Raw genomic sequence first — 252,500 nt, 5'->3', positions numbered from 1 at the left:
ACCTTCAGGTCATCCAAGATGAGTTTGTTTCTTCATCAGATTTGGAGAAATGTAGCATTGCATCACTTACTCACTAATGGATGCTCTGCAGTGAATGGGTGCCGTCAGAATTAGAGTCCAAACAGCTGATAAAAACATCACAGTAATCCACATCACTCCAGTCCATCAGTTAATTTCTTGAGAAGATAAAAGCTGTGTGTTTTTAAGAAACTAAACCATCTTTAAGACTTCTTTAACTTCAAATCATCACTTGTGGCCAAAACATGAGTCTGTAATCCTAAATACACTTCCTCCAGTAAAAAAGTCCATCCTCTGTTGTCCTCTCACATCAAAATCCACCCACAGATTTACTTAGAACTGTTTTGAACTGTTTTTGCTTTGAAACCGTGCAGATTTCTCTCCTCATTCAGACTTTTTAACTAGAGAAAGCAACATTATGGATAGCAGAAGCAACGGTTTGAAGATAAAAATGTCTTAAATGGATTTGTTTCTTAGAAACACGCAGCTTTTGTCTTCTGGTTAACTGATGTACTGGAGTGCTGTGGATTATTGTGATGTTTTTATCAGCTGTTTGGACTCTCATTTCATTCTGACGGCACCCATTCACTGCAGAGCACCACGTTTTCAGCAAACATTCATTTTTGGGTGAACTATTCCTTTAAGAATCATTCCTAATGGGGTCAAAGCATGATTTATGTTCACCGTCAGTCAAGAAATCATGTGGTTCGACTCATCTTCCCCACATGTGACCCACAAACAGAACCAATCAAACGAAGGATCATCACAATCAACCCAAGTGTTTCAGCTACATCAGACCTGTGACTGAAACCCCAAATCGTACCAATCCCAGAATTCAGTGCATCCGGAGACAGCCCTTTGAGCGGTGCGATGAGGACAGAAGCTCCAGGTTTGGACATGTGACTTACACAGACACACACCCGGTCAGGGCGAGTCCATACCGAGCAGCTCGATGCCCTGAGAGTCCCAGTACAGACCCACTCCAGAGTTAAAGACCAGAGACCAGACGTACGGGATGAAGAAATCCTCCGGCTGCTCCTCCTCCACGTACTTAAACTTCAGCTCCGGAAACTTCTGCAGGAGAAACACACGTCTATAAACTCCAGCAATGCATCTCTACACAGACAACAACAAACTGGCCAGCAGGTCGACCTTTTTATCGTGTTAAAAAGATATAATAATTGTTCTTCAGGAATAAAGAAAAAGTCCAAAGAAGCATTCAGAGTGTTATTTTTGGTATTGTTTATATACTAGTTTAGTATTTAAATTTTTTTTTTATTTTTTTTTTTAGCTTTTTTAAATATTTTTTTTCCCCTTTTTCATTTAAGTTGAATTTTTACTGTTTTTTTATATTTTGATTTATCTTTAGCTTTATTTTAGTTTAAGTTTATTTTCGTACCATTATTTATACTTTATTATGCCTCATGATTATTTGAAATAACAACATTTTGGTTTTGGTAAACTGATTTTTATTTTGTATGTTTTTCAGTTTTCATTTTAATTTGAAATTTGTATTAGTTTTTTTACAAATATTTCGATTCAGCTCTATTTTTTAAATTTCAGTTTTAGTATTTTAGTAAAGTTTTAAAGTTTTTAAATCCCATATTTATATTTCATCTTTATTTTAATCAAATAATTGTAAAGATTTTTTTTGAAATTACATTTTTAGTTAACACTGATTCAAATGAAGAGCACTGTAAGAAAGTGACAATTAAATTATGCAGTATACTAGTATAGTATTATTAATATTTTGAATTAGCTTGTATTACTATATTTTCATTAATTTTACTTTATGTTTTAGTTACTTGGTTATGTGCTTAATTAGTAATACAAATGTTAAATTAAATTGTATTTTTATATTGTATTTTTATATTTAATTTTAGTTTTTAATATTTCTATTTCATTTATTTTTATTTTACTAAGTTTAAAAAAAAAGCACTTCAACTTAAGCTTATTTTATTTTACTTTAGGTTACATTTTTCATCTTACTGTACATATTTTACTATTTCAACTTATTTTATTGCAGTCAGTTTTTTTTAGGTTGAATTTATTTCCTTCCATATTTGTATTTCATTTTCCTTAATCTTTACTTAATAAAAATAATTGTAGTTAATAGTTTAGTTAACACTTACAATGCTGACTAACATTAACAGTGACAAGCATAACAATAAAAACGCACAATGCATTTTTTTCTTTTCTTTTTAAATTTCGATTTATACTACACTCAGTTTATGTGTAAATGTTCACTGCATTCCTGCATGGCTTTTAATAATAATGAAGCATCAATACTCCTTAACGCTGAACTATTTCACCCTGTAGATCAGAAGATGAGACGGATGAGATATTCACAAATATGGCACTAAAAAGATCAGCTCTGAGACAAGAGTTTCAAGTCAACATCCAGCATCATTCTCTTACGTAAAATGACTCATTCTGATGAAAGATTATAGATTAAAGATAAATATTTATACTTTATCATAACATGCACCAATGCAGTGTTCACTATCAAGTCCATTCTCCTTCCCTGTGGTTTAATTTTGATTGTCACATCAGTGAAGTCTAAAGGTCGAAGTTTCGTTCTACTTTTGTATGTAAAAGAAGCACAGAGTGCAAATGAGGAGTGTAAGTAAGCATTGATAATGAGCGCTGAACACAGATACGCTGTGTTTGTTATCTGATTTCAGGTGAAGCGCTTGCAGTTTTGACGCAGGTGTAATTCCATCCACCTGTGAGGTAAATACACTTGGGTTTGATTGATTATATGACACAAAGGAACACCTCAGACGCTGCTTTTCATGTTTAAATACAACCCTCTTAACCTCTGGTAAAGCGATATGTGGCGCTAGCATCTGAGACGCTAGCGGCCGTCTCTTGTGTGCTAATCAAGGTGAGGAGGAGACAGAGCCACAGGGTTCGAGTTCCTGAGCGTCTACATTTACACCGATTCATTTAGCCATTCATTAATCTTCCTTTCCATAATTCTCAGCCTTCAGCCAAAAAGAAAACAAGCTACGAGATGAAACACAACATTAAATTATTCAACGCAAAGCAACAGAAAAACAAACAGGTTGGCTCAGTTTAATCAGTTTGGGTTATCTAAATAAATAAATTAACAACAGAAATGTGATATCAACTAACAGGCAAGTTAGACAGTGACTTCTTTAATATCTAACGTCACTTTAATATTGTGGGTGATGTCGCACATAACCAGTCCATGAATGATGCCATTAAATGTATTTTTATACTTAAGGCTTCAACTGAAACATATTTCATTAGTTCACATCTCAGATCTTTGTAGTTATCAATGTACAGGACAATTTCAGCAAATTTCCCTCAAATTCACATACAATATAAAATACTATTGTATTGCCCTAATGAAAATCTAATAATAAAAAAATAATCTACAAATAAATTATATATAAATATAAATGTGTGCATATATATATATATATATATATATATATATATATATATATATATATATATATATATATATATATATATGTATATATATATATATAAATGTGTGTGTGTGTATATATATATATATATATATATATATAAATATAAATGTGTGTGTGTGTATATATATATATATATATATATATATATATGCATGAAAGCAGTAACTGAAGTCAAAAACTTCATATTATTTCACTACTATATGTGTGTGTGTGTATATATATGTACAAAAAAATCAGATGATCTATCCATAAAATTTACAATAAATTTTAAAATTCAAGTTATATATAAATAAATAAATACATTAATTATTTAATAAAACAATGGCAATAGTATAAAATGAAAACAAATTAATAAAAAAAATAAAACTTTTGTAGCTCAATAATTTTTTTTTTTTAAATCACAATCAAATCAGATGCTGGTGAATTAAATCAAGTCCTGCTCCATAATGTCTGTCTATGCTAGCTATGGCCAGGGTTTCTGTGCTCGGTATCAATGACTGCTTCCCCGTCTCTGAACAAACACAACGACTGACTCCTGCCCACAGGAAGCTCTCAAACATATAGGCCGACTCTTTGGAAGAGCTTTCTGGAACAGGAAGCTGTCTGTTTGTGGCTGTGGCTAACGCTGTTCTCTCTTGGCTTTATTTGCAGTACCACAGAAATCCTCCTTCCGCGCTTTTCAGAGGCCACGGAGGAAAAGAAGCCCAGAAGACATGAAGGAACTCCTTTCACAGGAACTTTACAGTTCCCCTGGAGCGATTCTGCAAACAAATGCTGTCATTTCCCATCCGTGTAAAAAAACAGGAGGCTGGTGAAACGTGGCTTTTCAACGGCTGCCATGAGCAGCTCTCTGGAAGTCCTGCTTTGCCACAGACATTTGAGAGTTTGTGGCAGAGAAAGCTTTGTAAAGGTTTACATTTGTGAAAAAAAGCTAACTTGCAAGCACATGCAAACATAGCATTTCATACAAACAAGATTTTCTTGTGGATTTACATGAATGAATATGCACTTTAAGACTCAAATACAAGGCACTGGCTTTGCAAATGAATTTGAATTGGATTAAATAGCCATGTGATTTATCACAGCTGATATTCAATTCAGAAACGGACACTTTGTGTTAGAACTGATGCCACAGAAAAGACCGTATTCATCTGATCTGATTTACACACTGCTGCATCAAAATCACATTCAAGTATAAATCTGCAACATGACATCCTAAAAGTTTCAATAATACAGAATTGTTTTCTTTGATACTAGAATTCGGTTTGCATCATAAAGCATAACATCCAATCCAATCATTCTAAAACATTTAAAGCATGATGATATCATATACTGTACTCATGTTAACAGATATTTACAAATAAGTGTACTGTGGCTTAAATTCAGAGAGCCTAAAATGAACCATCTTGCTTTCATCAGTTCACGAAATATTGCCCTATTTCTCTTTAGGGCAGTCAATGTGTACTTTGGCATATTGTGACTTCTTTAGCACGTGTCATTTTTTCAGCAATGGGACTTTGCGAAGGCTTCTTGCCAATAGCTTGGCTTCACAAAGGCATCTCCTAATTGTTACAGTACTCACAGGTAACTGTAGACTTTCTTTGCCATTTTGGCTATTCCTCAGTGCATTCAAATAGTAGTTTTCAGTTTTCTTCCACGCCTTTCTGGGTTTTGGTTGCCATTTTAAAAGCATTCGATACCATTTTAGCTTAGAAGCCTATCATTTTCTGCACTTTAAATGTTTCCCCTCTCTAAACATTTTAATCAAAGTATGCTTTTCTTCTGAACAATGTCTGGAATGGCCAATTTTACTCTGATTTTCAGATAGAAATGCACAGGTCAACATTTGCTGCCTTCGTCCTTAAGGGCCACTTGTTTGACACCAGCTTTTTACAGAATGATTTACTATAATTAAACTTCACTCAGCTATTATTTTGAACACGCCATATCAATTAATGATTCAAATACACAGAATCAGCAGCATGCATGTCATGACTGTTGGGCCTTTTGGTTTTCTATTACTCTACTACACCTACTAGTAAAATATTTGCCATGTAGAAATACAATATTTACCAAAAACAGTGATTGATCTGGTTAGTGATGCTGGACTGCTATTTTTTTTAACAACTATATATATATATTTTCTCAGTACATATATTTCTAAAGGTGCTGTTACCAACAGATGTCGGTAACAACCCAATTACTCCATGCATACAAAAAAGCAAAACAAATAAGTTCAGAAATTAAGTTCTGTGTAATAAAGTGGAATGCCCCAGGGAAAAAGTATTGAACACATGAGGAAAGAGAAGTGTAAAAAGGCATGGAAAGCCAAAACACCAGTAGAAATCTATCCCCTTGACAGTGGAAATTAATATTAGTTGGTTCGTGGACTATAAAAAGGTGTCTCATGACCAACGTGCCACACAAGAAACATGATGTGTAAAAGCAAGAGCTTTCAGAAGACCTTCGCAAACTTATCGTTGCGAAACGCACTGATGGGATTGGTTAAAGAAGGGTTTCTATACTTCTGACTGTTCCAGTGAGCATTGTTGGGGCCATAATCTGGAAGTAGAAAGACCTTTTCACCATTAACCAGCCATGACCAGGTGCTCCTCGCAGGATTTCTGTAAAGAGTTGTTCAAGGATCACTTGTGGAGGGCTTCAGAAAGACCTGGAATTAGCAGGTACAACTGTTTCAAAGAAAATAGTAAGTACTACACTCAACCACCAAAGCCTGTATACATGCTCACCAAGCAAGGCTCTATTACAGAAGCAAAAAAGCATGTTATAGCTCATTAAAAGTTTGCTGCTCTACATTTAGACAAGCCTGTGAAATACTGGAAGATTATGGTCTGGTAAGAGGAGACCAAAATGAAACACTTTCGAAAACATACCATGCTTGGAGGTCAAATGGCACATCACCCCAAAACATCATGGGGTAGCACTGGCGAAATTCATATAATTGAAGGAAGGATGAATGGAAAAATGACATCAAGACATTCTTGATAAAAATTTGCTGCCATCTACCAGGATGATGAAGATGAAATGAGGCTGGACATTCCAGCGAGACAATGATCCCAAGCACAGCCAACGAAACTCTCATTTGGTTTCAGAGAAAGAAAGTGAGTCTGCTAGAATGGAGCAGCCAATCACCTGACATGAATCCATCCTACAGAAAGAACTAAAGATTAGAGTTTATAGAAGAGGCCCACAGAACCTTCAAGATTTGAAGACTGTCTGTGTGGAAGAATGGGCCAAAATCACACCGAGCAACGTATGCAGGTTTGCACACATCTCAGGAGGGATTTTGATCCACTCCTCTTTACAGATCCTCTCTAAACCCTTAAAGTTTCTTGGTTGTTGTTTGGCAACTTGAAGTTTCAGCGTCCTCTACAGATTTTCTATAGGATTGAGGTCTGGAGACATTAAGGACATTAATGTGCTTCTTCTTGAACCACTCCTTTGTTTACTTGGTGGTATGTTTTTGTCATGCTGGAAGACCCATCCCAGACCCATCTTCAGTGTTCTGGCTGAGGGAAGGAGGTTCCAAGATTTTACAGTTCATGGCCCCGTCCATTTGACCCTCAATGCAGTGAAGTCGTCCTGTACCCTCAGCAGAAAAACAGCTCCAAAGCATAATGTTTCCACCTTGACTGTAGAGATGGTGTTCTTGGGGTCATATTCAGCATTTCTCTCCCTCCAATGGGTCTTGCCCATGGTGGCTGGATAGGTTGGAATGGAAGATACAGATTGTGAGGCGAGGTGTCTTATACACCTAACGAGCTGACATTAGGAGTGACTTCTTAAAGTGTCAGGACTAATCTGTGTTCCACATGGGCACAGAACCAATCTGTGGGAGCAAGAAATCTTGCTGGTTGGTAGAGGATCAAAAACTTATTTCACTCACTTCAATGCAAATCAATCTCTAACCTTTATACAATGTGTTTTTTTCTGGATGTTTTGGTTGATATTCTGTCTCTATCTATTAAAATAATCCTACCATAAAAACTACAGACCCTTTATTTCTTTATAAATGGGCTTACAAACTTATAAAATCAGCAGAGGGTCAAATCAATATTTTACATATGATTACACAGTTTTATTAATTGTGGATATTTAGTGCCAGCCACAAGTTTTCGGATATTTGGCACTAGGACAAACAAAAGCATATGTGTCTTCTATTTGCATGTGCTGCCAAGTGCACATTTATTCTTCATACGACCTGCACTACAGCCACGACATGCATGCGATTCATAAGATTGCACAAGCAAATTAGGACACTTTAAATCCAAGTCTTAGCCGGGAATAAAAGAGTAATCCATGAGCACACCTGCACAATCTGCTTGATTTTCATAATCCGACTTCAGATCTACTGCCCGTCCACGTCACATAAAGAAAAACAAAAGGTCACTTTCCAACAGCTTCATGCTCTCTGATCCTCTCCGGTGGAGTAAGCCACTCAAACCATCACAAGATTAAAAAACAGCTGAAAACACACACTTCCACTGCATTCATGCATTACACGGAAATCAAATCCATCACGTTGGCATAAGCACCATGCAAATGCCACACAACATATACATGTATATCGTCTAATGGTGGTTTTCTAATCATAACGTGCATTTTGAATGATCTTTAACACCCTGCAAACCTTCTAAGATCCCTAAGTGAAGAAAGAAGCCTGGTTGTGGTGTACATCTCAAATATTAGAGTTAGTATTTAATCAGACAGTCGTAGGAATGGAGAGCCAACACAAACAGCCCAAACCCAATCCAGCTCAACCAAATGCTTACAATATCCTACATAAAATATGCAGGAAGTGGCTGGCGACGGGCCGCCCTGGCCAAAACCAACAGCTGCAAGGTGACTGGTCCATCAACAGTGATCCGACCCAACCCCGATCAACCCGAGCCGATCCAATCGGAGCTGAGCCGGAGCTCAGGTGAGTCACGGGCCAATCGACAGCAGGTAAGCTGCCCATCGGCGTTAATAATGCATCGGCATCCTATCATATTCCCCAGCACTCTCATTGTGCGAGACAGAGGCCGCATTGAAGCGCTTTCATATCTGACTCCACAGAAAGGGCTCAGAAGTTGGCTGGACTCGCTGACTCCGTGTCTGCTGGCTCGGCTACACTGCGCCTCTATTCACGGCCTCTCAAAGTCTGTCTGTTCCTTTCAGACGCCATGCGAGAGCACGGACCCGGCCTGTCACACGTGGGAGCACATGAAGAGACTCGCGTGATGAGGGACAAGGGGTCAAAAGGTCAATGGCTTTCAGGACGGCTGATGGCAGAACACAAGGGACGTTTAGTCCATTCTTTATTTTGTTCTAAACTCTACGGGTCAATGTGTCAAGAACACGTCAAGAGCTTGTCTTGGTCATATCTGTCCATAAAATCAAAAGAGAGAATACAGAAATTATGTTCTGCATAATTCATATATCTATATGTGTGTATATCTATATGTATGTGTGTATATCTAATATGAATAGCGACAGTGTGTGTTCTGAAAAGTGAACAAAAAGTCTCATCATTCTAATGCAAAAGTAATTATTAAAATATGAATACATCATGGCAGCATTTTTATGCTTAAATAAATTTACTACAGTAAATTCCATAAATTTTACTGTGAAAAAAAATAAAAAAAAATAAAAATAAATAAATAAATAAATATATAATTCATTTCTACATTATTAATAAAATAAACTGCATAGAAATATACATTAATAAATAATATAAATTATAAATTTCATAAAGAAAAAAAATCTATATAAAAATTATGTATATAAAAATTCAACAATAAAATATTTAATTAATAAACTTATGTTGAATATAAAATACTAGTTCTTTTTAAAATATATTACTTATAAAGATAGAAGGTATACATACACACACATTCATTTATAAATTACATAATTTAATTTTATAAATGATATAAACAATTGAACATTATATATAAATATCATATATTAAAATGTTTAAATTGCAACTTGTAGCAAGAAAACATCTTCCAAATCACAACTCCCAATTACATCATTTTCTGCTTATTTCCACTCGTTTCTCTCTCAATTATGGCACACTACAGAATTTAAACGTGTTTGATGACCTTCAGACAAATAAAAACCTCTATTATCATGAAGTGACTCAAACGAATCAAAGCATAAGAGAGGAAATAAAGCGGTGCTGGAACTGATGTCAGAGTACACATGAGCTCCACTGAGGGCAGATGTAAACCCAGAGCTATTTAAACTCTCAGATGTTCTCTGAACTCAAGTCTTGCGTCAAACTGTTCTCTTCTACTTTTTATAACACACACACACACAGACATGCCCCCCCTGCGGGGCCCCACTGTTTCCTGGGAAGAGAAGGGCCAGACAGTGCCCGGGCAGAATTGGCTCATGGTTGGCTGCGCTCCAAGGTCGCCAGTCGGCTTGGCCCTGGTTTGCAGCAGTCAGAGCTTCACTAACACACACACACACACACCACGGACAATGATTATTTTACCTAAGAATGCAAACACTCATATATTTAACACACAATCACTGAGCTGAGTGAATGAGAGAGGGTTACTCACTCGTGTCTGATTCAAGACATTTACTAATAAGAATTTCTGCAAAAATGGATATTACACATCCATAATGGAGTCCAAATGTTGCTCCAAAGGCAAGTTGTTAGATTTTTTTCTTCTTTAAAATAGCATGCAATGGTAAATAAAATAAAAAAATAATCATTTAGACGACTGTTCTAAAGTCTAGGGTCAATAAGGTTTTTTTGTTGTTGTTTTTTAAAGAAATTAATACTTGTATTCATCAATGATGCATTCAATTGATCAAAAGTGACAGTAAAGACATTTATAATGTTACAAAAGATTTATATTAAAATAAATGCTGATCTTTTGAACTTTCTATTTACCAAATATCCTGAAAACAGAATGCATCACAAATTCCAGAAAATATGAAGTAGCTCAACTGTTTCCAACATTGATATATAACCAGAAATGTTTATGCAGAATGATTTCTGAAGATCACGTGACACTGAAGACTGGAGTATTGATGTTGAAAATTCAGTTTTGATCACAGGAATAAATTACATTTTAAAATATATAGAGAAAAGATAGATATATATATACACACACACACACACACACACACACACACACATATATATACACACATACATACTGTACATACATACATATATATATATTTTTTATATTTAAAATGTTTTAAAATACTTTAATCAAATAAATGCAGCCTTGGTGAGCTTAAAAAAAAAAAAAAAATTCTAACTGATCACAAACGTTTATTATGAAATTACACCAATTTTAGGTTGACTTAAATCAAAATGACCCAAGAAAAATAAATTGAGAATGTCAAAATAAATGTGGCTTTTAAATGCATTAAGAAAGCAGTCTCTTTCATGACAAGTTAAGTGTCATATCGAAACGAGTATTTCAAAATGCATCCACAAGTCTTATGAAAGCTTGTCTGAGTGTGTGTTACACTGATGTGGCCCTCCCTCACAGGAGCCACGGTGTCTCTGTCTTAACACTGCACAACACACACACACCAGAGCACTGGCCAAATAACAAATTCCACCGCCTCTGTCACTCCATCCACGTCACACGCGGCTGTCGCTGCTCCTATTCAACACTGAAGAGGGAGAGAGAAAGAAAACGGCAGATACAGAAAGAGGCAGAGCTCTGCGCAGACAGGCAGTCTGGCCCTTCACGCTTCCTTTGTGTGTGTGTGTGTGTGTGTGTGTGTTTGTGGTGGAATAAGGGCCGTCTGTACCAGGGCCGAGGGTACGGAACATCCCTCAAGCACACAGTAGCTCTCTTGGGACTCTGATTCTGATAAGTGTTGCTCACTGCATGCTTGATTGTGTGTGTGTGTGTGTGTGTGTGTGTGTGTGTGTGTGTGTGTGTGCGCGAGTCTGGATGTCTAGACAAGAATTTTTCAACCCTAGTCCTGGGGACGCCCATGACACAAACACAACACACTCAGATAAACTGAAAACATACAGACAGAAATGCACACACACGCCAATAAACCACTAGAGAAAACCCAGCAGAAATTAGAGATGCAAGACTTTTCCAAATCGACAGCAGGACAGTCATTATTTTACAGTCTTTCTTACAATTATACTTAATAAAAACCTATTTGTAAATATATGTACTTTTGTAAACTATATGAAAAGTATATAATTATAGATTTAAAAACGTTTTAAATAAAAGACTTTGTGGTTTACAAATATATGCATTTATGTACATTGTATTGGCACATCATCAGTGATGTTACCAGTGGTCATCGGGTGTTTTGGGTCTTTCCAACATCAGACACCCTCGCACAGGTAACCCGGCTGAGGTTGAGTTAAGCCCTAGCAGCGCTCGACCACGTATCCGCCCTATTTAACCAGAGCCACCGAGAGGCTTTTTCCGCCGACTCTGTGCTATTATAGATGGCCCATCTCCCCCTCTCTCCAGTAATGGCGAGTGTAGTTTAAGATCTGCAGAGAGACTGTCCTGCAAAGTCTCCGCATCCAACTTCCATTGGCAAGCACCTTGCCTTCCAGCCTTTCCTGTGGCAGTCGCTGACTAAGCTGTTGTACTTCTCCTTCTTCTGCTCAAAGGCCTTATCCATGCGCTCTTCCCACGGCACTGTAAGCTCCAGGATGAAGAGACTCGTCATTGCTTCTGACACCAGGACAGTTTCAGGCTTGAGGGTGGTTTCAGCGATGTGCTGTGGGGACTTGAGTTGACCGTCCACATCTGCTGACAGCTGCCAGTCCTGTGCTCTGAGAAACCCTGATATTTCTCTAGATGTTGGTTTTGGTTTCTCCCCAGCTCTGGGTGAAGTAGGTGGTTTGCTTTCGGGGTTTGGACCTTCGACCCTCAGCACTGCATATGCTCTCTGCGATGGTCTTAAGCACCTAGTCGATCAACCCAACGTTATCGGCCTTCCAACAGAGCTTTTGGGCAGCGACTCAGAATATGCTTGCTCCCATCTCCTCCAGGTGCCTTGCTGTCTCATTCCCACTGCTCTGCTAGTCCTCATCCTCCACAGCTGCTCCAACCTCGTGCTGGACCTATTGGCTCCTCTCCTTCCCCCAAGACTTGTCAAAACTGGGGGGTGGCATAGTTCTTAGTCCAGCCCTTCCTCTGGCAACTGTTCCCATCAGGACTCTGATTCTGCTTGATCCACTCCTCTGCTCTCCACTTCCTGCCGGTCCTGACTGCTACCCTTGCTCTGGAGACCTTGGGGTCTACTGACTCACGGAGTTGCAGCACCTCTCTTGCACCTGAGTCTTTGAACTCTTCCTGAATGGATTTTAAGGGGAATGTAAGCTTGCTGGAGTTCCCATATAGGGTGATGCTGCCCAAGCTCCTTGGCAGTCCTAACCATCTCCTCAGGCAGCCACTAACTCTTCTTTCCAGATGTGAGATGGTAGTGATCAGAAACTCCTGGAGGAGCAATGGCCACAGTATCCTTGGCAGAATCTCATGTTGATAAATCCACGCCTTGAATTGTCCTAGAAAGCCTGACTTGTCAACGTCCTTAAAGGGTTAGTTCAGCCAAAAGTGAAAATTATGTAATTAATAACTCACCCTCATGTCGTTCCATGACCTCCGTTCATCTTCAGAAAACAGTTTAAGATATTTTAGAGAGCTCTCAGTCCCTCCATTGAAGCTGTGTGTACGGTATACTGTCCATGTCCAGAAAGGTAAGAAAAACATCATCAAAGTAGTTCATGCGACATCAGTGGGTCTGTTAGAATTTGTTGAATCATCGAAAATACATTTTAGTCGAAAAAAAAAAAATACTACTTTATTCAGCATTCTCTTCTCTTCCGACGCTGAAACGTATGACGCTGCTGACGTGTTATCTTTGTTATTGGACGCACCAGAAAACACATCAGCAGTGTCGTACATCAACAGTCACACAGACCCGAAAGAGAAGACAATGCTGAATAAAGTCGTAATTTTTGTTATTTTTGGACCAAAATGTATTTTCGATGCTTCAACAAATTCTAACTGAGCCTCTGATGTCACATGGACTACTTTGATGATGTTTTTCTTACCTTTCTGGACATGGACAGTATACCGTACACACAGCTTCAACGGAGGGACTGAGAGCTCTCAGACTAAATCTAAAATATCTTAAACTGTGTTCTGAAGATAAACGGAGGTCTTACTGGTTTGGAACGACATGAGGGTCAGTCATTAATGACATAATTTTCATTTTTGGCTGAACTAAACCTTTAAGCCATCCATTCAGCTCCTCACAAGTGCTCCTGATGGAGGCTGTGTCCCTGATGCTGCTGTCAAAGAACAGATGGTAGGAATTGGTGTTCCTGTGATGGAGACTCAAAACTTGTCCACCACTCTCCATCCTGGCCCATCCCATCAGCCTCTCCAGCCCCACCAGGATCCACCAACCTCCAGGCACTGACTCGTTGGTCACTGTCCGATCATCCATGAAGGCGCGAATTGGCGGATCCCGGACTTAGACTTGGGACCTCTACATTCTGGTTCAGCCGATTTCACCAACATGTTTATTACAAGAGCAAACAAGCTCACGGAGGTGGTGCAGCCTCCAATCTGTGCCAGTCTGATGTTATTGGTCCTGTGGAGGCTTTCAGGCCGAAATCACTCTAACAGTCCAGGATGAGTTCCCTTACAACGGTTGGGACATGGTGCCTCTCGAGGGTTTCAAAGACTAGATATTCTTCATCCACACCAAGTAAGTTGTGTACCACTGTATAACACAGAACCGCCATATTGCTCAGCCCTACAAAGACTCCTCATAATGCCGTTCACGCCGACATGATCAGACAATTTCCATCAGCCTATCCATGAGCCATCTCTATCGGCCCTCGTCCCCATTCATCTGCTCATTAATATGATGGATACCGTCTGTGAGATCCGAAACACTGAACATGTGAAAGAACACGCAATTAAACAGCAGACCAACGGCACGTACCGGCCACTTTTCCACTGATTTAGGGCGAACAGAGGGGATTGTGGGTAAGGACGGGACGGTAACGAGATGCACGGCTGAGATTTATTCCAGTCTTTCAGGCCGTATATCAGAAACAGATCTGTGTGATTTCCTGTTCTTCTGCAGATGTCATTAGCGTGTGTGTTATAAAGCGTAATGAAGGGCCCTGGAGGAGTCGTTTGTGATAATGAAGATGAGGCCTGACCTGCTCTCAAACATGATCAGACACACGCTTTCCTGCAGCCCATCAGATCAAGCACTGCTTCATTCACCGACACGCACGCTACAACATATGGCAAACATTGCCAAACATCAAAAAAGATCCCAAAACATCAACTCTAACTTTACTGGAAATAAGTACATATTTACACACACACATACATATACCTATGCACTGTATAGTTAAAAGTATGTATGTTTGTGTGTGTGCGTGTGTGTAAACATGAACTTCTACACTATATATATATTTCAGGAGTCTTTGATGAATAAAAGGTTAATAAGAGCATTTATTTAAATATAAATATTTTATAATAATATACACTAAAAAGTTCAGGGTCAGTAAATCTTTATTCTTTCTTTTTTTGAAAGAAAAAAAATTCAGCAAGGACGTGTTAAATTGTTAAGAAGTGATTTATATTGTTAAAAAAGATTTATATTTTGAATAAATTCTGTTCTTTTTATCTTTTTATTCATCAAAGAATTCAATTGTTGCCAATATTGATAATTCTAACAACAAATCAACATCTCAGAATGATTTCTGAAGGATCATGTGACACTTTATACTGGAGTAATGATGATGGAAATTCAGCTTTGCATCACAGGAATAAAATATATTTTAATGGATATTAAAATAGAAAACATTATTTCATATTATAATAACATTTCACAATATTACTGTTTTTTTATAACAATAAATGCAGACTTGATGAGAAGAAGAGACTTCTTTAAAAAAACATTACAAGTCCTAGGATCCCAAACTTTTGAACAGCAGTGTGTATATATATTAGTTTTTCCTAAAAAATATTTTAATTGAAATCAATCAATCAACAATCCATATATAGATAAAGTATACACATGTAAATTTGTTTTGCAGTATAAAAAAAATATCTATATTCTAATATTGTGTATTCTGATATTTAAATCTGTTTTATAAATATATATAAACACACATACAGTACACACCAAAAGTTTGGAAACATTACCATTTTAATGTTTTTGAAAGACGTTTCTTATACTCATCAAGTCTGAATTTATTTGATCAAAAATACAGAAAAAACAGTAATATTGTGAAAGATTATTACAACTTAAAATAATTGTTTTTACATTTATTATAATTTAAATAATCATTTATTTCTGTGATGCAAAGCTGAATTTTTAGGATCATTATCACATGATCCTTTAGAAATCATTCTAATATGATGATTCATTATCAAAGTTGGAAACAGTTCTGCTGCTTAATATTTTTTCAGAACATGTGATACTTTTTTAGGATACTTTGATGAATAAAAAGTAAAAAAAAAAGAGAAGAAGCTATGTTTTTAAAATAACAATATACACTACTGGTCAGTAATTTGGGGTCAGTAATTTTTTTATTTTTTATTTTTTTAATAAAATCAATACTTTTATTCAGCAAGGATGTGTTAAATTGATAAAAAGTGATAGTAAAGAATATATATTATTAGAATAATATTTTGATAAATGCAGTTGTTTTTAACCCTTTATTGATCAAATATATTAGACAGAAGAACTGTTTCCAACACTCATAATAAATCAGAATATTAGAATGATTTCTAAATGATCATGTGATCGACTGGATGTCACATATGACACTGAAGGCTGGAGGAATGATGCTGAAAATTCAGCTTTGCATCACAGTAATAAATGTTTTTTTTTTTTGTTTTTTTTGTATATTCAAATAGAAAACTATCATTTTAAGTTGTAATAATATATCACAATATTACAGTTTTTTCTGTATTTTTGATCAAATAAAAGCAGGCTTGATGAGCAGAAGAATCTTCTTTCAAAAACATTAAAAATAGTAATGTTTACAAACTTTTGGTCTGTACTATATATATTTATTATTTTTCTAAAAAAGTATTTTTGAAGAACTAAAAATGCAAATTAACTTTTTTTCACTCGCTTAATTTCTCTACTTCTACGGTGTGTTTTATTTCAATGGAATATTGCACATCATAAGGTTGTTCAGAAAATATGTATCTTGCTGATTATTTATAAAATCATTATTAATCATTTTTCCCATGGTAACACCTGATGTACGTGTGCACAGATGGCAGTTGTGTGATACAGTCGGCTGGTGGATTATTAATCCAGCGTGTCTTAAAAGAATCTGTTTTCCTGTCTCTAGGAGGAAGTGAAATGTCACGGTTCCATATTTAGATGCAGCCAGATATTTGGTTTTGAAATGGAACAAATATCAGAGTGGAGAGGTCAGACGGGTGGAGAGGTGGAAAGCGGCTCGATGACGCCAGATAGACGCTGTTTGTTGGCTTACAGTGTTTCTGTGAAGTTGTGAATGTATTAAACACGTATTATCACAGCTATCTGTGTTCTTACCTTCAGACGCTCTTTAGGGAGGGCCGTCGCACCTTTCTGGATGACCTCTTGAACTCTCTCCACGGACAGGTCACTTCCTGCCTGCTCCAGTCGCTGGCTGAAGAATCCTATCACCTGACACACACACACACACACACACTGCTGTAAACACTGAAATAATGATGTCTGCACAGTGCATGAGATATAAATCCCACAATGCAATGTAGGTGACTTGACCTTCAAGCTCAAAAGTGATGAATGCATTAAAAAAAATGACATCTGAGTGTCATTTGAGTACAGATATTTAAAGCGATCTACGGGTGTGTTTTATTCTGCGGTGTGTGTTTAAGGCTGCAGTGAGTCATGCGGCATCAATGCACCAGTGTGTGCGTTTAAACAAGGAATTTACTTCCTGACTTCTGTAGATTACCCAGAAACCCCCTGGGCTACTACAGCACAATATAACCGCAGCAGGTCCAGTGCAAATCTCTGCATCTACAGCATATGAACGTTTGCACGGAGAGCTTTGTTTTGAATTACACAGATAGAAGAAAAATGCTAGCTCTGTTCCTCCAGTCCAGTGAGCTGCCTACCTAGACAGCACATTTAGGCATCATTAGCACAGTACTGTGGCAGAACAAGTGATGGTAACAGATGGTAGTACCAGAGTAGGTTTTTGAAAATGTCAATGTTTTATTCATAGCTAAAAAGTAAGAATACAAAACACTTCCATCTCCTTAAAAATCAACTATTTCACTCAATATCTGTGTACCATGTGTTTTGTGCTCATTAAAATACTTTTTGTGTTTATACATAATATTTAGTAGAATACATTATATTGATTTTTTTTAATCATTCATAAATACATTTTTATAGATAAACGTATTATGTGAAAATATTGTTTTTATTTTAAACTATCAGTTACAGATATTTTGAATGAATTTCTAGATTAAATAATTTAGATTTCTGCTTAAAATATTGATTTCATATTTTTATTTTTACAAAAATGTTTTAACAAAGAATAATTTTATTTATAATTGTCATGTTCATATCATAAATAAATATAGAAGACAAAAATAACTCCCTATGTTAATGTATTTCTATTGTGTGAAGTGTTTTCTTTTTTAAATTAAATATTGCAATATTGCAAAACACGTCGGTTTAGAAATATTTATTTTGCTGATTATTTATTTATAAAATTATTTATTATTTTTACCATGGTAACAAAATGTATTTACATGTATAATTTTAAACAAGATACATTTTACTTTTTAATAAGATTAAAACAAATATACTGTAGAGTTTAAATATTATATTTTATATATTATATGAATGTACAAATATATTACATAATATATTTCGTACTTTTATAAAGGTCTCGTCAGTGTTCAGTTTTAACTAGAATCAATTGTGAGTTTGTACGCTTTACATATACAGTACAGACCAAAAGTTTGGACACACCTTCTCATTCAAAGAGTTTTCTTTATTTTCATGACTATGATAATTGTAGATTCACACTGAAGGCATCAAAACTATGAATTAACACATGTGGAATTATATACATAACAAAAAAGTGTGAAACAACTGAAAATATGTCATATTGTAGGTTCTTCAAAGTAGCCATCTTTTGCTTTGATTACTGCTTTGCACACTCTTGGCTTTCTCTTGATGAGCTTCAAGAGCTAGTCACCTGAAATGGTCTTCCAACAGTCTTGAAGGAGTTCCCCGAGAGATGCTTAGCACTTGTTGGCCCTTTTGCCTTCTGTCTGCGGTCCAGCTCACCCCTAAACCATCTGGATTGGGTTCAGGTCCGGTGACTGTGGAGGCCAGGTCATCTGGAGCAGCACCCCATCACTCTCCTTCTTGCTCAAATAGCCCTTGATGCCTTCAGTGTGACTCTACAATCTTCATAGTCATCAAAATAAAGAAAACTCTTTGAATGAGAAGGTGTGTCCAAACTTTTGCTCTGTACAGTATATATATATATATATCATTATTAGTGTGTTTGAGTTGCTGCAGATGGAGAATATTTCTAATCAGTTCCTAGCAGGGTTCAGTTTCAGTTAAAAGGCCGCTGTGTTTGTGTTGTGAAGAGAGCAGGACAGAGCCCCTTCGTCTCACCGTGTCCAGGTTCTGCATGATGTCCTGGAAGGACGGATGTGATCTGAACTGCTCGAAGAGCTCGCGCTTGTAGAGCAGCGCGTACAGCAGGTTTGGGTTGTGATGGAGCGAGTTACTCAGACAGGAGTTTATGATCTCCAGCATCATCCTGATCACCTCCTCGATGACGTTCAGATCCTGAGCCTGAGGGAAAAACACAGAAAACCACAGCTTACCTTATATTCACATAGAAAACTGCTATTATAAACCGTAATGATATTTCACAATATTAATTTTTGATCCAATAAATGCAGCATTGGTGAGCAGAAGAGCCGTCTTTCAAAAACATTAATAAATGTTGCTGAACATAAACCACAAATACACCTGTGATGCCAAACATGCTGTTTATTAAGGCCGAGAACAGCACACAGTGTGTGTGTGTGTGTGTGTGTGTGTGTTAAATGGGTTATCATTCCCGTATGATCTGCTGCAGTCTGGGCTGTAACACATTTTCTAGGTCACACACACACACACACACACTGCATCATCTCTGTGTTTCTGCCTCTTCATCTCTCTGTAGCCACAACATATAGATTTCTAGCATCATATTGAAGCATGTTTGATGGCAGGGCTGTATGGATGCATAGTGTGTGTGATATTATCAGCTTTTACAGACAGTCTGGAGTCACTGTGTGACCTGAACACCCGTCTTTACATCAGCAGCTTGTTCAATGCAAACATTTTAGCATAAACTGGTATTATCATAGCACTGTCAGCTGTTACTTACAACTTATTTTACATACATTAAGTGTTAGGAAAAGATTCTTCTCTTCAGCATGCTTTTTGATTCTTTTGAGACAGAAAGACGTCCATGTACTGTAGCATGTGAGACGTCTCTGAAGAGCCTTCAGTATCTGACCTCTGACCTTCTCATTTCCTTCTCTACAGACTCTCTGCTTGCAGCCATCAGCCTCCTCTTCATGTTGTTCATCCGTTTCTCATCCACAACACTGATGTCAGTTTCTGAGCCACAAATCTCTCTGGACACAAGCAAGTCAATGGAACAGAATGTGCAAACGGGTTTCCACACACACACACACACACACACACACACACACAGAGAGAGAAACACCACATCAAACGCTCTTTAAGTGGATGTGAACTGAACTGATTTTAGGAGATGACCGATCAGGAAAGCTCGAAAAAGAGGCCAGGAATGCACCAAAACACAGAACTTTATAGATTTAGCTCCAACGACTGATAAACAACCACAGTGTCGTTAAAAAACACTGCAAAGGCTAATCACATTTAAAACAAGAAATGAAAATAAAAGACCATCTGTAAAATAAAAGAGTTGACCAACAAGACAAAGAAAAACTTTTGACGCACACAGAACAAGCCTGTTGTGTCTGGCACTGCTGGGAAAGATGAGACGTATTCAAGACCTGGCTCTGTGGTGGCTCTCTAATCCGTGGAAAGACACACCGGTTCTTAGGAGGCTCGCCAGTCGAACAAACTCTGAACCAGCACCCGGTTAACACTGGTGGAAAAGAGATCTGACAAACATCCAGATCAGATTTGACATTGTGTTTTCACTGGAAGCAGGAAAAGACACCACAGGTTGAAGACTTTCCCTCGAGAGTCAGAGACATACAGTACATGTGTAAAACCCCTCAGACTGAATCAGTCTCACAGCAGCACCAGTGACGGGCAAACGCCAGCAGAACAACCGCTTTACTGGAAAGACACCAGGATTTGGCAAGACTGTGGTCTTGTAAACCTGCTCCATGATTTCTGCGGTTAGTGCTCTGTCTGAGACTCACGCAGACGAATTCCTCTGGAGACTCACACACACAAACACACACAAGTAAACTGCGTTCAGTGTCCCCATACGCTACCATCTGTTAATACCTGAACACTAGAGACAGAACAAATGCCATTCTTGATGTCAGGTCATGATTAAAGGCAAAATCTGACCCCAACGCATGATGCAAGACAAGGAAAACACACTCTTATATCAGCTCTCCATGCAAACCTTGACCCCAGTGTGGCTGCAAGTTGTTTTCTTGGCGCCTCTAGTGGCAGCAAGCAGAACTGCAAAAATAATGACTGTTTTCAAACGGGTTTCCTGAAAAACCTGCATCAGTGTGTGCATCAGAGTATGGGTCACCATATTTGGCTGTATGTCACGTCACTTTCACTTTAACTTTAAAGAAAGAAAGAAAGAAAGAAAGAAAGAAAGAAAGAAAGAAAGAAAGAAAGAAAGAAAGAAAGAAAGAAAGAAAGAAAGAAAGAAAGAAAAAAAGAAAGAAAAAGAAAAAGAAAAGAAAAAGCAGAAAGGAAAAATGTTAAAGAAAAAGAAAGGAATAAAAAAGATAATATAAAAGGAAAAGAAAAAATTAAAGAAAGGAAAAAGAATTAAATTAAAATTACACAAAATAGAAGAAAAGAAAAGGAATATTAAAATAGAAATAGGAAAAGACAAAGAAAAGGAAAAAAAATTAAACCAAAACAAATGAAAAAGAAAAGAAAAAAAGAATGAAATGGTAAAGGAAAAAGTAAAGAAAAGAAAAAGAAAAGAAAAATAGATGAAAATAAAATAAAAAAAGTAAATTAAACTAGATAAATGTCAAGAAAGAAAAAAAGACAGACAGACAGAAAGAAAGCAAGAAATAATTAAAATTAAAAATTAAAAGAAAAAAAACGAGAAAAAAAGATTTAAAAAATGAAGAAAAAAGAAAATAGGGAAAGTAAAGAAAAAAACAAACAAAAAGAAGACAACAATGTTTTTGGTATTAAAGCTGAGATATTGGAAAAATAATGACTGTTTCCTGAAAACCCTGTATCAAGTGCAGAGGGCTCGAAATACTTCTGGCCTTAAAACTAGGGAAGAGTTGCACCAAACAAAATACATTCATTAAAATACAAAAATGGAAAGAACGGAAGATTTTCAGATTTATTTCAATGGTCTGAATGTTGAGTTTGCAGTCCGGATGAAAGCCCCCGCTCTGGGTCACGTTCCTCACACCTTCTCCTACCAACACACAGAGAAAATTCCTGCCCCGCTTCCCATGACGACCCCCTACAGGTCAGAAAAGATCCGCGGACGCAGCAGTCGGGAATATTAACGGGGTGGGAGACCGTCGCCACCGTTAATAACCGAACTTAGTAGATACTTCTGAAGACAGGATCAGACCAGACCTGGAAATACTCCTCTAGTTTCACCACGAACAGGTCGCAGGTCTGTTCAATCAGGTAAACGACATCGCTTCGTGACATTTAGTGTAAAATTTGGGCCGTGAAGCAAAGCCAGTGAAAAAAGCTCTGGGGAACCAGATCAAACCACAACTTAGAAAGACGCTGGAGGTGTCTAGACAGAAACAGGGAGTGATAATTAGACGAGAAGAACGTAGGAGTGAATTAGGGATGAGAGGATCTGCTCTACAGTACAGACTAATGAGATCACACACACACACACACACACACACACACACACAGAAAGAGAGGGGAATTCAGGTCAGATGTTAATGTGTGAACAACCTGACTGTGTGGAAAGGCAGACGGATTTTTAACAAATCTTACGCATAAAAACACACACACACACACACACACACACACACACACACACACACACTCACACCTTCTTCAGACTCGAAGCGCTGCAGAAACTCATTTAAGGCTTTTCTAATCATCTCCACAGACAAGAATGAAAGCTGTTCTTTAGAACTTTCTATTCATTACTCAATCACAGTTTCCACAAAATATTGGGCAGCACAACTGTTACCAACATTAATAATAATAATAATAATAATAATAATAATAATAAAGGTTTCTTGAGCTGCAAACCTGTATATCAGAATGATTTCTGAAGGATCATGTGACACTGAAGACAGGAGTAATGATGCTGAAAATGCAGCTTTGATCACTGGAATAAATTTCATTTTACTATATATTCATAGAGAAAACATTTATTCTAAATTGTTATAATATTGCAAAATTGTATCTGTATTTTTGATCAATTCAATGCAGCCTTTGTGAGCAGAAGAGGCACTAATAATCTTATTGAACTCAAAGTTTCGAATGGTAATGAATAATTGAATCAAGACAATACAGAGTCAGAGAAACTGGGATAATAGCGTTAAAAAACTAAAACCATCAAAAGTTTTGTTGAAATAAAATAGAAGGTTAAATAAAATAAAATAAAACTAAATATTTAAAAAATTTAACTTATTTTATTTTAGCTGACTGCCAAGGCAACATTTCTCATTTCCATTCCATTCAACTAAAATAAAAAAATAAAAAATAAAAAACTATATAGGCATTAAAAAAAAAGAAACCAAACCTTATGAAATGACAAAAACACACATCATCAGTAAAACATTTTATTTAAATCAAAATGAAAATGAAAAATAAAACAAAAATCTAAATAAAAACACTCAAATATAATGGCTTCTCAATGATGCTGAAAGAGCAGTGAAGGGAACGATGGTTTGGAAATAGAAATCAGGTGTGTGTGCATCGAGAAACAGACAGAAAGGAACAGGAAGTGCACATGCATCCAGTTCCAGACAGTGATTAGTCATCCAGTGAGAGAGATGTCTGTGTGCAAACATGCATGAGTGTGTGTGTGTGTGTGTGTGGTCTAATGATCAGCTAATGACTGTGATGTCAGTACTGTCTGAGCCAGAAAGAGGCAAACTCACATCTCCATGGTTACAAGCCCTTACGCTCTCAAACAGAGGTCAGGGGGCAAAGGTCACGCAGCCGAGAGAAACAAGAACGGTTGGCATGGCAACACTCAGGTAAATCACAGTCTTCAAGGTGAATCAGACGCTCTGCAGAAACAAAGTGAATCTTTTGGTGCTTGGCTGAGATCTGAACACGACTCGTCTGATTTACATTAACCCGGGGTGATGCATTATGATCAGCTGCATTACATACTGCCGTTCTCAGCGTCGCCCGTCTGTAAACACTCAAGAGCCTTCAAACGACAATCATGAGGAGACAGATGGAGAGGGAGAGAGGAGCAGAAAGACGGTTTCTGACCTGTATTAAGATACGGAGACATCCCATAATCACGCGCCAGCAGACTGATTCTCTTTGTACAGATCACAATTATTAGAAATAAAAGCAAAACTAAAACTATTAAAAAATATATTTAAACTAATATTAAAATATATTTAAATGAAATGAAATTAATTGAAACTTCAGCTAGTAGCCATTGCAACGTTTCACATGTCCAGTAAAATTATTAAATTTAATTAAAATGAATATTAAAAAAATAATTCAAAATTTAAAAATTTACAATACAAATACAAATTAATTAATATTAATTTAAATAAAATAACTAATGAAAACAATAATAGTATTTCAATTATAAAGCTCAATAATAACTAAAACAACGATACAGATATACAAAGATATGAAACTAAAATAGTTAAAACAAATGTTAAAATAAAATAATTTAGCCTAATTGCCAGGGCAATGTTTCACATTTTCACTTAGGTTAAAATATAATAAAACTTCTAAATTTTATTTACTAATTCAGAAGATTAATAAAAACTGTAATAATATCGTAATGCTACTATAATAACACTGGTAGAGAAGTGTGAAAGATCCCAGCACATCACTGAGACCCAGAGGAACGTGACGAAACGCCACATATGTGCTGCAATCCTAATTAACACTGAGAGCCATTAAAAATGTGCAAACACATCTAACACACATCATTAAATATGTGGTGCACAGAAATGATGTCACGTGGGTTTGTGTGTTCATTACAAATCACAGCTTATAACTCGCTTCGATTTACCACATGCTGCAAATACTGAGCGACTCGGATACAGATAAATACCCAGAACAATTGTACCAGGAACTTTTCTTCCCAGGAACTATCTCCCCCCCGCGATAAGAGTAATATTTTGAAAATGATCTGAATAAATGGTGGTTGAAATCACAATGCTGCGAAAAGTCCCTAGTTCCTGGGTAAAGTTCCTGCGGTGGAAACGCGGTTATAGTGAATGAATCTAGAGCTGATGTGTGCATATCGACTGGTTTATGTTTCTGAAAGCAGCTGATCCAGAGCTGGCGATATCCGTGTCATCAGATGCTATAAAAGCTCTGTATGTACAGACACACATCTTCATCTGTTTCCATAGAATGAAGGAAATCCCATGATGATAACAGTGACAGCAGACGAAAACAGTGTGTGCGCCAATGTCGTCTCTCTTATAAGATATGACAGTGGAAAGGCTTACAAAATCAAATGTAGTCTAAACTGGTGCTTGATAACGTCAGTTTAGGACATCCTTCCCATAAAAGTCTGAGAAACGAAGCCCCCCCCAGAGCTGGAGCTCAATCAGGGTCTGGGAAAACTGGCAATGCACAGGCCTCTTAAAGCTGCTGCTGGGATAATGTCCTCACAGAGTCTGCTTTACACAACAACAACAACAACAACTCAAAAAAAACACACAGCACACAATCAAATTGCTTCCATAAGTGCAATAATGACACTTGAAAACACCCAGTGCCATGTGCATTTAATGGAACAATGAATGCACAGCTATTTAATCACTTTATTTTGTCTGTAAAATATAAATAAAAAAATAAAACATAAAATATAAAATAAAATATAGATAGATAGATAGATTACTAACCATTTAAATAAATACTAATCTCACTCAAATAACTTATGAACACCATCAGAGCTGATGGCATATAAAAAATACATGAATAGCAATAATTAAATTAATAATAAATATATATATATATTCTTTTCACACACACACGAACAATTATATATAATTTAAATAATATAAATAACCTTTTTAAATTAAATAGAGTTCATGCTAATAAATTACTTTAACTTCTATTATTGTTGTTGCTGTTATTACTATTATTAACTTATCATGATAACTATAGTTTATCATTATTTATTATTATTTATTTAAATAACTACTAATTTAACTCTAACTTACAAATGATTCAGAGCTTGCGATGTCATATTAACAATAAACAAATTATTGTAATTGATTAGTATGAATTGTACTCTTTTAAATAACTTAGATGCATTATTATTTATTATAGTATTTATTAAAATGTCTAATATTTTACTACAATGAATTGTAATTTAAGAACTTCTGAACGATTCAAGATGGCATACAGATGCTAAATCAAATGACTCTATGTGTTGAAATATGCTCCCAAAAACCAAGAATAAAGCTTGTAAACGAGGACCGCAGTGCCCTGTTTGTTTTCTGTGGGTAGGTCGTGCAGTGTCATCACTGAGTGGAAGTGCGGTGGAAACTGCTGGAAGAGGGAGTGAAGATATTCAGACTGAGAGAGAGACAGATGGACAGACGAAGAGGAGTAGATGTGAAAGGAAGGAGAGAGAGACACAAAGCAGGGGTGCGGGGCTTAATCAGGACAGCAGACAGAAGTCTGACCCATCCAGACACACAGCAGACATCTGCAAGGCTCCGGCCTCAGGCTGTTTGTGGTGCAAACACACACACACACACACACACGTCCTTTACATCCCTATTGTCCCACACCCCCCACCCCCTCTCTAGGGAGCATCAGAGCAGGTTGGCTGCTGCCCTCTAGGGTCAAACCCACTGACCTAAATGACCTGCACAAACAGCCCCTCCCCCTTTCCTCTAAGCCCCGCCCTCCCTTTATGTCTACAGTGTGTCTTTATGTCTAGAAGGACTGTCTGCTGTCTGGAGACACACACACATTTGGGCATGTCTTTATGCAGATGTAGCTGTTTATACCTGATATTAACATCTGATGATCCAATCACAAGCCGAGGCCAGGCATGCATGTATCGACGGGGCTCCCAATTTTAATAAAAGAATATAGACACACACACAAATATTTTCATTTTTATATCTATTTTTTTAATTAATCATGTTCAATCCTACTCATTTAAAATAATTCTACTTATTAACTACTACTTTTACTCAATAACTTCTGAATGGCACAAGTATTAGGTGCTTTAAGTGTACAGTAGTACATAGTAAACCACTATACTAATTCATTCATTCATTCAATAATAATTTGCATTTATATTTATTCATTTAGCAGATGCTTTTATCCAAAGCGACTTACAAATGAGGATAAATGAAACAACCAAACCAACAAGAGAGCAATAATATGTGCTGTGACAAGTCACAATAATAATGATGTATCAATAATAACCAGGAAATGCATAATGAGGGACTTTTAATTATAAACAAGGCAAAATGCTCTTATTTTGAAAAATCATTAATTTATTAATAAACTATGCACTCTTACAACCATCTAAAAACATATTTCAATACTAACACTGTAAAGTCAACATTATCATAATTTATCAACAGTGAATCATAAGTAATTTCTTTTTTTTGATTGCAAACTGTTTGTGAAACAAGGAGCCTGTAGGATGTGCAATGGTGGTTTCATTTTCTTTTCAATAAATGATAGAAATTTGACATTTATTCACCATATAAAGTTGTATCGCAACTTCAAATCTCCAATTTTAAATTAAGATTCTTGTTACACTATTTAGGACTTTAAAAACAAAACATTCTGAAAACAAACTAAGTGAAGAGTTTGTGAATCAGTGAATTGACTCTCACTGATTTAAGGATTGACTCACATAGTCGGGCAGAACGGTGGTGTCGTCTGCTCCCAGAGGCCCACGCAAGGACTGGGTCGCCTGCTCCAGAACTTTATTGTGCTTCTTTGACAGCAGAGCAAACAAACTGAGAGAGAAAGACAGACAGAGAGAGAGAGTTAGAACCACAAAGCCTTTCTTGAAATCTTTTCGCGTCGTCTGTCACAGGATCAGCAAGAAATCAAAACAGCGTGTCACAGTGATGAACGACGCTGTCGCAGCACTGCTGAGTTTATTGTTCCTCACAGATTTTCACACGTATAAGATCGTAATCCACACATCTGGCAACGAGAGCAAGAGTGTAATAAACTGCATTCAAAGGCATCGCAGTCGATGCTGCACTTGCTGTTCAGAAATATGTTAAGATATCTTGTTTTGGCAAAAATTCTAACGCAGAATGACATGCATCCTTCCAGAAGGCAATCCCACAATGCATTGTGTTGAGATATGAGAAAGATGACAGACAAAACCATAGAAGTTTTAAAAATGAAATACTATTTTTTTGTGCAATTAAAAACTAATATATATATATATATATATATATATATATATATATATATATATATATATATATATATATATATATATATATATTAGTTTTTAATTGCACAAAAAAATAGTATTTCATTTTTAAAACTTCTATGGTTTTGTCTGTCATCTTTCTCATATAATATATATATTATTATTTTTATTTTTTTGCTATCTTCAATTTTATTTCATTTTTAGTTTTTATATATTATTTTTAAGTAAAATCTTGCTATCTTCAATTTTATTTCAGTTTTAGTTTTTATATATTTCCAGTTAATAATGGAAATAAATAAATAAATATAAATATAAATATATATATATATATATATATATATATATATATATATATATATATATATATATATATATATATATAATTTTTTTTTTAATTACATTTTTTATACCGTGTTCCAAATTATTATGCAAGTGACACATAAATAGGATTTCGGTACAGTAAAGAGTCAGATTTTTGTTTTTTTTGTTTTTAACACCATTTCAGTTAAGTGATATCAGTGTCAGACTGGTTTGGTCAATAATTTGCCAAGTCTTCTGAGGTAAATGGAAACCCTACTTAAAGAGGTTGTTCCACATTATTAAGCAAGTCACTGTTCTCATGAAACATGTTGAGGAAGAAAGATCTTGCTGAAGATGAAAAGTATGAAACAATGCAATGTCTTGCAGAAGGCATTAAAACAAAAAATCTAAAAAAAAAGAATAAAACACCACAAACAAAGATCTGACTCTTTACTGTACCAAAATCCTATTGATATGTCACTTACATAACAGGTGTCACAGGATCCATGATGGCTATAACAGTCACTCAGGCCATTCACAAGCTTCTGTAACTCTGCTCTGGTTTCAGAGCTCTTTTAATGAAGCTTAGGTCGGTACAGGGTGTAATTTGGGTCAGAGTTTCCTCTCAGGTCTGGGCATGAGGGCTGGATCTGAAAAACCTCCGGACTTGAGTTTCTCTAGGAAGTTTTTCATATTCAACTTGACAGAAAAATGGGTCACATTTTAGAAAAAAAGACTAGGACAACATGAATTACAGAAGCACTTCTGCCTGGGTCTGAGAGTTCAAATAAACAACAGAAAGCAGGCTAAAAGTTTCCTACAACTCAAACTGTTTATATGATTTCATTTAATCAAAAGTCTCAGTCACTAAGTTACCTAATTCTAATACAGCCTGAGATTAACCACTGTTGTTATAGTTAAATAAAACAAACTACTCTTTTTAAATATATATTCGCTTACATTTTTTTTAAAAAGCAAACGCAAAAAAAAAAAAAAAAAAAAATTTAAAGTAAAAAAATCAAAACACAACAATAACAACAACAACAACAACAACAACAACAACAAAAAACAATTAGGAATGTTGGCTTGGCAAATAAATGAAATAATTTTGAGTTCAAGTACTAAAAGTACTAAAATTATTAAAAATAAAAGCTGTATAATTTAGCCCAAATAAAAAAATAGAAAAAGCACAATAAAATTACAGAAAAAAAGATAAAAAAAGAAAAGCTGAACATTTAAAAACAAAAGCGATTTTAAAATAATAACAAATACTATAATAAATAATAAAAAGACTATAGTAGTAGTAATAGTAGTAGTAGTAATTCAATTTTATTTCTGCATGTAAGGCTATCTACAAAACGGAGTTAATACAATACAAGAGTTACATAAACACAAAATAAAAACCAAGCAAACAAAAATATAGCAATAATAATAAAAAATATGAACATGATAAAAATTCCAAAAATCTTTTCTGGTAAAATCCTACTAAAGAATGAGTGTACTTCATTAAAAAGTTTTCTACTGCATTAAAACCAGGACAGTTCACGTATTTTCCAGTATTTAAGGAATTACAAGCACCACTTTCCCATTGACTGTGTTGCAGTGCATTCTGGGATTGTCAGATGCTGTCAAGATAGCCAGCTTACTAGGTCATCATATTAAAAGTCACAAATCATACTCACATGCATACATATACCCACATTAACACCTTCCTGACCTGGTAAGTGTGTGTGATAATAGCCAGGCTGAGATGAGCCAATCAGAGGCCTTGTATGTTAAAGGCAGAGTTAAACATGAATCATGGGTAATGAGTTCCCTCACAACGGTGACCTTCAAATCCTTCTCTTCTGCCTGAATGAGTGTGTGTGTGCGCATGTGTGTGTGTGAGTGGAAGACAATGGAAGTGCTGCACGTGTGGTGTGATGGAGAGCAGCAGGGATGATGGGAAGGATTTATGCGTCTCATACTGATGACCTCATCAATCACTAAAGGACGGCACATGCTTTGAGCTCTAACCGTATGAAGCTGTCATATAACACACACACACAGGTGTGTGTATGTATATATATATATATATATATGATACATATGTATTACTAAATATAAATAAAATTAATATGACAAAATAAATAAATACATGCATACATGCATAAATGTTTTCTTTAACTGAAACAAAGCTTAAATTAAATAACATCTAAATATTGGATAAAAACTTAAAATTAAATCACTTGAACACAAATTGTTGAGAAATGTTGGATTGGCAACATTAAGTTAAAGTAAAATGACCAAAAGTAAAATATAAATGAAAACTGAAGGTAATTAAAAATATAAATAAATGCCACAATTGTATATAAACAACTGGATTTTATAAACTGTAATTTAGGAAAGTTTAGTAAAGCTTTAGTAATTTGATTAAGTGTGTTTTAATATATATATAATTTTTTAAATGTCAATTTATATTTATACTAGTATAATAAGTGTTTTTTTATTCTAATATTATTATTTTTAAGTTTATTTATACAACAAACTAAATAAAAATCTTAAATACAGAGATTTTTGTATTTTACTTTATTTCTATTCACACACACACACACACACACACACACTTCCGATAGGGCATTCTAGGTTTTTTTTTCTCTGAGCTCTTTTCACCTTTTTTATCCTGAAAATTGTGCATCCGATCACTTGGTAAAGCACAACACCACACATCCTCAGAAACACACAGGATTTGAGGAATCATTCATGCGCAAACACTACAGTTTAAAGTATACTCAACGCTAACAGCGCTGCTTGACTTAGCAAACACCACGCAAACAGGAAAACAAATCGGAACATAAATATTTTCATCCCGCTCTGCTCTTATTATCAACCGTTTCCTCTGAAGCAAACAAGCAGCCCACAAGCACAGACCAGAGAGTCCACGTCAAGCATCCCTGAGATTCTAGATTGATCTGTTTTTATTTCGGGGTTGAGATGTGTGCGGCAGACAGCGGCGCTCACAGAGTGTTTGTACCAAATGCCATGTCACTGTGACCTACTGAGAGAGTCAGAGCACATTAAATGCCCGCTGGCACACACACAGAACTATCTGTCCTTCTGCTCTGGGTTTTGATCTGTCTGATACACACACACACACTGTCTGGTACTTTCTGTCTAGCTAAATCTGTGTGTCTGTTACGGTCTGTCTGTTCACAGCCAGTTGAAGTGCTTCATTTGGTGTCTGTCGATTTCCCCGTCTCTTTCGGTCTGTCTGTCTGGAGCAGGTGGTGTTCTCGCTGTGCTAATGGGACGAGGCTGCACTTTGTTGACTCTTAAAGCCACTCAAAGCTAAAAATACCCAGTCTGTCTCTTCGAACGGGGTCTTTCAGTGCACCTGGGCTTTTAACACACACACACACACACACACACAGTGCTGCGGCTGATATATGCAAGTGAGCGTGGTTTGAGATGATCATGCTGTTGACAGATTTGCAGGTCTATCAGATCATGTGTGTGCGTGACTGACCGGGTTTTGGACAGAATCTTAGTAGTTCTGTTATATTGAGCAGCAATGGAAAAAGCTAAAGACACACACAGATTGAACAGACTTCAGGTTTACTCCACAACATCAGCCAATTCAATGATCAACATGCCAAGGACATTTCACACATCTTGTAAGACTTATATGCTGCTTATTAAGTCTTTTAAGTATTAAGTCATTTAGATGTGCCGAATTGAGCCCATTTAATTCTCAATATTGTAGTGCCAAAAAAAAAAAAAATCCTCTCAAAAACATATTAATGCAAAAAATAAACACTCCTACTACAACTAATAATAATAATATAAAATGAAATAATAATAAAAGAAAGTATTATTTTATAACATTTATTTAAATATTACATTAATAAAAATGATAATAATAATACTTCAATAATAATTATATTATCAGTAATTATTACAATATTGTCCAAAAATGGTCACATATAAATAAAACTATCAAATATATAACTAATATATAATGGTGGAAAATATAATGCTGCTTTAAACTTATATTAAATTATGCTCCAGTAAAATAATAATTTTATATTCAAAGGGTTTTAAAATAATACTAATTATTATTAATGAAAAATACTGCACTAATGGCAGTTTAAAATTAAGAGAAAATTCAGAAGTGAAATGTTTGGACAACTACAGTAATGGGAGTTTGAGGGAAAATGTGTTTAATTGTAATAAAGAATTTTTTAATTATTTAATATTTTAAAAAATTGTTTTACTGTAGCAAAAACACTTTAGAGGTTGAATAACTCCTTTAAGAATCCAAGCTTATAAAGTCAGAGAATGACAACATTTTGGCATCTAAAGGAAACTCTCAAGTTCTCTCTGTGTGTGTGTGTGTGTGTGTGTGTGTGTGTGTGTGTGTGTGTGTGTGTGTGTGTGTGTGTGTGTGTGTGTGTGTGTGTGTGTGTTTCTCATCTTATCCTGTGGTTTTGCGCTTTTATGGACAACGGCCATTCCAGCATCAACATCCCATGACACACATTGAACAAGAAATACATCCCCACACACACACACACACATATACACACACACGCACACACGCACGCACACACATACGCAGCCTATGATCTGTGTGGTCCAAGTCCAACTCATCTAATGAAGAACTGGCCTCATAACTCTAAATACTTCCTGTCCGCACAGGAAGCAGAATCCTCTGGGCAGCCTGGAGCTATTAAAGTCTTTCAATACCGAACTTTTACAGACACAGAGGCTTCAAAGAGAAACACACAGTGTTCTTACTCATTTCTGAAGCAGCTGGGTGCTATCGACACCCACCACAGGAAACACATAAACATAAGACGGAAAAACAATATCCTTAAAGCCGCTCTCAATGGAACAGAGTGCGGTTTTACAGCAACTTGTTCTTTTAGCACAAAACATGCATTCATTCACTGAAAGAAGAACTTCTACAATAATACCTGATGCACTGCTTTGACTATCAGAGTCAGATTAGCAGATTATTATAACTGATGGCTTTAATCTATTAATTTAAAACATTATATCCATTATGAATAATGTGTATTATAAGCTAATCAATAAGAGTTAATATTGTAAAAAAAAAACATTTCTGTTCATTGAAATAAATCTGAAATTAAGTCAAATCTCACATACTTATATGATTATAGAGATCTAAAAAAATGCTAAACATTTTTTTTTGTAGCTTGAAATTAATTTTTACTAGAAAATGAATAAAATATATATATTTTATGTGACCTTGATGTACTAAAAGAGAAATAAAAGTAATAAGAACTATATACTTAAAAATAACGTGCAGCTTGGTGTTCTTTAATGTACTGTACATTCGTGTAATATCCATTAGATATAAAAACATAAAAATAATTATAATGTGTATTATAAGGGGTTGTGAATAAGGATTATTATAGTTAACTATTAAAACACTTCTGTCATTTGAAATAAAGGTGAAATTAAATAATATCTAGATATTAATTAAAATAAAAATAAGGATTAAAATAGTAAAATGACTTACTAGTAAAACATTTTTACTGAACTAAAAAAATAATTAAACCTAAATAGTATTTTAAAAAATAATGAAAATGAAAAAACACTTAAAAAAACTAAAATTAAACAAAAAAAAAAAATTATATATATATATATATATATGTGTGTGTGTATTTTTTTTCAAAATATCAATAAAACTAATTGCACTATATTTTATGTATAATTTTTTTCTATTCTTAGCTGTTTTAAATTCATTTTTAACCTTTTAAATCAGATTGTAAATGATTTTCAAAGTTTTTAAATTCCTTGTTTTATTCTTGATTTTTTTTCCTTTTATGTAAAGAACTTTGAATAAATCATTGTATATGAAATGTGTTATATAAATAAACTTGCCTTGCCTGATAAAACAAGGCAGGCTTTCTTTGCAATTAATAAACTGCCTAAAAGCAGTTTTAACAACAAACCCGACCACAGAACACGGTACATACACCATCATGAGCGTCTGGTTTGCTTTAAAAGTGTGTAATGTCATAGGAAACAATGCCTGATGATTGACATTAGCCCATGCAGCAGAACTGCAGCTCCACCCGTAAATAAAATCGGAGAAAATAGCATAATTGTTCAATTTAGCCACCATAAACACTGACCTTTGCCTACTCGCAAAACTGTCGCTTGGCACGCACAGCCATGCTAACTTATGAGCTAACCGCTAACACCGCCGGTGTGCCACAGCTCTACAAAACAGCTTTAAAAGGAAGCTCTGCGCTGCCACTATAATGTACAATTAGTGCGCTTGGCCCCACATTCCCCCGTCATTAGCAAAGTTGCTACGGGCATTTATGTAAACGCTATGTGTTGCTACCGCGGGTGAGCATTATCTCGCTGCCAATACCCCTGCCCTCCGCCAAGCATGCTGAAAGAGAAGGAACAAATCAAATTAAATGCTGACACTGCTGGAGAAAATATGGCTGACATTTCAGAAGAACGTGCCATAATGCTGTTTTAGTGCTACGTTTTTCTTTTGGCAGGATTGTGCGCTTCCTAATGAGGTAAAACGAAGAGAGAGTTCAGTGCGACTGAGGTTTTGACTCCGCATCAAGAACTAGTTATTATTTAGATCCTCTTCCATAACGTTTGATTGTGCCGCCACTGAAAGGATGTTTCAACTGAGCTGTGGGTTTGTGATGTATGTGAACTGCATATGGCTCTTTTTTATAAACTCTCTGGAAAGATGAAGACTATTAAATGCGTCTAAATTACTAAAAGAATCATTAATGGAAACATCAGGAAACCAGGATTTAAATCAGAACAACAAACTCACAGAACAGCCTTGTTCAACTCACAAATGACTCTTTTGAATCAGTCTTTGAATACATTGAACAAAAGAACCAAATCAGTCTCAATCTCACATTATCATTCTGAATCAGTCTAAATTACCAAAAGAATCGTTAAGAAACCTGAATCTAAATTAGAAAAACAAGCTCACAGAACCACCTAGTTCAATTCACAAATGACTCTTTTGAATCAGTCTTTGAATACATTGAACAAAAGAACCAAATCAGTCTCAATCTCACATTATCATTCTGAATCAGTCTAAATTACCAAAAGAATCGTTAAGAAACCTGAATCTAAATTAGAAAAACAAGCTCACAGAACCACCTAGTTCAATTCACAAATGACTCTTTTGAATCGGTCTTTTAATAAATTGTCCAAAAGAACCAAATCAGTGTCAATCTCACATTATTATTCTGAATCAGTCCAATTTACCAAAAGAATCGTTAAGAAACCCGAATCTAAATTAGAAAAACAAGCTCACAGAACCACCTAGTTCAATTCACAAATGACTCTTTTGAATCAGTCTTTTAATAAATTGTCCAAAAGAATCAAATCAGTCACAATCTCACATTATCATTCTGAATCAGTCTAAATTACCAAATGCACACATTACACAAATGACTCTTTTAAGCAGTTATTTTTAATGGATCCGTCAAATGAAGAAGACTAATCCGCTCTCTATATGCCATGTGTTAAAGGTTTGAATCTGTATAAAGTACTAAAAGAATCATTGAATTGAATCAATCAGGAAACCAGAACTGTAATGCGAACAACAAAAATACAGTACACACTATTCTGATTCATAAATGACTCTTTTGAGTGGTTCTTTACAGGATTGGTCAAAAGACTGTCTCAATCTCATGTTAATGGTTTGAATCGGTCTGAAGTAGTAAAATAATAATTAATGCAATCATTAAGAAGCCAGTATCGAAATCAGAAGAACAAATAAACAGTACAACCTACTCTATTTCACGAATCACGAATTCTGAGTGGTTCTTTTAAATAAATTGGTCAAAAGATTCAATAAAAAGCCAAATCATTCTCATCGTCACATTAGTGGTTTTAATTGGTCTGAATAACTTAAAAACAATCACTGATGAAGACGCAGAGAAACCAGAATCTAATGCAGAACAACGAACACACAGCACAACCAAGTTCAATTCAAGAGTTTGTCCACAGAACAAAATGTAAAGATTAAGGAAAACTTTGCTAAACCTCCTTTGAGCTGCGTTTGCTCTGTTCCAGATGAAGTCATGGCAAAATCTGGGCAACAGAAACCAAAACATAACATGCACTTCACAATGACAAAACAATAAATAGGGCGATGTATCAGAAAACATGATTTCACTCAACTAAAGCCACTGACTCTGCCAGAGGACCGGTTTTTTTATGCTGTTGTTTACAATGTGGCACAAAGTTTTGATGTTATATAAAAGGATGTGCGATATTATTCAGGAAACTAAAGCCTAAATGTCCAACCAATCCGACTGTTGATTGTCAGCGGCCTTGAAAACAGCCAGCACGGCTCAGTTTCAGTGCATCTGAGGTGACCGGGGTGTTTTCTACCAAAGTCAACAAACATTTCATTCACTTTAATTCAGTGTGTGTGTATCACAAACATCATGCAATGAAACGCGATCTGTTTGTGTTCAACGCTGGATAAATGGAAGTGTTAGAAAGCGCTTGTTTGTTCTCTAACAGTTGCTCACCTTCCTGATCTCAAACAAGATCCAGTTTCTGGACCGTTGCAAATAAGGCCATCTGTGATGCTGGACCGTGGACACAAACAGACTCACCTGAGAACAGCAGCAGCATCTCACACTCACACACTCATAAACAACAGATTCACTGACAAGTTCACCTTTTTATCAAATGTACAATTATTTTTCTTATTAAAAATTAACATTTTTAAAGGGGGACAAATGCAGATCACATTGTTTTGTGCATATATATATATGTGTTTGTGTGTGTGTGTGTGTGTGTGTATATACATTTAAATAAAATATTTGTTCAATTGATTGAATTGATCAAAAGACAAGAAGAAAGAAAACGATCAACCTAAAGCTCAGATGTTAATGGTTTAAAGCAACTTAAAGTACTACAAAAATAATTTAAATCATTTAATATTAAATTCTTAAATTAAAATTACATTAAAAAAATTAATCAATTAGTTAATTAATTTAAAAATATTATTCAGAATTAATCTAAATCACAACAAAAAACATACATAACAGAACAAAATAGGACTTATATATTACTTGATTATTATTACTAACATTTCCACCGAAATTACCAGGAACAGTTGTACCAGGAACTTTTTTTCCCGGGAACTATCCCCCCCACCCCCCCACCAAGAGCTGTTGCTTTTTGCATTTCCACTGCAGTCTAAAGTACCAGGAAGATTAGGCAAACAGTCTAAATGTTTCTCAATACAAAGCAAGCAGATTTCCGACTTGCATCTTCGGTAGTACGGACTTCGCGAGTTACATTTCATGACACGATAACAGCAGTATTTTGAAAATTATCTGAATAAATGGTGGTTGAAATCACAATGCTGCGTAACCAATCAGCATGTTTAGAACCCAAGTCCCGCCCACGAAAGTTCCAGAATTTAGAAAAAGTACGGGCTATTTTTTCCTTGGAACTTTATTTAGATCCTGGTTCCTTCGTTGGAAACATACAGAGTACCAGCCCAAAGTCCTGGGAAAAGTTCCAGCGGTGGAAAAGCGGCTTTATATTTTAATTATGTGTGTGTACGTATATACACACACAAACACACACACACACACACACACACATATATATATATATATATATATATATATATATATATATATATATATATATATATATATATATAGTTAAATATTATTATATAACAAATTATAAAACAATGTATTAAAAAATCTGATTTAAAAAAAAAAAAATTCAAATAGTAATATTAAATGATCAACTTCATGCATCCTTGATGACTAAAAGTATTAATTTCTTTACCAAAAAATTTACTGCCCCCATATTTTGACCAGCACTGTATATATTAAAATATTCACTAATCAACTAACCAGTTGTGCTGTGTTGACTAACCTTATGATTCGCTGGGCGGCGTACTGGTGTAGGTTACGAAACTGGGCCGACATGTTGGCTAGGGCAGCCAGGCAGTTCGTGTGGAGGTATTTATCCTGAAGCAGGGGAAATCAATAAAACCATGCATAAATCATTTGTGCTGTTTCTTCTCGCAGGGCAAAACAGAATGAAATGGCTCCATTATACTTTGAATATAAAACCCTGCTCTGTTCATTGGACTCCCTGGACTGAATATGTTCACAGATCTAATATAAAACTTCAGCAAGCTTTGTAAAACTCGTGAGCTGGTTGCTGTGAGTCTTGCTGTTGCATGATAAAATTTGCATGTGCCCACGGCCAAAGACCTGGATATTTATGGAGCTTCGCATCTATATGGGTCGGGTCTCACCCTGGTCCTCGTCATGTTGAACTGGATGGTCCGAATCACGACCAGAATCAACAGAGAACCCAGAGAGATCTCCGTCAGAACACGCTCCGTATACCATGAGATGTTCTTCAACATCTGAGAGAGAGAGAAAACAGAAAACAACAATAACTAACAATAAAAACATGAGTCTTTGCTCTATTTAAAAGGTGATGATACAATTAATAAAAAGTGTCATCCAAGATGTAGAGGAGTTTGTTTCTTCATCAGATTTGGAGAAATGTATCATTCCATCATCGGCTCACTAATGGATCATCTGCAGTGAATGGGTGCCGTCAGAATGAGAGTCTAAACAGCTGATAAATACATCACACCACTCCAGAAGCCACACAAACACGCAGCTTTTGGCTTCACAAGACATTAACTGATGGACTGGAGTGCTGTGGATTATTGTGATGTTTTTATCAGCTGTTTAGACTCTCATTCTGACGGCACCCATTCACTGCAGAGCATCCATTAGTGAGCCGATGATGGAGAAACAAACAAATCTACATCTTCGATGGCTTAAGTGTGAAAATTTTCAGCAAATGTTCATTTTTGGATGAAATATTCTTTAAATATTCAATTTGAAAGCGTCATCTTCATATGCACGCCTGAGTATCTGAGGGCATGAAGAGATTGATGGAGTACAAAAGGTTTGAAGAGTAAATGGTTTAAAAGCTTTTTAAAACGAATGTTCATCTACCAGTTCAATCTGAATTTCAAAGATCTTGCACTTATTTTAGATGTAACTACCAAAACCACAGATTAAGCTAATATAAAAAAAAATGTAAATAGCATTAAAACAAAAGCCAGTTTGAAAACACTCTTGGTCAAATATGGTCTTTGTTATAGAGTCGTTGGAGCACAATGTGCACCGCTGTAACTGTCTGCAAACCACAACCTTTAAACAACTGATGATGTATATTTTGAACTAACAGTGTCTGTGTGAGTTTTGATGATAAACATTAGAACATCTGATGCATTGAAACTAAATCGAAAAATAAATGTGCAAACTTGTGTGCATGCATATCACTGTTATTTTCATACAGATCTATAAACATAAGCTCGATGGAAAACCAACCGCAAATACAATCTGTCCTGCATCAGTTTACACAAATATACTGAGAGGACACACACAGACTCGAGTCGTGTTGCTCTCATTTCCTGCCTGGAATCACAGATCTGGAATCAGTTCCAGACTCCAGCACCATATTCACACACAGGGAAAGCACTTCAGGCTCTCAGATGAAGCAGATTCTTTATGTTTTCATCTGATTTCTGATCGGGGTGATGTGTGTGACCTCACCACTTCATGTATGGAGCGGTTGAAGGTGTCGTCCTCCGTGAGAATGAGGAGGATGATGAGGGCCATGTACACATGATGAGAGTTTCTTTCCTCCACATGATACAAGATCTCAAGAATCGGCAACACCTACAGAGACAGAAAGACACAATACTTTACTACTGTGCAAAAAAAACAAAAAAAAAAACAGTGGTCAACTCGTTATAGATTTTTTGATTTATTTGCTTATTTAGAGATGTGAAATCACATGATTTAAAATAAATTAAAGACTACAAGCATAAGCTGAATTTACATGTACATTTATTTTACATATTTACTAAATTATATAGAAATTGAAAATTAATGTACAAATATTTGATCTTGATACCAAACAATCTAAAAAAAAGAAAAAAAAAATCAATAAAATCTGTAAAATAAAAAATTACATTTAAATAATAAAAAAATCAGTAAAATAAACACATGTAAAAAAAAAATGTAATATATAAAAATAAAACAGATTTGAACTTTACATGGCATATTTTTTTATTCTTTTTTTTTTTTTTAAAGGTTTGAGCTAATTTTCCATAGAGTACACAGTGAATATGATATGAATATGACAGTGGCACACTGCGCAGTGTAGTTTGAAACCAAGGTTTTAAAGTTGCAATCAGCGAGAAAGAATATGAGAAAGTATTATAGCGTTTGCCTTTATATTACTAAACTACTGATCTTCTGACACATGGGCCAAACAGAAAAATGTCATGGCCAATAAAAAAAATGCCAAATATCATCCCACTAGAAAACAAAAAAACAAAAAAACAACAACACATCCCCGTCTAAGAAGTCCTGCCTACAATGAATGATTGACAGCAGTCAGGAGTTCTGCAAGCACAGGTGCGCGATCTCACCAGGTTCTCCATGTCCGTGCGGGACAGTATGTACGTCCTCATGTTGTTGTTCTGGTGCAGTAGCGTGTAGAGCAGTAACGTCACCTGGTCTGATTTCTGCTGCTCGCACAGCGCGGTGTACAGACTGTTAAAGTTGATCTGAAACGTGTGAGGCTGAGGAGACGGGATGGATGAGGAATCTGAAGCACACACAGTAGCACATTCAGTGAAAATAGTTCAGCTGAATATCAGCAACAAACTGGGGCCGCTCTGGTTCACCTTGAGTGTTTTTGAAGCAGGTAACAGCCTGGCGGTAAGGGTTCGGACAGTCCGGCCCGTCGGTCAGATTGGCCAGAACCAGCAGTAACAGCAGACTCTGATTGGACAGTGGGAGAGGGTTCTGATCTTGCTCCGCCCCCGGCCTGCTGCCGACTCCCCCTAATGTGAACACGCTCCACAACCCACCTGAATAACACAGAAACCAATCACATCTGTTGGAAAGCGATCAACATGGAGAGATTTAAATTAATGATGATAAAGGAAAAGGTCACGTCGAGCATTTATGACTAAAATTATCATTGGCATTAATTCCTGCACTGAGATCAGAGATACAAACATTAATATTCCTACAAGAATATTTTCAGTTTTTTTTTTTTTTTTGCTTTAGTAATTTTATGTGCTTTTTATATATATATATATATATATATATATATATATATATATATATTTTTTTTTTTTTTTTTTATGTATAGCAATATATAGGACTTGCAATGACTTTATAATTCAGAAATACAACAAAAATGACTCGTAATTTAAACTTCTACGTCATACTTAGGATTTATTATAGGATTTTGTCATAATAACGACTTGATGATATCAACCAGTTCAGTTAATTGTTGCACAAGCAGAGCAAGTCAGTACATTTTATGACACACAATCAGACCAGGATCATGCAACAGAAAATGATTTGGGCATCATGTTGACTTTAACGTTGCAAAAACAAGATGGGTTGAAAGTTTTCCGTCTAACAATGTTCAAACAGTAATTGATTTTCAACAGATTTGGAGTTACTAATCATTCAGGCATCGCATCGGGTGGGTCGGGAAGAGCGAGAGAGATTGGAGATGGAAATGAGATGCCTGTCTCCACGTCTAATCGCTTGTGGCTGGACATCGCGGCCCCACCAGCAGACTGAAGCAGAGCCAGGAAGCTAACAAACATCCAGCGCAAATAAAAACAACAACACTGGAGGAAAAACTCCCAGCTCTGAGAAGACTGATATCATTAAAGGGCACTGGACTGCATCTATCCGTTAGCTTCCTCATGATGTCATCGTGTTCCAAATGAATTGGAACTGCGATGATGTCACGACAGATGCCACGCCCACCTCGGTCGACCAATGAGATCGAGCGAGTGCAGACGCCAGAGCACACTGTAATCTACTCTTCAGAGCCAATCAGAAGCCTGTAATCGCTCACAGACACACTGACACACTTTTATGATGAGAAAAATGATTCATGAAGAAATAAGTTTGTCCTGTGTGTGGTTCTTTTTTCTCAGCACAGATATAATATTACAAGAGAAATAGATTTTTCATAGCATTTACTGTTTTCCCTATTTATGTTAGTCATAAATCGATATAAACGGCACAAAGTTTCTTGCTTAAAGATAGTTGTATGACCATTTCCATGCCTCTTTCAGATTATTTATATAAGAAAAAACATATATATTAGTGCCCATGCCCACTAACACATAATGTAAGAAATCATGTTTTGGTAAATCATAATTGTGACATGAAATTTCTGCTTTTGGTAACTGATAAGTGATATAGTATGTGCATTTTTTGTAAGGCATGCTTGTTAAATGATACAGCACTACAGTCACATTTTTCCCACACACAGGATGCCATTAGAGCTGCTTAAGGTTGTTTGTGACTTTGTATGGCTGCATGCTAAGGTAACAAACACCCCAGAGCAAACCACTTCCATGCTAACTATTTGTTTGATGATGTTTCAGATAAAAGGTGTGAAGGGAAATTCACTCAGGTGTGACATTCTACTAGCACGCAAAACACTTCTTGTGTCTCATGAAAAGATTCCCGTGTGATTGTATCAATATAAAGCTGATCGAAGGTCATGTGAGGCTTGACAAGTCACTGTATGGCTCATATGCTGCTGCTTTTTTCTCTTTTACTTTTGGCAATAGCACTGTGTGTCGACGCACTAACCACGAGGCTATTGGCCTAAACAAATTTTAATTTTAAAAGCATGTAAACAGAAATCATAAAATGTTAACAATTTATTTAATATTTTAATATGTAATCAAATTTTTAAAAAAGCATTATGAATAGTAATAAAAGTCTGTCATCATTTCTTTCAAGTATTTATTTTGGCAGTGTGTGGTGAAAACTTTATTTAAAGCGGATTGTCTAATGCTATTTCATACATTTTGACTAGGGGTGCTCTGATCACGATCGGCCGATCGTTAATGCGCATCTCGTCAGTAAAGCCGGTTCTCTAATCAGCGGTTAATTCGATCAGATCAGAAGATGCGCCAAAAAACGCTGAAAATGAAGTGGATTTGCGCATCTTCTCTATTAACAACGGTTCTGTGTAGTAACAGCTGTTCTATGTGAAATCACGCACCTGATGGAATTAACCGCTGATTAGAGAACCGGCTTTACTGACGAGATGCGCATAACGATCGGCCGATCGTGATCGGAGCACCCCTAATTTTGAATTACTTACACTATTCTCATGCAAAACATGGCCAAAGTAAAAAAAAAAAAACGAGTTGGACGTATGATGGGGTATTTCTAAAGATTTTTTTTGTGTGTGTGTGTGTGTTGTATATACACGTATATAAAAAAAAAGCAAAAAATAATGCTACATTGTCTAACCGAGACTTGCATTTTATTGCCCTTTTGTTGGTTTTTATTGTTTCCATTGTCCTTATTTGTAAGTCGCTTTGGATAAAAGCATCTGCTAAATGAATAAATTTAAATAATTATGACAGAAAAAGTTACTGCTTACAAGCTCATGACTTTTTATCTCATAATTTAAACTTTTTATGGCTATTATGATTTAAATACATGATATTCACTGATTTGAGAATATCATTACAATGCATTATACATAATATATACTCAAAAATTAAAAATACTAAATGACAGGGGGGCAAACAAATACACACATTATCCATTGTAAGATTTAAAAATATATATATATATAATTTTAAAAACATTAAGTTAATAAATATTCATATAAAAATGTTATTTTAAAATACTGAATATAAATATTTATTTATTAAATATAAATAAAACAATTTAAAAAATATGTACAGCATTTTGAATGCCCTGGATTAAATTTGTATTATTTTTTGAATGCTACAGTGTCTATTAAAAACACGATCTGCACCAAGTGTGTGTGATTTGTCTTAACTCTCCTTTGTTTCTGCACTGCAGATGCTCTGGGGGTCTCAGTGTGTGTGTGTGTGTGTGTGTGTGTGTGTGTCCTGGGGTTGTTATTGTGGGCTGTGTTAACAGAGCTGCAGATAAATTAAGACATCATGGCAGCCATCCAGCAGAGCTGAGCACACACACACACACACACACACACACACACACACAGAGGGGTTTTCCATGCCACTAACACTGTCAGTACATAAACAGGCGGCTGAGGGTGACAAATGCTGCTGCTAACTTCCACACACACACACACGTCTATGTCCTCCTGTAAAAGTCCCTGTGGATGTGTGAGCGTGTCCACTGACTCCATTCAAAACTCAGGAGCGTCTGCTGTATTACTCATAATAAATAAAGTCTGAGGGACACATCAGATCCAGAGACAGAGTCTGAATCAGACAGCAGAAATCATGGAAGTGTGTTGTCTAATTTCACATCTTGTGTTGTTCCAGAAGTAAAAATGCCATTAAAAAACTCCCACAGAGCTAATTCTGTAGCAATAACAATGGATATGGGGTTACAATATTCTGCTCAATCTTTGGTCAATTCACTGGACACAATCTCAAAAAAAAATTAAGAAATATTGATATTTTCCTAAAAAAGCAGTTGTTGACATGAAGGCCGATCTCTAGATGAGTGAAGAGGAAAAGAGTTTATTCATGCAAAACCACCAGTCAGATGAAACACAGGGTGGGACAGTGTGTGTGTGTGTGTGTGTGTGTGTGTGTGTGTGTGTGTGTGTGTGTGTGTGTGTGTTCTAGGTGGTTGCTTACTAGTCTGAGTCAATGTACCTGAAAATGGAAAGAGTTATCAGTAATAATAGCCCAAAAGGCATTTTCTTTTTCTCTGTCATCCTCTACTCCTATCCTTCACCATCTCTCTCTCTCTCTCTCTCTCTCTCTCTCTCTGTTGCTGTAGTCTGAGCTGAGACGACACTAATCCTGAACACAGACACAGTGACGGCCTTGAGACTTAAACCGCTCAAACACACAATAGCAGGATTCTGTTAGTGCCAGACGCAAGTTTAATAACTATTAAACCAATGTAATGCTGAAGTATTAAAGGAGCTGTTATTCACACAGATCGAACGCACAAAACATCCGAATATTGACGATACACCATAGTATCACACCATAATGTACAGTAACTGTTTTACATTAGGAATCTCATCTATCTAAACTATGGTTTACATTAAAAATATTAACGATTATTAATTATATTTTAAAAGTGAATCTCCTTAGTAAGTCATAAGAAGCATTGTATTGTGACATTTTTAATAATGTAATATTAATAGTGATTATCTTCTCGAATACTCAGTTTAATGAAATTAAAATAAACAACTAAATCATGAAACAAATAAACATTTTAAAAATGTAATAAAAAAACTAATTACACAAAGCAGGATTTTTGCCTTTTTAAGATGAAAAATATTAAATAAAAAAATTAATTAAATAATGTATTATAATAAGAGAAAAAAATTAAAAAATAGCAAAATATCTGGTAAACATGAGCAGACACCATATGTAATGAGAACGGTAGTAAACGGTCATAATATATATATATATATATTTTTTTTTTTTTTTTTTGTACATCACAGCAGGATTTGTTGCCTTTTATAAATGAAAAAATATAAAAGAAAAAATAAAATAAAAATAAGAGCATCTGAGAATTTTGATTTTTTTATTATTATTATTAAAATGCCTTGTAAAAGACCAGACGCAGTATGTAATGAGAATTACTGGTGAACTGTCATGAAAATAATGCAAACTTATGATCCTAAAAGGCTTTACTTTCTTATGCAAAGCATAATGTCATTTCTATTTTTCATTGGATTTTGGTGTGAAATGGGATCTGAAGATGTTTTGGTGAGATCCACCATATGTGGTCCGTCTCAGAGAGGAAAAAGAAGAGAAGTAAAAGATTACAGACGATCATAAGAGACATTCAGTAGCCCAGCCCAGAGACTCCCATCGGCTCAGAGAAACATCAACACGCCAGCGTCACACACACATCACCACCCTGATTTATGAAGCACAAGTGTTTCCCAGGGAGCACCACTCTCCAAAAACTATCCTTTAGCTCTTTCTTGGGTGGCTTGGTGTGACGTCGCTCTCAAACTAGCAAATATGCATGAACATGAATCGTTTTATCCATTTCACTGTTCAAATGACCAGATAAGCACAACTTTATTTCCTGTGTTGACGGATTTCCTATTAAAACAGGAAGTTTGGATAAAGAGACATGGACTGGACTGGAGGCCAAAAAACTGCTTGACCTTCAACGTTTCCCACAATAATAAATTTTGAATTATTGTTTTTTGTATTGAATTGATAGCATGAATGCACTGTAAGTCCCATTGGATAAAAAGCTGCTAAATGAATTAATTTAATTTATTTTAATATATATATATATATATATAGACAGAATGAGGTTATCCATCACAATCCTGTTTCTAGAGCAACTCAAATTTATCAAAAAGACCCTAAGCTGTTTCTCAGACAACAGCGGGCACATTTATAACCACGAGCGAATGAAACGTCACTGAAAGTATCGTAAACGGTTAAGTCGAGCTAACATTAATGTGATCCAGAAGGCTTTCCGGCACGTGTAATTCCAGAGTGACGAATCGCGGCGTCTAATCCTGCCTGAATCTTTCCAACCCACAGCAGCGGAAACAGGATCAGGCCCAGAATTCCTGCTGTGGCTGATGGGACTGACACACAGGGCTTGTGTCTCCATTTAGCCGTCAGACAATGAAGACACACTGTCTGGACTCCACACACACATTGGGACATCATCCTGGCACTGACTCACAGCTGTTAACAAGCTCATTCTGTATCTCTCGGCCAGTCGGGTGTCAGTCGATGATACATGAAGTTCTAGACTCTAATCACACTTCTGACTAACCGTCTCGGTCACAGTGAAACACAATCAACAGAAAGACAGATATGAGCACTTTCAAATGAGATCTGAATAATTTACTAGACCTCAGGTTAGTTTGCATTTATTTCAGCAGTGGTGCGAATAGTTTCAGTTTACTTTTTATTTCAAGCTCTGGTCTTCTTGTTTTTCTAGTTTCAGTTTAGTTGGCAAATAGTTTTTATTTCATTTTTAAATGGTAATAACATGTTATTATAATTTGTATTAACATCAATTTGAGTTCTAAACTATTTTGATATTTCAGACATTTGAAAAGCAGCACATAAATAAACAAATACAAAATAATACAATATCCAATACTATACATTCATACATGTGTGTATATAAATATATATAAATTATTTTATTTTTTTCAAATTCAATTCAAGTTTAATAATTTTTTTAAATAGGTTTTAATTTATTATATATATATATTTTTTTTTTAAGTTTAATTCCAAATTCAATTCAAGTAAAAAAAAAAAAAAAAAAAAAAAAAAGATTAAATAGGTTTTAATTTTTTTTCTTTTATTATTATTATTTTATATTTAATATTTATTTTGTATTTTTTTCTAATATTCTTTGACTTGACGGGATGATGACCAACATGGAGTTCAGACAAAATTAAAACAATTTCTTTTTATTATTTAACTTAAATTCAAAACTATAACCAAGTGAAACTAGAAAAAAAGAAAAAAACATAGCCTGAAGACAATACATAATTACTGGAATGAATAACAAAAATCGAAACAAAAACTAGATTATAAACTCAAAATGATACTTACTCTGGATAGCTCAATCACTTCAAAAACAACTTTCACTTTTATTATTAAACAGACGATTTAGCTTTTTTTTTTTTTTTTTTTGGTTTCATTTCAGTTTTTGCATTTATGATGTTAAAAAACATTTTTGTTCATCAGTAGTTTAGTATGTGCTTATTCATGAAACACAATAACAAATTGTTTGTAAAACCATTCTTATTCGACAAATTACGTGGAAACCAGAAAATCATTCCGTTCATGTTTCTTGAATGATACCCCCCTAAAAAGTACAAATGAATTTGTTCACAATCGAGTGTGTGTCTATAGGTCAGTATGTCACAGTGAGATGTGAATGTGTGTCTGGTGACGGACAGTCTGTGTGTGTGATGGACACTGGTCTGAATTCAGTGCACACAATGAAGAGCGTGTAACTCAATATTAAGTAAATGATCAAGCCAAGAATTGAGTTCACACAATGAAACGTTTGTGTGTACTTCTGCTGACACGTCTGAGCGAGCCAGACGCCAAACAGACAGACAGACACAACTGTCAATATCACCCTAAGCAAACACTCATATGCCCTGGGTTTTGTTCCTGACTGGCCTGTCAAACAAAAGCAAGTTTAAAAAAAAACAGAAAAACTTTATCAGAGTGATAAAAGGCCAAGCTGAACAAAATGGGCATGTGAATCAGGTGCATGTGGGGATTTTCACATGCAAATTCAGGAGAAACTGGACTGAAGGGTTTATTTACAACCAAAACAAATATTATTATCTGAAAGAGTAATCTGACCCCGTTCAACCCTTACAGACCCGGATAATCACCTTACATCACGGGCATCGTTTAAGCAAATAAGACCGCTGAGCCATAACCAACAAACACCAGATCATCAAGAGCCAGTGTGTGAAGTTCAATGTTTATATACACCACTGAAGGAATAGTGAAACCCCAAAATGAATCTTTTCATTGTATCAGTTGATTTAGATCTGGATGGTTTGTTCAAATCTGGTAAAAAAGCTCTAGAATTAAACTCACTGGCGACTCCTGATGCGAGTCCGTACAGCAGGCCTCCTCCGTCTGACTGCGTCTGCAACACATGTGTGGCAGCAGGACATTTCTCCTGTCTGATGAAGTTATACAGCAGCGTCTTCACCAGACGACTCGTCAGAGACAGACTACAGACAGAGAGGGACAATGAGCAAACCGTCAATATTCAACCAACTGTAGTGCTTTTGTTACGGTTTACAAGTTTAGTATTTAGTATTGTTATATTTGAAAAAATGCTGAAATAAAATAATTATAAATATTAAATGGACCCTAGCCTAAAGAATTTTACTTAACTATAACTAAAAAAAAATAGATTTAGAACATTAATAAAAGTGGCATGAAACAACTTTAATTTGAAGTACTAAAATTAATAATTTTAATAATAAAAAATTTATGAAATTAATAAAAAATACTTAAAATAAAAAAAAAAAAAAAAGTACAAAAGTACTTAATAAAACGTATAATACTAAAGTAATAAAGTTCAAAATATTAATTCTACAATAATAGCATATAAATAACACTAAAATATCTTTCTTGCAGCCACTTTTGCATGCTATAATGTTATAAATTTAATGCTAAGTAAGTCGCTGTCATTCTTTTTAGTGCAAACACACCTCTTTTCTATGTAAATTTATTTGTACACTTATTAAAGGTTGAATGATTTTGCCGATACTTATATCTAGGTTGGACCACACCAGCCAATACCGATTAATTAACCAATGGATACGATTCAAATGGATACTAAATACTGCTTTATTAACAAAAACGGTACCGAACCATACTAGCAGTAGTTCTAGTAATAATAATAATAGTTGAAATTAACACACTCTAACTAGGAACAATACTTTCATTAATCTTAATGTACTCTTATTTTAAAGTGTTACCATTTAATTTCAACAGTCATGCTTAAAGATGCACATCTTTAAATATATACACAAAAGCCATAGCATAACAATTATAATTCTATATTATAGCTCTATGATTAAAGCACAAAGACTTTATTAGAGCCACAGAAAGACAACCTTTTAGCTGAAAATGCACAATTCACAATTCACTACTGTGTAGTATCAGAAAAACTAACTGAAAACGATCGGCATGGATTTTGGTGTTAACCGATAATTCCAGCAATCAACTATCGGTGCCGATTAATCGGCAAAATCAAAACATCATTCAACCTCCAATGCTTATTCCCGAAGTCAGAAAACAGGCAGTAAACAGAATTTGTATTTAAAATACATGTTTGTATATATTTTATAGTAATCACGGGAGCAAAAATTAATGAAATGATGTTCAAATGATAAAGTTTGTTCAAAAGTAAATAAATAATAGCGTGTCTATTTACACTAACTCTTATCACATCCGAAAGGCATTTATTTTCAATAAAAATGAAGGGAATAAAGTATTGGGTAGGGTTAGCGTAAGGGCAGGGAGGGTTTTATTGTCCCAATAAGGTTGCATCCATTTAATAAAAATGATAATTTACACTCAGTACGTTATTACTGCATACTGTTTCATAATGCACTACAATACTGTGCCTCTATTTTAAATAAGTAGTATAAGAAAATACGGCTATTCTTATATAGTGTAAATAGAATCTATCGCTATTGACACAGTGTAAATAGCATAGGAAAATCGCTAAGAAAATTATTATTCAAGTATTTTCACTTTTCTCACTTTTGACATTTAAAATAGCCGACTGTGTATTGATTAGATCACAGGAGCATAGGAAAACTATTTGAAAATAAAATAAGAGAGCAACATTATTATTATATTATTAGATTTAAAACTAATGCTAAATTTAGCGTTAGCATCTCTTGGACCCCTAGAATAAGACATAACATGAAAATTAGGAACATGGCAATGCCTGCATTTTTGGTTTCTAGAAATTGATGGAATGATGCATCATCAATGTTCATTTCACAAAGGTGCTCTGTGTCCCTAGACGTCTTTGTTTTTATGTACTTGCGTAGAGTCTGTCTCAGTCCTGAAGACACCGGTGAGGTTTGACGAGTGTTCGTTAACGGCCTCAGTCGTGCAAGCTCAGCTGCAGTGCTGAAGAGCTAACGAGGGAACTTTAAAAGCTCAGTATCACTGGTGCGATGCAAACGAGCCCTCCGGGTGAACTCAAGCAAAGCTCCAGACGAGAGCATCTGGTGAATTAATGAACACGCTCATTTGCATATGAAATGGCAGCGCTTGGCAGTCGTCCTTCTGTTAATGCCGGTCAGGGGGCCACAATATCACACTGGGACAAACTTCAGAAGAATAAAACACTGCGGTAGGCAACAACTTTTCACTTGTATTGGCTCTGGTTCTCAAGTTGGGAAGTTTATGATGCATCGCTGGAACTCTGAAACTATTAGATTCATCTATTCAGGTGTGTCGAGTGTCTTACCATTAGTTTAATTATGACTCTTTTATTTGATCGACTATAAAGTTCATTACATGTAGAGGTTAAAACTATAGGGATGTTCAAATCCAACTTTTTTTTCTCACCATCGTCCTCTGGTCAGGTAGCCGTAAATAAGCCCCTCCCTCAGAACCTCCTTGTGGAAGAGCTGATAGGACAACAGCACCAGAAGGATGGTGACAGCTTCAAACAGGATGTTGTAGGTGATGTCACTATGAAAACGGACACATGACAATCATCAATACAGATGTTTATGTAAATGAGGCAGTTTCTGCGGTGCTATGCACTGATTTTACCATGGTCAAGAGCGTTTTGACTTTTATAGGTCTGTAAAAGACAAAGATGTATAATAAATAATATGTGATAATATATTCAAGTGAATATTACTGAAACAATTCACAATTCAATCAAAAACAAAAAATAAAACAAAAAATAAAATAAACCAAAACAAGATAAAAGCAAAAATAAAAAACATAGGAAAAAAATAAAAATAAAACAACAAAACCCTAAAAAAGATGAAAAGCTATTTTTAAATAATTAAAAAAAAAACAATTATAGTAAAAAATATATAATAATAAAAGCATTTTAAAAGCATTCAAATGAAACATGACCATTCAAAGGTTATACATTGTGGCATCATTTTCTAAGTGAAATAAAAAAAATTGAAATTTGACCTAGACTAACAGATCGTATTATTATATAATCACATTAACAACATAACGAACTCAATGCCCCCGCTCATTCTCCAAACACACACACACACACACACAACATCAATAGAACAATCTCTTTTTCTTTCTATTGTCCCTCATTTCCTTCCTTCAGATTTTTCACTTCACTTCCACTTCCCAGTTCTGTGATGTCACTTGGCATGATTCCCTTTTACTTTTTAGACACACACACACACACACACACACACACACACGCACACACACACACACACACACTTTATTGCTGGATTCTGTTTTGCAACACAGAGCAACCAAACTCCACAAACTGGGCTTAGCAACACATTAAATCATAACCAATACTATTATGTCCAATTTTATTGTAATGCTTTGAATTGTTTTGATCATCAAGATCAACTTATTACAAGACAAGTTTGCAATATGTAAGAAAATAAAGGTGCACTACAAAAAAGTGCAACACAGTAAGGGCTTTCAGATGATCTTGAGTTGGACTTGACTCGGTTCAGATGGGCGTTTTCATGTCGAAAATATGGACTCTTCGAGAGAAAATCAGCAGAATTCTGAGTAATTGACTTAAAGTCAAATGTGCTCAACTGGGATGACTTTACTACAAAATATTTAATAAACACACTATGAATAATGGGTCTTCCAGTTCTGCAGAAATCTGTGTGCGCAGATTCCATGTTGGCCTTTTTTAATTAAAAATGCAAATTATTTCAACAGAATTTAGCAGTTTCATAATTTCACCTATGACATTTGTGAAATTATTGTAACGGCCTCGGCTCTCACATATTTGGTCAAGTTTTGAATGTTGTCAAATGACAGGCATGCATCTCCAAAAAAAATTTTTTTTACCAGCATTGAAAATAACATGATTAGTCACCATAACAGAATTTATCAATACAAAACCGTTCCATCTGTGATAAAGTGTTTTGTTAAAAGTGAATGGTTTTTTTCCATTAGAAGGAGATGAAATGCTAAATTGTGAGCCTTAGATTTCAGTCACATGGACTTAGTTCATCCTTTCACTGTGCATGCATGCAGCTAAACATTATCTTCTGTGTTTTACAGTAGAGAGAGGGTCACACAAGTTTAGATCGACACGTAAATGGTTTCTGGTTGATCAGAAATAATAATCGTGCACAGTATAAACGCTCTACCGTACTGTAACTCTGCAGCTATTTTATTTCTTGTTTTGATCTGTGTGGTAATTTGAGCTCCGTTTCACAATATCCTTCACAACAGCACGATAAGAATCCTGTCTCCAGCTCCAGAATCACTCACAAACACGTAGTTACCAGCGAGCCGGGGCTCTGAATGTGACCCGCGCCTGACTTCTCTCAGTCAGCACGTAGCAAGGAAACGAGACAAACGGCCACAAAAACAGACACGGGACAACAACAGCAGACTGAACTTACACATGTGAGCCAGCAAAAAGTCCAGGCTTTATTTCAAACGCTTACGTGACGTTCCTCACTTTCTCCGTTAGTTCTCAAGGCTTTCTGATGTGCAAACTCAAGCCTCTTCATTTGTCAAGATCGTCTGTATGCAGATGTTGACTAACACTGATGATAATCTCGTTTTATAATATATATATAAACTATATTTTTTGAAGATAACTTCTATTGCTTTCAGGAAACTTTGAAACAATATTGTAACAAACACAAATATTCAATAAATAATTACATTTGCGTCAATCTCACACAAATCTCAGACATATCCAGGTCATATTTCGCCACAAAATGTACAGAAAATGGTTTATTCCTGTTAATAAATAAATAAAAGTTTATTATTTAATTAATTATGCATGATACAGTGTAGAAAACTAAATAATTGTACACTTTTTAATGATTAAATAAATTAAATATAAACGTAAATGGGATATAAATATTAAAATATATTAAATCAAATATTAAAATAAATATAAAATAAAATGTGAATATGAAATAAGTGATGAATAATTGCAAAAACATGACCTAAACAATCTGATGACATTATTATTATTATTTCAACTTTGAAATCTAAATTTCAATTTTGTCTCTTCATATGCAAATGTTGTCTGACATCACTTAATTTGGTTATTTTTGAAGGTAATATCTGGAATATTAATTGATCCAGGAGTGTAAAGACACGCTAGATTTGAACCTTTATGTCCTGTGTATTTGGACCGACTGCACTAACTGCTCGACTCGATAAAAAAAACAATCTTGATGGGTTTTTATTGTTGGAATAGTATGCACTTATGAAACATGCTTAATGAGATCACAAGTGTTTATTAATAAGGTAAACAGTGTCAATTTAACTGATGAGATTCACATTCACACACACCCATCAACATTTTTTTTCAACATAAGCATTGCGCAACTCATCTGTCTCTAATAGGGTTTTCGTTATAGACTGGGTGGAACACAAGGACACAGATTGACATTGATGAGAGCTGATAAATCAATCCGTCCTTTAAATACATAAAAACACTAGAACTACTCAGAAGGAGAGCTGAATGATGCAGAACTCCTGTGCGCTGTGTGTGTGTGTGTGTGTGTGTGGAGGGGCGTCACTCAATAACTCTTGGCTTCATGCATGAAGGTGTCCTCCACTCAGGTGTGTAAATGACAGCGGGTCACACAGAGGTCTGACGAGACACATGGGCGCTCAGTGAGCGCCAACTTTCACAAAACGGAAAGGGAGTGTGGAAAATATGCATGTTTATGTTTTTTCCCCACGAGTAAAACCTTATTTTAAAGAGAGATATCACCCAAAAAATAAAAGTTGCTAAAAATGTACTCCAAGATGTAGTTTTCATTAGATTTGGAGAAATTCCATCACTTGTTCACTAATGAATGGGTGCCGTCAGAATGAGAGTCCAAACAGCTGATAAAAACCTCACAATCATCCACAAGTAATTCACACCACTCCAGTTCAGCAGTGAAGTCAGATGCTGTGTGTTTGTAAGAAACAAATACATAATCAAGGTATTTTAACTTTAAACCATTGCTTCTGGCCAAAATATAAATCCATAATCCATAATAATGCTTCCTCCGGTGAAACAGTCCATCCCATGTTGTCTCTCACATCGAAATCCACCTATTTGCATGGTTTCATCTTGTAAATGGTGTTTGATCTGTGCAGATTTCTCTTCTGATTCAGACCAGACTTTATCACTAGAAAAAACTCTTACTGATGGATTTGTTTTTTTTCTAACGAAAATTGTAGCTTTTTGCTTTGCAAGCCATTATCTGATGGATTGGACTGGTGTGGATTATTGTGATGTTTTTATCAGCTGTTTGGACTCTCATTCTGACGGCACCCATTCACTGCAGAGCATCCATTGATGAGCAAGTGATGCAACGCTACATTTCTCCAAATCTAATGAAGAAACAAACTCATCTTGAATGGCCTGAGGGTGAGCACATTTTCATTTCGGAGTTAAACTAGCTCGCATCATGTGGGGAAGACGCTAAGTTGTTTATAATTATTCTCAAAAGTTATAAACAGTCCTACATTGAACTTCATGGACAAATGTTTGAAAATATATCAGTGTGTAAATGACAGTGACACCTCGTTGTTTGAGTCAGAGTTGACCTTCACAGGCTGTACGTGAAAGAATCGTCACATATCACGACAATAACACACACACACACACACACCTCCCTCTCACACTGAGACATACTTTATCACTTAGACTTCACAAGACAGAGAAATCCAGAACAATGTCCAGTACTCACAGAAGCGGCACCTCGACGATGAGATGCACCAAATTACAGACCAGCTCCTCCAGAAGATCCTCACAGATGGAGTCTGTAAACACACCTCAGTCCTCAGTCATGGAAATACTGTCTATGAGAAGTTACTTTAGGTATGACGCTCATTCTGATTAGTCAGACATGACACACCTGAGGAGTGTGACTGAGAAGCTGTCAGGATTGACAGCTCTAGTGCTGAAAAAGCTCTATTATTTGTGCTTTTTGGGCTTTATTATTGAGAAGTATAATTGAGAGAAGACACTGGAGGAGGAAAAACATCAGGACATAAACCTAGGCGCACATGTCTTCCTCTGATGCTGAAACAGACCTTCAACACACTAACTTTATCTTCTTTTGTCATTGGAAATGTGTGTCAGGGTTATTATCATTAACTTAAACTACTGTATAATTACAACATTTTAATTCATTACAATAAAGCTGAAAAATAAAACAGAAAAATTAGAAAACCAGCTTAAAATATTTGTTTTAAATGTACTACAAATAAATAAAAGCAAACTGAATTAAAAAAATAAATAAACTTAATTTAACTTAAATGAATAACAATATATATAGTTTTTAAACTACAAAAGAACAACAAAATTACTAAAAATGAAATTTAAATTAAAAACGGATTTCGTTGATTAAAAATATTAATTAAAACTATCATACAAAATAAAATATGAAAAATATTAAAATGGCACTGATGTGTGCGGGCTTTCTTAATGGAAACTTAACTAAATAATACAACCATCTATATTTATAAGGTCCAAATATAATAAAACCTGTAAAAACGGACATGTGAGGACAAAGGAATTGATTTGTGTGTTTGTGATACCGTAGGTTCCCGGCGGCCTCTCCTGGTAGGAGAACTGTAAGTGCAGCTCTTCTTCATTCATCTCCCTGATGAAGACCTTCAGCAAACAGCGCACCAGGAACAAAGCATTATGGGCCTGCCAGATGAACAACTGACTGGAGAGAGAAAGAGTGTGTCACAGAGGTTTACTGAGCTCCAGCAGCCTTACACACACACACACACACACACACACACACAGTCTGGTCAGCTATCCTTGTGGGGACTCTCCATAGGCGTAATGGTTTTTATACTGTACAGACCGTATTTTCTATCGCCCTACACCAACCCTACCCCTAAACCTAACCCTCACAGGAAACTTTCTGCATTTTTAGATTTTCAAGAAACTTCATTCTGTGTAATTTATCAGCTTGTTTACCCGTGGGGACCTCAATTTAGGTCCCCACCATGAGACAAGTCCCCATGAGTCTGTGTGTATTCAGGTTTAAGTCCCCACCAGAACAGAAAAACAAGTACACACAACACACACACAACACACACACAACACACACACACAACACACACACACACACACCCCCACACACACACACACACCAGGACTTCACCCTGCTTAACAAAAACTATAAACTTTATTTAATGCCACTTTGTCAGTCATATATAAATGCGATGGATATGATTTTTGCACAAAATAAAACATTAAAAAAAATAATAATTCACTGCATGGTTTATTATAGTTTATTATTATCATCTATTTGATTTTATTAAAACTACATTAAAATTGCTTAGAAAAGCATAAATTTGTTCATTTATTAATTTATTCCATTAAAATGGCTAGCCAGGAATTTAATTATCATTTTATGCCATATGAGCATCAAAAGCTATATTAATTATCTAAAATAATAGGATCTTAATGAAAATACTTTAGTGAATACATATATATACATATACACACACACACACACACACACATATATATATATATATATATATATATATATATATTTTTTTTTACATAAATAAGTATTTGTTTGTCAAATTGTTATTTAATAAAAATTCTAATATTTTCCCAGGAGAAACATTTTTTATAATGTCTATCGATGCACTTTGAGTAAAATCATTTCCTAGAAATATAGTAGGACACTGATAAATATGCTTTACAGTCAAGGAACAACTACAAATCACATACAGGCAAGTCTTATCAATAAATATACAGCACTACTGGTAAGACCAATTCTACTGGAGCAATATTCAACTACTTAAAATATGAGATTCAAACCATTTCGATTTATTGATGACAAAATATATAAATCCGGTTATTGTGTATTAAAAAACATTTCATTTATGTATGCATTGCATTGCATTAGGTTTATTAGTTCATGTTAAGACTGTGCAATCCAAATGGTTGGAAATTTTGTATGCAATTCAAATAGATAAATCTTAATTTTAGGCCTTGGTATTTTTTTGAGTGCATCAGCTGAGTGATGAGAACAGATCATAAATATTCTCTCAGGCTGACGCTGTCGGAGCGCTGGGTCACTCCCTGCTCTGGATTTCTGCTTCAGCAACACTGAAGTGTGTGTGTGTGTGTGTGACGCCGTGGGATGCACCGCTGCTATTCCCATGGGAAAATCATATCAGAAAACATCCTAAAGCTATAGGGACTAGTGAATGTCATGGAGGGAGAGTGGGAAAATATGCTTCTAAAGAATATGTTTCACAAAATCTCACAGACTTTCTGAGAAACACAGACAAATCTCAACAGCCGCTTTCACACACAAAACCCATTATATTTACATCAAATTGTGATGTATCAAATTGATTCACTTTTATAGTGAATATATATTAAGATGCAACAGGTTGTATATGCAGCGCTATCAGGGTGATTACTGAGAATTACAACAAACTCATTCAAAAAAGCCACTTGAAATGAAATAGGTTGAAAAATATTAAAGAGAAAAATTATAATATGAAGAAAAAAAAACTTGTTTTATTTCAGCTATTTACCAAAGAAGTGTTTTGTTATTTGTATTTAGTTTAACACGATGTACAAAATGTGCTAAAATTATATAAACATAGAATGCACAAATAAAAAAAAATGAATAAATCAAATTGTTTTAAATATAACAGCATGGTTCTCAGAAGTAAAAGTTGTCATAATTGTGTAAACTTCAACAAAATATTACTTCTGTGTTCATGTTTGCCCCATCAGCAAATGAAAAAAAAAAGATAGCATTTCTACGACTTTCCAAAAGAGGACATAAAATATCCTGAGAGATTGAGAAGATGGTCAGAAGAGCAGCTTTAACTAGTGAACAAGATAATAAAACACAAAGCATGGTGTAAGAAATGAACAAGAACATTTGTACTAGATTTATACTGTTAATAACTGTGGAAACACATCATTCATGGAGAAAAGGCTTCATTAGAATCATGTATGCAGTGAGAGTCAGTATCGAGTACTCTAGATGCCGTTTGTCTTCATATTATTCAGCTGTTATGAACATTTCAAAACTCTTATGTGCACACATTACTGAAGCTGTATCTCACTCACTCTTGGCATTCTGTGGAAATCTTCAGCTCTTTGGTTCTGCTGAGAAAAACTCTCACCAACGCCCCGAAGTTCCCGGACCTGTGGTTGTTCTGAACTATACGGGACACAGACAGATGATCACACACACCGAACACCGCTTCATGATAAAAGCTACTTAACTAGATCAACAGAATGATTCAAAACGGCTGGAACAATAAATGACATACAGCGCTTGGGATGGCTAATCATTTGAATCATGTGGCTTCATGCGCACAGTCTGAAATGACAGCCCTTTATTCCACAAGACAGAGGCTTTGAAATCAGCATACGGCTGTAATGAAACAGCAGTAAATGACACAAACACACATACTCAGAGTCTTAGCCAGCGGGATGACTGCCTCCTCCAGGAGTCTAGCATCAGCACTGCAAACACACACACAGAGATCATCAGCAGATGAGAGGGATATCAAAACAGTTTACAGCTCATTTCACACGGTCAAGAGACGCTTTCACAAGCCATGCTCAATTAATAATAGATCAACTTAATAAACATCAAGTAAATCAGCTCATTGTTCTTACTCACAGATCAACTATTCAAAAGAAGTTACTTACTCCAATGAACTGAATAAAATTTAACAGGTTATGACAGATATGTCTGTATAATTTTTACTAGACGAGAAGGTCAAGACATCAGAAATCACCATTTTACAGTTTCACACAGACTTAATATTAGGCTGTTCAATCTGTTAAACAACATCTAATAGTTCTCAACAGTGAAAACATGGGAATTATGTCAAATGAGATGGATAAGTTGGATCATATCAGAGCAAACGCTGAATAATTGAGAGAGCTGCTGAACTAGTGTTTGTCTCCATCTGGTGTCCATCTCTCATAAAACCACCTCCAGAAGAAGATGAACCTGAGCTCAGGACATCAGCGCTCCAGACCTTCTCCACTCATTGTTTTCTCAAGCAACATTCATTGGTGTTTTTATGGAACCCGTTCAATTTCACTATACAAATAATAATGATAACGTCTTGTTACTGTTTTATTAATAATAATAATAATAATAATAATACAGATTTTTAGTCAATTTTTAACATTAAACAAACCAATAAGGACATATATAAAAATATAGAAATTATACTATTGCACTGCAAATTTATTTCAATATTAATAATCATGTCTTCCTTCATTTCTTTGCTTTCAAACTGTACCCTTAGAGTTTTTATTTTGGTGGAAAACAGCAGGGAGACATTATTATTGAGAAATTACAAATCTGATTACAATTTTGGGAAGATTTTCGGCACATTGCATTTTCAAATGCACTTTAGCTCGTGTGGATCAGCATTTAAAGCCCATCATTTGTGAATCTTCACATACTGTAACTCATCAGAAACAACACAGATCACACACATGATCTATTTCCGAGGCAGAACAGAACATTCGGGCTGTAAGGTGACAAGGTTTCATCTGAATGAATGTGAGTGTATGGGACATCAGTGACGGGGGTCGGAGGAGCACCTCACCTGCAGGTGGGACTGCTGAAGGTGAAGGAGATCAGCTGGTTCCAAAAGGGCTCGTTCTCTGAGATGGCGTCTGGACCAATCAGAGTGCGGATGCTCTGGCTCTCTGACAGGTCGCTCACCTGACTGGTGTTTGCACCCATCTCCTCCGGAAACAACCAGAGACTTCCTCAGAGCCTCATCATCAGCCGAGCAAAACCTGGAGGATCATGGGAGGAATACGCTTTCATTAGTTTGACTAATGACGCATGTTTTTCAATCACCTAGAGCAAGAATATTTTAGGTTTCAAATAAACATTTAAATGTAGACCTGATTACACTATACAATTTAGTAAGAGTCAACACACATGACACGGAGCCCTATACACACCTCTTTGTTAAGCACACACACATTCTCTGATGTGGCTGCCATAAAACAGCTTTTGATTAAACATCCTGCATCATATTAAGTCTGTTCTGATCACAGAAGATGATGTGAACTCTCTCGACTTACAAGGAAGTTCATTTACATCTTCAGGTGAAGGAAGCTTTGTTACACACACACCTAAAGAAAGCTACTGATGTAGATCCATTCCATAATAATCATTTTCCAACCAATCAAAATACATGTTGTCGTTTTTATTTATAATATACCATTTCTACAGTTTCACAGTAAGAATTATTTCTGTTTTAGTATTAAATGGCTGGTATAAAATTAACATATATTTATATGTATGTTTTTTTAACAGTAACAAGAGTCCATTTTTAGACATAAAACATGACCTATAGGTGAATAAAATTGTTTAAGTTCATGAAAGATTTTGTGGGACTCCCTCAAAGATGCACAAACAACCATGATGCAAAAAGGTGCAAAAAAACTTTTTTTATTAAATGTTATTGTAAACACAAAGACTGAAAACACAAAGTTTAGATAAGTAGGCAGTAAATACAAACACTCTAATTGTTACACTAATTATGATTTGACACAGTTATTAAAGATTGATTTATAATATGCACATCTAAATTCATTTAGCTTGTTTATTTATCTTTACAAGATTGAGCTTTCCTTCCAGAAACTGTCAAATTAACGTTAACGTTACTCACTTCACAGCTTTTATATCCACCGCGAACAAATTAACTACAATATGATTAAATATTCACTCTATATAACTATTTTTCGCTAGGCAACTGCCAGTGCAGAAGTTAATAAGTATCAGGATAGTTAAACACCTAGCAACAATTAGCCTGCAGACTAGAGTGAATGGAGAAATCCATTGTAAACTTGTTAGCTTACATGCTAACACAGTAGCAGGCTAACGGTCATCAAAACTTACCTGATGAACGACAGATTTGACAGCGAGTCACAAAAGCAACTCGTGGTCCTCTATACAGGTGCCTATGTGTTCTCAGACGAATAAAAGTAAATGATTTGTAATTTGTGATGGTAGAAGTCCAGTAGAGCGTTTCTGACAGTGGAAGTTAAGGCTCTATTAGCTCTGCGTCTCCACGTCGCTACTGACGCTCGTGACGTCTCACCACTACGAGCACGCGCACGCGAACAATAACGCTGCAATCAGACCGAGGCGGAGAATATGCTTCATGAATATGAATTAGAATTCAGTGCTTTAAATGGGCCGGTACGCACCGGTACTCAGTACCGCCACTTCAAAATATAGCTCTTGAGCATACCACCACCTCTCCGTGCGCCCAGAACGTGCTTTTGGCGTACCGGTACGTTCATTTGGACATCCGTTTTAATCCTTTGCCTGCACTGCCGCTTTTCAGAGCGCCCTTCACAATACACACTTCCTAATTCTTCCTAGTTCGGAGTATGGAGCATGAATCATTTGAACCAATTTGGGAGTTCGGAACGATCGCGAATCATTTGAGTCAGTCGGGAGTTCGGAGCGGCTTCATGGATCATTTGAATCAGTTCGCGAAATCGGAGCGGGTTCGCGAATCATTTGAGTCAGTTTGGGGATCGCAAATCATTTGAATCAGTTCGGGAGTTCGGATCGGCTTCGCGGATGATTTGAATCAATTCGAGAGTTCGGAGCGGGTTCCCGAATCATTTGAGTCAGTCTGGGAGTTCGAAGCGGGATCGCAAATCATTTGAGTCAGTTCAGGAGTTCGGAGCAGGCGGCAAGGAAGTCGACCAGAAGTTGAAGGCTGGGGGCTGCCATCTTGTAGCAGAACTTCAATTGCGTTAGCATTCCCATTGACTCCCATTCATTTTAGCGTCACTTTGACAGCGAATAACTTTACATCTGAGGCGTTTAAAGACTCCGTTTGTCCATTATTTATTTCTAAAGATACACAACAATGTATAAAGGGCTCCATTACGTTCTATGTTAAATTATGGCCCCGTATAAACAGTTTTTGAAAAAATAACTATTGCGTCATAACCACTCGACTCTCTGTCGCATTACCTTACAGACAAGAGGAGAAGCTCGCAGGCAATTAACTTAATATGGCGTACTGGCGTTACATTTTAAAATACTATACAAAATAATTAATCAGAATACTTACTCCTGCTCACTCACGACAAAGAACTCCCTGCTCAAGCTCGCTGTCTCTGCAAGATTAACGATGGCAGTTTGCATGCACAGCCACTAAGATTTACATCTGGGAGACAGGTTGCTGATGTCGTCAAGCTTCGTTTGAGTCTGCACGTCAGAAACGGAAGTGCTAAAAAAAAAATGCTAAAAATGGGCTTCACTTGTCTCAATTGAGTTCCAATGGGGTCGCTGTGTCCATTTCTTTTACTGTCTATGGTTCGGAGCGGGTTCGCGAATCATTTAGTTAGTTTGTGGATCGCAAATCATTTGAATCAATTCGGGAGTTCGGAGCGGCTTCGCGGATCATTTGAATCAATTCGAGAGTTCGTAGCGTGTTCGCGAATCATTTGAATCAGTTTGGTGATCACGAATCATTTGAATCAGTTCGGCAATTCGTAGCGGGTTCGCGAATCATTTGAGTCAGTTTGGGGATCGCAAATTATTTGAACCAGTTCGGGAGTTCGGAGCGTGATTCATTTGAGTCAGTTCGGAAGTTCGGAGCGGGATCGCGAATCATTTGAGTCAGTCTGGAAGTTTGAATGCAGTAATGCAGTAGCTCTTTCTAAGGGAATTTTTTCAAAATCCTTTTGCACATTTTATTTATGTTCAGTAGTTCTTTCTAGCTCAAGCAAATCCACAAAACAATACAAGGATTTATTATTAAGGTTGCTTGTTGACTGCTGTATATAAAACCCTTCAATATAGTTGTTGTTACCTCAGGGGATGAGGGGAGTCATCAAAAAAACATAAAATAATTTTTTTTTGGCTATAATAGAGTACCAGCACCTCTTTTGGGCCACTTAAAGCACTGATTGTATTATACATATAAATTCTCAGAACTTTTGTTAATGAACCAGATATGCTACAAACCGAGTTTATTTCTTACTTTTGTAATGTTTACTTTTATGTAACATTAAAAATAAAGTATGTAGATATAAAATTTCTTTAAAAATTAAGTCAGTAAGACATAAAAATAAAAAAAAATCAACACTTTTATTCCGCAGGAAGGCATTAAATGAATCAAAAGTGACAGTAACAACATTTATTATATATATTTATCTTAATAATCTATAATAATGAAATAATCTTCTGAACTTTCTATTCAAAAATAAAATGTATATTTAGTATATCTTAAGTGTCTATCTAAATATCTAGTTTTATATATATATATAGTATAAATCATGTGCAATATTAAGATAAACATAACTATAAACAATGACACAAAGCCAAATGTTTTACTGTATTTTTGATAAAATATATGCAGCCTTGGTGAGAATCTTTTGTAAAACAAATATAATACAAAAATGTACCTAAAAACAAAAACAAAAAAAGTTAAATATAGTGAAAAAAGATTCTTATGATCTATAGTTTTATATGCAGTAATAAATGTGTAAAATATATTTTTCTCTTACATTAAACAATGACTTAAAATATATTTACATAGAAAACAGATAATTTTTTTTTTATTGTAATATTTCACGATATTACTGTTCTTACCATGTGTGTTTTTCAAAAACATAAATATAATCCATTATACCTAATTATATAAAAAAATAATATTCTTATGATTATGATTTATATGCGGTAACAATAAACAATGAAATAAAAAATTTTTTTACCATCAATGACACAAAATCAGACATTCTACATCTTACTCTTTATTTATAGACATTTGTGCAAAGTTTATTACCGTACATTACATACAGACAATCCATAGAGCCGTGCACAAGTAAATCTGTCAGACTGATATGGCTGGATAAAGCCTTTTCTGTTCATTCAACATACACATTTAGAACAACCAGTCTAATAAATAGCGTTTTCTCATTAATGATATCATAACATGGTAGATTATTAAAAACCTTGTAACAGTTCTCATGTAACTAGGGTTAAAATGAGAAAGATTCATCCACCTCCCAAGTCCCTGTACCAAAGTGCAAAGTCAATTCCATGACAGAAGAAAACAAATGGTCATTAAGGCTGTTCTTCTGCAGACAGATATTTCTGTCAGCAACTGATGGCAAGACGACCCATTTGACATGAGCTCACAGAAGAACGGTGAAATATTAAATCAGAGAAAACACCACAGCGAGTGCATTAAAATCATCTATGACGCTCTAAGCCAGTTTTACGGGACGTACCCTTAAAAATTGAGCAAGAACCGTTTCTGCTGGCATTGGAGGTCTGGAGGAAGAGATGAGTTTTAGTAGGATTTTTGTAAACATGAGTTTTTCATTCATTCTTTCACGGCTCATAATGAACATCGTCGAGAACGAGACACACACACCCTGCAAAGATTCAACCGTGAGGACGTTTCACCGTGAGGTTTGCTTGGACATTTTGGAAATCGAGATGATTATTCCTTACAGAGTTCACATTTAAACATAAACCTCTTTAAATGTAGAGAGGGGCAAAAATATAATCAACGCTTTTCACTACACTGCAACGGTTTCTTAGCCTTGTTTTTCAATAGAATATATCAACATATTTCATTTGTAAAACTTTTTAAACTAAATATGTTTCAAACGTTCTGTGAAATTGATATCATGCTATTTTGTTTTTCAAATAAATGAATTTGCTTGAGGATCAAACCAGATGACTTTACATGAGAAGCAACATTTTGTGATTTTACAGTTTTAAAATTACATTTAATTTTTTTCATTTCAGTTTTTTCCTGGTTTTACGCAGTATTTATTTATTTATTTATAATAAATGTATTTTGTTTAAGGAAAAAAAAACAGATTAATTGACACGAGAAGCAAAATTGCACAACATGAATTTTACAGATTGTTTTAAAATTAAGTAGAATTTTTCAAAGCCAGATTTTTCTGGTTTTAAGCATTATTTATTTATTTTATCTTAAAGTAAGAAAAAGTGGTCAAAATAATGAGAAAAATAAACGCAACTCAAAATATATTTTCTCTGTGTATATATAGTGTTATCTTAAACGAAATATGTATCGCTTTAAGAAAGTTTCAATATTTGTAATGAAAAACAAGACAAAAACCCATCTGCAGTGTACAAAACCAGATTTAAATGGGCGGTGAGATTAGAAACACACATTAACATACACTCTCTTTCAATCTGTGCAACAAAAAAAAAAAGGACAAAATTGTGACTCCAAAAAAAAAACCTGAGACAACATTAAAACCATTCCTGGTCAACGGTGAGTGTTTACTTGTACTTTCCCTTTAAAGCCCTTCGTCCCCATTTCCCATTGGCTCTTTCATTAGTCCCGCCCCTTTATTGACACTTGGCCTCTTCCTATTGGCCCGCTGCGGAGAGTAGTGAGTGTCTGGGGTTGGTTTCAGATGTTCTCGGCCTGAGGAGCCTCTCGTATGCTCTCTCTGAGCTCGGGCCGGACACGCGGCCGCTGGCGTATGCTGCGTCCCGACGCGATGAGGTCAGCGTAGCCGCGCGAGTGCGAGAAGGCGTACGCGGATCGACGGGAGCGTCCGCCGCGCTGGAACGTCGGCTTCCTCTTCTTCCTCTCCTCTTCCTCATCCTCCTGCTCGTACTTCTTCCTGTTCCTCTGGACCTGCAGGAAGAAGAACGAGAGGCTGTAACGTCTCTGCATGTGTTGTAGTGAACTCTCTGTGTGTCTGAAGACTCTCACCTTGTCTCCGACCGAGGGATAGATGGTCTGATAGAGGAACTGGATGCAGATGACAGGAAGGAGACAGATGCCCACCGTCAGGATGATGGTCAGCCACAGGTACGGCTGTCTGAGAGCGTTAGACGCCGCACCTACGGGTCAAAACAACAACCGTCACACACCTGCTCACAGAGTATGAGCTCCGCTTGTGCAGAACATGTCAGGATACAGCCAAAGGGTCAGATTTTACTATTATATGCTATTATAGTATTTATTAATACTTTAAAAATAAGTAAATAAATTGTATTCGTTTAAATATTAGCACTTTTGTCATTTTTAGAAGCTTTTGTTTTTAAATATTACTATTAGCAATTATTTTTGTATTTTCAGGTTTTCATTTTAATGTTGGTTTAATTTTTAGCTATTTTATTTTGTGCACATTTTTCATTTGTAATTTTTTTATTTATAAAATTAGGATTTATTTTACATATTTTCAGGTTTACTTTGTAATTTTAGTTAAATTTTTAGTAAATTTGTTATGCATCTTTAAATATTACTTTTTAAAACTTTTACAAACCAGTAGCACACACACACATACATATACATACATACATACATACATACATAAAACTAGCATTTATATATATATATATATATATATATATATATATATATATATATATATATAAATATATTATTTAATTATTATTTTTTTTGCAGGTTTTCAATTTAATTTGTGTTTAAAAAATTATCATGTCCCTTTGACATTTTTATAAGTGTGTTTTTTGGGAAATATCACTAGGTTAATTCATTTAAAATATAAGCTTTAGTTTGGTTTTTATATATATGAAATTATTTATTTTTGTTATTCATGTTCGTACTTCACCTAAGACTTAGTTGAAAAATTAACATTCCTCATTTTAATTTAGTTAAAAATTTCCATCTAATATCAAGATTTTTAAACTTTATTAAAAAAATTGTTTTAGTTATTTTAATAGCTTTAGTTAGTAAAATAAGCTTTGATTTCTTTTAAATATAGATTTAAAAAAAATGAAATTTAAATAGCTGTGCAAAATTGTTAAATTAGTTTTAAATTAGTTAAGTGCAATTAACATTAATATAACAATAGAATAAACAAAATATGATCATCAATCAGCCTATTTGAACAATTTTATGTCGAAAGGACCAGTGATTATTTAATTCTGTAGCTTCTGAATTACATTTCTATAAAGAATTTTTTTTTTAATATATATATAAAATATTTATTTATTATTTAGTTGTGGATTATATCAAATGCAAAAAATGAAACAAACTTACATTTCTTTGGAATGCAACAAATATTTTCAAGTTATTTATGAAATTTTTGATTAATTCGTTTTGACTTATTTACATAAATTTTTACACACCATCACGTGTCTAGGAAGTCCTCCTCATATAAAGCTAAAGATCTGCAATTTTATCTCAAAATGTTGCATGGAATGCTTTTATTTTTTTCATTTTGAAGCATTTTGGAATTTACAAAAGTTATGGAGACTATCAACAGACATGCAATAAAAGTTTATCACCCGCCTGTGAACGTGAAGGTGGTTGGGAAGATGACGTGGATTCCTGCGCTGTGGATGTCAAACATGACGCCGAAGTAAATGGCTATACTGCCGAGCACCGCGAAAAAGTTGACGAAGGTCCAGTAGGAGGTGTTTAGCGAGATCTGCAGCGACAAGAAACACATTCGATCACATTAGATCACTGACAAGAGCCTGTTTTGAGCACCGAGTCGGTCACATGATCTGCACCTGCAGGTTGACGGTGATGATGAGCGATGAAGCTGCGACCACAGCGAACGACTGGTAATCCGACGGAGCCTCGCCGTCCTGTCCCATTGTCTGCAGGAAGGCACCGTACGGGATGAAGAAGATCATGAGGGACGTGAAGACGCCGTGGAACAAGCTGATGAAGAAGTTCTTGTAGTTAAACAGCGATCCTTGCTGCCCCGGGAGATACAGCTTCGGGAAGCGCAAACTCAGTTTGTCGTTCACGTCCTACAGGAACAAACACGGTTCAGTTGGAGATTTTTAATGGTGACTTCAGAGTTTGCACAGACTACAGCTGGGAATGAAGCGATACCTGATCCAGAAGACCGACGAGGAGAACAGGAAGACTGCTGTAGCACACGTTATAGAGCGTGATGAACCAGTCTTCATAAGCCGTCTACAAACACACACAACATTCACTGCTTTCATAATGCATGTGTGCATGAGTTTAATCTGCGCCCCCTAGATTTTCAGCATTTCACAAGATTTATAATGAGAAGCACTTGTACACCTGTTATTTTACTACTCTGTGAAAACTATTTATATACTTATTATTATTTTTAAAGTAGAGTTGTATTACAATAGTAACACATTTCTGTCTTAGGAGTAAATAATAATAATGCAAAAAAAAAAATAAATAAATAATAATAATAATAATATTATTATAAACAATATAAAAGAAACCAATTTTAATTATAATTTTATTATTACTATAATTAGCATTATTGGCATTATTTTTATATTAATTTACAAGTATTATTTCTAAGACACAGATATATTACTATTTTAATACAACTACTGTACAAATAAAAATATTTTTAATACTACTACTAATAATAATAATAATAATTATTATTATTATTATTATAAATATATTATTGCTCTTATTTTTTCAAAGAGATAAATATATTTCTATTATAATATACTGTAAATACACTAAAGAAAATTATTAGAATGTGTTAAATAATAATTTATCATTATTATTATTATTATTAATGTAAAAATTTTACTATTGTAACAACTGCACTGTAAGAAAAAAAAATGTATTATGATTATTATTATTATTATTATTATTATTATTTTTATTATACAACTATATTAGCATTATTTTTATATTTACGATTATTATTTCTAAGACACATATTACTATTGTAATATAACTGTATTGTAAAAATAAAAACATTTGTAAAACTATTACTACTACTACTAATAATAATATTTTATTATTATTATTATTATTATTATTATAAATAAATATATTAATTGCTCTGTTATTTCTAAGAGATAATACTATATATTACTATTATAATATACTGTAAATGCACTGAAAATAAATATTAGAATATGTAAAATAATTATAATAATTATTATTTATTATTATTATTATTATTATTATTATTATTAATATTAAGCTTTGAGGCCTAAACCCAGTTGATAGGAAAATACTTTGTGGTTAAAAGTAAATTAACTCTAAGTAGCTGTTCATATCTTGTAGCCTTTAATGTAGAGGAAACTTTATCTCAAAGTATCAAGAATGCTACTGAATATGGATATTTGTCATGGTATTGTATCAAAGTTAGAAATACCAATATTGTGACAAGGTCTGTAAATCTGTTCCAAATGAAAATCTCAATGTAAATCTTTCTCTGACCTGTGAGGAAAATCCGTTGAAGAAGGAGAACCAGAAGTGCACCAGGGTGAAGGCGAAGTTCTTGTAGAAGAAGTAGCGCAGGAATTTGCACATGCGGATGTAGGACCACCGTCCGTGGACCAGCAGGAGGCGCTGAAGATAACGAAACTGAGCGAAGGCGTAATCGCTGGACATCACCGCCTGCATCCCCTCCTGACCGCTGATGCCCACACCGATGTCTGCAGCTGAACCAGAGGTCACACTTACAGTTAATTAATACTGGGAACAAAACCCCTCTGTCACTGTCTGGATCGGGGGGAAAAATAGAACTATACCCATTAAAATAAAATAAAATAAAATAAAATAAAATAAAATAAAATAAAATAAAATAAAATAAAATATAAAAATAAATAAATAAAATAAAATAAAATAGAAAAATAAGTACAATAAATTAAAAAAAAGTAAATTAAAATAAAATAAAATAAAATAAAAGTAAAATAAAATAAAAAAGTAAAATAAGTCAAATAAAATAAAATAAAATTGCAAAATAAGTAAAAAATTAAAGTAAATTATAATAAAGTAAAATAAAGTAAAGTACAGTACAGTACAGTAAAGTAAAAGTAAAGTAAAAGTAAATTAAAATAAAGTAAAAGTAAAGTACAGTACAGTAAAGTAAAATAAAAAAGTAAAATAAGTAAAATAAAATAAAATGAAATAGAATAAAATAAAATAAAGTAAAGTAAAGTAAAGTAAAGTAAAATAAAATAGCAAAATAAGTAAAAAATTTAAATAAAATAAAGTAAAGTAAAGGTAAAATAAAGTTAAATAAAATGAAGTACAAGTAAAAGTAAAAGTAAAAGTAAAGTAAAATAAAAAAGTAAAATAAGTAAAATAAAATAAAATAAAATAAAAGTAACTAAAAGTAACCAAAAATAAAAAACAGGCATTAAAAAAAGCCAGAAACAGAACAAAAACTACTAAAAAAAAAAATATACAGTATGCCTATATAAACACATATTACCACTTTTTTTTTTAATTCACAACTTGCCAAAACAATCACAATTTCTGTTTAGTTTAATTTAAAGCACTAAAATAACTAAAACTGAAATAAATAATAAAAACAGACATTAAAATGACACACAGCACACAACTAAATTACCAAAACTTTATCTAAAATTATAATCATAACAGAAAATACAATTAAAACCTAGACAAAAGCACTTGAGTTAACATGCTAAAATATAATCGAGTAAAAGCTGATTCTTGATGTTATGAATCATTCTGATAGTAGCTCTCACTCACTCTTGATCATGTTGACGTCGTTGGCTCCGTCGCCGATGGACAGGGTCACAGCTTTCTTGTAGCGTTTGACCAGACTGACCACGTTGGCCTTCTGTTTGGGCGTGACGCGGCAGCAGATGACCGCGCTGCATTCACACGCCATGTCCACGAAGTCCTCCTGTCTCTTCTCCTTCTCCCAGTCGTCCACGGGCTGACTGCTGTCCGCTGCGCTGCTGGAGTTGGTGTAGCGCTTCCTGAGCTTCTTCAGACGCAGACGACGACGCTTCTTCTTCTTCTCATACAGGATCTCATTCTGCACAGAGATAGGAAAGCAGTTTCAATGACAGGAGCAGATCTTTAGTTGTTAACATCTTTCATTCACCTCTAGTTTTCCTGATGAACTTTTATTCTAAAGGTAATCAAAGTCAAAATGTCTCGTGTGAGAATAGAAATGATTGGATAATGCCACTGTATTGTATTGCATTGCAAAGTGTTCATTTCAATGTTTCAGCAACAATAGCTGCAGGACATTGTTCATATTTCATTCATTCATTCATTGTTTGTTTGTTTTATTGTTTAATAAAATTATTTGTGAAGCCAAATTATACCAGGAAAAATATACCAGATTTTTTTTGATTAATATTTTTTAAATATTTCAAGTTTAAGATTTTTTTTTTTTTTTTTTTTTTTTGTCTCTTCTGCTCACCAAGGCTGCATTTATTTGATCAGAAATACAGTAAAAAAATAGTTGGAAAGCGAAATATTAATTTCTAAATAACAGTTTTCAATGTGAATATATGTTAAAATGTAATTTATTCCTGTGACGCACAACTGAATTGTCAGCATCATTACTTTACTTTTCAATTATTGTTTTTTTTAAATATATATATCTTTGATTTTGTTTATTTGATGTTTTTATTTAATATATAAAAATATATATATATATATATATATATATATATTTTAAAATTTTAAGAAATATACCAAAGAAACATATCTTGCAGATATCTGGCCGACCAATTAACATAATGCCAATGTTTTTTAACAATTCAACAATTAATTTTTTTAATTCAACTTAAAATTAACTTGAAAAGACTTTAACATTATACATATTACATTATTGTCAAAAGAAGGGTGTGATACAGATACAGGGTAACCAGACGTCCCGTTTTCCCCAGGACAGTCCCATATTTCAGCTCTATGTTTAGTCACATGATTTATTTGGATAAAATCAAGTTTGGTCCCGTATTTCAATATTTTTCTGTACGACTGTGTGATCAGATCGAGCAGCAGAAGTGTCCTGTCAGTAGATCACACTGATTGGGTCTTAAAGGGACAGCAGCCTAATTAAAGAGTGGATCAGTGTTTGGGGAACGCACCAGCCAGCCTCCAGTGATGACGAGGGCGTTCTTGCTGGACTCTGTGAAAAACTGCTCCTTCAGCTTCTTGTTGCGTCCTTGAGGGTCGTTACGCCTTTGGGTCTGTCTGTTCCTCAGCTGAACACTGAGAGAGAAACCAGAAGAGAGTCAGAAACCATGAATCTCAAGCCACTGACACATCCACAGACGTCAGCCGAGACGCACTTCACATCCTCTCCGTAGTGGATCTTCATTTCATCCGTCAGCAGCTGGCAGGAGAAGCCGATGTTCTCAGCGGTCTCTGAGTAGGGGACAAACCAAAACCCATTAGAAATCGAACCTACCTCGCTTAAAGTAACACAGTATTTGACGATCATCACTCACCTTTCTTGTCTCCGGTCAGAACCCAGATCTTGATGTCAGCTTTGGCCAGTTTTGCGATGGTTTCTGGAACGCCGTCCTGAAGTTTATCTTCAATGGCTGTCGCTCCAATCAGCTGAAACAATAAACAGATGACACGTTCATCAAACACACACACACACACATACATATATATATATATATATATCAGTGCTGTCAAACATGAATTGCAATTAATCACATCCAAAATAAAAGTTTTTGTTTACATAATATATGTAAGTGTACTGTTTATATTTATTATATACATATACATACATATATATACACACATATATATATATATATATATATATATATATATATATATATATATATATATATATATATATATATATATATATATATATATATATATGTTTAAATGCACACACATACAGTATATAATGTGAAAATATTTACATGCATACATTTATTTTAATATAATTAATATTATATAAACATTAAATTATATATATATATATATATATATATATATATATATATATATATATATATATATATATATATATATATATATAGAAAGAGAGAGAGAAATCTTGTACAATTTTTTATAAAATATAGATAATATAAAATTAATTTGTATATAACACAAAACCTAATATAACATTACATAAAAAAAACTATATATTTAATATATATTTATATATAACATGCATGCAAAAATGTTTTAATTAGCCCATTTAACAAATTTAATATGACTTTTTATATAATTAAGAAAGTAGATTTTCATAAGATATAAAGCACATATCAATTAGGTAATATAACAAAAATTTTAAACGTATAATATATTTTATATATTTCATACATAGTATAATAGGTTAATTTTAATATCACATTAAATTGAATATGAAATTTTAATATAAAGTATATATTTTCTAACATTAACAAACTAAACATAACATATCACAAAAGAAAAAAACATTGTAACATTGCATTATTAATTTAAACACTATCAACCTGAAATTCACTTGAAAAGATTTTAACATTAACCATTTTATATTATTCTTACTTTCAAGTAACTTTGGATAAAAGTGTCTGTTATAAGTCAACAGCAATTAGCCAAACACTGAAGTTTAATGAGCCTGAATACATCAATCCATCACTAGTCACTGAAATGAATACTGATGATCCTCTCTTATTTCCTTACCAGGAGGTTTTTCTCGATCTCTTCGTACACCTCGTCCAGAGCCTCATCACGGTTCCCCATCGAGACGCTGGCGGCCTGGTGTTTCTGAGACCAGGCCTTGAACTCCGCCTGACTGATGTCCTTATAGCACAGACACAGAGTTCGCAGCGTCTCGTTCGCAAAGATCTGGAAGAAAAATACAACCGTTTAGCACACAATGCATGCTACTCTTCTGCTTTAAGCAGTGCGTTTTTCTGCTTTTGGAACTTGACGCATTTAAAAAATTTAAATGCAATTTCAAAATAAAATTCCATTAAAAATTCCATTAAAAATTCTTTGCTAAAAAATAAAGTGATGACAAAACTGTTATTTTTGAGCTGAGCTGTCCCTTTAATTTGTAATGGCATGCTGAACCTCATTAACATATGCAAATGAATTTGTGAATCGTGTTAGTACTCACATCCAGAGCTTCTTGCGTGGTTTCTTTATTCTTGCTGTTGGGATCCAGTCGCTGGTAGATTACAGTATCTGCGCCCTTACAGTACAGACGGATTCTACCATCTGGAAATTTTACTACACACACACACACGAGTGAGAAACCGTGGACGGTGACTGACAGACAGGAAGAGCAGGAGGAGACTCACGGATGATGGACATGCGCTTGCGGTCGCTGTTGAAGTCGAGCAGAGCGAGCATCTCGTAGGTCTCCTCATGGTCCAGCTCCATGATGGTGATGGTGTCCTGCGTTCGGGACAGGAACACGAACCCAAAGTTGCGTGCGGCTGTGACTAGAGCGCCCTCGTCAGGAGACGCGGCCTGGTACACCAACTCATCTGAACACAGAGAAACCAAACAGTACATTAATTAACATCTGCTGCATTTTTCTGGACTTATTTGATCAGACAGAACACAAAGTAGGATTAAGAAAGCTAAATATTGGTGTCATTTTTGCATAATCTCAGCAGATAATGATATTTTTATCTCCTCACCCCCTTTATGCTCCACCATGACGGTGTGACACAAGGACAGGAGTTTGAAGAACTCCAGAATTTGAGGATCCTTCTTCGAACGGATGCAAGAAACGAGGAAACTGTCTTCGAACTGGAACTTTTTGTCGGCGTGTTTATTCCAACTGAAATCCACAGGCTGAGTAAAAATAGGAGAGAAAGTGAAATGAATAAATGTGACCAATCAAACATTTCGACAAAAAAACGTAAAGTTAAAAGGGTAGGATAAAATTACGTTAGCTGAAACTAAATTAAATCACGTCATATGTTGAATAAGTAATGTAGAAAATGAATAAAAACACACTCTCTAAAAATAAAATCGCTATCTAAAGTTAAAAAATAAACTACATAAATGTACACATTACAAATAAAACAAATCAAATAAATACTTTATGAATGCACTCTAGATTAATAAAAATAAATTAGTGTAGTCTCTTTTAAATAAAAATAAAATCCTATAAAGCCAGTCTCTATAAAAACAATTAAATAATTAAACATAAACAAACAAAACTATAAATGTTGTTTTGATAAATAAAAATCAATCATTCAATCAATAGATAAAACTATCTAAAATCTCTATAAATCCATCAATCAAATCCATAACTATAAACACACTCTCAATAAATACAAATAATTATCAATCAGTCAATAAACTGATAAACATACTCAGCAAAAACTGTTAAAGCACTATCTACGAATAAAAAATTAATTTAATCAATCAGACTATCAATAAAACTACATAAATGTGCACTTTAATAATACGCTCCAATATATGCCATAAATAAACAAATAATAAAATAAATTAAAATAAACACTATGCATAGACGGTGCATATATATGCATTGCATATTTAAAAATTATATAGTAAATAAATCAACTATTTTAACAATAATAAAATAAATAAGTAAATAAATAAAAATTCAAAAATGCATTCTGCATACGTACCTTTCCACGGTCCAGGGCCACACCGTCTGCACTGGTGGGATCACCTAAAGATCAACAGAGCACTGTCAACTATCACACACATTCAGTTCACTTCATTATTAAAGCAAGACGACTTTAAAATATGACGTAACGATTTGGGTGTTTACACAGAAACGATAACAGTGGTGTTTTCAAAAACTTGCGTTTAACACCCGTTAACAAAAATATGCATTTTCAGTTCCCAAAGCGCCTTTGTTGTGTAAACAAAGAGTCAAAACGCATAAGTTTCCCCTCTTCTGGCTGAAAACTAACTGTAAATGGCTCCTAAAGCACACTTCTGAGAGCAGATTGCATGGAGACACTCATTTAATATTCACTGGTAGAGGTTTATAAGCATCTAATAATGTGAAAAGGAGTGCTATTGAAGCTCAAAACAGATGATATCTACTTATTTCATGGCAAATTCGAAGGTGTAGCGTGTTTTACTCATCCAGGACAGAAACCTGACCTGTGTGAAACTAAAGCCTCAAATCAATATGCAACAATTGCAAAACAATATGCAAATTATGTCAAAAAGATGTTTCTAACAGTATAGCAGATACAAAATTATATAAATATCCGTTGTCACTCTATATCTCCAATAATATGTCTCAGTAAGATGGGATTTAAGTGATCAAAAGATATAATGCAATACAATCCAATGACGATTGAGAGATATGAACAAATAAACGTTCCTCAAAAGCTTGGTGATCATATTCACTTTTTTCTAAAAAATGATACCTGGATAATCAAGGTAACCCAAACTTCCTCAGTCCAGTGTTCATTTTGTAATATTACTAAGAATATCAAAGTTATTTTTACATTTACTTTATAAAAATCAGATTCAACTGTAAACAGACGCATAAATCATGAGCTGAAGTATAATTACACTAAAATGACTTTTACTTGATAAAAAAGAAGCAATCAGACGATAGAAAGCACTATTATTAGTTTTTACACATTTTTCAAATGTGTTTATTTTAGATTTTACATATTTTAATTTTAAAGTCTTAGTAATTTTGTTTTTTTAATTTTTATTAGTTAAAAAAATAGTCTATATACATATTTTATTAATTTTTATTTTCCGTTTTTGTCTATTTCAGTACATTAACACAGATTAAATAATTAAATAATTTAAATAATGAGAAATAATATTCCTCTTTTATATATTATTTAATTTCCATTTATTTTAAGCAAATAAAATGTTTTTTTCTAATGTTTTTAGTTTTAGTTTTTACTGTTGTGTGCAAAAAGTTTTGATTATGTTGATTATATACAAACTGTTGTACCAAATAATTATATATTTACAATTATAAATAATAATAGTATTTACAGAGTTAGTTTGCTCATAATGTTCCTCTGAATGCAAGGCTGGGGTTTGTCTCACCGTAAGTGCGTCCTGTGATGGTGCACTTCTTGAAGGCCATGATGTTTTGCGTGAGCGTGCCGGTTTTATCAGAGAAGATGTACTCGATCTGCCCCAGCTGCTCGTTCAGTGTGGTGGTCCTGGCTTTGGCCGGCGTGTCTTTGTCAGCGTAGTACATCTGCAGATCCCAGTTAATGAACTTACTCTGTCCCAGGCGGATCACCTCCACGCTGAGAGAAGAAAACCAGTGAGTAATCTGCTGAACAACGAGAGCTGTGTGGAGGAGAGGCGGCTGTCGTACCTCACATAGAGAGAGATGGGCACCATGGTGTTGAGGATGATGATGTAGCCCCAGAAACTGAGGAAGCCTCGGTAAGATGAAGAGTAGCCGAGGCCGTCGTACAGATACCAGGCCTTCGAGCCGATGCTCTCGTACCAGTACGTGTGTCCGATGGCCAGACCAGCGCACAACAAAACCAACAACCCGAAGATCTACAGAGAGAACCAGAGAGAGAAGAGAATATATTAGTGTGCCAGATGAGAAAGGATTTCATGCATTGTATTATTAGGCTATTGATGCATTACCTAGAAGTCAAAACAAATCTATAAAACTTGCACAATAAATATGATTAATACATTAAATTCTACAAATGGTCTATATAAAGAAAATAAGAAATTCTATAAATAAACATTTAAATGCACTCTCTGTAAATAAGATTCATAAAAACAAAAACAAATACATAAAACTTGCACAATAAATAAATTCTACAAATGTCTATATGAATAAAAAATACATAAACTAATTTGGATGCACTCTCTGTAAATAAGATTAATAAATAAAAACAAATATATTAAACGTGCACAATAAATATGATAAATACATACAATTCTACAAATGGTCTACATAAATAAAAATAAACAAATCTATAAATAAACAAACTCAATGCACTCTCTGTAAATGAGATCAATAAATAAAAACCCAATAAATAAAAAATTCTTTACAAAATGTACTTTATAAATAAATCAAAATGTATAAATAAACTATAAATGCACGCTCTATGAATATAAGGAAATCAGATGATTACATGATTATAATGATTAAATAAAAATGTAAAGATCCAAATATAAAAGAAATAGACAACTATATAAATGCACTCTCTATAAATAAGATTAGTAAATAAAACTATGAATTTACTGTATAAATAAAAATACTGAATATAATAAAGAAAAGTGCACTCTCTATAAACAAAAAAATAATAGATAAACTATATATGCACTTATAAATAAAAGTGAAAATTTCAACAAATAACGATTTAAATAAATATAGATAAATACTTTCTGTAAATAAGACTAATAAACTATAAATTCACTCTATAAATTAAAACTGCTCAATAAAACAAAAATCATATGCGCTCTCCATAAACAAAATAAGAGATAAATAAAATGATGAAAGCACTATAAATAAAAATAAATATCGTATGAGTGCATTCTCTGTAAATAAATGAATTAAACTTTGATAAATCACTTTGTATAACTACTATAGATCAGTTTATTTATTTTAAAAACAATATTTAAAACAAACACAATGTTAAATACACAATGCATAAATAGCAATATAAATAATAAATTACAAATTTAATCTAGAAATGACTTGCGGGTGTTAAACTGACCGTGTAGACCATGTAGTTCATCAGTTTGTCAATCAGGGTGCGTTTGAACCTGGTCTTCCCTCCGTTCCTCATGATTTTGGTGTCATTTCCTGTAGAGCGAGACATCACAGCTGTTTACAAACACAAACACACTGAACCTCTGATGGTGAGAGCGAAGTGAACTGACCTGCGAATATGACCAGGCCGTGGCACTCGTCCGTGTTACGAATCTTGCATCCTCTGAGCAGCATGTTGTCCAGGTCGAGCGCGTAACTCTGTCCGTCCCAGATCATCGTTCCCATAAACTTATCCAGACGGTTGTTGGGCTCTTCACACATGATCAACGCTGAGAAGACAAAACGAGCATTTTGTTTTTAGTGAGGACAGACACGCCTGGTTAGCACATGGTTTGAGGCCAACATGTAAAAATCACAGTCAAGCAGCTACTCGCACACAAATGATCTGCTGGTTTGTGTCCAAGTCTGTCTGAAGTACACTATAATAGGTGTAACCCTCACCATTAAAGCCGGCCAACTGATTCTCCTCCTGAAGACGCTCGTCGGTCACCTTGAGTCCCATCTTAAACTTCAGATTCGTCTCTCTGGACGAACGAGAAACAACACGTCGTCAGTCATCTGACAACAACAAGCACTAAAAACACCTCCCATCCTCTTTCATGAAGCAGTGAAAAATATACATTTAATTTTAATATTATATATATATTTATTTGGTTTTTTTCTGATTTTTATTTTTAGATTTTATATTCAGTATTTATTAAAAAAATTATATATATATTTAATTTCAACTTCAAGTTGCTTTCAAAGGATATTTCACCGGCATTATAATATTTTAACATTAAAAGACTTATATTAAAATAAGAAAGCTTTTATCAAATATTACAAATGAAATATTCTATCAATTAAATATTTAAAATTTGTATACATTTATGAAACAGTGGAAAAGCACACAGACACAGCAACTGAATCACAATTCTATTGCATGTAAAAACTAAATTAGGGAAGTGTATTTAAACAAATGAAAATGTAAAAATACCTTAAAATGTAAAACAGAGGAAAAGCAAACATAAACAGGAGAGCAAATGAACATTTAAGGTGTGTGTAATGAATTAGGATCCATAAACACATTTAAGGTTTCTCGCTGAAGATATTTCACTAATATTATAACAATAAGCATTAAAAGATTTTAATGCAAATCAAAATGTTATAAAATTTAAGAAATATTATATCAATTCAATATTTTAATATTTATGAAACAATTTAAACAGACAGATGAACACAGGAACTGAATTATGATTATATTGTATATAAAATGTGTTGTGTTTTTGTTTTGATGGACTGAAACAAATAGACTGAAAATGTAAAAAAAAAAAAAGTTTCATAATTAGGATCCATTAAACTATTAAAATACAGACTAATGTGAAATACTTCATGTTTCTTATTTTGAAACAAGGCTTGCATTTGAAAAATTTATAAAATATTTAAATATTAAATTAATTATATCAATTAAATTTGTTCATATTAATGAAACTATTCAGAAGCTCACAGACAAACAAAGCCAGGACCTGAATTATGATTGTTTTGAACATAAAGAAAACTTAATAAAGCGATTGTATTTGGACTGAACTGTGCGAGACAAAGAACAAATCCATTACACAACTTCCATTCAATGAGCTCTCGTAGTGCTGACATGAAGTCATCAGATCACACACAAACTGATTCATGCAGTGGTTATGGACAGAACTAGTCGATTATGACTACTGTAAAAATAAATCATCATAAAAATAGGCATTGCGTATTGAAATACTCGTCTAAAAGTGTGGAAATATGCACTGATGATGGTCTGTGTGCGTTTAATGTGTCTCTTACCCGTCGAGCTCCGCCGTCTCTACATAACACAGACTATTGGGATTTGAACTGGACAACAACAGAATATCGGCCTACATGAGGTCAAACACAGGTGAAGATGAGAAACCAACCAAACATGACATCAGAGCGGTGAAGAAACATGACATCAAACCACATGGATGTTCAAGGTAACATAAGAATCAAATTATTAATAAAGTAGGATATATAAAATTTGGGAAAAGTGGAGAAACGAGCATAATTCAATCAGGCCAACATTAAAATAGACAATGATGTGATATACTTCAGGTTTCTAAAAGTGGATATTTCACTAATATTATAAAATAAATAAAATTTATTTAAATTAAATACAAATAAAAAATGCACTGAAAATAATGAAATAAAAATTTTAAGATTTTATAAAATGTTTAAATGTATATATATATATATATATATATATATATATATATGCTATATCAGTTAAATATTTTAATTTGCATTATTTTATTTTATGCATGTCATTAAATATTAATTTGTCTTTAAAATGGCATAGAGCAAACCTACACATCTAAGAAATAAATCAGTTATAGATAAGTTTATTTTTTATGTATAATTTTATTTTATTTTTATTTATATTTGTATAATGTATAAATGCTCCACCACAGATGAAGAAAACACTCAAATCGCACATGAACAAAACAAAACCAAAAAAAACACACACAAAAAAACCCAAACAAAAAAAAAAACAAAAAAAAAAAAAAAAAAAAACCAAACCAAACCAAAAAAAAAAAAACACACACAAAACAAACCAAAACAAAAACAAAAACAACAACAACAAAAACACACAAAACAAACCAAACAAAACAAAACAAAACAGAATCTCAACAGGAAAGCAAATAGATTCAAAAAGAACTCACTGGGATAAAATCATTTTTCTTTAGTCTGACCACGTCACCAACTTGTAGGTTCATCCATCTGGTTTCTTCAAACCTGAAAAATGGAGAATTCAGGCTTGCGTTTAGGTAATTGTTTTTCACTGACGAACAGGAGCACTAATCTCATGCACTATTAAAGCAGATTAAAGGTGGCTCTTCACCTGCCATTGAGCAGCACGTCACACCTTCTGTTGTTGATTTCTTTGTCCATCCTGTGTCGTGCCTTCCAACGAGACACAGATCAGATGACAGAAACCATTAGCACGTCCTGACAACTACTGGCTGCCTCTCAACAAACCCATTCCCTCAGAAAGCACAGTCAGGGACTCACCAGGTCGTCCACCAGGTCTTTAATGGCGGTGATGCCCAACACCAGCACTAACGGCACCAGGGTGGTGTACCACGGCAGCGTGGTGATTTGAGGAATGATCTGAAACATTCAAACACGCACATGCATGTTCAGAGAACTACACCAGATCCAAAAACAACCCGTTCATCTTCAAATATTACAGCAATACATTTTATAGAGTGTGTGTGCGTCTGTCTGTGTCTGTGTGTGTGCGTCTGTGCGTCTGTCTGTGTCTGTGTGTCTGTCTGTGTCTGTCTGTGTCTGTGTGTGTGCGTCTGTCTGTGTGTGTGCGTCTGTCTGTGTCTGTGTGTGTGCGTCTGTCTGTGTCTGTGTGTGTGCGTCTGTCTGTGTCTGTGTCTGTCTGTGTCTGTGTGTGCGTCTGTCTGTGTCTGTGTGTGTGCGTCTGTCTGTGTGTGTGCGTCTGTGTCTGTGTGTGTGCGTCTGTGTCTGTGTCTGTGTGTGTGCGTCTGTCTGTGTCTGTGTGTGTGCGTCTGTGCGTGTGTCTGTCTGTGTCTGTGTGTCTCTGTGTCTGTGTGTGCGTCTGTCTGTGTCTGTGTGTCTCTGTGTCTGTCTGTGTCTGTGTGTGCGTCTGTCTGTGTCTGTGCATCTGTCTGTGTCTGTGCGTCTGTCTGTGTCTGTGCATCTGTCTGTGTGTGTGCGTCTGTGCGTGTGTCTGTCTGTGTCTGTGTGTCTCTGTGTCTGTCTGTGTCTGTGTGTGCGTCTGTCTGTGTCTGTGCATCTGTCTGTGTCTGTGCGTCTGTCTGTGTCTGTGCATCTGTCTGTGTGTGTGCGTCTGTGCGTGTGTCTGTCTGTGTCTGTGTGTCTCTGTGTCTGTCTGTGTCTGTGTGTGCGTCTGTCTGTGTCTGTGTGTGTGCGTCTGTCTGTTTGTCTGTGTGTGTGTGCGTCTGTCTGTCTGTCTGCGTGTCTGTGTGTCTGTGTGTGTCTGTCTGTGTGTGTGTGTCTCTCTGTTTGTCTGTGTGTGTGTGTGTGTCTGTCTGTCTGTCTGTCTTTGTGTGTGTGTGTGTGTGTGTGTGTGTGTGTGTGTGTGTGTGTGTATTATTTAATGAGCTGACATACCCTTTTTATTTTCAATTATTATATCAAAACAATATTCTTTATAAATATTTGTGAGATATACATTATACACATATATTATTTTTGAAAGATACATTTTTTTGTATTTTATTTATATAAATAAAACAAAATATTTGTAGTTTATATGAATCTATTTTATATTTCATATATTTTTAATGATGTGACATATGAAAACAGATTATATGAAGTTCATTTCATAATATTCATAAATACATTATTTAATTAATTCTATATATATTTTTTTTTTACATATTTTCCATACTTTAATCAACACATATATATGCTGAGCGACAGATGTAAATAATATAAAATAATAATACATTTGAAATAAATAATAAAATCACACAATTCTCATAAATGACTAATACACATCTTCTAGTAGATGCAGTGTTTGTGGGCGTTCACCTGCAGGATCAGCAGACACAGGAAGTAGAGGTTGGCCGCTCTCTTAAACTGCTCGTACAGGTTCAGTGGCAGGAAGGTCAAGACGTTGTATTTGTACGTCTTGATTGCATTGCCCTTAAAATTGACAGAAATTCAAGTTATTATCAAACTGGTGGAAAAACATTCAAATCTTCATTTGTGCAAGTCCTCATCCCAAAAGGACTGAATTGTGAACTAATCACAATTAATTAAGATATGCTTTACATAAAACATTACCTGCTGAATGAGAAATAATATATCAATATTTCACGGAAAAATTCAAGGCTTTGTAAGGGAAAATAGCTTCACTTGTAACCCAAGACTCTTCAGAAGGTTTAACCGTTGTTAGTTGTGAAATAATGCAGACTAGTTTCTCAGGAGCTTTCTGAATTATGAGGCTGGAGCAGCAGATGAATACATTAACAATATTTATCAAAAATCTAAATAAAAACTTGTCTTTAGATATGGATTAAAGATTTCATGGAAGTTTCCACCATAACATAGCATAGTACTGTGTAGCATAGCATAGCATAGAATAGACACAATCCCACAATGCTAACTTTTTTTTTTTTAATTATGAGTTCATTTCACTTAATCTTGAGATTTTACATCTCACAATTTTGACTTTTGTCATGTTTATTTTTTGCAATTTAGTAATTTTCCACTGAATTCAGATTTTTGACATAAAAACAGATGGAGTCAAGTTCACATCACATTTTCAAATAGTTAATAAAATGAGAACATAACATTTTCTTTAAAATATTAAGTAATTCATTTTATATTTTAATAGATTTATTAAAAATATATATTTTGCAATTCAGAATTAATTACTATAAATATCACATTTATTTATATAAATAAATGTTAATGCAACTTTTTTTTTTTAAATTGGAATTCTGACTCCATGCCAGAATTCTATTTTTCACTGCCATGGATGAAAAAAAAAAAAAAGATTTCATTAAATGAACCGTGACATTTTTTTAACTTGTAATACTGACTTCTTTTCTCAGAATTGTGAGACACACACTTCAAAAAATATAAAAAAGTTTAAATGACTTTATTTGCATTATTTTAACCCCATGGCAGAAACAATCGTCCAAACAGGTTCATATTCATGAGTCTGACTCCATGTTTCTCTGCAATTCATTTTCCTGTTTTTCTATTTTTAGTTTTCTCTATTTCAGTTCCATTCACTCTCGGTCTCTTTCTCATTGACAATTTTAGTTACCAAACCCAACTGATTTCCATAAATGTAAATCACAACACATCTCTATCTGCTCTCGTGGGGTAACATTTCACCTCAAGATGAATCCAGTCATACATCTCACACAGAACACACGACACACGGCAAACCTTGACACATCTGAGACCGAAGGACTCGTTTAGCCAGTCTCAGATAATAGTCATACCAAAGATCCTAAACTCCTCCATTCTGAACAGACCTGTTGCATGTCTAACGTGAAAATGATGCAAGAAAATGATCATAAAACTCTTAGTTTAGACAATAATAGAGGCCGAGCCCCAAGGTGTTAAGAGATATTTAACACAACAAAACAAATAAGAGACTAATCGAACACAAAATGCATGACGTGTTATAGATATAAATGTCTCGGACTGCAGTGTAACACTAAGACAATGTTTGAGTAGAAATATGAACCATGAGTGTAATTAATATACAGAAATGTCACCTTTGAAGCTAAACTGTGTCACGTTATCGTTGTTGTTTTTCAGGTGAATTCAGAAGTGATTTATGTGACTACAAATTAAACATTTAACAGAGAAAAACAGATACAGAGTCCCTTCTCAGAAAACTGTAAATTAATGTTAATTGAACACTGGTTTGACCAATACATTCAATGATTGCAAAGCTTGTATGAGAGGAAACGTATCAAAATAATGATTATGGTATAGTAGTAAAAGTATAGTTTCACTTTCAGGGTCCTTTAGTTTAAGCTGAAAACACCTTCCTTCATCAAACACTCACTGTGTGTGGTGTAAACAGTGGAAGAATCCAGCGTCTAGTGTTTAGGGAAATCATTATCTGAGGACGCTCGCAGTATTTGCCAGGACAATCTCTAGACTCCAGCCTCTTAAAGGCACAGTCACTGACTTTTGCTTACAAGCTCACTTCAAGCACCACATCACCCCAAAATAAAAGCTTAAAATAAAATAACAAATACAATTATTTATGTATGGAACACCAGTCAAATGTGTAGAATTATTTTTTTTTAAATGTTTTTTAAAGAAGTCTCTTCTGTTCCCCAAAGTTGCTTTTATTTGATAAAAAACGGAGTAAAAATTGCGAAATATTATTACAATTTCAAACATCTGTTTTCTATTTGAGTATATAATAAAATGTAATTTATTTCTGTGATCAAAGCTGTATTTTCAGTCTTCAGTGTCACATGATCTTCAGAAATCATTCTGATATGCTGATTTGCTGTTTAATTAATATAAACATTACAAATGTCACTTTTGATCAATTTAAACCATCCTTGTTGAATAAAATAATACATTTTTATATTCTAAAGAAATCACTTGCTTAAAAAATACGAAGCAGCAGAACTGTTTTCAGCATTGATAATAATCAGACGCTGAAGGATGGAGTAATGATGCTGATGATTACATTTGACAATACATGATGTATTCTGTTCAATTAAATGCGGCTGAAAACTTTCTTTTCGAAATATTCAAAAAATCTGAATTATTCCAAACCAGTGTGCAAACCGGTATTTCAGCTTTTTATTCAAGATAGCAACGGATTCACTCACAGAATATTTGCTTTTCTTGATGCACAGGAAGACCTTCTTCTTGAACTCCGGCTGATTGCAGTACTCCCGGTCATTGGCTCGGACGCTCCAGCCGGGCTCTGAGACGAGAATCACAGTCAGAACACAGAACAAACACTGACAGGACACTTTCACAGCAGATCCGTCCTCATGCTCACCGACGGCAGGTGGGGGTCTGGTTTCTGGTTCTGGGAGCTGCTCTCCGCTGCGATCCAGATCATCTTCCGACTGTAGCTCTTCGTCTGTCTCGTCGTCGCTGTAGGGCACCACCTCGTCATCTGGGTCCTCCAGGGAACCCTGGGAAGCGGCCCGCGCTCGAGCACTCATCCTGAGAGACCCTCTGATCCCAGAAAACACACAATTATTGCATTAAGACTTTTAAACAGCACAGAGAGACAGTAATTGACAGATTTGCGTGTCGTGCAGCAACATGTCAAAACTAATTTGGCTTTCTAATACCATGCAGAAACACACACACGCTTTTTCCACTACACACACTAAACATACAAAATACTATTTTTGTTCCTCCAGGTACATAAAAATTTAAGACACAAATTCTATGTTTTTTATATATATTAAAAAAATATAAACCATAAAAAGCTGTGATTTGAAATTAAATACTGACAAAAAAAATAAACTTAATTTATTTTAGCTAGTTGTCAATGCAACATTTGTCATTTTCATTTAATTAGTAACTGAAGTGCTAAATTAACTAACACTACATAAGCTAAACAAAGAAAAAGAAAAATACAAACTACGTAGGCTATATATTAAATATAAAAATCTACTAAAAATCAGAAAAATTACAAAAACACAACTTAGTCATAATACTAAAATTTTTATAAATATATAAAAACATACTTGAAAAAAATGAAGGTAAAATATATTTGTGTTATTTTATATGCATACACATAAAACATATTTTTGTACTTGAATAGCAACAGAGGGGGAAAAAAAACATTCTTTTGAGAAGCAATTTAGTTGTATTTAAAATTGATTTATAAATATTTTTTTAACATCAATTTAACAATAAATAAATTGTGCATTTCCTTGTTCATTTGAAAAACTAAATATGTATTTTAAAATGTAATGAATATTGTATTCATATTAAATTATAATTATTATGATTAAATAATACATTATTATCATCATCATCCTCATCAATAATAAACAATACATTATTATCATAATTATTATTATTAACTGATTGCTTCCTTCTCAGCAGCATTCCTAGAGCATGTGATCAGTGTTTTCACACTGTATGGATTCCTCAATTCAGCAAAAAGTCCATTGTTCATGATGAAAATGAAAGGTATTAAATGCATTATGCATTAACTAAATACAAAAAACCGAGACAAACTTTGACACAGAGACGCTTTACAGGACAAAACGTGCTGCTGGTGAAAAAATATTCTGAAGATATCTGACGTTCCTCAGACTGTAGCCTCATGGGTAACGCCACGTAATATCCAGCATCACACAACACCAGCAGTCAGAAAACACAGCAAACCACAGCTGCACATGCATCCATACCACTAGAGACAGCTTGTCTAGTTCTGATAAGATCTAGGTCAGATGATGACATTTTCATATGTAATAATATACACAAATCCACAAAAAACAAAAACACACACAGGTTTTTTTGCTACTGCAATGCATATATATTTAGGCATCCAAAGTCACTGAAACTGCATATATACAAGAAATATTAAATGTATTTTAACGTATGTTGTACCATACAACATATACCTTATATTTCTTTGTATGAGAATCAAAATCAAGAGCCATGATGCCTTTACTGTCTGAGCAACAGGAATGACTAATATATGTATGTGTGTGCAATAAAAACAAAGAAGGTCTTCTTCAAAGTCAACAGGGTTCACAATCTGTTCTACATCCAGAATATGATGCATTTCTAAGTGAAACATTATCCCGGAAACATAACCAAAAGAAAAAATCCTGTTCAAAATTTCACTGGTAATCAATTAGATGGTAACAATTGTCTTGATATGATTTTTTTTGTCAGATTGGGTTAGGATTTGGCTGTTTTATGGGCAGCAAAAGACACTACATTTTGATAAAACAATGATTAAGTCAAACATAGGTTTCATTGCTGCTGAATAATTAACAACAAGACCAGAAGCAAGGTTTAAGAAAGTAAACAGCCTATATTTAACAGCCAGAAGGTCACTTTTGATTTCATGTTGACTTCAATGATGGATGAATTTCTCAGATGCAAATTCGGCCACAAATCACACAATAATCCTCTTCTGGTCTTATGGAAACCTGAGGTGTAGGTGATCCGGCTGAGCAGTCTAGCATCTCTGAAGCATCACCGATACCAGCCAGCTGAAGTCATTGTTTGATAAGAGATTAATTTGGAAAAGTTGAGCAGGGTAGAATCCCTCTGTAAATATTTAAATATGTCCTCCTTTCATCACATGAGGTATTGCTTAACACATTTACCAACAATAAAAACCCAATGCCTTTCCTTTGTTAAATATTACATGAAAACCAGAAGGACGTGACATGTTTTGGGAATACCTTGAGCTAAATATCCTTAAATCCTGTGATGAAGTTACACTAATCAAACAGCAGAGCAGAATTCAAACTGGAGACAAACACTTTTATTAAATGTGGCCCGAAGCGCTGAAATAACACACTCTAACAGGATGCTGTGTGAAGAGCAAAACACAGCACACACCCGGAAAGAGAAAGAAACACAGCATGCAAAACATACACCCATGTTTATCCACGGCTCACTTTGCGTATGTGATGTAATGCCACAAGAGGTGACATTTTTGGATGGGTGGATGGATGGACGCACGGACGGATGGGTGGAAGAATGGATGGATGGATGGATGGACAGATGGTGGATGGAAGGATGGCCAGGTGGATGGACAAATAGACGGATGGGTGAATGGACAGATGGACGGATGGTGGATGGCCAAATGGATGGACAAATAGACGGATGGGTGGACAGATGGGTAAATGGATGGACGGATGGATGGATGGATGGATGGATGGATGGACAAATGGACAGATGGGTGGATGGACAGACGGACGGAGGGCCAGATGGATGGAAGAATGGCCAGATAGACGGATAAATAGACGGATGGGTGGATGGATGGACAGATGGATGAGTGGACGGATGGACAGATGGATGGTCGGACAGACGGACAGATGGATGGATGGACGGATGGCCGGATGGATGGACAAATAGAAGGAATGGGTGGATGGAAAGACAGATGGATGAGTGGACGGATGGACAGATGGATGGATAGACGGATGGACAGATGGATGGGTGGACGGACAGACAGATGGATGGGTGGACGGCCTGATGGATGGATGGATGGATGGATGGGCTAATGGATGAACAGATGAGTGGATGGATGGCCTGATGGATGGGTGGATGGATGGATGGATGGGTGGATGGAAGGACAGATGGATGGACAAATAGACGGTTGGGTGGATGGAAGGACAGATGGATGGATGGACAGATGAGTGGATGGATGGACGGATGGACTAATGGATGGACAGATGAGTGGATGGATGGATGGATGGACAGAAAAACAGATGGATGGACAGATGGACAGACAGGTGGATGGGTGAACAAAAAAATTGATGGATGGATGGACGGATTGACAGATAGGTGGATGTATGGATAAATAGATGGATGGAGAGAGTGATGGATTGACGGATGATGGACGGACGGACGTATGGGTGGACGATCTCAGTCTTATGTAGAGATTTCCAGCTGACGTGTTTAACCTTTGAATCTATTTATGGCAGATCAAGTGTGAATACTACAGCATACTTCAGTCTGACGCGACCAGAACAACACGTTCAGTTAGAATCTTAACTCACACACAAAACCCTTCAGCCGTCCACTTTCACCATTCACTCCATTACAGCTCAAACATCTCCTTTTGTCTGTGAACAACAGCTGGTGTTAATGAGTTAAGTGATCACTGTTCACTGTATATAATAAACCAGTTCTCAGTGCATGTCAACATTCCCATGTCAAGTATCTCTGGAATGCTATAATAAGAGTCTTCGGTTTTAAACACACGCTTTTGAATTGCAAACCATCTATTAGCTGTATCTATGTTTGTGTGTTGGTGGTTTTCAAATGGAAAAAAACAGTCACCAAACTTTATCTCGTACAACTCTTCCCTGTTCCGTGAATGACACTATCCAACAATCCTGATCTACAAACAGACATACAATCACACACGTCATCGCATACTCTCTGCTCTATGATGACGAGAACAAAGATTCCCATTCAACCGGCTAAACAACTGCCTACGTCTACACAGAGCATCTGCAGTAATGTGAATACAAGCAGGTCTCGGGAAACGGGTTTAAAGTCTTGCACTGAGCTACGCTATGGAAACCCTTTCACATGGGGGAAGGGTTCGAGAAAAAAACCAGAAGGAGAAAACACAGGGATCCCTTTGAGATCACATTCACCTGCTGTTGTGCAACCTTAGAGGAGAGACAAGGCAGCTTCTGCGAACATCTCACAAAACCGACAGAGTTACATATGTCCTTATCTTTCCTTGTTTATATGCGTTAAAACAGTGCGGAAGAGACGTTTTAGTGTAATTTAACAGAGAAGTAAAAAAAGACGTTCAGCATAAAGGTGGTTAGGGAAGTGGTTAGGACACACCTTACACTGTACATACAGAGTGCACATGACAGTTTTACATTTCCAATTCAACAAAACTGTCTTCAATAACCATTTGAGGTTGAATAGAATTGTAGAGTTACTACGGAGATTAAAATGATTTTTCATTGAGAATGGCACAACCAATTAAATTAAATTAAAATAATAAAATATACAAGTGCTCAACCATGTGCACATATTCTCTTTCATTCAGCAAAACTATAAGATCTTTACTAATACTGGTATATATACACACTAATATAAAGTGTGTAAAGTTAATTATTTACATTTTTAGCAATTTTGCAACTAAACACTATAATTCACCTTAGATATTGACATTAGTGTTAGGCAAATTCTAAATAGACAAAATTACAAAATATAAATAGACCAATTAATGAGAAATAAATTATTTTAAAAAATCACTTTGTTCTATTTTTAAAATGTATTTTATTTTTGTGCTAGTTGTTTTTTTTTTTTTCATTTCCACATTACATAATCTTTCTTCATGAAGCCCAGGCAGAACAAATTTGCCTAAATTGTTCATTAATCTAGTCCTGTGTAAACTGTCACATGGTTTTATAAATACTTTCAAATTCAGTATTCATTCAATACGGCAAATGTATAAATAATAGTCTTGCTTTTTGATGGAAACAGCCAATCACAGTCATTGGCTTAAAAACAAGTATCACTTGGTCATTTAACACGTCCCAAAACCATTCAAGCTGGCGGTTATTAAGAAACCACAACTAAATCCCAGTGAACTGGCAAATTACAGTCCCATTTCAAATCTTCCATTTATGTCTAAAATTTTTGAAAAAGTTTGCTCAATTTTGCTCCTTCCTGCAAAAAATATCTGTATGAAGAATTTCAGGCAGGTTTCATGCCCCACTATAGCACATAAACTGAGCTTGTTAAAATTATAAATGACCTGCTTCTTGCGTCAGATCAAGGCTGCATCTCATTGTAAGTTTTACTTGATCTAAGTGCTGCGCTCGACACCATAGATCATGACATACTCATAGATTGATTACAAAACTGTACAGGTATTAAATACAAAATACAGGTATTCAAGGGCAGGCTCTAAGTTGGTTTAGATCCTACCTGTATTGTCGCAACCATCTTCTCAATTATCACCAGTAAAGTATGAAGTGCCACAAGGATCTATCCTAGGTCCTCTGCTATTTTTTTTTAATAGACATGTTGCCCCTTGTTAATATTATTAGAAAATACAGGATTAGTTTCCGCTGTTATGCAAATGATACTCAACTATATATCTCAACAAGACCAGATGAAACTTCTAAATTATCTAAGTTAACAGAGTGTGTTAATTTATTTTGCATGACCAATATTCCTCCTATTAAATTCGGATAAGACAGAGATTTTACTTATTGAACCAAAAAGCAGTACACAGTATCTCTTGGATTACAATTTGCAGCTCGACAGATGTACTGTAACTTCCTCTACAGTCACAAATCTGGGTGTAATATTAGACAGCAACCTTTGAAAAATAATATCTCCCATGTAACCAAAACTGCATTCTTCCATCTTAGAAACATTGCCAAGCTACGAAACATGTTTTATGTTTCTGATGCAGAAAAGCTAGTTCATGCATTCATGACCTCTAGACTGGACTATTGTAATGCACTTCTAGGTGGTTGTCCTGCTTCGTAAATAAACAAGCTACAGATAGTCCAAAATACAGCAGCTAGAGTCCTTACCAGGTCAAGAAAATATGATCATATTACCCCAATTTTACAGTCTCTCCTACCTATTACCTATTAAGTTTCGTATCAGTTGCAAATTATTATTACTTACCTAGAAGGCCCTAAATGTTTTATCTCCTGCGTACCTAACTAGCCTTCTACCACGCTACAACCCATCACGCTCCCTAAGATCACAAAACGCTGGACTTTTGGTAGTTCCTAGGATAGAAAATTCACTAAAGGAGGTTTTTCACATTTGGCTCCCAAACTCTGGAATAGCCTTCCTGATAATGTTCAGGGTTCAGACACACTCTCTCGGTTTAAATCTAGATTAAAAACGCATCTCTTTGGCTTCAAATAATGCATCTCATAATCTTGGTCTGCAGTTGTATCTGATCATATGTGCATTATTATTATTTAGCTTGGGTTGAAAATCATCATTGTTTGGAACAGCAGCTATGCCAATTATGCCTCGATTTGTTTCTCTATTTCCGCCACATCAGGATTGAAATACTGAGGTAACTGATTTACACAAGCTTCAGTCTGGATCCAGAACACCTGAGAAGAGATGATGCAAACCCCTCAGAGGATCTTAGATAATGCCAAACCTGAAACAACATACAGAACTAACAAATATTGCTATAAGTTTGATTGCAACATAATAAAATAATTACTGTTAATAGTGTTTATTGTCTTTTTGATTACATCTTTAATACATTTTTCCATATTTTTCTGCCATATCCTGAGAGGCCGATGCACTTTAAAGAAATAAGTTTAGCTAGATGCATTGGTGCATGCATGAGAGAGCAGGTTTTGGTGGTGTGTGTTGGACTTATGTTTTGTCAGGGTGAATTCAGCTTCAGCATCAGAAATGAAACATTGCAGATAAGAACTTCTTAATATTCTTCCAGAAAGATTAAATGCAGGGTAAAAAAAAAAAAAAAAAGGTTCTCAGACATAATATTCCTCACAAAAATACTTTCCGATTGTTTATTTTAGACTTTTCCATGTATATTTGAATGCACATGATGACGCATTCAGGTAAAATGTGTTTTTGAGTCTCACTCATGTTTCTGTTCAGGTTGCACTAGTAAAATCTTCTCTCCCTCCAACACAACACAAGCAAATTGCTCCCAAGAACTGAAAGGCCAATGCTCCAGGATTTGAATTTCCTGACTTGTAAAGCAAATGGGTGAGAATTTGAATCCAGTGAATTGCAAAACTGATTTGCACAAGGCATCTTGGGAAAATAAGAGTCACTCTTCTTAAAGCTATACTTCCAAAAGTGTGTTTAATCACAGTAAAGTTTTAGATAAGTATATTTTTATATAAATAGAAATACAGTTCATTACATCTATTATCACAGCAATTAATTTGTAATATATAGAACCAAGAATTTTACTTAAAATATGTATATTTTGCTGTACATCTCTTGTCTCCTTGTTAACATTTTAAATCAGCAATAACATTATCTATCCTTCCACCCAAATACTGTAAAGTAAAAAATCATATATTTTACATTTAAAAATCCTGGATGGAAATTAATTTTTGAAATCTTTTAAATGTGCGTACAATATAAATGTAAAAAAAATATATAAATATAAATGTTAACAAATACATTTCTGGACGCAGAGCAGGCGTCCTTGGTTGCAACATCTTATCATCCTTTTATTACTGATATTTAACAGCAGTTTTGCTGGAAGTGAAGATTTTGTTCTCTTGAACACATGGGATGAAAATGGTGCTTTATATCTTATGCAATATTTGATTTTAATTTACAAACACACACTGAAAAGCAATCCATGCAGAAACAATTTCAACCAAAAATTGCTGGTAAATTCATTACAAAGAAACAGCAAGAAGAAATATTAAATTTAAATTAAATTTTGAAGTAAAAAGACTGAAATTGTATTTATTGCATATATTTAAAAATCTAGTTTTATAGAGTATTAGCTGTTTCTTGGGTCATTTCTAAAACATTTACCTACAACCCCAGAAATATGTAATGATCCGAAGTCTTGAGTGAATTCTGAGAAAAAGCGTGTAACATAAATATCTCATTTGAGCAATTTTGCAACTAAAATTTGATCAATTAATGAGCAATGGGGGGGGGGAAACATCCTTTTTAATTTTTTATAAATTTTCACGTTTAATATGTTGCTATTTCTTGGCAAATTTCTTTTGAATTTTACTAGCAATTTCTGAGTGAAAATTGTTTATACACTTTTTTTTTGATGCAATTTAAAAAAAAATTGTGTGGTACGTGATATTATCAATCACAAATATGATTGAATGGTGAAAAGACTTCACAATAACATGCATGGATGAATTGTGTATAATATGATCAGGAACACTCATAAACAAAGTAAAATACATATACACATACATAAATACACACACACACACGAGTCGGTCTTCTTCTTCTAAAGCACATTGTTTAGCAACCCTCCGCAGAGGTAAACTTTTCCCACGTCTGCTTACAGAACACAATTGAGTCGTGTTACACTCCACTACATGTGTTTGGCCTCTCATGCCAGCTAGAGCACTATGGGTAACAGTATCCTCCATTAGAGAAAGACTAGAGGAGAACAGAAACAGGAGAAGGTGGAGAGATGTGCGGGGGACTTCCGGGACGGACAACTCATGCACTAACCATGCACTTGATGTTGGATTCACAACTAACTAAACTACATCTGGTTTCAATCATGCACATTTAACTTATAAATTAACTTCAGGGAATTCAAGAATCGCACCTGATGATGTCATTGAACACAGCACTGCCACAAAATAAAGAGCAGCAACCTTTTTTACAATAATGTCTTAAAGCTTCTGCTTGGAAAATCAGGCCATTACATAGAAACAATCACACAATCAACAAGATGAACAACACATAATTGAGTTTAGCAATCATTAAACAAAAATATTTAAACCACAGAATGCCTTAAAGAACAAATCAAGTATTGTATGCAAACTCTTTTTAAAGTACTATGGTGTAGGTTTATTATGGTTGACTAAACAAATTGTTAGTTGAAATTATATAATTTAAAACTAAAGCTGAAATTGGAAAAAATATATAAAAACTATACAGACATAAAAACTAAAAATAATGTCAAAATCCCACAAAGTGAAATGAAAATTAGGAATATTAATATAAACAAATATGATAATATCTTTATGATACAAAAATAACATTGCTATTAGTTATGCATCTGTCTTCTGATTCTTCACTTACTTGAAGTTTATAAAATCACAAATACATTATTTCATATTATTTTATTATAAGCACAATAAACTATAATATAATAGAAACTAAAATTGAAATAAAAAATATAAATAAATTTAAAATAATATTAAAAGACCAAAAAAAAAAAAAAAAAAAAAAAAATCACAAAACACTTCACAAAAAATGTAAATAAAAACTAGAAAAATAAATATAAAAACTAATTTAAAATATTGCTAAAATATCACATCTCGACATGTGTATCAAATATTTTATATAAACTATCACCATTATATGGGTTAGCTAATGGCTGTAATTGTTAAAATAACTACCATTAAATGATCTCAATTACAATCTAATACCATAAAAAATTGCTGCAACATGCTGTAAAAAAGCATAATACTGGTTATCAGCCATAAAATACTGATGCATGTGAAAACAAGTCATCTACCAATATATTAACCCTTGCAACATGATAAATGGCTGTATAGTTCACACAGTAGCTCATGATGCTGGCAACATCACAGTCATGGGTTTAATTCCCAGCAAATGCATGAACTGATCACATCTAAACATTGAATCCAAAGTAAGTGGCTTTGTGTAAAAGCATCTGCCCAATGCATAAAAGTAAATGAGATGAAATTAAATGAGCAGGTGTGTTTATCTGCGATGCCTCCAAAACTAACCTACAGACTGAAATTGTAATTCAAAGAGAAAGCCCTAGAAACCGCACCCACTACATTTCACAATATTTGCAGTCCTTCTGGACACAGAAGAAACCAGTTCTGTGAGTAACACGGCTCTTTACAGAGCAGAGGCGGTTCAATTTAACCCACATACAGCAGAACGATATGCATTTGAGAAGAAGAACAACAGCAATCAAGTCCAAACACGTCCAGACATTCTCGCAGGAGATTCATTCATTGACCGTTCACTCATTCAGACTAACTTACAGTCTGCTTCTTTTACATTTACACATGACTGTCACAGATATAAAAAGGAACTGTTTCTCAATGGCCCAACGTACAATACATTAAAACTCAAACTTCCTCTAAATTTACCCATCTGCCTTTTACAAGCCTTTGCAACGACCTTTTGTTTTACAAAGGAATGGCAAGAAACACATTGAATTAAACAAAGCAGAAACCCTCAAACTGTTTTTTCTTAGATGCTCTAATATTTACAAATAATTTTTACAGTGTATATTTAATTTTCATTTACCGGTCTGGAAAATTCACTGAAGATTTCATAAATCATTTGTGCCCCTGGACCACAAAACCAGTCATAAGGGTGACTTTTTCGAATTGCGATTGAATAAATAAGCTTTCCATTGGTGTACGGTTTGTTATGATGGTACAATATTTGGCAGAGATACAACTCTTTGAAAATCTGGAATCTGTGGAAGCAAAAAAATTCTAAAAATTGAGAAAATGGTCTTTAAAGTTGTCTGAATGAAGTTCTAAGCAATGCATATTACTAATCAAACATGGGGTTTTTATATATTTATGATTGGAAATGTACAATACATCTTCATGGAACAAGATCTTTACTTAATATCCTAATGATTTTTGGAATAAAAGAAAAATCTATAATTTTGACCCATGCAGTGTATTTTTGGCTACTGATACAAATATACTCCAGCGACTTTTCAAGACATTTTCAATTGCATTTCAAAACTATATTTTCATTAAATAAAAAATGCTAGTATATTTCACAATTAATTACAAAGAAATGGCTTTTAACAGTTTTAGATCTTCCAAGACAACCCTGAAAACCATTACTATTAATAACCATTGGATATTATTATTACATGCATATGTTGCTCAAAAGATGTTAAAACCATCACAATTTCATGTGCGCCTTTTTTCAGATTGTAAAGTAAATTTGGTATAATTTTAAGCATTATTATGTTTAAAAATTACATTATGAGACATAATACACTATAAAACAAGCTTGTCTGACTTGACATGAACACATGACGGAAAAAGTGACTTAAAGAAAGACATGAAATGAACACCTCTTTTGAACTTTTGAGAAAAACAAGAGCTCTGATTTCTGACTGCAGGAGAGATAGAGGGGTCAATATACTCATAACCCTCACGTTCAGCTAAAATTAACTTGATATTTTTATATGTTTGGGGTTCAAATGTGCCTAAGGCATGTACAAACAAATAATAACCTGTTTTGAGGCACCCTTTTAGGTTTAAATATGTAAATGCATGTAAAAAAAAAAAATTTATTAGCATTTATTCTTGTGTTTATAACCAGAGTCTCAGAAACCTCAAACAAAACTAATGTTTTCTTAAATATATATAAGGGAACATATAAAGTATGTTTGAAAAGGATGGAACAAGCTAAGTAAATAGTACAGAGCACAAGTCAAGCAAAAAATGAAATTCTACTTTAGATAATAATTAGCATTCATGCATTAGAAAAATATGATATTAAATGATTCCCCACACTCAAGAGTTTCGAAAACTAAAATAAAGGTTAGTTTAAAAACTTCATATGTTGATCTTTATCACCGATAATGAAGCACCAAGTACTTGTTTAACCTCCAAAGAGCCACAGAGTTTCTTAACAAAAACACACAAAAAAAAGTTTTATACTAAACCTAAGAATTAGTGAAGAGTTTAAACGCATGTTTTAAAGATAAAACCGGAATAAATCTTCAGAAAAGAGGCAAAGATTGAGGAGTTTCTCCATCAAAACACACACAGGTAGAGGAGCTCAGGTGTGACACACCTGAACACGACAAATTTAACAAAATCACAAACACTTAAAAGCGTCTTTTAAGAAATAAAAATGACTTACCGATCTCAAATCGACTTGTGTGACTCCTCTGAAGCGGGTTTCTGTGTTTTATTGCTCCATGTTCGCTCCGTGTCAGTGTGGAAGAGCTGTTCTCTGTGTGTTCTTCTCAATCAGACTGGAAAAACTGGTCCGACCAGGAGAAGTTTTGCTCCTACAAACCCATTATACACACTAGAGGACGGAGGCTGTCTTTTTTCCTCTTTGAACACACACACACACTTCAAGACTGCAGCCCATTCCTCGGCGATCACGTGACCGCGCAGGTAAGAAAGGTGTGACTCATTTTACAGTCAAATCATGAGGGGAAATTTCTACGTTTGCTGTTGTTTTTATCGCTGTTTCCTGGTATCTATATGGAGGGGGTGTCACATAAATAATAAAAAACTTACTGTGCATGCAACAGATGCAACCTATATATTATTTATAGCTACTAAAATAGTTATCTTAGTAATATAATGTGTAATATATATATTTTTTTAATATGTGTTCTCAACTGAGTGAGTGTAAAAGAAACAACTGAATTAATAACCTCAGTAAAAGTAATGTAAAAGTAAAATTAGACCGTTTTGATCGAGTGTAATTTTGAATAGTGGTGAAGTATCGCCCTCTGTTGAGAGAAAAAGTAATCGGGACTCCGCGAGTGGAAAAATATGAATAATTATGATTTTGTAATTATGACATATTACTGTGTATTCTCCAAGTCAATCGCTATTAAAGTTTCTTAAATAAATTACTGAGGTGTAAATTATTGTTTAGACACCAGATGAAGCGCAAGAGATAATCACGTGACGTCTGTTACTTTTCTCATCGGTGCTGTGACTGATTCAGATAATCAGATAAAGTTATAGGATGTTTTACATTTTTATATATTTCTTTTTATCTACATGTTAGATGTTAATATATATATTTACGAGATATAAACGATTATACATTATACATGTCCAAATATCCCCGAAAGGTTTTATAAAACGTCACAAGATCTGAATCACCGAAACTGCTCGCCCTCTAGAGGACAAAACCTTTATTATTTATGTCACCTCACTCACCTCATCTGCATGTTTTAAACAAAATAAAATAACACCTAGAGGAAATTTTTTTGGAACTCTATTATTGATAATATTAATTGGAAGACTGCTTGGTTAATCCCCTTTACATAATTACAAAACTAAAGAAATACATTTAAAAATTGTGCATACCATCTACCCTGTTAAATCAATAATTTCAAGATACTCTGATATTGATGATATATTATTTTTGTAAAAATGAGAAAGTGGTGTTAACACATTTGTTTTTTGATTGTAAAATTACCCAAAAGTTTTGTAAGGAATTGGCATTTTATTTTTAATCTAGTTTTTCTTTAAAGGATATTATTGTGTACTATGAAAATAAAGTTAACAAAGGTCTTGAATACATTGCTGTGCAAATTTGTATAAACATAAACAAAAATGCCTAAACTCTCCCCCCAATATTTAAGGTATTTTAGCTGAATTTGTCTGTTTTATATCTTCATTGAAATTTAAAAAAAAAAAAAAAAAGTCATTAACATTCACACTTTATATTACTTTGAATGTCTTATGCTATGCTCTATATGTTATTTGTTCTGTGTTCAATAATAAAAACATTTAAATACCCATTCTTTGTCTTTACCACTTCTTAGTGTTTAAAATGTATATACAATTAAAATACATATTAAACTATTAGAAAACAATCAAAATTAGATGATTGTACAACAACATTTATTATATGTTGAGGTAATCTCATCTGATGATTTTGGAGCTTTCATAACGTTAAACCAGGTGTTTATGATCACATTTGCTATTGTTTTTCAGCAAATTAATGCATAAATACAGTAATTGGGCTAAAGACTTAAGCTTAAGACTGGTATATATATACATATACATATATACACACATACATAACAGAAATGGAAATCATTGCAAAATAAGACACATGGTTTGTGTAGTTGATTTTTATTTTATTTTTGTGTTAATACAATAAATATACAAAACTCAAACTACTCAACATGCGGCTAAGGGAGCGAGACAGGAGTGCATTTGTACAGTACAATGAAATTCAGTACGACAGGCCACCGTTCCTTTAGTTATACAAAATATACAAATATCCTTCACGTCTCTTTTAAATAATGTCAATGTAGTAGCAGTAGTACAACCAGTGATGCTTTTTCTTCAATCCCTTCCTTCAACTAAGTCAACTAACATCACAAATTAAAAAAAGACAGTTTAAAGCCACGATCCATTGCACCAAACACAAGAGGTCACGTCAGTTTACCGTCGTCTCACACTCTCAACAGATTCTTGTGTTTTTATTTCCTGTTTTAAATTAAATAGAGGAACATTCAGGTGCTGTTTGTTGACATTTATTTATAAAAGGAAGAACGACTTGCAGTAACACACACACACACACACACACACACACAGAATGTAAAGAGAACGGTACACGACTGAAAAAAAAAAAACACAAATATGACACACTCAATGACATTTTAAACAAAATAATAACATATTTAAATATTTCACCCAAAAAAAAGATAATTTTGGGTGAACTATTTCTTTAAAAGTTATAAATTAAAGACTCAAACAAACTCAATACTGAAAACAGGCGATGAACACACAGTTTGTTCTCTCACACACACTCTCTCTCTCTTTCACACACACACACACACACACACACACACACACACACAGAGTGTTGCTGAAAGGTTAAGATCAAGATCAATTTGAATCTTGATGCATATCCCATAATTGCAAAACTTGGCTGTCTCTTGGCGACAGCAACCAAGGCTACAAGGTTCTCTGCTCCAGTCAAAAAAAAAAAAAAAAAAAAAAAAAAATGAGGAAACCAAACATCACTTAAAAAGCTGTACGCTTCAAATGACGACAAACAATGTGATTCAGGATCCAACCTCCCCAGCATGGCACAGTCTTACACACACGTTGTTAGGTATGTTCAGGGGCGATGCACAGATTTGAATTGTGATTTTAAAAGGGTTTTCCAGTTTTATCCTATAAGCTTTCCATGCATGTGCAGGATCGTATCCTGCGTGGATCACGCTTTTAAGAATTAGTTTCCATTAGTTTCCTATTAGAAAGAACAAAAAGAAACCAGAAAGCCTCAAAATCATTCATGTGTTTAAAATCAGTCAATACTTTATGTCATCATACAGGTTTAATATATCTATATATTTATATATTTACAGGTAAAGAGACCCTCTGAGTTGCATCTGATGGACGTTTTTTTGTGTACTGATGGCTCGTTTGCAGGATGAAGCGTTTATAATGTAAGTGGGGCGAATCACGGCAAGAAAAGTTTATATTACACCACAAAATCCAAAGAAAAGTCCATTGTTTTTTTATGCAAAATATCATGTTATATTCCTAAATCCAATGAAAAGTGACAATTTATGATGCAAAATGTCACGTTATAGTTCAAAATCCAATGAAAATGGCAAATTTTGTTACACAATAAGTTGTGTTATACCTTAAAATTGAAAGAAAAGACAAATTTCGTTTTTGCAAAATGTCGTAGATTACACCAAAATATTTTATGCAAAATGTCATGGTATACCCCAAAACTTTGTTAATACTATAACCCAAAATTTTTGCATGAAAAATGTCATGTTATACCCCAAAATCTACAGAAAAGCGCTGTATTTGTATTTAAATTACATTGCATTTGCATTATGCCATTTTCATTAAAATTAAGCTGAATGTAACGCAAAACAGATTTTAATCAGTTTTTATATGTGCTCAACTGTCAAAAAATGAGAGAAAAAAAATATCGCAAACGTTGATTTTTCTTTCGAATTTTGAGGTTAAATGTGATCTGGACGTTTGATTTTACGTAAGACAAACCTGTGAGATCATAACCATTCTTTTTTACTTGGATCCCATAAAAGGACAGTGGATGACATCACTTCCTGTAGTTTAACAGGGACAAACTGACACCCAACAGCGATGTGAACATATAAATTGACTCTTTAGGTTTACAAACAGACAGGCGTTCCCCACACACACACACACACACACTCCAACTAAAGAACAGGTGAGCACACCTGCTGATTGACAGGAGGGGAGGGACTGTGGGCGGGGTTTCAGTCAGTCATAGGAGTGGATTAATTCAAAGAAAGTGGGTGTGGTCTTGAACAGCAAGTCAGAGCTGATGATTGGCTGTAAAGACAGTTATGAGGAATGCGGAAGGCGGGGTTAAAGTAACATGGGCGGAGTCAGAGTTCTCTGCACCAATCAGATCTGCTCTTTGAAGGCTCCCCGTGCAGCAGTGGAGGCGGCGTTAGCGGCGGCGGTTTGCACCGTTTTGTTGGCCATGACACCTGTGGCGAACTCTTGCTGCGCCTTCTCGAAGCTGGCGCCGGTGGTTCGGTACAGCGCATGAACCTGCAAATACACACATGCAAGCTTGATTCTACTGACACCCAAATAAAATGAGAAAGAAGGCCTAAACCCCAAAACCAGTTAAAACTCCTTGTCAAACTGACAGATTTTCATTGTCTTTATGGTTCAGTGTTGTTTTAGTATCATTATTGTACTATTACCGAATTTATTTTAAATCATTAAACATTTTAAATGAGCTTTGCTTTTTAGATTTTCAGTTTATTTAGCTTTATTTTTTATTTCACTTATAATTTTATTATTTTTAGTACTTCAACTTGTTTTATTTCAATAATAATTTTCGATGTGTTTATTTTTTTTTTGTGCTTTTCAGATTTTTTTTTTTTTTTTTTTTTAGTACTTAAACTTATTTAATTTAGTTGAATGAGATTTTCTTTTCAGGATTCATTTTAATGAAAGTGGGAGTTTGAGTAATTTTGTTATGCGCTTTTGTCAGCTTTTTGGTCAAAAATAAATCATATATTATATAACAAATATATAAACAGTTTAAGTTTTAGTCATTTTAGAACTTAAACCCATTGCATCTCTTTTTAATATTAAGTTTTCATTTAATATTAATATTTTATTTCAGCATTTAAGTTTTGGTTAACACTGTTTTGGTCAAGATGTGAAGTCTATGGAAGTGCATTTGAGGTGAAGCACCTTTTTAAACATGATGAGAGAGATGACGGCCAACGCGGTGAAGAGAGCCGCAATCAGGATCATGATGATGCCGACGGGAATACTTGTGTTCAGTCCGGTCAGCGCCGAGATCCAGCCGCTACAAACACAAACAATGGCTCAGTCCTCACAACCTTCACAATGTTAGAATATGAATGTGATGCAGGGAGGAAAAATCATGTCAGATGGAAGCAAAGTGAAAGTGTGAAATGTTTTCATTAATTGCCACCTAGATTTGATTTAAATTTTGCCATTTATGGGAATGTTTTTGTTTTTTACCCTCATAAAATCAGCATGTCATTCATCCGAGCAAATTAAATGACAAAACACATCATAGTGAAAAATGATCACTGACCTAAAAAACTGATTCAAATGTAGCTGTAAATAAGCGACAAAATATATTCATGTAATAAAGACAAAACAAACCATTTTTAACAATTACCCAGTCACTATGTTTGATTGAACACCTCTACACTGTATAAGATTTTAATGTTTTTATTGTCTCAAGTTTTGAAGCAGCTGGGAGTGCTTTTTACCCACTTTTAGTGATTTCACTCATTTATTTTCAATAAAATGTGCATTGAATTTTAGATACATATTCAACCATTTACAAATATGGTGTTAGAAACACTTAAATGCATCATTAAACAGAAGAAACAGAAAATAAAACTGTTCATTTGTTAATATTTTAACTAAATGTCAGCTACCACAACCATATTGGTGTTGAGAAGCAGGAGGAAATAACTATATATAATAACTAGGGCTGTCAAAATGAACACGTTAATGCAAACTCATTTTAACGGCACTGATTTTAAAAATAGAAGGCGCGCAGCAACAATACATAACACATCATTGGACAAACCTTATTTAAGTATAGATGAAATCACAGCACAGCTATTGTCTTTATCTTGTGTGTATTTGATTTCATCAGATGACGGCTCGATTATAAATCAGGATTTATGTGCAGATTAACATCTTGGAAGGGAGAGCTGGTTATGTAGTCTTAATGGGTCGCGTTTCATTTCATATTCATTCGGCTGTCTGACAACAGAAACAGTCAAATAAAATGAAAGCAGTTTTGTGGAGAATTTGGATGCATCAAAATACAATAGTTAGGTGAGCACAGAAAGACAAAGAAATTTAATAATACATTTACATTTAGTCTTTTTGCAGACGCTTAGTTTCAAAGCGACTTACAATTGGGGAATTTCCTCTTAACGAGGAAAACTGACACAGGAAGTGCTCGTAATACCAAGTTTCAGGCATTTGTAGAAATAAGTACAAGCTAGAAAGGGAAGGAATAAATAAAAAGACAGTTTTTATTATTATTTAGGATGAAGTCAAGTCATAATAAATAATAATGCATGCCCAGTCCTGCAAATAATATGGTTAACAGGCTTGTGTCAGTATTACTCAGAGCAAAGAAAGAGAAGAAATGGGAAACTGGAATTTCTATGTTCTTTTTTTTTCTTTGAAAAACATCTATGACCTCTGAAACATGTCTAGTCTTCATTCTCTATGTTGAGTATGGTTTCACTAATAATAATAAACATCCATTTGGTGTTTCTGTGGCTCAGTGGTAGAGCATTGCGTTAGCTGTGCAAAAGGTCATGGGTTCAATTCCCAGGGAACACACATACTGACAAAAAAAAAGAAAGACATAGAAAACGTATAGCACGAATGCACTGAAAGTCGCTTTGGATAAAAGCATCAGCTAAATGCATAAATGTAAATGTACACTTGCATAAAGCATCCAAATTTGTCCATGCCCACCTTGATTAGAGTATTAAAAACTTGCAAAGTATTAATTTCAGAACAGATAAAAATGTGCAATTAAGTTGCGATTAATCATGAGTTAATCATATGAGTAATTGTGATTAAATCTTTTAATCGATTGACAGCCCTAATAAAAACTAAACTGTAAATAAACAACAAAAAATAAAAAGGTTTTAAGAGCTTATCTTTGATAAAGAACTAAATCTGGTCTCACTTCATAAAAAAAAAAAAAAAAAAATTATTTAATCCCCAATTATGAAAAACATACATTTAAAATGTATAAATCTTAGAAAGTAATTAAAAAGTAGACTGAAATGCTTAATAAGGGCATCTTTTTAAATACCTAGTGCATTTTTAATCACTTCCAGCAGTGTTTCTGCGCTTTTGACCGGGTTAATTTCTGATTCTGGTGTGTGAGTGTGTGTGTGTGTGTGTGTGTGTTTCCTCACCTGGCTCCCCAACCTGTAATGCCAATGGCTTGCAGCACATGAACACCAAACTGACAGATATAGACGAAGAAGAATACAAAGAACCTAAAAGAGCTGTCACTCCTACAGAAAGAGAGAAAGAAAACCGTTATAGTTATAGTCAGAGTTGTCAATAAAGGTAGTGTGTGTGTGTGTGTGTGTGTGTGTGTGTGTGTGTGTGTGTACCTGAACGCTCCATACAGAGGTCTGTACCAGCAGACAAATGAACAGGGAGTGAAGAGCATGAACCAGAGCATGGCCAGACCAAAATCCACTCCCCTCGACGCATCTACACAGAACCACGACAAACAGCCGAATATATTGGCAAACAGCGTCCCCGTGTGGACTGCAAGAGAGGAACAGGAGAAAAGAGACATCACTCATTCAATTTAAAATAAAGTATTTCTTTTCAGGAAGCTTTTCTGCACATACCGGTTAAACTCTGCGAAATCTTTGCAGAGATTAAGTATGAAAACCATGACTAAACGGATTAAAATGTTAAAAAACTAACAAATTAATGAAAATAAATCAAAAATACATCATGTGCTTACCGTTTAGCAACCTAAAACTATTTTTTTTAATAACTAAACTGTCACTAGAACAAAAATAAAATAAAAACTTGTAGAAGTTTATGAATTGAAGTTGTATGAATGTTTCATCTATGAACCTGTTAATAATTAAAGCAGTCTAAATATTCACCGTCTCAGTTATATTAACTGAATCATTGCAAAACCTCTTCACAGTCACACAGAAATCACTCCATTAATAGTAGAGCTCAAAACCAGACGGTTCAATCATTTATAGAAGATAAACCAGAGCCAGAACGTATTCACACACACTCACACACACACACACATTTATAATGTAACAAAAGATTTCCATTTCAAATAAATGCTGTTGAACTTATCAAAGAATTTATCAATCTGGCATAATGTGGCATAAAAATATTCCGCAGAACAACGCTTTTCAATATTGATAACCAGAAATGTTTTTTTTGAGCAGCTGTGCATCACAGGAATAAATTATATTTCACATTATATATATAAATATAGAAAACAGTTATTTTCAGTTGCAATATTATTACATATTTTGATCAAATAAATGCAGCCTCGATCAAGAGAAGAGACCTTAAAAATCCTAAAAAAAATCTTACCAACCTCAAAAGTTTGAAAACTTGACACTTGAACACTTAACACACTTAACGTTAGTTCATAGTAATTAATGTAGTTGACTGAGACCGTATTTTGAAGTTCCCGATTATATGATCAATTTAAATATCGTCAGTTTAAGATTTTAAGTGTGGTATAATTCTCAGATTGGACAGGCTAATATTATAGATCACCATGCATAACTTCTCTTTACATGGTACTTCCTTTACTCTTGCTGTAAAAAATAAAGGCCCTGCAATTTGTACTGTATCGGTTTAATTTAACTCATGGAGTCTGTCTACATCTTTACTGCACGACTGCCAAGAATCTCTCGAGTTATTCATATATCTCTGTCGCTTTCTGCCCAATTCCCTTCCAAATCCTTACAAAACAAGATCAGGCGAAACTAATCACATGATACCTTCATCACATGAGGCGTCTGATATCATGTGACTGATCTCATCCAGTTTCTCTGGGAGGCACAGACACTGCTGAAGTCCATTCATTTAGTCTTTACACTATTATTAATGAATGTGTGCCTAACAATTGCAGCACGAAAAATGTAGCACTTTTTTCATCTGAAAGGGAAAGTTCATTTGCGTAAAATTAGTTATTATTATTATTAGTTTTGATTGAAAACTTTTGAATCAATATTAGTAAAAGATGTTCAGATGTAGTTTTGTAAGAAATAATTGGTAGGTTTTATAAATTTGTATTGTTTTTGATCAATATACATTTAAAGCAATGTAAACAAAATCTATTAATTCCAATTGGGTTAATATTGGTAATTGTAAAACAATATATTCTTTTTACTTTATAATTTCATAAAATAATACAAGTAAATAATATTTTTAATCAGTATATATATATATATATATATATATATATATATATATATATATATATATATATATATATATATATATATATATATATATATATATATATATATATATATATATATATACATACAAACTGTAAAATTATATACTGTATACTTTTTATGTGGATGATGTGTCATTTTAAATGTTAAATTTTTTAAAATTAAAATATACTATGGCAACATAGCTTATAAACCTATCTACTGTAGGTTTAAAATGTTAAGTATCTATTCTTCAATAACTTTTCGGCTTCAAACAGACCTTGAAGATGAACTTATGAGGATAACACAGACTTACTCTACAGTTTTATAATATTTCTTTCAAAAAAAGAGCATTTATAATGTTGGTCAAGGTTTGTTAAGTATTATTTCAAGGTTTCTAATTTAGCATTTAGCATGAAGATGTTCTACCTTTGTCTGACCTACAGTATAGAATTAAACAGGCTGTTTTTGTAACTGTACCTTTAAGACTGGTACTGCATATGTAAATGAGCTCTCTGTTGTGATTGGCTGGGCTTCACACAGTATGTTTGGTTACTGTTTTTGGTCTGCTGGCATTATGGGATTGCTCAAGAGTCACTCACACATCCACAGATAGTACATGATCTTGACGGTTTTCTGGAACTCCACAGGGATGTCCACGGATATGTCATGATAGAAACATGGACCCACAGGAAACTTCTCTGGAAGGGGCGGCCAGTTGTTTTTCCTCCCTTACAGACAAGAAGGAGACTGTAAAATCAGTTTAAAGTGGAAAGAAAGAGGTGGATGATGCAAAAGGAGCATGATGACAACAGATGGTAAACTGGGGTACAGAACAAGGAAACAGGACAGTAATTGTTTTTCCTCTCCTCCTGGTGCACAGAGACCGTAAATCACACTAAATCTAAAGCTGATTGTGTGAGATGACAAGCATAATACTGTTTCAACCACAGAACGAATGTCTACAGATCTGCTGATGCATACTGCACACAAAAATGGCTACAACTTAGAAAAAAAAAGTAAAAATGTACTCAAGTACAAAAGTTACATTTAGTAGTGTATTTGTCAAGGTTTTATATCATAGTGAAATTAATGATTAAAATCAAATCTAAATTAAATTTGAAACTTCAGACTGGATTTCACAGAGAGGGTCACACATTTAAGTAATTTAAGATCTTTATACATAACTGACAATACCAACTTTGAGCAATCATGAGTTATAAATTCAATTAAATTCCATGCATCACAAAGAAAGAGTTAATATGGCTAGTTCTCATATTCTGTGGTCTTATAAATGTCATGCAATATGTAGCATGCTTTTTTGTGATTTTTACTGATTAATAAATTAACATATCCAAATCATAATTTTGAGTTTTTAAACACTCCTTTTTAATTTACAAAAGTACCCATTTCTTATTCCTCATCACAGTTTCAGTTTTTCCACCATTTATGATTTCCAAATTATCAATAAAACCTTCTCATTACATACAGTTTTTCCCAAGTTATGTATGCATCAGCATTGTTTTCAAAATTATGATTTAACTTACAACCTTTAACTTACAAATCTTTCTGATCTGGCTCATGACCTTGTGCTGTTTTTCTGCTGATTAAGGGAGAATACAATATTTTTTGATGGTCATCAAAAGCAAAAATGCGACAAAATGCATCCTATTTTGTGCAAAAGTGTGATGTGTTTGAGCAAAACAAGCACTGTTTTGGAACCAGCACCTGAAGATGAGTGAGAAACACATTGGATTTCATTTACCAAATATGATGCATGGTGATGTAGATGAGTTTTCTACACAATCGTGGTCAGAATAAGCTACAATGTGGATGGGATTTTATGCTGCAGTTCCATTTTCTGTGTTAAAGGACCTAACTGTGACAGGTGGGAGATTTCAGAGCAGAATAAGTGATGGAGCATAGACAGGCTTGAGGCGAGGCTAATAACTCACCTCCTGAAGCGCTGAGAGACTGCATCTCTCTCTCTCTGCGGTCCAGCTCAGCGGCTTTTCTCTCCAGCTCCTCCTGTCTCTTCAGTAACTCCGCCTGGGCTCGTGCCTGATCCTACACACACAATAATTCTGCTTACAGGCACAGCAGAACGTAACATTAGGAGAGTCAACATCCAAACACACCAAAGGCATGTTCTGGACACACAGCTGTCAGAAACGATCACAAACACGTCTGAAACTCAGACCCGTGAGGGCCAATCACTGTCTGACTGACAATGCAAGTCTTGTATTGTTTATTCACCCCATATCTTATCTGGCGAGTCCTTACACACTGTAAATTTGAATATGAATACAGAACTGATTATGGCTTATGTAAGACTTATGTATGAGAATGTAAAACTATCTCTTCTGCTCACCAAGTCTGCCTTTATTTGATCAAAAACAAAGTAAAATCATTAATATTGTGAAATATTAGATTTGATTATCTTTAAAATGCAATGTCTACTTATTTGTGCAATACTTAAAAGTTTCATGCCATTGTTTTAATATATATTCTGTGAATGAATATTGAATAAAATATTAAATAGTGATATAAAATAAATTCAATCTGATTATACAGGTATTTAGCACATATTGCACATCTCAGATCAATAACACTCTACAACATCATATTCACTATTATCAAAAAAAAAAAAAGAAACACACACACACAAAAAAAAAAAAACTGGTGAAACAGATTACCATATACAATCAAAGAGTCATGATATAAAAACACCCAGCGTCAGTAACAAGGATAACTTTATAGAGTTGAATACAATATTACAAGTAAGGAACTAAACCGCTGATGAGATTAACTTGACTTATAGCTGGTCATAAATATGAACGCTACAGTGATAGAGAATTTTCCAAGCTTTTACTTTCATAAACTGAACTAGTTGTAGTGCAAATACAGTGTGGGATGTGAGAGTTCATTGTTAGCAAACACACAGAGTAGAGTTTGAATCTGAGTTTAAAAGCACTTTTGCATGAATTATATGAATGCATCCTGCTGAAAATAAAGTCCAGACTGCACCGGACCTCATAGGAACTGATGTATCCTGCACTCATTACAGAAGCGTCCCAGTTCTGACAGATTATAATTTTAAGTATCACTCTTCTGTTGATGCATTCTGCCCTTGTTTCTGGGTCATTATAAGGGCTCAGAAATCCCCAGCTTTCCCTGAAGGCAGCACCATGTGACTAACACGGCTTAATAAAGCCAGTGGGTAACAAGTCCTTTAACAATCCTTCTGTTGTCACCCTGGGGCTCAGCTCCTCTCAGCTGCTACTACAAACTAAAGACTACAGCGACAGACCCTGAGCTCCTGAAGATCTGGATCACCTCGTTGTGTCCTAACTCAAAGCATCTGACGTCACGCATGGAGCCCGAGCGAGTGAGTCATCTGACACACACCCAAAGTGTGCCTGCGTGTCCATATGTGTGGAGCGAGGCGTCCCTGTCCCTCAGGCGTGCTGAATTATACAGTATGAGCGCCCTCGTGAGCAGACTGGAAGCTTCTGTTGTCCTACTGAGGATATTTCAGTGAAATCAAGGAGGATTTTCCATGTGAATACCCTCTGACATCAACGTTTGCATCAGGGATTGCGCTTCACACGGACCCAAGCGGGTGTTTAAGGATTCAGAAGTCCTTCTGAAGGAACTTTGAGCAGTTGATTAACACATAAAATAATTCAGACAATATATATATTACTGTTGTTAATAATATTAATAATAATACAAATAGAGCTGTATTGCTTTATGATCACAAAATTCTTGACCAAATCAATGCAGCCCTAATAACAAGCCGAGAAAAGCTTTTAAACAATACATATATAAAATAAAATAAAATCCCCTTAATCATGCAGCCCTAGTCAAGCCAGTGTAATATTAGAAAGGAACATGATGCAAACATTTATAAAGCACTGCTCATCCCCTAGCATCAGTGCCATGTCAAAAGAACAATTTAAATAACTTTTTCTGCTTTTTGACTTCAATTTCATTTCAAGTGAACCAAGTAAAGAGTAAAGTGAGGTGCATGTACCGGTGTCTGCTGAGGTTGAGTGTAAGCTGGCGGTTCTTCTGTGGGTTTCATGATGGCCGGCTGTGTGTTTGCTGTGGGAGGGACTGATTTAGGGGCGGAGCCTGGCGGGACCTATAATGCCACAAAATAAAATGAGACACAGTAGTCCAAGACACCGCACGCCTTCACCTTATTTGGAACATAACAACAACAACATCATATTTTTTCTTTTCAATCATATTTTCAGCAGTGTTTTGAATGTTGTGGATCGTTCAGAAATGAAGAAATTCATGTGCCTAATTAAGGCAAGGGATAAATGTAATCTAAAAGCATTCAGTTTGTGCTGTAAGTGTGGGCTGTTCTGGGCAGCGAGCTCTACGCTGGTACAGCTTCTCACTGTGAATGATGTTATTTGTTGGTACTGTATGCATGCTGTTTGTATCCTTGCCTCCATTTCTCACGTTCAGAAAAAAACATACTACTCAAACTAAGTCTGAATGTTTACAGTGCACCTTATACACACATTTGGATGACCTACAACATTTGGCAAAATGTGCAGTATAAAACAGAGCACACGGCATGACATACTGTTTCCCACAATGCAATGTACTCCAACTGACCTTCCATTACCAGCATGATGACAGAAATTTACATCAGCTGCAATCACATTGTTCGAGTGCATGCAAAAAAATTAATCAGTTATAATAGCTGTTTATTTCATATTTATTTATTCTTATATTATAAATATATTTCTAGAATTTAATACAATTATAATGTTTGAAATCTTAATGTTGCATTATGCACTATTCTCAAAAATTGTAGGTTGTATTTTTTATGCAACTGTGTTATTACAGTTAACTAAAACTAAAGCCATAAAACATTTGCTACTTGAAATTAAACTAATTTCAGATATTTCTCATTTTCAGTTACTTGATGTACTCAAATATCTAAAACTAAAAAATAATTACTCCATAAGTAAACAAAGAAACTTTTAAAATAAAAAATACTTGAAAATATTAATAGAAACTATAATAGTATCTAACACTGGTATGTAAAAACCGCTTCTAAGCACAGACAGCCAGCCTCCCTCTCACTCTTTTCTCAAAGTGTGTTGGCGGATGATATTTTCGAGCCGTTCTTCTAATTTTACACTTGTTAATTTTGAACATAATTAGTGTACAGCATCTCAATATTAGAGTGAGTTTGTCTCACCGGCTTTGTGTCTGTGAAAGGGTTATACTCCTCCAGGCCAGGAGGGGCAGTCCGCGTTACTTGTGTCACAGATGGATCCTGCAGAAAACACAGAGAGAGGAAACAGTCTTTAAGTATTTGTCTGTTTAGGATATTTTACCTAGATATATATTTTTTTTTTTACACGATTTGCACACACCTGTAAGTAACAAAAGTCTTCAGTTGATTTTAATTTGATTGTCTGACTTTATGCATCTTATGTTTTCTACGCATAAACCTGAAAGCTTACCTGATAGTTTTTAATAGTGTTCATTTTGTTAACAAAAACTAAGATGAAAACATTTGTTGATTACATTTCTTTTTCATGAGTAACATGAGACGAAGACAACACCAGTATCATTAATTAAACACTTAGGTTTTCTATGAATATACCAACATGCAATACCATTGACAAAAAACAAGACTAAAATGTGGTTTAAAACATGAACTACTCCCAATATCTCTCTATATATTTTAACAAAACAAAAAAAAAGATGGAAAATATAGACCTTTTTGTCGTTAAACTGTCAAGAGTTTGGGTCCGTTTTGACCCAGAAATACATAAAAATGTGTAAAATAAAAAACACACAGATTCTAATAAGATAATGAAACTTCAAAATACAAATCTTTTACCTTTTTGGTTTTTTACAACATTTTTTGAGACAATTGTTTAAAATAAAATAAAATAAGATAAAATAGACCCACTTTTAAAATTTCATAAGTTCTATTTTCTATTCGAAAAAAAATACAAGTTTTGACAGATTTTTTGGAAGAAGAAAAAATGGCTTACTAACACTATTTTGTCAACATGAATTTGTTTCCCAAAAGACTGATAAAAAGATTAAAAAAACAGTGATTCCCAGATTTGCATGCAGAATGCATCAGACGTTTAGTGTGTGGACTGAATGGGTTTGTGGTCTAGAAGAGACAGATCTATGATGAATCTTCTTGCATATTTATGTTAACTCCTGTAAACCAATACAAATTATTTGTGTGTGTGTGTGTGTGTGTGTATGTGTGATTTCACTTAGCAAATAAAGCTCCTTCTGATGTTTGGTTTGGCTTTATGGAACTGAACAGTGAATGCAGTAGATCAAAAATACTTTTTTCTCTATGGTAACTGTAGCCTACAGTTTGTACGGCATGTGTGCTAAACTTGTGTGTGCATGACCTCTTATTTACAAACATGCTGAAACTAAACTGCACAAACAAGTCATTCACAAATTATTATGAATGTGACATAACATATGACTTTGCAACACGGTTTGACAACAAACAGTTAAACTGCTGCTATAAAACAACCATGAACTAATATCTGAACAGCACTAAACAAACTCCAACTTTCCTCTCACGTGCTGCTGATAAAGGCACGATTGATTATCAGGACTAATTTCACACAGATGTCGGAGAGCTCTGGAGCAAACCAATCTAATCCTGACGCCCAGTGCTGAGTCGGCATAAGATTCAAGCACAGAACAACAGAGAGAAAGCAAACACACATTATGTCATGCTTCACAGAGGAAATACTACACATGCTGTCCTCCGTTTCCACAGCCCACAGCATCAGGAATATCAGACTGAAGCTGTAATTTTCTCCTGCCTGATTCCAGTCATTTACACAGAGCAAAAGCTATAAATGGATAAGGGGAAGAGTGAAGATTATAACCAATATGGACTCTTTATGACCAATACCACACCAATTATATTTTTAAAGGTTAAAGCAATAGTTTAAGTTCTGCATGTTGATTATCAAACATTATTATAATTATAATAATAATTATTATTATTAATTATAAAATATTGTTTTTTATTTATTCTTAGACTACAATAAAAAAACACACATTATTAATAACAACAATAATATCAACACAACTGCAACACTGATAAGTGCATATAAATAATAATTTAATTATTCAGAAAAAAATCTTAAAATACTTTAATTTACATATATTATATATAATAATTTAATTTTATATATATATATATATATATATATATATATATATATATATATATATATATATATATATATATATATATATATATATATATATATATATATTCTTTTTTTTCATGGACAATTCTTGTTGTTGTTATGATTATAAATAATAAAATTATATACTAATACATAAATAATTTAAATAATTTAAATTCTGGATACTTGTTACCAGATGTTTTTTAATATTATAGCAATATTTAGTAGTGATATATCTGCATAGTCTGCACATTAATAAGTAAGCAAACAGAATACCCATACACTCTTTCATTGCAGAAACAAAAGAAGAATGCACAGTTATTATTATAAATAATAATCATTCATCAGGTATTGCCATTATACAGTAAAACACACAATTTGAAATACAGTATCACACAATGCAATGCACCTGACTTGACCTGACTTCAGTGTGACGAATGAACCAGAATCTCCTTCTGACGCAGTTCCCGGCTCGGCAAATGTTAAGTCATCACTGGAAGAAAAATCCTGTATGCCGTCTCACTACATTCATTCAGGCTTATACAGTTTCAAACATTTATTCTTTCATAGCCTACTACTTTTTACATCAGGCAGTTCTGCTGCACACTAGTGTTCACTCCAAACACACAGCGGGAAAGATCTGAACTCCTGTGCTTCTGGATAAAGATAGCTGACTATTCCCTCACTGACTAAACCAGAGGTTCATTTAACACACGACGTCCAAGGGAGTTAACCACACACACACACACACACACACACACGCTAAACCATCCCTTGTTTCCATAGCAGCCCCAGTATGCAGCGCTCAGGTCCTGAGGTGGATCCGTTTCATACGACTGGAGGAATGTCAGGATATTTCAGACACATATTCACACACATCTGTACTAGCTGGAAGACACGGTCTATGTCTTCGGTATTGTCATCATATACACACTGTGAGACAGTGATGTCTGATGTCACACTCTGTGATCACCTGACCAGAACGCATGTCTGTATCTCCAAACCTAGTCAAACGCCTACATAGAAAACATTTTTAGGCATTACAGGCGAGTCTAAAAAGTCTGAACTTAAGCACACAGGAATATCGTCTATGTAAGCAGCACACTAACACTTTCTCTCAATTTGCATAGTTCACCCAAAGATGTAAATTTGCTGAAAATGTCCTTAACCATTAGTCCAGTAGCGGGTGAATGGGTGCCGTCAGAATGGGAGTCAAAACAGCTAATAAAATCATCATAATAATCCACAACCCTCCAGTCCATCAGTTAATTTCTTGTGAAGAGAAAAGCTGTGTTTTCTGGTCTGAATCATTTACAATTCACTGTTTACAGGCCAAAACAGCTCTAAACACATATGTGTGTGGATTTTGATGTAGGAAGGACAACAGGAGATGGACTTTTACACAGGAGGAAGCGTTATTATGTATTATGGACTCGTATTTTAGTAATGATCTGATGTTAAAACATCTTGATGGATTCATTTCTTTAAAAAAGAGCTTTTGGTTTCACAAGATTTTCACTGATGGACTGGTTTGGATGACTTGTGGATTATTGTGATGTTTTTATCAGCTGTTTGGACTCTCATTCTGACGGCACCCATTCACTGCAGAGCATCCATTAGTGAGCAACTGATGCAATGCTACATTTCTCCAAATCTGATGAGAAAACAAACTCAACCTACATCTTGGATGACCTGAGGATGAGCACATTTTCAGAAAAGTTTCATAATGGGTGAACTGTTCCTTTAAGTGTGAGCCACTTGTTTACCTAAATTACACATGATACATGAACCTATTGAGGATGTACTGTAACATGTAACTCAAAATGTGAAGATAAAGTACAGAAATAACCATTTACATCACATATGTCCTTGTGAATCACTCTATCTGTAAGAGTGCTCGCTCACATTCGGTGACCTGATTCTAAAGCGGGAAACTCAACCCAAGCAGTGCGTCTGGGTTTGACCTCCTCCAGCACTGTGTTTCTTCATAACTACAGAGAATTTCAGGATGTACACGGAGATTTGACAAGCACAGCAATCGAGTATTCACAGAATAAAAGCTTATTTTAGAAAGAAACAAGATTAGCGTTGAATGCAGCCGAGATGAAAACGGTGCAAATCAGATCAACGCAAACATAACTGCTGCAAACTTTCCCAAGCACATGCAAAACAAATCTGAGCGCAAGGCTGGTGTGACACATCTGACGTTAATGCAGAGAAGATTGTCTACACACAGGTTTATTTGTCTTGTAGAGAACATCTTAACAATGAGTGTGCTGTGACGTGAGCGTTCACATTTAAGGCCAAATGTTTCGGAGGAGACAGACAAAAGGTGCAGTTTTGTGTGGGCTAGAAGACAAAAGAAACCTGAAATGTCACCTTACAGATACGCAAGTGAAACCTACAAGACCACGAGTGAGTGAAACAAAGTCAGACACACTTTAAAACAGAGGTTACACAGTGCTTTACAAAAAACACACACAAGATAAAAAAAAAAAAAAAAGATTATTAAAGAAATTATACATTTCTTCATCACTACATCTGACTGATTTATTTATTTATTTACAACAATAGAAAAAAATATTGCACTTCTGGTTAGATGCTAACTGCATTTCGTTACCCTGAACCTGACATGTGCAGTGACAATAAAGCTGAATCTAATCTAAATAAGAAACCAATATGACAAAGATAAGTTAATAGTAAAAAGAAAATGAAAATAAACCAGAGCTCAAAGCATCTGGGACTAGTATAGTATGCTGATTAGTGTGCAGTATTGCTCCCTTGTCTATCTAGCAGGTAAAAATATATTTCAGAAACATCTGCGTCCAAGTATCACTGAAAGCTAAATGCATGTAAAAGAAAAATCCATCCACTCAGTCTTTCATACAAGAAAGTTATAAAACATCTGGTTTCAGAGACAGAACAGCTCTGGTCCAAAACCTAGTAAGCTCCCTTCCTGAAGAGCATTTGAATCATATAAACATTACATATACAATATCCCAGCTCAGTTCAAAATAAATATATACATAGCATTTGCTGTGTATTTAATGTATTTATTTGTTTGTTTTTCTTATGCATCTTTTATGATTATTATTTATTACCAATGTGTTGTTGTGTGCATGTTTTTTCTTTTTCACCTTTTATTTGAATATAAAAATATACAAACACAAAAAATGTCTCTTATGTACATTCAATTTATTTTTAATATGTATTTTACATTTATTTCTTATAAATCATTTGTGACTATATTTATTAACTGTTTTGTTTCAATCACTTTGTGTATGAAACGTCATTAAAGCATCAGACTGTTGTCTTTTCCTATTAAACCCAGTATGGCACACTATTTATGTTTGCTGCCGTTCTAAATCAGTCACTTTTGAGACTTCACTGCACTGGTGGTCATTCTGAGAAATCAGAAGATGTGAGCGGAAACCCTACTAACGAAATTCTCATTCAGTGACAGTAATGTTCCTCCGCCGATGACACGAGTGACTCAGAGAGAAACTAAAATAAAACCATTCTGTTTTTAATCACCGCTCCCTCAACAACAGTGTGAATGAAGGCAAACACACACACACACACACACACACTGCATCTGCAGAGCGGCCCACGTCTCCAGAAACATCCATCTAATCAGATCATTAGAGTTTTCCCTCTCTTCTTGTGTTCTCATTACGATCTCCAAGTGATGGACAGAATCAGACGGACCTCATTTAGACAGCCTACTTTCTTACAGCTGAGACACACACACTGACTAGTTTTGTGAGTTTGACAACTGCTGCGTTATGAAATGAGTGTAATAAGGTCAAACGTGTTCAGTCAGGTTCAAATGCATGCATGCACTAAAACTAGGGTTGTAACGATACACCAATGGCACGGTTCGGTTCGGTTTACGATTTTGGAGCCACGGTTCGGTCCGGTTCGGTTCGGTTTGCTGTGGTGGCAGGGTTCATGTTCTTTAGCATTGCTGGTAAAAGGACAATAGATTCACTTAACTTAATTATAGCAACAAAATAACTTGTCTTTTTCTTTATTAACTTTGGCTTCACATTTTTAGTGCAGTCAGCATACCTGAGTAAACAAAATGTAAATAAATACTTCCAATGTAGACTAGTCAGAATAAAACATTTATCTCTGTAGTGCAGTCAGCTTATCCGAGTAAACTAAAATTAAATATATTATAAATAAAATGTATATCTTTCACCATTGATATGGAGACATTTGATATGACAAACATTACAAGGTGCAGGAGTGCCTGGCTCCACTGGAACTAACTTTCCAAACAGTTCAGAGATTGGTGCCTGTTTTGCTGGAGGATCATCACTGCTGGATGCCACATCTAACTGCTCCTCTGAGACAAATTTTCACGTCAAAGTTCAGACGCGGGCCAGGCCTACCGCCTGTTTTATACTTCTCCTTACTTTTATATTTTAGACATCCATTAATAAGTGATAAAACAAAATTGCCGCGCTGGTGGAAACAACGCGAGACCGCGCTACTGCGACTGTGAAGAGCGACTCGACGGAGTTAAGTGTCCCGCAGCAGCAGCGCAGCTGAACAGTTCTGCGTTCAAATACACGCAATAGGCTCAAGCTTGCCGCAAAGCACCGGCAAAAGTAATTACCATAAATGTGACTGGTAAATATTAGGGAGATATTTGAATTATTTACTAATAAACTAGTGTTTTCTAAGTCTGTGTTGCAAGGATGAAGTTGCCTGTCTCGCGATTTCCTTATTAGATGCGCCGAGATCTTCACAGATTATGATTACAATGAGTTTTTGTTTTAGATTTGTTTTATTTCGTTAAGTAGTCATTTACAGCTTTCTATAAATATATTTATTATGTCTGTGAGGCATGTTACGTTTTCACTGAGTGTCGGCTCATTTTTGTATGAGTTATGAATAAAATCCGTCATTCTAAACAGCGGAAAACGGCTGCATATCTAGTGCCATGAAAACACCTATTACCTATGTAATTGTTTGAGCACGGTCCGAGTTAGCTTGTAGCTTCATTCTGAAGGCAGTGGGAAAAGTTTCCTGTTTTTGAGGCTTCTTACGTGTGTCGCTAATATTAATGTTGGGGTGATGTCTCCGATGCGCTTGCATATTAGACGTGTTTCCTGTCGTATAAGTAAGTTTTGAGAAACAGTTACGACAGATTGTGTGTGCTTTGTCTACGACACAAATTCCATTCCTGTACTCCACTGGAAAACCAAAATGTTCCCACACAAAAGACTTAAATGTGTCTGTGGGATCTGCAATCTCAGGCGGAGCAGCCATCCTGCGTATGCAGTAGTAACCGAGTGTGACGCTCACTCCCAAGTCACGTGACATGACATGCACTTGGAAAACAGTAACTTTGGAATATAATATTTAGAACAGCGTTTAAAAAGCTCGTATTAGTTGTTACCAATGCAATTTAATCAAATGTATGGAAATAAAATTGAATAAATTAATAGATTAGTTAGTAAGAGATAAGTGACATTAACATCAACAATGGGCAGCAGGAGGCGTGAAAGTACCGCGGTACTCCACGAGAGTTCCGCGATTCGTATCGTGGGTGGTGTATCGCGATCTTTCGGTTCGATTTGTGATATCGTTACACCCCTAACTAAAACACACACCCATGCAGCGGTTCGCATCATCCTGCAGCACTGATGAAGCTGCATCATTTCACTGTTTCAGCACAACGTGAGAGGCGTTTCTACCAGGATCTGATCCAGGATAAAGACTGTTTGCTCTGTGCTTTCATTTAGGAACTGCCTTACAGAGTCAGGAATGTTTAACAATGATTACCAGACTCCGGTGAGGAACGACTCTTCCTCCAAACTCAAAGCTTTTGTCTTTTCTGGGGAAGTTAACGGATAAAAATTGTCATCATTTAGCCCCCTCACGTCATTTCAGCCCGGCAAGCCTTTGGGACTTTATTGCAAGAAATTGGGTGATTATTCACTGAAAATCCATCCACCCGAGTCACTGAGAAGATCTGATTCAAATAAAAGATCTGCTCAAGAATCAGACATATTTAACTACTTCTCTAATGAACACAATGTGTTTTTTTAAAGATGTTTTGGTTCAATTTCAGTACTTTTCTCACACAAATCTCACTTTTACCAAACGTTGTGTAAGATTTACTCTTAAAACGTCTAGTGGATTCAAAATAACAAAGAACAAAGTAGCACATTGAATTAAACATTTCATTTTGAAGTAGAAAGTAGCTTTGTCAAATGCACTATTATCCTAATTCCACCATCATCTGGCTTCATAACAGCAGCATTAATAAATAACAGCATTCAACCGAGATGCTATTGTCTGCGTGCTGCTGTTCTGAGACGGACAAAACACCAAACCCAGGGTTTCAGGTATTTACTGATGCCTGCTTTATTTTGAGCTCTGGAAGCAAATCCGGCAAATGAATCAAGACAATAAGAATCTGCAAGCTCAAGACGGTCTATACACACACTGAAGACGTGAGTCAGGAACACAATGCAATCAGGAGGACGCATTAATTATTGAGTCGGTCGGCTACGGTGTTGTTACCACAGCAACCCCATGACGGACCGCATACCGTTACAGCCGATCTTTTAACGAAATACCTCGTCTGAGCAGTCGAGTTTAATGACGGCTTAAGAGGTATGCTTTAATAGAAACACTTCTGAGAAGGAAAGCTGCTGCTGATTGTGTAAACGTGGGTGGTTTGGTATTAGAAACGAGGAAAGGAGAGAGAACTGGGTGCTTCGTTCTCTAAGAGGTCTAATGATCATGTCCTATCCGACCGAACAATGGCCCCAATCTGCTGTGCATGAATTTGCATTTGTCCCCCTGCACCTCCAAGACGGGTCCGATCCCATCTGGGAGTCTACAACACCTGTAATGTCAAATATACAGACTCTCCCCAGAGACTACAAGAGAGAGAGGAAAACAGAGGAGGAAAAACTCAAGGCAGATGGCCTGTGTTTAATAACCTGTTAAACCTGGCGTGAAATAGTAGGTGATTTATTTTTATTGAACAGCTAATTGCACTTTTAGACAAAATCTTATTTCCACAGTTTGCATATGTGTTTTACGTTAAGTGTCATTCATCAGGCTTTTATGGCTCATATAGTATGATATAGGAAGAACACGGAGGAAAAATGCCTCAAAAATATGCAACTAAACGCACTTGCTGATATTTACATTAACAAAAAGTGATGAATTTTAATGCTTCTCCATAAGATACTTACATAAAATGCATATACATATCAGTTTTTGCACTGTATCTCCCAATAATATGGCTTAGTAAGATATTTAAATGTTTAGTTTAATGATCACAACATATAAAGGAATGCAATACAGTGATGAATTAAATAAATGTTTCCGATGAGCAGATCTGATTTGAACATGATTCTGCTAAAAATGATATTTTGGATAATCAAGTAAACCAAAGTTGCTTCAGTCCAGTAAGTGTTCAACTATTATATCTATTCCTAACAATATCAGTTATTCCTATATCTATACTTTATATTAAAAAAAAATTGTAGATTGTACAATTTTAGGTAGGAATAAACTGTAGAATTAAAGCCAAGGTTAGAAACCAAACCCAGAATTAAAGATCCCTCTTGATAAAGAATATGTTGATGCGGTATAATATAATTTATAGAGCATTAAAGGTTTGTTTTGGATTGACTACACATAAAAATGGTTTTAAAAAAAAGATTAAGAAAACCAATAAAAATAATAATAATAATAATAATAATAATAAAATCTAACGAACAAAAATAAAGAGCCAAAAATGACATATGTTCACACTACTGACTTGTTAAAAAAAGATTCTGTGCTTTTCATTGAAGATAATAGGATTAAATTACTTTCTTATATACGGACGTAATAGAAAATTACTAGAAAATGTTTTTATTTTATCTGTAAACACACAGAAAGCGTTGCGCCGAGTCACTAGAATAAAACCAGCAGTGAGATCACATTAAACGTTAACGTTACCTGAAACGGGTTGCTGAAGTCCGGGTCCGCGAAGGGGTTGCTGTCAAAATCTGACATTTTACCGGTTTATCTGGGCTTTGTTATCTTTAAAATACTTTATTGTCGGTATTCGGTGAGAAACGCACCAGCAGCTCGAGACCGACCCGCAACCGCAAAATGGCAGAAACCGGAAATGACGTCATGCGTCAACTGCACGTCTTAAATGTCAATATAATTAACTCAATTCCCACTTTTTCACATTTCCTGATAGAGGTTGACTCACTGCTCAAATCTTTTTGTTTAACTAACAATAAAAAATGTGTCAGGTTTTTGGATTTATATGAAAAATGTATTTCTATTGACTGATTAAGCTTAGATAGCTTTCCTTCATTGGTTTAAAATGTATATTTATTTATTTTGTGTATTTATTTATTTTATTATTATTATTATTATTATTATATAGATTTTTTTTCTTCCTCTCTCTCTCTCTCTCTCTCTCTCTCTCTCTCTATTGATTGTAAGCTACATACCCCTTTATTGTGTTTTATTTCTCCTCTTTTCCTCTATCTTCTTTATTTGTTAATGTTCTCCTGAAGGTGATTGTATATTTTCATCCAATTTCTTGAATAAAAAAATAAAAAAATGTCAATATAATTAAATTCATATTGTTACAATGTGCTTCTAATTATTATTTACAGTTATTTTAATGACTGTTTTATTGTATTATACTTTTTTTAACACCCAATTACATTTTTATATTTTACTTAGATTTCATATACATGTAATTTTTCCTTTTATTGTTGCTGTTGTTGTTTTTATTGTTTATGGTTATTTATTTTAATGACTGTTTTATTGTATTATACTTTATTAAATCTTAATATTTACTTATATTTCTTTCTCTTTTTTTACTTTGTTTATTGTTGTTGTTGTTGTTTTAATTAATTGTGTTTTCACCATAGACTGTATAAAAACAGGTTTTCACACCTTCGGATAGTTAGAAAGTGCAGAACAGAAAGCTTTCATGACAGAAAATGTGGACATTGCAGCCACCTGGAGTACACAGGCAGTAAATACAACCCAAGCAAATTATTTTTTACTTGGCAGTCTATGTGACAGTCTCATGCTTTCATCCAAAATATCTTAAATTGTTTTCCAAAGACGAATTGAGCTTTTATGGATTTGGAATGACATGGGGGTAAGTGATTAAAAGGGTACATAACATACACTGTTTCACCTAATCTCGTGTTAATCATGAGTATCTATTGAGTAGTACTGCATCCTTCATATCTCCAAAAAGTATTTAGTTTTATCATATTTATAAAAGAAAAATACAGCTTTCCTATCCTCTCCGGAAAAAAGCCAAGCTCCTGGAGGCTGCCGTGGGCAGAGCCATGATACTGATCTCCCTCACCTCCAAAAACACACTTATTTGGAGACGTTCTCAAACAAATCCTATGCAGTCCTGCCAATGATTTCCCGATGAAGCACATTTATGGGCACGGTCTCGCTTTTCAGAGAGAAATGCTCATATAAGGAGTTCCACCATCATCTACGTCAGTAGATCCACGATCGAAAATGTACCAATCCATAAGTAAGATTTTTGGCACAGAAATTCTCAGTCATTCGTCCAAATAATTTTTTTCAAACTTTGGCCATGTTTAGCATGAGAATCCATCTCTTTAACACTGTGAACAACCCTGAATACATGAAACACCATTGTATCCCACCTTTAATGACACAATTTTCATTTTGGAGTGGATACAAAATAGCGATACAAAATAGCGACATAAAGCAAAGTCTGTACACAGCCGGCAGGCGTGAATAACTTAAGAAATCACTGAGATTAAACATGTCAAGTAATTATATGTGCACCCTGCCTGCCATAGAGCGTGAAACATACAGCCACAAACTTAATTTGGTCAATTTAAAAAAACGCCCCTTCATTCTCCTAGTGTCAAATTGGTGTAAGCACCCAAAACCAGTGGCCAGAGTTTTACCTCATCGATTCACCAGCTAAGCCAGTGAATGATTTTACTTCATATTTGAAAGTAAACATCTCTAAATGTATATATTATGTCTTTATATTTAGAATGTTGGTCCTGTGGCTCAGTGGTAAAGCATTTTGTTTCCAGCGCAAAGGGTCATGGGTTCAATTCCCAGGAAACACACACACTGGTTAAAAAATAGTCTGAATGCACTGTATGTCGCTTTTGATAAAAGCATCTGCTAAATGCATAAATGTACATGTACCAAGTGCACATCTCGGTCCAGCCATGCAACTAGCCTGGTTTAGCTTTGATCATGATTGGTTGTTAAATATTGGAGTTGTTGGAAACTTTTATAACTTAAACTGTATGTTTACGGTTGCTATTGTCCTGATTAGTGATTTTAAAGTGCTAAAGCTTGACCAAACTTATCTAACCAGCAACTATGTCCTGTAGATGGCGTTATAAATTGTCATGGTCCAAAAAACTACAGAAGAAGCGTATCGAAAGCTACGCGCATGCGTCATGCGTCATGCGTCGCACGCAATCGGCGTCACTCTTCCCAAGTAGGAAGTGGCGGGTGTGTGATTTGGATCTTTCGTTGTTGTTGTTTTTACCTTTCAGTTTCCAATTAAAAATATCGATGATTTATTTAGTAAAATGAATGTTCGGCTGCCTCGCACATGGACAACTGTGCTGCACTTAATCGTGATCTCAGGGCTGATTGTGGAGGCCATAGAGCCCGTGTCCACCTCGCTGCTGCTGGGGACAGGAGCTGCAGTGCTGGGCACAGTGGGCAGGAAACTCTATCACTATTTATATGAAACATGTGATGAAAACTGGCTCAACTTTAATGCAGCAGGTGAACATTGATCAGTATGTGTGTTCCAGTCATGTCTTTTGATGACGTGGGTGATGTTTTTCTTGATTATCTCCGTCAAAAGCAATAAAGATTCACTTATTGAGCACATTTGTGTCTTTCTCTCGTTCGTTGTGATTCTGTTGATCTCCAATAATTAGTTTATTCAGAATCAGTTTTGATTTGATCAGCTTGTGAATTTGACGTATCAAACGGTACAGCGGAGAATATAACTCGATTAAATTTATCGAAAATTAAATCGTCTTTGAGATGGACATATTTCACTGTAGCTCTCTTATTTAACGCTTTTTTTTTTATATATGTATGTGGGATTATTAGCAGGAATTATACCATGTGTCATACTCGCGGGGACAGTATGCTTGGAAATAATATTTCATATCTTCCATTGCATTCATTATTTGTAGTGCGCCAGCCGCCCAATAGAAATAAGATTCGTGCTTCTGATAGACCTTCTTTTAATGTCTCAGCTTTCAGAATCTTTTTTTATAGCAAAACATAAATTATGTGTTTTACAATAATGTGTTTTTCAAGCTCGTTAATGATCAGGTCGCTGTATTTATGTGAAACAATTAATTAAATTAAACGGTTTTCTTTGTGAAAATTGCAAATATGTGAAAATGTATTCTCTAAACATTTCGACTTTATTCTGTAAACATTTTGACTTTATTCTCATAGTATTATGACTTTATTCTTGTAGTATTACATCTTAATTTTCATAGTATTATGACTTTATTCTCGTAGTATTATGTCTTAATTCTTGTAGTATTACGACTTTATTCTCGTAGTAGGCCTATTACGACTATATTCTTCAAACATTTCGACTGTATTCTCGAAACATTTCAACTTTATTCTCATAATATTTTGACTTTATTCTCACAGTATTACGACTTTATTCTCTAAACATTTCGACTTTATTCTCGTAGTATTCCAGTATTACGACTTTATTCTTGTAGTATTACGACTTTATTCACGTTGTATTCCGACTTTATTCTCGAAAAATTTTGACTTTATCCTCATAATATTTTGACTTTATTCTCGTAGTATTTACGACTTTATTTCACAAAAAAGTTTGATTTTATTCTCGTAGTATTAAAACTATTTACATTGTATTACGACTTTATTCTCATAGTATTACGGCTTTATTCTCATAGTATTACGACTTTATTCCTCGAAAAATTTTGACTTTATTCTTATAGTATTACAACTTTATTCTCTAGTATTACAAACTTTCTCAAAACATTTCGACTTTATTCTCATAGTATTCCAGTATTACGACTTTATTCTCGTAGTATTACGACTTTATTATTATTGTATTACGACTTTATTCTCTAGTATTACGAACTTTCTCTAAACATTTTGACTTTATTCTCGTAGTATTACGACTTTATTACGACTTTGTTCTCGAAAAATTTTGACTTCTCGTAGTATTACGACTTTATTCTTATAGTATTACGACTTTATTCTCTACTATTACAAACTTTCTCAAAACATTTCGACTTTATTCTCATAGTATTCCAGTATCACAACTTTATTCTCGTAGTATAACAACTTTATTATCGTAGTATTACGACTTTATTCTTTTAATATTTTACTTTATTCTCAAAACATTTCCACTTAATTCTCGAAACATTTCAACTCTATTCTCGTAACATTTTGACTTTATTCTCTAATATTTAGACTTTATTCTGAAAAGTTTTTGACTTTATTCTCGAAACATTTCAACATTATTCGCGAAGAATATTACGACTTTATTCTTGTAACATTTCGACTTTATTCTCATAATATTTGGACTTTATTCTCAAAACATTTTGACTTTATTCTCGTTACATTTCAACTTTATTCTCGAAACATTTTGACATTATTCTCGAAATATATTACAACTTTATTCTCAAAACATTTCGACTTTATTCGTGTAATATTTCTATTTTAATTTTGTAATATTAGATTTTTTTTTTCAACATGGCACTAAAATGCCGTCATCCAATTGTGATTGCATATAGTCAGCGTGTAAAAAAGCCTTTAGTCATAATCAATGTTTTAATCTTAGTCTAATTCTAATGCTTATTAATGTGATATGTTGTTTGTATAGTTATTTTGCTGTTCTGAAAGTAAATAAGGTGATACGACTGTGAGAATGGCTCGCACGCTCCATTTTAAATCTCGAAATATGCATCGGGATATTGTGATTCGTGACAACATATTCCTTCGTTTTATAATACTCAAATTAATTGTTGTAAAGTGAGATTGGTGTCTTTAGAAGACGAATATGTGCTTAATTCTTCATAAATAATCCATAACCATGCCGTGCTGGACACAGCCATTGACGAAGTGTGATAAAGGCTAAATTATATTTTGTAATAGTAATATTAGTATATATTCATTTTAATTAAAGTTTCACACATTTTTGTTTTTATAAGTTAATATTTAAGTATTGTTTTAAATGTGTTTGTATACTTTTTATAACTTTTTAGTTTGTTATTTTAGCGCACAAAGTTGAACTGTGTGAAATGTTACCTTGGCAACTAGCTTAAATACAATTTAAATGTTGTTTTTTTATTTCAGTTAATGTTCTATTTTTAATAAAATAATGTTTGAAAAGTGTGTTTTATTCTATTTTTTTTCTACAAACTGATAATTGGTTCTCTCATTTCTCATAATTTTCAGAATATATTTTAATATAATTTTTTGACAGGACTATCCAATGTTTCAAGTACTCTGCTACATCAAGTGCAGATGTAAGTATAAATCATTTGTTTGTTGTAAATTTGTCTTCTCATCCACAGGACTGAAGAATGACCTCGACAGGAAGCTGTACGGACAGCATGTTGCGGCTCAAGTCATCCTGAAAGCCGTCACAGGCTTCATGAACAACAAAAACCCAAAGAAACCGCTGGTTCTGTCCCTCCACGGCTCGACTGGGACCGGGAAGACCTTTGTGAGCCAACTTATAGCAGAAAATATTTACATTCAAGGGATAAAGAGCAACTTTGTTCATCTGTTTACAGCGACAGCACACTTTCCTCACGATGCTCACATTGACAAGTACAAGGTAATGAGCTCAACAGTATATGTATATAGTTTAAATATATTAATCTTTTGTGTCCCTTAAATGTAATATCTTTACAAAATGTATGTTTGCATGTGTTTAGACACACTTACAGGAGTGGATACGAGGGAATGTTTCCATATGTCCTCGTTCGATGTTCATCTTTGATGAAATGGATAAAATGCATCCCGGGCTGATGGACAGTATTAAACCTTACCTGGACTTCTCAGACAACCTCGACGGAGTCTCTTATAGACAGGCCATCTTCATCTTCCTCAGGTCAGTGTCATGGACACAGGAAACCTTTGACCCATTCAAACAGCCTCTGTAAGCCAGGTGTTTTTATTTTTGTAGCAATGCTGGGGGTGAGATGATCAATGAGGTGACTGTGAAATTCTGGAGGGATGGTAGAGATCGAGAGGAGATCCAGCTGAGGGATCTAGAGACAGAACTTTCACAGTCAGTCTTCAGCAACGAAGGCAGTAAGTCAAATGTCTCTCTGCTCTCGTCTGCTAGTAGAGCAGAGTCTTCAGCTGTTGGATTGTTTAGTAATACAGCAATAAGCCACACAACACTTTAAGTTATTTTACAATTAAAAGTTGTTGTTGGGTTCAAATTGAGCCTTAAAGATTAGTAACAGTAGCCAACAGTAGCATTATAATACAAACCCGATTCCCAAAAAGTTGGACACTGTACAAATAGTGAATAAAAACAGAATGCAATGATGTGAAAGTTTCAAATTTCAGTATTTTATTCAGAATACAACATAGATGACATATCAAATGTTTAAACTGAGAGAAAGTGTAATTTTAAGGGAAAAATAAGTTGATTTTAAATTTCATGGCATCAACACATCTCAAAAAAGTTGGGACAGGGCCATGTTTTCATCTGTGTGGCATCCCCTCTTCTTTTTATAACGGTCTGCAAACGTCTGGAGACTGAGGAGACAAGGTGCTCAAGTTTAGGAGTAGGAATGTTGTCCCATTCTTGTCTTATACAGGCTTCTAGTTGCTCAACTGTCTTAGGTCTTCTATGTCATATCTTCCTCTTTATGAAGCACCAAATGTTTTCTATGGATGAAAGATCTGGACTGCAGACTGGCCATTTCAGTACCCGGATCCTTCTTCTACTCTACTCATGATGTTATAACTGATGTAGTATGTGGTCTGGCATTGGGGGAATTGGTGATCCTCCGCCCATCTTGACTTCTGAGAGACACTGCCACTCTGAGAGGCTCTCTTTATACCCAACCATGTTCCCAATTGACCTAATAAGTTGCAAATTGGTCCTCTAGCTGTTTCTTATATGTACTTTTAACTTTTCCGGCCTCTTATTGCTACCTGTCCCAACTTTGGAATGTGTAGCTCTCATGAAATCCACAATGAGCCAATATTTAGCATTACATTTCAAAATGTCTCACTTTTAACATTTTATATATTATGTATATTCTATTGTAAATAAAATAGAAGTTTATGAGATTTGGAAATTATTCCATCCCTTTTTTACTCACAATTTGCACAGTGTCCCAACTTGTTTGGAATCGGGTTCGTAAAACATAAATGTTTATTGTAAATTATAATAATCACATTAAACACTTTTCTGTAAGTAATGCTATTCATTAAACCGGCATCACAACAGAGTCATTATTTGTATAACCTATGAGCACATTGGTCAGGTGGCTCCTTCAATCAGATTTTACAGCAATATCCATTTTCTGAACTATGAAAATCCCACATTACCGTTTATTACCTTTAGATTTTTATTGCTTTTATAATTGCACATTCTTCTTTCTTTCCACAGGTGGTTTAAGGAACAGTGTTTTAATTGATAAGAAACTGGTGGATTTCTTCGTGCCGTTTCTTCCTCTGGAGTACAAGCACGTCATTCAGTGTGGTTTGGCTGAGATGGCCAGTCAGGGTTTCACCCCAACAAACATTGTGATTAAAAGAATGGCTGATGACCTAATCTTCTTCCCTAAAGAGGAGCGTGTCTTCTCGGTCCAGGGCTGTAAGCTCATTGCCAACAAATTGCACTTTTATATATAACACCAGTGTTGGGGAAAGTTCCTTTTAAAAGTAATGCACTACAATAGTGCGGTACTCTCTTAAAAAGTAATTAATTACATTAGTTACTTTTTACTGAAAGTAATGCATTACTTTCACATTACTTTTTAAGTATGAGCAGGGCTTGATATGTTTTTAATATAAGAAGTTTGTAACACAAAACACCTTACGGGTCCAGATTAAGAGTAACTGAATTGTCAGGAGAAACAAAAGCACACATACACTTCAGTGTCTTTCCGCAGGCACAGCTTCATAGCGTCTCTTTATTATCATTAAAATCACAGTAACAGTTTAATACTGAAATATTCAATGTTTTCAGTTAGCCCATTTAGTCGTAATCACAAATCATGTTTCATATGATGAAAAATATAATTTTGTACAATTCTTTTGTATTTGTATACAGAAATAAAATCTTCAAAGGTTCGTGTCTTGTTTTATAAAACATTAATTCATTAATTAATTAATTATTAATCATTAATATGCTGCAAAATACAGATATAAGTGATGTAAGGTCACTTTCAGAATGAAAATACTGTCATGATTTACTCACTCCAAAGTCCCACTTGTTCCAAACCTGTATGAGTTTCTTTCTTCTGTGGATCACAAAAGAGGATCACATTCATTTCTTTTACAGGTTTGGGGGTCCAAAGAGAACTCTTACTGATCAAGACAAGAGTCTGTTAAGTTTGTAGTTTATTGAATGAAGGGAAAAAAAGGTTATCAATGAATATTTTCATGTTTGCATAGGATTCTGATTTGTAAACATTTATGGTTCATTGTATATTTATTTTAATGTACGCTTTGCACGTTTTGTTTAGCTTTCAGTGCACACATAACAGCAGCAAGACATAAATAAAAAAAAAAAATTAAAATAAATTAGCTTAAATTAATAAGACAGTTTAAAACAGAATGTCCCATTGACTGCCGAGTAACTTACACTGTGGAGGTCCAGAAAAGTATGAAAGGTATCTTCTGAATAGTCCATCTGCGATCAGTGGCTCAACCGTAACATTATGAAGCGACAAGAATACTGTTTGTACAAGAAAAAAACAAAAATAATTAATTTATTCAACAATTAATCTCCTATCTCTCCCTAAAACCTCCGTAGCGCCATTTTGGAAAACACCTGCTGAAACATTTAAATTACTAAATTTACAAAAACATATTTACTTTTGTAGTTTTACTCAAATTTACTAAAAAACTCCAGGTTGTTTAATAGTGTACTTTGAAAGTATACTTTCAATGCATTGTTACAATGATCATTTTCAGCACATAGTTGATTTTTTTTTTTTAAATTAAATATAAGTAAAGTGCAATAAATATACTTAGAAAAAAATAACTGAAGTTTCAATTCAATATTTTTGTAAAATATATTTTTAGAAAATATAGTCTACTAAATTACAATTGGTTTAAAATGTGTTAAAAGTTGTATTGTGAAAAAAAGCACGATTCTATTATACTTTTTATATGTTTAAAGAAAGTTTTGTCATTTGCAATGTACTATTAAAATGGAATATATATATATATATATATATATATATATATATATATATATATTTTTTTTTTTTTTTACAGTAAATGTGTGAATTTCTGTCATGCTGGTTCTTTTCCATAACAATGAATGTGATAACAAAGGTAATAAAGACTTGGTTATGATTATTAAATCTCTTCCCGGCTCAGACTGCACATATGTAAAGTGGGCTCTCACGAAACCGAGGACTCGAAACATGAAGTAATGTCAGTAAAGAACCTAAAGGATATTGCGCAACGAATCACTCCCGAGACTATGGAGTTAGAATTGTGTCTTTATTACATGCGAGAAAATAAAAGATCTGAGAGAAAAAAAAAAGTTTTAGAGAAAAAGTTATCACACTGATAGCAAAAAAACATTTCATGAGAGAAAAAATAATATTTGAGAGAAAAAGTTTTCATGCCAATAGCAAAAAATAATAATATTTGAGACTAAAAAAAGTTTTGAGAGAAAGTATTTTCTCATAGAACATAAAAAAAATATACATTTGAAATTTTTTTAATTATTTCTGAGAAAAAAAATCTCTCAAAATACTTTGAAAAAAAAACTCTCAAATATATATTTTTTGCTATCAGTGTGAAAATATTTTCTCTAAAAAAAAAAAAGTGTTTCTCTCGAAACGCTTTTCTTTGCTCTTGATGCAATTTCTTGCTCTCGTGTCAGGATTTTTCTTTCACTGTGAGAATTGTGTCATGGGCGGGGCCACGTTCCTATTGGCCAGTCGGGTGAGCATCGTCTTGTCTTGGGAGTCGAACTGAATCATTACACCATTGTTCGGTTCACCTGCATAGATGCCGCCTCTGCCTTATGCCTAGTTAAGTTGAGCACGGACACTCCAATGTTTGGGTAAGATGATGACACACAGCTGGCTGAGCAAGTTCAGTATCACTGAAGATTAAACATTAAAAAATAGCACTCATATTCATGAATTTATGTGTATTATATTATTTGCTTGCTAATCGCCAGTGCTTCAAGTGGCCCAAAAGAGGTGCCGGTACTCTATTATAGCATATATATATATATATATATATATATATATATATATATATATATATATATATATATATATATATATATATATATATATATATATATTTTTTTTTATGACTCCCCTCATCCCCATTGTAAAAAGAAAAAAACATAAAAAAACAATGACAGTTGTAACAGTGCATAAATCAGACCTTAACTCTAATGAGCTTAAACTTATTTTTGTTCACAGTGCCCGAACTGTCAATCACTCCTGTACGCGTGCATCACTGACTGTCCTCATCGCAGCTGCAGCAACTTGCGCTCTCTTCATCAAGCTTTAAAACAAAAAGGGGACAAAACGGTCGTATCGTCTTCGTGCATATGGATTAATTAGATGAATAAATAAATAAATTCGTGCCTAGCCGGCTACGGTATTTTTCTTTAGAACTTAGAGAAAAGATGCTGCAGCCAATGAGCAGCCGGCGGGGGCTGGTTGCAGGACGACTCAACCTCCGCAGACAGTTTTTAATGTTTATCAGACAATAACTACTCAATATTTTGCTTTAGTATAATTTTCGGGACAATTAGGGCCAGATTCGGGATTCTGGACAACAGTTTAGATTTCGGGACTGTCCCGAATTTTTCGGGATGTCTGGTCACCCTTCCTGAAAGAGCTGCTGCATTACTTCATTAGCTTGCGTCTGCCCTGCAAAAATATCACATAGACTTGGTAAAGAGTCAGCAAGCGTGTCATCAGATTCTGACCGTGCTATTCTTATAATAATCGGAGTCTGAAGCTAGGAGAGCATAGGTGTTGTTCACTGACTTTGAATATCACAGACCTGAGCGAGCGCGTATCACACGTTTTTTCCGGCCACGTTGAGTTGTAATTGACAGCGGGAAAAGCGACGCAATCGCATGCGTTTACCAATAGTGAAACTCATGGGTTTATGGGTAATGTAGTCTACGCTCTCTCGGTGAGACGAATTATGAAGCTTGCATTGTGAAGGGCGCTCTGAAAAGCGGCAGCGCAGGCAAAAGATTAAAGCCTCTATTGAAACAGATGTCCAAATGAGCGTACCGGTACGCTAAAAGCACGTTGGGCGCACAGAGAGGTGGTGGTACGCTCAAGAGCTATATTTGGAAGTGGCGGTACGGAGTACCAGTGTGTATACCGGTGTCCTGACATTTTATCCTACCCTGTCAGATTTTCCTACGCGGGTTTACTGCGCACGCGCACATCAATATCGCGTCCTTTGTCTCATGCTAAACAACGATATTTAATGTATCTGCATTACTGTAAGGGTAGTTTTAGGGCTGGGGTAGTTGTAGACTTTAATAAAAACGCAATCTAATTGGTAGAAAATAATATTTATTGTTGGTTTCCTGCAACTGTATCCCTTCTAGCTACAACCGCGAATATAACACATAATTACTGTATTTGCAGTACTGTAAGGGTATGATTAGGGTTGTGGTAGGTGTAGACGTTAATAAACCATAACTTTACAGTAAAATTTTCGTTTTGGAATTGTACTACCCACTGTTTTGGTGGGAGGTAGGAAAATCTGACAGCGTAGGACAAATCGACAGAACACTGGCCCACTTAAAGCACTGCTAATCGCTAGTAAAGCTAACCAGCCATCATGCTAGGTAAACTTGCAAACTCACCTGGCTTATACTATGTTTAAATCAAATGCCAAATTAATGTTTTGATTTAGATAGTTTCACGCCTTATTTAGTGAGTAGTGAGCAGTGATTGATATACCGTTTGAAAGTGTCCCACCTAGTTTTGTTTAAAATAGTCTTTGTATGGTTGTTGCACTACATGTTTAGCTACACTGCATGTATAGCTCGCAAACTCAGCTACACGGGGCTTATTCTAAATATTTTTTACCATCTAGCCGAGGTCTAGAGCTGACAAGGTAAATTGCAGGTCTAGGACTAACTCTTACATTAGCAACCCACAAATATGTTTGTGCCTGTACTGTTTTTTCTTTTAAATCTTTCAAACGGTATATCAATCACTGTCTAACGTTAGCTAGTTGTAGGGTTGCCACCTTCCATGCATACTAACGTTAGTTGAAAGTTGTACGGGAGGTTGTATGAACAAGCAGTTACTCTTCAGGTGCTTTGAGGCTAGCAAGTGCAAAGGTAGAAACTACTCACTAAATAAGGCGTGAAACTATCTAAATCAAAACATTAATTTGGCATTTGATTTAAACATAGTATAAGCCAGGTGAGTGTGCAAGTTTACCTAGCATGATGGCTGGTTAGCTTAACTAGCGATTAGCAGTGCTTTAAGTTGGCCGGTACACACCGGTACTCCGTACGGCCACTTCCAAATATAGCTCTTGAGCGTACCACCACCTCTCTGTGCGCCCAACGTGCTTTTAGCGTACCGGTACGCTCATTTGGACATCTGTTTCAATAGAGGCTTTAATCTTTTACCTGCGCTGCCGCTTTTCAGAGCGCCCTTCACAATGCAAGCTTCCTAATTCGTATCACCGAGAGCGGAGACTACATTACCCATAAACCCATGAGTTTCACTATTGGTAAACGCATGCGATTGCGTCGCTTTTCCCGCTGTCAATTACAACTCAGCGTGGCCGGAGAAAACGTGTGTTACGCGCTCGCTCAGGTTAGTGATATTCAAAGTCAGTGAACAACACCTATGCTCTCCTAGCTTCAGACTCCGATTATTATAAGAATAGCACGGTCAGAATCTGATGACACGCTTGCTGACTCTTTACCAAGTCTGTGTGATATTTTTGCAGGGCAGACGCAAGCTAATGAAGTAATGCAGCAGCTCTTTCAGGAAGGGTGACCAGACATCCCGAAAAATTCGGGACAGTCCCGAAATCTAAACTGTTGTCCAGAATCCCGAATCTGGCCCTAATTGTCCCGAAAATTATACTAAAGCAAAATATTGAGTAGTTATTGTCTGATAAACATTAAAAACTGTCTGCGGAGGTTGAGTCGTCCTGCAACCAGCCCCCGCCGGCTGCTCATTGGCTGCAGCATCTTTTCTCTAAGTTCTAAAGAAAAATACCGTAGGCGGCTAGGCACGAATTTATTTATTTATTTATCTAATTAATCCATATGCACGAAGACGATACGACCGTTTTGTCCCCTTTTTGTTTTAAAGCTTGATGAAGAGAGCGCAAGTTGCTGCAGCTGCGATGAGGACAGTCAGTGATGCACGCGTACAGGAGTGATTGACAGTTCGGGCACTGTGAACAAAAATAAGTTTAAGCTCATTAGAGTTAAGGTCTGATTTATGCACTGTTACAACTGTCATTGTTTTTTTATGTTTTTTTCTTTTTACAATGGGGATGAGGGGAGTCATAAAAAAAACATATATATATATATATATATATATATATATATATATATATATATATATATATATATATGCTATAATAGAGTACCGGTGTTCTGTCGATTTGTCCTACGCTGTCAGATTTTCCTACCTCCCACCAAAACAGTGGGTAGTACAATTCCACAATGAAAATTCTACTGTAAAGTTATGGTTTATTAACGTCTACACCTACCACAACCCTAATCATACCCTTACAGTACTGCAAATACAGTAATTATGTGTTATATTCGCGGTTGTAGCTAAAAGGGATACAGTTACAGGAATCCAACAATAAATATTACTTTCTACCAATTAGATAGCGTTTTTATTAAAGTCTACACCTACTCCAGCCCTAAACCTACCCTTACAGTAATGCAGATACATTAAATATCGTTGTTTAGCATGAGACAAAGGACGCGATATTGATGTGCGCGTGCGCAGTAAACCCGGGTAGGAAAATCTGACGGGGTAGGATAAAATGTCAGGACACCGGCACCTCTTTTGGGCCACTTAAAGCACTGGCGATTAGCAAGCAAATAATATAATACACATAAATTCATGAATATGAGTGCTATTTTTTAATGTTTAATCTTCAGTGATACTGAACTTGCTCAGCCAGCTGTGTGTCATCATCTTACCCAAACATTGGAGTGTCCGTGCTCAACTTAACTAGGCATAAGGCAGAGGCGGCATCTATGCAGGTGAACCGAACAATGGTGTAATGATTCAGTTCGACTCCCAAGACAAGACGATGCTCACCCGACTGGCCAATAGGAACGTGGCCCCGCCCATGACACAATTCTCACAGTGAAAGAAAAATCCTGACACGAGAGCAAGAAATTGCATCAAGAGCAAAGAAAAGCGTTTCGAGAGAAACACTTTTTTTTTTTTAGAGAAAATATTTTCACACTGATAGCAAAAAATATATATTTGAGAGTTTTTTTCAAAGTATTTTGAGAGAGATTTTTTTTTCTCAGAAATAATTAAAAAAATTTCAAATGTATTTTTTTTATGTTCTATGAGAAAATACTTTCTCTCAAAACTTTTTTTATTCTCAAATATTATTATTTTTTGCTATTGGCATGAAAACTTTTTCTCTCAAATATTCTTTTTTCTCTCATGAAATGTTTTTTTGCTATCAGTGTGATAACTTTTTCTCTCAAACTTTTTTTTTTCTCTCAGATCTTTTATTTTCTTGCATGTAATAAAGACACAATTCTAACTCCATACGAGACGATTCGTTCGTTCCGAGTCATATTAAAGATTCGCTCAATGAACGAATCGTTCCTGAACGACCCACCGCCCCAGGAAGATCGTGTGACGAGGAAGTGAGGAAGATTGTATCGATGACTTATTTAGGAAAATGACGGACCGAATGCCTCCTCAGGTCACCCTTTTACTTGTGGGTGCAGGACTTGCTGCTCTGGGTGCAACATACTGGCATTTCTATTGGAGGAAGGAAGTCTGTTATGGGAGCTGGACCAGTCTCAATAAAACTGGTAAAAGAAAGAGTTCATGTGGATTTGATCAGACTACTGCTTTCTGATATAGTCTAGCTACAAACCAAAATCTGCAACATGAATAAACAAAATAAAAACGTAAATGAGGATATGATTGAAACTTCATGTTGCACAAAATAAAGGATACAATTTTATAATAAAATTCCTGCACAGGTAATAAAATTACTGTAATCATTTACTCACCTACAAAACAGTTGGTTTTCACTGAATTCAATACGGAATCAATGGGCACCAGCAACTGTTTGACTATATTAATACAGGTACTAAATGCAGAAAAATGAAGGTAATAATAGCCTAAATGTATTTCCCCAGTGCATTATGAATTTATGTATTGTTTATTTTGCACATGTACACTGCAGTTTACACATGTATATAGCCTAACTTTAGATGTATTTATAGCATCTTTATTACCAGTAGACATTGCCAGAATGTGTCACTATGAGAAATGCTGTTAACTTAATGATTGTTGTTTGAAACTTTGCACTTGGCAATCCTAATCATGCCAACACATAACTGCTTTAAATCTGTCCTCTCTTCCATAGGACTGAAGTGTGACCTAAAAAACAAGCTTTTTGGGCAACACATTGTTGCTAAGGTCATCCTGAAAGCCGTCACAGGCTTCATGAACAACAAAAACCCAAAGAAACCGCTGGTTCTGTCGCTCCACGGATGGACCGGGACCGGGAAGAACTACGTGAGCCAACTTATAGCGGAAAATATTTACCAGAAAGGGATGAAGAGCAACTTCGTTCATCTGTTTACAGCAACAACACACTTTCCTCACGAGGCTCACATTGACAAGTACAAGGTAATGTGTACAGTTAGTAACCTATATGGAAAATATGCAAATACATGAAAATGACATGTTTTATTTATTTATTTTTTGGACTTGTACCACAAAGCACATAAACTTTGGCTGTGTTCAGAAAGAAGCGCAGACAACTGAACAACACGTCTGTAGTTCGGTCGAAAATGTCAAAAACAAGAAAGTAAAACAATGCACAAGTTACTAAAAATAAGCTACTTGAAGGAACGGGAAGAGAGAGAGCAAGTGAGCACGCGCCCTTCTATTACATGGTCACTCTCCACACACAAATCATTGAAAAATCGTGAATATAAAACAAACAAAAAAATATAGGGACATTCACTGTAAACAACAATTATTATAATCGTCAAGCATACACAACTTATTTGAAGTGGAAGTGAAACTAGCAGTCTGTGTGAAATGCGCGTCTCTCTTATTCTTCTGTGTGCGCGCGAGTTACACGTTTTGCTTGTCTATGTTAAAGGGGTCATATGATGTTACTAAAAAGAACTTGTGTATTTGGTGCAATGTAATGTGTTTACGCGGTTTAAGGAAAAAAAAACATTATTTTCCACGTACTGTATTATTGTTGCTCCTGTATGCCCACCTTTCTAAAAGGCATCAATTTTGATTAAGCTCATCGGTCTGAAAAGTGAGGTGTTCTCTGATTGGCCAGATGTCCAGTGCATTGTGATTGGCCAAATGCTTCAAGCTTGTGATGGAAATGTTATGCCCCTTGCCATACTGTGATGCATTTCCCTGTCAGAAAGCTGACAGGAAAAGACAAAACAATAAAATCCAAACGTACTTGCAGACTGATAGTCAGGCTAGCCAACAGTATTGTCTTCTCTCCCAGGATCAGGAAACAATTTTCCATAAAACGTGCTGCACACATCTGAATATTTGGGTTGAACTGTTCTTGAACAGTGTTGTAAATTAGGGCTGTGTATTGCCAAGAATCTGGCAATATGATATGTATCACGATACAGGGGTTGCAATACGAAATAATGGGATATTTCTTATTTTAGGAATAGTATATATTGTAAGGAAAGCTGTCATTAAGAACACCACCATATGCAAACCTTAGCATAACTAATTTAATAAAAATTGTTTAACCAGAACACAGTGGGATGCGCATTTGTAATAATCAGTCCCTGTAACATTCAATATTATTGAACCACTTTTTGTGCAGTATGAGTAAAGTGGGATAAATTAAAGTGCTTGCAGGAATCCTTTAATAAAATAAAACAATATAAAATCAATAAAAGCATAGTCTAAAAAAACAAGCCTTGCCACCTCTTCCTCATCCCAGTCAGTCACCATAGTTCTAATACTAGGCTGAGGCTACCTTTCCTCCACTTCTCCCCAACGTGACGTCATCACCGAATTGCATAAAAAAAAGAGAGACTTAGGTCTCTGCAGAGCAAAAGTGGGCGTTTATCACCTTGTGGGTGTTTTCAAACTGCTGGGTGTTTCTAAATCATGCAATCAAAATTATCCCCCTTACCCAACCCCACCCCTAAACCTAAAATCACTACGACGTCATCCAATCAGGTATCATGGTGTAAAAACACCTTGATCTGGTTACTCCTATTAATTTTGATATTTTGAATATGATAATCTTACACACACCTTATTAATATCAAGCTGGAAGCAAAATGTGATTGATAGCACTTTTCGCTATCGAATTATGCTACCATCTGTTTCAATACGAGGTAACAAAATCTGACAGTGTAGCACAAATCATCAGAATACAGTATGGTGAGGGGCATAACGTTTCCGTCACACGATTGAGGCATTCGGCCAATCAGTGGATAGCACTGGATAGCTGGCCAATCACAGCACACCTCGCTTTTCAGACCGATGAGCTTTGTAAAAATCGATATGTTTCAGAAAGGCAGGGCTTAGAGGAGAAACAATAATGTACAGTATGTGGAAAATAATGTCGTGTTTTTTTGTTTTGTTTTTTCCCTTAAACCGCATAAAAACATTTCATTACACCAAATACACAAAACAATGTTATTGTAGCAACATCATATGAGCGCTTTAAATGAACATGTTTCTTAATTATCTGCACTGATATGTTTTAAGATCAGTCAATGCAAGTTTATTTCAGATGAAACAGCTCAGAATTACGTTTTAGTCTGGGACTAAGCTTAAGCCTTATCTGTGAAACCAGGGGAGTAAGTAACACAATTTTGTAAAATACATTTTAAGGGGTATAATTAAGTGCAACAATAATTGAAGGAAATATCTATTTGTTAAATTAACTATAAGTCAATTAACATTTAAACATATTCTTTTGAATACTGTATACCCAGTATTTGGTAAAAGTTTCATATGCAATGAAAATACAGTTTCGTTACTCAGTATTGGAAAGTACCAAAAGTATTGGTATCAGCCAGTTTTTGAAAAAGTGGTATCGGTGCATCCCTAGTTTTAAAATATTAATCTTTTCCCCTGTACTGTCATATCTGTACATTTGCATGTGTTTAGACGCAGTTAGTGGAGTGGATACGAGGGAATGTTTCTATCTGTCCTCGTTCGATGTTCATCTTTGATGAAATGGATAAAATGCATCCCGGGCTGATCGACAGTATTAAACCTTACCTGGACTTCTATGACAACCTGAATGGAGTCTCTTATAGACAGGCCATCTTCATCTTCCTCAGGTCAGTGTCATCGACACAGAAAACATTTGACTTGTCACTTTCAACCAAACAGCCTCTGTAAGCCAGGTGTTTTGTTTTTAAAGCAACACCGGGGGTGAGAAGATCGTTGAGGTGGCTCTGGATTTCCGGAGGGATGGTAGAGAACGAGAGGAGATCCAGCTGAAGGATATAGAGATGGCACTTTCCCTCTCCGTCTTCAACAACAAAAGCAGTACGTCAAGTGTCTCTCTTTTCTCTTCTGTAGATCAGAGAATCGTCACAACATTTGGACTGATAATTAATAGAGCAATAATCCATACAACACTGTAAGCTGATTTTACTACAGCTAAAAGCTTTCTTTGGCCATGCCTACAAATTACAATGCATTCCTTAAAATATGTTGTAAAATCACTAAACACTTAATTAAAAGAATTTTTTTATGAAGCGGCAAAAGCAGAAATATGATAAAACAAAAATTTGTATTATAAATTAATTTAACATTAAATATATATATTTTTTCAAGTGATGTTATTTATTAGACTTACTATTGTTTGCCAGGCGACGTATAACAATTGTCATTATATAAATAAATTATTAGTACACTGGTCACATGACTATAGTTTAAGGCATGGCTCATTCAATCAGATTTTGGAGCAACATGGGCTCGGATGAAATTTAAACCAAGGAAATCAAGAAGTATGGTGATTAGAAATGGGAAAGTGACCAGCAAGTTCCAGCAGCGAGTACAGGGCGAGACGATACCATCAATTGAGGAAAACCCAATTAAGTGCCAAGGGAAATGGTAAGACGCCTCCCTAACCGACAGATGCAATGATTCCAGGACGAAGAAGCAGGCAGATGCATGGCTAAGTAAGATCGAGGGGTCAGGTTTGCCAGGAAAGTTCAAGGCCTGGCTCTTCCAGCACGACCTGCTACCATGGCTTATGTGACTACTGACAATCTACAAAGTACCTATGACAGCAGTGGAAGGAGAGGCAAGTGAACAAATATCTTCGCAAGTGGCTCAGAATCCCACAAAGCTTCATGTCATTAGGGCTATACACCAGATCTGGTCAGGTACAGCTGCCTCTATCATCAGTGGTGGAGGAGTTCAAGGTGGCAAAGTGCCGGCTTGTGATGAGCAAGACTCCACTGATAAAAAAAAAGTCAGAAGTCACTTTTTGTCACCACAAGATCAGGATGCAAGTGGGTGGCTGACACATCAGTGGCGCAAGCCGAAAGTGCATTGAAGCTAAAGGACATCATCGGGAACCCATGTGTAGAGAGGCAAGGATTCGGATCCACCCACTTCCAGCAGTGGGGAAAAGCAGACCCGAGGCAGAGGAGGGACATGATTCAAGCCAAGGTCCGACACCTGGAGGAAGGAAGGCGCAGGTCTAGGGCCGTCGAACTTGGAGTACAAGGTGCCTGGACGAAGTGGGACCTGCAGAAGCGTAAGACAACGTGGCCTGAGATCTGGAGACTGGAGCCCTTTCGTATCTCCTTCCTGCTCTGTTCAGTGTACGACACCCTTCCTTCACCAACAAATCCCCACAGATGGGGTATGAGGGAGGACCCATCGTATAGGCTATGCGGAGGAAGGGGAACAATGGCGCACATACTAACCCTAACCCTAACCCTAACACCACGTGAAAGTTGGACACCACCTGATGACATCTTCTCCTGGCCGAAAGCTACAGTCATGCATTACAGTCAGTGACTGCGTAAGATAGCATCAGTTCAGATGTTTTCAATAGTTACAGCCAGATCCATTTTCTGAAGTACAGTTTAGTGAGTTGTGGAAATTTTTTTATGTTAAAATTACTTTTATCATTGCACATTCTTCTCTCTTTCCACAGGTGGATTCTGGCACACAAGCTTAATCGATAAGAACCTGGTGGATTTCTTTGTGCCGTTCCTTCCTCTGGAGTACAAGCACGTCATTCAGTGTGGTTTGGCTGAGATGGCCAGAAAGGGTCATGTCAAAAATAAAAAGGTGGTTGTAAAGATGGCCCGTGACCTGAACTACTTCCCTAAGGAAGAGAAGCGTATCTTCTCCGTGCAGGGCTGCAAGGTAATTTCCAGCAGACTGGACTTCTATATTTAAAGAGTAACTAAACTCTAAACCAACTTTTTTTAGTTAGTGATCTTTAAGAATGGGGCTTTATTAGTGCTGTTCATTGATTCGAGTAACTTTTTTGACATTTGAGTATAAAGTGTTTTAATTCTACAATATATGGTGTAAAAACGTCTGAGAGCTGCCCTCTTCAGGTTGAACGGTGGCTACTGCAGTTGATTTTTCCCATTGGATGTTGCGGTGGCAGGTGACATAAGCAGCTTCCAGCTCACCACGCCCCTTGGTACGAGCTACCATGCCCTTGGCAGTATAAAACCATCTTGTCCCGTCAAAATTACTTTAGTGAGTCAGGAGTTGGAATTGCGAGTATTGAAAACGACCAGGATAAACTATCATAGCATCTATTTAGCATAGCATTTATATAGTTATTTAGAATATTTCGTGTAGCCTATGTAGTTAATTAGTGTAGTTGTTAGTGTAACGTTAGTATTGTTAGAAGCATAGTTAGTTAGTAGCATAGTATTGCATCAGGATAGCTTCAAGTTGGAGTAGATTTATCTGTATTGAGTACAGTGGTCAGGATGGTACGTAGGTGTGTTGCTGGTTGGAACAGCACTGCTGGACTGCATAGTTTTCCAGCAGACTTGAAAATTAGGCACCAGTGGTTGCATGCACTTCGCCTGGAAGACCTCGAGTTCCCGCCTAGAGCTGGAGTTTGTTTTTTGGAGGTGGAAATGCCCCGCCCTAGGTTCGTCCCCTCTACCTCCGCTGTGCTCTGCCCACTTTTCAACATTTTTCAAATATTGGTAGTGGGTGGAGTCAGGCTCTGACCAGGGGTTTGGTTACCCTTTAAATGAATGAGATGAAATAATATTATCAGAGTTATCAGAATATTATCTTTTATTATCAGAAATAATAAAAGACAATTGAGATTTAAACTATTTTTGTTGAGTGCAAAATGTGTGTAAATAATGAAACATCAGGATTTTCGTAATAAAAATCGTATCTTCAAGAATAACGGAGTGATTTAATTCTGGGATAAAAATAAAAGAACTTTAAATAAGCCCAAAATGTATTGTTTTTTCTACATAAAAAATAAATGACTGCCATTACTTCAAGACTAGTTACTAGTAGATTTTTATAAAGGATTTAAAGCTAATTTATTCCTTGCTGTAATCTTTATTTTAATAAACATTTTGTGAATATGTTTCTTCTTGTTTTTCACAATTAATGCTGCCCATCAGAAAAGCTGAATGCATAATGTTCCCCTTCACTAAACATTGGGTGACTTTTAATTAGCTGAACTAAACAAACAGGGATTGCTCTTATCAACATTCCTTTGACGGAAGTTACAAGAATCATCAAATAGCCTATATAGGCAAAATACAATTACAGTTAGTGGAAGAAGGAAGAAAAATTACTTATTTCTAACAACAGAAGTTACAAGGCATTGAAAATTAGCAAATTTATATTTGAAGATCAAAAATATTTTATGTAGGTACTAGGTAGCCTACTCCCTTTGTAGCTTTGATTAACAAATAGGGAAAAATTCAAGAACTTTAATTCATAATTTAATCAAATAGGCTAATTCAAATAACCACAACAGCTTTTTATTTGATTTTATTCAATTTCAATAAACAAACAAATTACAGTTAGGACTACAATAATACACATAAATACATATAACACAATCTATGTATACAAAATATATACAAAATACTACATTTGTATACAAAATAAACATACACCCAGGGGTGGGCTAAACATGTAAACTCACAAATGGAGACAGTCTTAACTGCTTTCTTATTATGTAAATAAATAATTATCTTATAAATTTGAATTTCTTTTTGTTATTTTTTCTCAAGAACCAAAAACAAAGATTTTTTTTTACTGTACTTACACTTAGGAATATGAAATATATCAATTATATTTATAATGTAGTACTCTTTCCACTTATTTGAAGGGACATTAGCAAAACAAAATAAAACATTCTAAGCACAAATAAAAAGTGTGGTCAATGTTATCAATTATAAATCTAAATAAAAACGTAAAAAATTAATTTGTTAACATGAGAGCAATGCCAAAATAAATGAAACAAAGTTTCAGTCACCATTACAGAAAAAACAGTTGAAATCTAATTCATTTTTATATTTAACAAGAAAATTATTTACTAGATATATCATGTACAGTTTTGCTTACAATGTTTCTTCCTTCACTGTGTTTACCAATGAAGAGAGAATGTGTAGGTGTACAGACTATTGTCTTTTTGAAGTAAAAAAAAAAACGGTATTGATCCGCGTGACGTCACTGCGTGGAACTCCGTGTTTGATTCTGAACGGAACGCTTTTGATTCGCTTCACGGAAGTTGCTCGTCATTATTTACCGAACCACGACAGGCAGCAGAATGCGGTTGACATGTCGGCTGCTGGTCGCTGGCTGTGTTTGCTGGAGTTGGTCGGTCACGGCGGGGATAGAGCCCATCAGCACCAGCATCGCGGTCGGGATGGCCGCGGCTCTCACCGGATTCCTGGCCCGGTATCAGCACTTGCTCTATTACTTCCAGGAGTGCTGCAGACCGGAGTGGATCTCATACAACAAAACAGGTTTGCGAGAGCTGGTTTGTCTTTATTTATTGCGTAAGAACGCAAGAATGGATCTACGGTTTGAGTGCTGTGTCGTATCATATACAAAGTGCTGCTTATTGAGTTGTACTTGTTTGCAATTAATTTTAATGTAATTAATGTTAAACAATAACTTAAATTACAGACTTTATGATAATATACGAATCACCCAAAAATAACTTGTAAAATAGTGTCTAAAATATGTAAGCATGTTTTATAAATTAAAATTAAATATAATGTTTGCATTTTTATCCAAAGCGACTTAGAGTGCATTCAGGCTATAACTTTTTACCTATCATGTGTTATAACGCAAGCATTCTTTTTTTTTATAAATAATATAAATTTTTTAATTTATTTAATAATATATACACAACTGATTTTTGATTTTGGCAATGCTAGACCCAGTGACCAAATGTATCAACATATGTACCCTATGCGCATGCGTCCTGCGTCCAGCGTCGCACGCATTCGACGTCACTCTTCCGAAAGTAGGAAGTGGCGGGGCTGTGAGTTGGAGCTTTCGTTGTTGTTTTTTCCCCCCTTTGAGTTTCCAATTAAAACGATCGATGATTTATTTTTTAAAATGAAAGTTCGACCGTCTCGCTCGTGGACAACTGTGCTGCACTTAATCGTGATCTCAGGGCTGATCGTGGAGGCCATAGAGCCCGTGTCCACCTCGCTGCTGCTGGGGACAGGAGCTGCAGTGCTGGGCAGGAAACTCTATCACTATTTATATGAAACATGTGATGAAAACTGGCTCAAATTTAATGCAACAGGTGAATATTTGATCAGTGAAGATTTATAGATCACTATGTGTTTTGCAGTTCATCTTGTGGGTGATGTTTTTGTGCATTATATCCGTCGAAGGCGCCAAAAAATCCACTTCTAGTAACAGTTACACATTTGTTTCTTTCTCTCGTTTGTTATGATTTTGTTCATTTTTATAATAGCTTTTTAATACAATTAATTGTTATGTGTAGCTGACTTTTTTTAAATATATATATTGCAGTCAAATTGTTTACTTTCAAATGATTGTTTTAAACAAAGGTACTTCTCTTATAATCTCAATGATTTGTTCATTCAGAATCAATTTAATTTGATCAGATTGTGAACCTGTAAAAAACAATACTGTTTATTGTGTGCTGTTCTTTTTTTTCTTAGTAAATTAGTTTTATTTTTGCATAACTGAGAGATAATACTATGGTCTTGATTAATATTGAATGAGGTTTTACTTTTATATTTTCATTAAAGTTATACAGTACTCAACACTTGAAGTGGATCAAAACCTTTTATCAAAGTTGTCCTAAAACCTAAATCCAAAATGCCTTTTCGTTTTGGCACAACTTTGAGAAAAGGTTTTGATCCACTTCAATTGTGGACTACTGTATTTAAAGTGTATTATAATATTGTTATTTGACTTTAGTCTGGACTACTTAAAGTGTCAAGCAATCAAAAAGTGTCTAATGCTTTTGGTTTTACTTTCAATTAACTATAATAACTGCATTGTTGTCCCATGCATAACTTCTTAATTTAAGTGCAGATGTAAGTATAAATCATTTGTTTGTTGTAAATCTGTCGTCTCATCCACAGGACTGAAGCATGACCTCGACAAGAAGCTGTACGGACAGCATGTCGCTCATCAGGTCATCCTGAAAGCCGTCACAGGCTTCATGAACAACGAAAACCCAAAGAAACCGCTGGTTCTGTCCCTCCACGGCTGGACTGGGACCGGGAAGAATTTCGTGAGCCAGCTTATAGCGGAAAATATTTACCAGAAAGGGATGAAGAGCAACTTTGTTCATCTGTTTACAGCGACAGCACACTTTCCTCACGAGGCTCACATTGACAAGTACAAGGTAATGCAAATACATGGAAATTACATTATATTTCATTACACCAACACAAAGCATGCACTTTGGTGATTAAATTGAATATTTTATAATCATATCTGTATGAAATGTATGTTTGCATGTGTTTAGACACACTTACAGGAGTGGATACGAGGAAATGTTTCTATTTGTCCTCGTTCGATGTTCATCTTTGATGAAATGGATAAAATGCATCCCGGGCTGATCGACAGTATTAAACCTTACCTGGACTTCTATGACAACCTGAATGGAGTCTCTTATAGACAGGCCATCTTCATCTTCCTCAGGTCAGAGTCATCAGAATACTGTAGTGTGCTTCATTCGCTGCTGACAGGGATAGTACTGACCAAACAAAATCTAAAATCAACCAAATTTCTGAAACTTCTCGAGGTAAAATGTTTGGTTTTGTTACTATCATTCCTGAAGAAAGACAAACATGAATAGTGATGAAAACCAAAATTTCAATTGTCACCTGAGATTCAGAGCCAATTTACAGGGATAAAAATGACTTTAGAAAGATGACAGTATTATTATGTTTTTTTTTACCCAGAGATTAGTATGTCTTTTAGTGAAATGTTACTTTTATTAGGTTTTATTGCATTGAGTGCCAGGGTTGGCAGTTCAAAAATAGATACATTTTATTTTTTGACACCCCAACCCCCAAATTAGTGTGCTTGTAATTCAAGAAGTTTTAAAGATCTTCTAATATCCTTTTAGATTTGGATTCTCAATTAATATTTCTTTAAGTATGTCATTTCCAGAGATAGTGGGAATTCAATACGGCTCCAAGGGTAAATTGTTAAATTGTATCCATTTCATTGACCAACTAACCAACTTTGCTTTCAACTGATACTTTTTGTATTTTAAAGAGGAATTTGTAAAGAACACATAATGTTGAAACTAGAGACATATCTTGTTTCCCTCTCTCCAAACAATATAGGACATACTGTCTGAGAGCCCAAAATGTTTGCACACCTGTAAATGAAAATTCTATATTCTTTTAGGTCCTGGTTCCTAAGAAACTTTTTGTTTGGAATCTTTATATTGCAGTCTCTAAATGGTTCAATACCAGAGATATGTGGATCCCAAAGCAGCTCCTGGTCCAAAATGTTGAATTTGACCCATTCTGACATACTGAGTGGTTAAAAACATTGTGCATTCAGCTGATACGTATTGTTTAAAAGAGGAATACATGAAGATACTGGGGAAACTGTGAATGTATCTTGTTTTTATTTATAACTTTTTTTTTATTTATTTTTTTGCTCTATCAAATAATTGCATAGATCGTACCTATTGTCATTTCCGTGCTTGTAACTCAAGAAATAGAAAAAATATTTCTATATTCTTTTAGGTTCTGGTCCCTAAGAAACTTTTCTTTCAGAATCTTCATTTTGAAGGCTCTATATGGATCGCTCCCAGAGAAATGGGGATCTCTATACGGCTCCATGTTCAATAGTTGAAAACCAAAGGTGGCATATATATATCCCAAAAGCCTCTGTAACTTGTTCTTGTTCTTGCAGCAACTCTGGAGGTGAGAAGATCGTTGAGGTGGCTCTGGATTTCTGGAAGGAGGGTAAAGAACGAGAGGAGATCAATCTGAAGGATCTGGAGGTGGCACTGTCGCTCTCCGTCTTCAACAACAAAAACAGTACGTCTCATTTCTCTTTCCCATTTGCTAAATATATGGAGCGGTAAACCTTCACAACAATGCAGCATTATTATGCATGAAGTTATTTTGTTCATTAGTTTCACTATAGTGTGATGAAGATCTCCAGACATTTGTATTATCATTCTTCTCTCTTTCAACAGGTGGATTCTGGCACACAAGCTTAATCGATAAGAACCTGGTGGATTTCTTCGTGCCGTTTCTTCCTCTGGAGTACAAGCACGTCATTCAGTGTGGTTTGGCTGAGATGGTCTCCAAGGGTCATGCCCCAGATAAAGAAGTGGTTGAAACCATGGCTCGTGACCTGAACTACTTCCCTAAAGAGGAGCGTGTCTTCTCCATGCAGGGCTGCAAGGTCATTCCCGCAAGACTGGACTTCTATGTTTGATCGAGCGGAAAAAACAAAGACTCAAAGACAGCAAACTGGTTATCTTCTGTGTGCTTTTATTCCACTGAGGAATCGCAGAGTTGCTCCTCAGAGTCAGACTGAATAATGCGGTCACGCTCCATAAATACTGTAACGCAGGGGATGTTTTTACTCAATCACAGGTGTTTCATACACTAATGGAGACTGTTTTATTAATGTTGGCCCAGCGGATGAAGTCCTTGTTCTCAAGGGCATTTCTGTTGAAGATGAAACGGGAAGCTTTTTAATTAAATGACTTTGCACATTGTGGAGCTCGTAGAAACACTGGCGGTCAGCGATTTTTATAATGATATCTATTAATTATGAATGGGGGGAAAGTTAATTTGCTTTTATCTTGAAATATCACAGATGCATTCATGTCTGCCTTTTATAAAGTCGAGGATGAAGATCAGAACGACAACTTGAATCTTATTTTGAACAGTGAAACTTAAAGATCATTTGTGTTTCTAATTTGTCACTGTCAGGATTCATTTTCGTGTCGTTGATATGTGCCACTGATTCTGATTGAAGGTTTTGTTGAGTAAATCAAAGTGCCTGTTTGACTTAACAGAAGAAAAAAAACTTGATTTATACATTAATTCATATTTGAGAAATTCTTGAAACTTTGATTTTTCAGTTGCACCAAGATAAAATGTCAAAATGCTTGAAGCACTCAATCTGCGTATTGATTTTGATAAAGCTGTAGGATATAAACAGACTGGTTCTTGAGAATTCTATGCATGTTCACATAGACAATCTTTTTCATTGAGTTTCCCAGTGGTCCACGATTAACTGGATAAGGAGTTTTAAAATGAGACATCGCTGAGACAGATGTCCATCAGACTTACCAAAAAACTATGTGCCTAATTAATTAAACATGCCCAATTTAATTTTTTTCACAATGTGTCCTGTTTTCACAAGGTGCCGGTACTCCATTATAGCAAAAAAAAATATATATATATATTTCCTGAAGAAACTCCCCTCATCCCCTGATGTAACAACAACTATATTGAAGGGCTTTTATATACAGCAGTCAACAGGCAATCTTAATAATAAATCCTTTTATTAGTTAGTGGATTTGCTTGAGCTAGAAATAACTACTGAACGTAAATAAAATGTGCAAAAGGATTTTGAAAAAATACCCTTAGAAGGAGCTACTGCATTACTGCATTCAAACTTCCAAACTGACTCAAATGATTCGCGAACCAGCTCCGAACTCCCGAACTGATACAAATGATTCGCGATCTCCAAACTGACTCAAATGATTCGCCAACCCGCTTTGAACTCCCGAACTTACTCAAATGATTCGCAAACCCGCTACGAACTCCCGAACTGATTCAGATTCGCGATCCCGCTCCGAACTTACTCAAATGATTTGCGAACCCGAACTCTCGAATTGATTCAAATGATCCGCGAAGCCGCTCTGAACTCCCAAACTGACTCAATTGATTAGCGATCCCCAAATTGACTCAATGATTCGCCAACCCGCTCCGAACTCCCGAACTTACTCAAATGATTCGCAAACCCGCTACGAACTCCCGAACTGATTCAGATTCGCGATCCCGCTCCGAACTTACTCAAATGATTCGCGAACCCGAACTCTCGAATTGATTCAAATGATCCGCGAAGCCGCTCTGAACTCCCAAACTGACTCAATTGATTAGCGATCCCCAAATTGACTCAATGATTCGCCAACCCGCTCCGAACTCCCGAACTGACTCAAATGATTCGCGATCCCGCTACGAACTCCCGAACTGATTCAGATTCGCGATCCCGCTCCAAACTTACTCAAATGATTCGCGAACCCGAACTCTCGAATTGATTCAAATGATCCGCGAAGCCGCTCTAAACTCACAAACTGACTCAAATGATTAGCGATCCCCAAATTGACTCAATGATTCGCGAACCCGCTCCGAACTGACTCAAATGATTCGCGATCCCGCTCCGAACTCCCAAAATGACTCAAATGATTCGCGAACCCGCTCCGAACTCTCGAACTGACTCAAATGATTTGCGATCCCGATCCGAACTTCCAAACTGATTCAAATGATTTGTGATCTCCAAACTGACTCAAATGATTCGCGAACCCGCTACTAACGCCCGAACTGACTCAAATGATTCGCGAACCCGCTCTGAAAACTCAAACTGGTTCAAATGATTCACGCTCCATACTCCGAACTAGGAAGAATTAGGAAGCGTGTATTGTGATGGGTGCTCTGAAAAGCGGCATCGCAGGCATTAAAATCTCTATTAAAACAGATATCCAAATGAACGTAGTACTGGTAAGCTAAAAGCACGTTCTGGGCACATGGAGAGGTGGCGGTACGCTCAAGAGCTATATTTGGAAGTGGTGGTACTGAGTACTGGTGGGTACCGGCCAACTTAAAGCACTGGTGTAATTACAAAAATCATATATTGCTAGATTTGTAGACTTTCCATTTAGTGCCATATTTAATCACATGTTGAATAGTGAACAATGTAACAGAAAAATGATCCCCATTTCTATCCCTATATCTCATTTAAAAATAACTGTAAATTATTACATTTTATGGCACCTGAATGATCTACATGATCAGTGTGAAGTGTCCCAGGACACGGTGTAAACACACCATCACAGTACTCTCTTAAAACAGAGCCATTCATGAAAAATAATCAACCCAAGAGAAACAGTTGAACATTTTATTTGAAAATAAACAGCACTTCTGATTTCTGATCCGCATGTTGTTGTGCGCTTGGGGTCCAGACGTAAAGACAAAACTCCATCAACTGTCTTTAAATCATCTTGTTTTGTGATTTCCATGATGATTCTGATGACAACAGGAAGCGATGTTCCCGGCTGCATTTGGAGGCACAGTTTTATCTATCGGGTTTCCATCACACAAGCAACACAGCATTGATGCAACCATCGTTTTCTGGGTTATTCGTCACTTGGGCGTATTTACCTGAAACAAAAGATCATATCTGTTATTATCCTGCGAAACACAAGGACTGCACTGACAGAACGTGAAGAGCCAATCAGACACTCACCCCAGATGACCTTTCCACCCTGTGTGACCAATCCAAGCTCACTGACGTTGACCTCGATGACCGTTCCCTTGGTGATGACCCCTAGAGTGGTGTAGAGGGAGGAAGAGGGGTTCTTCTTCACCCCAAGGATGGGGAGACAGAACGTGGCCTTCAGCTCAGGATGAGTGACGTGTGCCTTCTTAAACCTCAGACCCTGAAGACATCAAAAATCACAACTCTATTAATACAAATATGTGTATTTTTTAATTAAAGAAAATTAACCAAATAGAATGCAATGGAGAAAAAAATAATGAATTAAATCAAAGAAAAAAACAATAGATAGATAAAATGAAATAATCATAAAAATAATAACCATTAAATTAAAAATCTTAGTTAAAGGGCTCATATGATGCTTTTTTTAAAGATCATTATATTCTGTATTTGTTGTAACATAATAAGTTTACATGCTTTAATGATCAAAATTTTTTCAAATACTGCACATTATTTTAGGTCATCTATGCCCCACTCTCTCAAACGCATTGTTTTCTACAAAGTCCCTCCTTTAGACAAACGCAGTCTGCTCTGATTGGCCAACTGGCCCAGTGCATTGTGATTGGAGAATACCGAATAATGATGAAGCTCGTATGTTTGCGCAGCACACAAGCCACGGATGGTTAAGACCGCTGACTCCACTGTGTGACTGTCTGAAATCACGCCTTCTTTCTTTGCGTGTACATTTAGGCGGCATTACGTAAATATTACCCCATAGTGACATAGACATGTGGGGGCGTGTTTAAATTAGGTGCTTTAGGGGGGCGTGGCAGAGTCTTAACTTTGATAAAGAATTTCTCTTTGGATTTGAGACTTTAGTCTTTGCAACTTTGCAGATCTTTATGCACCAAGAGCATCTAACACTCCCAAAAAAAGGAAAAATTGAAATCGCGCCATAAAAACCCCTATAAAATAAATAGTAATTGTTTATTTTTTTTTTTAAAGTGCAATAATATTTATGCACTTCTTGGTATTATACTCAAGGTATTATTTTGATCTATTTTGCCCAACCTGAGAGTGCATGTGTGATGTTTTACCATAGGTCTGATGAAGCGCTCATATTTGGGCGGTTTGCGTGTGAATCCGTCTCCTACGAAGCAGACTTTGGTCACCATCCTCTTCCAGGCCTTTTTCTGTCTCTTTCCAGTGCGGATGACCTTCAGAACCTCAGTTTCACCCTGGGCTCGGACCTTCGGGAGAGGAACCTCCCACTTTCCCTAAATAAACACACAAAACAAACCTCATACCCATCATGGACACAAAACGGCAACAGTTTGACCTCCCTAATGTGCCCTATCAAACGAGACAGGATAGTTCATGAGGAAAAGACAAAGAGGAAGTCCTGGATTTAATCCAGCGATAACTGACTGGATTGGTCAAATTTTATGTTTTAACATTAAAATATAAATAAAACCTTCTAGCTTTTCCTTGATAGTTTCATAAATTTGCTCCAAATGTGAAGTTTATTCTGCTTGGCCACAACAGAACCAACATTTTACTGTACACTGCCGCTAAAAGATTATAATAAAAAAAGCTCACCAAGGCTTCATTTATTTTATCAAAGATACAGCAACAAATTGGTAACATTGTGAAATATTATTACAATTTAAAAGAACTGTTTTCTATGTGAATTTATGTAGGTTTATGATTTATTGCTGCAATTTAAGCTTTTCATTACTGATAATATTTGAAATGTTTAGTGTGATAGCATAAATCTGTGGCCTGATTAAATGCTTACAGCTTTCTCTTTCCGCTTCTGTTTGATCATGTTGGACAGGACTTTGGCGCGTGATTGGCCCTCTCTGTCCAGCAGGTAAGCAGGCACCGCCCCTTCTGGCGTCTTGTCATCATCCTTCTGTTTGCTCTTCCTCTGCTCGTGCATCTTTATGCTGAACACAAATAAACACACAAAAACCTTCTTGATCTCTGCCATCTAGATTCTAACTACAGTAAAGCTCACTGTAAGTAACGCTGCTCACGTCTTCTTCATCTGGATCTTCTCCGCATGTCTCTGTTTGTGGTAGAGTTTGGCTTTGAGGCCGATCATCTTTTTGGCTTTGTGTGATCGCTCGTGCGCCTCTCGGCTCTCCTTCTTCCTCTTCCTCTCGTGGTGGTCCAGACGGTAGCCATGCCGCTTGCGGTGTAACTCGATGTGCTCGTTCTGCGGCTGTACACAAACACACACACACACACACACACACAGGGTCATTTTAAAACTAGTTCACCAACAACTGGAAACTCAATATTTTGTAATAGATTTTCAAATTGCAGTCAGTTGGAATGCATTAATAAATCAATGGTTTACCGAAATATAAAACTACACCAGTATGATCAGAACTGAACTTCAGCAGTATTGAATACAGAGGTAGTCATGAGAAATATGACTGTGTGCAACAAGTGTTATGCATCACAAAACAAAGTGCAAACTAACAGTTGTATAAACATATAAAGATAACATGCGAATGTGACTCACTGGGTTTCGTAATAACATTGAAAGAAAAACAAATATCATAAGCACCACATTCACAGTAATGTGTCATAGATCTTGCATAATTTAACTAAGGTATTATATAGTATATGGTATAATATAGTATAATAAAAATAGTTGTAGTTATTATAATAAACTAAACTAAAATCATAAAAATAACATTTACGTTACTTTAAATTACTTTTAAGTAAAATAACTTACACAAACTTATTCGCCAAATGAACATGATTCATTTTTATTTGGTTTAACCTGACTAAAATAACTAAAAATAAAACTCAAATAAAAATAAAAACTATGAAGTAGGGCTGCACAATCAAATTTCTAATTGCGATTACAATTAAAGATGCCACAATTACGTAATCGTTTAAAGTCCACTTATGTTATTCTGTGTGCTTAAGATACGTTTTTTTTTTCTCTACATGTTATCTTAAGGGTTTTTCCCATTATTTTAATTTTAGTTTTAGTATAACATTATAATACCATTCATATTCTTACTTTTATATAATTTAAAGAAGAAATCAATCCGATTTGACATTTAAGGCTTAATAATACTATAGAAAAGCACTTAAAGTTTTTCAGTAAGAGTGTTTTCAGCTTGTTTATTTTCATATAAAAATAGGGCTTGCAGTTGCATCAAACAATGGTTTAAACATCATTCAGGAGTTAATGAAAATTTTCATTAATAACCACAATTGCAATTTCAAGGGAATAATCGAAAATTATGATTTTTGTTATAATAGCGTGGCTCTACTATGGAGATATATTTACACAAGCATAAACTGTTAAAAATGTCAAAAATAAAACTCAACAAATTGACAACTACCTAAAATTTCAATTAATCCGGAAAATACTAATATTTATACACATGTATTCACATTTAAATTAAATTATTATTATATTGTAAATTATTATTAAGATATATTACATATATTACTACACTGTTACGCTTATGTAATATTAAATATTATAGATAAAATGTAAATAAATAATATTAAAAGGTTATACACCCACACAATATTATTATATGTATTTATGTAGAAATTAAATGTCAAAATGTTATAGTTTTTTTTTTCATAAGAAATTATTTACAGAATAGTTACTATTAATTATTATATAACCTAAATATTCCTCGCGAAACATAAACAGACGCGGCCACGTGTCAGGCAGACTCGCACTAAACAAAGACTTTGACACGACACTGCTTGTGTTTTCTCCTTACCATGATGTGCTGTGTGGTGTCGAGGAGTTTATAGAGCTGTTTAGTGTTGTTTAATCCGCGGTTGGGTGTTTAGCTCTGATATTTTAAAGCTTTTATCTGAGGCTCGAGCTCGCGATGTTCTTTACTCAGAGCCTGTTCTTTTAGAGGAAGCGCGCCTGTGAAATCCGTCCGTCACTACACTCTCATCCACCGCAAAACCTCGCCTGTTTTCAGTATTAATTATTGATATATATTCTGGAAATAAATAAATATGGAGTATACATTTGTTAATGTAGGTATTAATACATGTTGGTCTAAATAACAATTAATTCAGCATTTGCGAAAAACGTTGGGAACCAAATATTTCGAGTGTTTGTTCTCTCGAGGTCGAGGATCACCGGAAGCGTGACACACGCAGAACAGCATGGCTGATGAACCTCCAGTGAAGAAAAATAAAACAAATAATCTCTCAAATAAAAAGGTTTGAACTTATTTTGTGTTTTTCATATTACCGTGTTCGTTGTACATTTGTAATGATAAAATAATCTACGTTGTCAGGCGGTTTTGTGCCACGTTCAAACCGGTAAAAGCTCTGTTTATGCTGGTTTAATATCACGTGTTTATAATAATTCTGTTTGCAGGGCGAAGAGAGAAAAAACTGGAAGATATGGAAAGAACAAAGTAAGTGAAAGTTAAAATTGTAAATAAGTTAAAATGTTGTAAAGAGTTAAAAATGTTGAGATTGAATTCTGATGGCATGTGATGTAAATCAAATAATTAAAGTATTCCTTAACCAAAGTATAACCGCGGTCATTATTTCCCAGTAATATGTCTTACTAGTATGTCTTGTTATTTAAATGCATATTTTATGATCAAAACAAATAGTGCACTGCAGTAAAGTGATGACTAAGAGATAAATGTTCCTCAAAAGACTAATTATCATATTTAATACTTGCATTTCAACATGATTAAAACAAAAAAAGATGGATTATCAACCTCAGTCGAGTAAGTGTTCATCTTGAAACACGACTTAGAATATAAGAGTTATTCTCATGTTTACCTTTTCATAAAAATCAAATAAAAGATTTCACAGCAGAAACCCACATGAAGCACCTGAAGGTGTGTGACTGGTTTTTCTGGCAAAGTTTTGATATGATCATTTAGAGGCTTCGGAAATACATATATCAATATAATATTGTGATGTTGAATTCATTGCTGCTTTCTGCATTTTCATCCCCAGAGAAAGAAGAGAAGAGACAACGCAAAGAGAGCAAACTCATCCAACAGCTGGAGAAACAGAAGCAGAAGAAAGAGGAGGAGAACGAGCAGCAGGTTCAGCAGGAACCGAGGGAAAGTAAAGGTGAGCGGTCCTGCAGAGATCAGAGCTTTGGTGTATTCACATACTTCTATGCAGTAAGTGTACTAGACCGTGTACGTCCTACTACTGGTTTTTAATCTTTTAGAAACCATTAACTCCCAAATATGATCATCCTTGTGTGAGGGACCCCCATCCTAAATTTAAAAGGCAAAATAGTTTATTTCAAAATAATATTATTTAAATGTTACATTCTTAGGTTTTTCTACTCACTATAGTGTTGTGTGGTTACGTATGTATTTATTGATTTCATTTTCAAAATGATATAATCATTGTAATGCTTTTTAATCATATTTTTATTAGTTTAGAATTTATTTTGTCCACAGACCCACAAACAAATACTACATACTGTGCTATACAGGATATATATTAGTTACCAAAACTAAAACAAAAAAACAGAAATAAAATATGAAAAAATATATTTTATCTCAGTTTTCCGCCAAGCCAACATTTCTCATTTTCATTTACTGAAAATATACCAAATATAATATTAAATAATATTGATGCACTAAAAAAACATCAACTAGGTTACTACAAACACATAATATGCATATTTTTTTAAAATAACAACTATAACACACCTATGATAAAATATCAAAGATACTAAAATAGCCTCTATATCTTGTCAGGTCGCTCGTATACGTTGAGCGTGGCTCTGCCCGGTTCAGTGATGGAGAATGCTCAGTCCCCAGAGCTGCGTACGTACCTGGCGGGTCAGATCGCCCGGGCCTGTGGTGTTTTCAGTGTGGATGAGGTGGTCATATTCGATGAGCTGAGGGAGGACGTCAAGTAAGTTGATACTTTATGGTGTTTGTCACATATTATTCTCTACTGGCTATTAAAATTGTCAAGAAACATTATCTTTTTTTTTAATGTCAGGAGCGTTGAGGGAGAGTTCAGAGGCATTGGTAAGAAAGGCCAGGGCTGCGTCCAGCTCGCACGGATCTTGCAATACCTCGAGTGTCCACAGTGAGTGCTGTTCCAATCACATTTCAGTCGTATCAGTGTGCATCTAGACAACAGATTTAACATTGCATCTGTGATGTGTTCAGGTATCTGCGGAAATCTTTCTTCCCGAAGCATCGAGACCTGCAGTTTGCTGGTGAGTATGAGAATCTAATATTGTTTTTATTTTAGAGTTTGCATAATCCGTTTAAATCTGTATTTAAAGGTATAGTTACAAGATACATTTTTAGAAAATGTCCTCAGGAGATCCCAGATGTGGATGAGTTTGTTTCTTCAGCAGATTTGGAGAAATGTAGGATTGCATCACCAATGGATGCTCTGCAGTGAATGGGTGCCGTCAGAATGAGAGTCCAAACAGCTGATAAAAACATCACAATAATCCACACCACTCCAGTCTGTCAGTGCACAACTGGAGAAGAGAAAAGCTGTGTGTTTGTTAGAAATAAAAATCCATCAAGACATTTTTGTTTACTTCATACTGTTGCTTTTGGCCAAAATATAGTCCATAATCCAGAATGAACAAATTCATAATTTCAAGGCAATTTTAACTTTAAAATGTAAATTCTGGCCAAAATACGAGTCATAGGATAAGATGACTTCTGTACTAAAAGAAGTATCATTCTGGATTATGGACTATATTTTGGCCAAAAGCAACAGTTTGAAGTAAACAAAAATGTCTTGATGGATTTTTATTTCTAACAAACACACAGCTTTTCTCTTCTCCAGTTGTGCACTGATGGACTGGAGTGGTGTGGATGACTTATTGTGATGTTTTTATCCGCTGTTTAGACTCTCATTCTGACGGCACCCATTCACTGCAGAGGAATTATTGGTGAGCAAGTGATGGAATGCTACATCTCTCCAAATCTGATGAAGAAACAAACCCATCTACATCTTGGATAACCTGAGGGTGAGGACATTTTCGGCTAATTTTCATTTTGGGGTGAAATTTGCCTTTAAGGTCTGTTGAATCCTCTGGACAGCCCACATCACATGCGCATCGATGAGGAGGTGGAGTTTCGAGAGGGGGTGGTGCTCGATCACCCGTGCAAACCGGGGAAAGGGTCCTTCGTCAACTGCGGGATGAGGAAGGTGTGTGTTTGAAGACGCAAGATCACTAATAGATCTTTCACTGAACAGGACATGACCTCAGTCTGTCTATTCTGTCAACAGGAAGTTCAGATTGATAAACAGCTAAAAGCTGGACTGAGAGTGACTGTACGGCTAAACAACAGCCAAAACAAAGGTACACACACACACTGCATACATTATTATTTTAATTTTTTGCTTTAGTTAACAGTAGCAACACTTGTTTTCAGAAATGTATTACACTACAAAGCTAACAGCGTTTTCAGACCTGTTGTCCAGACATTTCCATGATGTTCATCTGAAGCCTGTGTGTGTTTCAGAGGGAAGGGTGTATAAAGGGGTTGTTGTGGCTCCTCACGTCCCGAGGACAGAGGGCGGGCTTTACTGGGGCTACAGCGTCCGTCTGGCTTCCTGTCTCAGTGAGTTCTGCCCATTTCCACTCGTTTCATCCTTTACTCTCCATCAACTAGTACAACTAAACATTGTCTCTCTCTGTGTGATGTGTGTGTGTGTGTGTGTGTGTGTAGGTGCCGTGTTCACAGAGTGTCCATATACAGATGGATATGATCTGACCATCGGTACATCAGAGAGAGGAAAAAAACGCAGATCACGCCACGCTTCCTCCATTCAAGTGAGTTTTGCACAAGGTTTTGTCCATGTCTGTCTTTAGTGCAGATGAATGTATTTAGGTAAAGCGATAAATCACACAAAAATAAAAAAATGTGCTTAAAATGTACTCACACTCAGAAGTCAGGACATCTAAGATGTGGATGAGTTTGTTTCTTCATCAGATTTGGAGAAATGTAGCATTGCATCAGTGTCTCACCAATAGATGCTCTGCAGTGAATGGGTGCCGTCAGAATGAGAGTCCAAACAGCTGATAAAAACATCACAATAATCCACAGCACTCCAGTCCATCAGATAATGTATTGGTTAGACAAAAGCTGCATGTTTGTAAGAAACAAATCCATCAAGACCTTTTAACTTCAAACCTTTGCTTGAGTCCATAATACATAATAACGCTTCCTCCAGTGGCAAAAGTCCATCTCCTGTTATCTCTCACATCAAAATCTAGCCACAGATTTGTTTAGAGCTTTTTGGACTGTTTAAATGGCACACATCTCTCCTGATTCAGACCAGATGACTTTTTCAATGGAGGAAGCATTGTTGTGGATTATAGACTTGGATTTTAGCCGTTTAGTCTTGATGGATTTGTTTCTGACAAACACACAACTTTAACTGATGGATTGGACTCGTGTGGATTATTTTTGGATTATTGTGATGTTTTTATCACCCGTTTAGACTCTCATCCTGACGGCACCCATTCACTGCAGAGCATCCATTAGTGAGAAAGTGATGCAATGCTACATTTCTCCAAATCTGATGAAGAAACAAACTCATCTACATCTTGGATGGACTGAGGGTGAGCATGTTTTTATTTTGAGGTGAACTATTCCTTTAAATATGCAGTGAGAAATAGAGCTCAAGGTTGTTTTCTATCAGGCACATGCTGGTGGTGTTCGGAGGTCTTCAGGGTTTGGAAGCGAGTGTTGATACCGATGAGAACCTGAACGTCACTGATCCCAGCGTGCTCTTTGACCTTTACCTCAACACCTGTCCTGGGCAGGGCAGTCGCACCATCCGCACCGAGGTCAGACAGAACATACATTTATAAACTCAAGGGGAAAACGTTTTCTTTTCAACAAAAATTACATGTTTTTACCATTGAATCATTTTTGGGCAAATTCATGTTTTTTTTCTTGTTAAAAGGCCTGTTCACACCAAAGAAATTATTATAACTATAAAGTAAAAACAACAACAACAAAAAAATCACTCTAATTGTATGAGAATAAAGACATTTTAGTATTTTAGTTTTGTATTTATATTTGGCTTCTTATTTCAGCTTTTTACATCCTTTTATTACTTCAACTTGAACTTTTTTGTATTTCACTTTGTTTCTTTAAGGCAACATTTCTAATTTTCATTAGTTTTTTTCCCCTAGTATTTTTTATTTCAGCAATTTCAATTAATGATTTTTGTTAATGAAATACTTTTTGTTAACAGTAACAACCCTCCAGCATGATAATGCATTAATTAAAATCATTAATATATATTCAGCACTAACAGTCACTGCTACAAATATTACTATGATGTACAGTATACGTCACTTATGTGCATATATTGTGCTTTTTACTATAACGACACATTTGTTTCTAGCTGATGTATGATAAAAACATTAACAGTCAGAATCCATCTTGTTATCATGTGTTGATCACTATAGTTATCTTTCTGTTCAGTTGAAATGAAGGAAATGTTTTTCTCTTTCACACAGGAGGCCATATTAATCAGTTTATCAGGACTCAGGCAGAAAATCGCAGCTGTATTTCTAGACCAATCCAAAGGATGACCACAAGAAGTACAGCTGTCACGACCTTACCCATGTACATTATTGTGAATCATTTTGTATTGAAATATTAGTTTGTATCACTGAACTGTCAATGCACATTCTGTTTCTAACTATAAACAAATCATGAAACTCAAGTCTGTTTTCAAATGTATACGTTTATTTCTTTTTCAGACAGGCATGTAAAGAACATTCATAATGAGAAACGAGCAAAACAGTCAGCTCATACGGTCAAATCACTGCAGTCATGAGTAATAATAAACATCATAATAATACTGATTTCAGTCCGCAACCCTTCCAGAATAAAAGCATCTACATTAAATAGCCCCAGATGGTTGTCACCCACAATCCCTCTGCTCTTGTGCTCGGCAGATGGTCGATTTTAAATAATGGATGAAGAAAGAACACATTCTCTGAAGGTTTGGACATTATGGGTGATAACTGTGATTATTATCGAGCAGGACTTGACAATGAGAAATGTAACACATGCAATGTTTACAGTGAAATATGTCATTCAAAACTATGAGTTCTTCTCATGCTTGTTGATTTTTGACACTTGATGATTAGAGGCGATATGAGCATCATTTGGTGATGCACGCTCAACTTAAAGGAACAGTTCACCCAAAAATGAAAATATGCTGAAAATGTCCTCAACCTCGGGCCATCCAAGATTAGCATGAGTTTGTTTCTTCTTCAAATTTGGAGAAATTTAGCTTTTCATCACTTTCTCACCAATGGATGCTCTGCAGTGTATGGGTGCCGTCAAAATGAGAGTCCAAACAGCTGATAAAAACATCACAGTAAGCCACAAGTAATCCACACCAATCCAGTCCAGCAGTTAATGTCTTGTAAAAAGAGAAAAGCTGTATGTTTTTATGAAATAAATCCATCAAGACGTTTTAACTTCAAACCTTTGCTTCTGGCTAAAATAAGCCTCTATGCATATAATATTGCTTTTTTCAAGGAAATGTCATCTTGTCAGAAATCTGCAAAGATCAAGCACCGTTTACAAGCGAAAACACTTCTAAACAATTACGCTGGTGGATTTTGATGTGAGGACAACACAGGATGGGACTTTTTCAACACATGATGGATCATACTTTAGTGAGAAGCAATGGTTTCAATTTAAAAAACATATTAATGATGGATTTGTTTCGTACAAACACGCAGCTTTTGGATTCTCCAGATATTAACTGATGAACTGGAGTGGTGTGGATTATTTTGAAGTTTTTAACAGCTTTTTGGACTCTCTTTCTGACGGCACCCATTCACTGCAGGTGATCCATTGGTGAGCAAGTGATGCAATGCTACATTTCTCCAAATCTGATGAGAAATCTACATCTAAATGTTCAGAAAATTTTCGTTTTTGAGTGAATTATTTCTCTAATGGCGATGAATCCGAGCAGTTGTTGTCTGTGAGACGTTTTAATATGGATTTTGTACAAATCGAAGGCAAGACATTCAAAGCAGCACTTAAGGTAAACAGACTACCATTACCAATGACAACTTGACTTCTCCAATCAAAGCACAGTGCCAAAAACAGCGTCGTCCAATGAGAGCAGAGCATTTACAACAGTCATATCAAATACTCATTTGGGAACAGAAGCGAGTCATAGCGTGATGTAGAAATGTGTGTTATACACTAACAGCTGAAGTTGCACAACTGCTCAATAACAGTACAACTACTTGGTAAAAAGGTCATAATAAATTGAAAGGCTTCACAGTATGTAAGTGATTTTTGGTGTTGATTATGAATAATAGTACATTTTGTGTACTCCTTGGGTTATATGATATATCCTGGTCATATTTCACCCCATAATCAAAAGAAAATGAAGAAATAATTTTTAACATGATGCCTATTTTAGGTCCAGTAATATGTTTTTCAAATTACCTTAATTTCTGTTTGGCTTTATTTTTTTCTTCACTTTTAGTCATTTTAGTACTTAACCTTATTTTATTTGCGTTAACATTTCTAATTGACATTTACATTTTTCTTGTAATATTTTAAGTTTTCATTCAAATTTTATTAATTTTGTTGTGTACTTTATAAGCATTTTTAATATTGCTATTTATTTTAATTTCAGCTTTAGTCATTTTAAAAATGTACCATTAAAATTTTAAAACGTTCATTTTTGAAAGCAACTTAAACTTATTTCAGTTATTTTGCCAAAGCAACATTTAAAAATGACCTTACATTTTTTTAAATGTACATTTTTAATCAGATGTTTTATTTTATTTCAGCTTCATTTCAAATAACAAAAACTATTTGTGATACAGTTAACCATAACAACACTCCTGTATAATTAGATAATACAGTAATAATAATCACAATAAGCATATATTGCATTTAGTGCATCAATTATTACTATAATGTATACTTTACATAATGTACATGTATCGTACAATTTAAATACATTTTAATTTCAGTAATGAAAATTGGCTGTTAAATGTGTTTAAATACTTTATATAGGCCTGGTTTTCTTTATTTCTTCTGATATTGTGTTGAAAAATGACCCGGACATGTCTTATAGTGGATGATTCATATAAAATGGAATTATAGAATATTCTAGAACTTTGACTGACATTAGGTTTCCTTTAACTTCATTCATAAAGCCATAAATAGCTCTCCATCTCAACCCCTTCCCAAAAAGTTCACAAAATGTGCTATTCATCTGAAAATGATGTGATTTAATGTTTAAATTTTTTTTTTTTTTTTGTATTTGAATTTTTTTTTTTTCTTGTAATATTGTGTTTTTTAGGGCATTTTAAAACCATATAAACTTGTACAAATTTTTTTTTTTTTTTTTTTGGAATAACAACTGACATTCTTATGTACACAATAAAATATACTCTTAATCTTGTAAAGTTGATAAATTCTCCTTCCTATTCCCTGGTAGTTTCACGTGACTAACATTCAGATGTGTTGATTGTACCACAAGATGTGAATGAATCTCCCATTTGGCAACTGACATAAAGGATTCCTCTTTCATTCTCCATCCAAAAGGCCTGCATTCTCTGAGAAATGACCGATTGTGGGTGAAAAACTGTGTAAAAGAAGGCTTAGGAAAACTTCACGGCCGTAGTACGTAACTGTCATGCTTAAGACAATAAACGTTCCATCATGTGTTCCTAAGAAAAACTAAGATTGTCCACTTCCTGGATCCCTGCATGGCCTCCATTTTGGCTCAACCACTGGTCCAGATCAAAGAGAAACCAGCAGGCGATTTGAAGTGGTAGCCATCTTGGATCAGAAGGTCACAGAGGTACATTACGTGTCTCTCACCAGGTCGGGTGGCTGTAGCTGATGTTGTACTGCTTGGCCCAGCGTGCAAACACCTGTTTCTCAGTGATGAAGCGGTGGTGTGATCCGCGGCGCCCCCTCTCGTTCTGGAGGTACATCACACACTCATCCTGACCTCTTGGTTTGTAATAGTGATAGGGCATCCGTTTGGGCTGAGGACGCTTCCTACAGGAAACTGTATTTCAGAGACTATATTCTATTGATACATTCTTAGACTTAAATGATGGAAAATAATTGACATGAGATTTACTGTTGCCCAATCAACATTAGAGAGAAACTGCACCTTTTGAAGGTCAAATTATTTCATCTTACCCACAATGATTTGGCGGCACCATCCCATAAACCTTTATGTTGTCACACATCTCTATGGCTATGACCATGGTAAACCAGCCTGTGCTTAACCAGGACTGAGACTTTTTTCTGTAGAACGAGAACAAACACTGAAAGATACAGCAATTTCTGTTCCAGCAATACAATAAAGAACAATTTAGGGATGGTTGTAAATGTTAAAATATAATTGCATATTTAAATATTATAATTACTTTTAAACTGTAATAATTTTATTATTATTATTGTTGTGATTAATTATATTTAATTATATATCTAAGCTTGCATAATTTCTATCTCTCTCTCTCTCTCTCTCTCTCTCTATATATATATATATATATATATATATATATGTCTTTATTTCTATTGTATATATAAAAATAGAATAAAGGCGTATTTTATTGTTTTAGAACTAGATCGATATTGATGTTTATTAAAAAATAAATCCGCAATATTATTATTATTATTTTAATACATATTATACAACCTATATATATATATATATATATATATATATATATATATATATATATATATATATATATATATATATATATATATATATATATATATATATATAAACCATGCTGTAGTAGGTTTTATTATTAAATAAAATAAAATATATATACAATTAAAAACAAAACACAACAAAAATAAAAATAAACAATACATTAACATATTATTTAAAAAAAACTTTATTTCAAACCAATAAAAATGTAAAAAAAAAAAATCTACACATTTACCAGTGAATTTAAAAATAAAATGAGATTTAAATATTAACAAAACCTATACACTTGTAGTATACAAGTTATATTTTTGATGAATACAATGAAAATAAAAATGCAGTGTTTTGTTGCAAACTAATTATATTATTACATTTTAATAGATCGATTTTATTGTTTATAAATAATTATTGTTTATTGTTTTACAAATTCATTTCATTACACACTATTTTTGAAGATAACTTTGTATTAAACCAAAAACACAGAATCCAGAAAAAAAAAGGCAAAAAAATGTTTTTGGGGAAAAATAAAAGAGATTTCATGGTGCCCTAAATTAAAAAGTAGCTTACCTGTAAACAGTGTACATTCATCTTTGAAGTATTACAAAAATGTGGGATTCATTTGAATATTTAAATTAATATTATATTTACAATCAAAACAACAAAATAACATAAAAAAAAAAAACATGCATAAACATGTCAAACGAAAGGAAGTGTGTACCTGTCTCGGCCGGTCTCTTTCTGAAAGAGCGTGTCGAACCTCTGCATTTTGCTGGGAGAGATGAGGAAGAAGGACAGGTTACTGTAGGTCATGCTGACTCTCTGGATCAGACGGTACAGCGTTCCCTTCGCCTCGCGGCCGATCTTCGTCGACGGGCCCCAGAATATGATGGCAGGACTCTCTGAGCGATTGAGGAACTCGGCAGGTTTGCGAACCACCCGGAAGACGCTGGAATGAGCCACGACGCGCACGCTGGTCCGGTTCCCCACGTCTGATTCGTAGCCGGAGGTTGGGGCGTCGTTCATGCGGATGATGCACTCTGTGCGGTCGATCTCGTCTCCGGCGTGAGTCCCCAACACGTGACTGGAGCTGGTCACTAACGCACACTGATGGCAGTGCAGCTTCATGCTCTGAAACAACAGTGAAGCAACTTCTGTGAGCCGACATTTCAATTTCTACTGCATTTTTCCATGCGGCAAAAAAAAAAATTTGAAATTAAGTTATTTTTATTTTTTCATTATTATTATTCATTATTTGATTAATTAGCTATTAATCCATAATTTAATGAAGACTTCAAGGTTTTCTTTCCATTCAGCCAATAATATATAAGATAATACAAAATAAACAGAAATGGTCAAAAATTTATAATTCTAATATAGATGTTAAAATATACTTACATATTGATAATTATAATTATCAAAATATAATTATTAAAAAAATAACAATTATATATTTACTTTAAAATTATTTCTTAATAAATTTTTTGGGACAAATGTTTTTATTTTGTTTTGTTTATTTATTTATTTTACTTTTAATATTGATTTTTCATTAATTTTCTAAGTAAACATATGTATATTGATAAAATAATAATTTTTTTTATACATTTTACATTCACCCACCCAAGATGTATTTTAAAATGGAGGTTTTCAAGAAGAATGTTCTTAAAAAAACTATTTAAATTAGCTGTATATAATATATATAAGTGATGCACGGGTTGTCTCAGATCTGTTTTTGTCACAAGTAAATACGTCCGTTGACTTATGACATAACACACAAGACACTCTTTTGTATTTGTGTAATATGGAGAAATAGTTACTGGACGAATCAATGAACAAATCTGAATGAATCATTTTGGTGAACGAACTGAAAATCAACGAATCTCTTGAAAGAATCAAAATATCCACCACTAAATTCCATGCAACATAAATAAAATAATTTAAATTTAGTTTTTAGTGACCCGCCAAAAAAAAAAAAATTTAATTGTTTTGTCATAATTAATATATGCAGTACACGCACATTTGTATTTTATTGACAGCACCTATATATATATATATATATATATATATATATATATATATATATATATATATATATATATATATATATATGTTTTTTTTTACTGGATGGGTTAGAAATATAATTTGTAAATGTTTTGGCAGCACCTTGTTGCCGTAAACAGGAATGTATCCCTCCTTCCCGGCCCATTTCTTGAGGTTGGTGTGTTTGACGGCGTGGTGAAACTCGTTGACTTTAAAGGGGCTGTAAAGATCAGCTGAGCTGTTGGAGCTGTAGAGGATGAGGAGGGTCATGATGAGGAAGACCGCCCCGTAAATCACCATCCGATGCCCCTGCTGCCATTGCTGAGGAGACACAGATGAGCTCGTCATCTTACCCCCCCTTCATACACCAACACTGGAGGAAATCACTGGATCATTTCACATATACACAAGACACTTTGAAGCTTTTTATATGTATGTTTTGCTCTGTGTTTTATTAGTTTATTTAAATAATATTTAAATATTACACTCATTTAATGTTCATTGAACTGCAAAAATTCTGCAGGTATATTATATTCATTACTGAATGCTGAATACTTTATTTCTCCAAAGACTTACAGTGTATGGCATAATAAATGCATCTTACAATGTTTATAGAGATACATTTTAAGTTAAATGCACATTTTTAATTAGTTTTTAATTAGCTTTAAAACTTAAACAAACAATACACGCACAAAAAGTGGAAAATTAGTGTAATATGCATATATATTTATATATATATATGTGTGTGTGTGTGTGTGTTACAATAATAAAAAATTGAATTTTTATGTTTTTGAAAAAAAGTCTATTTTGCTCACCAAGGCTGCATTTATTTGATAAAAATACCGTAAAAACAGTAATATTGTGAAATATTACAATATCAAACAATAGTTGTCTATTTTAATATATTTTGAAATGTAATCCTAAATGTATTCCTGTGTAAGAGACTTCTATCAAAAACATTTAAAAATTATAAAGATATCCAAACTTTGCACCAGGAGTGTAAATCATTTTAAAACATATCTTTTAAGGGTTTTTTTTTTACTCACTTTATCTACAAAGCGCTGTCTCATTCTCCTGCTCCTCTTCTATCAGGGTTCAATGCTCATGCCTAGAGAGAGACAGGGAAACTGGATCAGTTTTCTGTGCCACAAAACACTGACACCTGTGTGTAAATTATACACCAATTCTGTTCAAACTTATATTCAGAAATCACTTGCAAAGGTATTTTAATAACCCATTTCCCATGTTGTAAGATTTACACCAGCAATGCTTTATAGAAATACGAATCAAATGCAAATTAAAACATAAAAACAAAAGCAAACGGCTGTCAATCACACAAAAAAATTATTTAATATTTAATCAGACTGGAGACAAACAACCAGGAGACTGAATCCTGACACCAGTTACTTTAAATAGAAAGAAGGTTATATAGCCATGAGCAGTGCCTTAATATTTATTTATATGTTGGAAAAATCCAATGTCTTGGTCTGAAAAGCATACTGCAATCAAATATATATTGAAATCTGATACCTCAAGGCCCTCTTTAAAACTACAAAGGCAATTTACCCGAAATAAACAATTATATGTACAGAATTATAGTCTTTCAAATCAAAATGCATTTTTAACACACACATTTTTATGCACCTGCGTTGATGAAACACATCATAACGCATCTGTGTGTGATGTTCATGCAAGCTGCGATCATCGGGATAAAGCAGAATAAACCGATTGACGGCGCGCGACAGCTGCGCGCTTATAAACACGATTCTTACCGATGCGTCAGGGCTTTATTCTGGACGTTGTTGAATCCACTTAGCAGCAGCATCATCATCAACATCAACATCATCATCATCAATCCCTTCCCCGCCTCAATAATGATATCCGCCGGAGAAGCGAGTGCGCATGCGCTGTTCATTACTGAAAACGCGACGCGCCCACGCCGGTCCGCTCATGACGCCAGTACCGAATCGACCAATCAGAACGCTTCCACACGCTGTGGACAAGATGAGAAAGAAATAAGATATTTTCAACATTATTGATATAGATTATTTCTGAATATAATGTGACACTGAAGACTGGAGTCACGGGAATAAATTAAATTTTACAAGATATTCAAATGAACTTATTTTAAATTGTAACAATTTTTTTTTAACAATATTGAAGTTGTTTTTGTCTATTTTGAATCGAATAAATGGAGCCTTGATGAGCAGAAGACACTTTTTAAAATAACACTAAACATTTTTATCTAAAACATTATATATATATATATATATATATATATATATATATATATATATATATATATATATACACACACATATACATACACACTATATATATATATATATATATATATATATATATGAGAATAAAAGGCTTAAATAAGGCAATAACTGCAAAATTAAGTCATCACAGTAAGTAATTATGTAATCTACACCAAATTATGTGTATAAGAATATCTTAAATTAAAAAAAGAAACATAGCTGAAAATAAGACACAATGTAATGTAATGAAAACACACACACATACACACACACACACACACACACATTATATTGAATATCAACGTATTATATTAATCCGTAATGTGACCTCATTATATATTAATTCACAAATGCAGTTAGATTCTCTCGGGTTAATTTATAAAAAAGATAAACACTGCTAAAACAAGCAGCAAAAAGCATCTTAATCTAACACATTATTATTATTGAAAATAATAGAGATTGGCTCTGCAGTTACCTTTTTTTCACCATGGAATAAATACAAAAATAAATGCTTATAATCATAAAGGCATATTACCTTATCTGTCACCTCTACAGAAAACCTTTCAGTAAAAATCTTGGGTTAGGTGGCGAATTATACAATTCTCCATTAACACACACATAAAATAACAAAATAAGAAGTGCAATCAAAGCAAAAAAACTGACATAATTTGAAAAAGAAATGCTGTAGAGCATAAAAATACAGATAGATACAGATTAAATATAAAATATATATATATTTTTTAAATATTTTTTCCAAACCTGTAATTTTCACAAAAAGATTGCAAAAATCAAGATTTCATATATTTGGTCAAAAACCTATGTAATAAAAGATTAAGTGCTATTCAGGCTATTTAAGACTATATTGGCTGATTAGACACAGCGCTGCACTAAAATGCTAAATGTTTGCCTTCTCTCTCTTCCCGTTCCCACATCTCAGACCTTTTTAGATATAGTCTTTGAAGTACAGTAAATAAAATACTATAAAACGTATTGAAACAACAGTTGTGTATTTACCCTTGTAAGATCACAAGTACCCTTACAAGACAACCCCCCCCCCCCCATGAAAAAACTTTCCCATTGGATCTAATCAAATCTCATAGATTACCTATTTTGATCTAAAAAAAGAGAGTTGTTATTGAAAGTTGAGTTTTAAATACATCTATGATGTATGAGTACATTTATGAAGGAATAGTTCACCCAAAAATTTTAATGTGCTGAACATTTACTCCCCTACAGGCCAGCCAAGATGTAGATAAGTAGATAAGGTTTGGAGAAATTTTGCATTCCATCACTTGCTCAACAATGGATCCTCTGCAGTGAATGGGTGCCGTCAGAATGAGAGTCCAAACAAAAGCAAAAAGCTGCATGTTTTTAAAAAACGAATTCATTATTAAGATGTTGTAACTTGACACTGTTGAAGTTCTCTATTAAGAAAATTGCTTTTCTTTTGCATTGAAAAGGTAATCTTGTCTGAATTAGGTGAGAGATATGCACAGATCGAGCAAACACGCAGCTTTTGGTTTTTTAAGACATTATATGATGGACTGGAGTGCTGTAGATTACTTATGGATTATTGTGATGTTTTTATCAGCTGTTTGGACTCTCACTCTGACGGCACCCATTCACTGCAGAGCATCCACTGGTGAGACAGTGATGCAATGCTACATATACTGTACATATACATATACATATACATATACATATACATATACATATACATATACATATGCATATACATACACATACGATACTGTGTTCAGTGAATCAGTGAATGCTGTGTGTGTGTGTGTGTGTGTGTGTATACTTTTGGTTTTTAATATACTTTTGACAACAGTAAAATAAAAAAGAACCTGCTGACACACTGACAAACTTTTATCGCAGCGGAAAGACAATAAACATATCAGACATCAATATACAAGTTACAACCCATTAACGTTACATAATGATTTTATGTGCCTCAACTGTAATCGCATACAATATAATACAAAACAATAGATAACAACATAATTAGCTGTAAGATTAGCTTTCTTACATTTTCCCCTTTTCCACTTTTGACGACTGTGGACTACTTTTCAATGTATTTTCGACATAATCGTAAAATTATTTATATAAAAAAAGTATTATTATTATTATTATTATTATTATTATTATTATTATTATTTTACTCGATGCAGTCAGATGTCAGTTTATGGAGAGGCAAGAGTCGCGTCGCGACTGTTGATGTCATTGGATAACCAACGCGTTGCGTCTGTCCCTTCTAGTCCCTGATTGGTTAACACTGAACCAGTTAAAGCTGTTATAGGGTTTTTCCGCTGTAGCTCAAAACTCTGCCCCGCCCACCAGGAAATCACAGGTTAGTGTGTGCAATGCGGAATGAAAATGTCCTTCCAAATCAGGAGAAAGTGAGTGTGGACTGCTTTTCACTCTTTCACTTTTAATATTGCGTTTAAAACTGCCATGATGTGTCTGAATTTAGCTCCGGCGTTATGCATATGCATAAATATGACTGAAAAACTGTCTTAAAAGAGCCTGGTGTTTGTTTGTGTGTGTGTGTGAGCTAAGCTAATGTGCTGCTGCTGTCTAAGGACATGGACACACAGAGGGACAGTTTGTTGAATGATGAGCATAAATTCAATCAGGATAACAAAATCAGCAGATTATAATGATATGAATTACTTCAAAATTGCTTCAAAACAATCTGCGTGATTTTGACTTCTGATATTAGTTTATGATGTAGTTGCAGGAATCAATAAACTGATTACATTGAATTTGATAATCCCTTTTATTGTGTGTGTGTGTGTGTGTGTGTGTGTGTGTGTGTGTTTTATATATATATATATATATATATATATATATATATATATATATATATATATATATATATATATATATATATATATGTATATGTGTATGTGTGTGTGTGTGTGTTTATTTTTTCCTTGCAATGCCAGTTAAATATAATACTTTAATACATTTAATACCAAAATATTTGTAAAGATATTTATAGAATATATAATTATTAATAGTTATGTTTTCATTTAATAGTAATGGGAGTGATTTTACATTACAATATTGAGCATTATGAGGATTAAGTGAGTTTAATATTCGTTTATTATCAATCTATCTATATATGATGTCATTAAAGTGATTATCAAATGTAATCAGACTTTACAATAAAAAAGATCAGCTATTTATAGGTCAATGTAAGTTTTTATTGTTGTATGTAAATGCCAGAATATGAGACGGCTAACTAAATGTCTTCTCTAAATTGCCAATATTGACTGATGTTTTACATATGGTGTTTATATAAGCAAAGCATCTAATCTAAAGCACCAGAACGATATCTGTGTTTTCTTTGTCTCCAAGGTAATAATAATGACGATCTCGGCAGCGCTGTGGCGTGGGACTGAAAGCTCTGTTTGTGGATGAGTCCTGCTGATCTGCAGAGCGGAGGACAGAACTGAACTCCAGCTGTTCCAGGATCTGTGTGGAGCGACTCGGATGTGAAAGCATCTGCAGGAGGAAGGGGCGGAGCTGAGATGTCAATCAGAAGCACTGAGGGCATGTCGATCATGCAGGCCTTAGCCATGACCGTGGCTGAGATACCTGTGTTCCTGTATTCCACCTTTGGACAGGTACACAGCATCACACGCCACACAGCTGCTCCTGTCACTCAGACAAGCTTTCTTCTTCTTATCATGCAACTATATACACATGTAGAAAAATGCTGATATGTCACAATTCTTCAATTTTATATTATGTGTTAACTATCAAAAAAAGCTAAAGTTTATCTTTAAGGGCCTATTAATACCTCCCATAACTCCTTATTATCAACAATTCTTATATATATATAAGAAAAGAAAAATCTTAATTTTTATTTGTAGCAATTACACTAATCTATGAATATTTTTATGCTTTTTTTATATTTTTATTTTTAGCATTAATTGATTTTTATTTCGGTTTTAGTAATTTTACTACAATTTACGGTAAATGTATCTATTTCAGAAATTTAACAGGCTTCATTTAATATTTATTATTAGTGTTAATAGTTTTTTTTAGTTTAGAATTTTTTTTACAGTTTTGTGATCATTTTTATGAAATTAATCAGGCTACTTTAAGTAAGTGTGCGTGTGTATGACCATAATGTTATATTGTAATATTAAAATATTATTAACTAAGTCATTAAGTAATATAAAATACAATATTTTGAGTGATTGTGCAAGTATTTCAATTTTTTCAATGTCCACAATTTTATATTGTAATATAAGATATAATTTCAGATTATAATTAAAACATACAACAAATAACATCAAATATAAAATGATAATTTCAGTTCTAATCAAGTAACTCTGATTAATGTGCAAGTATTTTAAGTTTTTAATATCATTATTTTTAATAAGCTTTTAACTCAGTCTTTTCATTTGAATTAAAAAGGTATTATTTGTTTTAATAATATTTGATAATAAGATTTTCAATTATTTTTATTTCAGTATTACTCTTAGTAACTTTTCATCTTTTTTTAATTTTTGCTTTATTATGATTGATTAATAATTTTTTTTCTTAAATAAATGATTAATAATAAAGTTTTGTTTTCTCCTTTTCTATTTTGGTCCTGTTCTGACGTCCCTCATTCCTCTTTCTTTCTCTCAGTCTATATTCTCTCAGCTGAAGTTGAGCCCGTGTCTGAAGAAGGTGCTGTTCGCCACGGCTCTGGGCAGCGTGGCTCTGGCTCTGACCGCACATCAGTTAAAGAGACGGGGCAGGAAGAGGAAGCAGACCGTCAGTAAAGAAGCGCAGAAGCCTGTGGGCATCCCAGAACAGCTGCTCCGCACCAGCCGGCCGGCCTCGCTCAAGAGAGGTGAGCAGATTTGAAAGAGACTGTGTTATACAATAATGTAGTGTTTTGATTTAATTGTTAATAAAACATTAGAATATAATATAGAACTGTATATATATGTATGTACGCATGTGCATGCAAGTATTTTTGAATCATATAAAAATATATTGTTTCTTGCATCAAAACCATTGTAAATTTGATTTTGTGACCATTTTTTACAAAGGTGACTTTGAGTCAGTGTGCAAGTATTGCATTTTTTTATGTCCATTATATTGTAAAATAAAATATTATAAATTCAAATTCTAATGATCTCATAAACATAAAGTAATATAAAATTATAATTTTAGTCTAGGTTTCTTAAAACAGTTTTCTTGCTACTTTGAGTGAATGTGAGAATATTTCAATTAAACTTTTTTTTTTTTTATTATAATGCAAAATATTATAATATAAAATTGTAGTTTTAGTTAACTTTTCTTGGAACAAAACAGCCATAAATTATTTTTTGTGAAAATTTTCAAGAAATTAATCAGTTTATTTTGAGCAATTGTGAGAGTATTGTAATTATTTAATGTCCATAATGTTATATTATAATGTAAAAGATTGCAATATTGAATTAATATTTTATAAAAATGAAATGGATTTCTATGCATTTAATGTCCAATGTTAATTTTATGTTAATTTTATATTCATGAAATTAGTTAAAAAAAATCTTTCATTAAAAAAAAAAAAAAAACGTTTTTAATTTATAAATTGCTCTGTACAATAATTGTCATTAGTTTATTCGTGTGTTTTCAGGTCCGCTTCCAGGGCGTCAGATGATGAGTCCCAGCACCCGCAGTAATGACACGCTCAGCGGCGTCTCGTCTCTCGCACAGAGCAAACACTCCAGCTCTTCACACAGCATCGCCTCTGTGTGTGAACACACACACACACTCACTGTCTGCCTGTTTATTTATCAACAAACTCCTGTTAAGATGCCTAACCTTACATTGTTATCCATTTTGTTTGGCTCCGCCTCAGATGCGAGTTCCCTCCTCTCCCAACCAATCAGTGAACACTGGGATGCCGTGGGAGGCGGAGCCAGTGGCAGAGGAGCCAGGAGTCGGAGAGGATGCCAATGCTGAGAACCTCTATCTCATGGGTAATGTAGTTTACTATTCTGATCTGTTGTCTCATCCATACTGCATTCTTTCCACATGCTACGATACCATTCAAAGGTTTGGGGTTGGTAAGATTTAACGTTTTTTTTTATTATTAATTATTAATACTTTTATTTAGCAATGATGCATTAAATTGATCAAAAGTGACATAAAGGACAATTATAATCTGTTTTCAGCGTTGCTAATAATAAGATGTTCCTTGAGCAGTATGATTTCTGAAGGATCATGTGACACTGAAGAATGGAAAAAATTCAGATTTGATCACAGGACTAAATTTTATAATTACATTTTATAATATATTCACACAGAAAACAGTTTTCTTAAATTGTAATAATATTTAATATTTTTTAAGCAATACACTGTAATTTTGATTAATTAAATAAAGCCTTGGTGAGCATAAGAAATTTATTAAACAAAGAAAAATCTCACTGACCCTGGACCTTCGAATATAAATATAATAAAAGACATATATAGACATCAATAAATTAAAATATGAAAATACATTTTTAAAATGACATTTACCTTTTAAAATTCTATTTAAATTGAAACTGTCATTTTAAATTGACCATATTCAGCACAGAATGCAATAAGGAGACTTTTCTGAATATGGCCTCCATACGTGCAGAAATGCAGCTGATGTTGGTCTGTTTTCGTGTCTTGCACCTGCAGGGATGGAGCTGTTTGAGGAAGCCCTGCGTAAGTGGGAACTGGCTTTAAACATCAGACACGGAGCTCATTCACGTGCATCTGGGTCAAACAGTCTCGCCCCGGAAGGGTCAGAACTCGTGGAGCGCCATTTGGTAAATATCTCTTATTCATAAGCGTCAGAAGAATGGCAAGAGCTGCTAAATGTGACCCTGGAGCACAAAACCAGTCATAAGCAGCACGGGTAAATTTGTAAGAATAGCCAACAAAAAACATTGCATGGGTCAAAATGATCAATCATTCTTTTATGCCAAAAATCATTAGGACATTAAGTAAAGATCATGTTCCATGAATAGATTTTGTGAATTTCTTGCCATAAATATAACAAAACGTAATTTTTGATTATTAATATGCATAGCAAAGAGCTTAATTTGGACAAATTTAAAGGCCATTTTCTCAATGTTTAGATGTTTTTGCACCCTCAGATTTACAAATAATTGTATCTCAGCCAAATATTGTCCTATCATAACAAACCATGTATCAATTGAAAGCTTATTTATTCAGCTTTCAGGTGATTTATAAAAATCAACAAATCAAAAAAAAGACCCTTATGACTGATTTTGTGATCCAGGGACACAAATAAAAACACATGATTTGATTTTTCAGCCTGAGCTTCGCAATCATCAGTTTGCGGAGAAGCTCGAGTCTCTGCTGCACCGAGCCTATCACCTACAGGAAGACTTCGGCAGCACCATACCCCCCGACAGCCTCCTCGCTGACCTGGGTGAGACACACACACACACACACACACACACACACATGCTGATGCCACCTGTGTGTTTTCAGTTTCCTAAACCGAGCTGTTTGTGTGCAGAGAGTGAAGCAACCCTGATCCTGCCCACACTTGGGAGTTCCCATCCCATCCGAGACGACGATGCCACAACAGTCACTTCAGACGACTCGTTTGTCTCTGCTGCTGAGGTCAGGACACACACACACACACACACACACTGTGTTTTCTCATGCATGTGTATGATGTCACTTCCCTCTTTGTCTCTGTAGTTGTTTGAGGCGTTCTCTCTAGAGGACACGTATCACCCGCTGAAGCCGGCAGCTCTGTATGAAGAAGCCCTGAGTTTGGTGAAGGATGGAGGCGTGGCCTGCAGATCACTGAGGTACTGCACACTGACACCTCAAACCCTACACACTACATACTGACTCTCTAAATAAACGCTGCACACTACATACTGCTACCAATACCACTTTGATTTAATTTATAATTTTATATTATAATAAAAAACTTGCTGTTTTATCATTTGGAAATTTTAGACCGCTATGAATATACGTATATAGTTGCAATTATATAGTAGTTACAGTTGCACTTTAAAATGTACTATTATTAATATAGTTATTTTCTTAAATACTTGTTTTTTTTATTGTATAGTGAAATATTACAAATGCAGTTTTTCGGATTTTGTTTAACATTTGAATTTAGCAGATGTAGCAGTAATCATTTTTATTTTTTATTATTATTGATATATTATCACGCTGTTTTTATTATAATTTAAATTGTAGTAATACGAATCATTCAGTCTATTCATTTTTATTTAGTAGTATAAAATATAAATATAAGCACATTTGATAAGGCCCTATTATTCTGTCAATAAATTAAAGAAAAGGTTTATTAATTCAGTTGATTTGATTATAATTTGTAATTATTACATATTTTATTAGTTTATAATATTAATTATGGAATCAGGAATCAGGAAAATTAATAGGGCCCCTATTATTAAAATAGTCATAAATTATTCAATTGGTATAGTTTTGTAGAACCTTAAATGACCTAAACCCTATACATTACAAACTGATCTCCTGAACCTTATACTAGCAGTCTCAAGTCTCTTGGGTATATTTGTAGCAATATAAAAAAAAAATAGGATATTAAGAAAAGATCATGTTCCATGGAGATATTTTGTAAATTTCCTTACATAAATATATCAAACTTAATTTTTGATTAGTAATATGCATTGCTAAGAACTTCATTTGGACAACTTAAAAGGTGATTTTCTCAATATTTAAAATTTTTGCATCCTCAGATTCCAGATTTTCAAATAGTTGTATCACAGACAGATATTGTCAGATCCTAATAAACCATACATCAATGGAAAGATTATTTATGCAGCTTTCGAGTTAGGTAACGAGATGGGACCCAGTGCATTACTGCACATACAGTACAGATGTTCTCCTCACACGTCCTCCTCTGGGACTGGAGGATTTCTGGTGTAGCTCAGGGAGCGAGGACTGATGGGAAAACACACTCTGTGTCATTTTTGTGCCTCTGTTACAGAACCGAACTTCTGGAGTGCTACAGCGATCAGGACTTCCTCGCCAAACTGCACTGCGTTCGCCAGGCCTTCCAGGTCAGCACACACACACACACACACACACACACACACATGGAATGGGGCTGTTGGTGAGATCTGTGTGTGTTGTATCTATAGGTGCTGCTGCTGGATGAAACGCACAGGATGTTCTTCATGGATACAGGGAAGCAGATGATACTGGGACTCCTGGCCAAAGCCAACAAGGTGCTTCAAAAACAAACAGATCATTTAATGTGTTTATGTTTTAAAAAAAAAGTATCCTCTGATCATCAAGGTGACATTTATTGATCGCAAAATACAGTAATATTGTGAATTATTATTACATTGTAATATAGCTGTTTTCTATGTGAATATTTTGTTAAATGTAATTGATCGCTGTGATCAAAGCTGAATTTTCAGTCACATGATCTTCAGAAATCATTCTAATTTGCTAATTAGCTTTGACATCAAAGGAATAAATTACATTTTAAAATATATTCAAAATCTTTAACAATATTACTGTCTTTTTTCTCCAAATAATAATTATTTCAGTCATCTTTGTAACGTTTTCATTAATACATGCATTGACAAACTGTGCACAGCATGACTAGAAAACAGTCTTTATATTTGAATTTCTTATCTTTTGCGTGCGTGTGTGAATGTTTAGAGTCCGAAGGCGTTTCTGGAGAGTTATGAAGACATGCTGCAGTACACACAGAGAGAAGAGACGTGGCCCGTCACCAAGATGGAGCTGGAAGGACGAGGGGTTTGACTCTTTATCTGTCTGTCATTCCTTCCTTTCCCATCCATTTAAAGTCTGATTCTTGACTGTTCCACTGTTGTTAATGTTAACTAAAAAATGTTGTGCTGTCAAATGATTAATCACGATTAATCGCATCCAAAATAAAAGTTTTTGTTATCATGATTAATCGCTTGACAGCAATAAAAACATACTTAATTTAAATAAAATAAAATATAAATATTAGATGAAAAATGTCAACAGGTTGGACAATTCTGCTAATTTAAAATATTAATAAATACTATAATAATCTATAAATAACACTGATTCTTTTTGATTTCCTGGCTCTGAGTTTGGCCTTCTAGAGGTTTGACCTTTGACCTTTGACTTTGCTCTAGGTGGTCTGTATGAACTTCTTTGACATTGTGCTGGACTTTATCCTCATGGATGCGTTTGAGGATCTGGAGAGTCCTCCGTCTTCAGTGGTGGCGGTCCTGAGGAACCGATGGCTCTCGGACAGTTTCAAAGAGACGGTACGCCAAAAAACCCTAAAGAGTCAACACAGCTCCTTTATAAGAAAGGGTTATTTGCTGAAACTAAAAAGCAATGATGAATCATTATTGTACTTTAGATGTTTCTCAGTGTCTTGATCGGTCTCTGTATTTCTTATTTTCTGTGTCTGTGTCTCTGTGTGTGTTTAAGGCGCTGGCTACAGCATGTTGGTCTGTGCTAAAAGCCAAAAGGAGATTGTTAATGGTGAGTTTGAAAACCAAAACTTGACGTTATATCTGTGGACCCAGGTCTAGAATCAGATCCCACATCTTGTTTTGTGTTTGTTGCTCAGGTTCCCGATGGTTTTATTGCCCATTTCTATGCCATCTCTGAACATGTGAGTCCAGTTTTGGCTTTCGGGTTTCTGGGCCCCCGACAGCACCTCAGTGAGGTGTGCACTATATTCAAGGTAAGACGTTCCTCCCGGTGGTTCAGATCAGCACATAATCTGATGCTCATCTGCTCTCTGTGACACCCTTAACCTTGTCAGAGAATAGATACAGGGCTTCTGCTGATCTTAAAGGTCTTAACATTCACACAGCCATCAATTAAGGTCTACATAAAGTGTTGTTAGAGCAGAAAATCCTAGATAAAGTCATGGAATCAGAAACAAAAATTAATGAATAAAATAACTTTGCTTAATCCCTCTTTGTCTATCTTGTACTAATCTGAACCATGTCTTAAACTTTTCATTACGAGCACTTCCTGTGTTTATTCGTCTCTTTATGATGAATCCATGAAGTTTAAATTGCTTTGGATAAAAGTATTTGCAAAATGAATAAATGTAGATGGAAATTAAATGTTGAATTCACTACAGAAAAATAGTTTTCCTCTGTATTTATTTTTTAGACATCCTTGATTTAAGATGCATTGAATGAAGCTATGAACAGATCTCTGTTTTTGTTTTAATCATTAACACAATTCATTTTGATGAATTACTCATAAATGTTTTGTTGCTTCATTTTGAAGCATTTACGTTGTACATTTAGAAACCACCCTGGCATATTTTGTTCCATTAATTTTAGACCCTAAATTTGTCTTAAAAAAATTCTTTGACATAAAAAGTAAAAAAAAAAAGTAAAATTATAAAATGCAAGTATAGAAATGCTAAAATTATCAGAAATGTTCAAAAGGTTGACATTTTTCAGTGTTTTCCAAAGAAGTCTCAAAAAGACTGCATTTATTTGATTGGAAAAAAAACAATAAAACCTGTAAAATTAGTAAATAATATTACAATTTATAATAAGTGTTTTCTATTTGAATATATTGACAAGTATAATTTATTCCTGAGATCAAAGCTGTATTTTCAGCATCATTACTTCAGTCTTCAGAGTCACATGATCCTTCAGAAATCATTCTGATATACTGATTTGATTTGATCTCGTTATATATATTTGTAGGAACTGTGATCCATTTTATCTTTCAGGATTTGAACGTTTTAAAAAAGCCGCATTTATTCGAAATAGTAAAGACCTTTATAAGATTACAAAAGATTTCGGTCACTTTTCAGCAATCTTTCACACATCCACTGAAAACCACTAAATTGATTCAAACACATTGAGACTCAGATGTCAAATCAAGTCATATCTAAGTAAAGGTTCACCTTTCATTATCATAATCTAAACAACCCTGATTTAATATCACATTCTCCTTTGATCTCCACAGCAACAGATTGTTCAGTATCTGAAGGACATGTTTGATCACGATAAGGTGCGTTTCACATCCGTCCCGTCTCTGGCCGAAGACATCCTCAGTCTGTCCCACAGACGGGCGGAGATCCTGGTGGGTTACCTGGGCATCGACAGTCTACCTGAGACCAACGGAGCATTACCCAAGAGCCCCTGCCGAGCCAACAGCGGACAGCAGGACTGAGGTGCACAAAACCGGTCAAGACCTGTTCATTTTCTAGGTCTCTTTAGCTATTCATCACCGTCGACCGATCAACATGTCTATAAAGAGCATTCATTGAAAAGACATTGATTTTAGACGGACACACCACTATTGACTCATCCGAGGCCTTTTCTTGATCCGCTTCTGAAAATTCGCCAACGATTATCCATCGCTGCTATTTCGACACCTTTATTTTTCATAAACTAAGCATCTTTTAGCCAAACCTACGCCCCGACCTCTTCTGAATCAGCCGATGCCTCCTACGACCGAAACGGCAGGTTTCGTGTGTTTTCTGGGAGGCTTTGCAGATTTCTGTGTGTGAAGCGTTGAGCATTTATGTATGTGCCAAGTCTGAATCTTGAGTAGCACTGAACACAATAAAGAGCAAGAAGCCAGACAGATTTGTGAGATTTCGTGCACATTTTGGCAGTTTGAGAGCGTTTCGATGAGAGACTCGCACAGGAAGTGCATCATTCAAGAGTAAAACAGGATGTGTTCATTAGCTGTGTCCTTTGAGAGCTTCTGAAGCCCTTGTGGTTTGCTTTGTAAGTTGCATTTGTTCTCACCCTCACAGTATATCAGTTTCAGTGTTCATCAGAGCGATATTTATTATTAGTCTGTTGGTGTGTTATATTTTCTGATGTATATCCTCCATCAAGATTCAGGACTAAAATCGCCGATTACCTACTATTCGATTCTATTTATTCATTGTGCAGCAGTGGTATAGAGTCAAATAGGTCACAGTTGTAGAGTAATTGTAACTGTAGAGCATGTATGTGCTATAACTTATGTGTTATTTCAGTCCTGGTTGTTAAACTCTGTCAACAATATCTGTGCCATCATTTCCACACCAGTGTGATTCTTAAAAACTGATGCAAAAGATGCATTATTCCTTTACACTTGAAAACTGTTTGAAAAACATTACCTCAGATTCAATTAAAGTGGATTTGGATTTTGTTTAGGAGTTATTTACTCTATAAAATATTATTATAATATAGATTTTTTTTCTATGGCAATGGTTGCACAGATGCTTTTGATAGTGTTTAAATTGTATTCATCCCATGAGAAAAATTTAAAACAAGCAACTAAACAGCATCTTGCTGGCCTTTGGATTGGTCAGACATGTAGTCATGAATCTGACCTGCTAAAACACATATTTGCAAGTAAAACGAGTTAGTAAAAGCACTTATAATTTTAGAAAATAAGTCAAATTCTGATCATTTTAAAACTGATATGCATGAAATGTCTAAAACAATCCTCAAAATAGCTGAGCCTTTACCAAACTTGACCATCTTGTCATTTGTGAAATTAGGTTTTAGGATTGTTGTAGCGTTTCTTTCCTCCTCGTATTGACTATTTAAAACTGGTTCCACCAGTGTTGGGTGTCTTGCACTTTATTTGTTTAAAAAAAAATATACAGATATTCATTTTCTCTATTTTGATCGAAATATTAGAGTTGTTAATTAGCTTCTATGTAGTGCATTTGAATTTATTTGTATTTTTTGACGTAATTTATAGGAAAACTGAAATGTATTTTAAATATCAAGCTGCAAATGTGAATGGTTGAGTTTTTTTTTCTTCTCATTGGAAACTGTGTAAAAGACATTGGTTATAACTGACAGTTGAAAAATAAGGATAATATACTTGAGAGGGTTATTATTTATTGGGTGTGCCTCAATATATTCTTTTTTTTTTGCCTTTATTAAATGTGCTTTGAATACACAAGTGCACACACTAATTAAAATCATAACTAAATGCACCAACTTGAATGCAAAGGTATAATTCTTTATAATAACGTATAGTGATAACTTGCATATTTATTGGTCTGTTTATTATTGTTATTTGGATGACCAAGATTGTGCACTTCAAAATTCATCATAATAAATGGGTTTTTCCCAATTTAATATTATTTTCAGTGTTCAAATGTGAACTTATAGAAATGTCTGATGAAGATATGCATGCTTGCATTAGTGCAACAAAACCAGACTGAAGGTATAAGTGGAGAAGGTAAATATCTGATTAATTTCATATCATTCCAATGATTCAGATTCCCAACGCGCTGTTTATCCTGCATGAGTTTGGTTGAAGACGTCATGCAAGAATGTTTTGACGTGTGCTGCTATCCCCTGACTATATATTTAGTTGTTAAAGCTCTGAAACAATCACTTATTGTGTCTGTGTCCCATTTTTGAATCACACTGGCCCATCTGAAGATTACTGATATTTGATGTGATTATTAAAGATTCAGCAGTGTGCTAAAAGAGTTACTGACTGACAGTGACAGATGCTCTGATTTTTATATTAAGTTATGATGTAGTTCCTGATAGATGTGCCATTTCTCATGTAATAACTCAAAGCAAAGCACCAAATTGAAGACAAATGTAGGTGAGGTCTGAATGGAATTGAATGAGATGTTTTCATTGAAGAAGGTTTTTTTTTTTTTTTTTTTTTACACCACAGCTGTTGTATTTTGCACCCAGATAATCCAGTTAAAAAAAAAGCAATGGTTTGTCTTAATTGTTTTAGCTAGAATTTGGGTGTCTAACGATGGCCAAAGAGGATAAATCGTTTGGTGGAAGGCAAATCAAGTCTTTATTTCTTTGAAATATTTCCTTATTTGTGTGTATTTGAGTTTTTTCACTTGCCTTTGTGTGTTTTTCATTGAATGTTCTTACAAATTAATGTCGTTTCAATCATTGTATTAGTTTATTATTGAAAACTGTATTGTCCTAGCCAACATAAACTCTTTCTTTTTTCTAATTGTCTTTAAAACGTGTCATTATTATAATTTACTAATATAATCAAAGTTCTCAGGAGCAAGAGGCCACTAGAGAAAAACCATCTGAACATGACCTTTGACCCTAAGCATTTTAAACCAGGTACTTTTCTGTAGCTACATTAATTCAATCTCTTTGGCTGAAAGGGTTAAAGGACCCTTACACTTCTTAAAAGCACACTTTAAATTGTATAATCAAAAATGTTTAATTAACCATAATAGATTGCTATTTGTAATAAGTAGGTAGTTGTATTCCTTATTTAGCATTTGCGTTTATGGTAGGAAATTTACAAAGTATCTATATATATTATAATTATAATTTTTTTTTTTTACATGTTACTGAATTTTTGAAAAGTATGTAATGGACCACAGTGAGTGTGTGGCGCTGGTTGCCTTCACGTAGATGATAAAAATTCAATTGAAGAGGATCTCCCCATTCACTTAATTTTTCTTCTTTCATTTGAATAAATCCAGTTTTCATATGTCCAGCCAAACGTTTTCTGATTGGTCCATCCCCTAAGCCACACGCCTCTGATTGGCCGACTGTTCCCGTGCAGATTATTTTCCTTTGAGAAAGCGCTTGGTGAATGGCTGCGCATCGAAGCAGCGTCCGGCGAATCTGATTGGTCGACTGCGTCGGGGCGTTTCATTCTGATTGGTCGAACGCGTCGGGGCGTTTCATTCTGATTGGTAGACGACCGATGCCCGGTGTCCGGGTAAGATGGCGTCTGAAGAGCAGTGCTCGGCACCACCTCGATGGCGGTCGATATCCTTAACCCACGTAGAGTATCCAGCTGGTAAGAGCATTTTTAAATCGTTGTTTTCCCCTCAAAGCCGTTCTTATCATTATACGCCGCTTTATTCGAGACGCGGCGTCTGTGGCACGTCGCGTAGCTGAATGGATACAGCCAGGGCTGGGTTGCCAAATAGTGCGCTTCGCTCCGCAGGGAACGGAACGCCTGCTGCCAAATAGTGCGTTTGTTTACTGCGCATGCGCTATGGTCCATAGTACCCTTACTGAGTTTCCCAGAATATTAACGGTTTATTGTTAATACATTAATGTAATGGTAGATTACATTTATAGTTTCATGAGCACATGCAATACAAGCACATGAGACCCAACCGCTCCTGTATTTTCTGGCAAGACTCGTGGCTGTGAGGGTTAATCCAGTTCAATCCCGGTTGCATCACTCCCTTTCTGGGTCCCGTCGTTCGTGAGGGTCTCCCTGGATTCGGAAGTATATAAACTGACCCCAAAACCCTGGAACATGTCAAAGCAAGTCTAAAATATACTGCGCTAATTGCAAACACAACCGCTTTCGGGATATGAAGAAAAAAACCAAGAACATCTTCCGTGTTTAAACTACTGTCACATAGTTAGATATGTTTGCATTTTAAATTGTGTATTAGATGGTAAAACATGCCAGTATAATGTATGCACGAGATCAAGCAACTGTATATGTGCAGTTTGGCCAATGCAATGTTTGCTTGATATGCACGCAATCAACCTTTATATATATATATATATATATATATATATATATATATATATATATATATATATATATATATATATATATATATATATAATATGCATATGTGAGAAATTGTTCTCTGTTGGTTGTGAAATTGATTTTAATGATTTATGCTCAGAGGAAGGTATTAAATACAATCCGACAAATCTCTGCCATGTATGGACTGATCTTTAGTGTACTTCATTACTAATTATAATTCCTGATCATTGTCCATTTACTCATGAATTGAAGCTGTTTTGCAATTTACAGGACCTAATTTTTTATGTTATTATGCTTTTTCCACTGTTTAAGGAAAGTTTTTTTCCCATTTAATTTATGCTACTTTAAAATCACAGGATTGACAATAAAAAGTTGGGGGTGGGGGGCAACGTAGTTCCATAATATAACTCTTTTATTGTCACATGACCTGTTTGTTGTGTGTTTACATTCACAACAAAAAAAACGTAATTATGATATTTGTAAAAAGCGTTCATGTTCTCGCAGAACTTGTAAACACAACATCGCAATTTTCCGATTTGTACCATCTGACCGCTGTAAAATGTAATTAAACGGAATTGTAATTTTATTTTAATATAATTCCATACAGAGCACAGAAATAATAACTATCTTATGTCCTTCTACATAAACTATACGTTTATTAAGACTTTTGCATAATGACTGTTTTTTTTGTATTGTGGAGTTTCTACCGATTTCTCAAATGACACATTTTGGCTTTTAAGTTGTGATAAAAATCGAAGTAGCGAGCGACAGATATTTAGTTCTTTATTGTGACATACATCCAAGTGTAACGGATTATCAAAATAGAAATAAAAAAGTAGGGCGGCATTTATTTCTATGCTGCGTTTGTCGATTGGAGGTTGAGATGTGGGCGTGGCACTGAAAAATGGATGCAGATGAACTTGTGGTGGGGCAGGAGTTTAAGCAGACGAAAGGATTGGTTAAATCCTGCTTACATCGTTTTCAATGGAAGTTCCAGTTATAAAATTTTAATTAAACATTATAATATCAAGAAAAAAAGATTGGACTACATATGCATGGATAAATTGTTCACAACATGATCTATAACATGCATTTTAATAAATAGATGGGATGACTTTTAAATGTCAACTTCAATAGTGCTTCAACTATTTTAATTCATAATTCAAGAGTTTAAGGAAGTGAACAGCTCTGAGATGAATGTCCCAGGTTGTTAGTAATTAAAGTAATCGTGACATATCGTGAATGCACCATTTAATTAAATTGCGTAGTATCCATTTATCATGCTATCTCAGAAATAAACATTTTAATCCATTTACCCTGTTTGTTTGTCCAGGTGATCTGACGGGGCAGGTATTGGCCTGCATGAGCCTGTTGCCCATCGCGATCCTCGTCGGATTCGTCACTCTGATCGTCTTTAAGCGAGAGCTACATACGGTGAGTCACACAACGTTACGACCCAGCAGGGTATAGGGTCAAATCCCAAAACGCATACTACGGTACCTTGTTCTTATTATGCTTTTCATCCCTTGTGTGCGTTTTCTCTCTCTCTCTCTCTCTCTCTCTCTCTCAGATCTCTTTTTTTGGGGGTTTGATCATGAACGAGGGGTTAAACTGGCTGCTCAAACACATTCTACAGGAGCCTCGGCCGTGTGGAGGTAAGTGTCGTCATCGGCGTGCTGTTTGCTTAAACAAATACACCATTATAGGAGCATCAGAGTTCATGTAGACTGCCTTGTGAGTTTTCCTGCCGCAAAACAAATGTAGAAACAAAACAAACTGTGCTTTATTGATTTACACGTCGATCTGAGTAGGCGGTTCTTGGCCAAAACTGGACCGGACTTTATGCCAATAGACCCAATACTGGCAATATTGGGTAGTTCATGAGCTAACCCTGAGGCTCGACCTGCAACCTGTAGAGATACCAGCCCAGATTTACTCAACATACTCAGTACATGCTTGCTTCAACTCAAAGGACACATTCAAGCACATTATTAATTTAGCTCAGGGATATTAATACAATCTAGGTTATGATCTAGGTTACACAGTTGTGGCTGCAACAGTGCTCTTTTAGGATCATTTATATACTATTATATTTCTATATTTATATATATATAAGTAAATTATTGACACTTGGATAATCATTTACAACTTATAAAATTAATGTAAATATTTCTACAACATAGCTAAATAGTTTTTTAATTTTTATATTCAATGGAATTATTATTTAATATTTTTTTTTCTTAATGATAATAATGTTGGACTGTGACTGAGTTTCTTGAAGCTTTTCTGATTTTTGTCTTATCTTATTTTGGTGGGATGGTTGACTAACTCTTTTTTTTACTTCACAAGTTAGATCATAACTAGTACCTGACTAGTTGACAATGTTGTGCACCGCTCTATTTTATCAGTTTACTGAATTGTGTGTCATGTCTCATGAACAGGAGGTCACACCTCAGTCACGACAGAGTACGGGATGCCTTCCAGTCACTCTCAGTTCATCTGGTTTTTTGTTGTATACTTCTTTCTTTTTCTTTATTTAAGGTAAGACTTTCTCTTTTTCATTTGTAACATTTTACTAAAGTTATAAAGAACAGAATTGACAAGAAAAGGGGAACTCCTCGCTGTTCTTAGTTGTGTTTTAATACTATGTACTTGGAAAACTACTAGAAAAACTGAACGTTTATTTACATTAATATATTTATACATTACCATTCAAAAGTTTGGGATCAGAAGGCTGCATTTATTTGATCAAAGATAAAATAAAAACAGCAAAATAAAAAAACAGTTTTCTCTGTGAATTTATATTAAAATGTAATTTATTTCAGTGATGCGCAGCTTTTCAGCATCATTCCTCCAGTCTTCAGTGTCACATGATCTTCAGAAATATTCTAATATGCTGATTTACTGCTCAAGAAACATTTCTGATTATCATCAATTTTGAAAACAGTTGTGCTTCCCAATATTTTTGTGGAAAGTGATTCCGGATTCTTTGATGAATGGATTGTATAACATGTATATTTGAATCAAAATCATTGATTTTTGTCTTTTTTTCCAGAATGCATCAGACGAACAATGCCAGGTGTGTTGAACTGTTATGGCGGCATATACTGTCCATCATTCTTCTGGCAGTGGCTCTGTCTGTTTCATACAGCAGGTAATGAATGTTTTTTATCTTTAAGTGAGAGCAGTAGTTGAGTCTTTCTGTATTTCTGATGCATGGCTCATGTTTGTCCTCACAGAGTCTACCTTCTCTACCACACCTGGAGTCAGGTGATTTATGGGGGTGTGGCCGGGATGGTGATGGGAGTGGTTTGGTTTTTTATCACCCAAGAGGTGCTAACGCCGCTCTTTCCCAAGATAGCAGCCTGGTAATGATGCAAGCACATGCACAGATGTTCATTTACAAAGCCACTTACACACACAGAGCTCTATTTAATGATCTGTGTTTCTCTTTCTTGTCTTAGGCCAATCTCAGAGTTTTTCCTGGTGAGAGATACAAGTCTCATTCCCAACATCCTGTGGTTTGAATACACAGTAACCAGATCAGAAGCCAGGTAAAGTCACCTACAGCATCTACTGCTAAATATTAAAAAAGTTACTTTCTATTTTATATTTTGAAATTTACTTTCATGTCCTTTTTGTCACTCAACAAAGTAGTAACTAGGTCTGTACATTGTCAAATTTTGATTGATGACTTTGACCTTTAACCCCTTCCTTAGGGATTAACCTCATGACCTTTTAATGATCTCCAGATGTGATATGCCATCTGTTTTCTAATTTATCTGCATTATGTGACTTCCGGCATGAAATAGGAGAATTTTTAAATTGGCCTTTAATGACATCCAGATGTACTATGCCTTCTGTTTATAATATCAGGATTGGCGAGTTTGACCTTCAACCTCCAAGGGTGAAAATTTTGTTATGTTTGAATTGGCAGTCAAAGTTCAAATGGAAGATTTCAAGTATATTTATGAATGAAATCGTCCAGACATCTGTGGACCACATGTGCGTGGAATCGGGTGGCACACAATCCATCGCAGAGGTTTTGGTCCGTCTACATGGTTGTGAGAAAGAGATATCGGTTTAAGGACAATATACAAAATAAGTAAAAGTATAAACAATTTTAAGAGATCAAAGCATATTGTGTATATATTTCTCTCAAGTTCAAGGTACTTTATTGGCATGACGTGTGTTACAGTTAGAGATCGACCAATATATCGATTTACCGATATTTTTCCCGATATTTAAGCATTTTACCATAATCGGATATCGGTTTTGTGATATCGAATTCACCAATAAACACCGCCATCTTGAGGGTGCTTTGAGAATTGTGTGCAGGATAGTCATTGTCAGCAGGCATTTTATAATCTAGAAGGTCAAACATTATTAATAATTATTTTGTAACAATTTTTTATAAATACGATATTTTGTTTGTTACATTCCAATATTCCAGAGAATATTACCCTGGGTAAATAATTAATATCAGTATCGGTTATAAATCAATATCGGTCGATCACTAGTTAAAGTGTTGTCAAAGCATTATAGAAGTGTGAAATACAGAATATAATTACACCACCAAAGTAAAAAAGGAGACAATAAATGAAAGAAAATAAATGTAAAAATACAATAAAATAAAAATAACTCTCTCTCTCTCACACACACACAGAGAGACATATTCTGGCTGTTTTCTGATTCTCAGTGTTATGAAATAAAAAATAAAGAATTAAAAACTTAATAAAAAAAAATCTATAAAATGTTAAAAACTTTGAGCATAATGAAAAATGATTTTTCAAGGATGTTGACAAATTACATCTTTGAACAATGGCAGCGGTGCGTCGAATAAAAGGTTTGCAAATAGCTGAAGAGTTCAGATAACTTTTTTTATGTCTTCCTCACAGAATGAAAATGAGAGGCAGTCGAGGGAGAGAAAGAGCGCACACACACAAATACTCATACACGTATTCTCCTGCACACACATGCGAACAAACACATGCACACACAAATAAAAATGAATAAATTAAAAAATAAGACACTTTGAGTTTAATGAAAAAATTTCTAATATTTTTCAGGGGTTGGTGTGGATATTACGTCTTGATTACGGTTGTTAGGTTTAATCTGAGTGCAGAGAGTTTCACCTCCTCTGTGAAATTATGGCACACACACACACACACAGATGGTTGTATTCAAATCATTATAATTAAATGAAAATAAAGAATTAAAATCTTAGCTTAATGAATAAACTTAGAGCTTAATACAAAATTGTCTTACATTTTCAGAGAACCTCAAATTAAATTATATCAAATAAATTTAGCTGAATTAGAAAAGCACAGAGCTACTCACAGGGGTGACACGAGTGTGAAAAACAGATCACGCACTGATGGCATGAGAGGGGCCCACCGTTTAAATCACAGATAGATTTAGATGAAAAACTATGCACAGCTGCCCAGCGACATCAATTCGGTCACAACATTAGGAACTCAATCCATGCTACATCCTGACCATAGCACTGTGTTTCACCGCCTCAGTGAAATGAGAGCAGACAGAGAGACTGAGAGGGGATCCCTGAGTTTTTACATATTTACATGTTTGCAGAAAACTTTCTCTCTTCTTCTCACACACACAGACACATGCTCAGACTGTAGGAACCAGGGGTCTTGGTCTCTCTCTCTCTCTCTCTCTCTCTCTCTCTGTCTCTCTCTCTCTCTCTCTCTCTCTCTCTCTCTCTCTCCTCCCCCCACACATTCTCACAGACGCACACTCAGACATACTATACCAGACTATAGGAACAAGGGCTCTCTCTCACACGCATGTGTGCACATTCAGTTTCAACTATTTGCAAACCTTTTTTTCGACGCACCGCTGTTATTGTGTAAAGATGTAATTCCTTAACCTCCCTGAAAAATGCAAGTCATTTTCGATTATGCTCAAAGTTTATTTTTATTGATGTGTTTTATTCATTAAGAAGCTAAGTTTTTAATTCTTTATTTTCATTTCTTTGTAACGATGAGAATCAGAAAATGTCAGAAATGCCAAAATATGTCTGTGTGTGAGAGAGTGTTATTTTTTACTTAATGTTATTTTTACATTTATAGTCTCTCATTTATTGTCTCCTTTTTAACTTTGATGGTGTTTTTTACACATCTGTAATGCTTTGACAATACTGTAACACACGTCATGCCAATAAAGCACCTTGAATTTGAGAGAAATACACAATGTGCTTTGATCTCTTCAAATGGTTTATTCTTATTTTGTATATTGTCCTTAAACCAATATCTCTTTCTCACATCCATGTTGACGGAGCAAAACCTCTGTGATGGATGGTGTGCCACCCGATTCCACGCACATGTGGTCCACAGATGTTGGGACGATTTCGTTCAAAAACATACTTGAAATCTTCAATTTTGAACTTTGACCCTGCCAATTTAAACACATCTCACGTTTCACCCGTGGAGGGCGCAAGTCAACCTCCCTAATCCAGATATATTATAAACACAAGGCATAGCACATCTGGATGTCATTAAAGACCTATAAAAAAATTATCTTATTTTATGCCGGAAGTCACATAATTGTGAAGTTATTAATCTTTGTTAAATAAAATACAAGTCTTTCTTCATGTCAGCTCATTAAATAACAAAGCTGAAACATGTTATTAAATACAGGAATACTTAAGATTAATGAATGTTCAGAAGGATTTTTACATTGGCAGTTTATGTTAACTAATCAATTAACTAATGTTACTTAATGAAGCCCTAATGTAAAGTGTGAACGAACAATAAAGAATCAAAATACTTTCAAAAAATAAATATTTACGTATTTGAACTGAGATGAACACCCTAGTGAATACACAAATCTCAATGGCTATTTAAATCTATTTAAATGTTTTATAAAGTAGCTTCTGCTTTATTTATGGGGTTTCTTTTAAAGGCTGCTATTTTTCAGCAGTTTAGCGCCATCTGCTGTCAGAGAGTGAATGTGCTTTAATTCAGTGTGTCTCTCACATGTGCTTCTCATGCGTGCTTGTTTACATCAGAGTCACACGGTCTTTCAAGCAGCATATAGCAGTGTTGTGTATTTTGACCAGTCGATGGGAAAAGTATTCTTAAAATGCATTCCAAATTTTGAATAATTTGTAATATATAATTATTCACAGTATTTAGAAGTCCCCACAATAGCAATATCGTGCATATTCATTACCGTGATATATCGCATTACCTAATACCGGCACATGTCTAATCACATCTGGAGATCATTAAAAGGTCATGAGGTTAATCCCTTAGGAAGGGTTAAAGGTCAAACAAGACCTAGTTACTACTGAACCGCTCTAGTACACATTAATTTTTATTTCATTTATACTTTTTACACATTTGACCGATTATTTTATCCGATGCCTTGTTCGTTGCATTCAAGGTGCATAATTTATCAGTTGCTTTCTCTGGCGAGCGATCGCATGACCTTGGCATTTCTCTGCTGTTTGGACATAATTTCCAAACAACTTCCTGTGTCTCACTGTTTCATATTTTAGTAAGAAAATCTTTCAGCGACAGGTTTGCATTAAATAAAATTTTGGTATTTAGAATAAATTAAGTACAGGTGGCGTGTTCGATTAAAGGCTAACTTGTTTATTGCCTCATCCTAGTGAAAAGTACCTTTTAAACTTTTGACTTACACTTTTCTTTTGTGGTCTTCTCATACAGAAACAGACAACGAAAGCTGGGAACGAAGCTTCAGTGATTTTCTGCGAAACCCAGTGAAAACTGACAGAAAGGACCACACACACATACACACACACACACACATACACACTGGAGTTTCATAGTCTGGACTGTTCTGGTTGATGTGAATGCACAGAACAGTGTACTTGTGGACCAAAGGAGTGAGTTCGTATAACAGACGTGACCGTTATCACATGACCCAACCGTTTGCACGACATCATGGCCTCTTCCTCCCCCTTCCCCCGTCCTTAGACTGCTCCTGCGCTCCTAATGCATGCGGACCGTGCTAGAGACAAAAACTATTTAATTACAAATGTAATATATATTTTATTCATTACCATTGACAGAGAAGATCTTATCAGCGGCGCGAAGGGAGTGAAGAGGAGGAAGTGGAAGAAAGAAAGAAAGTTTTACGACGCGACAAATCTGTCAGCATGGCATTACAGGAATGCTGGGTAATAAATACAGGAGACAAGGAGGAGGGGAGGAATGCAGACGAGGGTGGGGGGAATAAAATTGCTTTTGCTCGTTTGTTTATCTTAAAAGACATATAAATACTTAGTGCAAAATATGTCAAGGTCACATTTCACCCCAAAATAATAATAAATAACTGTAAGCCTATTTTAATGGTGTTTATGTTTGCATTTGTGAAATTTTCATGTTATCAAAATCTTTTTTTTTTTTGGGGGGGGGGGGTCATGAAAATTGTTACAATGTAAAAACTCTTAATGAATTCATTTTCTCCTGGCAAAATAAATATTTATTTTTCAATTTTGAGGTGAAACACATTGAAGCCGATTCTGCAATGGAATAAAAAAAAAAAATAATAATAATATTTTTTTTTATCATAATTCTGACATTTTTTTTTCTAAGAATGGCAAGTTTACATGTCACAGATAAGACTTTTGTTATACAAATGATTAAATTCCGAGTTTATATACCTCTTAATATTGCCTTTTATTTATTTATTTCTTTGTTTATATATTGACTTTTTGAATCTCCGAGTTTTTTTTTTGAATAATGGCAAGTTCATATCTCACAATTCCACAAGTTTACTTCAGCCAAATAGTTCTCCCATGTTTCTTGCATCTCTGTTTGTTTGTTTTTTGTTTTTGTTTTTTTGCAAGGAAATTGAAAAAGGATAAAAAGCAATTGCAAGGAAAAAATTGAAAATACCATTTTATTTGTTTTGCTCTGTAGTGGAAACGGGCTTCCATAGATACTTGACCCTGGCAGGTTCTTGGCAGGATATTCACCTTAGATTTCTGTTAAAAAGTGTAATGGAAACTAAAATGATTAGCACTTTGTGAATTTTACTTTACAAACAAATCATATTAACACTATTTATTTTATTTTTTTGCTGGCTCTTTTCGTTTTAAAGTTCATCCACCGACAGAGGTTTCCCCCATGTCTTGAGCATAAAGGCATTGCAAAACATGGTGTTGTTACAACTAGTTCCAGATTTGTGGTCCTGGGAACAAATTTAATGTCAGAATTATGTACTTTTGTTTCAACCCCATTTGCATTATGTTGTATGAGACTTATGATCTGATAACACGTTTTCACATTTATTTATTTATGTCTTTGTTTTCATGTGCAGATGACATGCAGAAATACCAGTCAACATTTCAAAGGGTGCAGTTATAACAGGACAGGAAAATGATGATCAGCTTTTTATATTAACATTTATTGTATTTTTTTTCTATTTCTGAACCATTTGATGTGGGCAGGATGTCGGTTTTCACACCTGACCTCACTGCTCAGATTTTTCCATATACCACTTGTGAGTATATACGTACGCCTTTGCTACTGCTACAACATAAATATATGACAAATGGAAAAATGGTAAAGGACAAAAAATAATCACCTCAGGTGAACTCTAGCATGTACCGAGGCCTGTTCGTTTAGGTTGATGTAGAAACTGTCTGTGACGGGTGATTATATAAAGGGAAGGGAGGTTATCACATTACTCAAACATGATCCTCTCTTTTATCATGTGTAATTCATATCAGGCTGAATAAAAAACAAAATGTTTATGTATGAACTGTTGCATTTATTTGGATGTTGATTTTGGGTTTTGTAGCTAAATTTATTTATTAATGTAATTTATTTTTTTGTTATTTAACCATTTTTTAACACATCTATGGACTGTGTTTTATTAGCTATAATTAATTCTTGAATGTTATTTAAAATTATTGAAGTACAAATGCTTTCATTTTAAATAACACAATTATGTTCATTTCAATATTGCATTTTGGGGGAAATCTTAAATCAACTTGATATCATTTAAAACTATTATTTAAACCTAAGCTAAAATCAAATCAAATTCAGAACTATGTTAATGCCACATAATATATATTTTTTTAAGTGACACTTGTCAATAATTATAATTTACACCATTCAATTTTAAAAAAGATTTGTTAAATTATATGCTCTATAAGCTTCTACTTGAAAAAATACTGTATAATTATCTTCCTCCTGCGCGCAATGATTATTGCTCAGCTTTAACCTGTTAAATGTCACTATTACATATTTAAAACTAATATCTTAATCTGAACCTAAAGTAATCTTCACAAACTATGTATTTTTGGAAAGCTTAAAGACTGTAGTTTTGATATTTGGTGACTGATTGAAATATTTTACAGAGCAACTGTAATTTATTAATATGCAAGAAGAGTACTCATCAGAGTCAGAGAGTGCGTTCTGACCTTAACATTTTTAAATAGTGATGCATAGATGAAATCATGAAAATTAGAAAAAATCTTTAAAAAAAATCATGGAGAGTGTTTAAAGGTAGTATCCATTGTATTTTTTGAGAAAAAAAGACTAAAAGTGTTTTGAATATATTGAAAAAACAATAGATTAACCTTTTTTAATGCGTTGTGAACTATTAACGCAAGTCCAAGGTTCTCGTAGCATGTCTTTTATGTTTTTTGAGGTTGAATTGAAATCAAATACTGCCATACTGACCCTTAATACTTCTGATTGTGATGTCTGCTTCATAAATATTGAAAGAAGTATGTAAAAACATGTTTCAGATCACTCGAACCATTTATGGAAATTTATGGAAGCTCCCTTGCTAATGGGGTTTGATTGTCATCTAGTGGAAAAGCTTGGTACTACGCCCAAACAAAAATACACTGAAAGCTCATTTTTTTAAATATATCAACCTCAAATTTGGAACATAGCTTGTTCAGAATTTTTGCTTTGATTTTCTAGTAGTTTCAGAGTAAAACATGTTTTGTAAAATACATATTTATATAAAATATAAATATTTAAACTATAATATTTTATATTTTCATAAACGTAAACTTCCATAACTTTTTTTATTATATAATCTTTATAATTTTTCATTTCCACAATAATCTGCCAAGTGTCTGCTTTAAAAAGAGACCAGCCTTAAGTCTGTGCGCCCAAAAGCATTCAAAATTTATAACAGTTTAAGTTGGAAATGTCATTTTCACCTCAATGCTCAAAAAGTTAAAATGTTAAAAACACGTGTCTTAACCATAACGCAATCCCTTTTATGTTTCGCCGATCCCGCGCTGTGATCTTGCGCAGGCGCTATGGACAGTCCCGCCCCCGTCATGACGTCACCAGCACCGCGACTCGGCGGCAGGCGTGTTTTCAGAGTAGAGCAGAATCGAGCGAAAGAGACTATGTAGAGTACACTCTTGAGTGGGCTTAAGGTATTTACAACCGTGTCAGTGTGGATTTGAGATGAAACAGCGCTGAAAGACTCAAAGTGTCCTCCGTTGGAGCTTCGCGGGTAACTCGTTTGTTGTTCTTTGGTTGCGTTTGAATGAATTTCTCATGTTTACATTTGACTTCTTGTGGTTTGCAAACGAGGTTTCCTCTTCCCCTGCAGGGACCCCAGTCTAAACTTTATAGCTTCGTGAGGCCTCGAGTTAAGAAGTAAATGTTGTGTTTTGCATGTGTAAATGTGACGACTTTTTGTTTTTAGTGGAAATTTGGCAGTTTTCTGACGCTTATACTTTCTTGATAGTGTGGACAATATAAATATGTGTGAAAATTAAATGATATTATTGTTAATGTTGGTCAGTGAGTGCATGTTGGCTCTCTGTTGTTGACTCTGGGATGCTTTATTTTGTGTTCATTAGAACCGAGATCACCCACTGTGCTTTACCTGATAAGTTTCGTTTCTTCTGTTCAGATGATTCAAGTGTTAAGGCAACCAAAAGATTTCCTTAGCCCCCTATCTGACTATAAGAAATACAGTTTCTCAACATTAAAAAACAACAACTGGAGGTTATGTTCGTGCAGAAAACAATATGTACTTGCAGCTGAATGCTATGATAGTTTATGCACCCTTGTTATGCTGTATGCATAATATAATCTTTGTGCAAACATACAATGGGGCTGCAGAACAGGCATCTCCTTGACCTTGGTTTGTATACTTATCAGATACAGATTTAGATGGGAACACCTTTGTCTCCTCTTCTGGCTGTATTAAACACCCCCCCCCCCCACACACACACACATTACTGTGAACTCACACCTGGGGAAGTTGGCAGCCCTTTGTTGCGGCACACGAAGAGCAATTTGGGGGTTGGTTTCTTGCTCAACAGCAGCTCAGTCATGGTACTGAACGGAAGAGAGCATCATTCATTCACTTCTGTTTTGTTTAAAGCGCTATCTTCCCTCACATATATATTTCCTTCCGTTACCGAGACTTGAACCCTTGACCTTTGGATTACAAGACCCAATCTAATCATTGGGCCAAACCTGCCCTTATGGTTACTGTACTTGGATTCGTTTAAAATTTTTTTATGCTCTGATTTATTAGTTTACTCTTTCATTCTCTTCTATCTTTTTCATTCTTATATATGTATGTATTACACACAAAGACTCACTATCCGTCAAAGGTTTGGGATCAGTAAGACTTGTAATGTTTTTCTTTTTTTTAAAAGAAGTCACTTCTGTTCATCAAGGCTGCTTGTATGATCAAAAATACAGGGAAAAAAATATTGTACATATCTAAAGTGTATACACCGTTTTCTCAGTTTTGGGGCAAATCCGGTTGTCTCGGTTATCAATGTGCTTCCGCTGAAATGTTCATAAAATTATACTATAGAAACTAGAGGTCGACCGATTTTGCGGATACCGATAGTTAGGTTGGACCACACTGGCCGATACCGATTAATTAACCGATATTAGTAGTAATAATAATAATAGTAATAGAAATTTTTGAAAAGAACACACTTTAATGACGAACAACAATACTTGAAATATCTTTAAATATATACACAAAGGCTAGTAAAAGTTTTGTTTACTCGCCAGATTGAGATATTTATATGTTTGTAAAAAGTTTTTTTAATATCTTAAAGTACACTCAACATTAGTCTGTAAAGCATTATAATATTCAAGTATTATTTAATAATAGAGCTTTAGTCATTAGAAATAAACTTATCTAATTCTGATCTTATCTAAACTTATCTAATCTGATTATCTAATCAAAATAAAAGAGCAGCGCTGAGTCTTGGAGAACTCACCGGTATCACACACACTCTGGACGCATTGCGTTCAACTCAAGCAGCGGTCTAAACATTTTATTTAATCACCAAATGGACACAAGCTTACTTCTAGAATGAACTATGAGCCATAGATAAGTTTGAAGTTCGGTGTTTAAAAAAACCGAGCAATCAGAAAGGGAGTTTTATATTATTGCTCTATAAAAAATGAAACCTACAGACTTTATTGGAGCCACAGAAAGACAAACGTTTTGATGAAAATGCTCAATATACAATTCATTATGTACATTAACAATGATTTGGGATGAATATAATATAATTTTATTTGAAAACTATGTGAATGGCCCTCTGAGGTGCGGCAGGATTTTCTGTCTGAAGTTTCTTGCTCTGTTCAGTGTGCAGTATCACGTGTCTAAACAAACAGCATGGGACGTCTGAGATTTCAGCCACTAGAGGCTGCTCTCGCACTGTATAATGAAAACAGACCCTCCTCAGCAGCTCCAGCAACAGATGCAACCCGGAAAACTATCGGCATGGATTTTTGCCGATAACCGATAATTCCAGCAATCAACTATCGGTGCCGATTAATGGTAACACCGGTCGACCTATAATAGAAACAGTATATTTAAGGTGAATATTGAGATTGCAGTAGTTCTGTATTGTTAAGGAACAATCCTTCTTAAGCCAAGCTGATGCCTCCGAACTAGTTGTGATGAAAGCAAACTGCGGGATCTGCAACGACTGGGTCCAAAGTTGCCCTGATACAATAAGCCGACGCTTGACACCTGACAGCCAAGTACCACGTCTGTTCTGCATTTTTCCCCTGCACTGGTTCACCAGCTGAACAGCCAATCAGAATGATCAGATGGCTCGACTGACCAACAAACTCCAAACTCTTAAAGAGACAGTTCACCCTAAAAATGAATTGTCATTAACTCACCCTCAACTCTTTCAAACCTGTATGAGTGTTTCTTAAATGGAAGCTAAAGAGGATATTTTGAAGAATCACAGGTATCCACACTGTGGAAGTCAATGGCAGACAGCTACTGTTTGCTTTAGAAAACTCTTCATAATATCATATTTTGCATTCTTCGGAAGAAAGAAACTCCTACAAGTTTGGAACAACTTGATTTAATTATCGTATGAGTAAATGATCGTTTTTGGGTGAAGTGTCCATTTAATTCACTGTTATTTCTGAAATCTATTGTATTTTTGTACTCAACAAGCTAAAAAGATGCTTGAAAGCCTTTTGGAGAATGAGGAGAGAAGTGCTGTAGAATCACATTGGAGGCTTTAAGGATGTGTCTGTATCTGTGTGTGCGCAGGTGATCGTGATGGAGAAGTGTCTGTGGTGCACCACCTCCCTGGAGGCGGAGGGTGATGCAGCGATAGTCGCCATGCTGCGTCGCTACAGCTCAGGACGTCTGTCTGAGAGAGAGATGGACTCTCTGAACGAAGACCTCGGCTGCTGTCTGGAGTGTGTGGTGGAGTACCATCGAGCCAGAGACAAGGTCCCTCATCTGCACAAGGTACACAAACACTCTGAGCAAAAGTCTACCAAAGTTACACAAGTGCTTTCTGAAGACTGTACAGTGCACAGACTGTTTAATACAGTTTGGAGGTGGTATAAATCAACCTCGACTTTCTTACTGGGGTGTGAGGGCAGGCATATTTTTGTCTGTCCTTACAAAAAGCAGCCTAAACTCATACTACATACTGTATGTAGAAAATTTGTATTAATCAAAATATGATTTTAGGACAATCACTGTGAATATAGCCATTTGTGTATCAAGTTAAAGTACTATTGTTATTTTAGAAAGCCCTAACACTTGCACTCTCTATTCATTTTCTAACTGCATTTTTTCTTTAATATAAATAAATAGAAAAAGCTCCCTAACACTAGCTTTCCCTGTTCTTTTTTGTTCTATCTACTATTCTAAAGAAAAAAAACACAAATGACTGTTGATCTCAGAATGTTGTTGTTGGAACCTTTTTCACTGATAACATTGTGAATTCTTGCAGAAACTGCCTTCTCTTCTTTGCGAGTAACACTCAACAACATCTGACCATCTTGCTTGCAATTTACACTTACATTTATAAAGCAATGATTTTTCTTTCCAGTTGTTCTCCTCCTTTATCACACCAGTGCTCCCTAATTCTTCTGTCACGATCACCTCACTAATTGTAACATCCAGGAGCAAATACATCTTTAAAATTGTATCGCAAATTGATTTATTCAGTGTATTCTGTGCTTCTTTTTTTATCTAAAGAATGTTGAAGGGCATGTGAAATAAAGGAGTAACTGAGGTAGTGACTGCAAAGAGATTTCAAACCACTAGGCATAATACATTTGCTGAGTTTGTATATGGTTTAAGCCTCATACACTAGGATCACACACTTCCAAGTTGTCTAGATCACAACAAACTTGCACAGAAATGCATGCCATAAGTGCTTAATCTGAAATGCTTAAATGTATGCTGCAGAATTGTATTTAACAAAAGCTATGGAAGTAAGCAAAATAACTTTGATTCGGCTTATGCATTTTCTGAAAAACAGAAGACCTTTTTTCACCAGGTTTCTTCTCTGCATGTCTCTCTCTAGCTTACTTCCTAATGAAGTTGTCTAATGAAACTGGCATTGTTTAACAAGTTTTCTTTGCTTTTTGACTAATTGCTTTTGATTTTGTCATTTGCATTGGATAAAATAATCTGCTAAATGTGTAAATGTTGTGTACTTTGAGCTTGCATGTGTCCAGACACTAATTCTTGCTTTCATGCAGCGTTTGTGGGAAATGGAGAAGGCTCGACTCGTGCGTTTGTTGGGAACCATCCTGGACAAGGAGCTGGAGGAGGACGATATCTTTATTATCGAAGATGATCGCGTGGAGCCGGTGACGAAGATCTTGCCTGCAGAATTTCACGACCGTCTCCGTTCTCCTCTGTTTGAAGTTCTGAAGTATCCGTACTTACTTTGCTACCGTGATCTGTGTAAGTCACGTCCTTCCAGTTGGTGTAGTGGGTGGTAAAAAAATCAGAAAACTGGAAGGTTACTGATTGATTGATTGAAATATTTTCATCTATCTCATAGAAGACACTTTTAGAAGTGAATTAGGAGATCTTTAAAAACAAACCAAAAGCAAAATCCCACTATTAAAGAAGTTAGTTAGTTGTGAGAAGCAAGGGGAGTAACGTGTATAAAAGCCTGAGCTAAATGCTGATTGGACGGTGCCTGATAATGTTTTGTAAAGTATGAGAATGTAAGCTTGGAAAGAGCCCAATTCAGATGGTCAGCTGGCATCTCGGCTTTGTTGTTTAGTCCCTTTACCATATTCGTTTTCCTCTATTCTATTCCTAGTCCTCTGGTAATAAAGGTGCCAAAGAGCTAGCCATGTGGTTCCACATTATTAAATGTTGATTATGGAGTAAATTATCACTCAAGGGAAATAGTTGTGGTATAAATGATCAACGGTAGAAATACACAGCAATCAGACACAACCAAAGCTTACTATAACATAAGTGTGATTTTAGTGCTTTTCTCTTTTCTTTCTCTGCAGGTGATTTGGTGGTAAAGGCCTTGTGTAAGTTGCAGGATATGAAGCAGTCTTTGACTGTGTTTGAGAAGTATCAAGGAATATATCTGTTTCTCGTTCATCCCAACGAGCAGGTAATTCAGTCAAAAAAGCCATATCGTGTTAGGCTGCTCCTCTTCTGGTGATCTTGTTCTTACTCCACCTTTCCACTCCAGGTGCGCCGCTGGGCAATCGATACAGCAAAGACCATGAAGAGTGTGGATAGGGACTCCTACTATGACCTTCAAGAGATTTTCTCCTGCATGTTCAATGTCATCGAACCTGGAATATCTTTGGACTTTCCAGATGTGGATCAAGAGTCTTATTCAAGGGGCACCATAAAAACGCTCCCCTCTCACCTCTATGACTCGCAAAACAAGAAGAACTGCTGGCTAGGTGTGATTATTAGTTTCTCCAAATCCTTTTTCTGATGCCCGTTCCTTTTGTAACTTGTACAGTTTGAGATATTTTGGTTTCTCGCTCTTGCTAGACAGCAGTCATTCCTGCTGTTAGGTTTCTGATCCTCTGCTCTTGACAAAGATATCATCAACGTGCAATTAACTCTTTTCCGGCCAGTATTTTTTCTGACACCCCAAAGTTTGCACTGTCCTTAATGGGTTTGACATTTTATTTGCCATTATTATTTTGATGCATAATAGCACCCCTACCAGTGGAAAAAAACAAACCAAAAATCTATGGATTGTCATAAAATTCAGTCAATGGCAGGGAAAGGAGTTTATATAGAAACTGGATCTTTGAAAGAAATGAATGGGATTAAAATTCAGGGGGATTGATGGATTGCTCTAGTGTCTATATACTGTAAAATAAGTGTTACACAGTGCCCTATTCAGTGCATGTTAATCTGGAAACTTTCTGTATTGCACTTAGAGTGTCTGTTTGACTTGGAATTGGCAAATAGTTCTCATTTTTCAATCCCTTGATGAGTGTGATGTCACCTTTTTGAAGTTAATCTCTTTTGTGCCCTACAGGTATCTGTATGTTACTAACGCAGCTCAGCGCGGAGGCAATGGACTCTCTGTTCATGGGACAGTTTAACATCCCGCTTTGCATACTCCGCACAATGGATGGGTTGAAAAATGGTATGTCATCATGAACTTTTCATGATTTGATGAGATAACAATAGATTAAAAGTGGTCCACTTGTGTATTTCAGAGGATAACCCAGCTTCTGACCCATTCTGGCCAGCCCTCCACTGTTTTATGGTAATTCTGGACCGACTTGGTTCTAAGATCTGGGGTCAGGTTGACCCTAATACAGCGTTCCAGACAATCACCGGAGCTGCCAGCTATGTTGCGGAAATTAGAAACATCCGGCAAAAGACCATGGGGTAAGAAAGTCTTGAATTTATTGAAAAGATTTGTTGCCATGCTGAATTGTAACCATTGCATAGGAAAATGCAGTAATTCAACAATGCAGTACACTCACTGCAATGATTCTCATTATGGATCTGCCTTAAACGTAAATAGTCAACAAAAGCCAGTCACTACTTTGTTTCAAATGCATTGAGGTGCTTCGTTATTCTGCTATTATAGTTGTATATTTAACTGTGTGTGCTCATGTGATGAGCTGCCATTTAGAGAAAATGTGGTGATTTTGTTCCGACGTGATAAACTGAGGTCTCTTTTGTGCTGTTATCATGTGAGAACATATAGGTTGGGGCAAAAAGTGGACCAACAGTAGAAGCATATAGGCCTATGCAATGTATTGCATTAAAACCCCAAGATATTGGGAGGGATTCTTCACAGGGATGGCAGAATCCATGCAAATGTAAACACATAATTAAAATGTATCACTATTCCCAGATATCCTTAATAAAATTAAATTAAAAAAATTTAAATGTAATGATTCCATTTCATAAACATTACTCCTGGATGTTAAAGATTACATCTATAATAGCACTTTAACAGTGAAGATCAGCACATAGTATAAAAAAAAGTTATTTTTCATTTCTGATTCCGTGAACCTGGCCATTATTTGACAAAGAAAATGGTTCAAGTGGTGCCATTTGGACCATTAATGGCTGCTGTGAAAGGCCATGCTTGGCGGAACTTTTGTTAGCAGAAAGTTCTTGGTAATGTAGGGTTTTCTGAGAAGTTATTTAATCAATTACATTTTTTTTTATGCACAGCGGTATGTTTAAAGTGGAACCTGAATATGATGACAATATGGTGACCTGCAGTCAGATGGTGTACAACTGTTATGCCTCAGAAAAACCAAACCATGTAAGGCTTCTGTTTTGACACTGCATTCTCTTCATGCAACAAACATTTCCTGCACTCTTTATTAGAAAAAAGCTGAATACTATTTTTCCTTTTGTTCTTTATGTAGGCATCTGGTTTGTCGTCCAACAGTGGGGTTTCAAGCAACTATATGATCTATGAGGATATGCAGTCCCTGGTCACAGTGCTTGATTCTGAAATGGGCCAGAGCATGCGTGTATACGGAAGCACTTTTCTGTGGTTCATTCCATTTGTTCGTTCCATAATGGAACTTTCAGAGCTCAATGCTTCCTATATTAGTGAAGTCATCCACTATCTTTGTGATAAGATACGAGAAAATCGGCACATGCTAACCGGACAGACGATTGTGTACGATAAAGTGTCCGAGTTATTCACTCGTATCCTTATTCAAATTGTTGAGCTACACTCTACTGAAGGACGGATGGGTATACTTTCTCGCTGTGCCCACAAGTGGGTTGGGGAGATTGTCTTGTGCATCATCCAATCAGATGAAACACATGGACCACCAGACAGGATGGGTGGGATTCACGGAGTCAGTTCAACCTCATACAACCTTGGGATAGTTCGAAAACTGCCTGCATCTGGAGGAGGCATTGGTGCTATAATTTCTGACTGCGTGACACTGATTCGACGGCTACTGAAAGACGGGAAAAGGAGATCTGTCCCAAGCGCGGCCCACTTTTTGAGTTTGCTGAACAATCAGTTGCGTGGAGTTACAAACAAACGATGGGATTTAACACGTTCTGAATCTGATGAGCTTCAGAAGTGTTTGTTAAGAGTTGTCCGGTCAATGCCAGAAAGATCTACTTCTTCACCTTCTGTTGTTCCACCACCATGTGGACCATCAGTGGAGGCAACTACAAACAATGTTATTTCCAGAAATTCTGTGGCAACCCTAAATCAGCAACCATATGAGCACCAAGAGGCAGGTCCAAGCAGAGCAGGAGATGAATCTAGTTTTATCAAAAAGGAGTCAATTTGGAATTATAAAAATTGGGACTTGGATGAGGATTTCTGCAGCGGTCTTGAGGTTATCATAAAGGCTAAGAAGGAAACCCTTGACCCAGTGTCAATTTCACAACTGAGTCCAGTTGTTCAGTTGGAACGCGTTAAACCAGATATAAACCAGTCCTTAAAATCAGCTAAAGAGGCATGTGGTTTTGGAGCTGCTGAGGATGAGGAGGATGACGATGAACCCCTTGATATCAAACTGGTTCGTCTGACAAAATCAATCCACAATGTTGAATCTGGCGACTCCGAAGATAACAATAATGCTGTTGAAAAAATTGGTAACAGGTTCATGGGTGCTTCAAAGGAAAATGTGGAGTCTAGTACCATTGTTATCTCTGATGATGATTCTGATAATGATGAAAGGCCAAATGACATCCTGAGGTCTCCAAAAGTTTGTGTCCTGTCTGAGAGCCCCGGTCGTGATTATGATGATCTCAGTGAATCACAGGTCTTTGAGTTTGAGACCCAGCAATATGTGGCATCTGCCTGGGATGATTCTGGTTTTGATGCATCAGACTTGACAAAGAAGCCCGAATCAGACCAACTACTCAAACCACAGGTGGATGAAACTCCTCGTGAAGCATCTCCATCAAGTTCAGAGACCGAACTTATTCCAGATGAAGACATTGAGAGGGCTTGTCAGCAAGCAGAAGATAAGATCCGAGAACAGCAGCAGCCACAAGAGCCAGTGGATTCATTTGCAACTTCACTGTCCAAAGCATCCAGTACTGCAGAGAGCTGGGATAAATTTGCCAAACCAAAACCGGTTAAAAGCACAAAAACAACTCCATCTGAAAAGAAACAGCCTAAAAAGCCATTGATAATTGATGCCCTTGCTCAAAAAAGCAGACGCCACTCCTGGAAACGCAGCTCAACATCTCAGGATGTAGAGGAACCATCCTCTTCAACTACTCTATGCTCACCTTCCTCTTCATCCTGCAGCTCTGTTTCCTCTCCTTATTTTTCTGCCCCCAGTTCAAGTAATACCCCTAAGATAGTTCCCCCAAAGAAGGTGCGTAAGGTTGCTGAGCCAGAATCCACAGCAGAGCGTTTGGGATTAAAAAAGAAGGAGAGGAAAGCATTTGATCTTTCTCAACGCTCGCTTGATGGTGTTGCTAAACTGAGGTGCCATGGTCAGAAAGTGCAGGTAGAACCACAACAGAAGAAAAGGCGAGTGAATCGAGCCAATAAGTCTTCTCCACAGAATCATATCGTAAAAAGCAACAAGAAACTTCTGGGATCACAAGATATTCAGTTTTTCAGGCTTAGTCGTGAGAAGCAGGCAAATCAGAGGCCAGCAACAGGAGTCATCACATCAACATTAGCTCCCAAACCAGCAGATATCAATCAGCCAGGTGAAATGCACTTACCGAAACCTACATTTGCAAGCAGTGAGGCTGGTGATATCTTTCCTTGTCCTCAGCCAGATTCCAGCTTTCAGCGGGATAATGAAAATGCTGCATCAGGAACCAATTCTGCAGGAGATGGGGCTGGAAATAATAAGTGTGTAGAACCGGAGTACTTCCAAGCCAGTGAGACTGCTGATGCCAACATGGAAAACGAAAAACCTGCTCAGGAGGATGATGAAGAATGGATGTTCCTCACTCAGATGGAACCCACCGACATGGAACTGTGCTCTCAAATGGAGCAGTTTGAGGAAGAAAATGGTGAAGAACTCTTTCTTACCCAGAGAGACCCTATAGACATGGACATTGATACAGGCAGTGAGTCAGATGCCCCAGGGCCAACCTTGACCCCTAAACCTATTCAGACTCCTATTGGTGGAAATGATGATCATTTGTTTGTGAAGCCTGGCATGTCACCTATATCTCAGAAAAAGGCCAAACCTTCTACCACAAAAATATACACCCCCAGCTCCCGCAGTGCCTCGCTTGTCCTTGAAATGGAAAAAGAAGCCAAGCCTCCTCCTGCTGCGAATGTTGCTAAAGCGAAGATTCCCCGACTGCCCCCAGCAGTGCCACCTCCAAAAACATTTCAACCTCTCCATCCTCCACAACTCCCAATGCAACTTCCTTCACGACACGCTCCATATGCTCCTGAGTTGGCCACTAGTTCTAGAAGAAGCTCCAACTCAGAGCCACCATCTTACAAGGTATACCAAAGACCCGAGGCTCCAGTTTACAATCCAGGACCCACAGTGGATCAAAGCCAGACGTTTGACCTTTCAATCTTGACCCAAGCAATCCTTAAATGGGAATATAGGATGCTTGACAATTACAAATCATTTGGGAGTCCACATGATCTGTGCCAACTACCGCTGCAGAAAGTGCCAGTTCAGTTTTCTAGCTACTTGGAGTACTTCAACACCTTGTACCCCCTGCTGCTAATTAATGCATTTGAAGAGGTGGGACTACATCTTATCTGTAATTCCTAAATACTTGGGTGTAATTAGGACTGAATCTTATACAATTAAAGGGTTCGTTTTTACCCAAAAATATAAATTATGTCATTAAATTACTCACCTGCACGTTGTTCCAAACTAGTAAGACATTTGTTCATCTTCAGGACACAGATTAAGATATTTTTTATTAGATCCAAGAGCTTGTTCTATTATTAAGGGCTACTGGAAAGGTATACATATTGCCTTACAAGATATATTTGAATGTGTTATACCCTATAACAGTAAAGTATTATTTTTTTGGATACAGACTCCAGGAATGGTTAAAAAGAGATACATTTCTAATAAATATATTATTGGTAGCCATTAAAAAAAAAATGGAACAATTAGCTTAGTACTGGGAAAAATGGATCAAATATGCAATGTCTCATAGACCTGATTTTATAAAAAATGTTATCACACATTTAGAGATGTACATATGTGCTAATGTGAGTGTAGACATAGGTGTGCTTATGTATGAGTGTATTCGGATGGGAAATGTGCATTTAACATAAGTGTAACGTTGTTTAAAAAAAGAAAGAAAGAAAGAAAGAAATCCAAGAGCTTTTCTGACCCTATATAGACCGCAACGAAAACGTTCAAGGCCCAGAAAAGTAGTAAGGACATTGTTAAAATAGTCCATGTGGCATCAGTGGTTCAACATTTAATTTTTATAAAGAATGTGAAAATACATTTATGTGCCCAAAGAAAACAAAAATAATGGCTTTATTCAACATTTTCTTTCTCTTCTGTGTCTTCAATGTGTGTTCACGAGAGTACCACGACCAATGCTTTTGTGTTCTACATCAGATCGCTGGCTTCTGCATCAGTAGCACCACACGCATGTATTGTGATACTCCCGTGAACGCACATTGAAGACTGCCATAAAAGAGATTTTTTTCTTTTTTTCTTCATGTACAAACTATTCTGGCAGCTTCATAAAATTCATATTAAACTACTGATATTAAATATGTTCTTATGACCTTTCTGGGTCTCGGACATGTCTGTTGAAGAGTCAGAAAGCTCTAGAATTTTATCAAAAATGTTAATATGTGTTCTGAAGATAAACGAATGACTTGCAGGTTTGGAACGACATGAGATTGAGAAATTAAAGACCGAATTTAAATTTCCGGGTGAACTATTTTTTAATTTGTTTGTTAACCTTTAATTTGTTTTTGTCCTGCTTCTACTACAAGGATAATAATTGGTCATTTAATACCAGTGTTAAGGTTAACCAATTACTTTTTGTACAGATGGCGAGTGAATGGCTCAAAGAGGGCAGAGTTAAGCTTAACCTAACATTTCAGGGAATAGAATACAGCAATCGCACAGCTAGTGCCAGCTTCACAGGTAAGTCCAGCCATGTTTGCCAGTTTACCTTCTGATGTTCAGTAAAGTTTATTCTGATATAGTTCAAATCTTTAATTGTTACTGTCGGGGAGCATCCGTTTTGACCAATTCATTAAGTCTTACTTTTTCTTTTTTTTGTAGCAAACATTTCTCAGGAAACTGATATGAAACAACTGTACCCAAAAGAAGATGACCTGGTGCTACTTTGGTTGCCTGACAACACTGGGTCATATGCCCATGATGAACCAAATTTCCATGAAACGCATCCTCATTTTGGTTATGTGTCTCGGTCCAATGTGTCCAACAGAAGTTCAGGTGTGTGACTTGTGCGGTCATTTAATAAGGTTTGTGTATGTTTATTTCCACAGTCTCATTACTCTGTCCCTCCTCAGGTTCCAGGCCAATTCTCAACTTGACGATTCAGACACGTAGTAATATATCTTCAGGGAATTCCCAACCTGTGCTCTGTGAAGTTATTGGATCATTGATCAGCATATTCCGGGAGTTCCGTGCACTGTGTTTGCTGCGGAATGGACCAATGTTGCGACCTCTACTTGCTCCACATGCATCTTTTTTCATGCACACTGTGGACAGCCCACCGGACCTGGATTTACCAGTGAGTTTGGGTTTATCTGAAGCAGTGGTTCCTAATCTTGGTCCAAGGGACTTTACAGCATTGCACATTTTGTATGTCTCCTTTTTTAATACACCTGAATTAAATCATTACTACTTGAGCAGAGAGTTCCAGGAAACAAATCTGACAGATAAGGGGTGCGAACCAAATGTGCAGTGCATAGCTATAAGCATTTTTTCCATATTCACCTACAATCCTGGACAACTATTTTTGTGCATGTGTAAGTCCAATAAGTGAAACAGATTTTGATCCCACGTTATAATTTTGCCCCTTTCTTTCCTGCACTCTCTTTACCTTTTTTCCTTCACTCTTTGGCTCTTCCTTCCTTCCTTGCTCCCTCCCTTGCTTCCTTGTTTTCTTTCTTCCTTCCTTCCTTCCTTGCTTCCTTCCTTCTGTCCTTCCTTCCTTGCTTCCTTCCTTCTGTCCTTCCTTCCTTGCTCCCTCCCTTTCTTCCTTCCTTGCTCCCTCCCTCCCTTGCTTCCTTTCTTCTGTCCTTCCTTCCTTGCTCCCTCCCTTTCTTCCTTCCTTGCTCCCTCCCTTAATTCCTTTCTTCCTTCCTTTATTCCTTGCTCCCTCCCTTGCTTCCTTGCTTCCTTCCTTCCTTCCTTCCTTCCTTCTTTCCTTCCTTGCTCCCTCCTTTGCTTCCTTGCTTCCATCCTTCCTTTCTCCCTACCTTGCTTCCTTCCTTCCTTCCTTCCTTGCTCCCTCCCTTAATTCCTTCCTTCCTTCCTTCCTTGCCCCCCCTTGCTTCCTTCCTTCTTTGCTACCTCCCTTAATTCCCTCTCTTGCTTGCTTTCTTTTTTCATTGCTTGCTTTCTTCCTTCCTTCCATTTGTCCTTGCTTGCTTGCTTTCTTCATTGCCTTCTTTCTTTTTTCTGTGCTTGCATTCCAGGAGTTCAACAGGGACCAAGCAAGAGCAATAGCTTGTGGTCTTGCCATGGTAAAGAGAACAGAGAAGACCCCAAAATTTCTCCTTATTCATGGTCCTCCAGGAACCGGGAAGAGTAAAACAATTGGTGGCCTGTTGTACAAACTACTATCTTCGGTATTTGTCTTGTTTTAGTTTTTTAGTCCGAATGTAACTTTATTCCTGCCTACTGTGAATGCTCTCAAGGACACCTTTATCTGCAACTGCAGCTGGGTTTATTTTGTGTGTGGTTATTTGGTCAGGGTATTAACAGTGCTGCTCCTTCGGGGAACATTCATGCCAAGTCTCGACGGACACGAGTTCTTCTCTGTGCTCCCTCTAATGCTGCCATTGACAGTCTGATGAAGAAGGTCATTTTGATATTTAAAGAGAAATGCCGAAACATCAACGCACCTCAAGGTTGTGAGCTTGTGCACACATTGACAACTTAAAAAAAAAGCATGCATGCATGCCATATACCGTCACATTAAAGCATGTCTGACACCACTTTTTGTACAGGTAACTGCGGGGATATAAACCTGGTACGATTGGGAAGTGAAAGAACCATCTCGAAGTCATTAAAACCTTTCAGCCTCGACCACCAGACTAAAGCTAGAGCACGTGAGAGAGAAATTCATGCATTTACAGTTCACGAGTAAACACATGTGATGTTAATGTATCAGGTGTTTGTGTGTAGAGCGAGCTCAGCAAACTGCAGAAGCTGACATACACAAACGCAAGGAGCAACTGGAACAAATCATTGAAAATCTCTCCCAGCGATGTGCAAAAGCCAATAAGGATTCTTTCGAGGTAATGCATCTACTCACACAAGTTTCTAAAAGACAGAATATAGATATCATTGATTTAGTGCTTTGTCAATGTGTTGGTTGACAGTTCAAGACGTTGATGGAGGAGAAGATGCAGCGCCTGAAAGAGAGAGAAGGACTGGGTCGGCAGATTAAAGAGGTAAACGGTCACATTTGTGTTTCACAATACTTGTAAAACTCCCACAAACAAACATACCTCTCGTCTCTTTCTTAGTGTCGCATGAGGCGACAGGAGAGTCAAGCTGTTGTGCTGCAAAACGCTCATGTGATCTGCTGCACGCTCAGCACCAGTGGAAGTATTGTCCTCGAGAATGCCTTCCGTCGCCTCGGACATGAACCATTCAGCTGCGTCATCATTGATGAGGTCCCAAAATCTAATTCTGTGAAATGTGTTTTTATTTGGTTGAATACAAAAGAACTATAATTACAATTGCACTTCTCATTTTTCAATGAATTGAATTTCTTATTACTGCTAGTGCAAAATATAACACAATGAAAGCAAATTAATTGTTTATATTATCATTTTATAAACGCACTAATACTCCTAACAACCATATTTAAAATCCTCTTTGTGTGTCTCTGCACTTTTGTAGGCTAGTCAGTCTAAAGAATCTGAGACTCTGATCCCCATGCTGTACCGAAGTCCTGCTGTAATCCTCGTCGGTGATCCCAACCAGCTTCCACCAACAGTTGTCTCTCAGGTAACCCACCATATTCGTCAATGAGTATTTGTATTACAAGCATGTCAATTTAAACACACAAATGGTTAGGATATTCTGTGTATTTTTAAATTTGTGTTGTAAATTATGCCATTAACCCTATTAACCATAACCCTGGTCATTCAGTGTTTTTATTTTTTCCCCCCTTATAATGCTAGTTAATGGACAAAAATACTATTGTTATTCACACAGTTTTTTTTTTTATACTTTATTTTAAGGAGTCCCTGTTACAGTGTAATTATACATTTTAAGGATTCCTGGTCAAATGACCAGCCTACAGTTATTATTATTAATATTTTTTCAAATAATGTATTCAATCAGGTTTTTTTTGGCACAGGTTTTGTATTTCTTTTTGGAACTGATTGGTTGTAGGCCTCATTGATCTGAACTGATATACATTTAAGTGAACATTTAAAACGATAACAATATATGTATGTGTATGTGTGTGTTCACTCCAACTGATGTGCATAAGCTCAGATAATTGAGACCTTTGATCAGTCTATATATATAAATAATATATAAATAGAAATTAGATTTTTTTTTTTAGAACAGCATAAGGGTTAAATATAAGTGACAGAACAAAATGAATCATTCATTTTGTGCATGATTTGAATTACATTTATTGTGTTTTAACAGAAAGCGAAGGAGTTTGGCTTCGACCAGTCTCTTATGGCAAGGTTATGCAAAAGTCTTTATATGTCAAACCCGCAACTCTCTCCAATCGTCCTGCTCGGCGTGCAGTACCGCATGCACCCGGACATCTGCGAATTCCCCTCCAAGTACATCTACAACAGCGCTCTCAAGGACGACTGGTACGCACCCAGCTGCTTGTTTGTTTGGAACGTTTACACTTGTGGCATGAGTAGAGAGGGAGAGAGAAGACCGTGTCCTGCAGTCAGACTCCTCATGTTTATGATGTGTAGGCAGGGGCAGTGCAGGCAGTATGATCAGGAGCAGACGACTATGACTAAGTCTGAATTGAGACTCCTCCGGTCACTGAGAGGACCGTGCGTGTGGTGAGTGCTCAACATAGCGAGCTGCTTACTGCAAACTAAACCATGGTCTGCAGATCTCAACAAACATGTTCCACTGACACTGATCGACTCCCATTTTGCTGTGAAGGTCTATTACTACCGAGAATTAAATGAAAATGCGACATAAATCACAGATGAAAGGTGTATTCAACAAGCCATGGATAAAAGACTTCAGTTATTCGTGTGCTTTATGTAAAGTAACGTGTGCTACAGGAAAGATTGAAAGGGATCTCTCGCACTTTTGATGCAGTTTCAGTCACAATCCACCTGTGATATTGTTATGCAACCTCTAAAGTCGTTGGCAGAACCCAGCTCTATTCGGTGATGGTGAGCTTTAGATGATTATTTCGTCTACTTTTTTGGTGTTAAAAAAATAAATAAATACTTGTATCTTGAAATAACATAAATTTTCTAGTTTTCACTTTCTGCAAGAACTGTTGTTTTAATTTAAGTTTCATTTTAAGTACCGTACTAAAATAATTAGTACTTTAAAATGTATATAAAAAATAAATCAACGAAAACATTATTTCAAATATAAACATCAAATGTTTTAACAAAATCTAAAATGGCATATAAATGATACTAAACTAACACTGGTCAGTTGAAAAGATGAAACCAATATTGTCTCTTGGTGTGACTAGGCCTTCAAATTTAACACTGTATTTTGTGAAATGGCTTCATGCTAATGCTGCTTGGTTTTTTGTTGTTGTTTTTATGTTTTGTCTGTGACTTCCGTGTTAATACACTCTTGTTCTAACAGTCACAAAAGCACAATTTAATTGTGCGAAAACTGTCCCCGTGCCATTTATCAGCAAGAATGTATATATTTAAGTATGCAGTTTTTTCAGAGTGTTTTTGTAGTCTGCCGGTTCTCTGAAGAAGCACACTCAGTCTGGGGTTTTTCTCTCAGAAGAAAAGACTTTATTTCAAGGAGATCTCCCGAATGTTATTTATGATCTCCTTATATACACTATATGGGGCGGTTCCACATAGTCAATCTTTTCCTTATGATTACACTTTTAATACCTCCCTAGAGAGAAAAGGCGCCCTGCTTGATTTATTCTAAAGAAAGGCCATATATACATGCCTGACCATATGTTTCTCATCAGTTTTGTACATTCCAGCACGTAGGCAAATTCCTTTCTGTACTTTACCTATAGGATTATAATGGAATAATAACTAGCAACAAAAATGGCTAGATTCACATTGATTATATACTTGATTGATTAAAATCTTACTAATAAAAATCTTCCACATATTTAGCTGGTAATTCATCTGCATTAGGAGGTGTGGCAAAAAAAAAAGTATAAATATGCACTTCTGATTTGTATCCTGTTGTCCCTCAGTGAGACAGCTCAGAAGCGCTGTTCCCTCAGCTGGCCCTTCAAGCCCTACAAAGTGTTCGACGTGACGGATGGGATAGAGAAGAAGGAGAGAGAGTAAGAAATGGAGGAATGTGGGTGGAATGGTGGGCTTAACTTTTTTTTTACTAGTGTCTGAACAGTTGATTTATTGTGTTTCTCGACTGGTCAGTTCATTTTCCAATCACAAAGAAGTCAAGCTGGTCTTGCTGCTGTTGAAGCTGCTGGGTGAGAAGCAGTCAGTGCGAGTGGGCGTCATCACACCCTACAACGCCCAGAAACAACGCATACTGGAAGCCATCAGGGGTTCAGGCATCGACAACAAGCATCTTCAGTGAGGGCCCCGTCTGCAACTTTAATTAAGATGTTTTTCATTGCAGATTGCCATAAGAAATAATAGTTAGAATTGAACTTTTGCATCTATGGTTCTATTTTTGAACTGTGAATTATTTTATATATATTAAAATTTATATATCTGATAACTACCTGTTTTTTTAAGAAATCCTTATGAAATATTGAGATATATATAAATATTACAATTTTAAAATAACTGTTTTTGTAACTTATTCCTGTCACGCAATTTGTCAGCTGCCATTAATCTGGTATTCAGTGTCACAACTGCTTTTTTATAAAAATATGAAATTCAGTACTAACACAAAATATTAACATTTTATTATCTTTGCAAAGTTTAAAGTAATAACTATTATTGATAAATGTGCAGCAAATCAGCCTATAAGAATGATTTTGAAGGATGAAGTGATGCTGAAAATGCAGCTTTGCATTTCAGGAATAAATTATATATAAATTAAATTGTAGCATTATTTCACAATATTATTGTTTTACTGTATTTTTCATCAAATAAATGCAACCTTGGTAAACATTAAGAGTAAACATTTCTTAAGAAAACAAAAATCATTATACAATCATAATATTCCAAACTTTTTCGACCGGTAGAGTGTGTATGAATAATGTGTAATTGTGTTTTAGGGTTGAAGTCAATACAGTGGATGGCTTTCAGGGCAGAGAAATGGACTGCATCATTGTGTCTTGTGTGAGAGCCAGCAGTGAAACAGGCTCCATTGGGTAAGTGTACACAGCATATATATCAATTATCTACAATGTTCAAGTTTCTGGTTCATATATTACCTTGCTTCTTACTTTTTAAGGTTTGTTGGAAATCGGCAGAGAATGAATGTAACCATCACCAGAGCCAAATTTAGTCTCTTTATTCTGGGACATTTACGCACACTCAGGGTAACATACACATTTATACATTTGTTTGTCTCGACCCAACATTAGAGGTGCTGTTGTCTATTTCTAAGTGCTTTTAATGATGCATTTCTGCAGGAACAAAGTGATTGGGGAGCATTGATTGAGGACGCTAGTATACGTAAAACGATCATCAAAACTATGCAAAAACAATTTGAAAGAGATGTCAGGCAGATTCTTAAACCAGAACGAGAGCCGCCGACCCGCAGTCTCTCTTATCCCCCAATTGGGATACCGAGCACTGTGACCTCACCTGTGACATATGCACCTGTGGAAACAGACCCTGCCCCTGCGCCCCACCTTCAACATGATACGAGCAGTGCGCCAATGCCACGGCTAATACCCTTGGAATGCCCTAATAACCCACGGATGAGCGACAGGCCCACAGACCCACGTTTTGCAGAGCGCCGGCCAATCAGAGAACAGGGACCAGACAGAGATGGGCGGGGCTTACCAGAGTCCCGCCGTTCTACAAACAGGGCTAATTCGTATGAAGCCGATTCTAGAAGTACTGGCCAATCTTCCAGATACTCTTCAAGACACAGCAGCTCTTCACCATCAAGACGACACAGGAGATAAATGAATTATCCCTGTTTTTATGTCATTAAAGCTTCACAGCAGTGCATTAAGGGAGAAATTTTTCCTTCGTGTCCTCTTCTCCATGTTTTGAGAACCCACTATTTACATGGGTCGTCGTTAAATGTCTTTTTCTCAGGCATTGGCTTTACAATTAGCTTGACAAATTAGTTTGATGGCAGTGCTTACTGCTTACCTTATCTCTTTCTAAGTGCGTTCTGCTGCTAAATGAACATTTGAAAAACAATTTTATGCATGAAGAGGGATGTTTTGTTCCGCACAACAGGTTTTGAGTTTTTGGACCTTGTGCTCATCTCCAAAAAACTATATATTGACTCAAAAACTGCACTTTCTAAAGCAGTTGGACGTGCTCAGAAATAACCATTTTTTGGTGTATAGTTTGCTGTATAGTTTGTCACTTATTTGAATGTAACACTGATTGAAAGAGTTTTGCAGGGATGGATTTGGTGTGCATGAATGCATTGCCGTTTGTGTTTCACTGGTTGTTTTATGCTGTCTTTTAACATTCTGGATTTCTGGAAACATACTGGATTATTTTTGACTGAGCCGACTGTTAGAATAGTTTTTTCAGGTAACTTTGATTATAGTCACTATTAGTCTGGAGGAGGAGTTAAAGAAGGTCAAAAACAGAACCAAAGTTATTGCTTAACATTTTCAATTCAGGTATAAATTGTCATGTTGTGTTTGATTTGTGAATGAGAGTTAAGTTTGTACAGTTAAAGTATACAAGCTGTGAGACTGAGAGATCGACCCACTATTGTGGCTTTTTCCCTTGAGTTTTATCTTTTGGTGCCACCAGTTTTACAAAAGTGTATGAAGAGGACTTTATTTTGTACAGATGCACTTTTTGTAGACCGGAAATTAAAAGAAGTTCCTTTTTTTCTTTTTTTACATTTCGGATTATTTTTTTTGTTTTTGTTTTTTTATAATGAGAATCAGTGCACAAATTGATTTTGCAGGTGAGCCACTATTATTCTTGTGATGTGAGTAGATCCACTGAATCATATCATGGTAGTCTGTTTTTACCCTCATTTAAAATGTATACAAATACTTGAAATTGGTGAATACTATGGCACATGGATGTTAATCAATCAGTGCCATTGCATATTTTGACCTACAACAGCGTCACCATCTGTACCATGGTACCACCACCCTTAAGGTTTGTTGTCTTTTTAATCAGTCAATTCTGATAGTCTTTCCTTAAAATACATAGGGGTCAACACCTCATCCCAATCTTTTAATATTTATTTGTAATGGGTGCAATAAGCCCCTCAAGACCATGGTTTTATTTTATTGGTGTAAAGTGACTTCTAAAATCTGTCATGGTCTCAAGTGGCTTATTGCTTTTTGTAAAATGACAACAACCATGTGATTAAGAGACACAAATGCATTATTAGTATTATTAATCTGAACGAACGGTTGTTTGGCCATGTGATATAGACAGGTAGTGGTCATTGTGTAAAATCTGAAGTCAAGGAGCTTCAATTTGCTTTTAGATTCTCAATACAGAGTATGTGTCTCAAAGTAAGAACTAACGTAACCTTAACTAAAATATTAAGTGTTCAATGGATTGTGCTGTTTTTCCAACATAAAGATTGCTGGAAAAAAACTGTTGTGAACACTGTATTTTGTCTAATATGACATGATTTAAGACTTTTATAATGTGCGTGCCACATAAAAAAAAACTATCCCTAAAACAACCTATAGTTTTCATCCATGTAAAATTCAATATGGCATCCTGATTAAGTCCCGCGTGAGCCTCTCCCGCACTTTCTCAGTGCCGCAGTTAACCCGCGCAAATCTCGCGCCATGAGGAGCTCCATCAACAACATCTCGCCTCATTGGTGACAGCCAGGTAAGGATCAAGTTTCCTGTAAACTTTGGCACTTTTTTTTAACTGCTGTAAAATTAAACCACTATTAATACATGTCGATACAGAAGCTCAACTTAGCCCTCACAGGCTAGATTTGAGTTGGCATAAAAAAGAAAGGACCCTAAAAATCAAGATATTAATTTTTTGTGTTATTGTGGGTGCTATTTTAACTAATATTAGCATAGAAGTTTGATATAAATTTTACCCAACAGTAAAAAAAAAAAAAGTTAAATTCATTAAACTGTCAATACACACAGCTGTGTGCATTTTAACTCTTTTTGCTGGTTCGCAAATGAAAATTTTAAAATAGTCATGAACGATTTGCCAGTTTTCAGTGATTCAATAAACTATTAATTTCTTGATTTATTTATGAGTGAATCAAATTTCACTGATGAACCAATCACCAGTCACTCTCGAGTCTATAATGATGACTGGAGGGATGACTCTGAAGATTTAGTACTTGGTGATTTGTTTGAATGGAGTGCTGATGTCCTCCATCCTCTCAACACCTAATTATAGTGTTGATGATGAAGTCCCGCAAGCTACAGTGTCTGCCATGTCCAGCTGTAGGGATTTTGGACTACCTGTAGCTTGTTTATTGACGAAGCAGGACAACCACCTAGAAGTGCGTTACAATAGTCCAGTCTAGAGGTCATGAATGCATGAACTAGCTTTTCTGCATCAGAAACAGATAACATGTTTCGTAGCTTGGCAATGTTTCTAAGATGGAAGAATGATGTTTTTGTAACATGGGAAATATTATTTTCAAAAGTTGCTGTCTAATATAACACCTAGATTCGTGACTGTAGAGGAAGTAAGTAGTCTACAAGATTCTGTGTACTGTTTTTTTGGTCCAATAAGTAATATCTCTGTCTTATGTGAATTAAATAGGAGAAAATTATTGGTCATCCAATCTTTACATTTTTAAAACACTCCGTTAGCTCAGATAATTTAGAAGTTGCATGTGGTCTCATTGAGATACAGTTGAATATCATCAGCATAACAGTAGAAACTAATCCTGTATTATGTAATCCGTATTTTCTAATAATGTTTATGATCCCTCAAAGCTGTGAAGTGGGTCTCAGACTCTGGTGATGAGTTGAGGGTCGTTCACACAGGATCCTGAGTGATTCAAGCTCTCGTGAAGCATCCAGAAATGGGATCCACTGTTGTGAATCAAATGGCATCAAATACTTTTATGCACAATAGTGAATATCTAGTTAAAATTCTGTTAATGGGAACAAAATCTCTTTTCCAGGCTCGAGAGTACTGGCCTCCTAAATATATCTGATGACCAGCCAGCACCCCAGGCAACCAGCGACAGTGTGGTCACTCAGGATCCTCTTCTTTGTATTGCTGTGTGGCGATTTCCCAAAAATACAAGACCTGGAAAAGATTAACAGTAACACCTCGGCCAAAGATGGCTTGTCAAAAGGTGAGATCTTCACTTCAGCCAAAGACAATTATAAATCTGAAGAATGCAGAGTAGAATTTAAAAAATAATCAGACATCTCTCTCTTCTTTCTGCATAGAATGCAAATTATTTGTCTCTGTCTTCAGTTTGACCTAAAGCAGCGGATTGAACTAGAGAAGCTCAGTCTCCATGACTGGTTTACAGTATGATGAGTCATTGATGTCACCGATCCTTCTTAAAGCTCCCAGAAATTCACAGAAGTGGAGAAGTGTTGAATGCATTGCTGCACAGATCTGAACCCTGTGTGTAACAATAAAGATAACTCTAGGAGAGGGAAGAAACACGTTTTTAATTAAATTGAGGGTAATGGTGGTAAAATGTGCAGTGTCTGTTGCACCACTAGGGGTCGCAATGTTTCTAGGTTTACACCAGTCTGCCATGCCCCAGTTTCAGGGCCAAGCAACTGTATATTATACTCCCTAAACCAGAACTGTGCAGTCCACCCAATGTGTGGCCAAAAACCTCAGTAGAAACCTTTAGAGATGCACACAGAAAAAAATGTAAGACTCAAATCTCAGCAGTTCAATTCATTTCAATCTTATATCATCCTGTAAAATGCAGTTTTTATTTGTGTTGTTAGAGGAGTTTTTATGGTGGAACCATGATAGAGAGATGGTATTTTTTTGTAAGTTTATTTTAAATGGTGTATGCCATTATTTAAATGCTACTGTTTAAAATCATTATGTGTTAAGTAGGGGTGTAACGGTTCACAAAATTCACGGTTCGGTTCGATACGATACACTGATGTCACGGTTCGGTTCGGTTCGGTTCGATACGTTTTAGATACAGCAAAATGTAAAAACATCTCAACTTTTCAGAATGCCGCAAGCGCACCGCGGGTCATGTGACAAGAACCAACCAATCAGCTTCATCCTTTCCCGTAACAACGTTGAGAGCTCAGCCAAGATGAAGGAACAGCTGATCATAGTTGTATATGGATTGCAATTTTGAAATAAATTCAGTAGCAGAGCTACTGCAAGCGATTTTTAGAGCTGCAAATCCATTTATCCTTCGCTGAAATTTCCGCGTCTCATGGAGAGAGCACGTCATTGTTGCTTAGCAAAGACAGACGCCTCAGGAGAAAGACGCGCTTAGCGTTTTCCACGCGTTTTTAGGAGCGATATGTGAACGGCCCCTAAATAAGGCGCTCGCTCACTCAGCACGCGCTGAAGGCTCGTTGCAAAATGTCTAATGCATTTAACAGACCAGAAATATAAGATCCTAAAATAACCAACAGGTCTGGTGTTTGGGTTGGATTCCCTGTAAGCTATAGTGTCTAAATGCTGCAGGGATAGTTTGCTGCGTGCATGTTTCTCCTTTTTTTCGTCTTTTCCCAGATAGTACTGACGCATATATCCCAGATATTCCCGCTGGTTTTTTTTTTATTTTTTTTATTCCCGCTGGTGTACCCTGTCATGTTGCAGATGCGACATACCGTTGTTTATTTATCCACCACTCTCTTGCCATCACCATTATAGCTTAAAGGGAATCCAAAGTGCACCCAAACACCAGACCTGTTGGTTATTGGGGGATCTTCTCATTTCTAGTCTGTTAAACGCATTGGCTATTTTGCAACGAGCCTTCAGCGCGTACTGAGTGAGCGAGCGCCTGCTGAGTAGCCTAACATAAACATATAAGATGGTGTTTTTTTTCTTCTTCGGGAGTGTCAGGGGCGTTGCCTGTTACGTTGTTTGGGTTATTGGGCTACCTTGTTGAACGCATATCATTATATTTCTTTCTCTCTCTTTTTTTTTTTTTTCAAATATAATTAATTACTCCAACGAACCGTTCGGTATACATAATGCGTACCGCGTACCGAACCGAAAGCGTCGTACCGAACGGTTCAATACGAATACGCGTATCGTTACACCCCTAGTGTTAAGGTAATTTAGCCACTCTCTTTCCCACGGTCACCTATTATGTCCTGTTTGTATGATTCTAATCATGTTTCTATCTAAAGGTGGTGAGAATGAAGCTGTGCACTAATAAAGACCCATCTTGACGTGCACTATTGATATTCTGAGGAAGGTAATCAATGCCCGCTGATCCTCAGGTGCAGGACACTCTACTGTGACGTGACGCAGCATTTTTCTCTCATCAGGAAGATGCCAGGTCAGCAAGGGCCTGGAAACTGGCTTTTGTTGTAATTTTACATTATTGGAGCAGCGTCCTGTTTGTTGTCTCACTGGCTCGGGTGTCATTTTCAGATATTTCATAAAGCCGGTGACCGTAAAGTAAATATAAAACTCTCTCTGGGTTCCTCTACGACTGTAAAATAAGAGCCAGTAGAAGATTTGATTGGGTCACTCGTACCATGCTGTCTTAATATAGTGGATGAAATAACTTTGTAGAGATAGAAATCATATTAGATAGCTCTGTAGTCACAATACAATAATGAAATTAATTTGAAATCATTTTGTCTGCTGGTTAAGTTCATGCAGCAATTTTCGTCATTGCTTGTTCTTTACTAACTTGTAAAATGATAAACAAAACAATTAATTAAGAAATAGCTATTTCATGTCTTTTTTTTCTCCTTTTAAAATCAAGTTATTACAAACAAAATGCAATTTCTTGGAATCATTTCTTAGTTTTGTTTGTTATCAATTATACAGTATATTTGAATGATGAAAATCATATTAGTTGACATATTAGCTTTTGTAGTTGCAAAAATAAATTAAGTGAATTGTAAATAATTTGAGCTGTTGGTTTAAGTGCATGTTGCAATTTTTTAATGTCCTTTGTGCTGCACTAGTTTGTAAAGTCCTTAACTAACAAATACCCCCCCCCCCATTAATTGTTTAATTAGTAATTAATAATAGTTTTTACCTTTCTCCAATATCACTTTCTATACTCTTAATCTTTTGTAAAATGCTTTTAACTAACAAAAGCCATTTCCTTAATGACATCATCCGATAGGAAGTGACATCATCTTGGAGGGAAAACAACAGCGTAAACACCAATGAGGTTTTTGTGCTATTATTAGCTGTTTGATGAAATATTTCATGTACAGTATTACATATTGTTATTGATGAAATTACTCTAATCTGTAGGACGATATCAAAACATACCAATATTAAAAAAGAACTCAGTTACACCTTCATGTACATAAACGCTCTTTATTCTCTTTCATGCCATGACTGTTAATAATTTTAAGTTTTTACTTTACTTTTATAGTGAAGAAAACCCTTTTTATTCCCTTTTACAGTAATATTTTTTATATTACAACACAAGCATATTTATTTCTTACAGTGCATAAATTATGTGTTTTTAAATGTATTATTACGAATTGTAATTTTATGTGGTGCTAAAGAAATGATCCACACAGAAACAACTCAAACATGGCCAAGTAACAGTCACATTTACTGTAATGTTTACAGTGTCATCAAATTTCATTCAGTTCTTTTAGTTTTGTAAATCTGTTCACCATAAAGTGTAATAAACCCCATCCCATACATTTCAGTAGAGTTTGCCATCTAATAAATAAATTCTGTTTGGTACATTTAGTGCGTAAATTCATCCTCTGTAATACCTGACAGTGTAAACTCTACTTTATAGCCCCTTGTACTATAGTGTGATGTAAACTTTACAGTGTAATAAAACCTTTTGCCTCTTATATAGATCCAAAACAAAAAATATTCTCTACCAAAAATAGTCAAATAATGTGGGTTTATAATAATTCCATTTGATTAGATAGATATCTTCTCTTGCGAGTTGAATTGTGTGTTCATGTCCCAAATACTTCGTAAATGACCTCTAACTGTGCCGACAGACATTCCTATAACCACCAGGAGTACAGTGCCTAAAATCTTAAATAGTCATGATATAACAAATATCGCGATAATATCATACTCTTTGCTTTTTAGCGAATAACAGTGAGCGCTCGTTACATACATCTGAATGTTAAAAACTGCAGCGAGGGAGTGTAAAAAAAACACACAAAAAAAACGTGAAGCTGGACCTTTCCTGAAAATGTCGTATAATCTCTGATCACTGTGAGGACACGCCTCCTACATAGACCAATCAGAGTGAAGGAAGTGCAGTTTCTATTACATTTCGCAGCTATTGCACAAGAAGCTGACTTCTTGTTGATATTGTGTGTTTGTAGTGTATGTGTTTTTGGTATTATTTGTCCTCAGTGTATATGTAAGGCGCACATTTTGAGTTCCATTGATTTCCAGCTCCTCCAGAGTCTTTGTTTCTGGTTCTTGTTGTCCTGCAGGGTGTTCTGCACCCTGTAGAGGGCGATGCTGAGCATCTGACCCTCTCGGTGCCCGCGGGGGAAGCAGGAGTCTCTCAGGAGGCGGTGGAGCCCAGCAGGGTGGCGAGGAGCGGGCACAGCAGAAGTGCCAGACTCAGTGTGAGTGCACTGGCACCGTTGCACTTTTGCCTCCGTCGCAGCGCGACTGTTGGCACAAAACACCCTTAAAGTCCGGTGTACAGCTACAGCGCTGATTCTGAACACACGTCCCCCCGTTCTGGCACAAGAGTAACTCATCGTCACACACGTTCACTGTGGAGAACATGAGGAAACATTTATATACATGTTATGTTATGTTCAAGCAAATACACCATTTTCTCTAAGACTAGTTTGGAAAATTATGATTTTTTTTTAATTCAGCATTGATTGACCCCTCAGAAATCATTTGAATGAGCTAATTTGCAGATTTATTTATTTTTTTTTCAGGTTGTGAATTACCGGGATTTATAATTTGTAGATTATACTTTTTCACATCTCTTTTACATAGAGGGACAGTTTAAATTTCACTAAAGTTAAATGTCTGATATCAGTTCATATATCAATGCTCTGCTCTAGAATACTTGGAATGTAGTGCAGAATGTGGACTGTTTTTATTGTGCATTTCAATTGCTTGATAAAGAGTTTTTATATACATACAGTACAGACCAAAAGTTTGGAGACATCTTCTCATTCAAAGAGTTTTCTTTATTTTGATGACTATGAGAATTGTAGAGACACACTGAAGGCATCAAGGGCTATTTGAGCAAGAAGGAGAGTGATGGGGTGCTGCTCCAGATGACCTGGCCTCCACAGTCACCGGACCTGAACCCAATCCAGATGGTTTAGGGGTGAGCTGGACCGCAGACAGAAGGCAAAAGAGACAACAAGTGCTAAGCATCTCTCGGGGAACTCCTTCAAGACTGTTGAAGACCATTTCAGGTGACTACCTCTTGAAGCTCATCAAGAGAATGCCAAGAGTGTGCAAAGCAGTAATCAAAGCTAAAGAAGAACCTACAATATGACATATTTCAGTTGTTTCACACTTTTTGTTATGTATATAATTCCACATGTGCTAATTCGTAGTTTTGATGCCTTCAGTGTGAATCTACAATTTTCATAGTCATGAAAATAAAGAAAACTCTTTGAATGAGAAGGTGTGTCCAAACTTTTGGTCTGTACTGTATGTACAATTTGATATTTTTATTTTTATGACCAAAAGAGACTTCTCACAAAAATGTTTCAAAATCTGAATTATTCCAAACTTTTGGTCGGTAGTGTAGTGCAGCGCCTCTCTCTCTCACACACAGAGCCACTCTTTCATTAGTGGCTTGTATCTGTGTCATATTTAACATGGGCGTATGGTGTCATTAAAAGCCACAATGGGTCGCAGAAGTCTGGGTACTAATGGACCAGGTGCTGCAGACCTGACCCCAAACTGTCTCAGCAGTGAACAATGAGTGTGTGTGTGTGTGTGAGAGAGAAAGGCCAGAAAATGATAAAGAGGAGGATGACTATGGCTATATCCAGAATAGCATACTACACTATGCACTATGCATATAATATTATAATAGCAGTGCATTGTGTATAATATAGATAATTAAGCTTGAAGTGTGCCGTTCTGAACATAACCCAGAAAAAGAGTGTTTGTGAAGACTTAAATGGTCTTTTTTTTTTTTTTTTTTTTTTACAAAATTGAAAAGGTCATGAGATTGTAATAAAAAAAAGCTCTGAAAGACTTGCCTAAACTATGTAAAAACTTACTTTATTAACCAAACGGTCTGTATTTACTAGAGCCAGTGAAAACTCACTGCATGGAGATCCACTTAACCCAAGAACAAAACAAATCTTTTTTAAGAAAGTGACTAATCCAGCTCCCGACGTCTGTCCCTAATGGATTCTCCTCTGTTTTCTCTTCTCACTGTGCTAGCGGTTCTGGCCATGGGCCTGTTTCATCTTAAAGATGGATCACGGGGGAAAACGCTGTGCGCAGGGTTTCTAAAACACCATGGGAATCCAGGTACAAATGTGATCATTACCCCACAAACCAGTTTCCAATGAACAAGGGCTGCTTAGAATCTGCATGGCAGCTCATCATTTAAATGCACGGACAGCCAGACCATTAGACACTAGTAATATGCTGTTTTGATGTGCGGTAAATATCTAATGCGTCGTGATAAGGAGTCAGACTCTTGTCAAATCAAATGAATCCCGCCCCTTTTCATTATGAGACCACACCCCTTTTTTGTGCTACACGACCTGGAACAAATTCCAATATTTGAATCAGAAACATGCAAATTATTTTAAACAGAAAGTGAACTGGTCACTAGTAGTCTGGTGTCAAAATGTGACATTGCTGGCAAATGGTAACCAGAGCTTGATCTGTGCATATTTCTCTTCTGATTCAGACAAGATGACTATTTCACTGGAGAAAGCAATATTATGGATTATAGGCTTGTTTGCAGTTAAAAACATCTTGATGGATTTGTTTCTTACAAACATGCAGCTCTTGGCTTCACAAGACATGAATTGATGGACTGGAGTGATGTGGATCCTTGTGATGTTTTTATCAGCTGTTTTGACTCTCATTCTCACGGCACCCATTCACTGCAGTGGATCCATTTCTGAGCAAGTGGTGCAATGCTCAAGTTCTCTAAATTCCCATGAAGAAACAAACTCATCTTTATCTTGTATGGCGTAAAGGTGAGCAAATGTTCATTTTGGTTGAACTATTCCTTTAAGCATCTTTCTCCTTTCTCTGTCATTCAAAAGTGACTGCAAGCTAAATATATTATTTACAAGGCAACTTTTATTTCAAACTGCTTTTGGAAACAAAAGCCTTGTAAATGACTGAGCCAATTAATATCTGATTTAAACTTGAAATGGAGAATGGAGAGGCAATTGCACACTTTGACATTGATTGTGGAGTTGAATGAAGTCTGATTAGGAAGTGGTTAATGAATCTGGGAGGTACTTACCGAAACAGCCCTGTTTCCAATAATAACCGGGGAGACAGTCATCACATTTGACTCCGGTAGTGCCTTCTTTACACTGACAGAAGCCGGTACCGTTACAGCGGTCGTGCAACGAGCCCATCGTATTACAGTTACACTCTGAAAAGAAAGAGCAAGAAATAGTTAGGGGGAAAAAGGTTGAACTTTTAAAACATTACATGTGCCAAAAAGGCTCAGTGGTTTCCTTTTTATTCAATTGTTTTTTGTTTTTCTGTTGTCAGTTCTGCATGCGTTAATTTTGCTATACACATATGACTCCGTTTTCTTGCATGTACCTTTTTTATTTATTATATTTATTCATAAAAATGTCACTTTAGTGCATATTTATTGTGCAGTTGCTTTTTGTGGTTCGAAAGAATAAGGTATGTTTAGGAGTGCTGTAGGGATGATGTATTTGTCTGGGCTAAACCCTCACTTTAGCATTTCCAATTCAGTCATCATGAAATCCGTGGCTTTTGTGTAAATAGCTGAAATAAGGTACAAACGCAGAGTTTTGGCATTTGTATTTAGGTTCCTAAATTTGTCAAATTGTGTTCATTCGTGAAGTCAGGAGTGTTTAAAAAGGTCTTAATATGCCCTTCCACGACTTAAGGCCTTAAAAAGTCTTAATAGGTTTTAAGTTTTGAATACACTGCACAGAAAAAAAAAATAAGAATACAATTCTAAACATCCTTAAATCAAGATTTGTGTTTTCTTCAATGCATTCCTTAAATATTCTTTACTTGGTCTTATAAAGATTTTGATAAATGTACTTTGTCTTCATAAACCTGCAGAAACCCTGAAGATTATCATGATGAACACTTACAAATTTTCTGCAATAAATAAAAGGCGATGGACAAATCCTATTGGTTTGTGTCGAGGGAACCAGGATGATGCTAATCTTTGTAATCTCACAAGTATTTTATATTGCTTGAAGATCTAACGTATTGCATCACTTTTATAGTGTAAGGTAGTGGCAAATGAATCATTTTGATGTTTTCTTATTTTTAGAAACTATCTACTGATATTTTTATACACATCCGTTTTTTGCATTGGGCTGCAGCCAACTGCATTAGAATGAATTACTGCACTTCGGTGAGAACTCCTGAAAATAGACAGTGTAAACTCAGTGCTGTTGTGAGCTCAGGATGAGGTAAATGTTCTCCTCGTGGAGATCTTGGTGTTGACCCTGTGCCATGTTGGCACCTGGCACACACCCGATGAGGGCGAGTTCATTTGTGCTGACTTCACAGCACGCTTTCGTTTACCCCGCGCCCTGCCTCCTCGTGCAGCAGATGGACTTCCTTCTCCATCCTGGTACTCTCAGCATCGTGCTGATATAAGAGCTGTCACATCCGGGTTTATTTCTGGAAGTTTATTTGAGGACCGCTGGGAATCTCTAATGTGATGCTCTCAGGATGATAATGTTGCAGTTTAACTTTGCTGACCGTGGCGTCCAGCGCAGTTTTGTTTCATCTAGCATTTTTTCTTTCTTTCTTCTTTTATTCAGTTGTCTGTGTATTTCTATTTACTGATTACACCCTTAGTATTTTTTCCAAGTGTCTCTCTTTTTGTTTCAATTAGAGGGATTTCCTGTCTGGGACAGGCGCTCTTTAAAGGTTAATGGTCAAAATCTGAGGCATTTTTTTGCTGAATTGCTTTTAGTGTCTAAAACTGACAAAATGAATCAGCAACCAAAGTCATTTTTTGTGTTGTAATTGTAATTATTTCAATTTCATCAAGTATGGTTAACTCTGCAGTTATTTTCAATAAATAACTGTGACACTGCAATTATAAGGTCATGTATGAAAATATGCAATAAAAGTTTTATTTTTCTGTTTTATATTTTCACAAATTCTATTTTATTTGCTAATTATTATTATTATTATTATTATTATTATTTTAAATTTTCAGGATTAATTTTATCCCTGTTAAAAAATTTCTGAATTTAATTTAAGGGTTACATTAAATTTTAAAAGGTTTCAAAATGTATGTCTATTTAATTAAAATTATGAAACTTATACAATACAAAAACAACTTATTAAAAGTAAAAAAAAAAAAACTTCAATAAAATTAATTAAATAAAATTAATAATTTAATTTTTGGGCCATATAAAATATATATATTTTTTAAAGTATCCGCAATTCAGTGTTTTTTATGTTTTAATGGTTTAATCAAATTGTATTAATTAAAAAGCATGTCTAATTAATTAATTAAAAAAATAATTAATTAGTTTTAATTTTACCTGATTTTGTACACATTTGTTATCAGAAATGGTGGTAATCATATCAAATCTTAAAAAAAACTATTTAATTAATCTTTTAAAATGTGATCAAATAAATGTTTTTGTTCTTTTACATTGTTTTTAAAAACAAACCTACACAAAAGAGGTTTAAAAAGATGACTTTGAGAAGTACATTGTAATGTAAAATGGTTCTGTATTTCTGTCATAATTTCTTAAAATGAAATTCAACTTTTATTTTGACGGGTTGTATTGAAGACCTTTCTTATTAGTTCTAGCATCTGGGAATTGAACCTGTGCCATTCTTATTATTTAAGATATTGCTCGAGCCAGTGATTTAATTTATTTTGCACAACATTTGTGCACATTTCAGATATAAAACGTACACCTTTACTCACCGATGCACACATTCTCATCATCAGGCTCTGCAGAGGTGTTTTTGTAGAAGCCCATGCGACAGTGTTCACAGTTCTGACCACGCGTGTTGTGTTTGCAGCTCACACACGTGACTATGTTCAGGAAGTCGATGTAACTGCAGCGATTCGAGTGTCCGTTACATTCACAATCTGACAATGAGAGAGAGAGACGTTAACTCTTTACACTTTACAGTAAAGTAGGGTTAAAAGAGAGAAAAGATTTCCTGGGTTTTGAGATAATGAGATGAAATGGGATGTAAAATGTCAGTCAAGCTGCTGAATACAGTAATTAGTTAATGTGGGCGGGGTATGTTAATGAGCTTATGACGTCATAATCATGATGATTTGAAAAATTCCATTCCATTTTTTGCGGTTTAATTTAAATGCTCCGGGTGGACTAGGAAGTGTTGTGATGTGAATGTTAAGAGTATGACATTCAGACTAAATCAATCTCAATGCTGAATCAATTCAATGCTATTTTGCTTCACTTTGTGTCTTTCCTGCTGCGCCCAAAGTATCGACGGCTGGAGTGAAGATGTGTGTGTGGGTGTTTGTGTGAGTTGCTGACAGGGCGATATCTCACACACTCTTACGGGAGTCTTTCCCACACCTCGTGCACGTGTGTATGTGTGCTCCAGGGATGTTGGGAAATCTGATGACAGATGTGTTTCTAAAACAGCTGTTTCTCCGTCTTCTGAAGCAGATCAAACTGCTGGGGTTCTCCCAGTTCCCATTCACACCTGTCCTGTTTCTTACTGTCACTCACAGCCAATCAGTGTCTAGTGCATCAATGAACCACATTCAGTGTCGCTCCTTTTTGAGAATCTGACCCAGTCCTTGCCAAGCGTTACACAGCATCTTTGACCTCAACGCGACAGATACGAGGTTCTAGAATGTGGAGGTGTAGGCTACATACTAAGATGTATTTTTTTAAAGAAATTATTACTTTTGTTGAACAAGGATGCATGTAATTGATCAAAATGGACAGTAAAGCCATTTAGAAAATTACAAAATATTTCTATTTCAAATAAATACAGTTCTTTAAAAAAAAAAAAAAATGAACCATTTAAACATAGTTAAGATTGTATAGCTACATCTAATGTTCCTGATGTGGCAATTGCTGTATGTGTCAGTTTGAGTACAATTAAAGGCACAACATAATCTAATGGTATTTAATATACAGGTAAACTTTTACAAATGCATATTAAGCAGACCATTTAATCAGCTTAAGGAATTCTTAGCTATTTCAGATTTTTTTTTTTTTATCAGTTTAGACGTGCCTTTCAAATATTTATGTACACTTTAAAAGCTAGAGAACAAGAACTCAGTACAGAGCCTGTCTCAGCACATAGGAACAGGCAAATCAATGAAATATAAATGAGAGTTACACACAATAAAGAGAAGCAGGGATGAAGGGATTAATGAAAGTTTGAACACTAGAATGCTGAGAAACATCAAACTCAGCGAGTCTAGTTTCTGAACTCTAAACATCACTTGTTCTAGATCTTTCTAAAGTACTAACCATTCATTCACATCTCCACTGAAACATGTTCTAGGACTCTTCACAGTTACCTGTTCCTCTATTGAGCTTTTGTAGACCTTAAAACTACCAAGGCTGTGAGAGCATGTGCTGTATGAAGATCTAGATCACAAAGAATTTTTTGTCTACTGAAAGTCTTTTCGAAAGATGTTTGGTCAGTTGACAATTGTTTGGTCACTTCTATTCCTCACAGACTTCTTTTTGAATTTATTCCTGTCAAAATGTAAATATGACTGCGCTGATAGCCTGTTACACCATGGGCGTCCCGTGTGCGAATCATAACTCTCTCCCATTTCAGTAAGGCAAAAATACCACAAAAAAAACAACAACAACAAAAATTCTACAATGTCATGGTACCCTGACAAAGGTCTATTGGAAAATTCTCTAGTATGCTGTGTTCTATTACTCTCCTTGATTCATTAAAAAAAATGCGGCAGCATGACATTTCTACGGTGCATCAATAAAAGTGTCTGCTAAACATAAAATTTAAATTAATTCAGAAACACTATAACTTTCGGAGTAGATCTATTTAGTTACTTAGTGCTTCTAAACAACTCATGTTTCCACACAACACATTAACTATAGTTCTAGAGACTAAAAAACCTACGGTGAGCTCTAGAACCCATTTGAGTCAAAGGTTCTAGAATATTAAAGTCTTTTATCTAGTATGTTCCCTCATTCTTTTAAATACTGTGACATTGTACTTTGAAATCTCTTTCTATCTTTTCTCAGCTCATATTAATTTCCTTCTCACCTTTGAAGTCGTCATATATGATGCCTTTTAGCTGTATGGTCTGTTGCCCTCCAGACAGTAAGAACTTCAGAAGAGCTTCGGAGAATGAAAAGACTTATTTTTTACAATATGTTCTAAATCTAGGTCTAGGTTCCTACTATGACAAGCAAAGCAAATCGAGTCTATGACAAGCAAATCTCCAGCTATCTAACCATAAATTGCTACCAACCATATTATACACTATATGTTTGTATATATATATACACACACACACATACACACACACAGTCTAAAGAGGTAGGCTACAGAAGCTAATGAAGCTCCATGCTAATATGGATTCTAATGACTGCTGTGCATACACAGACTTAACTAGCCACACAATGTGCTCTAAATTGACCTCACACAATGGATACCTTTTTTATTCTCTTCATCTTCTCTCTCCCACTTATGAATGTGTTTTACTTCACCATCTCCTTTATCATGCTCTTCTGAGTGTTTGTGTGGGTCTAGACGAGCAAAGAAAAGAACTGAGCAATCCACAGGTTTATACTATATTCTGTACTACAGGCCGTTTGAAACTATCAGCTGAGCCATACCTCCAACAGCTGTGTGTGTATGAGATCCTTCCTCCTCTCCATTTGTCTTTCCTTCCGACTCCTTTGGTTTCTGTAGTTCTGACTTTATATCCTCATGTTTTGGTCCTGATTCATGTGGCATGTGTACTGATGAAACGGTCTCTACTTTTGGCAGCACAGATCCATGCATTGTCTCTGACTGTGGTACTGGTTTATGAGATTCACTTTTTGGCTTTGTTGGTATGTGTCCATGAGATTCTAATATCGATTCAAAAGGTTTCACTATTGGCTGATGAGGTTTATGCATTGCCTCATGATGATGTACTATTAGTTCATGAGGTTTGTGCATTGGCTCATGAAGTTCCACCATTGGCTCATGAGGTTTCTGCATTGGCTCATGGTGATGTACTATTGGCTCATGAGGTTTATGCATTGGTTCATAGGGTTCCAACATTGGCTCATGAGGTTTATGCATTGGCTCATGATGATGTAATATTGACTCATGAGGTTTATGCATTGGCTCATGGGGTTCCACCATTGGCTCATGAGGTTTCTGCATTGGCTCATGGTGATGTACTATTGACTCATGAGGTTTATGCATTGGTTCATGGGGTTCCACCATTGGCTCATGAGGTTTATGCATTGGCTCATGATGATGTACTATTGGCTCATGAGGTTTATGCATAGGCTCATGATGATGTACGATTGACTCATGAGGTTTATGCATTGGTTCATGGGGTTCCACCATTGGCTCATGAGGTTTATGCATTGGCTCATGATGATGTACTATTGGCTCATGAGGTTTATGCATAGGCTCATGATGATGTACGATTGACTCATGAGGCTTATGCATTGGCTCATGATGTTTATGCATAGGCTCATGATGATGTACGATTGACTCATGAGGTTTATGCATTGGTTCATGGGGTTCCACCATTGGCTCATGAGGTTTATGCATTGGCTCATGATGATGTACAGTTGACTCATGAGGATTATGCATTGGCTCATGATGATGTACTATTGGCTCATGAGGTTTATGCATTGGCTCATGATGATGTACCATTGACTCATGAGGTTTATGCATTGGTTCATGGGGTTCCACCATTGGCTCATGAGGTTTATGCATTGGCTCATGATGATGTACAGTTGACTCATGAGGTTTATGCATTGGCTCATGATGATGTACCATTGACTCATGAGGTATATGCATTGGCTCATGGGGTTCCACCATTGGCTGATGAGGTTTATGCATTGACTCATGATGATGTACTATTGGCTCATGAGGCATTGGCTCCAGAGGTTTTTGCATTGGTGCATGATGATGTACTATTGGCTCATGAGGTTTATGCATAGGCTCATGATGATGTACGATTGACTCATGAGGTTTATGCATTGGTTCATGGGGTTCCACCATTGGCTCATGAGGTTTATGCATTGGCTCATGATGATGTACAGTTGACTCATGAGGTTTATGCATTGGCTCATGATGATGTACCATTGACTCATGAGGTATATGCATTGGCTCATGGGGTTCCACCATTGGCTGATGAGGTTTATGCATTGACTCATGATGATGTACTATTGGCTCATGAGGCATTGGCTCCAGAGGTTTTTGCATTGGTGCATGATGATGTACTATTGGCTCATGAGGCACTAGCTCATGAGGTTTATGCATTGGCTCATGATGATGTACTATTGACTCATGAAGTTTATGCATTGGCTCATGGGGTTCCACCATTGGCTCATGAGGTTTATGCATTGGCTCATGATAATGTACTATTGGCTCATGAGGTTTCTCTGGCTCATGAGGTTTATACATTGGCTCATGATGATGCACTATTGGTTCATGAGGTTTCTCTGGCTCATGAGGTTTATGCATTGGCTCATGATGATGGACTATTGGCTCATGAAGTTTATGCATTGGCTCATGATGATGTACTATTGGCTCATGAGGTTTATGCATTGGCTCATGGGGTTCCACCATTGGCTCATGATGATGTACTATTGGCTCATGAGGTTTATGCATTGGCTCATGATGATGTACTATTGACTCATGAGGTTTATGCATTGGCTCATGATGATGTACTATTGGCTCACGAGGTTTCTCTGGCTCATGAGGTTTATGCATTGGCTCATGATGATGTACTATTGACTCATGAGGTTTATGCATTGGCTCATGGGGTTCCACCATTGGCTCATGATGATGTACTATTGGCTCGTGAGGTTTCTCTGGCTCATGAGCTTTATGCATTGGCTCATGATTATGTACTATTGGCTCATGAGGTTTATGCATAGGCTCATGATTATGTACTATTGACTCATGAGGTTTATGCATTGGCTCATGGGGTTTCACCATTGGCTCATGAGGTTTATGCATTGGCTCATGATGATGTACTATTGGCTCATGAGGTTTCTCTGGCTCATGAGCTTTATGCATTGGCTCATGATGATGTACCATTGGCTCATGATGTTTATGCATAGGCTCATGATGATGTACTATTGGCTCATGATGTTTATGCATAGGCTCATGATGATGTACTACTGGCTCATGAGGTTTCTCTGGCTCATGAGCTTTATGCATTGGCTCATGATGATGTACTATTGGCTCATGAGCTTTATGCATAGGCTCATGATGATGTACTGTTGGCCCATGAGGTTTCTCTGGCTCGTGGGCTGTATGCATTGGCTCATGAATTTTCACTATTGGATCATGAGGTTTATACATTGTCTCATGAGGATTCACTCTTGGTGAGTGAGTATTTACTATTGCGTCATGAGAATTCACTATCGGATCATGAGGTTTATGCGTTAACCCATGATGATGTACTATTGGTTCCTGAGGTTCATGCATTGGCTCATGAGTTTTCTCTATTGGATCATTAGGTTTATGCATTGCCTCATGATGATGTACTACTGGTCCATGAGAATTTATTATTGGCTCATGATGATTAACAATTGGATCATGAGTTTTCACTACTGGAACATGAGGTTTATGCATTGCCTCATGGTGTTTCACCATTGGCTCATGAGTTTTCTCTATTGGATCATTAGGTTTATGCATTGCCTCATGATGATGTACTACTGGTCCATGAGAATTTATTATTGGCTCATGATGATTAACAATTGGATCATGAGTTTTCACTACTGGAACATGAGGTTTATGCATTGCCTCATGGTGTTTCACCATTGGCTCATGTGGTTTTATTATAGACTCATGAGGTTTATGCATTGGTTCATGGTGTTTCACCATTGGCTCATGAGGTTTATGCACTGGCTCATATGAATTCACTAATAGCTCATGAGGTTTAAACATTGGCTCATGAGGATTCGCCAGAGGCTTGTGGGGATTCTTTATTAGATCATGAGGTTTATGCACTGCCTCATGAGGAGTTACTATTGGCTCATGAGTTTTATGCACTGGCTCATGAAGTTTCAGTATTGGTTCTTGTAGATTCATTGTTGACTGATGAGGTTTCATTATTGGGTCGTGATGTTTTACTATTGCTTCATGAGATTCTGGTCCTGGCTTGTGAAGTTTTACTATTGGATCGTGAGATTTCTGTACTGGTTCATGATATTCTGTTATTGAGGTATGAACATAATATTTATGCACATCTACAACAATAGTAGAATTCTACCAAACTCTTGATGGCCTAACAATACCTTTGATGGGCTGTTTGTTAATTTCTCCGTGGTGTGTCCTCTCTTTTTCAACAGGAAACAAGTTTTGTCCTGAGTGCTTGGGTTGGTGATTATGTCTGTGAGGAACTGTAGTTTATCAAAAACAAGGAAATGTCACTTAGGCATTACAGGGCCTTAAATTAATATAAATTACATATTAACTTATTTTGTGTTCATTTTAATTGTCTACTTTCTTTTAGTTATCTCTACTACTTTTTTTGTAGAAAATTCTGCTCTGTGCAGCACTTACACTCATTTGTTTTCTTTGCATTTAATGTAAACAGCTGTGTAAAGGATACATCTAAAGAGAAATTATTGATTGCATTTATGTCTGCACTCTATTGATGTGATTCTTAATTTGAATGTAGTTTCAAACTAAAGTGACTGCCCTTCTGAGTGAGCTTCTATTTGGTTGCAAGGGTGTATATAGTACCTTAACACATTAAAAGTATAGACAAACCAAACAGCAATTAATCTCAAATGACAGATTGGTGTTGTTTGAGGTACACAGACACTTCTGCGTGTAAACAACGACCATGCTGTAATTTCATCAACACACGTACGCCGTATCCTGCTGGGAATCTCAAAGATCTCCACCTTTATTAAATCCATCCAAGGAGCTGCTCTGTCTCGCATCTCAGCTGAGTGCTTTATACCCCCCTCCGTTTTTTCATGCCAGCTTGACGTTTTCAGATCTGAGCTCGAGCTGGAGTTCTCGTTCACTTGTTAAACGTCATGCAGTATTCATTCCTCGGGTGTGTATGTGGCTTCGATCACTGAGCATGTGTGTGTGTGTGTGCGGTAGTTCTTTGTTTTATATATATTCGCAGGCTGCCCTAATCCGCTTTGCACTGAAAGATGCAAAGTCACTCTATATTTTGACAGGGGAAAACACTGTCTAATTGAGCATTGATTTCCCACTGCGCACACTGCTTTGGAGCCGTTACCCACAATCCTCTAGGGGTACGTTTGAGTAGATGACTTACTGGCAGCAGAGTCGCTGAGCTCTTGGCTTGGCTATAGTGCTTTGACTGCCAAAACAAGTGTTTGAAAGATGTTTCTATAGAATACTAACAACACTAGCACACACAAACTAGTGCTTGTAACTTACCTTTGCTTTCTATATGTGCATGAACAGACCACTCCTCCATGGGTGTGGCTTTGTGGGGCGTGTCCTCACTGAGAATATGAGAAGGGGGTGTGGCTGTGGCAGGGGGCAGGGCTTCCATGGTTGTATAAAGTGCCTTAGGCTCTATTTCAGCTGGTGGGACGTGATGTTTAGGAGGGGCATCTAATAGGATTTGCGGGGTGAGTGTAATAGAAACGGGTTAGAGAAACCAGAGTCAGCATGGAATACACAAAGTGCTGAGCTTTACAAAACAGCTTGCATTTTAAATATTTTAGTTTGCACATGAGGGGCGCTAGTGTCAACTGGAATCCCATTCTGCACTGCAGAGGCGGTTATGAATTCAATTCATGTTCAATCTGTGTATTAAAATATTCAGAATGGGGTACTACCATACTGCATAACATACAGGGATGTGCAAAATTCAGAACTGAATTGGAATTAAATTTTAAACTCAATTTTGAATGATGCACACCTGATATTGCCCACTGTTGTTTTTTTTTTAAATATGACGCAGTATCTAGAAACAACACATTTCTAAATTACTTTTGTTATTGCCTTAAATCACTGCATGCAGTTTTATTATATCTATATTGTTTTATTTCAGATAAAAATGTGTTCACGTTTTCCAGTTCAGTGCAACAAGTCAAGAACGAGAAAAACACGTGTGGCTGAAATAGCCTGAGCATATTGCAGAAAGGATGCCAGTCTTTTCAGTCATCGCCAGTGCGTCATCAGTTTATCTAACCGGAGCACATTTGTAATATCAGAGGTCTCAAGTGAGATGCTGTTAGATTATGAAGCTGCAGTTTAATGCAGATTGTCAGTATGCATGTGTTCGTGCATGTGTGTGTGCTCATGTAGTTACAGATGGCGCTCTGTTGGATTAAGGCACATTACATCATCATTAAGCTCTGCTAGTGCATTAATGCAGCAAACTTGCATAGTACCTCATATCACCTAGTATATTACTCTACACATTATATTCTAGTTACTACTTATCGCTACAACTACAGGAGCCTTTAAGGGTCACACTGTCCCACCTGTGATCAAAGCTAGCGCTTCTGTTAAAGCCGTAGTGTATTCTTCATCTGAAGTGTCAGTCACTGTTGGCATTAAAGACGGACAATAAGCAATAAACAACACCGGGAGCAGAAACTACAGCAACACAAGGGTTAAAGACAGAGTCTATTTTTATACTGCAGTCCATTCATAGTCAAATGTGAATTATTCTTCCTATCATATAATGTCCTGTTATTTGTTGCTCATAAGATAACAATATAAAGACACAAAGTCATTATGCATGTGTAGGATTGTCAAGAGGAAAGATCATGTATGATTGTGTGTGTGTGTGTGTGTGTTTCATATATATCATATTAATCATTCACTTATCTGAATCATGATCATTTTTCTGAACGAAAGCAAATGTATCATTCACTGACTGTTTTGCTGTGATGTCATTTCCTGTAGTGTTTGTGTGTACTGGTTTGTTCTTCATCTTGTGGCTATTTGCCCAACTGACCAACCAGCAGCCAGAGGATCAGACTCGCCGCCCTGACCTCGTAATCCCTGTCTGAACGTATAATCCCAGCGTGTGTGTGTGAAGAAGGACATTCATCCAGCACACATTAATAGGAACACACACACTGGCCTACATATCATCTCCCTCTCTTGTACGTTTGAGTGTGTGTGTGTTTGTGTAAGTGTGACGTGTGTATGTTATGTGCTTGTGTGTGTGTGTTGTTCCCCCTGTGTGGGAGACCCTTGAACCCTTAGACTACAGGGGAGAGAAAACATGGACATGATCTATGAGTTTGATTTCTCTGGGCCATATGCCACACACACACACACACACACACACACATTCACACGGCCCAAAAAGAGCCATGTGTGGTGCCTTAAAGGAATAGTTCACCGAAAAAAGAACATTTGCTGTAAATGTATTCACCCTCAGGCCATCCGAAATCAGTTTGTTTCTTCATGGGAACAGATTTGGAGAAATGTAGCATTGCATCACTTGCTCACCAATAGATCCTCTGCAGTGAATGGGTGCCGTCAGAATGAGAGTCTAAACAGCTGATAAAAACATAACAATAATCCACAAGTAATCCACACCACTCCAATCCATAAATTAACATCTTGAGAAGCAAAAAGCTGCATGTTTGTAAGAAAGAAATCCATCATTAGGATATTTTTTAAACTTCAAACAACTGTTTCTGGCTAAAATACTGGTCCACAATCCATAAAAAGTCCTCCTCCAGAAAATAAAAAAAAAATCTTGCATTAAAATCCTGTTTTGGCTAGTAAACAGTGCTTGATCATTGCAGATTTCTCTCCTGATTCAGAGAAGACATCTTTTCACTGGAGAGAGATTATGGATAGAGTAGTCTGTTTAAAGTTAAAAACACCTTAATAGTGGATGTTAACTGACGGACTGGAGTGGTGTGGATTATTGTGATGTTTTTATCAACTGTTTGGACTCTCATTCTGACGGCACCCATTGGTGAGCAAGTGATGGAATGCTACATTTCTCCAAAGAAATCTTGGATGGCCTGAGAGTGAGTGCATTTTTGGGTGAACTATTCCTTTAACACACACTCTGTCTGCTGTGCTTGCCTTTTCATTTAATTCTAATGTGGCTCCTGTTGACTCCATCCTGAATCATGCTAATTTTCCTGAATGCACCAGATGCATCAGCATCATGTCACTGGAAGGCCGTTTAAAGCTTTACGACGTTACACAAATGCTCTTAAAGTCCTGACATCGCAGCGTCCCGGGCTTCACTTCCACTAAGTGCTTTTCCTCAGGAACACAGACAGTTTTAAAATTAGACGATGACTATGGGGCGACAGGACGGGCAGGGATCTACTCAGCATTTCTGGAAACATGCTCCGCCACAACGCATAAAGTCAAGCGAGTTGGAGAAAACTTTCTGGCAGAGTTAAACCGCATGTGTTTTGTAAACCGTTCTGCAGTTCTAAGTGCTTGGAGATCCTTCAGGTCTGTGTTTGAAATACTTTCACATGCATACAAACACGTCCTCGATCTACCTCCACCTTCACAGAGTTACACTCAACAAGCGTCAAATGCAACTGTCATTGGCCAGTTAATCACTGATTTAAGATTTGAAAAGGGAATTTTGGATCCTCTGCTCGTGTCCTACTGATAATAACAGCCATCATGTGCATCTAGTCTTAAAGACAGCTGAAACTACAAGTGGCAAAATGACACTCACCCATCGTCTTGAAGATGTACCCTTTAAAAACATTTACCATGGTAAACATAGTTCCTCTGAGAATGTAGATATTACTACTGTAAAATGACTATAAACATTAGGTAACCAGCTCGCTATAAATTTTTCACTCTCTCTTAGTATATTAATATGAAAAATAATAGAAATAATAAATTTCCATTAATAAATAAAATGCATTTAAATATTTGAATTAAAATTAAAATATCACATTTAAATATTGATTTAAATGTTCATATTGATAATTATTTAAAAAAAATATTAAGAACTATATATACAAACACTGACACACAATAGAAAATCATTCATATTTAGTAAAAACATTTAAAAGTTGATGATGAGATATGAAGGATAGGTCTCGGTATTAATTAATATTTTAAAATAGCTTTTATTTTATATTTTCAGTAGCTTTTTTAAGTGGTAGAAATTTTGTTATATGCTTTTTTATTTTATTTTTTACTTTTATTATTTAGTGTTTGTTCTTTCAAATATTGATTTTTTTTTTACATTACTCTTTAACTTTTATTTCAATTTTAGTGCATTTTAAAGTTATTTGCCAAGGCAACATTTCTAATTTTCATTCAAGTTTTTATATAATATTTCTATTTTTATTTCAGTTAACAAAAATCCTTTTGAATGGTTCTCGTCAACAATAACAACACTACGGTTTTATTGTTTTATTGTAGTAACAATACCGCCCATAACTAGTTTTTCCGGGTGTATTTCTGTAGGGCTGTGCCGCCAGCTGTACTGTTGTTTTCTGGGAAATCCCTTCTTAGATGTGGGCTGATATTGTGTGTGTTTTGTGCATGTGATGCTGTAGGCGTGTCTTCACAGTGAATCTCTAATATTCTTATTCATTTTGAACCCTCAAGGAATCACGTCATCTTTCCTGCTTCTCTCTGTTCCTTCCTCTGCATCTCCCTTTATCTTTCTTCCTCCTGCTCTCTGATGTTAGACTGAATTGCGGCTAGTTTCAGCGGTTAGCCGATGATGAAAGCCACAGGACGGGCGGCCCCATGAAAAATGAAGAAGACATAACGAGGGATGGAGCACAGAGACAATGAAGAAAGAGAGAGCGAGGATGACTGACATATCAGAGAGAGGATGAAAGACCCATCCTCTCGTTTGTTGAGGGTTTCGTTACTTACTGGAACCAGAAGAAGAACCAGCCAACGCCTGAGAACCTGAAAGAGAGAGAGAGAGAGAGAGAGAGAGTGTGAGTCAGGGCTTGGTTCCAAAACCTAGTGAGTGCTTTCTACATAGACAGCTGCCTTTTAAGGGAGCATCCTAACTGAAATGGAACATCAACAGTGACTGATTTGGAACATTCTATATCAAAAACATTACTGGTGGACGTAAAAAAAACAACAAAAAAAAAACATCCAAGATTAACATATTAATATCAAAGTGCAAACACAGTGTAGATATTTTTTTAATTGAAATATTTTAAATATTATACACTAAATAGTTAATTATGAAATATTTTAGGTTATAAACACAAAAAGAGAACAATTTTAATCAGATTTTTTTTTTCACTGTGCTTGTTCTAATGCATTTTGCCAAAAATTTGGTAGGCAGCATAATAGTGTCATACACATGAGATGCATTAATTGTAATTCAGATTTAATGTAATGGTGACTCTAAGCATATATTATATTACTATATATTAAATACATGCATATATTTAGAGAATTATAAAATAATCAAACAGTTGTTTTTGCAAAATAAAGCCAGCATAATCAAGCAATATCAAAACATTTATTTACAATAAATACAGCAATATTCCATGCGAATAATAAAAACAGCATTTTTAATCAGATTCTTCACTGTGCTCGCTGCAATGCTTTTTTGGTATTCTGGCCAAAATAATCTGGCCAAATGAAGGCAGTAAATTTAAGAATCAGTGAAACACACTGATTTATAATAAACACAGCAACATTCCTTGAAAAATAAGGACAGTCCGTTTTAATTTCACGTTGACTTGAATCAGCATATAGTAAATAAATATATGCATATATTAAAAAGAAAATAATCTTGCTGTGCTAGTTGACATGCATCGAGGCATCCTAGTGTCTCTGACCAAAGGAAGCAGAGGAATGAAGTCTAGGTAGGCAGCTCACTAGGTTTCAGAACAGATCTGGTGTTTCCTGTTCAGACAGTGATTAGTGCAGATTTGGGCCGTTTTCTCCACAGAGGAACCTGTGCGTGTGTGTGTGTGTGTGTTTTGGGAACATTTTGTAGGCTGGAACGGCGGTGTGCGTCTGCGCTGCTCTCCTCTCTGTTCTCTGGGAATTGGGCCGCCACACCAGCAGTCTTGATCTTACTGTGAGCTGACAGGTCTGTGAAGTCTAAAAGGCTCTGCAGCGCTCGGGTGTGTAAGTGAAGAGAGTTGAGATCTGCAGTCTGCTGGATTCACCCGTGTGTGTGTGTGTGTGTGTGTGTGATGCCCTAGATTATTATTTTATCATGAGTGCTGCTGGTAAAATGGAGGGATGTTGTGTTCCAAAAAATCTCCCTTTGGATACTGTACAGAAGGGAAGAAAAATTACATTTGTGTTCATTTTCATCTCTGTTTCTCCTTCTGTCTCTCTGCCCTCATCTACCTTTTTCCCCTCCTGATCGTTTTGTCCAGATTTTCAGGGATAAATCAGATCCAGGCTGCTGGATAACCGCCCGTCTGCTTTCTCTGTGTGTGTGTGTGTGTGTGTGTGTGTGTCGGAGTGTAAAGATCTCTGAAGCTCAGAGGAATTCCGGTCGAGGAATTCTGAACCCAGAAAATAATGAGGAGATTTCAGTGTGACGGGGCTTAGATGTGAGACTCCTGTAGTGCGGGATGTTTTTAGAGATAATTAATTCTGTTTCATTGTGGAGTAGAAAATGATTAAATGGATTGATCTGATTCATGAGGAGCTGATATTTGCTCACTGGAGACCTGGTGCGATTGATTTTAGAATGATGTTGCATTCATAATAGCAACCATTTTATACCTACAATTAGGGTTATTTTCTATTCTTGAAGAGTGTGTGTGTGGTTTATGTGTATTTCTGTTGTGTTTGGCACTGGTATTTGACTCACATGTGTTGGGGGATCCGTTGGGAGTTGGTAAATATGATCCTGATTTCCAGGTCTTGGCTTTGAATCCTTTCTTGCAGCGCTGGCAGTCCTGTCCGGTCGTGTTGTGTTCACATTGACACTGTAAGTTGCCGTCCACATACAAACACTGAGACGCATGGAGATTGCATTTACACCTAAAAGACAGAAAGAGAAGAAACGTTTAGCAGGACTGTAACACAGACCTGATGATCTCATGTGTTTCTGATAGAGAACTGAAATTTTGAAGTGAATTATTTTGAACATCAATTTGAATGTTAATATTAACGTCAGTGTTATTTTAGTATCATTGATATAATATGATAGTGTTTATTAATATTTAGAATTAGTGTTTATTTTTACATTTTCAGTTTTATTTTACATTTTAGATTTTTTTTTGTAATTATGTTAAGTGATTTTGTCATCTTTTTCATATTTTAAAGTTTATTTTTAGCTTTATTATTATAATTTAGCAATTTGAATACTTCAGCTTTTTTTTTTATTAAGTTAGTTGCCCAGGCAACATTTCTAATTTCCGTTTGTAATTAAAACTATTTATTTATGCGATTTAATAAAAAAAATATATATATATTTAAATATTTGTATATATATATATATATATATATATATATAATATATATATATATATATATATATATATATATATATATATAAATTTAGATTTTTTTAATTTAAAAGTTTTTCATTTTATATTTTCATTTTATTTCAACTTTATTTCAAATACATAAAATAATTTAGTTTACATTTTAGTCATTTTACGTGCTATTATTTTTATTTTTTTATATTTCAATAAATTTTTATCAAATCTTTTTCAATTTAGTCATTTTTGTACTTCAATTTTTCATTTGATTTAACTTCAATAAGTTGGCAAGGCAACTTCAATTATTTAAATGAACTAAAACCATTTTTTATATTTCATATTTTATTTTGAATGCGCTATAACAACACTGATCAATGTTAAAATGAATTTGATTGTTAATGTGCATGTGAATTTTAATCTTAATTACTTTCCAAAACATTGTTACTTTTGAGGAAAAAGGGCAGACCAGAAATATTTGGGACATTAATGACAATTTGCTTTTTTTATGATTTAAAAGTGGCAAAGTCATCAGGAAATGAATGAACAAGGTATGAAGAGCAGTAAAGCTTGATGTCTTCAGAGATATAAATTACAGGTGTGTGTGAGTGTGGTGTTGGCAGGTGGAAATGCATCAAGAGCAATGAAACCACAGGTGTGCTGTGCTGTAGATTGGGCCCAGTAAAGCAGAAATGAGCGTTTATGTAAGACCAAATGGCCCTGATCCTAAATGAGACTCTTCCACCTGAGCAGCACAGTGTGTGTGTGTGTGTGTGTGTGTGTGTGTGTTACTGTCGAGCTTCAATCCAGTTAGTTCCGCTGGAGTGAACATGGATCCATCAGCATCAAATATTCACACCATCGTCCTGTACTTTGAGCCAACCACATCTATCTCTCTCACACACTCTTTTTTTTCTCGCTTTATCTTTTCCACAGCTGTGAACATCCCCCCTCTTTCTCCTTCCTTCATCTCCTTTAACCTCGTTCTCTGACACCATCGCTCTTCTAAGATGGGGTTTAGTGTGTACTAAAGTGGTCTAGGTTGAGCTGTCTGGCAAGTCTGGAGTGTGAAGTGGTCTATGATTTATCATTTATACCTTGTGTGTCAATGTGCAATATGAATATCTGCAACTTAGCCTACTGCGATACATTTGAACCTTTTCAAAGCTTTACAGAGAACATTTTTATTCTCTAGTTGTTTAGAAAAACACATCTAAGATCTATAGAAAAAAATGTTTGAATTTTTATGCTGACAATTGTGACTTTATAAGTTTGTAAGTCTTTAGCAATTTAGAGTTTTTTAATGAATTCCCATTACTTTTCCATGTTTTTGGCTCTTTGTGATTACTGGATAAGGATTTGTAAAAATCATTACAGACTGAACTCACAAATTGCACTTTCTAGCTGACTGAATATTTTATAACAGAGTGTAACTGAATTTTTTTTAATTCACTACAGAAATTCCCATGCCTTTTGAATATTTGATTATTTTTCATGATTGTTTTTTTTTTTTTTTTCTGGAAATCACAATGTTAAAATTCCATTGCATTTGTTTTCCATGACCATAGGAGTCCTGTTAAATAATTTCTGGCCTGATTCCCAGAACAACATTTTGATCCCATCTCCGACTCGAGACCGCATTCAGATCTGACTCGATTCTGGTATGTATGTTCACTTTTCACAGTCAATTCCTGATAAATAAATGTAAGCCCATGTCTAATTAACATTTGGTAAACGAGTTGGTTTAAAAATAAAGGTTCTCAGTCCTTAGGTCATAGATACATTACAAAGGGTTATGGTTCTTGAGCTGCTCTATGGTTCATGGAATTATTAATTTGTGATGTTTCACTATAGGTTCTTTTTTTTGTTGATTTGGTTTTTAGATGAAAGTTCTTGTAGAATTTAAAAGGCTCTGCGATGACATCACACAGTTTTTGAATCGATTTGGAAGCATCGCTGTCGTTCTGATTGTCTTTCTCTCAGTCTCTCTGAGAGTTATGGATTATGTGAGTGGTTTTATGATGAGCAAATCAAACAAACAAACAAACATGAATCCACAGTGAGACTGGGAATGCTCTCTCATTCTCTGATGTGTCTGGTTTTTCTCTTCTTTTCATTAGATGATAGAGAGACGTTTCACACTCACACACACACACGAGTCATTCCGAGTCATTAATTCCTCTGATAGCAGAGAGAGATGGAGGTATATAAAGAGCAGTTAGAGCAATCTAATGAAGTAAACTGACCCTTTTGTTGTTGTCTGTTCTGACAGAAAATAAATTTAAAGTCACTACTCTTGAAGATTTTTTTTTTTTTTTGATCATACTAAATCTCTTAATTAAATTGGGTTTTGAAGCTTCAGATTCGTTTAAAGTACATATGAAGATCATATAGCTTCAGAATCATATTTTGTGATATGCCATTCAGCGTGAGTGTCGTTTCTGTCTGTGTCTTCAGTAATGGGATTGTGAAATCGTTTTGTTCTGAAGGATGAGATCAATGCACATGCTGTGATCGGCTCAAACTGACTAAATACAAAGACTCTGTGGCTTTCTCAGCTTTATTGTATAATTAATCTTTTTTTTTCAGTTGTTCAGTTTTCAGTTGTATTATTATTATTTATTTTAGTATTATGTATATACTGTTATAGTATGTGTTCCTCTTGCTCAAGTGGTAGAGCATTGCTCTGGGGGTTGGGGAAGGTTGGGGGTTCGATTCCCTGGGAACACATGATAGGTAAAAATTGATAGCCTGAATGCACTGTAAGTTGCTTTGGATAAAAGCGTCTGCTAAATGCATACAATTTAATTTAATTTAATTTAATTTAATTTAATTTAATTTAATTATTAATATTTTTAATTAGCTTTAATTATGTTTCCATTTAAATTTTAGTTTAAGTTTTATTAGGTTGTTGTGTTTTTATGAAATCTTAATCATAGTCACAGTGTTTTGATTCAGCCGTTACTTTTTGTTTCGTTCCACTTTCAAAAATCCACAAAATAAAATCGATCTATCATTTTTAGTGTTGCTGCTGCTTTTCACACTCTACTCTCTCTCTCTTCTTCTCGGTCTGGTTTGCTCTTCAGTCACGCTTCGGTGAGAGTGGTATTCCCTCCGCGATTCCTTCAACTCCCACTCATCCAAACTCCAGCCACACTCATTCCCATCCTTTCTTCTGTCATTCCACACATTTTTCCCATTCAGGCCAGTTGCTCGCTCGCTTAACTGCATTTTCCAGTAGTGTCTACTGTTCATATGACGTGTGATGTTGTGTCAGTGTGCCGGTGACACATAGAGGTTCCTGTTATTAAGCTTTTGTTATTCAGGTTACTGCTTTGAACACGTTGACTGTAACTAATTGTGGATTCTGCTCGAATTGTTGCTCCGCAGTGTCAGTAGTTGAAGTGAAAGGGAAACTGAATGCCGAAGACAGTTTATGCAAATGCTTATGCAGTGCTTTTGTTGTGTTTCAGAAAGCAACAACGTAAAAAATTGAGCATGTGTAGCATCTGCATTCAGATACTTGCAAAGCGTTTCAGGAATAACAAAATACTGCATATACTGTATACACAACTGTTAATGAAAGAAGTCTTTTCTGCTCACCAAGGCTGCATTTATTAAATCAAGAAATACGGTAAAAATAGTAGTATTGTGAAATATTATTACAGTTTCAAAATAAGTGTTTCTATTGTAATCTATTTTTATTTATTCCTGTCATCAAAAGCTGTATTTTCAGCATCATTCCTCAAGTCTTCAGTGTTACGAGATCCTTCAGAAATCATTCTGATATACTGATTTGTGGCTCAAAAAAAACTTTGTTTTATTATTATCAGTGTTCAAAACAGTTGTGCTTTTTCATATTTTTCTACAAATAGAAATCTTGTGTAACATTATACATGTATTTTCTGTCCCTTTTCATGCATTTAATGCATCCGAGCTAAATAAAGTGATTAATTTCCTTCAAAAAAATCAAAAAATTAAAATCTTGGCCTGACCCCAAACTTTTGAACAGTGTATTTAAAAATAAAAACAAAATAAATTCTATACTTCTCAAATCTTTTTTGGTTCATTGTGAAAAAGTCATTGGTCTGCATTATTGGAAAAGAAAAACTGTTGCTTTAACCTTTTATCAAAAATGTATTTTCCTACTCTCCATTTACTATTTAACCTGCTGCACCATCTGAAATAAAATTTTGCAATAAAATCTAGTATCTCCTAACTTTTCTCTCAAAATATCTGTTTTTACTCCTAGATATGTTATGTTATAAAATAAAAAAGTAGTCTGTAAAGCATTTGATTACTTACTTTAGCTAACTTTATAAAGGCTACATTGTCCGTAATTTAACTACTGCTATGGCTACAAGTGAGTAGAGTTTCCGCTTGACTACATTTTGTATGTATGTGTGTTAGACTTACTTACACCCAAGACCCAGTCAATACCCATAATGCAGTGGTAAAAGCATAAGGTCTCAAGGTCATTT

General features: G+C 35.5%; 13 protein-coding genes across 17 annotated transcripts in view; 7 read left to right on the top strand and 6 right to left on the bottom strand.

Annotated features, from left to right (window-relative positions):
* The window catches only part of LOC113039052 (dymeclin-like), a 63,058-nt gene extending 544 nt beyond the window's left edge, over positions 1-62,514 (bottom strand). The window contains exons 1-17 of the mRNA XM_026196924.1: positions 62,317-62,514; positions 61,007-61,202; positions 59,848-59,900; positions 59,499-59,592; positions 56,972-57,105; positions 56,119-56,191; positions 51,791-51,916; positions 49,283-49,422; positions 41,387-41,572; positions 41,129-41,307; positions 40,245-40,370; positions 38,921-39,034; positions 38,533-38,627; positions 27,778-27,883; positions 19,158-19,340; positions 17,058-17,171; positions 1-1,092 (exon numbers count right to left, since the gene is read on the bottom strand). The exon at positions 1-1,092 is cut by the window's left edge and continues 544 nt beyond it. Coding sequence (XP_026052709.1) covers positions 943-1,092; positions 17,058-17,171; positions 19,158-19,340; positions 27,778-27,883; positions 38,533-38,627; positions 38,921-39,034; positions 40,245-40,370; positions 41,129-41,307; positions 41,387-41,572; positions 49,283-49,422; positions 51,791-51,916; positions 56,119-56,191; positions 56,972-57,105; positions 59,499-59,592; positions 59,848-59,900; positions 61,007-61,146 — 2,013 coding nt within the window. The 5' untranslated portion in view covers positions 61,147-61,202; positions 62,317-62,514 and the 3' untranslated portion in view covers positions 1-942. The remainder of the gene's footprint in view (positions 1,093-17,057; positions 17,172-19,157; positions 19,341-27,777; positions 27,884-38,532; positions 38,628-38,920; positions 39,035-40,244; positions 40,371-41,128; positions 41,308-41,386; positions 41,573-49,282; positions 49,423-51,790; positions 51,917-56,118; positions 56,192-56,971; positions 57,106-59,498; positions 59,593-59,847; positions 59,901-61,006; positions 61,203-62,316) is intronic.
* A 2,663-nt stretch (positions 62,515-65,177) lies between these two features.
* Positions 65,178-99,825, bottom strand: LOC113039051 (phospholipid-transporting ATPase IC-like). The gene is made up of 28 exons (XM_026196923.1): positions 99,603-99,825; positions 87,355-87,536; positions 87,179-87,276; positions 84,390-84,503; positions 82,872-82,970; positions 82,702-82,763; positions 82,523-82,595; positions 81,630-81,700; positions 80,262-80,344; positions 79,931-80,089; positions 79,765-79,853; positions 78,396-78,586; positions 78,116-78,324; positions 76,711-76,754; positions 75,748-75,904; positions 75,403-75,591; positions 75,219-75,331; positions 74,780-74,944; positions 73,597-73,708; positions 73,438-73,513; positions 73,234-73,357; positions 71,876-72,167; positions 70,595-70,818; positions 69,257-69,340; positions 68,926-69,171; positions 68,702-68,840; positions 67,154-67,284; positions 65,178-67,075 (listed from the first exon to the last, which is right to left on the bottom strand). Exons 2-28 carry the CDS (start codon positions 87,521-87,523, stop codon positions 66,845-66,847), a joined length of 3,744 nt encoding a protein of 1,247 aa, XP_026052708.1. The 5' UTR covers positions 87,524-87,536; positions 99,603-99,825; the 3' UTR covers positions 65,178-66,844.
* A 1,730-nt stretch (positions 99,826-101,555) lies between these two features.
* On the bottom strand, positions 101,556-124,305 carry LOC113039049 (secretory carrier-associated membrane protein 1-like). Its single transcript, XM_026196922.1, has 9 exons — positions 124,140-124,305; positions 114,170-114,247; positions 112,979-113,089; positions 110,898-111,009; positions 109,545-109,673; positions 107,119-107,278; positions 106,915-107,016; positions 104,672-104,789; positions 101,556-104,014 (listed from the first exon to the last, which is right to left on the bottom strand). The coding sequence occupies exons 1-9, from the start codon at positions 124,194-124,196 to the stop codon at positions 103,865-103,867; spliced, it is 1,017 nt and encodes a 338-aa protein (XP_026052707.1). The 5' UTR covers positions 124,197-124,305; the 3' UTR covers positions 101,556-103,864.
* A 2,353-nt stretch (positions 124,306-126,658) lies between these two features.
* On the top strand, positions 126,659-132,197 carry LOC113039048 (torsin-1A-like). The gene is made up of 5 exons (XM_026196920.1): positions 126,659-126,965; positions 129,767-130,032; positions 130,133-130,308; positions 130,384-130,511; positions 131,830-132,197. The coding sequence occupies exons 1-5, from the start codon at positions 126,764-126,766 to the stop codon at positions 132,072-132,074; spliced, it is 1,017 nt and encodes a 338-aa protein (XP_026052705.1). The 5' UTR covers positions 126,659-126,763; the 3' UTR covers positions 132,075-132,197.
* Positions 132,198-139,230: 7,033 nt separating this feature from the next.
* LOC113039047 (torsin-1A-like) lies at positions 139,231-145,151 on the top strand. Its single transcript, XM_026196919.1, has 5 exons — positions 139,231-139,449; positions 140,013-140,278; positions 142,772-142,947; positions 143,031-143,158; positions 144,786-145,151. Exons 1-5 carry the CDS (start codon positions 139,314-139,316, stop codon positions 145,031-145,033), a joined length of 954 nt encoding a protein of 317 aa, XP_026052704.1. The 5' UTR covers positions 139,231-139,313; the 3' UTR covers positions 145,034-145,151.
* Positions 145,152-147,407: 2,256 nt separating this feature from the next.
* LOC113039045 (torsin-1A-like) lies at positions 147,408-152,459 on the top strand. 2 transcript variants are annotated; one of them, XM_026196917.1, is made up of 5 exons: positions 147,408-147,606; positions 149,215-149,480; positions 149,604-149,779; positions 151,013-151,140; positions 151,302-152,459. In XM_026196917.1, exons 1-5 carry the CDS (start codon positions 147,408-147,410, stop codon positions 151,544-151,546), a joined length of 1,014 nt encoding a protein of 337 aa, XP_026052702.1. In that variant the 3' UTR covers positions 151,547-152,459. The 2 variants fall into 2 exon arrangements, with proteins under 2 accessions (XP_026052702.1, XP_026052703.1); XM_026196918.1 differs by lacking the exon at positions 147,408-147,606 and adding an exon at positions 148,095-148,400.
* Positions 152,460-154,229: 1,770 nt separating this feature from the next.
* LOC113039044 (ribosome biogenesis protein NSA2 homolog) lies at positions 154,230-158,505 on the bottom strand. The gene is made up of 6 exons (XM_026196916.1): positions 158,329-158,505; positions 156,601-156,788; positions 156,360-156,510; positions 155,659-155,838; positions 154,592-154,784; positions 154,230-154,506 (listed from the first exon to the last, which is right to left on the bottom strand). Exons 1-6 carry the CDS (start codon positions 158,329-158,331, stop codon positions 154,439-154,441), a joined length of 783 nt encoding a protein of 260 aa, XP_026052701.1. The 5' UTR covers positions 158,332-158,505; the 3' UTR covers positions 154,230-154,438.
* Positions 158,506-158,649: 144 nt separating this feature from the next.
* LOC113039043 (putative methyltransferase C9orf114) lies at positions 158,650-164,795 on the top strand. The gene is given in 13 exon segments (XM_026196915.1): positions 158,650-158,788; positions 158,949-158,988; positions 159,548-159,667; positions 160,312-160,471; positions 160,562-160,651; positions 160,735-160,784; positions 161,610-161,740; positions 161,822-161,894; positions 162,058-162,156; positions 162,265-162,332; positions 162,334-162,368; positions 163,241-163,388; positions 164,070-164,795. Coding segments are annotated over 13 exon segments (1,146 nt in total). The 5' UTR covers positions 158,650-158,731; the 3' UTR covers positions 164,145-164,795.
* A 2,105-nt stretch (positions 164,796-166,900) lies between these two features.
* Positions 166,901-172,208, bottom strand: LOC113039042 (alpha-N-acetylgalactosaminide alpha-2,6-sialyltransferase 6-like). The gene is made up of 6 exons (XM_026196914.1): positions 172,084-172,208; positions 171,358-171,419; positions 170,435-170,632; positions 168,993-169,402; positions 167,755-167,862; positions 166,901-167,607 (listed from the first exon to the last, which is right to left on the bottom strand). Exons 2-6 carry the CDS (start codon positions 171,379-171,381, stop codon positions 167,421-167,423), a joined length of 927 nt encoding a protein of 308 aa, XP_026052699.1. The 5' UTR covers positions 171,382-171,419; positions 172,084-172,208; the 3' UTR covers positions 166,901-167,420.
* A 2,694-nt stretch (positions 172,209-174,902) lies between these two features.
* Positions 174,903-187,521, top strand: LOC113039041 (mitoguardin 2). Of its 3 annotated transcripts, none has more exons than XM_026196911.1 (16): positions 174,903-174,977; positions 175,942-176,210; positions 177,226-177,433; positions 178,208-178,323; positions 178,433-178,553; positions 179,242-179,372; positions 179,884-180,001; positions 180,092-180,198; positions 180,280-180,392; positions 181,565-181,637; positions 181,719-181,805; positions 182,248-182,346; positions 182,718-182,852; positions 183,022-183,075; positions 183,164-183,280; positions 184,537-187,521. In XM_026196911.1, the coding sequence occupies exons 2-16, from the start codon at positions 176,115-176,117 to the stop codon at positions 184,741-184,743; spliced, it is 1,782 nt and encodes a 593-aa protein (XP_026052696.1). In that variant the 5' UTR covers positions 174,903-174,977; positions 175,942-176,114; the 3' UTR covers positions 184,744-187,521. The 3 variants fall into 3 exon arrangements, with proteins under 3 accessions (XP_026052696.1, XP_026052697.1, XP_026052698.1); XM_026196912.1 differs by having other exon boundaries at positions 174,907-174,928; XM_026196913.1 differs by lacking the exons at positions 174,903-174,977; positions 175,942-176,210 and having other exon boundaries at positions 177,309-177,433; positions 178,189-178,323.
* Positions 187,522-188,139: 618 nt separating this feature from the next.
* On the top strand, positions 188,140-198,807 carry LOC113039040 (dolichyldiphosphatase 1-like). The gene is made up of 8 exons (XM_026196910.1): positions 188,140-188,334; positions 190,385-190,485; positions 190,622-190,706; positions 191,493-191,592; positions 192,107-192,205; positions 192,291-192,419; positions 192,516-192,605; positions 196,746-198,807. The coding sequence occupies exons 1-8, from the start codon at positions 188,259-188,261 to the stop codon at positions 196,780-196,782; spliced, it is 717 nt and encodes a 238-aa protein (XP_026052695.1). The 5' UTR covers positions 188,140-188,258; the 3' UTR covers positions 196,783-198,807.
* A 1,539-nt stretch (positions 198,808-200,346) lies between these two features.
* LOC113039039 (probable helicase senataxin) lies at positions 200,347-221,082 on the top strand. Of its 2 annotated transcripts, XM_026196908.1 has the most exons (25): positions 200,348-200,532; positions 203,581-203,784; positions 205,035-205,242; positions 205,809-205,918; positions 206,000-206,219; positions 206,813-206,923; positions 206,997-207,171; positions 207,973-208,066; positions 208,173-211,460; positions 212,747-212,843; positions 212,985-213,158; positions 213,236-213,459; positions 214,370-214,522; positions 214,648-214,804; positions 214,904-215,005; positions 215,082-215,194; positions 215,279-215,350; positions 215,426-215,575; positions 215,805-215,912; positions 216,567-216,742; positions 218,311-218,403; positions 218,498-218,659; positions 219,313-219,408; positions 219,492-219,579; positions 219,673-221,082. In XM_026196908.1, exons 2-25 carry the CDS (start codon positions 203,590-203,592, stop codon positions 220,171-220,173), a joined length of 6,867 nt encoding a protein of 2,288 aa, XP_026052693.1. In that variant the 5' UTR covers positions 200,348-200,532; positions 203,581-203,589; the 3' UTR covers positions 220,174-221,082. The 2 variants fall into 2 exon arrangements, with proteins under 2 accessions (XP_026052694.1, XP_026052693.1); XM_026196909.1 differs by lacking the exons at positions 218,311-218,403; positions 218,498-218,659; positions 219,313-219,408; positions 219,492-219,579; positions 219,673-221,082 and adding an exon at positions 216,854-217,260 and having other exon boundaries at positions 200,347-200,532.
* A 5,798-nt stretch (positions 221,083-226,880) lies between these two features.
* On the bottom strand, positions 226,881-247,599 carry LOC113039141 (netrin-G2-like; the record flags this gene model as incomplete). Its single annotated transcript, XM_026197040.1, has 5 exons — positions 226,881-228,048; positions 230,751-230,885; positions 233,406-233,573; positions 245,480-245,515; positions 247,407-247,599. Coding segments are annotated over 5 exons (690 nt in total), but the record flags the coding sequence as incomplete, so codon positions are not given.
* Positions 247,600-252,500: the final 4,901 nt, after the last annotated feature.

The sequence above is a fragment of the Carassius auratus genome, chromosome 21 (assembly GCF_003368295.1).
Source record: "Carassius auratus strain Wakin chromosome 21, ASM336829v1, whole genome shotgun sequence".
In the NCBI taxonomy this organism is placed as follows: Eukaryota; Metazoa; Chordata; class Actinopteri; order Cypriniformes; family Cyprinidae; genus Carassius; species Carassius auratus.
The sequence above is the reverse complement of the archived record's forward strand: the minus strand, read 5'-3'. Positions and strand labels throughout refer to the sequence as shown.

What these genes read in the sequence shown, in the direction of transcription:
- LOC113039051 (XM_026196923.1), bottom strand. Translation starts at nt 87,523, where the DNA reads ATGAGTGCTCGAGCGCGGGCCGCTTCCCAGGGTTCCCTGGAGGACCCA. An exon ending in TGTGTCTGCTGATCCTGCAG is followed by an intron (nt 82,971 to 84,389) that starts GTGAACGCCCAC and finishes TGAATGTTTCAG; the next exon opens with ATCATTCCTCAAATCACCAC. An exon ending in AAGACCTGGTGGACGACCTG is followed by an intron (nt 82,764 to 82,871) that starts GTGAGTCCCTGA and finishes TCTCGTTGGAAG; the next exon opens with GCACGACACAGGATGGACAA.
- LOC113039049 (XM_026196922.1), bottom strand. Translation starts at nt 124,196, where the DNA reads ATGTCAGATTTTGACAGCAACCCCTTCGCGGACCCGGACTTCAGCAAC. An exon ending in CTCAACCTCAGCAGACACCG is followed by an intron (nt 111,010 to 112,978) that starts GTACATGCACCT and finishes TTGTGTGTGTAG; the next exon opens with GATCAGGCACGAGCCCAGGC. An exon ending in ATTACAGGTTGGGGAGCCAG is followed by an intron (nt 104,790 to 106,914) that starts GTGAGGAAACAC and finishes TTGTGTTTGTAG; the next exon opens with CGGCTGGATCTCGGCGCTGA.
- LOC113039048 (XM_026196920.1), top strand. Translation starts at nt 126,764, where the DNA reads ATGAATGTTCGGCTGCCTCGCACATGGACAACTGTGCTGCACTTAATC. An exon ending in CTCACATTGACAAGTACAAG is followed by an intron (nt 130,033 to 130,132) that starts GTAATGAGCTCA and finishes GCATGTGTTTAG; the next exon opens with ACACACTTACAGGAGTGGAT. An exon ending in GCCATCTTCATCTTCCTCAG is followed by an intron (nt 130,309 to 130,383) that starts GTCAGTGTCATG and finishes TTATTTTTGTAG; the next exon opens with CAATGCTGGGGGTGAGATGA.
- LOC113039047 (XM_026196919.1), top strand. Translation starts at nt 139,314, where the DNA reads ATGACGGACCGAATGCCTCCTCAGGTCACCCTTTTACTTGTGGGTGCA. An exon ending in GCCATCTTCATCTTCCTCAG is followed by an intron (nt 142,948 to 143,030) that starts GTCAGTGTCATC and finishes TTGTTTTTAAAG; the next exon opens with CAACACCGGGGGTGAGAAGA. An exon ending in CGTCTTCAACAACAAAAGCA is followed by an intron (nt 143,159 to 144,785) that starts GTACGTCAAGTG and finishes CTCTTTCCACAG; the next exon opens with GTGGATTCTGGCACACAAGC.
- LOC113039045 (XM_026196917.1), top strand. Translation starts at nt 147,408, where the DNA reads ATGCGGTTGACATGTCGGCTGCTGGTCGCTGGCTGTGTTTGCTGGAGT. An exon ending in CTCACATTGACAAGTACAAG is followed by an intron (nt 149,481 to 149,603) that starts GTAATGCAAATA and finishes GCATGTGTTTAG; the next exon opens with ACACACTTACAGGAGTGGAT. An exon ending in GCCATCTTCATCTTCCTCAG is followed by an intron (nt 149,780 to 151,012) that starts GTCAGAGTCATC and finishes TTGTTCTTGCAG; the next exon opens with CAACTCTGGAGGTGAGAAGA.
- LOC113039044 (XM_026196916.1), bottom strand. An exon ending in AGAAGCGGAAAGAGAAAGCT is followed by an intron (nt 155,839 to 156,359) that starts GTAAGCATTTAA and finishes GTGTTTATTTAG; the next exon opens with GGAAAGTGGGAGGTTCCTCT. An exon ending in AGCGCTTCATCAGACCTATG is followed by an intron (nt 154,785 to 155,658) that starts GTAAAACATCAC and finishes TGATGTCTTCAG; the next exon opens with GGTCTGAGGTTTAAGAAGGC.
- LOC113039042 (XM_026196914.1), bottom strand. Translation starts at nt 171,381, where the DNA reads ATGAGACAGCGCTTTGTAGATAAA. An exon ending in GACAGCGCTTTGTAGATAAA is followed by an intron (nt 170,633 to 171,357) that starts GTGAGTAAAAAA and finishes GTGTCTCCTCAG; the next exon opens with CAATGGCAGCAGGGGCATCG. An exon ending in GTGCCGCCAAATCATTGTGG is followed by an intron (nt 167,608 to 167,754) that starts GTAAGATGAAAT and finishes AGTTTCCTGTAG; the next exon opens with GAAGCGTCCTCAGCCCAAAC.
- LOC113039041 (XM_026196911.1), top strand. Translation starts at nt 176,115, where the DNA reads ATGTCAATCAGAAGCACTGAGGGCATGTCGATCATGCAGGCCTTAGCC. An exon ending in CAGCCTCCTCGCTGACCTGG is followed by an intron (nt 180,002 to 180,091) that starts GTGAGACACACA and finishes GTTTGTGTGCAG; the next exon opens with AGAGTGAAGCAACCCTGATC. An exon ending in AGGTGTGCACTATATTCAAG is followed by an intron (nt 183,281 to 184,536) that starts GTAAGACGTTCC and finishes TGATCTCCACAG; the next exon opens with CAACAGATTGTTCAGTATCT.
- LOC113039040 (XM_026196910.1), top strand. Translation starts at nt 188,259, where the DNA reads ATGGCGTCTGAAGAGCAGTGCTCGGCACCACCTCGATGGCGGTCGATA. An exon ending in TTAAGCGAGAGCTACATACG is followed by an intron (nt 190,486 to 190,621) that starts GTGAGTCACACA and finishes TCTCTCTCTCAG; the next exon opens with ATCTCTTTTTTTGGGGGTTT. An exon ending in TTTCTTTTTCTTTATTTAAG is followed by an intron (nt 191,593 to 192,106) that starts GTAAGACTTTCT and finishes CTTTTTTTCCAG; the next exon opens with AATGCATCAGACGAACAATG.
- LOC113039039 (XM_026196908.1), top strand. Translation starts at nt 203,590, where the DNA reads ATGGAGAAGTGTCTGTGGTGCACCACCTCCCTGGAGGCGGAGGGTGAT. An exon ending in CCAGACTAAAGCTAGAGCAC is followed by an intron (nt 215,006 to 215,081) that starts GTGAGAGAGAAA and finishes GTTTGTGTGTAG; the next exon opens with AGCGAGCTCAGCAAACTGCA. An exon ending in GACATTTACGCACACTCAGG is followed by an intron (nt 219,580 to 219,672) that starts GTAACATACACA and finishes GCATTTCTGCAG; the next exon opens with GAACAAAGTGATTGGGGAGC.